The sequence below is a fragment of the Pongo abelii genome, chromosome 14, assembly GCF_028885655.2.
Source record: "Pongo abelii isolate AG06213 chromosome 14, NHGRI_mPonAbe1-v2.0_pri, whole genome shotgun sequence".
NCBI lineage: Eukaryota > Metazoa > Chordata > Mammalia > Primates > Hominidae > Pongo > Pongo abelii.
This window is the reverse complement of record NC_071999.2, coordinates 105,387,351-105,658,670: the sequence shown is the minus strand read 5'-3', so window position 1 is coordinate 105,658,670 and position 271,320 is coordinate 105,387,351. Positions and strand designations below refer to the sequence as shown.

The 271,320-nt window shown below is 43.3% G+C and overlaps 3 protein-coding genes and 1 pseudogene across 8 annotated transcripts; 3 read left to right on the top strand and 1 right to left on the bottom strand.

The window, feature by feature from the left end:
- Window positions 1–85,992: 85,992 nt before the first annotated feature.
- Window positions 85,993–271,077, bottom strand: UBAC2 (UBA domain containing 2). Of its 2 annotated transcripts, XM_002824384.6 has the most exons (9): window positions 270,142–271,077; window positions 232,538–232,665; window positions 228,472–228,591; window positions 227,797–227,906; window positions 158,255–158,378; window positions 154,371–154,418; window positions 131,800–132,045; window positions 104,504–104,626; window positions 85,993–87,193 (listed from the first exon to the last, which is right to left on the bottom strand). In XM_002824384.6, exons 1-9 carry the CDS (start codon window positions 270,311–270,313, stop codon window positions 87,086–87,088), a joined length of 1,179 nt encoding a protein of 392 aa, XP_002824430.3. In that variant the 5' UTR covers window positions 270,314–271,077; the 3' UTR covers window positions 85,993–87,085. The 2 variants fall into 2 exon arrangements, with proteins under 2 accessions (XP_002824430.3, XP_054385145.2); XM_054529170.2 differs by lacking the exon at window positions 104,504–104,626.
- Window positions 165,004–178,000, top strand: GPR183 (G protein-coupled receptor 183). Its single transcript, XM_002824388.3, has 2 exons — window positions 165,004–165,139; window positions 176,383–178,000. The coding sequence occupies exon 2, from the start codon at window positions 176,413–176,415 to the stop codon at window positions 177,484–177,486; it is 1,074 nt and encodes a 357-aa protein (XP_002824434.1). The 5' UTR covers window positions 165,004–165,139; window positions 176,383–176,412; the 3' UTR covers window positions 177,487–178,000.
- On the top strand, window positions 210,724–217,992 carry GPR18 (G protein-coupled receptor 18). Of its 5 annotated transcripts, none has more exons than XM_054529174.1 (4): window positions 210,724–210,828; window positions 213,914–214,346; window positions 214,893–215,004; window positions 216,822–217,991. In XM_054529174.1, the coding sequence occupies exon 4, from the start codon at window positions 216,856–216,858 to the stop codon at window positions 217,849–217,851; it is 996 nt and encodes a 331-aa protein (XP_054385149.1). In that variant the 5' UTR covers window positions 210,724–210,828; window positions 213,914–214,346; window positions 214,893–215,004; window positions 216,822–216,855; the 3' UTR covers window positions 217,852–217,991. The 5 variants fall into 5 exon arrangements, with proteins under 5 accessions (XP_054385149.1, XP_002824433.1, XP_054385150.1 ...); XM_054529175.1 differs by having other exon boundaries at window positions 210,736–210,828; window positions 214,246–214,346; XM_002824387.2 differs by lacking the exon at window positions 214,893–215,004 and having other exon boundaries at window positions 210,725–210,828; window positions 216,822–217,985.
- LOC103892285 (histone H2A.Z-like) lies at window positions 255,198–255,654 on the top strand (annotated as a pseudogene).
- Window positions 271,078–271,320: the final 243 nt, after the last annotated feature.

Genomic DNA, 271,320 nt, shown 5'->3' with positions numbered 1-271,320 from the left:
AGAAGACTTTACATTTATCTATAACTCTTGAAGTTATTTATATTATTTGTGTAATTTAAAATTAATTTAAAACAACCTAAGTTTTATAATTTTTTTTTTTTGAGACAAGGTCTTGTTCTGCCCCCAAGGCTGGAGTGCAGTGGTGGGAACACAGCTCATTGTAGCCTTGACCTCCTGGGCTCAAGTGATCCTCCCAACTCAGTCTCCCAAGTAGCTGGGACTACAGGTATGTGCCACCATGCCCAGCTGTCTTTTAAATTTTTTGAGCGACAGGACCTTGCTGTGTTGTTCAGGCTGGTCTGGAACTCCTGGACTCAAGCGATCTTCCCACCTTGGACTCCTAAGGTGGTGGAATTGTAGGCATGAGCTATCACATCTGGCTAGAATCTTGCTTTTTTGTTTTAAAGATGGATAAATTCACCATTTTCTCGTTGTATAAGAGCAGATGTTCTGAGGAGTTAAAGACAGATGGATTTGAGAGGAGTAAGGCTCTTCCATTACTTCCTTAACTGTGGAAGTCTTGAGGGGTACACAGCACCCAAAGAAGGAACTGGGGTTTTATTGGCACTGAATAGGGAAGGGAGCTTGGTAGTGGAGAGGACCCTGGAGAAGTGGTGCAATGGGAGTCGATTTCTAGAGAGACTCAAACAGTCCTCAGATGGGACTGTCTGTTCTTCCTGCTGAGTGAATGTGAAAAGGAAGAATATCCAGAAATAAAGGGAAGAGAAAAAAGAGCACGAGGGAAAAGAGAAGAGAGGAGATTGGGAGGGCACCTATGGAGGGCAGTTTATGAAGACAGGAAAGCAAGCAGCTGGCCATGGTAGGGGGCAGACTCTGAACCATCCCCACCATAGGAGGGTGGAGATTTCACGTAAAGGAGTTTGAGGGGCCGTATGAGGCCTTAGAGAAAGAGCGTCACTCAAGCTGTGCGCCAGCTCTAAGGAAGGTAGTGGCTTTTCCCTCCTTCCCTCCTTTCCTTCCTTCCTTCCCTCCTTCCCTCCTTTCCTTCCTTCCTTCCCTCCTTCCTTCCTTCTCTCTCCTCCCTCCCTTCCTTCCTTCTCTCCTTCCTTCCTTTCTTCTTTCCCCTTCCTTCCTTTCTTCCTTCTTTTCATCTCCTTCCTTCCTTCCATTCTCCTTCCTTCACTCCCTCCTTCTTCCTTCTCTTCTTCCTACCTTCCTTCCCTCCTTTCTTCCCTTCTCTTTCCTTCTCTTCCTTCCTCCCTCTTCCTTCCCTCTTTCGTATGTTTTTTCCTTCCTTCCTACCCTCCTTCCTTCCTTCTCTCCTTCCTTCTTTCCTTTTTCTGGAGAATCCAGAATGAGGACGTTTCAAAGAGGCCATGCCAGGTAACGCAATGATCTTTTATTAGGAAATTACAGTCAGTGATTCGGTGCAGGAAAATGAGTCACTATATTAGGCTAAAAGCAACAGAAATTCACAAAAATAACAGGGATGAATGTTCTACCAGGAAGGGAACAAGTTACTAAAATAAAATGCCATTGTTCTTAAATATAACCCACTTCTAACTGTGCAGGATTTCCAACTGAGAAATTTAAACTCCCTGATGATGCCCTTAAATTCTACTATTGTTTTTATGCTGGGTACAATGTGACATATTTTAATTAAAAAGTAAGATAATATTTCATATGACCCTCTTTTGTATACATAATTGTATTTTTCCCCTTTATTAAAATTTAATATATTACTGTCCAAGACATTATTAAAATGACGTGCATACTCGGTGTCTCTCAGAAAATAAAGTTCCAAGAATGATGATGGGTCATTTGACATTTGAAGAAAAGCATCTGTTTTTGAGAAAATTTTCTTTCCTTAATACATTTATTCATTGAATTCACTCACTCTTTCAGATGTTTTGCATAGTTCTCTCTGGTAATAAAGTGAAGGAAATTTACCTGAAGATCAGGGCTGTTTCTTGGCCAGGCACGGTGGCTCAAGCCTGTAACCCCGGCACTTGGGAGGCCAAGGCAGGCAGATCATTTAAGGTCAGGAGTTTGAGACCAGCCTGGCCAACATGGTGAAACCCCATCTCTACTAAAAATACAAAAAAATTAGCCAGGCGTGGTAGCGCGTGCCTATAATCCCAGCTACTTGGGAGGCTGAGGCAGGAGAATCAATTGAACCCAAGAGGCAGTGAGCTGAGAGCGCCCCAATGCACACTCCAACCCGGGCGACAGAGCGAGATGCTGTCTAAAAAAAAAAAGACTGTAAAGACTCTTTCTTGTAAGTTGCATTGTCATCATAAAGCTGAACAGGGACTCAGAGCCCCCAGTGGCATTGAGGACACAGAGCTTGAGAGAGAGACTTACATGGTGGGGGGACATAAGAGGACAAGCCTAGTTCATAAAAATTACTTTCCTAGGATTCCCCATATTAACTCTTTCCAGCTCCCTGAAGACAACTGTAAAGGTTTCCATTCTGTTGAATAGAAAACATGAACCGAGTGAGGTGCTCTGCTAGGGAGCTGTGGGAGACGCCAGGCCGGTAGTGTGGTCGTTGTCTTCTGGGAGTTTGCAATAAAATAGGGGAGAAGAAGGTTTTGGTCTGGTTTTTTTGAGTCAGGATTTTGCTCTATTATCCAGGCTGGGGTGAAGTGACACCATCATAGCTCATTGTAGCCTTGACCTGCTGGGCTCAAGTGATCCTCCCAGTTCAGTCTCCCAAGTAGCTGGGACTACAGGTGCGTGCCACTGTGCCCAGGGGGCTCTCACTATGTTGCCTAGTCTGGTCTTGAACTCCTGGCTTCAAGGGATCCTCCCACTTTGCCACTCCGAAGCACTGGGATTGCAGGCTCATACGAGCCACCACACTCAGCCAAGAAAAGACTTTTGATCGAGACTCTCAATAGAGACAAGCAATGGAAGTGCAATAATTAGGGGCACAAACAAAGTACAACTGGTCAACTGCAAGATAAAGAAATATGGTCATTTGACCAGGTAGGTCTAGGAAGTCAATGAGCAGGATGTTAGCAGGTCTCTGAAGGTGGTTAGAATGTTGATTGATGAGGTACTGAGAGAAAAAAGGGAAGAGATTCCCATGCTGGATCAGGCACAGAAGATGAAGAATGCAGGGTGTAGAATGGCTTGTTTAATTGGCCTGGCCTTGGATGCCAGATGGTGTGAAAGGGAGGGGCATGCAGTGAATGATGATGCTGAGAAAACCAGCGGGAGGCAGATGCAGTGTCTTGAAGCCTTTTTGGATCTTAGTATTTATTGTAATGGAGCGCCACTGAAGGATTTCAAGGAAAGAAATGACAGATTGATATGTGTTCTTTAGAAAGACAGCCCCTGGCAGGAGTGTCTAGAATAGACTGTTGCAACAGAGCCATGACTTGCACAATGCCAAGGAGACCATTCACAACTCCATGCAATACAATATGAATGGTGCCTTCTGGAATTATGTGGTGGGCAGCCCCGGGGAGTGGAGATGTCAGAGACAGAGTGATAGAGGTAGCAAGTAGGGATCTTTGATTGCAAGCAACAGAAACCGACTCTAATTAACTTAAGGAGGAAAAAATACATTGGAAGGATGGGGGTCATTCAAAGAGTTAAAAGATAAGAAAACACTTAGAGGAATGAGAGCTACTTCATAGATCTAATGGAGAATCTCTTCAGGATATTGCCACGGGGACAAATTACTTTCCATCACTTCCAGTCTTTTTGACACTCTACTCAAGAGTCAAGTTCCAGGGAGAGAGGATGATTGATTTATTTAAGGTCATGTGCTCTCTCCTTGGCCAAAAGAATATAAGGGCATCTTGGCCGAGTGCTGTGGAGCCCCTGGGAACAGTTCTCAGGTGTGGTTTGGCCAATTTCTTTTTTTGTTTGTTTTTGCTTTGGCCAATTTGTATGAGACAACACTGCAAAGATACCATTTCAACGCTTGGCACAAAGGAAGTCCTGAAAAAAGTGATATTTTTCCCTTTTTCCCTGCAGGGAATCTTTGCAAATGTACCCCTTTACTTGAGATAAAATATTTCTATTTATTTATTTATTTATTTATTTATTTATTGGAGATGGAGTCTCGTTCTGTCTCCAGGCTGGAGTGCAGTGGCACAATCTCAGCTCACTGCAACCTCCGCCTCCCAGATTCAAGCAATTGTCCTGCCTCAGCCCCCCGAGTAGCTGGGACTACAGGCGTGTGCCACCACGCCCAGCTAATTTTTGTATTTTTAGTAGAGACAGGGTTTCACCATGTTGACCAGGATGGTTTTGATCTCTTGACCTCGTGATCTGCCCACCTCGGCCTCCCAAAGTGCTGGGATTACAGGTGTGAGCCATCACACCCACCCTGAAATAAAGCATTTTAAAACATGCTCAAAGATTGAAAAAAGCTCTATAAGGAAAAACATGTTTATCATATATATATATATATATATATATATATATACGCGGTTGTGGTTGCTGTGGAGCTAGCTGAGTTCCCTCTATTCGCAGTGACTAACTTTATTAAGGCATTAGCAAACCTTGTTCCAGGAAAGCCTTGCCTTTCGAATGAAAATATCCAGGATTGAGTGAACATAGCTCAAGTCGCCCTATTTGCGTAATGACTCAGATTAGATATCCAGCTGTCAGTAATGTTAGTGTTTGCTTGGGTTTATTAAATATTTTATTGATCTAGGCATTTTGGTTTCTTTTTTTTTTTTTCATTCTCCACCTGTTTGTGGGTAGATTTTTATGACCGGTATCAAATTCCTTATTTTACACGTGGACCTATATTTCATGCTTGATATGTGATAAAGGAAATTGAGCTGTTCTTTCTATTGCTTTAAGAGCAGTAGATCCTGGAGGTGAATGCTGTTGTATGACACATCAAGACCAGCAAAAGCACAAGAGAAATGAGCTTTGAAAAGAGAGGTAATTACCTAAAATTAGATCAAGCCGAAACTGTTCTGTTAGGTAAATCCTGCTGCTAAATTGCCTTTAGCAAGCTAAGCATGGGATAATACTATGTTCTACCAAAAAAAAAAAAAAAAAAAAAAAATCTAAAACCTTAGCCACAGGAAAGTGTGCTGAATATCTAGTGTTTTCAAGCCTTCTCTTATTTTTCTTTATTACTTTCCCAACTTGAAAACAGACATGGCAAAGTGTAGGGACAATTGATTTAGGGCATGGGAAAGGGTGACCCGATTTTTAAAAATGTTCTCATAAATCAACAAATTAGTCTCCTTGAGATCATTAAGTGATGTTTCTGAGAAATTAGTGGCCTCATTCTAGAACCTAGTGGACAGGCTGTTTTTTCAAAACTAACAGCTTGTTCTAGTTGCCTTGCTTTAATTGAAGGCTTAGTACCTCTACCAAAAGCTTCAAAGTAACACAGGCATTGAGCTTCCCCAAGAAAAGGGCAGTAAAACAAACAATGTAGAAGCAAAGAACCAGGTGCCTTGGCAACGTTGTAATTATGGCTGCTTGTGACGTTCTACAGGGATTTCTTCTTCAGGACTATGAATTTGGCCCATCGGGAGAACTTTAGCTAGCTAATACCTGCTAGGGAAATGTATGGGATCAGATCTCTGATTTATGAGATCCCTTCCAAGTGGGATCTGATAAATTATTAAAATAATAATTTTGAAATCTGTAACAATTTGAGAAAATACTTATGACATAATGTTCCATGAAAGAAGCAAGATTTAAAAAATAAACTTTTCTGTGATTACAACTGTGTAATAATTATGGATATGTACAAACAAAGTCTCTAAAACAATAGCTAAAAATGAAAAAGGCCAGGTGTGGTGGCTCACGCCTGTAATCCCAGCACTTTGGGAGGCTGAGGAGGGAAGATAGCTACAGCCTGAGTTCAAGACTAGCCTGTTCCCATCAGCAGTAGACTGGATAAAGAAAATGTGGTGCCTGTACACCATGGAATACTACACAGACATGAAAAAGAAAGAGATCATGTCCTTTGCAGAAGCACGGATGGAGCTGGAGGCTATCATCCTATGCGAACTAACATAGGAGCAGAAAACCAAATGCCATATGTTCTCACTTATAAGTGGGAGCTAAAGAGTGAGTAGATATGGACACAAAGAAGGGAAAGACAGACACTCGGGCCTACTTGAGGGTGGAGGGTTGGGGGAGGGTGAGGATCAAAAAACTACCTATGGAGGACCAGGCGCAGTGGCTCACGCCTGTAATCGCAGCACTTTGGGAGGCAGAGGCAGGCAGATCACCTGAGGTCAGGAGTTCAAGACCAGCCTGGCCAACTTGATGAAACCCTGTCTCTACTAAAAATACAAAAATTAGCTGGGCATGGTGGCGCACACCTCTAATCCCAGCTATTTGGGAGGTTGAGGTAGGAGAATCGCTTGAACCTGGGAGGTGGAGTTTGCAGTGAGCCGAGAATGCGCCACTGCACTCCAGCCTGGGCAACAGAGCAAGACACCATCTCAAAAAAAAAAAAAAAACCACATACAAACCCAAAAACCCTACCTATTGGGTACTAGGCTTATTTATTACTTAAGTGATGAAATAATCTGTACCGCAAACCCCCATGACATGGAATTTACCTATATAACAAACTTGCACATGGACCCTTGAACCTAAAATAAAAGTTTTTTAAAAAAGACAAGCTTGAACAACATACAAAAAAATTTAAAAATTTTTTTAAAAGAAAAACATTTAATTTCTGGTGAGATTTTAGAAAATGCTTAGTTTATTTTGCCTTAATTCTGTTGCAGTTGATGCAAAAAGCAAAAGAAAGGCAGGGTGACATTCAAAATATTTTGTATGCTGTATTCTACACTGTGGAGGCTGCTCTAACAAGCAGCTGTAGTAATTACAGAGGGCACCAGATGGTGGCACGTAAACACAGCTTACAGAGCCAGGTGCGCACTGGGCTTTTCCCACTGGCGTTCCAGAGTGGCCTCTTCCCTTCCAAGGTCTGGGCCCAGTCTGTTTGGGGGAGTGTCAAATGCGGATGGGAGCTGTTGGAGGCCCAGCAGGTTGCTGGAGAGGGGTAGACACCAGGGCAGCCCCTTAGAACGCCCTACCTTGGCCCAGAGCAATGGGTGTGTTGGAGGCACTTGATGTGTTCAGGCATCATCTTCAGATTTTAACAAGTGGCACAGCTGTAACAATGCCAATGAGCTGATAGGAGCCCTGACTGCCAACAGTCTTGAAAGAGAGGGCCTGAGAGAATGCTTGCAAAGATCTTACTTACTATAATCCCAGCACATGGGAAAGACTCCATACATGCTGGCTGTTGTAATAGGATCACAGTCCTGCTTACACTTTTATTATTATCAATAGGCAAAAAGCACACACCCTAGAGATTTTTTGAGGTTCTTTGAGGAGAGGATGGATGTCAGGTGTGGCCATCAGCCCCAGTGCTGAGAAGGGCTTATACAGACAGAAGCTTCAGGTGGTATGACGACTTAGCTTCCCTGGACTTTCTCCCCACTTCTGCCCATCGGTCGTTACCTACCTCAGGACCCTCTAGTCATTATCGTGGAGAGGGGGACAAAGGAGGAAAATGCAGGTAGTTGAACCTGAGAGATGGTGCCAAATTGTCTTTTAATAAGTTTTTTCTTGCAAACAGCAGAGGAATACATGTCTGCACACAACAGGGACAGGATTCAGGAATTAGGAAGCCCCAACGAGAGTGCCGGGGCACCCCAGAAAACCAGACACAAGGCTATGGCTGACCTTCTAACCTTCTCACTTCATAAAAACAGAAGAGAACAAGCTCCTTCCTCAACTTGATACGTTAGCGTTTGTTATAAATACATTTCCTGTGTCTAGTTCATCTTACTTTATAAACAAAGACATCTGCTTTCAGTTTTGTTAAGAATGTGCTAAGAAACTCAGTTGAAAAACACAATAAAGGATCCACAGAGGTCTGTCCTCACAGAACGAATTAGTGTTCAAACTAGTTCTGGAGGGAAACATTCAACATAGAGATGCCACAGGGCTACAAGCCAGCATTCCTGCTCGCTGAAGAAAGGCAACAGTCAACACCCATGACCATCGATCCCATCCATTGGGGTGGACGGTGGGGGATGCCTTCTATTACAGACTCACTGTGACCTGTCTTCCCCGTCCTCCCACGAGGAGTCAGAACCTTGGGAAGATGCCTGCAGAGTCATCACCACTGCATCCTCATCATGACCTGTATCTATAGATTTTTCTCCCTTCAAGTACTATAATTTCCCACAGAACTCTGCTCTATTGGCTGACATACAGTATGTGCTTACTATGTGCTAGACATTGTACTAAGCAGTTTACATGGATTATTTCACTCTATGCTATTAGGGAAATAGTCTTATTGTGTCCATTTTACAGATGGAAAAACTGAGGCTGTCGATGGATGGATGGATGGATGGATAGATAGATAGATGAATGGTGGGTAAAGCTGAGATACAAACCCAGTCTTAACCATTAAAACTGCCTTTATGAATAATAATGTAAGACAAAATAAATTTGAACTTCTTAAGTCTACTGATCGATAGTGATAAGTATAAAATAATAATCATATCAAACACTTATAACAATCTTATAAGATAGGAGCCATAATCATATCTGTTTTACAGAAATGCCTAAAGTATTACTGGCCCTTTCAATGAAACCACATGCAGAAGAAGGAGAAACACACATAGACACACAGGCACACAGAACAGAAGCAATCACATGTGCATTTGGAGCTGGACGCCGAAGCATACTTAGGCAGAAGCAGATTGCCTTAGGTAGAGCTGTTGTAACAAAATACCATAGACTGGAAGGTGTTATCCAGGTGGATGGATTATCCCTCTATCCATAGATGGCTTAAGCAACAGACATTCATTTCTCATAGTTCTGTAGCCTGGGAAGGTGCCAGGAGATCTGCTTCTTTGTGAGGGCTCTTTCCTGGTTTGTAGACAGCCACCTTCCTGCTGTGTGCTCACATGGCCCTTCCTTGGTTTATGTAAATGGAAAGAGAGAAAGCTCTGGTGCCCCCACTTATTATAAGGGCACTAATTTCACCATGTGGCTCCCATCCTTGTGGCCTAATCTAGGCCTAATTACCTCTGAAAAGTTCCACCTCCAAATGCCATCATATTGTGGGGTAGGGCATCAATATATACATTTTGTGGGGAACAAAAACATTTAGCCCATAACATAGATCTTATGCAGAAATCACAGAGGGATAGCTACACAGAGAAAGTGGATCCTAATCATCCATCCATCAATCCACCCTTCTATCCATTGATTCATATGGTCACTTACTTACCCACAAACCCATCCACCCATCCATCCATCCATCCATCCATCCATCCATCCATCCATCCATCCATGCAATTAATGTTTGTTTATTGTGCATCGCCCTGAAGCCAGCGAGATCACGAACCCACTGGGAGGAATGAACAACTCCAGACGCGCCACCCTAAGAGCTGTAACACTCACTGCGAAGGTCTGCAGCTTCACTCCTGAAGCCAGCGAGACCACGAAGCCACCAGAAGGAAGAAACTCTGAACACATCTGAACATCAGAAGGAACAAACTCCGGACACGCTGCCTTTAAGAACTGTAACAATGACCATGAGGGTCCGTGGCTTTATTCCTGAAGTCAGTGAGACCAAGAACCCATCAATTCTGGACACAGCATGATCTCAGCTCACTGCAACCTCTGCTTCCTGGGCTCAAGCAATTCCCCTGCCCCAGCCTCCTGAGTAGCTAGGATTACAGGTGTGTGCCACCATGCCTGGCTAATTTTTGTATTTTCAGTAGAGACGGGGTTTCACCATGTTGGTCAGGCTGGTCTCGAACTCCTGACCTCATGATCTGCCCACCTCGGCCTCTCAAAGTGCTGGGATTACAGGCATGAGCCACCGTTCACTACATATTCTGAATGCTTAAACACCTGAGAGAACTCAGAAAGAAAACGCACATGGATTGAGAACAGCATTAAGTTCTTTCCCAATAAGTTATTTCCCAATTTATCTGCATTTGTCTGAGTAAAGAAATACATTTCTAGTTGCAAAGTGAAATTATAAGCAGGTTCCTTCCCTTCGAAATTATTTTTCATCCTTCCAAGACCCAGTGGGAAAATATGGGAAGAATTCATTTCCAAACAAGGCAGTTAAAGGTTACAACTTCTAACCATCAGGAGCCAAAGCCTGCTCATGCATGCTGATGAGTGGACAGGGTTGCAGGGGTCCTCAGGGAACTCATGTCCCCCCTCCTCTGATCAGTGGAGGATCATTGCATTGACCAGTGAACCTCAGCAGTTTCAATGTAGCAATGCAGATGTGCATAGGCTGTGCTGCTGTGATGGCCTTTGGGTCTTCCCTCTTATGAGCAGGCTGAGTGTGGCCCTTATCCTTCTAAAGAGAGGTCTACAAAGCAGCTGGACTGGGGTTACAAATTCATAGAGAATAGGCAGACATCTATGGACTGGAGATGCCCAGGAAAAAATACCCACTGGCCATTTAAAATACTAAGCCAGGAGCCAATCACATATTTATATTAAAAATAGCAAGCTGCCCAAATCCAAATGCTTTATTGTAATCAAGTTGCAACAGCAGACTTCCTACCTAGAGATATCAAATACTTAGTGGGTTATTTTAGTAACCAAAGCAAAAAAGGTCTCATTACAAACAGGTATTTATTATGTGGACAAAGGGGTATTGTCCTTGCACTCTCTTATTAAAATACTCTTCAGTGAAATAGTTATCATTAATCCCATATCATAGATGAATAAACTGAGGTTCAGTAAGTTAAGAAGTTTACTCAGTTGTTTTAAACATTTGCCAAATCAGATGACTCCCTTCTCCGAAATAGGCCTATTTTTTTTTCTCTCTCTCTCATGGAAAGATTTAAATTACACATAAATTGGGAGAATATACAAGAACTCTCCATGTACCTATCATGCAGGCATAACAAGCATCAAGTCATGGGTCTGTCTGTGTTACCCAGGCTGGAGTGCAGTGGCGTGATCATAGCTCATTGTAGCTTTGACCTCCTAGGCTCAAGCAAGACTCTTGCTTCAGTATCCCAAGTAGCTGAGACTACAGGCACATGCCACCATGCCCAGCTAATTTTTGTATTTTTTGTAGAGACAGGGTTTTGTCACGTTCCCAGGCTAGTCTCAAACTTCTGGGCACAAGCATTTCTCCCACCGTATTAGTCCATTTTCATACTGCTATAAAGAACTGCCCGAGACTGGGGAATGTATAAAGGAAAGAGCTTTAATTGACTCACAGTTCAGCATGGCTGGGGAGGCCTCAGGAAACTTACAATCATGACAGAAGGTGAAGGGGAAGCAAGGCACCTTCTTCACAAGGTGGCAGGAAGGAGAAGTGCCAAGTGAAGGTGAAAGAGCCGTTTAAAATGCCATCAGATCTTGTGAGAACTCACTCACTATCACGAGAACAGCACGGGGGAACAGCCTCTTGCATGAGGCAGAGCAAAACCCCATCTCTTAAGAAAAGGAGGGCAGGGGGAGGGACTGATTTCTCTTTGCCAACCTAGGCCCTTACGATTGGCCGTGGGACTTCCAGTCATAATTCTAAGTGAGGGTTTCAAGCACATTTAATAAGCACTTTCTTATTTATTCTTTAACAGAAACATTAAAACTGCAAAGGAAGAATAATTTTTAGATGGAGAAGTTTCTCCCAAAATTTGCCAAATATTATCCAATGTCTTTCCTTACTGCAATATGTATAACTTCTGAAAAAGAAGATGTGTTACTGTGACTTAATACCAATACAACAGACACAGTTTGTTCATCCTATTTGTTCTTCACCAGAAAGGAAAGAACATTACCCATATTTAACTTATAAGCTGGAGGAACACCTGACCAAGGGCCTTTCAGAACATAAATTTCTCTCAGCAAGCATAAGTGGAAATTCAGGCCCACCAGTTTTTGTATCAGTTTGCTGTAATAACAAATGGCTCTGGTAGCAGAGGAAAACTTTTTCCTCTATTCTTTCATGTTCCATGCCTGAGGCCTGTGAATTCAACTGACAAAGACAGATTAAAAAGAGGAAAACGTGAGAGTTTATTTATGCATGTAATACATATACACACAGAAGTCAGCGTGTAACTCTGATTTCAGAGAGTGACTAACTCAAAGGAGTGGATAGACTGGCTTATATAACATCTTAGAAGGGAATGAGTAGGAAAAGAAAGGCACTTATGTGAAAACAGCAACTTTTCAGAGAGGTAAATGGGGCTGGGTGTGGTGGCTCACTCCTGTAATCCCAGCACTTTGGAAGGCTGAGATGGGAGGATCGTTTGAGCCCAGGAGTTCAAGACCAGCCTGGGTAATATGGTGAAATCCTGTCTTTACAAAAAACACAAAAATTAGCCAGGCATGGCGGCACATTTCTGTGGTCCCAGCTACTTGGGAGGCTGATGTGGGAGAATTGCTTGAGCCTGGGAGGTTGAGGCTGCAGTGAGCTGTGATCACGCCACTGCACTCAGCCTGAGCAACAGGGCAAGACCCTATCTCAAAAAAAAAAAAAAAAAAAAAAAAAGATAAATGGGTTTTGAGGAGAATAAACAGGAGATAAGGAAGTTTGTGATAATATTTCTCTATACAGTTATGAGTGATATGCCTCCTCTTTCATGTCTCCTTCAGGACAATGAAACTTCCCTGGAGAGAGGATTTGGGGTCGGTTTATTCACAGTCTCTTTTCTTGAAGTAGATCCACCCTGAAGAAGCATTTATGACAGCCTTATTTTCCAGAAGTTGCTGCTTTTAGTCAGATAAGAGAAGCTCTAAGAAGGCTTTTTTTTTCTCTAACTGTTGAACTGAAATGTCTTTTGCTTAAAATAATCTTTATACCATCTCTGGGGGTCCGAGTGGGTTTCTCCATCACCAAATCTCATTAGCTTCTAACTGTAAAAATGTGTTTCTCACTCAGACCACACATCGGCTATGTCTTGCTGACAGTGCTGCTCCTGTGTCCTCTTCATTTCTGGACTGGGTCTGAAAGGGCAGCCATTAGACTTGTCATTTTGTTGTGGCGAAGGAAAAGAGAAATGACTGAGCCATGCTGTTTCTGAGAGCTGCTGTTTGGATGTGCAGTTTATCACTTCTACTCACTACCATTGGCCAAAGCAAGTGAGTTGGCCAAGCCTGCTATTAGTGGCAGCAGAGAGGTCTATGCCTTCTATAGACAGGTCATGGCAATGCTCAGGGAAACTGGTAAGGAAATCTTATTGGTAAAGGCAGTGAACAATTGGAAACAATACATTAATATAATTTATCAGTCTCCAAAGATTTACTCTTGCCATTCCATTCTGCTTAGAAAAGTTTCAGAGAAGTAAGGCTTGAACTGGCCTTTCAAGGATGATTCTAGGCAGGGGTGAAATAGATTCTAATGCAGGAATATTTGGAAAATAAGAAAAAATCCCAAAAGGCCAGGTCATATGGAGTGGAGAGAAATGGTGACAATAAAGTTGAAGATTTGGTGGGGCCAAATAGTAAAATTGGGACAAATGAGACATTTTGGTTTTATGCTTTTCAAACATTTCCACCAAAGCCTTCCTGATGGCCAGGGGAATTAGTACCTTTCCTGAGGTTTTGAAAATCATCTTTGAAGGTTTGAGTGACATCTTAAAAAGTAACAAAAAGTTTGCATTCTGCTTCAGAAATATTCAATTTGGTTTTATTATGAAAACAATGTTTTACTCACCTGAAAATCTTCAAAGAAAATTGATGCCTTGAGAAGGAGCTCCATGTTCAGCCAGGTCTGTGCTCTGATTTGATATGCTTTCTGGCACCAGACTGAGTGCCCCACTGGAAAAGTCTGCTTCTTTCCCCTTTTCTCCAGATGTAAACATCTTCCAAATAAAAGGAGAAAAAAATATATAACCTCTCTTTGTGACATACAAGTTCTGGTATAGATTAATTTACCTTCTTAGCTATATTGTTTCGATCCCTTTTTCTTTGGCTATTTATTGTTACTCCATCTGTTTGCCCATTACAAATGGGGAATTAAACTCTGCCATTGTGATTATACTTCCATCAACCCATTTCTCCCTTCATTCACACATGTTGTTACTGCTGTCTGGAATATATTTGCATGGTGTCTTCCACTTTGTCCCTTGTCTTCCAAGACAATCCCTATTTACCTTTTTAAACCACCTCAGGCTGAGAGCAGTGGCTCACATCTGTAATCCTAGCATTTTGGGAGGCCAAGGAGGCCAGATCTCCTGAGGTCAGGAGTTCGAGACCAGCCTGGCCAATGTGGCAAAACCCCATCTCTACTAAAAAATATAAAAATTAGCTGGGCATGGTGGCACACGCCTATAATGCCAGCTACTTGGGAGGCTGAGGCAGGAGAATCACTTGAACCTGGGAGGCGGAGGTTGCAGTGAGCTGAGATCGTGTCACTGCACTCCAGTCTAGGCAACAGAGTGAGACTCTGTCTCAAAGACCAAACAAACCCACCTCACCACCTGTGTGACGGCTTCCCTGATCCCGGCATGCTAGTCACTCTCATCCTGGGGAACTGCCACTGTGCTACTGTGTGAACAGAAATGTGGCAGCATCTACAGAAACTAAAAATGCAAATACCCTTTGATCCACCAATTCCACTTCTAGGAATCTTTCCTACAAAATATTTGTTCCTGTGTGCGAACGTGTATGTACAAACAATGCCCAGTGAACTGGAAAGCGAAGGGACTGCCCATCAATGTGAGAATTGTGAAATAAGCTACAGCACCAGAATACTACGCAGCCATGAAAAAGAATGAAGTACATATATGTACAGATCACCCAGATTTTGTTAAGCTGAAAGGTGAATCACAACATATTATATAATTAAAACATACAATGCCATGAAAACTTCATATGAGTGCAAAGTGTTAGCAGAATGCATATTAAATTGTTACAGCTGTCACAACTATAGCACAAAGGAAGTTGAGGTTGGCGGTGACAGTGCTGTAGGACTTCACTTTTTACTGCAGGCACTTTAGGGTTGCTGAAATCTTTTATGACTAGAGTATATTTGGATATTGTTTGCCATAATTAAACAAACTAAAATGCCTACAACTAAAATAAAATAATACCAATTTATTTTTTATTTTATTTTATCTTTTTAAGACAGGGTTTTGCTCTGTCACCCATACTGGAGTGCAGTGGCATCACCATGGCCTACTGCAGCCTCAACCTCCCAGGCTCAAGTGATCCTCCCACCTCAGCCTCCCAAGTAGCTGTGACTATAAGCATGCACCACTATGCCTGGCTAACCTTTTTTTTTAATTTTTGTAGAGACAAGGTCTCAGTATTTTTCCCAGACTGGTCTCTAACTCCTGAGATCAAGCAATTCTCCTACCTTGTCCTCCCAAAGTGCTGGAATTTCAAGTGTGAGCTGATGCTCCCAGCCTCCAATTTATTTTAGCATATTTATAAAATTCAGAAAAAATGAAGAAGATAATAAAAATCACCAGTAGAATTGTTACTTTCTATAAACAAAATCATTTAAAAGTTGGTCACGTGCAATATTCTTCTCTTTTGATAAGCTTCATTCTGAAATTAAGACACCCAGAAGAGAGTATTTTATGAAACTCACCTACAAATAGCTTTCATTGGTTGACTTAATTTTTTTAGCAGCTAATAAAGTATAATCTCAAAACACTGATGGTAAACACAACTGACTACAAAACCGTTGAGGGAAAATTATGATAGAAACCTGGGCTACTAAAAGTTCTAATGCAGGATAAATTTCTGGACTTGTGTTTAAAAGAGAGTTTGACTAAAACTAATGACTTTATATAACCTAATTCAACCAATCACATTTGGCATTCCTGTAGTTTATTACCCGCTTTCATCAAATCAATAATCTTGGTTATATAAAGCATGCTTCAGTCGTTTCCATTTTCTTTTGTCATCAGGAGGACTGAGTAAGAGCTGGAGTAACTAATGGAAATTCCTTTCATTCTTCATCAAGCTGAGTTAGAGGTTTCCTGAAGCTGAGTTGCTATAACCCTATAAATTGTTAAAAGCCTCACCCCCAGAAGGCTACGCACTGCAACGTTCTTCCCCAATGTACTTGGCCTTATGCATGCCCTGCGCTGCACTCTTCTTTATTAGCACTGTTATATTATTCATTTTAAAAGTCACATTCATTTTATAAAGCATCTTGGGACTAGGATGCTTTTCCAATCCACTTTTGTTTGGATGACTATCCCATTACTGTATTTATGCCTCAATAACACCAAGAAATCATCCCTAAGGGCACCGTGTAACACGTATAATGTTATCAGATTTAGAGGTGCTGGGCACTCCTGTGATCTGTAAAGAACACCCACTGCTGTCCTTATGGAGAAAATGAGGCCCAAGGCGGTTAGGTCACTTGTCCAGCTCATAGCCATCAATGTCTGATGGACTTCCAACAGCAAAAGTTTTTTGCAGCCAGCCAGGCACTTGGTAGTGCGTGCCTATAATCCCAGCTAATGGGAGGAGTTCGACTCCAGCCTGAGCAAAATAATGAGACCCCATCTCTCTCTCTCTCTCTTTTTTTTTTTTTGAGACGGAGTCTCTCTCTGTCCCCCAGGCTGGAGGGCAGTGGCGCGCTGTCGGCTCACTGCAAGCTCCGCTTCCTGGGTTCACGCCATTCTCCTGCCTCAGTCTCCAGAGTAGCTGGGACTACAGGCGCCCACCACCACGCCCGGCTAATTTTTTTGTAGAGACGGGGTTTCACCATGTTAGCCAGGATGGTCTCGATCTCCTGACCTCATGATCCACCCGCCTCGGCCTCCCAAAGTGCTGGGATTACAGGCGTGAGCCACCATGCCCGGCCAACCCCATCTCTCACAAAAAAAAAAAAAAAAAAAAAAAAATGTTGTTTTGCCCCAGCAGCAGAATGGATTCTGATTTAGGGGCAATAAGATGTCTATTAATGGAGATAGATGAAGAGGCAGGCTGCTTCTGAATCCCTGTGCCTGTTTTAAGTCTTTCTGTGCCATTGCTTAAAAGCCTTATTGAAAAATAATTTACATGCCATAAAATTCACTCACTTTAAGTGTACAATTCAATAATCTTTACTACACTTACAGAGCTGCACGGCCATCACCACAATCCTATTTGAGAACATTCTCATCACCTTAAAAGATCCCTCATGCCCATTTGCAGTTTATTTCCCCCAGAAGAAACTACTTGCATTGGAATCCTTTTCTTGGGGTCTGATTCTGAGGGAACCCAAAAGAAGACACTCCCCGCCACAGTGTGCAATTCATACTGAGCCTAACGTGGACGTCCATTCCGCTCCAACCTAGATCCTCCACGCTCATCAGTTCATCCCCGACACATCAAAGCCAGCTGCTATCATTAAAAAAACAGATAATAACAAGTGTTGGTGAAGATGCAGGGAAACAGGAACCCTCACAGCCCATCAGTGGGATTGTAAAGTGGTGCAGCTGGTGTGGAAATCAACCTGGCGGGTCCTGAAAAGGTTGACACAGAGTCACCATGTGGCTCCATCACTCTACTGCATGGTAGATACCCAAGAGAACATATGTTCACACAAAAACTTCCAGACAACTGTTCCTAGCAGCATTATTCATAATGGCCCCAAAGTGAAAACAACCAAAAGTCCATCAACAGATAAACAGATAAAACAGAGAGGACTTCCTTATTTTGCTGACTCAGGTTGACCCCAATCTGATGTTTTTTGGAACACTGCCCCATCTCAAAGTTTAGTTTGATTAGGTGGACCTTAGCACAAGTGACTCTATCCTGGTTTGGTCTGGTCTACTGGGGGCTACCTAGTGTAGGAGGCGAGTCCAAAACAGTGGACTCCCATAAACTTTTTTTTTTTTTTTTTTGAGACAGAGTCTCACTTTGTTGATCAGGCTGGAGGGCAGTGGCATGATCTTGGTTCACTGAAATTTTAACCTCTTGGGGCTCAAGCAATCCTCTCACCTCAGCCTCCAGAGTAGCTGGGACTACAAGCACATGCCACCATGCCCAGCTAATTCTTGTATTTTTTATAGAGATGGGGTTTTACCATGTTGCCCAGGCTGGTCTTGAACTCCTGGCCTCAAGCGATCCTCCTGCCTTGGTCTGCCGAAGTACAGTGATTACAGGTGTGAGCCACTGCACCCAGCCTTTATATACCATTTTAACGAAGGGAAATAGATTGTGGAGAGGCGACTCAACAAAGGAGAAAGGGAGGCAGGGTTTGGGCTTCTAGGGGTGGAAAATTGTGGAAAGGCGACTAGGAAACATATGGTGAATAAGCTTTGTTTTGCAGATAAAAGCCATTTGGAGTTAGTCTCCTCATGGTATGAGGGACATCAGAAGAGGAGGATACTTTACAAATGGAATTTTATGTCACCTTTACAAAGGGAAATTTATGGCCTACTTGTAAACAGCAGAAGGAAAGAGAGTTCTTCTGGTGTCTGCTGTTTCTTAATTGCCCTCAACTCGAAATAATCTTATGCTACAGTGGCATATTTTGGAGGTAGCATATTCTGATCTCCTCCAAAAGACTGGAATGGAGCAACAAGAGGAGCTGAATCCACTTGCCAATCCACTTGCTAATCCATAGAAGCCAGGTAGTTCAATCAGTTAAAATAAAAACACGATTCCAGATCACTTTCTTTGTGCACTTAATTACTAACCCTGCATGGTAAGCAAGGCACTGTCTGGCAAGGACAGTCACAGGCAAGATGCCCATCCACTGTCAACATGATGATGCCGTGTTAGGACTAATATTTTCATGAGCTCAGAAATGGGTGAGGGTGAGGGGTCCCAAATTAGGGTGCATGGCCTTCTGGTGAGTCTCAAGAATTAGAGGTGTGAAAAAAATTTGTTTTTTATTATTGAGCAGAGTGCTAGGGCTTGAAACTGGGAGCCAGTGGTGTGGCTCTGCTGGTCAGAGAGTTTTCCCTGAGCAGCCTGCTGGGAGTGAAATTAAGTAGGAGCTGCTGTACTGGTCAATTTACCTCCCAGCAGGCCCAGGGCTGCAGACCTAAAGCCAGCCTGAGCCAGGGAGACTGAACCTGGCCCGGGGCAGGAGGAGGAGCGTGGGCTGCGCTGCACGGCTGGGGCTTTCTTTGTTGCAAGATGCATTGATTCTTAGCAAACTGCTTCGCTTGTCTCGGGAGCCTGAAGCTTTTTTTCCAGAACCCAGAACCTTGATTTTTAGTGATCTCACAACAGGTCTGGGCCACAGCAGGATGGTTTCTGCATGATCTAAGTCTTGGAAGCAGGAAAAAAAAAGGGAGAAAAATATTGCTGCACACACCTTCAGTGGTAGAAAAAAAATGTGTATTCCGATGAAAAACTATACATCATCTCTAACCCATTCTTCTGCCTTGTCAGAGTAGGATTTTTTTCCTTCTGATTCTGAGTCATATTCTGAGCTATTTTACAACTCTGCAAACTACAGATAGCAGAAAACAGCCATGTGAATTCTGTCCTGTCTGATAGAGGTCCGGCTAGCTCCCCTCTCCAACCTGTTAAAAAGAAACAGTTTTTAGGCCGGGCACAGTGGCTCACGCCTGTAATCCCAGCACTTTGGGAGATGGAGACGGGCGGATCATGAGGTCAGGAGATCAAGACCATCCTGGCTAACACGGTGAAACCCATCTCCACTAAACATACAAAAAATTAGCCGGGCGTAGTGGCGGGTGCCTGCAGTCCCAGCTATTCGGGAGGCTGAGGCAGGAGAATGGCGTGAACCTGGAAGGCAGAGCTTGCAGTGAGCCGAGATAGCGCCACTGCACTCCAGCCTGGGCGACAGAGTGAGACTCTGTCTCAAAAAAAAAAAAAAAGCAGTTTTGCCTCGTTCACAATTCATTTCAACAGTTCCTTTATACCCATATCAACTTGTGCTTCTTGACTTCTTTTTTGAGCCCATTGTAAAATCTGCCTGAATTCCTCATCAAAGGAGCTAAATAAAACACTTAACGTGTGTGTTGTAATGTATGAATGAGACTCTTGATTTTATCTTTTCCTGAAAATTATCTTTAAACAGCCCCACCCTGCTTCTTTCTATGTCTTTCTAGGATCATGAGGTCACATGGTCTGGGTAGGTCTCCAAAGGTGAAAGTGTGTATTTTGGAGGAGCAGCAATGAATGGGGACTCACATTGACTAGATACTTAACTGTCTACTGATGACTTTATAAACACAATTTAATTTAATTTTCTTCTTTCTTTCTTTCTTTTGTTCTTTCTTTCTTTCTTTCTTTCTGTCTGTCTGTCTGTCTGTCTCTTCTTTCCTTTCTTTCTGTGTTAGTCCATTTTCATGCTGCTGACAAAGACATACCCGAGGCTGGGAAGAAAAAGAGGTTTAATTGGACTCACAGTTCCATACAGCTGGGGAGGCCTCAGAATCATGGCAGGAGGCAAAAGGCACTTCTTACATGGCAGCAGCAAGAGAAAAATGAGAAAGATGCAAAAGTGGAAACCCCTGATAAACCCATCAGATCTCATGAGACTTATTCACTACCATGAGAACAGTATGGGGGAAACCGCACTCATGATTCAATTATCTCCCACCGGGAGATTCTTCTCACAATACGTGGGAATTAGGGAGTACAATTCAAGATGAGATTTGGGTGGGTACATACAGCCAAGCCATATCACTTCTTCCCTTTCTCCCTCCCTCCCTCCCTGCCTCCCTCCCTCTCTGTCTCCCTCTCTTTCTTTTTCTTCTTTTTTTTTTTTTTTTTTTTTTTTTAGAGATGAGGTCTTGCTTTGTCACCTAGGCTGAAGTACAATGGCACGATCATTGCTCACTGCAGCCTCGACCTCCTGGGCTCAAGCAATCTTCCCACCTCAGTCTCTCAAATAGCTGGGACTACAGGTGCATGCCACTATGCCCAGCTTGAATTTGATTTTTAAAACAACCACATGCAACAGCAATTGCTACACCATTTCATCGAGTAGGAAACTGATGTTCAGAGTTAATTTCAGAGACAAGTATTTTGTGGGGATAAGTATTATTTCAGTGACAAGCATTATGCAGAGATAATGTTCAGAAACAAGTAATTTGCCCAATGCAAAGGCAGAAAAGGTATGATACCTTTCCTCAGCTATCATAAGGGTCATGGTTGAAACTCCTATAATGAAAGAGGGAGTTAACAAGGGAAAAGCTTAACAGATTAATTTAATCAAAGTTTTATATGATACAGGAGCTTTCAGAAACAAAGACCCAAAGACCCAAGGAAAACTGTTTTTATGCCTCTGTTCAATGAACAATGGACAGCCATGTAAAAATGCGATTGGACAAAAGAGAGTGATCGAATTCTAATAGACTGACAAGAGAAACCCAGCAAGGCTTGTCTGTTCAGATGCTTCTTGGCCTCTCTGTAGCAGTCCTTCCTCCCGGGTATGGGGCAGCACCTCTGGAATGAGGGTCCTCCAGGGAGGAGGGAAGAGAGAGAAGGGAAAGCGTGGCCTCCTAGGCTTTATGGCTTGCTATAGGAGAGAGGAGTTTGAATTTCTATGATCTGCCTTAGGGAAGAGGAATTCTGGTTTCTATGACTTGTTTCAGGGGAGAATGAGGGATAGGAGACAGGAAGATGGAAGAAGGTCTTAGAGCAACCTTGCTTCTGAGGCTTTTACAATCTCCTTTAGTTCAAGGTACTCAGCATGCCAAGGCACCAGATTTAGAAGCATCATTTTCTGAGCCCCAGTATTCCCCTGTCTGAAATGTCTTGGGAAAAGTCCAGAAATGGGGTTGGTGGATTGTCCGACAGGCCACTGAACCAGTATCCCAGTTCCACAAATAGTTCAGTTCAGTTAAACACTTAATAGCTGAGTCTCATTTTAGGAGGTGGTTTTGCAGATGGGCTTCCACCTCTATGTGGTTACAGCAATCAAGTATTTAAGAAGAGGCATTTCTATGAAAACAAAGAAAAACAAAGATTTGTGATTAGAACAAACTATAAACTCAGTTTTTGAGTCCAGAGGGCAGCCAGTTAAGGGGATTTTTAGATGTTAGGCTCAAAGCATCTTCAGCTGGAGTAAGACCAGTCAGTGGGAATCTGACAGATTTTCCTGGTCTGCAGTTGGCATCAGGTGTCTTAGTGAACTTTCTGAGTAGTTCATACAGTAACACCGTGAGGCTGTCCATAAATAAGCTATTGAGGCGCTTTCCCTGAAGTTTACATGAAGTGGCCCAACTTCAACTCACAGGGATCCAGAAACAGAGTGGTCTTAATTTCAATAATTCCAAGCCAGGGGACGGGAGGAAAATTGGAACATTTGTTTGGAGAGTTGTAGTCAGATATTGGAGGAAACTAAAAAATTTAGGATCCAGTCTAGATTTTAGGTAGATAATGAACCCACAAAAACAATGAGGTAGAGTCTAATAATGAGTGCAGTACAGTCTCTTCCACAACAATTTTTCTCTCTAGAGTCACTCCCATTTTCTACCAAAGATAATCAAAGGAAGACTGATTTGTTTGTAAAATAGGTTTAGTCTCATTAAAGTTGGCCTGATTATTTACATAGGTGCAGTGAGAATAGTGACGGGCCACGTAAAATTTGCTTTGGTGGAACTTTTGTTAAGAAATCTCAAGCTGGACCTCCCAAGGTTAGGAAGCCAAAGTAAGGACTTACCATCAGACTATGTCTATAACACTTATAGATTTGGGTGAATTCTTCTCTTCTCGAGAGCCCCAAAATATTGTGAGTTTCCTGAGCCTTCCAAGAAGTGACAATCTTTACTCATCTGTAAGGCTGGGAACCCTCAGGCCATTTTTTCCAAGGGCATCTTTATTAGCTCCGTAAAGTCAACCTTAGTTCCTTAAAGCTACCTGGTCATATCTGAAAATATGACATTCTAGTCAAAGCCTTGGTAATATAACCAGGTTTTCCAATTGTATCCTGTTACAAGGAGAACACAGTCTAACTGAAGTTAGGCAAATAACTATATTACCATAAAAATAAGAATACTCACAAATAGCTACTACATTCTGGAGGGATGAGGTAGGGAGAAAAAGTAAATGCCTCCATTTTTGTTCATAAAAATATACTTTACCAAATTGATGTAAGCTATAGGTAGCTTAAAAGAAAAAAGTTTTCTTGGCCAGGAGTGGTGGCTCACACCTGTAATCCCAGCACTTTGGGAGGCCAAGGCGGGTGGATAACTTGAGGTCAGGAGTTCAAGACCAACCTGGACAACATGCGGAAACCCCGTCTTTACTAAAAATACAAAAATTATTTAGGCATGGTGGCGCTCGCCTGTAGTCCCAGCTACTTGGGAGGCTGAGGCAGGAGAATCACTTGAACCTGGGAGGTGGAGGTTGCAGCAAGCCAAGATCGCACCACTGCACTCCAGCCTGGGTGACAGAGTGACTCCGTCTGAAAAAAAAAAAAAAAAAAAGAATCAGCAATGTTCCAAATAAAAAGTCATTAAAAAATTATCCTCATCAGTTCATTTAGTCTCACATAATTAATTCTTGTTCTGGTTGATGTTGGGATGGCAGTTTCATAAAGCTATCAGTTTCTTTATTAGAGTTCTAGAAATTCTTATCTGATCTAATGGTGTGATCTTAAAGAGATTCGAAACTCGTATTCAAGAGTACTCGTTAGTCTTTTCTATGACTCTCCATGAAGAGAAGCAATTTGACACGGTAACTGATTGTAAATGCTTTTAGAGAAGAATCAAAACAATAACTAGATGACAAAGACTTGAAATAGCCATGGTTAGAATTCTGATGAAAGTTCTGATGAAATTTCTGATGAAAGTTCAGAAATTAGTAAGGAAATTCAGTTATTTTTGTGGCATATAGCATTTAACATAGTAACTAAAATTATGACCGATAACATTAGATTTCTAGGACTCTCATACAATATTTGGAACACTCATATGAATAACATACCCATACATATAACTCGAAGTTTTAGCAACAGCTATTCTTTGGCAATATTTCCCATGTAATTCAACCCATCAAAAAAGTCTAGTCATTTAGTATTTCTCTTTTATAAAGTAAGAGACCCCTTTGAACTTTTTAAGGACCCAGTTGGAAAATCCCAAAGTTAATTAGCGGTCATAAAGGCTTAATTTAGACTTTGATTTTGGGAAATCTGCCAAAAATGCCAGAAGGTTTAAAACACTTGATTAAATGTGATCTTGGTTATCTATTTAATTAAAGTGACAATAAAAGATTTTAAAGACATACAGAAAGTTCCATACTTGTGAACAAAAATTTAGCTCTTTTAATTGAGAAGACTAACTTAAAAATTTTTTTAATTTTATTTTAATTAATTAATTTATTTTGAGAACAGGTTATGAGACTAATTAATTTTTGTATTTTTGGTAGAGATGGGATTTTGCCATATTGCCCAGGCTGGTCTCGAACTTCTGGCCTCAAGTGATCCACCCACCTTGGCCTCCCAAAGTGCTGGGAATACAAGCATGAGCCACTGTGTCTGGCCTCACTTTTTTAAGTAATCAAAGATCTAATAAAAGACAGCACAAGCACAAGAAATTATCTTTATAAAGCACAAAATCTGTTTCCTAGGCCAATTACTTTAAAAGGAAAAAAAACCCCTTCATACATTCTCAGATCAATACTTCAAAAAAACTTTATCACTTCAACAGAGAAGAGTAAATTCCACTTTCTTTTCTTTTTTTTTTTTTGAGATGGAGTCTTGCACTGTTGCCCAGGCCAGAGTGCAGTGGTGAGATCTCTGCTCACTGCAACCTCCGCCTCCCAGGTTCAAGCGATTCTCCTGCCTCAGCCTCCCAAGTAGCTGGGATTACAGGCACCTGCCACCCGTCCTGGCTAATTTTTTGTATTTTTAGTAGAGACGGGGTTTCACTATGTTGGCCAGGCTGGTCTTGAACTCCTGACCTTGTGATCCTCCCGCCTAGGCCTCCCAAAGTGCTGGGATTACAGGCGTCAGCCATCACGCCCAGCCTAAATTCCACTTTTGCAGCAGTGTACTATTAATACTAAAGCTAATTTTAAAAAAATCTTAAACCCAGGCAATCTCAGTCAGCTTTGATCACACAAGATTTTTGCAAACCTTATTATAACCTTTAAAAAATATCCGGCCGGGCACGGTGGCTGACGCCTGTAATCCCAGCACTTTGGGAGGCCGAGGAGGGCGGATCACGAGGTCAGGAGATCAAGACCATCCTGGCTAACATGGTGAAACCCCATCGCTACTAAAAATACAAAAAATTAGCCAGGCGTGGTGGTGGGCGCATGTAGTCCCAGCTACTTGGGAGGCTGAGGCAGGAGAATGGCGTGAACCCGGGAGGCGGAGCTTGCAGTGAGCCAAGATAGCACCACTGCAGTCCGGCCTGGGCAACAGAGCAAGACTTGTCTCAACAACAACAACAACAACAACAACAACAACAAAAATTCCATTGGCTTTTCTCTTTTCTCTTTTTTGAACAAAAATGCATTCTTCAAACTTTCCTTATCAAACACATTCTTTATTTTCTTGCATACAGAGCTGTTTCCATTATAAGTTTTAATTCTATTAGTTATAATTTTTATTTCATAATAACCTTAATTTCTAGTGAAAACTAGCAAGAATTGTGAATTGCCTTCTATCAGCATTCACCATTTCATCATACCTAGAAAGATGTTTCCTCGATTTTCCATATATCTTAACAGAAACAAATATATTTAGTTTTACCCATATAAAAACAGGATGCCAAAGTATATAAACTTATTATTTATATAAACTATATAAGTTTATAAAGTATGAGTATATAAACTAAATTATTTATTAATATTTCAGTATTTTAACTTAGAAATTTCTCAGCCATTTACACATATCTATTACTTAATTTCATTTGAAGGTTTCAAGTTACCAAAACTATTTTTGAAACTTTTTTTTTTTTTTTTGAGACAGAGTCTTGCTCTGTCACCCAGGCTGGAGTGCAGTGGCGTGATCTCGGCTCACTGCAAGCTCTGCCTCCTGGGCTCACGCCATTCTCCTGCGCCAGCCTCCCGAGTAGCTGGGACTACAGGCGCCCGCCACCACGCCAGGCTATGTTTTTGTATTTTTACTAGAGACGGGGTTTCACCATGTTGGCCAGGAACGGTCTCGATCTCTTGACCTCTTGATCCACCCACCTCGGCCTCCCAAGGTGCTGGGATTACAGGCGTGAGCCACCGCGCCCGGCCTTTTGAAACTATTTTTAAGTAGACATATATTATTATGAGACATATATTATAGGCTGGGCATGGTGGCTTATGCCTATAATCCCAGCTCTCTGGGGAGCTGAGACAGGAGGATTGCTTGAGCCCAGGTTTGAGACTAGCTTGGGCAACATAGTGAGACCCTGTCTCTACAAAAAACTTAAAAATTAGCCAGGCATGGTGGTGCATGCCTTTAGTCCCAGCTACTCAGGAGGCTGACGCAGGAGGATTACTTGAGCCCAGGAGTTCAAAGCTTGCAGTGAGCTATAGCTATGATCAGGCTACTGCCCTCCAGCCTGGGTGACAGTGTGAGAACTCTGTCTCAAAAAAAAAAAAAAAAAAAAAAAAGACATATTATAATTATTATTGAAAAATTCTTCTACAAATTTTTATCTCACATCTTATTCAATTCACTTATTCTTAACAATTATTCTTGAACAGTTCATGAACATTTTAGGAGCTATTAAACAAAGCTAGTCACTATCTTAAGTATTTTTCTTGTTGACATATCAGGCAAGCATCAAAAATATCACAAAAGCAAAAAAACTAAAAAGCTAAACATGGTTCTTCTCTCTCCTTTTTTTTTTTTTTTCCTGATGACAATCATCTCCCTGAAGTTTGTATTTTCAAAAGATAACTACCAAATTCTAGAGAAGACGGGTGGGAAATTTATGTCTCAAGGGTACAGGGAAAGCCTCTTACCAGAGGTCAATCTCACGGAGGCTGCGGACTAGATTTTAGGCTGGTGACTGAGCAGACATCTAGGGGGGCTGTCTAAATGTTTCCAAAGACCCATGTGAATGAACAAGACATTCATTTCTGAGAAAACTTACATTTCCCTCTAATTTGGTCTTGAGGCTCTCTGGAGAGTGGCTATAAACTCGACTTTACTACAGAATTTTGCAAGGAAGTCCACAAAGAAGCCCGGGAGAAGGTCCTGAATCTTAACTAAAGTTTAGCGGTAGAGACCAGAATCCTTCTTACCTTTTTACCTCCGATGTTTCCTTTCAGCAATTTTCTATCCACTGACCACCAGGTGGAGGTGGGGGCTCAAAGTGGAACGTATTTAAAGGTACAAGGGAGCTGCATAGAAGCTCATAGTGGACAAAGGAGGGAGGAAGAGCAGAAGCAAATGGAAAGAAGAGGTTTTCCAGGAGCCAATTTGGGGCGATGTCACATTTCCCGAAAAGATTAATGAAGTTCCACATTATCCTTAGCAAAAATCACACCAACAAGAAAGGAAGCCACTGAGGGCCCGAGATGTAATTATCAGGGGTTTGAGAAGAGATTCTCAGTCAACTGAGAAGTTCCCATGGGAGAAGCAGGATCCCAAAGAGAGAACAAGAGCAGAGAGGCCTGAAAAAAAGCACAGCGTCAATATCATCTTCCAATCAAGCTGACTTCTGACCATAGAGCTCTTTAAAAAAAAATTCCTAGCAGGGTGCAGTGGCTGACTCCTATAATCTCAGCACTTTGGGAGGCTGAGGTGGGTGGATCACTTGAGGTCAGGAGTTCGAGACCAGCCTGGCCAACATGGTGAAACCCCGTCTCTACTAAAAATAGCCAGGTGTGGTGGTGCACACCTGTAATCCATCCTACTAGGGAGGCTGAGGCAGGAGAATTGCTTGAACCCGGGAGGTTGCAGAGAGCTGCAATCTCGCCATTGCACTCCAGCCTGGGCAAAAAGAGTGAAACTCCGTCTCAACAACAACAACAAAAAAATCCTTTGAAATATTGCACTATCAGATTTTAGCCAGGACAAACAGCAAATATTCCTGGCAGTATTGTGCTTTTCCGCCTTTTTAAAAAAGAAAGAAAACCAAAGGTATCTACCAAGTGACTTGGAAACGAAACCAATAAGCCTTTTATGACTTAACCAAGGATGCATGGAGTCTCTCTAAAGAAGCGCAAAGACACAGCCCTCTCAAGATCCAGCCCTCCAAAAGACAGCCAGAAGAAGGGGGACAGGTAACTCCCAGAGCCAGCAGCAGCTGGCACGCTAGCTGCCTACGGGGTCCCACCCACGTTTCTGTTAGGCTCTCTTCTTGGTGTTTCTGTAAAACAAAGACCATCTCTGAGAGGGAAGGGATCATAAAACAAGAGTTCTCATGCCAAGAAAAAATCACCAGAGTCACAATCCCCAAGAACTAGTTCATACAAATAATTTTCTCCTGCTAATCTGAATTTGCAAAGGAAGGAATAAAGAGAAAATTTTACCTTCCATTCTCAACCGGGCACTGCAAGCAGAGATCTGGGAGAGCTGGCCTTGGTTAAAAAAATTTTTAAAGAGTCTTAGATTTTCCTTACCGGCATTCTGTCAATTGTCCCAGGATGGCGTCTGCAGGCTCTGCCGTGGAGTGAGGTGTCTCAGGCACCCCAGGGTTGGTGGCAGAAACTGTAGGGATGGAAACGTGTGATCCCCTTTTCCCCATCATAAGGGTCACAGCCAACACGGCTCTAACAAGGCAGGTTACCCGGAGAAAAGCATAACAACTTCATTGTGTATTTATTTATTTAATTTATTATTATTATTATTTTTTGAGACGGAGTCTTGCTCTGTCTCCCAGGCTGGAGTGCAGTGGCACGATCTCGGCTCACTGCAAGCTCCGCCTCCCGGGTTCCAGCCATTCTCCTGCCTCAGCCTCCCGAGTAGCTGGGACTACAGGCGCCCGCCACCACGCCCGGCTAGTTTTTTTGTATTTTTAGTAGAGATGGGGTTTCATCGTGTTAGCCAGGATGGTCTCAATCTCCTGACCTTGTGATCCTCCCGTCTCGGCCTCCCAAAGTGCTGGGATTACAGGCGTGAGCCGCTGCACCCGGCCTGTATTTGTTTTTTAAAAAAGTAGAGATGGGGTTTCGCCCATGTTGCCCAGGCTGGCCTTGAACTCCTGGGCTCAAGCGATCCACCTGCCTCGGCCTCCCAAAGTGCTGGGATTACAGGTGTGAGCCACTGTGCCTGGCCACAAGTTTATGTAATCAAAGTTTTACGTGACACAGAGCCTTCAGCAAGGAAGTTCTAAGACCAGGGAACACTGTTTTGATGCTTAAATTCAATGAAGAGTGAACGGCCATGCAGAAATGGGAGTGGACGAAAGGGTGTGATCTAACGACGAGAGACTCCGTGGGGAACCCAGCAGGGTCTGTCTTCCAGATACTTCTTGGCCTCTCTGTGCAACATTCCTTCCTCCTGGGTGTGGGCAGAACTTCTCTGGAATGAGGGTCTTCCAGAGAGAAGGAAGAGCGATCTTTCTAGCTTTCACGGCTTGCTTTTTATTTTTAGGAGAGGAGCTCTAGTTTCTATGGCTGCCTTGGGGAAGAGGAATTCTGGTTTCTATGGCTTGTCTGGGGGTGATGGGGGCGGGTGGCAGGTCAGGAAGGCAGGAGGTCAGAGAGACATTGCTTCTGAGGCTTCTTCTGAGACCTTCCAATCTGCTTTTTAGCTCACGGTTCTCGGCCTGCCAAAGCGCCATACTTTGGCGCATCGTTTTCTGAGCCCCAACACCAATATAATTTAGGATTTACATTAGGATTTGAAGTCGTATCCATTAAAACCAAAATTATGCCATCCAGTTCGGTGAGGAGGGAGCCCTGCTCTATGTAGAGTTTCGGGGTTTGGGGACGATTTCTCCCCTATATCCTGACCACAGGGATAGCCGGGGGCTGAGACGCACTTCTGCGATCCTTAGGAAACTTTGCTGTCAATTCAGAGGCCTCACCCAGCAAGCTGAATGCCAGAATTAGGTGGGGCTCGCCCTAGGAGTGCCTGGTCCTCCTTCTCCAATCTTGTTCTTCCAGGCAGAAAGCTGCGAATTTGCTGTCTCTGGGGCGCCGTGGGTTCTGGGATAGATGATGGGAGAAAGAGAAGGAGAAAAAAATGTCCTGCCTTCGAACTGGCCTCCAGGTCAAAATCGCTGCATACCATAAGCAGGTGAATAGCTCAGCAAGTCAGTTCTTTGGGATAACTGAGCAAATATCAAAGCCACCAGACTCTCAGAAAACGCTATTTGAAAGGTTTTGTTTTCAAAGAAAAAAAGGGCTGCAGTACACTAGGGGCGTCTCTGGAGAATGTTCTATTTGGGCTTGACAGGAACCTAGAAGGTCCTTCTCTCCTGCAGGGCACCCAGGCTGCCATCATCACTATGGATGCACACTAGTGCGTATTTTGTGTACATCTGTAACATGTTCAGGCTATTCTTTTATTATTATTATTATTATTATTTTTGAGACAGAGTTTCACTCTTGTCGCCCAGACTGGAGTGCAATGGCGCCATCTTGGCTCACTGCAACCTCCGCCTCCCAGGTTCAAGCAATTCTCCTGTCTCAGCCTCCCAAGTAGCTGGGATTACAGGCGCTCACCTAATTTTTGTATTTTCATTAGAGAGGGGGTTTCACCATATTGACCAGGCTGGTCTCCAACTCCTGACCTCAAATGATCCATCTGCCTCGGCCTCCAAAAGCGCTGAGATTACAAGTGTGAGCCACCGCGACCGGTCTATTTTTTATTTTAATTTCCATTTTATGCTCGTTTCGTATTTTCATTAAGACGTGGGAAATACAAAGTAGTTCCAGCTAAGGGCTACAGTTTAAAAATAACTTCAACACCAACTGTTCATGTCAGCATTTTTTTAATGGTATGAAAAAAGATATAAATGTATTTATTACCACTGAATTGCACACTTAAAAATGGTGAAGATGGTAAATTGTGTATGTATATTTTACCTCGATAAAAAAAAGTAAGGAAAAAATGGCATGGAAAATTTAAGTCAACAAACAAATAGGAAGGCAGGCCTGAAAGTATTTCCATATTCTGATCACATAATATTCTAAAAACAATATGAATTTAAATCACATTTCTGTATCTGCAATAGAGGGAAATACAGTAAAATGATCAGTGTTAATTTCTGGGAAACTTTGCCTAGGTGCTCTAGTGCCCTCTTCTGGATATGTTGGAGTACTGCAGTTCAGGCAGAACTTAATGGAACCCCTTTGGCATTCTGGTGAAGCCTGCAGACCTCCTCCCGGAATTGTTTTAAAATGCATAAGATAAACAGAATAATAAGGGAAATCATTATATTAAAATAAAGTTATGAAAATATCAAAATATTTTAAAAACAAATTTATAAGTTATTTATTACCCAATTAAGTTAAAATATTTAGCTTTGGGTCTAATAACCACTATAATTTCGAAGTAGTGATGAGCTTAAACAACATTTGCAGGTATCTGCAGCAACCATAATCTTGCATGAAAATACCCGTGATTTCTATTGGTGACAAACTTACACACAGTGTGTCTATGGGTTCCCTAGGGCTGCCTAAAAAGTTCCACAAACTAGGTGGCTTAAAATAATAGAAGTGTACGGTCTGACCATTCTGGAGGCTGGAAGTCTAAGTGCAGCGTGTCAGCAGGACCATGTTCCCTCTGCAGCCTGCAGAAGAGGTTTCCTTGCCTCTCCCAGCCTGTGGCGGCCCCAGGCATTCCTTGGCTTGTGGCGGCACCTCTCCAATCTCTGCCTCTGTCTTTCTATGGCTGTCTTCTCTCTGCGTCCCTCTCTTCTTATGAGGACACCAGCAGTAATAGCATATAAATTAATATAACAAAAATGTAATATAATAATATAATTCAGGACACCCTGAATTGTATCCCAGGAGCATAGATTAAGATCCTCTAGAAGTTATTTTAAGTTAATAAGTATTTATCATGTTCATACCCTGTCCCCAGGAGAATCTCAAGGAATGTGAAGACATGAAAGATGCGCTTCCTTTCTTTGTAGAAGTTTTCTAAGTGAGATGAGATTTAGACATGCAAAACAACCAAGAACACTACCCAGCAGTGTGAGACTTTGTGGCATGAATTTCAGTGTTTCATTCCTCCAGAGGCCCAGAGAAGGGAGAGGCTGTGTGGATGGGAGCAGCGGGGCATGTTTTAGGAAGGCCGGGGGACTTGGTTTGGGTTTAGGATACTGGGAGAATGGGACCCATCAGGACATATGTCAGGTGGTGGAAACAGCATGAGCCAAAATGTGAATAAAATCTCAGAAAACGCAAGTTAAGCACCACAAAAAGATTTAACTCATGCAAAAATGAAACTTGGGAAAGTGTACCACATTTAAAATCAATGGATTGATCTAATCTCCAGAAATAAATAAGAAAATGACCTTGCATAATCAATTATGCTATTACAATTAACTATACACAAAATAAGAGGAAAAGCATTTTAAATGCTTAAACATTGTGTAATTTCTTCTTCGTTCTACAAATATTCCATGCAAAGGCTTAATTTCCCTAGTAGATAAGGAGCTCTAGATACAAACCAATAAGAAAAAAAGAACAACAACAAAATGGTCAAAGGAAATGACCTACGTACTCACAAATACAAAGTACAAAAGGCTCTTAAACATATAAAAAGATGTGCAATCTTCCTCATAAGAAAAGTACAAATTAAAATTATACTCATGTCATTTTTATCTATTAGATTGGCAAAGATTAAAACATTTGATAATATACTGTGTTGGCAACTCTTATTTCTTGCAGGGGGAGGGTGTAAATTGGTATAACCTCTTTGGCGGTCATTCTGGCAATATTTATCAAAATTGCAAATACACATACCTTTTGAAACCTTTTGAAAATCCACTTCTTTTTGTTGCAGATACCCTTGCATGAATGAATATTACTTTTGAAAAGGTAATTAATTGCTCTTTGGCTTGCAAAAGACTGGAAACAAAATGTCCACATAGCACATCTATACAGTGAAACAATAGGCAACTGTAAAAGAAAAAAAGAATAAAGGAATTCCTTTAAAACACTACTGTAGGTGGGGGAAAAATATGTTCCTTCTACCCTTCTAGGTTCTCAGCTGGGGCCCCTGTAACAAAAGACAGATGAACAAGAGAAAAGAATACAAATTTATTTAAATGTTACCTGACATGGGAGCCTTCATAAGGAAATAGGGACCTGAAGAAATGCTTAAACCGGAGTGTTTCTAGCCTTGATTTGATAGAGTGCTGAGTCATAGAAAAATGTGGTAGGACAGAAAAGGTATGAGCTAAGAGTAGTAAACTGGGGGAAAGTTAGCAAGGCCTGTGCATTCAGATTGTTCCTGGGGTCCCCCTGTCTCCAGAGATAAGGATGCTCTTTTCCTCCAGGAATAGGGAGGGCACCTCTCACATGAGGGTCTCCTGACCTGTTTCAGGGGAAAGTCAGGGAGCCCTTTCTCTACTTACCATTTCTCAAATTCTTTCAGCTTAAAATATTCACTATGCCAAGGTGCATATTTTGGGGTAGCATCCTGAACGTCCCTCCCTCCTACGGAGTGATTTCTAAGCTATCATGAATGAAAAAAGCAGCGGTGCATGCACGTTTTTGGTCATAGATGCATAAGATATCCTATGAGGATACACGTGATGCTGGTAACACTGGTCGCCACTACCAAGACCTGGGGGAGGGGCGTGCATCCTTCTGCCCCTTCCGAATTTTGGACGACATCAATGCATAACCACATGCAAGTAAGCTGATCACAATTTGGTAGTACTTTTGAATTATGAATGTTGTTACTAGCTTGTCTTTGACACATTTATCCATTCAGCCAGTGGTTACGTAGCCAGCACAGAAGAACAGGGGTCGATCCAGCACCATCATGGAAGGGGTGCTCTGGTCCGAAGTCTTCAGAGCTTCCGGTGTCCCAGAGTGGAGAATCTCGCACCATAAACCCTCTTCTGTCTAACATTCACTGACTTTCAACAGCAGTGGGTTGCGATGCTATGAAAGTCTGTCTTTCTGCCCCTCGTGTCTTCAAATCCCAACCTCCCATAAGCGGGGGACTAAGAAACTAAGGGGTTGCCAGTGTAAAAAGCACTACCCTGTAGCACCGTAGAAGGACCGTGGGCACTGGGAGCTGCTGACAGCCCCGATACGATGGAGCATGGGCAGATTTGCCCCTTGGGGACAAGATTTGACGGCCAGGCAGACACCTGCTGCAATTATTCCAGTAACGTCAAAGGTGAGTGTAAAGCAAACCCGTGTAGAAGAAGCTGTAGCAGCTGTTAGTCCCAGGTTATCTTAATTATGCATCCCTGAACAGAACTGATAAGTGGTAACTGGCTCTCTCCTGCAGAAATGAATCAAGCCAGTGCCACACTTGAGTAGGTGCACTTGAGTAGGAACATTTGCGCAGTCCTTCACATTGCAGAGATTTACTTGCACGGTTGTCACGCGAGTTCTGCTGTTTTGGCCAAAAGTTCACAGTTCTGTCCCACTTTGTCCTGTCAAAAGCCTCTTGTCCTCATGCTGTCAGCCTCACCTCTGATTCCAGCCCAGGGGAGGGTGAACAGCTCCAACAAGTCTCAGCTCAAGCGAGCTCAGCTTGTCTGTTGCGTCCCACCCGTGGTAGGCTGAAAAATGGCCCCCCAAAGGTATGTCCACGTCATAGTCCATGGAGCCTATAAATGTGGCCTTATTTCGGGAAAAGGTCTTTGCAGATGTGACTAAGGATCTTTGGATGAGGAGAGCATCCCATCTTATTGCCAGATGGGCCCTGGATGTCATCACAAGGGTTCTTTTAAGAGAGAGGCAGAGGAAGATGTGAGGACACACAGAGGAGAAGGTGATGTGAAGATGAGGCAGTGGTCAGAGTGACAAGCCCACGAGGCCACAAGCTTAGCTGGAGGAGGTCAGGAAGGATCCTCCCCTAGAGCCCTTGGAAAGGGGCAACAAGTATCTACAATAAACATGGGAATGCCGGTATCTTTTCAAGATACTGATTTTGTTGTCTTTGGATATATACCTGGTAGTGAGATTGCCAGATCATATCCGTTCTATTTTTCATTTTTTGGGAACCTCCACACTGCTTTCCATTATGGCTGTACTAATTTACATTTCCACCAACAGTGTGCAAGGGTTCCCTTTTTCTCCACATCCTCACCAACACATCTTTCATCTTTTTGGTAATAGCCTTTCTAACAGGTGTGAGGTGGTTCTCCCTGTGGTTTTAATTTGCATTGCTCTAATGATTAGTGATGTTGAACAATTTTTCATAGACCTGTTGGCCATTTGTATGTTTTCTTTTGATAAATGTTTATTCAGGTCCTTGGCCCATTTTTCAAATCAGAGTATTTCTTTTCTTACTATTGAGTTGTTTGAGTTCCGAACATATTTTGGATGTTAACCCCTTATCAGATGCATGGGTTTACAATATTTTTTCCTATTCCGTAGGCTATCTCTTCTCTCTGTTGTTTCCTTTCCTCCACAGAAGCCTTTTAATTGGATGCAATTTTGTTTATCTATTTCCACTGTTGTTTCCTGTGCTTTTGGAGTTATACCCAAGAAATCATTGCCCAGACTAACATTGTGAAGAATTTCCACCTATATTTTCTTCTAGTACTTTTACAGCTTCCAGGTCTTATGTTTCAGTCTTTAATCCATTTTGAGTTGATTTTTGTATATGGTGTGAGATAAGAGGCATTTCATTCTTCTGCATGTGGATATTAAGGGAATTTTTATAAATGGAAGATTAAAGGACTAGCCAACTAGAAGTGTGATTATGATCACTATTAACTGGACAAAGTGACACCTATGACTTTATTCTTTTCCCATATTCTAGACTAGGGTTTATTACACCAAAGCCCATTAAAAATGCTTGACAGACTGGAGGGAGGAAGGTGGTGCCTTGTCACATGTCCTTTGGGAATTAAATTTGGTGATGTTTTCAAGTCCATGATAATCTTAAAAAATGAGTAGGTCTTTTTTTGGACCAACTGGATGGTGCGTTCTAGGGAAGCACGATGCTTGCAGGGTCAGGCCCGTGCTGTGTTGATGGTGGGATGTGCCTGCCGATCTCCTGCCCTTGCAGGGTTTTATTTTTAATGCTGTTTCTCAAACTGAAGTATCCTTTTTTTTTTATTTTTATTTTTTTTAATTCACAAGAAAGTATTTTCTTTCAACGGGGCCTGCATGGATCTTGCGTTTAAGACAGGCCACTCTAACTATGCCTGGTGGGACTCGTGCAGAGGGCAAGTGGCTCAGAGAGTGGGCCTGGCCTGGGGTTAAGTCCTATACCCATTTCCTCTGTGCTGCGTGACTCTGGACCGGCAACTCAACCTCTCTGAGCTGTGGCTCCCTGCTCTGTACATGGCAATGCTAACAATAGTTACCCAACAGCGTTGTCATAAATATTTCATGAGATAGGGTTTGGAAAGGGCTTCCTTAGCACAGCGCCCGCTATATAGCTAATGTTATATTATGCTCATAAATACCAGTCAGCCAGCAGAGAGCGTGGGGGTAACCACATCAGTGGGGGCGCTGACATCACAGCAAGGAAACTCTCAGCTCCCGGGCCAGTCACCGCGTCATGCTCCCTTCTCACCACAAGGAGGCGCAGGCACAAGTTTGATTTATTTTATGAGCAAGAACCCGGAGCGTCCGCTGGGGGTCGCAGGTTTTGCGTCCGCAGCAGGCGGCGCTCCTGGGCGTCTAGGGGTCCGCCTTCCTGGAGCCCCAGGAACAGGGTTCTAAAGTCCAGACTGTCATCGGAAGCATCAATAATAAAAATAGCTGTAATTATTGCATATCTGCTGGGCTCTGAGTGAAGCTCTGTGTGGGCGTGCGTGTGTCTGTGGGTCTGTGTGTGTCTGTGGGTCTGTTTGTATCTGTGTGTGTGTCTATGTGTGTATCTGTGTGTGTGTGACTGTGTGTCTGTGTGTTTGTGTGTGTCTGTGCGTGGGTCTGTGTGTGTTTGCGTGTGTCTGTGTGTGTCTGTGTGAGTGTGCATGTTTGTGTGTGTCTGTGTGTGTGTGCACACATGTGTGCATGCAAGCACCTGTGGGTACATATATACATATATACAGACACACATCATATGTACATATGCCCATATAATATATTCTAGGTATTTAGTATATTTCAGGGTGGAGTGCACAGCATAAACACGATGAAGAAAAATTGTACAGAGAAGCAGATATTCTCAGGACCAAAATACTTTATTTACTTATTTATTTATTGAGACAGTCTCATTCTGTCGCCCAGGCTGGAGTGCAGTGGCGTGATCACAGCTCACTGTAGCCTCAACCTCCTGGGCCCAAGCAATCCTTCCACCGCAGCCTCCTGAGTGGCAGGGACTACAGTCACATGCCACTAAGCCTGGCTAATTTATTTATTTACTATTTATTTATTTAGTGGAGACAAGGTCTAGTTTTGTAGCCCAGACTGGTCTTGAGTTCCTGGGCTCAAGTGATCCTCCTGCCTCAGCATCCCAAAGTGTGGGATTACAGGTGTGAGCCACCGCACCCAGCCTTGAGAAATTCTTTTCTCTGAATTATCAACCTGGGTTAAAAGGTACTCATTGTCAGCTGAGAGGCCTGAAGTATCCAGGCAGCTTTCACAATAGCGTTTCTGGTGCAGGAGGAGATTTTTATTGTCCACAGGACAGAAGTGTGAGACAGGAACCGGTATATACAGGTACTTCATCTGTTATAAGATAAAAAGCTATTAAATGTAGCTCTGCTATAAAGAAATTCTTTTTCTTGGAGGCTTGAGAAGCCAAGCAGTTACTCTAAGATGCTCTGGGACAATTATCACGGAGAGCTCAGGCAGTTGAGGAAAACAGACTCTGTGGTCTTGACTACATTTATTTTCTTCTTTGTGTTTGCAAACATGTCCCATGCTTTCTACAAGAGCACGAATTATTACAGTTTAAAGATTCACGTTCATCAAACCCAGTCCCAGCTGAGGCAGATACAGGTGAGTGATACATGATGGGGTGCATGCTGAGGTCAGGGAATCCATTCATCAGCACGTTTGTATTCAGATCTCAGTGTGTGCATAGCACTACGCTTGGTGAGGAGGGGAGACAGGAGGGGGAGCCACAGTCCTGCTATCAAGGGGGAGAAAAGGGATGGAAGGGAAGGGACCTTTAGCATTTGTTGTACCCCAGACACAGTTTATACACATGTGACTCCCTTAATATTCACAAAGGACCTCTGAGGAGCTGTTATTATGATCCTCATCCCGCAGAGGAGCAAACTGAAGCCCAGAATGGGAAGCTACTCTGCCAGGTAAGAGCAAAACCTGCACCTCTGGAATCCCTACCTGCTCTACTCTGCCAGGGCCCATGAAGGATTCATTAACAATGTCAGGCAGGCAGTGTGGACCATGGTAGGGGAAATGCCCCAATGGGAAGGATAAAGGAGTTTTGGCCGTCAGTCACTCTTATTTGGGAAACCAAGAAATTGCCTGGACTTTCCCAAAGGCACAGGGAGGTTTGGACATGTTAAACTGGAGCCCACGTGGTGGCGCGCACCTGTTGTCTCAGTGACTGAGCTGGGCTTGAGCCCAGGAGGTCGAGGCTGCAGTGAACCATGGTCCTGCCACTGCACTCCAGCCTGGGCAACAGAGTGAGACCCTGTCTCAAAATAAAAATAAAAATAAAAAAAGTGGAGCCCAGCTGGAGGCAAAGACAGGCCCAACAATGAAGAAACAGTGAGCTGAGAGGGGTGGAGAGAATGGGGTCCCTGCACACTTGCCAGAATCCCCCAAGGCATTTCCAGTTAATAAGTAAAATGTATTTAAAATGTGAAGACTGCCTGCCAGTCCCTCACGGAACTCCCAAACTAGACTTACTTTCATCATCCTCTTGGTGCTGTCAAGCCAGGTGCGTTTCTAACAGCCCTGCTGAAAGACAGCCAATGGCGTAAGACTTTTCTTTTTTCACATAAAAACCCACTAAGCTTCCCGCAGACATCAGGCCTTTCACCTGACTCTGGGCCCGCGGTTCTCCGTGTGTAGACCTACGTTAGCAAACAGTGGCTTATTGGAACTTGGGCCCTCTGACATCAGCCAGGAAGGAGCAAGTCATGCTGCTGGTAAGTGCAGGCCTGAAAGGCTGTTTTTCTTACTGAGTGAGCAGTAAGGTCACCCAGATAACCCGCTCCTGAGTCACGAGGCCTTTCTGACCTATAACTCTGGAGGGCAGCTCTGTTTATTTCTTCTTTGTGGTGACAATGTGGGTGTTACCTTGGGGAGCCCATTGAAGAAGTTCATTGAGTGAGAAGGCTCGGCTGGGTCTCCGGGGCCACCGTAACAGACTCGGGGCCTCTGACGACGGAAATGTATTTCCTCACCGTCTGGAAGCTGCGAGGACCTGGTCAAGGTGTGGGCAGGGCTGCTTTCCCCGAGCCTCTCCACAGCGTCTTCCACCAGGGGCTTCACGTGCTCTTCCCTCTGTGTGCGTCTGTGTTCTAATCACCTCTTCTTGTAGGGACACCAGTCATGGGATCTTTTTTAATCATAATCACCTCTGTAAAGATCCTATCTCCAAATACAGTCCCATTCTGAGGTATTGGAGGTTAAGACTTCAACCTACAAATGTGTGGGGGTGCAGTTCGCCCCTGACTTCACTGGAGGTGATGGAGGTGATGTTGGTCAATGGTTTCCAATGCTCTGCTCTCCCTACACTGATCGGGGACTGGCCTATGTCAGGCCTTGTGAGGTGCCTGTGCCCACGCACTGTGAGCCAAAGATGGAGGCTCCCAGAGAAGATGGTCCAAGCCCTCCCCCACTAGCCTGGAACCCATCCTTCCAGCTCAGATCACACTCTGAGGAAAGAGATCCCTAATCCAGGCAGCTCAGACACCTGCTAGGATTCTCCAGACCACCGCGAGAGCGCACCCTGTGGTCCCGGGAGAGGGCAGAGTTAGCCACACCTCAACAGCACTCCACCTGCTCAATGGCATGAAACAGTTCCGCATCTGCTGGACCTGGAGGAGGCGTCTTTCTAGGTCACCTACATGCAGGGCACCATGGCGATTTGGAGATACAAGTGCCACACACAGAGACAGAGCCATGGCCTGCCTTATCCAGCTGCCCACAGCATTTTTTTTAAAAAATAGACAGGGTCTCACTCTATTGCCCAGGCTGGAGTGCAGTGGTACAATCACTGCTCACTACAGCCTTGCGCTTCTGGGCTCAGGTGATCTTCCTACTTCAGCCTCCAGAGTAGCCGGGACTACAGATGTGCATCACCATGCCCAGCTAATTAAAAACAATTTCTTTGTCAAGACAGGGTCTCAATACAATGCACAGGCTGGTCTCAAACTCCTGGCCTCAAGCAGTCCTCCTGCCTTGGCCTCCCAAAGTCCTGGTATTACAGGTGTGAGCCACTGTGCTGGGCCCCTGTCAATTTTGGAAGGATCCAGTTGTGCTTCCTCATTCATTTAACACATATTTGTAGAAAGCAAATCCATGCCAGGCATAGATGCTTGGTATTCATTAGCCAACGAAACAGACAACAACCTGTGACCTCATGGAGCCTCCATCCCTATCAGGAGGGGTACAGCAGGGGCTTCACCCAGAGAGGCTTCCTGTGAAAATGCCCACTGGGTCCTAGGGAACTGGGAATCCCCGGCCGCTTCTGCACAGGGCTCCTGGGTGGTTTCCTGTTTCGGCTCCACAGCCGGGGGAAGTTTCTGCTGTTTGCTCCTCTGCACTCTAAGCGGAGACGTGCACACTCGCGAGCAGGGATTTTTCTGGTTAAGGAAAGTCCTGCATCCTTGGGCACACTTTCGCAAGTGTGAAAAAGCCAGTTCAAATGTGACTTCCCGTGAGAAACCCTGCCTGGCTTCCCGCCCTCCCCGGCACTCTCAGCATGAATCATGTCGCGTCGTCACTATTGTCTTGCTCATCTGTGCCTGTCGCATTCCCTGAGTTCCTCCCGGCGGGGTCTCGGCCTTGTTCATCTTTGGACCTGGTGGCCAGAGCAGAGAATGTGTTCAATGAATGTTTGCTGGATTGAATGAAACACCCTCAGGTCCAAGTGGGCCATGCCCCTCTGCCTGCAGCCTGGTGGCTGTTAGGGTCAGGGCTCCCATGCTTTCTGATACCTGGGAGGATGGGTCTCTGACCATGGGATTTTGAAATAGCAATGAGCCTGAATAACATTTTGAGATATTGGCAACAACGAAAGTGTGGAATGAAACTTCCTGTTATTTCTGCTGGCTAACACTAAGGGGTTGCCACCTATGTTCATAATACAAGGAACTGCTCAATTTCAACGAGAGGTGAGTGAAAACAGATGTCATTGTTTTCCCATGTCAGTTCATGAGCCCTCTGGGTTGTATTCTCAGGTCGCTCGAGGGTCCACTTGTGCTCCATTTAGAACCTCCGGACTCTACCGTTCATCCCCCGAGTTAGCCTGTCACCTTTCAACCCCCAGGGGCTCAGGTGTCAGGGCCTTCGCGTTGCACCTTAGCCTTGGTGTAAGTCAGGGGCCCTCAGCTCCTGCCCCTCTCCCTGAGTGACGTCCTCTCTACAGACAGAACCGGCACTTTCTCCTGCTCCCCAGTGGACCCGAGGCACGAAAGCCTCAGCAAGCAGGGAGTGACAGGCACAGACCACAGCAACCACCTGCAGCCGGAGCAGAGTTCGCGCTCTCCCAGGGGCCCTCCTTGGTGGCTTTGGGGGGGCCTCAATGCCAGGGTTTGCATCTTTTATTTTTCTTTTCTTTTTTTTTTTGAGACAGAGTCTCGCTCTGTCGCCCAGGCTGGAGTGCAGTGGCGCGATCTCAGCTCACTGCAAGCTCCGCCTCCCGGGTTCACGCCATTCTCCTGCCTCAGCCTCCCGAGTAGCTGGGACTACAGGCGCCCGCCACCATGCCCGGCTAATTTTTTTGTATTCTTAGTAGAGACGGGGTTTCACCGTGTTAGCCAGGATGGTCTCGATCTCCTGACTTCGTGATCCACCCGTCTCGGCCTCCCAAAGTGCTGGGATTACAGGCGTGAGCCACCGCACCCGGCCGCATCTTTTCTTTTTCTCCTTTTTCCCAACTACTGCTGTGCTTTCTGGCTTTCCGCCTTCCTTCTTTGCTTCCTCTCCCATCACTCCACAGACAAGGAGGCTCTGTCCAAGCTCCCGTCCTGGCTCGCTCAGCCCAGCCTTCGGGTTCTCAGCCCAACAAGAGGGTCTCCTTGGGTAGTCAGCTCAATCATTTCAAGCTATTAATCAACGGATTTCTCCTGATTGCACCCAGAACTCTCCTCAAGGTTAGTTTGGATGAATACAATTTTCTCCATCTTATTACAACAGGGTCAATGGTTCTTTGAAGAATCTTGCTCCTTTGGGACTTTTTTTCCCACGGATGTGCCCTCTTTGGGGGCAAAGACATGATCCATATCTATCACTATCTCCTCCTTTTCTGCAATCACTGGACACCTGTTCATTTGGGGCAAACTAGGGCAGCCCAGAGTCCCTGTGGAGTCCTTATCTCATCGGGACGCTGGGTGGGACACGAGTAGTTTATGACAAACAGGTTTTTCCGACAAATGCAAGCAGGAGTAATCATTAGGGAATTGATCAATGTAATTCACTGCATTGAGTCGTACAGGCGTCTCAACAGACACCTCAAAAAGCATTTGGCGAATTTGAATATTGTTGATGAAACTCCTAGCAATCCAGGCTCAGAATGCCGCATTCCTAACTTAGTAAGGGTGGCTGCAGAAACTCGCACAGATTAAGACATATAACAGCAAAATCTAAGAGAACAGGGGTGCCTGCCATCACTGCTTCTCTCCAACCTTGTAATGTGGATCCTTGTCAGTGTAGTAAAGTCAGAAAAATGGGCACGAATACTAAAGTGAACAAAACCAAAATTGTCACCATTCCAGATGATATGACAATATGCCTAGAAAATCCAAGACATCAAATGAAAACCTAATCTGAGAGCTTCGTGACATGGTTGGATACAAGATTGCCATACAAAAATCAATGGCTCTCACATCCGTTAGGATGGCTATTGTCAAACAAAACAAAATCACAAGTGTTGGTGAGGAGGGGCAGAAATCAGAACCCATGTGCGCTGTTCGTGCGAATGTAAAACAGTGCAGCCTCTATGGGAAACACTATGGTGGCTCCTCAGAAAATTAAGTCTAGAATCACCTTAGGACCTGGCAATTCCACTTCTGGGTGTGTATCTAAAAGAATTGAAAGCAGGGACTTGAAGAGAGATTTATACAATCATGTTCACGGCAGCATTATTTACCTTAGCTGAAAGGTGGATGCAACCCAGGTGTTCATCAACAGATGGATGGATAAAGAAAACATGATATACGCTTACATCAGAATATGATTCAGCCTTCAAAAAGAGGGAAATCCTGACATGTTCTACAACAGGATGAGCCTTGAGGATGTTATGCCAAGTGAAATAAGCCAATCATGAAAGGATAAACACTGTATGAATCCACTTGTATGAGGTCCCTAGAGTTGTCAAATTCTTAGAAAGTAGAGTGGGGGGTGCCAGGGGCTGGGGGAGGGGAAATGGGGAGTCAGTGTTTCTTGGGTACAGAGTTTCTGTGTGGGAGGAAGATAAAGTTCTGGAGATGGATGGTGGTGATGGTTACACAACAATGTGAATGTATTTAATGCTATGTAATCATTTTTAAATGGCGAATTTTTCATTATATGTATTTTACCACAATACAAACATCAATGATTTTTCAAAAACAATTTTTGTTTTGAGACAGGCTCTTGCTCTGTCACCCGGACTGAAGTGCAGTGGAGCGATCACGATCACCGTTCGCTGCAGCTTCAAACTCCTGAGCTCAAGCGATCCTCCCCGCTCAGCCTCCCAAGTAGCTGGGACTACTGGCATATGCCACCACCCCTGGCTAAAAATCACTCATTTTTAATGAGAAAATGAAGCAGGAACAGAAGCTACTCACAACAGCAACAAGATCCATACTATAACCAAGAATGAAACCAGAATATAGAGTTTTTGTGATTAGAATGGGCAAATAAAAGAACAAAGCTGAGTGGAGAGTCCAGAATTCTCAGCCACTCCACTTCTAAGAATCTACCCTGTTTTTAAAAAGTGGACATGTGCACAAAGGTATACGTACAAAGAGGCTCAGAAATAACATTTGCAAGGGCAAAAACATTGAGACCAATGTGAGTTTTTATCAACAGGAGAATAGTTAAATGAATAATGTTACATCACATTTGCAGTGTTTTATTTGGAAAGGAAGCATTGCTGTGAGTTCTGACATGGAATGATCTCGGGGGTATATTGAAAAGCAAGTTCTAATATAATTCCTCAAGCATAAACAAAAACTATATGTTGATATATTTATGGATAGAGGTAATTGCATAGAAAAATGCCTGGAAAGATACATGTCAAACCATTATTGTGGTTAGTTCTGGAGGCCATTTCCTTTAGAAATTTTCTATGAGAATGGCTGGGTGCGGTGGCTCATGCCTGTAATCCTAGCACTTTGGGAGGCTGAGGCGGGTGGATCACAAGGTCAGGAGATCGAGCCCATCCTGGCTAACACGGTGAAACCCCATCTCTACTAAAAATACAAAAAATTAGCCGGGCTTGGTGGCAGGCGCCTGTGGTCCCAGCTACTCTGGGAGGCTGAGGCAGGAGAATGGCATGAACCTGGGAGGCGGAGCTTGCAGTGAGCCCAGATCGCACCACTGCACTCTAGCCTAGGCGACAGAGCAAGACTCCGTCTCAAAAAAAAAAAAGAAAGAAAGAAAGAAATTTTCTATGAGAATGTATTCATGTAGTACTTGTCAAGTATTTTCTTTTTAAATAAAATAGTAAGACGCAGCCTTCTTAGTGCTGTGACAAGCTGGCCTTGTCTCTGTCTCCAGCAGGGTGGCTGAGGGTTTCAGATGGCGCTGCACCATGGTGTTTGCTCCAGCCCATCTCCTTGGGATCAGTGTTAGTGTGGAGGATGTGAGGGACCATAGCTGTGACCTCCCTGGTGGGCTTCCAGAAGAGGAGGTCCGGCGGGACCACTTGGGGCAGGACCAGAGATTCCACTCCCTGGAAAGGAAGGCATGGGATTCTGCCTCATGGCACAAACCAGTCAGTTACTTTGGGTGCCTAATAACCATTTAGCACAGTCGTCCTTGACTTTGATGTTGGCTGCACATTGGAATCACCTGGGAGGGTTAAACACTACTGATGCCTGGTCTGCACATGGAGATTCTCATTTATTTGCTCCAAGAGTGGCCCTGGCATTGGAATTCTTAAAAGTTCCCTGGGCGATGCTCTAAGGACTGCTCTCCTGAACCCCCAGAGTGCTATCCAGTGTGTCGATTGCAACTTTTGCAATTGATATTTGAAACCAAATAAGAGAATTGTAAAGAATATTTGACCTAACTGGTTTCTGCTCATCATTCTGTCCCACTGAGATCTTTCTGATCTGATCCGTTTTGCCATCCAGTGCATTCGGGCTAGGACAGCCATGCTTTCTGTAGGGACATCTTTCCGAGGTCTATATCCATAAGGAGGTGCATCTCTGGGTTTCCTAGAGATGGAAGCCTCACCCGAGCCAATCTTCCTTTTAGTTGTGTCCTCGTAGGAAGAAATGGCTTCTATGTGACTAAAAATATCTTCCCCCCATTGATAAAAAACCAAGGCCTGGGAATACCATCCAGCAAAATAAAAAGAAACAAACTACTCATAGGAGCATGCTCCAATGTGAACCGTGAAAACATCGTGCCCAGCAAAAGAAGCCAGACACCAGAGACCACGTATTGTATGAGTCCATAATAGGAGGTGTCCAGAAAAGGCAAATCCATAGAGAGAGAAAGTGGATCAGAGGTTGATTGGGGCTAGGGTGGAACCGAGAATAACTGCAAAAGGACACAGGGCTCTTTTTCAGTGACTGGAAGTTCTAGAACTGGATTGTGGTAATGCTGCACAACTCGGAATTAACTAGAAATTATTGAATCACACTGGAAAAGGTGAGTCCTGTGGTATATAGGACTCACTCTTTTCACCTTCACTTGAAAAGGATGAGTCCTATGGGCTCCTGGCCTCCCCAGGGCTGTGCAATGCCCAGGAATGGCGGATGCGAAACCTGTGATGCTTGTTCTCCGGAGGGAGGCTGAGGCGCACCACTTGCTGGCTCCGGCTGCTTCCTGGCTGTTTCCAAGAAGAAAGAGTGTGCCCTGAGAGGAAGCGGGGCTCCATGCTAAAACAGTCATATGATTGGTTAGAACAGGAGAAAACACTCAAACTATTTTTCATGGAGTGACCAGAAGGGAGAGAGCTGTTCAATTCCTGCTGAAAACTGACTCCCTGCCCTCGCTCCTCCCTTTCATCCTCCCCTCCATCCTCCCTTCCATCCTCTTCTCCCTCCTCTTCTCTATCCTCCCCCCGTCACCTTCCCCTCCGTCCTCCCTTCCATTGTCTTCTCCCTCCTCTTCTCTATCCTCCCCTCCTTCACCCTCCCCTCCGTCCTCCCTTCCATCTCTTCTCCCTGCCCTTCTCCATCCTCCCCTCCATCCTTCCTTTCACCCTCCCCTCCGTCCTCCCTTCCATCTCTTCTCCCTCCTCTTCTCTATCCTCCCCTCCCTCCTCCCTTTCATCCTCTCCTCTGTCCTCCCTTCCATCCTCTTCTCCCTCCTCTTCTCTATCCTCCCCTCCCTCCTCCCTTTCACCCTCCCCTCCATCCTCCTTTCCACCCTCTTCTCTCTTCTCTTCTCCATCCTCCCCTCCCTCCTACCTTCCACCCTCCCCTTCCTCCTCCCTCCAACCCTGCCCTCCCTCTTCCCTTCCATCCTGCCCTCTCTCCTCTGTCCCACCCTCCCCTCCCTCCCACGCCACCCTCCGCCCTCCCTTCCACCCTCCTCCCCCTCCTCTCTTCCACCCTCTCCTCCCTCCTCCCCTCCACCCTACCCTCTCCTCCCTTCCACCCTCCCTTCCCTCCTCCCTCCTCCCCTTCATTCTCCCCTCCCTCGTCCCTTCTACCCTCTCCTCCCTTCTCTCTTCCATCCTCTCCTCCACCGTCTCCCTTCTTCCCTGCATCCTCTCTTCTCTCCTCCCCTCTCTCTTCCCCTCCCACCTTCCCCCCATCTCTCCTGCGTCCTCCCCTCCCTTCCCCTCCCTGCTGGCTGGAGGAATGTGCTGGGCATGACTCCTGCTGGACCTTGTGCTGGAAGGTGGTAGAAGCAGGGAGCAAAACCAACTTGGCCCCACCTGCAGAGCTTGCAGCTCGCTGGGGGAGAGACAGATTAACCTCATGATGACACACATCCAAGCCTGAGTTGAACACATACGGTGTCTGAAGGACGAGCCTACCATGTAAGCCGGGGTATAATTTACAGCGAGGTCCTTGAAACGCTCTTGGCCAAGGGGATACTGAGGTGGAGACTTGCAAGGCAAGAGGGGCCCCCAGGTGAGGAGAGAAGAGGAGAGCGGGCAGCGTGGCAGCAGAAAGGCCCTAGGCCACTCAGTGGCAGGAGACGGGTGCAGGGCTGGGTGCGGAGAATGCAGGGGAGAAGGGAGTGGAGGAATGAGGGGGGAGTGTGGCCCCTCCCCAAGTGATCTGCATGGCCTTTTCCTCTCCCACCAAAGGCAGCCCCCAGAGAAACACACTCCAAGTAAAAACAGTGGCTGCTGCAGGGACAGCCTCAAGACAGCCCGTTCCCCATCCTGCCTGCGGGTCAGAGATGACCAATCTGCCGTTGGTGGGTCTTGTCCTCAGACATGGGAAGGCGTTGCTGAGGTGTGGACTGGTGTCAGCCCTGACCTCATTTAGGTCAACTATGGGCTGGGAGCAGCTCGTGCCTCTGAGCTGAGTGACCAGGGACCTTAGATTCAGGGAGGCAAGGTCGCCCCTCCAAGGGCTCTGGGGTGGACTTGGGGTTGGGGTTGCATTTAGGGTGTAGGGATCCAGGCCAGAGAGCTTGGGCTAAGCCCTGGTTTCGATGAGCTGGAGAAGAAGCCTGGGAAAGTTTCTGGCCGGGGGATTGGGTAGGGGCCTGCTTGGGAACTGCCCCCTGAAAAACCCCGCTGGGCCTTGATTTCGAGACAAGCAGGTGTTCTGAGAACTTCCTCCTCCCGTGGCCGCCCCTCCTCCAGGCCCTCTATTTATAGCGCTTCCTCTCTTGAGCTCAGCGAGAAAAGTGCTCTTGAAACACACAGAAGAGAAAAATTCTGAAAAATGTCAAACCACGGGTCCTTTCCCCTCTCTTCTGTTAAGATCTAGGTTTGTACTATTCCTGGTTGACCCCAAAGTAGACAAGGTCAAATGGGGCATCCTTGGGTTATCACAGTGGCATTCAGGAGGTGCTGGCTGAGTCCCGGCTCCTCTCTGCAGCCTGTCTGGGACTAACTCAAGGGGCAGGGAACAGGAGACCCTTTTCCACCAAGAAAATACGGAGCCACGAAGGTCTAGCCTGATCTAGCACGTGAGTTTGGAGAGATCAACAGCAAAGATGGTGAGATGGGAGTTGGAAAATATCAGACTCTGAATTGGAAGCCTGATGCCATGTTCTAGTTCAAGCTCTGTTTGGGATATGACATCTGTCTCTGAGTATATTTCCCTCTCTGTAAATTAAAAGAGTTGGACTAGACCCGTGTTTTACAAACTTTTAAAACACAGAGCACACACAATGGAAACAGAAGTCTTATGAAACAGTATTTGTCCTTATTACGATGCATTTTCTTTTCTGTTCTGTTTCCTTTTCTCTTCTATCTCATTTTTTAAAAATTCTCATCATGGCCCACTAAAATGATCTCGAAACCCACTATAAATTGTTAAAATAGTAAATTTTATGTATATTTTATCACAATTAAAACAATTTTTTTTTCTTGAGACAGTGTCCTGCTCTGCCACCCAGGCTGGAGTGCAGTGGCAGTCACTCTTTGGGGGCGAGGAGGAGCATGGTAGGGGTATGAGTGACCTTCTTGCTCCTCGTGTTTTCTTAAATGCCAAGATGCCATGTTTTGGTATAGCGTGGCCTGAACCCCATCATACTCCGTGGGCGCTGACCCCTGCCATGGGAACTGCAGAAAGAAGAGTGTCTGCGTTCACCCAGTGCACACACTGGGTGCTGGCAACTGAGTCAGGCACTGGGGAAGGACGGCACCTCCATCCTGCTGGAAGAGCTTGGCCCTAACGAAGTCTGACCGGGTGAAGAGACTCTCATCTAATGTTACTGACTCTGCACCTTTCAGGCTCTGAAGCTGCCTGCACAGTAGGATCACAGGTAGGGGATGATCAGGATGGGGGACTGTGTTGAACCCAGGGATCTCCCCAGAAGTTGCTTTTCTGACTAAATAGCTCCTTGAGGCATTTTCCTGTGAAATTTTTGCCAACTGCTTGAACCACTCCTTCGGCATTTCCCTCCCGATCTTGGTTCGCTGATGTAAGGGACATGTGTCTTGTCCCCAGGCTCTGAAGTGAGGGTGGTTTTGTTTCTCTTGGATTATCACCTAGTGGCCAGCAGGGTGGCTTAAACATAAAAGGTGCTTAAATCACAATTTTTGACTAAAGGAGAGAAAGAAGAAATAATTCAATTAAATTGCAACTTCCTCTTGAAGGAAGAGTGCAGGGAGAAAAACACCGCTGGTTTGAGATATTTGAGGGTTGTCCTACGTCACAGCATGTTGCATAGAAGTGGAAGGTGCCCACGTCTGCTTTTTCCTAAAGAGCATTTGCTGCGGAGGTCTGAGGCTGGTCTGGGTTGCAGTGACGTTGGTGGCTACCTGAGTGACCGCAGCGACTCAGCCCACCTCTCTGGGTCTCAGCATCGTCATCTGCAACCTGGCCGGATTAGACAGGAGACGCGATCAGGTTCCTCTATGTGGTGAGGCTATGAGGCCAAGGGAAGATATAAGAATGTTGTCTCATCCCCAGCTGTCGTCCCCACGCTGAGTGCTATGTGGTTCCCAGTGACTTTTGGGTTTCTCAACTTTCCCCTCAACTTTTAAGCTCCTTGCAGGCCATCGGTGTGCCTTCACACCCCCTCCCCAGTGGCCACCACAGGGAGCTAAGCAGATGCTTGATGTGTCCTGTGGGAAGAAGTCTCTGGATGATGTGGGAAGACAGGCTGCGGAGGGCAGGTTTGGAACAGTAACTACCACTGGCCCTGCATTCAGCAATCATTCAGCACACACCCGCCAGGCTGACCCCTGTGGAGGCCCTAGAAGTTGAAGATGATTGAGACTTTGTCACTTCCCTAAACAGCTCCCAGTCTGACAGACACTAGTCATTTATGGTGTACACTAATATAGAGACATTTGGGGACTAGAAGGGGAGCACCAAAATGAGATGCAGGGTGTGGGGCAGCCAAGGAAGACTGCCTGGAGGAGGGCCGAGTCTTGTGTGAGAAGGAGTTAAGCAGAGTTGATGAGGATTCATGGGGAGGGGAAAATGCACTCAGGACAGAGAGAATAGCATATCCCAGGTCATGGAAATCGGATCCTGTCCTAAAGACCCTCAAAGGATTTTAGGTAGCGAATAACACAATCAGCTGTGCCTTTAGCAAACTCAATCTGCAATCCTCAGCGGGATGTAGAATATAAACTGGATTGGAGAATCAAGATCGGAGACCAGGAAGCGAGAAGCTGTGGCTGTCCTGGAGAGAGACGGTGAGGCCTGGGCTGAGGCCACAGCCACGAGAATGCAGCAGAGGAGATGAATGAGGACCCAAAATTGGGGTGACGGGTCCTCCAATTTTGGAGGGAGAGGGCCGGCATGGCATGTGAGGAAGAGCAAGGTGGGGTGGGCAGGATGGCCTTGGGTAGGTGCTCTGTGGGGATAGGCGAATCCACACGAATTCGGGGCTGGAGAGGACACATTTGTAGTGTGGTCCACGCTGCTTGGTTTCCCAGTGCTGCTCCCAGCACACGGCAGGATTCCACCTTTTTTTTTTTTTTTTTTTTTGAGATGGAGTTTTGCTTTGTCACCCAGGCTAGAGTGCAGTGGCACCATCTCAGCTCACTGCAACCTCCGCCAACCAGGTTCAAGTGATTCTCCTGCCTCAGCCTCCTGAGTAGCTGGCAGTACAGGCATGCACCACCACGCCCGGCTAATTTTTGTATTTTTAGTAGAGACTGGGTTTCACTATGTTGGCCAGGCTGGTCTCGAACTCCTGACCTCAGGTGATCCACCCGCCTTGGCCTCCCAAGGTGCTGGGATTATAGGCGTGAGCCACTGCGCCCCGTCAGCATTCCACCTCTTGAAGTTAGGTGTGGCCACGTGACTTGTGTTATTCAAGGAAATATGAGAGAAAGTGACAAGGAACCTCTGGGTGGGAGAGTAACGGTCCGGCACACCATTCCCTGTGCTCTCCCTCCCTCTGTATCAGCAGCTGGAGGGGTTGGGCAGATTGTCTCATCCTCAAGCTTGACCTCTGGGAAATCTCCCCGGCCACCTGGGACCAGGAAGAGCCTCCTCCTGTGTGTTCCTTGGCACCCTGAAGTTGCTCTCTCTGCGGCGTGCCTGTCACCCCATAGAGCTCTCACCTCTCTACCTGTCTGCTTTGCCAGAAGGGACGTTCTGTCAGTGCCGAAGCCCTAGGTGGTTCTGGGAGGTCAGCACAGTGTGGACACTCGGTGAGCGCTACATGGGTGAGTAAGTGTGTTACTCCAGCGTCAGCAGTCCTGTCAATGATTAAATGGAAAAAAAGAGGAACAAGTACATTTGTGCCCACCCCACACTCCTTTTCCTCTTCATCATTAAAAAAGAAAGAAAAAACAAAAAAGGCAGCACCTGGACAGCTCAACCACACTGCTGCTCTGCCCACGTGTGGGGCTGGAGCAGCTCTGGGAACACAGACTTGCAAACCACAGAAATGCGATAGCGGTGCCAGCTCCGCTTTCCTGGGGCAGGCACAGAGCGAGGCAGAAATCAGTACCTTGTGAAGCCACTTCAAGGGTAGCAGCTGGTGGGTGGGCTCAGCCACAGGTGCACCATCCACAGCCCCTGCTCTACCTGTCCGCAGGAACACCGGCCCAAAATCTCTGTGTCCTTCAGATCTGGGAGAGCCTATATTCGGCCACCTTCCCTCTCCAGCCCCAGCTTCGACTGCCTTGTAACTGAACCCACCTGGAGGACCTGTATCTCCATGCAGTTGGCCTTGGACAAATCACTTAACTCCTCTAAGCCTCATTATACTCATCTGTGAAATGGGGATAATGATGCCTTTTTGCGGATAAAGTGAGGTGTCAATAAGTAAAGCTAGGAGTATCTGACACAGAGGAGGTCCTCAATCATGGGTGCCATCGTTGTCACTTTTCTTGCTTTTGGTTTCCTGACCTGAGTGAACAGGAAGCCACTGTGCTCTATTGACCCTTGTCTGGGGCCAGGTGGAAGAGGACAGATGGACTAAGATGAAGGGGGCTGATGAAGCACCTGGAGGAGGAACCAGTGTAGTCAGTGGGTCAGGAAGTCACACGTCAGGCTCAGGGTGTGGAGTGCGGGGGTGGAAGGCCACTGCATCTGAAGCGGAGGAGGTTTCAGGCAGCTGAGGCTCCAATCAAGTCTTATGGATAATCTGGGAGGCTTTGGAAACATCCCATGCCTCAGTGTCCCCACTTAGAAGGCAAAATGGTTAGACTAGATCGAGGGTCCTTCACCTTTTCTTGAGCCACAGCCCTGTCGGCTGAAGCCTGTGGACCCCTTCCCAGAGTCCTGGTTTTTAAATGTATAAAGTAAAACACCTAAGATGAAAAGAAACCTTTCATATTAAAATACAGTGATCTAAATGTTTAAAAGTACTTTTTTTTTGGGATGGGGTATCTCTCCCTGTCACCCAGGCTGGAATGCAGTGGTACAGTCACAGCTCACTGCAGCCTTGACCTCCCAAGCTCAAGTGATCCTCCCACCTCAGCCTCCAGAATAGCTGGGACTACAGGCATGCACCACCATGCCTGACTAATTTTTTAATTTTTGTAGAGACAAACTCTCGCTATGTTGCCCAGGCTAGTCTCGAACTCCTGGATTCAAGCAATTCTTCTGCCTCAGCCTCCCAAAGTGTTGGGATTACAGCCATGAGCTACCACGCCTGGCCAAAGAAAAGCAGATTTTTAATATAATGTCCTACACACTTCTTTATTCACTACTGACATGTCTAATAGTGACTGTAATTTCAAGGTAGTGATGAGCATAAATAATGCCTTAAGGTACCTGTATCACCCACACTGGGCGATGAAAAGACCTGCTGTGGTTTCTAACAGCACCCGAGTCTCAGGCACTCCCCGCCACTGTGGCTGGCCACCCGTGTCCATAACTGAAACATCACTTTTCAGCTGGAACCTAATGGAAACAAAGAGGGCGTCATTTTCCCATCCAGCCTCACAGCCCCCCTGAATTCCGGCCCCCACCACAGGCTGGATAATCTCTTCCACCCCAGCAGATGATTTATATAAGAGCCTGCTGCCGTTTCTACCCCACAGAACTCAGCTGGCTGAAATGAAATGTCTCTGCCCAAGAAACAATTAGACAATAACCCAAGACAATGTGACATTCGGTGCGTGGCCTCAGCGATAAACACAGAAGGAAGGACCCGCAAGAGTGGTGGGGGGAGCTGCGGAGCTTGAGGCAGGGTCTGGTTCTGTTAGGTTGGCTGGGCCTGTGGGGGCTGCAGGTCCCACTTAGACAAGGTCCCTGATGGGCAGCAGAGACGATAACTTGGCACGGGGCAGGGCAGACCCCAGGCCCTCCTGTGTGTGGGACTCCCCTGCGCAGCCCTCCATCACTTATACACAGTCAACTTAGGGCCCGTGGCTGCACCCAGCTGTGCCTCAGTAAATGCTTATTGAGTGAATCAGGAATAAACCCTGTGTGGGTGGTATTCTATAATTTCTTGCCCTTTTGGGGGGGCCTTCTAGGTCTCTCTTTTTTTTTTTTTTTTTTTTAACATTTAATCCTAAATGTAGTGAGGAAGCCCAGGACGTTTCTCCCGGGGCTTGTGGTCTGTGGACAAGTCAGGCAGCTTTGGAAACTGCCTCAGCTCTTCCTTCTGGGGGTGGTGGGAGGAGAAGTTTGTGGTAAAGGTGTATGATAAGATAGGACCTTTTCATCTAAGTTATCTCCAACAGGCCTGGAGTTTTGGGGGCATACATGAAGGCCCAATTTACATATGGGGAAAATTGGGTCCCATAGCCTCCGTCAAAGGGAGGCCAGGTAGGGGACTGTGTTGACCACATTCTAGACTGGGGGAAGCTGGGACACAGTGGACTGGGGGCAGCTGTTCCCCTGGGCTGGAGAGCTGGCTGCTGACTGGGGTGGGCTTCACGCTGGGTTCACAGGCAGCCTCAGAAAGAACAGGCACACTTACCGTGTCAGTGATGACAATGACGTAGTGAGGGCCACATAGTTTTAATCAAAGGAGCTGCTCGATGCCTCATTTATTAGCCAGTGATGTGGCAGGGAAAACTATTCTTGCCCTTTGAAATGAGAGGAGAAAAAGAGCGGTGGCTTGGTGGCCTCAGCCCCCAGCCTTTCCCTGCTGGGGAGTGGTGGGTTTAACCTGCAGTCCCGCTGCCCAGCCCCCGCTAACTGCTGCTCTTGGAGCGCTGCCCGTCTGGGCTGCAAATGCACCTTTCAGGCCCCATTAAGGCACCTTGCCTGGGTCACAAAACCCGGGAAATCCAGAGCCAGGGCCGTCTCCCCTCCACCTTCACACACGGAGCTGAGAGTGTCTGGGTCCCCAAGGGGCATTTCTTGCTTTCCCTTGCTCACTGCCCCAGTGCGGGGAGAATGGTGGCTGCTTTTGAATTTCCTGACTCTGGTGGCTTCACTGTCACATCTATGGTTTGAATTCCAGCCTGAGGGGTGGGTAGGGAAATGGAGCTGAAAGGAAATTGGCCTCCTGGGGTGATTTTCCTCCTCCTCGCTTCTCTAGGGGTGGTGGGGGCTGTGCACAGGCGTCCTGTGGCAGGGAGAGCACCTTGACTGATACTCTGGGTGTTTTTTTCTCTCTCTCTTTTTTTTTTTTCAGCAGGGTTGTAAAGGGAGGAAGAGTGTCGAGTCTCGTGCCATGAACAGATTCCATTTCTGCAGAGGAGAGCGTGCAGGGGACACCCTTCGAGGCTTTGGGGCCACCTAGGAAGCAGGCTGGCTGCAGCACAGGCCTCTGCTGGCCTCCTTGCACATGTCCTTGGTGGGTGAGGTAAGCGGGCCAGGGGGTCTTCCCAGGGCATGAGAAAGGTGCTTGGGCTCCAAGAAGAGGGCTCAGATTGCAGCTGCTCTGCCCCCACGGCCTGGTGGGCCGCAGCTCACTTTGCTTCCACCCGTCATCGGTGTAGAGCACGCCCTAACCTACGCGGGAAGTAGAGCACGCCCTAACCTACGTGGATGCTCCAGGATCCCGGCCACTGCTGTCAGGCCAGAAGAAACAGAGGCCAGTGTCAGCCTCCAGCCACTGATAGGACCAGGCTAGCTTTGCTGGGTCACTCCCTGGGGGAGAATTTTAGAAAACTTCTAGAAGCGCTTTTGATGATTCTTCCCCTTCATGACTGCACTGATTGATCATCTCTGAGCAGAGGCATTTCTTGCACGCTGCAGTCAGTGCTGTGAGCCTCAAGAAGGCAAAGGCCCTTGTGAGAAAGAAATGCATTAAGAGGGTGACTTCAGATGAAGGCACAAATGACCAATGTTAGGTCCTTTCCTGAGAGCAGATGGGATGGGGGAAGGGTGGGGTGCTTGTGCTTGTGGGGAGAGACTGCATGGGGGTGGAGATGCAGAACACGGGGTGCAGAGGAGCTCACCTTTGGGCAGGTTTGGGGCCACAGCCCGCGCACCGCAGTCCGGGAGCTGTCAGTGCCCTGCGTCCTCATGTCTTCACCGACATCAATGAGCAAAGGAATGGGACGGACCAGCAGGAGGACAGGCAGCTAGAACTAAGGTGTGAGGCTCAGCGGCTTGGCCTCTCTCGATGGCTCCTGCTTTGGGTCTACGTGGCTGTCCAAACCTGCTGACCTCCCCAGACTCACAGCGGCGGTGACAGCACCTGCCACCCCCTCCTTGGGGTATGGATGTGACTTGTTTTGCAGCTTCCAGCAGGGCCCAGCATCCTGGGCCCTTGTTTTGTGCCAAATACCAAGAAAAGGAAGAAGACGAGGCCAGCCCCTCAAGGGCTAAGGGTTTGCCGAGCGTGCAGAGGCGTGAAAGAGGCCTGTGAGTCACTGCCGAGGCTCAGTCCCCACCAAGTGCCAAGCAAGCGCCAAGGGTGGAGGGGCTCACAAATGCTGCTGAGCCTGGGAGGCTTCAGAGAGGAGGTAGCCCTTAGCTGGGCCTCAAGGCTAGTGCGGTGTCCTGGCAGCAAAGGGGGCACGAGGCACCCCGGCTGAGGCAGGGAGCCACAGCACGCAGTGAACCCTGAGGCTGGAATTCCTGAGGGCCATGCAGAGCTGAGGCTGGGGGAGATGTGCCCTGAGGAAGAGGCCCCTGAAAAATCAAGAAGGGGGGCCCATTGCCAAGGGTTGGGGGTGTGTCAGGAGCCAGTCCCAACCCTTTGCCCTTTGAGGCCTGAACAAATTTAAAAATGAACACACAACTTTCCAAAGGCACCAGATAGCGGCTCCGTGACTGGTCAAGTCAGTTCTAGAAGGTGAGGGGACCTGTGGTTAGCACCACCTGAGCTACCCTAGTTCAGCTCAGGCCTCAGGCCCCTTCCTCACAGCCCCGCACCTTGCTCAGACACCAAGTTGTTCAGGAAAGGAAGGGAGGAGGAAGAGGAACCTTCTCTCGTGGTTGGGAGCTGGTGAAACTCACGAGAGGGCCTTGGAGCCTGTGTGCTCTTCCAGAGAGCAGTCACTTGGGTGCGGGCTGGTTGGCCTGCGCCACCCCTGGGGCTCCCGGGTCATATCTCCACAGAGTGAGTTTGAGTGTGTGAGCAAGTGTGTGGGAGGTGTCAGTGTGTGTGAGTGAATATGTGTGAGTGGGTGTGCAAGTGTGTGTGAGTGAATATGTGTGAGTGGGTGTGCAAGTGTGTGAGTGAATATGTGTGAGTGGGTGTGCAAGTGTGTGCACATGCTTGAATGTGTGTGTGGGTGTGTAGAGTAAGTGGGTGTGTGAGTGTGCATGTATGTGAGTGAATGTGAGTGTATGTGTGTGTGTGAATGGGTGTGTGTGGGTGGAGTGCATGTGCATGGGCATGAGTGGGTGTATGTATAGTGTGTATATATGTGTGCATGTTTGTGAATAAGTGTGTGTCATGTGTGCATATGTGGGGTGTGTGTATGGAGTGTGTGTGCCTGGGTGTGAGTGTGTGAGTATATAGTGTGTGTGCACACCTGTGAGGCTGGGTGTGTGTAGTGTGTGTGCACGTGTGAGTGGGTATGTGTGAATGAGTGGATGTGTGTGTGCATGAGCATGTGTGTGAGTGTGAGTGGAAATGCTATGTATGCAAGCAAGTGCAGGTGTGTGTGAGTATGCACATGTGAGTGTATGAGTGGGTGTGCAAGTGTGTGAGTGCATGTGAGTGGAGTGTAGGTGTGTGTGCACATGTGTGCATGGTGAGTGTACAAGTGTGTGAATGGGTATGTGTGCACATGTGTGAATGTGTGCATATGTGTATGGGTGAGGAAGTGTGTGCATGTGTGCGTGGGTGTGTGTGCACATCTGTGGGTGTGTTTTCACACGTGTGAATGGGTGTGAGTGCATGTGTGTGAGTGGGTGTGTAGAGTGGCTATGTAGGGTGAGTGTGTGCATGTGTGTGAGTGGGTGTGTAGGGTGAGTGTGTGCATGTGTGTGAGTGGGTGTGCGTGTGTGTAGAGTGGGTGTGTGAGTGTGCATGTGTTTGAGCATGTAGGGTGAGTGGGTGTGCATGTGCACGTGTGTAAATGGGTGTGTGTGCACGTGTGTGAGTGGGTGTGGGTGTTATTAAAGAAAACTGGAGCCTACAGCAGTTGGAGCTGTGGACGCAGATCTTGCTTAGGAACTCTTGAAATTGGAGAAAAGGCCTCAGGACAGAGCGGGGCTCCATTCCCAAAAGGACGAGGAAAATAGAGGCTCATCCCCAAGGAGCAGGGTTGGGGGATGGGAAATTACTGAAAGGAAACATGAGGGTTCTTGTTAAGATGATCTAAGCCGATTCCTGCTGAAAGCAGCCAGGGTGATCTGATGTCGACGGTGAGGGTGAGGAATTTAACTAGATAAGAGGGGCGACCAGAGATCAAGGCTGGGTGGTTCGGTATGGATGCCGAAAGTTGGGAAAGCCCAAAGAAGAAGGCTTAGGGAAGCCTTACTAAAGTTTGGTCAAAAAGAATGTTGTGGGAGCGCGCGCGCGCGCGCGCGTGTGTGTGTGTGTGTGTGTGTGTGTGTGTAGCGGCTGCAGTTTGGGGTTTGGGGCCAGCCCAAACAGAGGAGATGGCAGGCCTGTGCCCAGCGTCCCTCCCCGACCCCTCCCCTGTAAGCTGGGCTGCTTACAGGGAAAATCCTGGGAAATCGCTTCCCCTGGCTGCTTCCCAGGGCAGACAGGAGCCACCTGGGGGCTGTCCTTGACTCTTGAGCTGGGCCCAGTGCTCAGAGATCTTGCCATTCCTTCGGTTTGTTCTCTGCACTCTCCTTCCCTGGGAGCAGCTCATGAACTGAAGGTGGGGACAGGGCAGAGGTGGCTTCTCTCACCAACTCCAGGACATGTCTGTTTACTTAGTTAAGGGGTTAGAATGCTAGAAAAACAACTCTTGCTTGACTGTAATCTGTAAAAGAAAGAACAATATAAAACAAAGTAGCAAAAGGATCATTTCGTGGGTTTTTACATATTTCTTACTGTGTTGCCGTTTTATCAGGGCCAAACTTGAAGAAAGCAAAGCCTCAACAGCTCTAGCTGCGGCTTTGCTTTAGCGATGTTTCCCCTGCAGGTCCTCTCTTCTCAAACAGGTCCTAACACTCTACCGCAGGCAGTAGGAGACTATACTTTTGCATCTTCCAAATATAACCAGTAGCTGGCACAGCACTTGGGGAATTCTTGATAAAGTTAAAAATATGTATAAATTCAATTTTCAGAGTGCATGACTATCTATGCCTCGGCTGATCTATCATCTCTATCTTCACCTATCTATATCTATCTATCCACCCACCCATCTATCTCTCTATTCATCTATCCATTATCTAATCTATCACCTCTGTATCCATCTGACATTATCTATCTATCTATCTATCTATCTATCTATCTATCTATATCTATCTATCCACCCACCCATCTATCTCTCTATTCATCTATCCATTATCTAATCTATCACCTCTATATCCATCTGACATTATCTATCTATCTATCTATCTATCTATCTATCTATCTATCCATCTATCTATATCTATCTATCCACCCACCCATCTATCTCTCTATTCATCTATCCATTATCTAATCTATCACCTCTATATCCATCTGACATTATCTATCTGTCTATCTATCTATCTATCTATCTATCTATATCTATCTATCCACCCACCCATCTATCTCTCTATTCATCTATCCATTATCTAATCTATCACCTCTATATCCATCTGACATTATCTATCCACCCACCCATCTATCTCTCTATTCATCTATCCATTATCTAATCTATCACCTCTATATCCATCTGACATTATCTATCTATCTATCTATCTATCTATCTATCTATCTATCTATCTATCGATCTATCTATCTATCTAATCTATGGATTCATCCATCCTCTATCCCTCTATTTATCCATTATGTAATCTAACATCTCTATATCTCTCTATCATCTATCTACTTATCATCTATCTATCCAATCTGTTTCTCTATCTAACCATCCATCCTCTATCCCTCTATTCATCTATTATCTCTATATCCATCTATCTATCAGTTACCTGGCATCTCTATCATCCCTATCATCTCTATATCTAAGTAATCTGTCATATCTGTCTACCTGCCTATCTAATCTAGCATCTCTGTCTCTATCTATTCATCCATCTATGCATCCATCCATCCACCCATCCATCCGCCTATCCTGAGGTTCAAAGGGCTTTCTGGTGCTCCTCTCTCTGCCTTTCAGCCTTGCTTCCCTTCCTTTCCATTTGAACAGAAGCTCCTTCTCTATCTGCAGAGACGAGACAGAGATGTCTATACCTGGGTTGACATGAGGCACAGTCTACAGCAGGATCCCTACCAGCCAGCCTCAAATTGTTCAGGAGGGGACAGCTATGTCCTGAATCAAGGGAGGTTTAGGGGCTCATGGACCTGGTGCCCTTCAAATCAGCATCTTACTGCAGAAGTAAGCCATTCAGAACCCGGATCTTGGTGCTGGCTGCATGAGCTACAGTGGTCCTTGGGCGAGCTGTAAACCCTCTGTACACTTTGGTGCCTATGTTTGCACCACCTAGACCATCACGTGGCCCCAACCTGCTGTGCACAGAGCACTGCATAGACCCGCTCCCACTCTTCTCTTTGTCACAGTGTGGAAATTAAGGCTTAAAGGATGATCAGAATGCAGCTCAGAGAAATGGAGGTGGGTAAAAAGAAGGCAAGGCTAAGTTACTTAGCAGACTGGGAAAATGCATTTGAAATAGGAAAATATGTACACATTTTCAACAAACAACCCAATAGAAAAAGAGGCATACAATTTGTACAGGCATACAGAAACATTACTGCATGGCTGATAAACATGTGAGAAGCTGCCCAGCATCAGTAGTGATCGGGGAACTACCTGTTAAAATCACAACCCACCAAAACAGCTAACCTGAAAAAGACTGACAACACCAAGTGGTGGTGAGGAAAAGGAGCCACGGGAGCACCCCCACACTGCTGGAACGATTAAGAACAGCTACTTTGACCAACTGTTTGCCAGGACCTACTAAAAGTAGAAACATGCAGAGCCTGTGAGCCAGCGGTTCCACTCCCAGCTGTATGCTCAGCAACATGTAGGCGTGTTTCACCAAACACATAAAGAACACAAAGAGCAGGACCGTGTGTAATTATCCCGACTGGCAGCAACTGCACCACGCAGCAACAGTAGAAAGGATGAATAAATGGTGGTACACTGTGCTCGTCTAGTTACCATGGCTGTGTAAAGCATATCTTTTTCAGTAAGCTTTTTGTTGAAGTGCAACATACTGTTCTTGTTATTATGGCTGTGTAACAAATTACCCCAAAACAGCAACTGGAAACATAGTTTTATCATGTTTGTGGATTCTGTGGATCAGGATATTGAAGAGGGCACAATGGGAATGGTTTTTCTCTGCTCCCTGACCTTGGAAGTCTCTGCTGAGAAGGATCAAGAGCTTGGGGTAACTCTGCGGCACGGGTTGGGGCCTCCTGGAAGTGACTTTGCTCCCGTGTGTGGCTGTTGAAGCTGACTGCTGGCTGGAACCCCGGCTGGGGCTGTCCACTGGAGCATCTGCCTATGGCTTCTCCCAGCATGCCAGCCTCAGGGTAATCAGACTTCTGATACGACAGCTTGAGGCGCTGAAAGAGAGTGTCCCAGCAAATAGGACAGAAGCTGCATGTGTTAACCACGTCTTTTATTTTCTGTATTCTGATGCTTTAACATTTGGGGACCTTGCTGACTGTGGAGGGACTGGCCCTCCCAGGGTTAGCCAGTTCCTAGAGACAGTAAACAACTCACCCATGAACACGCTCTTCAGTTCTTCAAATGCAAATACAATGGAATACCATTCAGCAATGAGAATGAGCAAACTACAACTACACCCAACAATGCAGGTGATGCTCACAAACTAACATTGAGCCCAAGAAGCGACGCACATAAGATCGTATAGCATGGTTTCATTTATTTAAGGGTCAAAAGCATGCAAAACTGAGTTGTGATTTTAGAAGTTAGGAGAGTGGCCACACTTGAGTGAAGGTGGAGGTTGGGAGGGCAAAGGAGAGTTTCTGGGAGGCTGTGAGGTTGTGCTTCCTAATCTGGGCGCCGGTCACATAGGTGAGTTCACTTTGTGAAAATCGACAAGCTGTGCTTTTATGATCTGCACCCATTTTTGCATGTATGTGTTATGGTTTAAAAAATGGCTGTAGGCCAGGTGCGGTGACTCACGCCTGTGATCCTAGCAATTTAGCAGGCCGAAGTGGGCAGATCACCTGAGGTCAGGGGTTTGAGACCAGCCTGGCCAACATGGGGAAACCCCGTCTCCACTAAAAATACAAAAATTAGCCAGGCATGGTGGTGCACACCTGTAATCCCAGCTACCCGGGAGGCTGAGGCAGGAGAATCACTTGAACCTGGGTGGCGGAGGCTGCAGTGAGCCAAGATCTCACCACTGCACTCCAGCCTGGGTGACAGAGTAAAACTCCATCTCAAAAGCAAAAAAAAAAAAAAAAAGTTCCAAATTCTTCTACTTTTCTCCCATGGAGAAGTAGAGGCTGTTCTCCCCCCGTGCCCCTATACTACCTTGATTCTAGATGAGCTTGTGACTTGCTTGTAAGTGATAGAAGGCAGTGGAAGTGATGATATGACACTTCAGGACTAGGTTAGAAAAGGTGAGGCAGTGTTTTAGAATAGAGTGTATTGATAGAAAATCTGGGGCCGGGCACTGTGGCTCACGCCTGTAATCCCAGCACTTTGGGAGGCCAAGGCAGGCGAACCACTTGAGGTCAGGAGCCATGGTGAAACCCCATCTCTACTACTTAGGAGGCTGAGGCACGAGAATTGCTTGAACCAAGGAGGTGGAGGTTGTGGTGAGCCAGGATCAGTCCACTGCACTCCAGCCTGGGCGACAGAGCAAGACTTTGTCTCAAAAAAAGAAAAAGAAAAGCCGAGGTTCAAGAAGGCCAACAGGTGAGCAGATAACTGCCATTGAAGGACAGTTTGCTACTCACAGATCCCAAGAGGAGAGGGCACGCCCCATCATGCAGAGACACCGGGGAGACATAGGGTTGGTCGGGAGGTGAAGGGGAGGTGAAAAATGTGGGCAAGGGTGGTTTTAGGGTACACAGGCTTAGGATTGGGTGGTTTGAATCATTTCAGCAAGCTCTGAAACATGGGGACTGTCCCCAGTTGTGTGGTACCTGGCCCTGGGGTGGTTAGGGCAGGTGGAGAGCGTCCTGGTGTGTGAGAGTCCGTAAATGGAGCCCGTGGAAGCTAAGGACTCTGGATTGGTAGGTTTGCATTTGAAGAACTGAAGAGCATGTTCATGGGTGAGCTGTTTACTGTCTCTAGGAATTGGCTAACCCGGGAAGGGGCAGTCCCTCCACAGTCAGCAAGGTCCCCAAATGTCAAAGCATCAGAATACAGAAAATAAAAGACGTGGTTAATACATGCAGCTTCTGTCCTGTTTGCTGGGACACTCTCTTTCAGCGCCTCGAGCTGTCGTATCGGAAGTCTGATTACCCTGAGGCTGGCATGCTGGGAGAAGCCATAGGCAGATGCTCCAGTGGACAGCCCCAGCCGGGGTTCCAGCCAGCAGTCAGCTTCAACAGCCACACACGGGAGCAAAGTCACTTCCAGGACGCCCCAACCCGTGCCCCAGAGTAACTCCCAGCTGTTGATCCTTTTCAGCAGAGACCTCCAAGATTAGGGAGCAGAGAAAAACCATTCCCACTGTGCCCTCTTCAATATCCTGATGCACAGAATCCACAAACATGATAAAACTATGTTTCCAGTTGTTGTTTTGGGGTAATTTGTTACACAGCCACAGTAACTAGAACAGTATGTTGCACTTCAACAAAAAGCTTACTGAAAAAGATGTTTTATTATACTTGTGCATGTTGCCTCAGCAGAACTATTCATTATTACAATTCCAGAGGCACAACCCCACAGATACAGTGTTTTATTATTATTTTCTTTTTTCCTCCCCAGGCACCCCACGTGAGATGGCTTCCAGCACTGCTGGCGTGAGTAGCCTCCCCCGCAATGCCAGCTCCTGCCGTCCTCACTTCCTGGCCCCAGTGGCCGGCATGACGCTCTCTGTTCTACACAGCCCTCCTGGTCTTCAGTGCCCCGGGAAACATCCTTGCCCTTTGCCTTACCTGTCAAAAGGGCAGGAAGATCAACTACACAGACGTCTGCCTGATGCACCTGGCTGTGTCTGACTTGCTGTTCACTGTGGCCTTGCCGGGAAGGGTGGTGTGTTACGTGCTGGGCTCCAGCTGGCCTTTAGGCAAGGGGCTCTGCAGGCTGACGGCGTTTGTGCTCTACACCAACACCTACGGGGGGTTCCACCTCATGGCCTGTGTGAGCGTGGACCATTACCCAGCTGTGGTCTGCGCCCACAGGGGCCCGCGGCTCTGCACGGCTGGCTGTGCCAGGCTGGTCTGCGTGGCCATCTGGACCTTGGTGCTGCTGCAGACGATGCCTTTGCTCTTGATACCCATGACCAAGCCGCTGGTGGGCAAGCTGGCCTGCACAGAGTAGACCAGCATGGAGCCGGTCCTCGGGCTGCCCCTCATGGTCCTGGTGGCCTGTGCCATTGGCTTCTGTGGGCCAGTGGGGATCATTCTGTCCTGTTATGTGAAGATCACCTGGAAGCTGTGCAGGACAGCCAGGAGAACCCAGTGACCAGCGGGAAAGGACACCACCGGTGGGGCAGCCCGGGAGGACCCAGTGACCAGCAGGAAAGGATGCCACCGGTGGGGCTGCCTGCTCACGCTGCTGGTACTGTGGCCGTGGTGGTCTGCTTCAGCCCCTACCACCTCAACATCATGCAGTTCGTGGCGAGAGGGATGCTCCACCTGCCATCCTGCGCCGAGCGGAGGGCTTTCTAACTGTCCCTTCAGGCCACCGTGACCCTCATGAACATGAACTGTGGCATTACCCCATCATTTACTTCTTTGCATCCACCCATTACAGGAAATGGCTCCTGGGCACTTTAAAGCTCAAGGCGTCTTCCTCCTCCTCCTCCTCCACCCCAGGAAAAGCTTCTTCAGAAACACCAAGTGTCACCCAGGCCAGAGGTTCTATGTCCTTAGCAGAGCACGTGGTCTAACGTGTCATTTGCTTTATGACTGTATCTAGGGAGGGGTCCAGCGTTGGGGTATTGAAGTTGATACAATTTGGGCAAAAGGCTCTTTAAGGAAAAGAATACAGAATAAGAAATACAAAATTAGGCTGGGCGTAGTGGCTCATGCCTGTAATACCAGCACTTTGGAAGGCTGAGGGGCAGATCACCTGAGGTCAGGAGTTTGAGACCATCCTGGCCAACATGGTGAAACCCCATCTCTACTAAAGTACAAAAATTAGCCAGGTGTGATGGTGGGCGCCTGTAATCCCAGTTACTGAGGAGGCTGAGGCAGGAGAATCACTTGAACCTGGGAGGCAGAGGTTGCAGTGAGCCGAGATCGCACCATTGCACTCCAGCCTGGGCGACAAGAGCAAGACTCCGTCTCAAAAAGAAAGAAAGAAAGAAATACAAAATTAGAGACAGGGTCTTTGAAGGGACAGTGTAAGGATGGAGCCCTGAAGTTTGGACTTCAGTATCCTGACAAACACAGCTCTAATACCTCTTAGTAAGTGGTAGTGGAGTTCCTTCGCCCCTAAAGGGGTGTGTGGTGTTTTTTTCCAGAAAAAGTCTATTTTCATGGTAAATGCAGAAGAGCCTGAAAGAAGTGGCTGAGCACTAGATCAGCAATTTAGAGGATGCTTCCAGTTTGGGGGGTGAAATGCTGTAAAGAGCAAGAACACTTCCCCTTCTCTTCCAAAAAAACTTCCCAATTCTTAGCATTAACATTTACTAAAATGTCAAGGTTTTTCTGAAAAACTTGGAAAACACAGGGAGGATGCACAGCCAGGCGCTGAGCTGATGCCTCTGCAGAGGGTCGGGAGGGGCTGTGCCAAGTGGGGAAGGGACTTCGTGTGCTTTTGTGTGGTGGTTTGGATCTTGCGCAATGTGAAAGCATTCACGGATGCACGTGTCATTGGGAAGAACACTGGGAAAGGAAAAAGTCAGAAAAGCAGGCACTTTGTTTTTTCATTTGTTTAGTGTGTCAGAAAGGCTGTATCCATTTAAATGCTGCTTACATTAGATTGAAACAAACTTTTGCAAGAACAAACTTTGAAAGAAGTTTCATTGCAACTTCTTCAGACTTACTGAGGCAATTTTTTTTTTTTTTTTCAGACTGTCTCGCCCTGTCACCCAGGCTGGAGTGCAATGGCACAATCTCGCCTCACTGCAACCTCCACCTCCCCGGTTCAAGTGGTTCTCCTGCCTCAGCCTCCAGAGTAGCTGGGATTACAGGCACATGCCACCATGCCCAGCTAATTTTTTGTATTTTTAGTAGAGATGGGGTTTCACCTTGTTGGCCAAGATGGTCTCGAACTCCTGACCTCCTGATACACCCACCTTGGCCTCCCAAAGTGCTGGGATTACAGGCGTGAGCCACTGCGCCTGGCCAAGTCTGATGCCATTTATGGAGCATTTGGACGTGGGTGATTTTGTGTTTTGTAAAGCATTAGGTTGGTGCAAAACTGCTGTTCTGCCGTGACTTTTGCACCAACCTAATAGAATGTGTGCTTTCCTGCCAAGCGCATGTTCCTGACGACAGTCCCTGGCCTTTCCCTCTGTCCCCACCGTCCCCCTAACTCTGGCGGTTCAGACAGGAATAAGCATGGAGTGCTGCCTCAAGCCCTCCCCAGTCGCTGTCCCCCAGAGACCCTCTTCTCTCCTGGTGCTTCTTGCATCTTCCAATTTCCGGCTACGTTTTGGACATTTGACTCTCTTCAAGGCAGAACTTCACGTACACTTTCTTGAGTGGGGAATGTCTCATCCTGTGATGTTGTGATAAAATAAGAAATACGTATTTGGTCTTTCCCCTAGTTCCTGGCATAGAGCTCCTAAAACGCTTGGAATTTTCCAAGAGATAGGGGTGAGAGGGCATCTTTCGTTCTTCATCATGAGCCCTCTTCGATCACACTTGAGTTTATGCCAGTGAGGCGACTCTTGCCTGGACCCAGAAGATAAGGTTGGTTGCTGGAGGAACCAACATGTGGTTAGAGGGTTGGAACTTTCAGCCCCATCCCCTAGCTCCTGGGGAGAGGAGACGGGCTGAAGATGGAGTCCAATCACCAATGATTTAATCAATCACGTCTCTGTAATGGACCCTCCATAAAACCCCGAAGTGATGGAGTTCTAGAAGCTTCTGGTGGTGAATTCCACATGCCTGGAGGATGGTACATGTCAAACTCCATGGGGACAGAAGCCCCTGAAATCAGGCCCCTTCCCAACCTAGGCACCTCTTCATCGGGATGCTTGTCTATATCCTTTATCTATTATATTCTTTTGAATAAGCTGGTAATTAATAGTAAGTAAAGTGTCCCTTGAGTGCTGTGAGCTGTCATAGCAAATTATCAAACCTGAGGAGGGGACCCTCAATTTGTAGCCAAGTTAGACAGAAGCGTGGTAACCTGAGGGTCCACTACTTGAGACTGGCATCTGAAATGGGGGGCAGTCTTGTGGGATGGGGCCCTAACCCTGGGGGGGCCTGCACTAACTCTGGGTAACTAGTGTCAGGATTGAATTAAATTGTGGGACATCCAGTTGGTGTCCACAGAGAATTGGTTGTTGGTGTATAAAAAAGCACGTTTTTTTCCACTTACATCCTGGCAACTGGACTGCAAGGTCCTGAAGGAAATGTCTGCTCTGGCACCCTTGCTTGATGCCCCGGACAGCTGGCACTACCTCAGGCAGGGAGTTAGTGCTCCAGATGCCCCCACTAGTTTGAATGGATGAGGATCATTTCTCTTATGAAGTCTGATTTGTCAAATCCTACGAAAAACCTTCAGGAGCTCATGTTGAGGTCCTAGGCACACTTCTCCTCCATGTCTGCTTCCAGCTTGGAGGCAGAGAGGCTCAAAGTCTCAAAGAATTTGGAACTCTGCTGTTGGGGCCCTGTGAATTCAGGAGTGAAGAACCTCAGCTGAAAGGTCCCCTCTGCATCCGCTGGTGGCCGCTCTGAGCAAATCCTGTAGGTGCCCAGTAGTTTGCTTCCACACCTGCCCGGGATTAAATGCAAAGCTCACACCCCTGATGCATTTGCACTAACCAAGCACTTCTCAAAGGGCATGAAGGTACGAGAGGGGCTGGCCAGCCAGTTGTGTGATGAGGAGGGGGGCCCAGGGGCTGCAGAGGGGCCTAGCAGGGACACCGAGGTCTGGCTGCCTCCGGACATTACAGATCCTCCTGGGCCACCTCTCAAGCGTTTCTCACACCTGACCCGGCTGGTCAGCTCCAAAGCTGCGTGGGGCCCTCCTATTATGAGCATGAGGAAGCCGGAAGGAGACCGTCATACCAGAGGGCATTTGAGAACAAAACAGGAGCAGGAAAGAGGCCCGAGATCGTGAGGTCTGGCAAGAAGAGGTAGAAACGGGTGGGAAGACAGCACAGCCAAGATGCCCGTCTGCTTGCCATACTGGCTATGGATGGAGGCGGGTGTTCTTTTTAGGAATGGCCACGAAGGGTTGGATTTACAGAGAGAGAGGTCTCAGTTCTGAAGGCTGAGTTCTGAATATGGATTGGTTATTTGCATTGAAATGTGATCCCCAAGGTTGGGTCATGGGGCGGATCTCTCATGAACGGTTTGGTGCCCTGTCCATGGTGATGAGTGACTTCTTATTCAGATAGGCGAGATCTGGTTGTTTAAAGAGCCTGGCACCTCCTTCCTCTCTCTCTTGTTCCCACTCTCACTGTGTGACCGCCTGCTCCCGCTTCACCTTCCACCAGGAGTCAAAGCTCCCTGAGACCTCCCCAGAAGCTGAGCAGATGCAGGTGCCTTGCTTGTACAGCCTGCAGAACCTGAGCCAGTTAAACTCTTCCTTATAAATTACCCGGCCTCCGACATTTCTTTATAGCAAGGAAAACAGACTAACCCAGGGCGATGGGAGGAGACACCTTGCCAAGGATCCGCACCCACACACACCCACACCTCACTTTCGTCATCTGTAAAAGGAAACTATCATATCTGCACAAGGAACTATCTTATTTGCCACGTGGAATATTTGTGGGGATTCCATGCAGCAACATGTGTGTCAATTATTTAACACTAAAGAACTCATTTAAAATGGAAACAGATTGTGGCCACTGATACTTGTAAGGGATGCTAGACCAACTCAACGTCACTGGGGATATCAGTGCATCTTTTCTTGTTACTGGGGTTAGAAGGTGTGAACACCCAGGCCACTCCCTCAACCCAGGAGCCGCAGTTCTCAGACTGTGGTCTGGGGACCAGCAGCAGGAGCGACTCCGGACCCTGCCCAGACCTGCTGACTCTGCCCCACTAGGGCGGGGCCTGCACTGTTTTACCAGCGTTGCGAGGGACCCTTGGAAAATCCTAGTCCCCAAGTCTGAGAACCACTGGCCAAGATGAGTTCAGTCAGCATCTCTAGGAGAGGGACTCAGGCACAGGTTATTTATGTATGTTTTTTTCATTTAATTCATTTTTTAAATTATACTTTAAGTTCTAGGGTACATGTGCACAACGTGCAGGTTTGTTACATATGTATACATGTGCCATGTTGGTGTGCTGCACCCATTAACTCATAATTTTACATTAGGTGTTTCTCCTAATGCTATACCTCCCCCAGCCCTCCACCCCTTGACAGGCCCCATGGTGTGATGTTCCCCACCCTGTGTCCAAGTGTTCTCGTTGTTCAATTCCCACCTATGAGTGAGAACATGTGGTGTTTGGTTTTCTGTCCTTGCGATAGTTTGCTGAGAATGACGGTTTCCAGCTTCATCCATGTCCCTACAAAGGACATGAGCTCATCCTTTTTTATGGCTGCATAGTATTCCATGGTATATATATGCCACATTTTCTTAATCCAGTCTATCACTGATGGACATTTGGGTTGGTTCCAAGTCTTTGCTATTGTGAATAGTGCCACAATAAACATACGTGTGCATGTGTCTTTATAGAGGCATGACTTATAATCCTTTGGGTATATACCTAGTAATGGGATGGCTGAGTCAAATGTTATTTCTAGTTCTACATCCTTGAGGAATCACCACACTGTCTTCCACAATGGTTGAACTAGTTTACAGTCCCACCAACAGTGTAAAAGTGTTTCTATTTCTCCACATCCTCTCCAGCACCTGTTGTTTCCTGACTTTTTAATGATCGCCATTCTAACTGGTGTGAGATGGTATCTCATTGTGATTTTGATTTGCATTTCTCTGATAACCAGTGATGATGAGCATTTTTTCATGTGTCTGTTGCCTGCATAAATGTCTTCTTTTGAGAAGTGTCTGTTCATATCCTTCGCCCACTTTTTGATAGGGTTGTTTGATTTTTTCTTGTAAATTTGTTTAAGTTCTTTGTAGATTCTGGATATTAGCCCTTTGTTAAAAGGGTAGATTGTGAAAATTTTCTCCCATTCTGTAGGTTGCCTGTTCACTCTGATGGTAGTTTCTTTTGCTGTGCAGAAGCTCTTGAGTTTAATTAGATCCCATTTGTCAATTTTGGCTTTTGTTGCCATTGCTTTTGGTGTTTTAGTCATGAAGTCCTTGACCATGCCTATGTCCTGAATGGTATTGCTTAGGTTTTCTTCTAGGGTTTTTATGGTTTTAGGTCTAACATTTAAGTCTTTAATCCATCTTGAATTAATTTTTGTAGAAGGTGTAAGGAAGGGATCCAGTTTCAGCTTTCTGTATATGGCTAGCCAGTTTTCCCAGCACCATTTATTAAATAGGGAATCCTTTCCCCATTTCTTGTTTTGGTCAGGTTTGTCAAAGATCTGATGGTTGTAGATGTATGGTATTATTTCTGAGGGCTCTGTTCTGTTCCATTGGTCTGTATCTCTGTTTTGGTACCAGTACCATGCTGTTTTGGTTACTATAGCCTTGTAGTGTAGTTTGAAGTCAGGTAGCATGATGCCTCCAGCTTTGTTCTTTTGGCTTAGGATTGTTTTGGCAATGCAGGCTCTTTTTTGGTTCCATATGAACTTTCAAGTTGTTTTTTCCAATTCTGTGATGAAAGTCATTGGTAGCTTGATGGGGATGGCATTGAATCTACAAATTACCTTGGGCAGTATGGCCATTTTCACAATATTGATGCTTCCTATCCATGAGCATGGAAAGTTCTTCCATTTGTTTGTGTCCTCTTTTATTTCGTTGAGCAGTGGTTTGTAGTTCTCCTTGAAGAGGTCCTTCACATCCCTTGTAAGTTGGATTCCTAGGTACTTTATTCTCTTTGAAGCAATTGTGAATAGGAGTTCACTCATGATTTGGCTCTCTATTATTCGTGTATAGGAATGCTTGTGATTTTTGCCATTGATTTTGTATCCTGAGACTTTGCTGAAGTTGTTTATCAGCTTAAGGAGATTTTGGGCTGAGACGATGGGGTTTTCTAAATATACAATCATGTCATCTGCAAACAGGGACAATTTGACTTCCTCTTTTCCTAATTGAACACCCTTTATTTCTTTCTCCTCCCTGATTGCCCTGGCCAGAACTTCCAACACTATGTTGAATAGGAGTGGTGAGAGAGGGCATCCCTGTCTTGTGCCCGTTTTCAAAGGGAATGCTTCCAGTTTTTGCCCATTCAGTATGATATTGGCTGTGGGTTTGTCATAAATAGCTCTTATTATTTTGAGATGTGTCCCATCAATACCTAGTTTATTGAGAGTTTTTAGCATGAAGGGCTGTTGAATTTTGTCGAAGGCCTTTTCTGCATGTATTGAGATAATCATGTAGTTTTTCTCATTGGTTCTGTTTATATGATGGATTACGTTTATTGATTTGCATATGTTGAATCAGCCTTGCATCCCAGGGATGAAGCCAAGTGGATCGTGGTGGATAAGCTTTTTGATGTGCTGCTGGATTCAGTTTGCCAGTATTTTATTGAGGATTTTTGCATCGATGTTCATCAAGGATATTGGTCTAAAATTCTCTTTTTTTGTTGTGTCTCTGCCAGGCTTTGGTGTGAGGATGATGCTGGCCTCATAAAATGAGTTGGGGAGGATTCCCTCTTTTTCTATTGATTGGAATAATTTCAGAAGGAATGGTACCAGCTCCTCTTTGTACCTCTGGTAGAATTCGGCTGTGAATCCGTCTGGTCCTGTACTTTTTTTTGGTTGGTAGGCTATTAATTATTGCCTCAATTTCAGAGCCTATTATTGGTCTGTTCAGGGATTCATCGTCTTCCTGGTTTAGTCTTGGGAGGGTGTATGTGTCCAGAAATTTATCCATTTCTTCTAGATTTTCTAGTTTATTTGCGTAGAGGTGTTTGTAGTATTCTCTGATGGTCGTTTGTATTTCTGTGGGATCGGTGGTGATATTCCCTTTGTCATTTTTTATTGCGTCTATTTGATTCTTCTCTCTTTTCTTATTAGTCTTGCTAGCGGTCTATCAATTTTGTTGATCTTTTCAAAAAACCAGCTCCTGGATTCACTGATTTTTTTGAAGGGTTTTTTGTGTCTCTATCTCCTTCAGTTCTGCTCTGATCTTAGTTATTTCTTGCCTTCTGCTAGCTTTTGAATGTGTTTGCTCTTGCTTCTCTAGTTCTTTTCATTGTGATGTTAGGGTGTCAATTTTAGATCTTTCATGCCTTCTCTTGTGGTCATTAGTGCTATAAATTTCCCTCTACACACTGCTTTAAGTGTGTCCCAGAGGTTCTGGTATGTTGTGTCTTTGTTCTCGATGGTTTCAAAGAACATCTTTATTTCTGCCTTCATTTCGTTATGTACCCAGTAGTCATTCAGGAGCAGGTTGTTCAGTTTCCATGTAGTTGAGTGGTTTTGAGTGAGTTTCTTAGTCCTGAGTTCTAGTTTGATTGCACTGTGGTCTGAGAGACAGTTTGTTATAATTTCTGATCTTTTACATTTGCGGAGGAGAGGCACAGGTTATTTCGAAAGCTACTCGCAGGTTCCCAAGAGCAACGGAGGCTGAGAGCCAGTGCCTTGCTGACAAACAGTGAGGTGTGGGGAGGTAGTCCCAGATCAGCTCAGTAGGTCTTGAGATGTGCGGAGGCTGGGGCTGAGCTGAGCGGGAGCTTGGGGCCTTGCTGGAGTGCTGCTCTCTCTGCAGGCAGTGGGAGCAAGGCAGAGTTCCCAGGGGGCAGTAGGAGAGGGGCGGCAGCACCTTGGTGGGAGGCTGGAATCCAGGTGCCAGAAAAGGTGAAGAGGTTTGTCAAAGGCACACTTCAGTTCACTCCTGAAGGAGGTGGCTGTGCCCCTTCCACTGTCACTCCTAAATCTTCCACTTAAGTCCACGGCCCTGGGGATGGACTCAGTGCTTGGCCCCATCAAAGAAGAGGGGCTGAGGTGGGTGCCTGGTGGGCGTGGGTGGGGGACAGGATGGCCGTGAGCAGGGCGCCAGGCCTGTGCTGCGCTTGCTAATGGGGGCCGCCACTGCTGCTGATGGGCTGGTGACAGCAGGAGAGTCTCCCAGTCACTTCGGCTGGATTTCAAGGATTATCTGAATAGATGGGGAAGGAAGGAAGAGCGGGACCGTAGTGAGGGTTTGTGTTTTCTGGACTTTGGACAGATCAGAGGGTGGGGTCAGGGGGTTTCTGCTTCCACTGTGGGAAGGAGAGGGATTGAGACAGGAGAGAAGGTGAAGGCAGGCGGGAGGAGCAAGAAGTTGCAGAGAGGAGGAGGTCACGGACTCAGACCCAGACTCACCCCCAAATCCCACCAGGGCTCTGCTAGGCCAGCTGACAGTGGCTGGGAATGCTCAGGATCCCAACCCTAACCGTCTGGCTGGTAAGGCAGGTACAGACCCTCCCACCTGAGTTCTCATCAGTTCTTCCAGCACAGATGTGGCTTCTGATCTTGATATCCTGCTGAGATTAGGAGATGAGATCAACAGTCCCTGTTCTAATGACCATCTTCTGCAGCCGCAGAAGATCTGAGTAGAAGATCTGAGGCTGGAACTCACCAAAGTAAAGCTGCAGCAGACAATATTAAACAGGCAGGGAAGACTTCACTCAAGGCTACTGCAAGAGCAAAGAGGCCAAAGCTCAATCGGAACTCAATTCTGTGGAAATAAAGGGTGGAGGGTTTTTAAACGCTGTAGTGAGCCAGAAAAGTCCTGGGTGACGTTAGGAGAGGTCCAAGGCCATCTGCGTTTGCTAAGTGGCTTTCTCCAAAGGTGAAATAAACTTCTCATAGCTTTTGATGGGGGATAGTTTTGCAGGGAACAAGGGGCCCACCCTGCCAAAGGGAACAGTAGGCAGAGGCACTGTCTTCCTTGATGATGACATTTCAAAGAGATGGCTCCTGGGTCCTTGAGGAGGACAGTCCTGTTTCATACAACTGGTAAGAGTCTGGGAGAAGATTTCTGTCTCATAGAGGCAGAGAAAGAATTGACAATTGCAAGTTTTCTAAAGTAAATGCATCAGGGGCCTATAAAAGGGAGGTCAAAGGCCTAGAATGAGGAAAGAGCCTGCTGACAGCCGAGTCAAGGCGAGGAGAACCTTAGGGCTGTCTTGGTCACACCAAGCCCATCAGGCCCTCCTGGTGCAGCCAGTGTCTGCTGAGAACCTGCGGTGGGCTGGGGGGCTCGCGGTGGTTCTGACAGTGCTGCCGGGCCCGCTGTTGCCAGCAGCTCTCCCGTTTACTGAGGCTTTGATTTTTGCAGGCCCTGTGCTAAGCCATTCACAGAGACTGTCTTGTTTTGCATTTCTCGTGATTATTTCATTTAGGCATCACTATTATTGGCACACAACAGATGAGGAAATGGGTCCATCAAAGTCACACGGGGGTGGACAGCAGAGCTGAGATTCAAAGCCACGCCTGATGGCAAAGCCCACGTACAAATTCACGCTGGTCACAAAAGGGCTGTGAGAGCAGGCCCCAAGCTCATGACAAGATCAGCGTGACCCATGGTCAGCCCCTCTGCACCCCTGGGTTTCCACAGAACTCATCTATGGCAGCCTGCTCTGGGACACTGATTGCTTTAGGTTCATCCTGGACAAAGCTCCTCAAGCTTTCATGCTTTAATGTGGACACAGGCATCACCTGGGGTCTTGTTAAGGTGCAGCTTCTTCTCCAGTCAGTCTGGGCTGGGGCCGGAGAGTCTGCATGTGTAAGCTCTCAGGGGACACTGATGCTGCTGGTCCAGGGTTGTGCTTTGAGCAGTGAGGGCTCAGAAGACGCCACATTCAGAGGTGGCGGGACCTGCTTCCCTCCTGGCTTTCTTTCCTTATCAAACCGCTGGTCCTCAACTTCGGCTGTGCATGAGAATCGTCGGGGGACATTTAAAAAATCCTGATGCCCACTTGGGTCCCATCCCCAGAGATGTGATGTAATTGTTGTGCGTGTGGCTGGTGTTAGGATTTTCCAAAGGTCTCCAGTGATTCTGATGTGTGGCCTATTCTGAGAACCAGAGCACTAAAGAAAAGAAGAGACTTAAGAGACATTTCAAAGGTGAAATCAAGAGAGGAGGCCCGCCTGTGGTTTTTTTTTTTTTTTTGGAAAAAATCAAGTGAGGGATTATATATGAGAGGTCTCCAGAGAAACAGAAGCAATGTGACACACACACAACGCACACACAGACACACTCACACATATGTGTGTGCGTTTGCACCACAGGAGTAGTGGGACCTGGCAAATCTGAAATCCACAAGGGAGGCCAGGCAAGCCGGAGACTTGAGCAGGACTTCTTTATTGTGAGATTCAGGTAGAATTGCTTCTTCTCCAGAAAACTCAGTCTTTGCTCTTAATGCCTTCAGCTGGTGGGGGGAGGCCCACCTTCCCCCTCTTATGGAGGGTAATCAGCTCTACCCAAAGTCTACTGATTTAAATGTTAACCTCATCTAAAGAATACCTTCCCCACGACATTTACAGCAGTGTTTGACCAAACAGCTGGGCACCATAGCCTAGCCAAGCTGACACGTAAAATGAACCATCACAGGTGACTTCAAGGCCAAATATCTACGGGAATGTGAATAAAAATAGGAATGATTGGTGGGGAAGTGGGTTTGGGGAGAATGTGAGTGAGTTTGATAGGCCAGGTCCAGGGCCCCTTTTTGGAGACCTTTGCCAACACCTGACTCTGGCCCACCGTGGTAGTTTGTTCGAGCTGCTGTAACAAAGTGCTACGAACCGTGAGGCTGAAACACAATGGAAACTCCTTGTCTCACAGTTCTGGAGGCTGGAAGTCTGAGATCAAGGCACTGGTGGGGCTGGTTCCTTCTGGGGGCTGTTAGGGAGAACTTGCCATTCCTCCCCAGGCTGCTGGTTCTCGCTGGCGCTGTTTGACGTTTCCAACTTGGCAGATCCATCGCTCCAGCCTCTGCTGCCATCTTCCTGTGGCCTTCTCCCCGTCTGTGTCTCTGCCTTCACCTGGTGTTTCTCTCCTCGTATAAGGACACCAGTCATGTTGGGTTAGGCCCACCCTAATGACCTCATCTTGGCTTGATTACATCTACAAAGACCCTATTTCCATTTAAGAACATACAGACGCCAGGGGTTAGGACTTCATCATATCTTTTGGGGGGACTCAATTCAGCCCACAACACCCACCCATTTCTGAACACCCCTCTTTCCAGACACTCTCCCTTTCTCTGAGTCCCATCTAATCTCCCACTTCAAGCCCCTACACACTGCCTCAGAGCCCGACTCCAAAGGTGAGGCTTGGACAAGGAATGAGAGGGGTCTCTTTTAAACATTAGTTGCTTTAAAAAGTTTAACTTGTATGCTTTGTTTTTCAGACCCTATCAAAATAATCTCATGTCAAAATGGAAGCATGAGAGGGACCACTTCTAAGGGTTTCCTCATCCCACAGGACCAGGACAGAGGCAGGGCACAGGCCAGGAGAAGCCCTGTCAGCCAGGGCTCTACATTACTCTACAATAATGAGGCCTTGAACCCTGTTCCCTGGGGGCGGACAGTGACCACCCAACCAGAATGTCCAAGGATTTCACCACTAGCTGGAGGATGGTGTAATGACACCTAAGAATTGTAATCACTTGACATTTTAAGAAGGAAGAACAGAAAGTTTCATACATCATGTTTGTAGATGCTCATATGTTCCGATGGACTTTTTTGGCTTTCTCCAGAAAGCACATTTCCACCAAGAGTCCCACTTCCTGGGCACTGCTGCACACTGCAGGTAACCACTGTCCAGCTTTCACTACGGTTCTCTCTCATTTCGCCAAGTGACAGCATACGGGATGGGCAGAGACTAAGAAGTTCCCCTGGCCTGTGATGGTTTTGGGCAGCCAGGCTCGGGGCAGGCCGTGCCACCTGAGGGCACAGTAACCCTACAGCACATGGGTCAGACCACACCTCAGGCAATGCGAGTGCCTCATGGTATGGGCGCCCTGTTCCGCTGTAATTGTAGAAATCTGGAAAGTTACATTTTCTAATGCCAAAGGCCAACTTCACCTTCTGAGGCTCGGATCTGTGGATCCTAGGGAGTCTTGACACATGGTATGCTGAGCTCTGTGATTAGCAGGACAGGCAGCGGGGGAGCTGGTCTCAGGGGGTGAGGAGCCCGTGTGTGTGTGTGTGTGTGTGTGTGTGTGTGTGTGCGTGTGCGCGCAGTAACACCTGATATAAGCCTCTTGGGTAGGTTGCACATAAGGTGTAAAATGCTAGAAATTGACCAAGGTAGAACATTGCCAGAACTTCAGTCCCAGGCTGACTCAGCTCAATCCCCGCGTGTAAAGGACTGCTCTCTGAGACATGGGAGAGGACGCGTGCAGGAAGGGCAGGGCGGGGACCTTCTTCATCTCTAGTAATTTATGATTTTGTCTCTAGGCCAATACTCATCTTCTACATTCATTCCCACATTCACCACGTGTGGTACAGGGTGTTGGGGACACAATGGGTAGACGTGGTCTCCAGCCTCGTGGCCCAGGTAGGCCAGCAGGGAACATACAGAATTGTAATCAGACAATTACAACATAACATGCGAAGTGTGTTAGGTTCTGGGTGGAGACTGACGTCGGAGAAGGGGTTAGGGAAACTCTGGGAGAGCTCCCGAGTTTGGGGTTGGGGGACTGGATTGAGGGTCCTGTCACTTCCTGAGGTAGGGAGTGTGGAATCAGATGAAATTTGAGGGTGGAAGAAGTGGGCTTAGGGGCCCTGGGACAGGCACATGGCAGTGTCCAGTATAAAGTGGGACATACGAGGCGCGCAGTCTGGAAGAGTGATTTAGGGTGAGGGTATGGGTTTGGGAGGGGTGAGGTGGATGACAGGCCCAGGAAGAGTTGAGGGGCTTCTCTAAACTGTAGGCTTTATTGTTTCTCGGGTATGATGAGGCCAACAGATCAGCCGCCGAGCACCATTGAAAAGACAGTTCGTTACTCACAGCTCCCAAGGAGAGGGGCACACCCTGCCGCCCAGGGCCAGCCAGGGGAGAACCAGGGCTGGTCAGCAGGCAGAGGGAGGGTCAGGAAAGCGTGGGCAAGGCCTTGAATGTGGTTTCCAGGAGAAGCATCAACGGGGTGGGCGCATGCAGGCTCTGGGGCACAGGGGCTGTCCTTAGGGGCCTGGTACCTGGTACTGCTTGACAAGGGCAGGGGCATAGTGGCCTGGAGTGTGAGAGCCCCAGACAGGTGGTGGAGGTTGGGGGTGCAGGCATTGGGTTGGCTGCCTTGCCTCTGAACAGTGTGCTCCCTTCAGGCCTTTTCCTGTCTCTAGGGATTGGCTGGCCCCGGGGTACAGGGTTTGTCCCTCCAGGGTCAGCAAGGCCCCAAGATGTGAAAGTATTGGAATGCAGAGAGTAAAAAGCCCTGGCTAACACAGAGGGCTAGAAAGGACCCAGGAGCACCAACGTTCATGGGGAGGGAAGAGGCTGAGGAAGCTGCGGGAGAGACAGAGGCGGTGGTGTGGGAGTCAGGACAGGAGGCCGCTGCTCCAGCCTCGGAGCTGAGGGGGTTACCAGCAGCCCGAGAGTGGGCCATAGCATCCAGCCAAAAACTGGCCATTGAGGATGGAGGCCAGCTGTTAGGGAGCTGAGAGAATGGGGACAGCGCATGTCACAACTTGTTTCAAGGAATTTGTCGTTAAAGAAATACCCGAGACTGGGTAATTTATAAAGGAAAGAGGTGTAATTGACTCACAGTTCTGCATGGCTGGGAGGCCTCAGGAAACTTAGAATCATGACAGAAGGTGAAGGGGAAGCAGGCACGTTCTTCACAAGGCGGCAGGAGAGAGGAGTGAGGAGTGAGGAGGGAAGAGCCCCTTATAAAACCATTAGCTCTTGTGGGAACTCACTGTCATGAGAACAGCGTGGGGAAACTGCCCCCATGGTCCAGTCTCCTCCCAGCAGGTCTCTCCCTAGACACGTGGGGATTATGGAGATTACAATTTTCTTCTTTCTTTTCTTTTTTTTTTTGAGACGGAGTTTTGCGCTTCTTGCCCAGGCTGGAGTGCAATGGTGTGATCTCAGCTCACCACAACCTCTGCCTCCCGGGTTCAAGCGATTCTCTTGCCTCAGCCTCCCAAGTAGCTGGGATTATAGGCATGTGCCACTGTGCCTGGCTAATTTTGTAGTTTTAGTAGAGACAGGGTTTCTCTATGTTGGTCAGGCTGGTCTCGAACTCCTGACCTCAGCTGATCTGCCCGCCTTGGCCTCCCAAAGTGCTGGGATTACAGGTGTGAGCCACCACACCCAGCCTGGGGATTACAATTTTCAAGATGAGATTTAGGTGGGGACACAGCCAAACCATATCATGGTCCTTTTTCCTTTTTTTTTAACCAGAGAAATTGTTAGGGAAGTGTCAGTAACAAGGGCAAAGGGGGAGATTCAGAGGAGGAAGGAGGAGATGATGGACAGAGGGCTCCTGAAGCACCCCTTTTAAACACAAGCCTTTTTTCAGGGGAGAGGAGGCAGCGGGCGCAGAGACAATTGCACCGCTGGCCAAGTGCCTGGGGAGGGCGCCTCTGTCCTCCTGAATCTTTTCCCGCTCGGCGGGAACATTTCCCAAGGCCAGCCAATTAAAGATATTTCAAAATCTTTATTATTCACTTTCAAAATCAGACCCTAGCTTATTATTCGTTGGTATTTCCAGTGGTACTAAGAATATGCCATGAACTCAGCATTCGACAAGTTTAGGAAACAAAGCCTCACTCCCCATCTCCCTCGCACCCATGGGAGCTCTCCAGGCGGGTGGAGCTGAGCAGGGCATCTTCCCACCTTACAGGAAGTTCCTGATATCCAAACCACACAGCCTTGGGGGACAGGAGGGGCTCTGCCTGGAGTCCCAGTGCATTTGATGGCTGGGTTATAAGAGGTCTGGAAAGTGAAGGCCGCCCCTTTCTCTTCATCTCTGTGGCCTGTTGGGTGACGGTCAGCCGCAGTGTCCTTACTTCACTCCTCGAGGTAGAAGCCTTGAACAGGAGGGATAAGGTTTGGGAGCAAACAGGAATCATCTGGAAAGTATGAGAATCCGTGAGTAAACACCGAGGAAAAGCTGTGCCCTCTCCCAGGCCGCAGCAGGGGCTGGAAACACAGCCTTCACATGAAAAGAGAGGAGTGGTGTCAGAGGCTCCCCCAGATGGGAGTCTCCCCGACTCTCGGTGCTCAGGCTCCAGGCTGGAATCCCTTGCACCACGCTGCCTGGTCTACACCCCCGTCCACCCAGCTCCAGGGTTCTGGAGCTCTCCCAGGGAGAAGGGGTGCACAAGTGTATAGGAATCTCTGGAAGAAGTTGGCAAATGATCAAAAGAGGGGAGGGAATATATCTTTGGAGAATTTCAACTTTTGATTGAGTACGTCATAATACAGAAGAGTACATACAGAATATATGTAGGACATTTAAAAACCAGTAAAACAGACACCCTGTACCTCCACCCAGCTTCAGAAATTCAAACTACTGGAGCTTCTGAAGCCCTGGGTTGCCCTGCCCCAGCCCTACCCACTGTCTTCCCCTGCCCCCAAGGCAACTGTATCCTGATTTGCTTTGATCATTTTGAAGTAGTTTTGAGCTCTGAATTTAGAAATTTCATAATCTGAAATGTCATAATTTGAAATGGCCATTCACATAATCAGAAATGAGACAGGCTAGGAGTGAGTACTTGGCATTATTCTTTTTTTTTTTTTTTTTTTTTTTTTTGAGACAGAGTCTTGCTCTGTCACCCAGGATGGAGTGCAATGGCGCTATCTGCAACATCTACCTCCTGGGTTCAAGCAATTCTCCTGCCTCAGCCTCTCAAGTAGCTGGGATTACAGGCGCCACAACCACACCTGGCTAATTTTTGTATTTTTAGTAGAGATGCGGTTTCACCATGTTAGTCAGGCTGGTCTCGAACTTCCGACCTCCAGTGATCTACCCACCTTGGCCTCCCAAAGTGTTGGGATTACAGGCGTGAGCCACCACACCTGGCCGCTTTATTCTTAAAAAAAAAAAAAAAAAAATTAAATAACCAGCCATGGTTGTGTTTGCATTCGGGTGATCTCCAAGTAGGAGCCTCATCACGTCTCCCCAGGGCGGGACAAGGGCTCACCTTGGCTGCTCTCACTCTGTTAAGGGGGTTGGTTTTTTTGAATTATTTGCTAGACTTTTTATGTTTAAGCAAAATAAATGCACCCTTCCTTTAAACAGGCCTTAAGTGTTAATATCACATTCATCTTTGTGTACATTTCCGTACAGTAGGGCCTGCCTGCTGAGAGGAGGCAACCCGCCCTCCAAAGAGACTGACTATTTTGCCAAAGATCTCTGTGGTCCCGACAGCTTTGTTCATATGAAAAACTGGGGTCAGCCATAGGTTACACAAATGTGGGTTTTACAAAATCTGCATCGATAGTTCTAGGCTGATCAGCTTCTGGATATAATATGGTGCTTCTGTTTAACCTCATATTAGCATTGTATGATAGGCACTCCGTACACAGAACTGGCAAGATAGCAAAAGAGCAAAACTGGCTATGGCCCCGTGAAGCACTGAAAGCCTTGCTAAACAGAAAAGCCCATCACGTGGGCTCCGATATGATTGTCTAGGGGCAGGGGAAGGCAGAGGATGGCAGGAGCTTCTCCCACCGGGGAGCAGAGCCGTCTCTGATGAGGCAGGGCTGATCAGAAGGGGAAGAAGTGGCTTCCCTGGGCCCCCAAGGAGCAAGAAGCCAGTCCCCGGGGCCCGTTGCCACCACCTCCCAGGGCCCCCACCTTTGGTGTTCCCAGAGCCTCTGGCAACTCCTCTCTTTACAGCGGGCCAGTGAACACACTGGACGCAAGCGAGGGAAGCTCTCCCAGGCCTTCCCTGACATCTGCAGTCTCCATGCTTCATTGAGCCTGGGTCTGTCTTTGGTGGATGCAAAGCGGTGTGCAAAGGCTCCATGGCTGTACATCATCTGGGGAGAGAACCCAACAGCAAATCCAGCTTTCTGCTCAGGCTCCACCTGGCCACCTTTGCAAAGGCAAATTGTCTTCAAGGTGAGTTGAATCTCAGGAGACACTGTCACCACCAGCCCACTTTAGCATGTCACGGGGCCACCATCCTCCCTCAGTGGCAGGAGAGCACCTTTGATTCCAAGGCCCGGGTCTCCCATTCTGTCTGTGGTGACAGCCAGGTGGACATGGCTTCAGGCAGATGTAGTGGGTTTGGAAGAAAACTCTGGCCCCAGGGGAGAATCGGGCCTGTGTTTCGCTGCCACATCCCTCTGGGTTCCCCTCTTGCGCAGACAGCAAGGAGGGCTGGCCTGAGACGAGCCGTGGGTGCCACTGGGCTTGGTGTGGGTGGGATGAAGGAGCAGGACAGTCCCAAGAGGAATCTGAGGGCCAACCCTGGAGACCTTCTTGCTCTCCTCCCACTGCCCAAGTTGAGGGGAAGCCCGAAGCAGCCAGGGGAGGGTCGAGGACAGGCCTGGCCCAGGGAGCTGACTTTGGCCTCAAGTCCATCATGGCCCTCGGGATCCCGGCCGAGTTACCCTGGCACCTTCTCTGACCTGTCTCCTCACCTGAAGAGGTGGGCTACACCAGATAAACGCTCTCTAGTTTCAACATTCTACAAACCTGCGAGCCCCCTATGTTTCAGAACAGACAGCCCCTTGGGGAGAAGGGGCTGGGCAGGGGTGCCGTCACATTGGGGAGAGCCCCCCGTGCCTGGGCCGAGTGCGATTCTGGAGGGTTTCTCCAGTCCTTCTGCCTGGAGGTCATGCGGGACTGTTGCTGCTTCTTCCGTTTCGCTGTGGTGAAGTTGGAGGCCCCAGAATCTGTGGGTTTGGCCATTTGGGGACAGCCCCTGTCCCTAAATGATTTTTGTGTCCGGGTGAGGACCATGGTGGGTCGTAACTCGATTTGCTGGTGTTAGTCTGGGAAGATTCCTATTGCAGACCTCTCTCCCCTACTCCTCCACAGACCTAGGTTACTTTTCTTCCCTCCCACTCCAAGTTTACTCAGACTCCCAGGGCAGCTCACACAGAACATTCCAGAAAGGTCACAGAACTGATCAACTTCCCTGAGAATTGTGGACTGGCTATAAGGGGCCTACACACTCCAGCTAGATTCTTGGCACTGTGTAAATTTCTAGGATATTTGAAATTCTCATTAGGCAGGGGGTTTTGCAGACTACAACACTGCAGTTAATAAATAAAAGGGGGCCGGGCATGGTGGCTCACACCTGTAATCCCAGCACTTTGGGAGGCCGAGGGACGGATCACCTGGGGTCAGGAGTTCAAGACCAGCCTGGCCAACATGGCGAAACCTCGTTTCTACTAAAAATACAAAAATTAGCTGGGTGTAGTGGTGTGCGCTTGTAATCCCAGCTACTTGGGAGGCTAAGGAAGGAGAATTGCTTGAACCTGGGAGGCAGAGGTTGTAGTGAGCCAAGATGGCACCACTGCACTCCAACCTGGGCAAGAGTGAAACTGTGTCTCAAATCAAAAATAAAATAAAGTAAAATAAAATAAAAAAGAGGCCAAAGCCATTGTTTCTAGCCAACGTAGATCCTTCGTGTTTCTCTCATTTGAAGATGTCCATCCACTCTGTTAGCCCCCAGGCCCTCCTCTATTAGGGAGCTAGAGACTCCAGGACAGGAGCTTCCTCACCTTCAGTCCTCATTTCGACCTCGATCTTCTCCTTCCTCTAGTTCCAGGGGACTGAACGAAGCATGCTTCTGGTTTCTGCGGTGCCCCGCTTCGTGGCTCCTGAGTGCACCCCACCTCCGCTTTCTCACTGGTCCTTACATTTCCTCTGGAAGCCGCCCCGACTCTGCCCTTGCCCTGGCCCTTCCCAGCAGTAGCTCCACCCCCCAATCCTTGACACTCCCATCCATGTCCCTGCCTGGGCTGCCCTCTCCTGATCCTCCTGCCACCTCTCCGTCTCTTCCTCCACTCCAGATGCCGAGTTCCTCAGGGTTGCATCCCCAGCCCTCCTCTCTCCTAATTCCCGGTCATCAATTTACTCCATTATCCCAAGAGCAGGACTTGTGATTTGACTCTCTAGTCCCCGCCTCTGTTCAGATTGATTTCCAACATCCAGTGACCACTTCCCCCAGCCCTTCTACCTGAACCCCAAGTCTATCCGTGGCATTGTCCAGCCCTTCTACCTGAACCCCAGGTCTATCCGTGGCATTGTTACAATGTAGCTAGTGGGGTTGTTTCTCCATCAGACAGGGCTGTATTGGCAGGTTATAAATTCACGTGCTTCTGGCAATTTTTATCATGTGTAAGATTTCAGTCTCAGAGCTGGAATTTTAGTCTGGGCTGTAAAGCCCATTTTGGCGTTCTTGGTCCACCCCTTTATAAAAACACTATTGGTTAGGGGAACTTGGAAGCGAAGAAAATACTCCTGATTCTCACAAATTAAGTATCAGGTAAGCTCTCAGGTTAAGATAAAATTCTTAAGTCTATGGTTTTAGACACTTCCATTTCAACTTAAGAACAACTGTAGGAACATAAACTCAGGGACTCACAGAATATTCTAAATGACACTGGAATGTGTTCACAATTTTGTACTCAATTTCCCTAACATCTCCACCTTTCTAACCCAAACTCACCCTAGCTTTATGAATCAGAACTTCACAGGCAGGCTTTCCTTAACGTCAGGAGCAGGGGGTCACTGTGGACAATCTTCCCTTCTCATTTCACAATCTAGAATCTGCTCACCCGAAAATTAAGCCCAATCTGTTACCACGTGCACAAAATCAAAAGGCTAAACCTTTTCTAGACCTTAGGAAGCCCAGTCAACTGGCTCACTGGTGCCCTCCTCTGGCTGGGATGGCTCCGCATGTCTTCCTTGGGGGTGCCACCAGCCTGAAAAAAGAGTCCTAGTGTCTTGACAAGAGGTGTGGGAGCTCTCAGGTATTCAAACTTCTGTGGGGAATGTCTGTGTAGATGTTTTTGTGTCAATATTTGCAGGAAGCAAGAGTGGGAGAGCAACGCAAACCCCAGTAAGACAGAAAACATGGCCAAGCGTGAAAAGGCAGACGTGTGTGTGTGTGTTTGTGTGTGTGACTGTCCAGAGGGTGGTGATGGAGGGAGAGTGGCTTGGTAGTTGCATGACAAGGATGGAGAACCACGGGCCACCACTGCAAAGGTGAGGACTTGGCAGCTGTAAGGAATTGGGAAAGAGGCTGAAAGAACTAAAGAGAACAAACCAAGCCTGTAGTTGTCTCCCAGCTCTGCCACTATTTAGGTCCTCAATCCTCTACTCTCTAAACAACTGACATAGAGGGTCACTGAGGTTCCTGTGGGCAGGACAAAGGTCTCCAAAATACTATCTCATTCCAAAGGGAATCCTGATTAGCAAACACTCAAGAACAGCTGGCAGGTGTGAATCGAGGCCTCTAATTAGCTACTTGCAAAGGGGCTATTTGCTGCCCCCCAGTCTCCAAGGGAGACCTTTGCCTCTGGTTTGGTTTTACTTGGCTAGGTGCTGTTTGAAGGGGTGGCATGGAGGAGGGGGTGTATTTTTGGTTGTTCTCTGCCTGTGCTCCTTTGCACGGGGAACACAGAGAGTGGATTTTGGTTTGCCTCAGAGGTCAGGCCCACACAGCTTTGCTCAGCACTCAGGAGGTGCTGACTGCAGCCTAGTTAGGGAATGAAGTCAGGGATGTCTCCACCACCGTCAACTGTTCCTTGCAACCCGAGATGGTGCAATTCAGATTCAAGGAGGGGCTTGTGCGTGGGACCAGCTGGGCTCCAAGAAAGTCACTTCGACCCCCCTTTCTGAGTAGCTAGTGGCTCCAGGCAGCCTCAGTGAGGCCGAGCTTCCAGGTTTGCACAGGTAATGCCACTGACCTGGGGTGTTCTGTGGGCAGTGCTACTTACAGGAACAAAAGCACTTCACTCACTTCAAACGAGCACCCAGTCTTCTGAAGAAAGACGAGCAGTGCCGAGGATTTGGTTGACTGGTAAATGCATAGCCTGGAACAAGGCTTTATTTGTACAAGTCTGATAGAAAAATACTGAAGAGTAAAACACATTAAAAACTTTATTGTAAGTATCAACATCTAAATTTGCATCAATTTGATACATCGTTGCTCATTTTGCAGAACATAACAGTTGCACATTGCAAGAGTCAACTTGCTTCGGGTCTTTTCATGCTCATGACGGTCCACCCCTGCCTTCCCTCTCCCTGACCTGCATCCTGTCCTCCACAGTCTGCCCTGCCTCCTGTCGCCAGAGGTTGAAGACCCAAGCCCTGAGGAGAACCTGCTGCCAGGGGGCTGGCTGGCTGCGAGCCAGGAGGGCCAGGCAGTTAGCCCTGCCACAGGGAGTGGCAGGCAAGGGATCATTTCTCCTCTTCCTGGGCTGAGCCCGTGCCAGGCCAGCCACAGAGTGCCCTAGTCAGCCCATGTGGCTCCAGAAAGCCTGCTGTTCTTCTTCTCCATCCCATTTCACCCGCAGCCTAGTGGCTAACTCTGGATACTCTGAGCAAAATTAACCCAAGTTTCATGGAGAACTCCAGAACCTTGAACCAGTGCATGGTTATCACCATTCTTTGTTACTAGATGTAGGAGAAGGTACTGCAGAGTCCTCTGGCCTGGAACAGCTCGGGGGAGGATTCAGCTCCCCGTTTATCCCTCAATCCCAGGAGATTAGAAAACAAGTTGGAGAGAAAAAACAGTAACTAAAAAAGTCCATGAAGAAGGATCTGACATGTCCTTTGTGAAATAACATTACCCTCTCCCCATCACGACGCAGGAGATGACATGTTACAGTAAGAGGGTTACAGCAATTCCCCATCTGGAGTGCCATTCAACTGCCTGCAGAAATCTTCCATTTTAATGCATTTTAAACACATTCAAAACGAGTGATGACTCTCCAACCTAGGGAAAATGCCCAATAAAACATATAGATAGAAAATACATGCTAATGTAATGGCAAACTTATCTCCACACTAAAACGGCAACAGTCTTGCGGTTGAGGGCAGGGGTGCGGTGGAACCTCCCTCTTCCCACAAGAACATCAGCACCAGAGGTGCTCGGTCCCCGGGCTAATCTGATGGTGGGGACCACGCACTGTCACTCGGCTGCCGGTCCGGTCCCAGTGTTGGCCTGGGACTATCAGTGCTGCAGCAGGAAGTTGGTGGCGACATTGAGGTCATTGTTTGAAGCCCTCAGGGCTTCCAAAGCATCACCTCTGGAAAATCCCATCTCCATGAGCCGGGCGACCTGCAGGCAGAGAAAACGCAGAAACCTGAGAGCGCTGACGACATTGCTGCTTATCCCCGGGCCCCAAATGTTCTTCATGTGAGCCTTGTGGCAAAGGTCAAAACTGTTTGCAAAAAAACACCAATTTTCATTTCAATATGGAATCTGATACTTAAAAGTTATACCAGGTACAAATTTTTCAATGTTCAATATGTGTAGCCAATATATATGCATTATCACACGTAACCCTCATTCTACAGACAAGGACATAGGGCTTCTGAGGGTAAAGTGGCCTACTGGGACCAGGCCTTGGGAGCAGGTCGGCATGAGCTGCCCAGGCTCACTGCCAGGCCACACACCTTAGCGTCAAGTTTGATTCCCTATGGTGGTGACCCACGCTCAGCCCTGACATCGCACTCCTGGCGTCCCTGCCACGCTCAGCCCTGGCATCACTGCCACGCTCAGCCCTGGCATCACTGCCACGCTCAGCCCTGGCATCACACTCCTGGTGTCACTGCCATGCTCAGCCCTGGCATCACACCCCTGGCGTCACTGCCACAGAACTGCCTGCCTTTGGGTGCTGGGACTACTTTGACAGCTGTCCCACTCGCAGCCTGGGGCTTACGTAGGCAGCAAAGTGGGGCTGAGCCTGGGGCAGCGACCGAGGAAGGAGGTAGTGAAAGCCACCGAAGCAGGGAGGAGCAGGCGTGCATTGTTTTTGACCACAAATCCTGATTCTGTGAATATGGAGATTTCCTGTACTTTTCTCTACAGGCAGTCTCCAGTATTGAAATCGGCAGTGTTACTAAAGCTTATTTGCAACCTTTTTTCCCAATTAAGAATATATTACAAAAATATTCATGGCCCCAGATCGCCACAGGAATACCTTTTTTTGTACTTATATTAAAATAAACTGCACTTGCAGTAACACCTCGTAAAAGTCAACAGTCTTGTACATGTTGAGTTTTTCAGCCACTTGCGCATTAAAGAGGCTTTTGTGGGTTCACCTGAGGACTTAGTCAGAGTTTCCAATTTTTCTTTCCGAAAGAGAGCGAGCTACTTGGTGCTACATGGTGGAAAGAGAAGGGGCCCAGTATCACCACCCCTTCCTCTGCTCAGGGGACTCAGGGGGTGTGAGTGGGGACTATGGCACGGGGTGGCTGGAGGAGGGGCCGGGCATGGGCCTGGGCATGTGGCTCCAGAAAGCCTGCTGTTCTTCCTCTCCATCCCATTTCACCTGCAGCCTAGTGGCTAACTCGGGATATTCTGAGCAAAATTAACCCAAGGACTCAGCAAGGTGAGGAAGAAGGTGCAGAGAGGAGAGAGGCAGGTGGGGGAGGGAACCTCCCAGTGACCACCCAGGCCCAGACACCCAGACCCCTCCTCCCCCAAAAGCCTTAGGGAAGAGTTGAGGGCAAACAGGGACAAGCAGTGGACACTGCTCAGAAGCTGGAGTCCAGCCAGGGCTTTTCCAAACGGGGGGTGCCGCCCATGTCATGGGACCACTCAGTGGGTGAGGACTAGGCTTACAAATGCACGCAGTGAGTGTGCTCCTCCCTGGAACGGTGCTTTCAACCCTTAGCACAGAGACTGACACAGAGCCCTGGCTAGGAAGCCAAGAAGGGCTGCCAGGTAGGTGTCTTTTAAACGCCTTGTGGTGGGGAGGGCTGTCCTGGGACAGCAAGATGCCCAGCACCTGGGACACTATGGCGCCCTCAGGTGACTCACGATCAGCTGCCCAGGGCTGGTGGACAGTGTAGAGCGAAGGCAGAAACCTTCTAGTTTGTTTGCCCACCAGAGGAGACAGTGTCGTAGATTAAAAAAAAACAAACAAAAAAAAAACAAAAAACCCCCACAAAAACAGTAAATAACAAAACTAGAATTGAAAAGAATTCATTTTGGTTGGCTGGAAAATGATCAGATGGAATTTAACAGAGATATGTACAGTCCTAGACTTAAAAGGTCAGGTAGGATTTGAGAGACCTGACTCGAGAGCATTTTATGTGAAAATTCCTGAGTGTTTTCAGCAGGCCCAGCTTAACTGGCCACACCAGTGATGCAGCTCCTTACACAAGAGCATGCACAGGCACACACACACACACACACACACACACACTACTAATGCATCATATGCACATCAGCTGTGGCTGAGTGCCCTGGCCTCGCTGCCAGGTGGCTGAGAATGCTGCCACCCTGGTGTTCCGCCTTTCACGAGCTGCCATCCGCACAATGCCACAGCTCTTGATTCTGCCCTTTGAAGTAACCGAGAACAACCCTATTCTCTCTTCCTACATAAAGCGCTTTGCGGGTGTGACAGCCCTCTCCTTCCTCCCTCAACCCCACTGGCTTTTCTCGGCCCCCACCCAGGCCTGTGGGCACCGTGGCTTGTTCTGCCGTGTTGCTGTCTCTGCCCTCTGCCCTGAGCCTGCTGACTCCTCTTCCCCTGGTGGGTCTTGGGGCCCCTGCCTTTTCCCATGTCTCCCAGACTAGAAGGCCCCCAGAGCGAAGTCCTCATTGCCCCACTGCCTTCTGTCCTGGGCTCCCTGCAGCTGTGTCTGTGGGGCGACAGCTTCTCCCCACCACTGTGAACTCCCAGTATGAGGGCTGTGGCTGCCTTTGCTCATTCCTGTGTTTCAGGATCCAGTTCCTTTCAGCCCATCCCCTCCCATTTGTGCACACCGTCTCAGAACACCGTGCCCAGAACTGAGTGTGACACCACGGGTGTCGTCTCACCAGGGCAATGAGCAGTGAGGCCACTGCCCTCCAACAGTCTGGGCCCTTAGCTTCAATGAGAGGAGGAATGCATTAGTAGTGTGCATATGTGTGTGTGTGTGTGAGCCTGTGCATGCTCTTGTGTAAGGAGCTGCATCACTGGTGTGGCCAGTTAAGCTGGGCCTGCTGAAAACACTCAGGAATTTTCACATAAAATGCTCTCGAGTCAGGTCTCTCAAATCCTACCTGACCTTTTAAGTCTAGGACTGTACATATCTCTGTTAAATTCCATCTGATCATTTTCCAGCCAACCAAAATGAATTATTTTCAATTCTCATTTTGTTATCTACAGTTAATCACCTCCCTCAAACTTGTATCATGCCTAAATTTGATTAGTAAACCTCTACAACTTCGTTCAAGTTATTATTGATGAAAATGTCAAATAGGTCAGGTCAAAGAGCCCAGAACTCTGTGTTCAAGGGGTTAATCAACATTTTTAATCAGTTTCAAACTCACTTTATTGCACTGTCATTATCCATTCTGCATGTCACCAACATCTCTCATAAGCTGATGAGATGTTGTCAAAGGTCTTGGTGATATCTTGCCAACAGGATTGGTTTGGTGTCCTAGACCACAGCTGTCTTTTCAACGTTCACAAATCATCTATTTGATAATAATCTGTTTAGGCTTTTGCCAGATGTGAAACTTCAATTCTGCCACTTGGTTCTCAGAATTCACACTTTCCTTTTCCTTAGGAACATTTTCAAGCTAAGTGTTCCTCCCTGTGCTTTCTCAAGCCTCCATCAGGTTGTGCAGGGAGAGGGACTGCAGGACTCAGGCTGGGTATGTGTCACGTGGAAGGAAAACTCTCTCTGATCAAGGTGGTCTTTCCAATCTTGGGTGGAAATAACCTGTATGATGTTTCCTCCAGTTACTTCCAGTTAAGTACCACTGTCATTGGTGGAGATAACTCAGGCCAAACGGGAGCTGGCCTGCCTTCCTTCCACCTATTATCCACCACCATCATTCCATGGACCCCAAACAACTTGGCCACTCTTAATGACGTTTATTTAAATGGCTTGGAAAAGCTACCTTTACTACTACCTGTAGTACTTCAAGCACAGCTGAGGACTGGCTGCTTTTTTGCACCCAGCCAGCACAAACAAATCCATTTGCTGTCCACACTCAGCAATTTGGAGATTTGGCAAATCACGATTCATAATCTGGAGTGATGAAGTGTGACTTTAGGCCACAGCTCCACCTGGCACTTCAGCTCTCCCTCCACTGATGATACATTTGGTTTGGAATCCAGAGGATGCTGATAATGGGCTGGCTACACACAGGTCACCAACACAGGGCAGCAGCACAGACTGCATGCAGGCCCTGCTCTGGAGAGGGAAGAATCCCTTAAGTCTGGGATGGCTGGGCTGGGTTGTAAATCATGCAGGTGACATCCTAGAGTAAGAATGAAAGCTTTCTATGTACACGAGACTTCCTTCTGAGTTCATTCTCTCAGACATGAACGACATGTGCCGCAGTGCTGGTTTTGACAACTAAGACTGGCTTTTCACAGGTCTTGGCAGAAGACAGTGTCTGCTGTCACAAGCTTGCAGCGGGCTCACTCTTCATCCTCTGAGGGGCAGATCATGCCCCTTTAGCCAAAGCTGGCTTCAGAACTTTAAGCAATTTTTATGGGTGAGAAGACAAGTGTGATAGGAGAACTTTCATTGCCCACTGACCTGGTATTTTCACCAGATTAAAAACAATTGCTAAGTAGCAATAATGTTAGCACAGTTCTTTAAAAAAGAATAAACAATTACACTAAGAAAGGGTACCTGAAGGTTTCCCATAGTGTCCAAAACTAAACATCCATGGCAAACTGAAACTGCATGCTTGGGCTTGGGTATGCGACGACAACCAGCCAGCAAGGACGAGAAGGGTCAGGGGACAGGTGTTCCGATGGGTGCTTACCCAGTACTCCCCAGTGGAGGGGTGCGGTGCAGTGCTCACAGCCCTGCAAGTTAGCCAAGTGGCCCCTGCTGTCCTTTCTCTATGTAGTTTCAGTGCTTCACCATATAGACAGTAAGAACTGGAACAAAAACTAGCAGCACAGAGAACAGTTGTCTGTAGGGCTCTTTGGTGGACACTAACAATTATTGCTGGGGCTCTCATTATTCATCTGCTCAGAGAAGCCCAGCACACCCAATTCCCACACATCTCATTACGGTCTCTCCTGGGAAAGCTTATTTGGCATGTGAAGCATCAACTCCTGTGCTCAAATTACAGAAAGACGAAATTGAGGCCTGTGCAGATGTGCAGTCAGGTAAGCAAAACACAGGTTAAGCATTCCTAATCTGAAAATTCAAAATCGAAAATGCTCCAGAATTTGAAACTTTTTGAGTATCAACATGGCAGTACAAATGGAAAGTTCCACACCTGACCTCATGTGATGGGCTGCAGTCAAAATGCAGGCCACAACATGTAGTTTATTCGGTGTCTCCAAGGGAAAAGAGAGCCTCTCACCCTCCTTCAGCTGTGACGTGCCTTTTCTGCACATGCCGCCATTCCCCTACGCAAGCACATGCCAGTGGGCAGGTTCCCCACAATGCCCTGCATGGGGCCAAAACCCACATGCATCACTCACTGTGTTTTTTTTGCTTACTTTCTGCTCTGTGTTATAAAAATGTTGTTAAAATATCTAAAAGGCCTGCAGATACCCTTCTGGGTAACAGTGATAAGAAAAAGATTTATGTTTATCTATAGCACAGAAAGTCAAGCTGTTGGAGAAAGTGGAGAGCAGTATAAGTGTGAAACGTCTTACAGGAGAGTACGGTGTTGGAGTGACCACCATATAGGATCTGAAGAAACAGAAGGATAAACTGTTGAAATTCTGTGCTAAAAGTGATAAACAGAAATTAATGAAAAATAGAGAAACACTGCATAAAGCTATAAATGAAGATCCTGATCATGTACCGAGGATGGATCCCTTGGTGTTGCAGTGAACACCTGCCACTTAATGCTATGTGGGTCAGGAAACAAGCAAGGATCTATCAGGATGAACTGAAAATGAAAGGGAACTACGAATATTCAACATGTTGGCTGCAGAAATTTAAGAAAAAACATGAAACCAAATTTTTTAATGTGGTGATAAAGCATCATGAAGCAGCAAAGATATTCATTGGTGAGTTTGCTGAGGTCACTGCTGACAAAAATCTGATGCCAGAACAAGTCTATAATGCTCATGGAACATCACTGTTTTGGTTTTATTGCTCCAGAAAGACACAACTACAGCTAATGAGACAGCCCCTCCCGGAACTGAGGACATCAAGGGCAGAACAACTTTGCTGGGATGTGCTAATGCAGCAGGCATGCATAAGCGTAAACTTGCATGACAGGCAAAAGTTTGTGTCCTTGCTGTTTTCAAGGAGTGAATTTCTTACCAGACCATTAGTATGCTAACAAAAAGGTATGTTTAACTAGGGATATCTTTTCTGATTGGTCTCACAAACATTTCGGACCTGCGGCTTGTGCTCACTGCAGGGAAGCTGGGCTGGATGATGACTGAAATATTTTGTTATACCTTGAGAACTTTTATGTTCATCCTCCAGCTGAAATGCTCATCAAAAATAATGTTTATGCAATGTACTTTTCCCCAAATGTGACTTCATTAATTCAGCCATGTGGCCAAGGTATTCTTAGATCAATGAAGGATAAATATAAAAGTACCTTCTTGAACAACATGCTAGCAGCAAATGAATGGGTACGGAAGATTTTCAACAGGTGTTTAGTGTGAAGGATGCCACACATGCTGTTGCCAATGCATGGAACACAGTGACTGAAAACACAGCTATGCAAGCCTGGCACAAGCTCTGGCCTGTGCTATGTTCAGTGATGATGACGAACAAGGTGGTGACTTTGAAGGATTCCACATGTCAAGTGAGGATAAAATGATGCCTGACCTCCTAACAGGTAAAAAAAATATACCTTCAGAGTCTGTCAGTAAGCCGGAAGAAGTGGATATTGAAGTTTTTATTTTTTATTTTATTTCTGAGACAGAGTCTTGCTCGGTCACCCAGGTTGGAGTGCAGCGGCGTGATCTTGGCTCACTGCAACCTCCACCTCCTGGGTTCAAGCCATTCTCCTGCCTCAGCCTCCCAAGTAGCTGAGACGACAGGCATGTGCCACCATGCCTGGCTAATTTTTGTGTTTTTAGTAGAGATGGGGTTTCACTATGTTGGCCAGGCTGGTCTCAAACTCCTGACCTCAAGTGATCTGCCCACCTCGGCCTCCCAACTTGCTGGAATTACAGGCGTAAGCCACTGAGCCCAGCCAGATATTGAAGTTTTTAACATCGATAAGGGGGCTCCAGCTGTTCATTAATTGACCCACGGTGAAATAGCTGAGATGGTTCTGAGTCAGGGTGACTGTGACAACAGTGATGATGGAGATGACGTTAACACTGCAGAAAAAGTGTCTACAGACGACGCAGAGAAAATGTGTGATGGGCTTACTGGACTAGAGCAGCATGCATTTTGGATAAGGGATATTCAACTTGTAGGGACAGAAAACCAGGTTCATGCTTCCGTGAAATAAAAATGCAGGGGAGGCTGCATGCTGTCTTAGGTCTGACTTCAGCGCAGGGCGGCAGGGAGACCCGAGCTCTGGAGTTGGCCTCGTGTGACCACATGCAGGGGACCAGGCTCTGGCTGTTTCCTTGCAGTTTGGGAGATGAGAGGAATGCATATGAGAAGCCCAGAACAGAGACGGGCACATGACAAGCACTCAATAAACATGACCAGCGCTCAATAAACATGACCTCTCAGGACCACTATTCTCCTATGGAGGGCAGCAGGGCCACGTGTGTGGTGGGCCCTAAAGAAGTCAGAAAGACAGGAGCAATCTTTTTAAATGGTGAGCATAACATTCTAACAAAAAGCCTGTGTTGTTGTAAAATACACTTTATGTATTTATAAAGTTTAGCAAATACACAACTCTGATGACTATATAAATAATGATATTTATAGATGGTCAGCCCACCTCTCTCCCTATCAAAAGCACCGTATTTTAGCCACAACACACATTAACTCACACTGAAACCCTGGACTACTTCATTTTCTCTGCAGGCTGCTTCCTGTCTTTGTAGTCCAGCTACTGGGATGAGAAGCATCAGAACTCACCATGAGCACCTGATCCGATCTAACATCCACAGGAAGAGAAAGTTTCAATGTAAAATCTCCCGATGTCAAGTTGTTAAAGTAGAGGAACAAATGTTTAAAGACGGTCTCCTCTGCTCTAAGGACTGGCACTAGGTACTTGCATGAGTTGGGTACTGGGTTACGGCCTTGCATGGATCTGGTCTCCCTCATAGACAGTGAGCTCCCTGAGGGCTGGCACCAGGCCTGGCTTGCTTCCCCCCAACACAGAGCCTGACACACCCGGTGCCCAGCACCTGTTAGAGAAGGCTGAACATGAAGATCAAAAGTGACCAATAAACATGTGGAGGGCAAAATGAGAATGCTGGTAGGACACTGAGACTCTGAAAAAGACTGTGCTAGGACAGACATATGTTCTGGTGTGGGTGGAGGCAATGGCGAGGCGAGGCGTGGCGCTGCATGCTGCAACTTCGTCAGCGTTGGCTTGATGGGCTTGCGGTCATTCATTGGTCTGGAAAATTTTAAAAATGTCTCAAAGAAATTTTCTAAAAAGGCGTTCTTCCAACATTCCCTCTCCATCTCAGAGCACAGTCAGTACCTTTCTCCTGCTCAGGCATCATAAGAAGTTTCTGTCTAAAAATCCTCACCACAAAATATCAGATTAGAGTGCAGCTTGGTTTCTAGCCCCCAAATCGAAATGATGCCTTCCTCTAACTTCATTGAGAAGCCAGCTCTAGTTGGGTTCACCTCCATTGTGCTATGCTTTCCTGTCTTCCACATCTACTTATTTCTTATTTCTAGACACTAACGCTCCCCAAATGTAACATCCAGAGCCTGCTTTCCTTAACAGAAAACCTGACTTCCAGAGGTGAGGAGCAGAGATAAGGCCACTCAGAGGACACCAAGGTGCGGCTGGTGCTGCGGCAATGGCAAACTCCAGCTCCGCCCTCACGGGGATGAAGACCCACTCTGGAGGTGTCCAGGGTGCCCCACCAGAGCCCCCACAGGGATGAAGACCCTCTTGGAGGTGTCCAGGGTGCCCCAGTGGAGCATGGCGTGACTCCATCAACTGCCTTTCGTCACGAGCTCCTGAACCACAGGCGTCAGCAGCCCTCCACCAGCCCTGGTGTGACACTTCCACATGGCTGGCTGACCAAGGCAGGGGAGCATGACAGCAATAGGCATTGCCACAAGAGCACTGTCACTGTCACCTGACAATGTCCCAAAGGAGAGCAAGATGGAATACATTCCCCTATAACGTGCTTTTCAGAGAACCCACTGAATGAGGAAAACACCCTAGAGATGGAAATAAATCTGTACCAGTTTCTCTTTCCTTATTTTTTATTTTTAAACATCTATGATTGGGATGTGTGTCCCTACTACCTCAAGATAATTCTCATTTAAGAAAATGCCAGCCTGGGCGACCCTTGTCTCTACAAAAAAAAAAAAAAAAAAAAAAAAAAAATTAGCTGGGCGTGGTGGCATGTGCCTGTAGTTCCAGCTACTCAGGAGGTGGAGTTGGGAGGATGGCTTGAACCCAAGAGGTTGAGGTTGCGGTGAGCCATGATAGCACCACTGCACTCCAGCTTGGGATACAGAGCAAGACCATGTCTCAAAAAAAAAAAAAAAAAAAAAAAAAAAAAAAAAAAAAGGGAAAAAGGAAAAGAGAAAAGAAAATAAACGAAATCCCACTTTGGTATTTTACTTGCAATTCAACTCCTCTTTGACATAAGTAAAATAGGACATTCATTCCAATGAGATTTCTAGCAACTCCCCTCAGTGAAAGACTCCTTTTGGTTTATTCAAACTAGAGTGTGGTTTTCTTTAACTTCCCTTTTAGCTAAGCACGTCAAAAACAAATTTTTTTTTTGGGGGGTTTTACTTCCCATATTCTGACGCTTGCAGAAAGCGATGCCCACCTGAAGACGGCCCCCACCTGATCCTGTGCTCACACTGGGTGCAGGGTAGCATGCACACCCTGTTGGGGGAGCCCAGATGTGCTGGGCCTGCCTCGCCCACTGCTGTCATAGCAACTGGCACCGGTTACCTGTTGGCACCAGCTGCCCACCCCCATGCTGACGCATGGCCGAGACCCTTGCAAGGCAGTGCAGCCCCCACCCCCCTCTCCCCGTCTGACCACTCTCTCCCTTGGGAGACCTGCAGATCCCCCCTCCTTTCACATCTCTTGGCTGAACTCAGGTTTCTGGTTATTACATACCCCTGCCAGGGCTCTGGGCTGCTCTGAGACCAAGTGTGTCTAGAGCCTCGTCAGGGTCTTGTATGGAGCAGGTCTTTAGTTAAGGCTGGCTGAGCTCCTCTGTGTACATCTCTCAGAGCACCCAGCAGAATGAGACACCCCACAAAAGTTGGTTACTATTTGAGTACCATCTAGTATTTCATTGTAACACATCTAACTTTGGGATCTTGTATAGAAAACATATTTCCAATCTACTAGAGCAAGCAATGGAAAAACCTGGCATAATACCACTCTCTAGCACATTTTTTATGTGAAAACAAGAGTTGTGAAAGGGAAGTTTACTGGCCACACCTTTGTGTTCAACCCCTCTCCGACCGATGCTGGGGCACCTGTGTGTATCAGGCTTTTCATAGGGTAGGAAACAAGGCAGACCTGGCCCCAGCCCTCAGGGAGCTCGCTGTCCACAGGGAGACCAGACGCCATGGGAGGCTAACCCAATACCCAATGTGCTGCCATGCTTGGCTACTCAGAGCAGAAGCACGAGGTGTGCCGCAAAACCAATAAATATTAGAGCCCTGCTTTCAGAAGGTGAGCATTTTAGGAGTTTAGGTGGGTTTTCTGGAGACAGTGGTAAGGATTCCTGAGATGAGAAGAGAGGAGACAGCCTCATTAAGATTTAGATTCTCTAATACTAAATGCATTTTGCTATTTATCAGCTAAGAGTGAAAGCACCTTGTGGGTTTAAAGCCATTCTCTCTACTTGGGCTAATGGATATCTCAGAGACATAAACAGAATCCACACGACGTGTCACGTGAATTGACCAAAATTATGGGACGCCATTGTTTTGGGCTCCAACAAACCAGAAGACCAAACTAAATGGAGTCACTCATGCTAAATGCCACACAATCAAATTGAAACTTTAAGGAAGCAGATAGATCCCAAAACAAGACGACCTGCTTTTTCTAAAAATAGGAGATCCCAGACTACACAAGTCAGCATAATAAGGAACTCCCCTCTGCTTTAACCCTTAAAAAAAAAGCAACCTGAAGTAACTCAATGTTAACCTATCAGTTATTTTTCTATTGCTGTTTCCTTCTTACAAAACACACTGTTCCAGTACTGCCTGGCGGGAGCTCACATTCTGTTTTGTAGAATGGAGGCTGCACTAATTCGTAAGTTGCAAATAAAAGCCAAATAGATCTGTCACTAAATTTGCTGTAATTCTGTCGTTTGACATGCATTATAAATGTATTATTAATATTACTGCACCAAATGGTAACATCTCTTGTCTGGGCAATTGCATCATGTTTCCTGGGCCTGGATAGAGAAAATTATAAGGTTATAACCTGCCCCCTCCTCTGTGTCCAGTCCATCCTCTTGGGAAACCCAATGATGGTGTTTCTTGTGTGAGATCCCGCATGGTTCCTTGGTGTCTAGAGTATAACCACATGCCACACATCAGACCCTTGGGGAGCCTGTCTGGCCTCCTTCCTGTCCAGCTTCTAGAATCCCAAGCAGTGCCCCAGCCCTCCAGTCCTCTCTACTCCAGCCCACCTATCCGTGGCTCCCCACCTTCCATGTACTTGTCCTCAGGCCTCTCGTCTGCAACACCACTGCCCTGACGGCCTTTCTCGGCCTCAGCAGCACCTGAACACTTCCACATGCTCTTTGTCCACCTGTTTCCCTGCCCTGGGCTCACAGCTCCTCAGGGCAGGACATTCCACCTTATCTATCTTAGTGTTTTCAGAATTCAGCACAGCGCTTAGCCCTGGTGCAGAGCAGACAGCTGGTCACTGTCGGCTAAAGGAAGGAAAGACATGAATTGGAGAGACGAAGCTGAAATTTGCTCATCTTCCTTTTGTTAAGTCCCAGCTTTGGTCTAGTCTTATTTAACTTTCTTGTCTGATTTTACCTAACAGTCATTTTCTAAGCTTTGGGAGGGTTCAGAAGAGATACACTTGATGAGTTTTTCCCCCTTGGGTTTTAAAAAAATCAGAAGCAAATACGAGAAAAATTTAATCATTTGTTAATTCTGAGTATGGGTCGTAGTAGTATAAAGATACTTTAAAAAAAAAAAACAATAAAAACGAGAGAGATGGAAAATGGATATACTTATTATTATTATTTTGAGACAGAGTCTTGCTCTGTCACCCATGCTGGAGTGCAGTGGCGCGATCTCAGCTCACTGCAAGCTCTGCCTCTCGGGTTCACGCCATTCTGTCTCAGCCTCCCGAGTAGCTGGGACTACAGGCGCCCATCACCATGCCCGGCTAATTTTTATTTTTTTATTTTTTAGTTGGGACAGGGTTTCACCATGTTAGCCAGAATGGTCTCGATCTCCTGACCTCGTGATCCGCCCACCTCAGCCTCCCAAAGTGCTGGGATTACAGGCGTGACCCACCGCGCCCGGCCTGGATATACTTATTTCCAAGATAGCAGATATTTGAGCATATTTGATTACTCAAAAGAGTTTTATCAAGTGGCCTTTGGTTTGGCATTTTTGCTGTTGTTGTTGACTAACAGTTTTTATTTATCTTCTTCTTCCTCCTCTTCTTTCTTGTCTACCTTTCTCTGGGTAAACCTGGCAGGACCTTCTTGCCACCCATTTTCCCTTTAGACTCAGAGCTGGTGACACCGCCTGTCCTTCTCCAGCAGCTTCCCCACCTTGGTGTCCTAAGGCTGCTTCTCACCATCACTGATTCCACAGCTCACCAAGCTTGTCTACGCATCTCCAAAAGCAATCCCAGGGTCTATGAATTTGATGCTGGGGATCCTGAACAGAACAGGCAGCGGTCTTTGGGGGGCATTAGGGGCCTTTTCCTTGCCTCCCTTAGCTGGTCCATAATCCTTCATTTTCCCCCCACAGCCTACTTTATCCACCTTTGTCCTTTCATCAGATTTAGACTTCTCTTTCCCCAGACATTATCTTTCAACTCTAAGAGCACTTGGAAAGTTCTGTGAAATTGATAGGAACTTGTGGGGTTTTCTTCTGATCCTCCTCCCCGTACGTCTGCACAGGGAAGGCATGAGCAGACATCTCACCCTGTGGTTTCCGGGGATCGCTGTTGCCATCCCAACCGTCTAGCTGGCAGGCCAGGCAGCACAGGGCGCACTGTGTGGCTTGGCACTCTCCAGCCTCGCACCGCCTGCCTGCACAGCAGCCTCCTTCTTGGGATATTCTTAAATGGGGCTGGGGTGGCATCTCTGAGGGGTGATGAATTGGCAGAGGTGCCGTGGGTTTACTCACCAAAAAACGGGAGTGGATTCTGAAGAACTAAAAATCTTGAATCTTAATAACAGCAAAAATAGCAAAAGTAGAAAAGGTAGCAAAAGATTTCTATGGCTATCAAACTATTATTGGATTTATTAAAGGATGCATTCTTCTTAGAATATTCTGCTTTCAAAGTACATGGCATACATTTCATGTCTACCAAGTTTTCTTGAACTCTCACTAAATTCCTAAAGAATTTGTTTACAGCAGAAAAAACTCAATAATTTCTATTTTTCTTGGCTTAAAAAATTACTAAGTTTCTTAATGCATTAAAATTACATGACTCTAATATTTAAATGAAGAAAATACAAACATTTAATTGAAAAAGTAAGCAAAAAAAGCTTTTGTTAATTCAAGCTATCTTAACATGTTATTAACAAGTATTTTAGACAGTGGTTAAACAAACTGGCCAAGAGATTATATGAGATAAATTTATAAACTTTTTTGTAGGCATCTTGAGGGCAAGAACAGTATCTTTTTTATCTTTTATAATCTCTATAGTACCCACTGCAAGAAACACCAAGAGCCTGCAGAATGAATAATGCCAGTAAGAACCTTGCGTCTTTAAGGCAAATGGTTTATAACAGCTATTTGCAGGATAATCAAGAAACACCTAAAACAAGATTTAGAAAATCAATGTATAAGAAAGCGTATGTTAAAAACAACCCCTCATGTTTTTACAACTTCTCATAACACAGAGCGAGGAAGAAATTAAGTGCTGTTTTAAACTGATGTTGACAACAAGTAACCTCGCTGTTGTCATTCTGGGATGATCAAGGAAAAATGACTCATTAAACAAAAAAAAAAAAACAACCCTGAAGACTTCAATCACACACATACTCCTTTCACTCCCTTTTTGACACTTTTGTTTTCCTGAAGTGCCCAAACTGAGAAATATATCACCTTTAAATACCTCGTCTTAACGGCTGCCCCATGAGGAAAGTGACTCACTGCCGTATCAAGTAAACAGTAACATAACGGAATTCTGATATTTCTTTTCAGCTGAATTTGACAGCAGTATCTTATTTTTTAAACATGTTATAGAAAGATTTTACACATGGCAGGTTATTGGGCTTTTCTTATCCATGGGGATAACCTTTGTCTAGAAATTCTCTAGTGGAGGTAGAAGAGGAAAACTGTGGCTCCATACTCCACCTGTTACTCCTGAAGACCTGCTGAAACCATCAGTCTGAGTGGAGAAGCGGCAAGCGGGAGGGGCTGGATCAAGTCAATGGGCACATGACAGTGGTTTCTCTCGAAAACACCTGTCACAGCCTAACCCACGGGTGGCTATGAGATCCCTGCCCAGGGGCTCCTTTTGAGTTTTGGGAAAAGTGAGGACAAAGTTTTGCCACAGAGGCAGGTGCCTGGCATTTGTTCACTCTGGGGACAGGGAATGGGGAGGCGATGGCCTGGACGGTGTGGTCAGCTGTGAAATGCTGATCTCAATTTGTTTTGTGTGCTGAAAGGGAAAAACAACAGGCAGAGGGAAACTTCAAAGTATTATGATGGCAACACTCTTAACTTTCTTTTACAGATTTTTAAAAGGTTGTAGTTTGAAATAATTTCAAACTTAGAAAAGTTTCTAGAATAGTACCTGGAACCCTTGATTCCTCCTTAACCAGATTCACCAATTGTTATTTTGCCATAGCTGCTTTCTCTCTCTGTCACACATACACACAATCACACACTATGTACTGACATGCACAGATATTATTCCTAAGCCATTTCAGAGCAGGTTGCACACATCATGGTGCTTTTTTCCTTCATACTTCAGTGTGTATTTTCTAAGAACAAGAATATTTTCTTTCCTAACCACGGTCTGTATGTACCAAGTCCTGGAAATGTAAAATTCATATAATACCAATATCCAATCCATAGTCCAATTTCATCAATTGATCCTAAAATGGCCTTTCATCAGACATTTTTTCTCCCGTACAAAATCCAGTCCAGGATCACATTTTCCATTTGGGCATCATGACTCCCAAGTCTCCTTTAATCTGGAACATCGTATTTTTGAAGAACATAGACCAGGTATTTTATAGAATATTATCTTATTTTCCTTTACGATCAAAGTTATGCATGTTGATTGTAACACATAACTGATATGTCCTTTTCAGGATATGAACATAATAATTCTTTGTTCCATAATTGGTGATGTTCATTTTGATAACTTGGTTAAGGTGGTGTCCACTTTCTCTTCTGTAGAATTACAGTTTTCCTTTATAATTAGTAAGTAACTTGTGGAGGGATACTTTGAGAGTACAAGTGCTCCTCAACCTACGATGGAGTTAAGTCCCAATAAATCCACTGTAAGTTGAAAATATCATAAGTCGAAATGCATTTGGTACACTTAACCTACTGAATATCACAACTTAATCTAGCCTACCTTAAACATGCTCAGAACACTTCAACATTACCCTACAGTTGGGCAAAATCATCTCTCACAAATCTAGAGTATTGACTATCTCATGTAATTATCGAGTATCGTGCTGCAAGTGAAAGACAGAACGGTTCACAGTCGCTGCCCAGCATCGCAGAAGAGTCTCGTACCATGTATCGCTGGCCTGGGAAAAGAGCAAAACTCAAAATTTGATGTATGGCTTCTACTGAGTATGTATCACTTTTGCACCACTGTAAAACTGAAAAATTGTTAAAGTTCGACCATTATAGGTCAGGGACCATCTATATATAGCCTAGTCTTCATATATTGATAATTTTTCCCTGAATGGATTTTTATTACAATGCTTGCAAATTTGTGATTTTCCAATACTATCATTCTTTGTATATTTATTACTTGACATTCCTTCCCTCCAGTGTATGTATTTATATAAATATTTATCTACTATTATAATGCATGTATTCTTACTATCCTTTATTTATTTTGATCCCCAAAGCCTATGCCCTAGATGTGGCCAGCGGGATCCCGCAGCTGGCTCCAGTGTCCTTCTGACACACCCCAGCAGTGACTGATCACTTCCTTACTTTCCTGGCACATGATGATCCAGGGCTATCCTGTACGTTCCCTACCCTGGGCCTGGAATCCACCGTTTCCCCTAAAGAGGCCTGGTTCCTTTTAGTGGGGAGGAGTGTTTAGAAACCAGATCTGGGCAGTGGGTGAGCCCACTGCTACCAGGAGGCCACTGCTTCTGAGCCCTCTTGGTCAGAGTGAGGGTATGTGTACACACACACGCACACGCACACACACACACCACTCTCATGAGTTTACAATGATAGTGATAATTCCTTTCCAACCCCACAGGGTTCTCCCTTGCCTTCCCCTGCTTTATATGTTTATTTTCCTTCTTCCACAATAAAATCAACCTAGTTCCTTATTTGCTCAAATCTATAATACACACAGCATAATTTTAGAATTGCTATACTCATACCCTTATGAAAACTAAACCTTGAAGAAATGTTTAAGGTTTGTTTGCAGTTCTTTTTGTTTCTTCATTAGACTGAGGGGTATATCAGGTTCAAACATTACTGAAATCCATTTTCCCCCCTTCAGTCCGTGATTATGTTATTCATTTGAAATGCAGTTAGATCATTTGTTCGTTTCTTTTCAGTTTTACATTTGTCCCTGTCCTTTTGGTTTGCTTGTTGAATACATAAAACATTAACATGACTCAAAACCATACAAAAGTGAAACCATGCCAAAGGCACACTCCCTCCCCATCCTCCCACCTCCTTGTCCCTGATCCTTTACAGAGAACCAATCTCATTAGTTTCTTGTATATATGAAGTGTAAGAGCACCTAAAACAAGCTACCATAATGCATTCCCACCTGCCGCCCCCTAACCAATAATGCCTTTCTTAAACTCGTAAGAACCACAGTAGCCAAAAAAGGCCCAAAGTCTCTATCATGGTGGCAGATGGACTGCTGTCACCATCTTTGTATTTACACGCTTGATTACTTTTGAGTCCTGTTGATTAAAGCTGCTTCAACTCTGAAACATGGATTTAGAATGAGTACCAGGTATTACTGATTAATTACCTGTTCCTCAGAAACTTCTAGAGGAGGGGGCGCTGCTGGCTCAGACTGCCGACCGCCCTGATAGTTTATGTTTTGTCGCTGACGTAAAGGAGGAAAAAGACGATTCCAATTGATCATTCCTCCCTAAAAAGAGATCAACACACAGTTATCAGACACAGAAAGAGCAGAACCATCATAATGCTTGGAAGAGCTTTCTCTCAATGCAGTTACATCTATGGACTGGGAATGAAGTGTCATACTGATCTGCTCTATGCAAGCAATTCAAATCCAAAAGTATCACAACACCCTTCGGTCAATAGCACAAAATTGGCAGCCTGCAGTAAGTGCTCAGGAGAAAAGACAGTAATAGGCAGTGCAAAAGCCGTTTGTGCACTGTGGCTCTGGAAGGCAATGAAAGACACTGTACAGACACTCCTAATTTCAGCCTGACTGTGACGCCACTGACTGTCCCAACTCCAGTTAACTCTTAGGAGCTCAGGGCTTTGCAGGGTGTGATAGGAAGAAAGACATGGAGAAGAGGCTAAGTCACTGAGGGCAGCCAGAAATCTGGTGTTTCCATCACGGCCCTTAAAATGCTCCCCCGCTCTACCTTTCTTCTTCTTATGACTGAAGTAAATCCTGAGCGCGCATAGTGGAGGAAGACTGCAGGCTGTGATAAAACCTCAGCAACACACTAGAGAGTATGAAGGGAAATCTGACAAACAGCGAAAAGGTGAGAAGTGAGGATCAGTAACCATCTTTCTGAGGGTGGCTCCATGGATCCTGAAGACCGACAGCAATGCCGTTCCTTGCTTAGTCTATGTCACCAACAAAAAAGAATCCACCATGGGAAGAAAAATGCATCACATGCTGCTTTAAAAAAATCCATGTTTCTAGCTATATGGCAATCTTTGAATTTATTAATTTAAATGTCTATTTCTAGAAGTCTTCTAGCTCCTGACAAAATTATAGACTAAGATCTGAAAATCTTCCTACTACAAACACCTAAAAATGCTATTAATAGATAAATATTTCTATACATAGCTAAATATGAAAGAAGTAAGTGGAGTCGCAAGGCCTCAGGAACAAGTGGGCGTGGGAAGCAGAGCCGCAAACTGTGAGCAGCCCGGGAGACGGGGGAGCACAGGCTCTGCTCACCCAGGACCACTTGGGTTTTATCACTGTTTGAGTTCGGAAGATGCGGCCTTGGGTCTGAAAGAGGCAGCAATTTTGAGCTCAATTATCTGCCTAAAGATACAATCTTCAAATGGCAGCACCCTCAGCGAAAGGGATGAAAAAAAATCAAACTAAAAAGCCTGTCTTCCCCCGGAGACAGCAGGAATCTTGGTCCTGCCTGAGAATTAAGAACCACAGGCAAATTTGGGGTTCAAGTTATACTACACATATGTTGTTACATTCATGGTCTCAGAACCCACCAAAAAAGTTACATAAAGATTGGTTTTGGGATGGAGATATCGAAGGAGCCAAGCAAAAGCAAATGTAAAATTACTCTGGAGAGATATTCTCTTGCCTTGGGGTTACATGGGATTTATAGTTAAAGCTCCAGTGGGGAAAAACTGAGAATTCAAAACTACAAAATCCACAAGGAAATCACACACAATGAGCAAGTCGGCACACAAGACACACAGGAGGACTGGGTCCCCAAGGACCTGAATATAGGAGGATCTGAAAATGATTACACACTTTAAAAAGACTAGGACGTCACAGGAGGACCTTAAAGAAAAGAATAAGGTATTATGAGAAAAAACAGATGTGAAAAAAAATTAGGGAAACAGAAGCCACTCTCACCTCTCACCTCCTCTCCACAAAAGGTAAATCTAAAATACAAAGACGTACACAAGTTGATGTAAAGAGATGGAAAAAAATCAGAGAAATACTAATCAAAGAAAGCTGTTGTTGCTACATTCATGCCAAATAAATAGACCTCGAAGGCAAAAAAAGGCAGTATTAGGGATAAAATCAATAGAATACGTGAATATCATATATTATATGTAACACAAAGGCATCAAAACACAGAAAGCAAAAATTAATAGAATTACAAGAGAAGTGGAAGCATCCAGACATATATTTAATTTTCAGCATATAACTCAGTAACTGATAGATCAACCAGACAAAAAATAATAATATAAAAAATAACAAGTTTATTTCTGAATGGACATATATACCTTGCATTTAATATTTAGAGAATATACATTCTTTTCCATTACATTTAAAGTATTTACAAAGTAATTGTGTACTAGATCCTATATGAAATATTCACAAATACCAAATCATAAACATTACACAGATTATATTCTCACCACAATGCAATTAAACTAGAAATCAATATCAAAATAATAACTAAAACAAAAAACCTCACACATTTGGAAACCAAAAAAATCCTCATAATGGAAATTAGAAGATATCTAAGAATGAATAAAACTATTACCTACCTATCAAAGTTTATGGGATGTAATAAAGCGGTTGATGTAATTTTAAAATATCAAGCTTAAATTAAAAAAAGAAAACTGAAAATTAAAGGGTTAAGTATACCCAATTTAAGAAGTTAGAGAAAGTAACAATAATCTAAAAAAATGAGAAAGAAGAAAGTAGAAAGTTGAGAGCAAATGCCAGTAAAATGGAAAACAAAGAAACAGAAGGAGTCACTAAAACCTACTGCTGGCTGTTACAACGTCAAATAAAATAGGCAAACCTGCCAAGCTGGATGAAAAGACAAAGGAAGGAGCACAAATAAACAGGATTAAGAATAATACAAGGGATATAATGGCAGATTTAAAAAAAATCACATGAATACTTTATTCATACCAATAACTTTGACGAAAGACAACTTTCTAGAAAAGCATAACTTATTAAAACTTATTCTAGAGAAAACAGACATTGGTAATTATCTTTGAAAATTGTTCAGGACCATCTACTTAAGCTGAGCCATATGTGAGACTCAGCAATTCCACTCCTGAATAAAAGAAATTCAACACATGTTCATCAAAAGACATGGACTAGAATGTTCTCAGCAGCATTATTTATAACAGTCAAAGATGGGAACTATCCAAATGCCCTTCAACTATAGAATGGGTAAGTTATGGCGTATTCACATACTGTAATCTAATAAAGCAGTTTGAATCAATGAACTATAATGACATGCAACAATACGGCTGAATCTCTCAAATGATGTTGAACAAAATAAACACAAAAAGTACATTTGTATGATTATTATTATATAGCACGTAATTTTCTGGATATATGTCATACTTTAACGTAATTGAAACAGTACTTAAAAATCTACCCACCAAAAACCTACAGGTGAAGTGTATGAAATCTTTAATGACTCCTTATCCTATATAAACTGCTCTAGAGTACAGAAAAGGAAGGAGAGTTTCCCACCTAATTTTTTGAGACTAGCATAACATTGTTTCCAAAACTAGACCAGGACATTATGAGCAAGAAAAATTATACAATATATAGTTAATTTTTCTTGGGTAGATATAATAATCCTAAATAAAATATCAGCAAATTCAATCCAACAACGTTTAAAAAATAATTCTCTTATCTACTATGATGTACTATATTAGGATTTATCTCAAAAATCTTAGAAAAACTAGCAACATAATCCACACATTAACAGTTTGAAGGAGAAAAATCAAACGCTCATCTCAATAGGTACGAAAACAATTTGACAAAATTCAGTAGCCATTCATGAAAAGACAAAAATGCCTATTACCAATTCTTGCATTCAGCACAAGTCACAGCATAATGAGAACAAAAACCAAACCCAAACAAAAATCTCACATAAAGATAGAAAAAGAGAAACAAAACTCATTATTCAAATGATGACTGTCTACCTAGAAAATCCAAGAGTGTTTACAAATGTCTCTCAAAGCATGAGAACAAGAGAGTATGATTAAAAAGTAACATTCCCTCTATTGAAATCATTTAGAGAATGTAAGTACAAAAAATTACTATTTATAAATAGCAATAAAATTATAAGGTAGTTAAGAATAAAATCAAACAAAAGATCTACAAGATCTCTAAGTAAGTGGAAAGATTCAGCATGTTCCTGAATTGAGCCTGGTAACATGTAATCCTATAATCTATCCAGACACTGCCAACTCCAGTCTAGCAGACTGCTGGTTCACTTCCAATATCCATTTTCCCCCTTTGGAAAAAACAGTTTTGGTTTTCTTGGGTGTGTATATATGTGTGACTTGCTACCCTTCTCAGTATCCCGCCACGTTGACTAGGTTCTGACAATGGTATGGCAGCAGAAAGGGAATATGGGCCGACCAGGAAGATCCTCAGAGGCAGGGGCTCGCCCTTCTTAGAGGATCAGGTGGAAGCCCTGTGCTGAGGATACAGCAGCAGCAAAGAGCCAGGGGCTGACACCTTCAGGACGCTGCCCCACCGGCCTGAGCTGCCCACTGCTGGACTTCTATACAAGACAGAAATAAACTACCTTGGTTAAGTTTCTGCTATTTTGTGTTATCTGTCATGTGGAGTCAGATTCCTATTATTATTCCTATTCCCTAACTGCTATATACTCAAAATTCAAAAGTATGCACATGTGTATATTTTGGTGGGACTAGGCTACTTGAAGTTAAAGCTCAAAACCAGGCATGACTATTTTGAAGAAGTATAAGAAAGGATTTCTCTACCAGTTATTAGGACTTAGTATTAGACTGCAGTAATTAAACTCATGTGGTATTAGTGCAAGTTAGGCAAAAAGTCCAAACAGAAGACAGAGTCTAGGAATCAACAGTAAACGTGGGCACTTGGTTATGAGTCTGTACTGAATACAGTCCTGGGACAACTTATAGATAGGGAAAAGATAAAACTAGACCTTTACTTCACACCACCCACAAAAATAAAAACTAAGATTAAAGATTTAAATGTGGAAAGCCAAACTGTGAAAATTTTTTTGAAGAAATAGGATATTATTTTCATGTCATTAGGATAGGAAAGGATATCTAAAACAGAAATACGAAGCATAAATCACAATGAAAAAAGTGGTTAAAAATTACTTTACCTGTAAGAAGTTTTGTATTAAAAGTTCAATTGTTACTGAATTAAATAAGACAAACTACAGATTGAGAGAAAATGTTTACAACATATAACTGCTATATGCTCAAAATTCAAAAGTTACAAATCAATGAGACTTAATAAATCAATGACACTTATGAACTTATAAGACAACACATAAATCAATGAGAAAAAAATAAGTGACTCAAGAGAAAAGCAGATAATGTATATGAATAGTCCATTTACAGAAGGGGAAATCCCAAGTCAAGAAACATATGAAAAGATATTCAATCTCACTAGTGTTAGGGAAAGGCAAATGAAAACAAGTTGCTTTATACCCACAAGACTCGCAAAAATACACAGCCCAACAATACTGAGTGTGGGAATGATGTGAAAGAAATGGGAACTCTGATAAGTTGCTGGTGAGAGTATAAACTGACACAACCCTTTTGGAGAGCAACATGTCAAGATCTAGTGAAACTATTCTAGTCTATGACCTGGCAACTTCACCTTTAGGGAGCTGTGAATGCTGAAGGGGTCATGTATGAGGATCTTCTGTGAAGCACTGGTTATAATATTAAGTAAGAAAATGGAAAAAATTCAGTTGTTCCTAAGGAGGGAAATAAATTAATAAGTGGTTCTATTATATAAAAGACCATTATAAAAGCAGCTAGAATAAATGAACTAGATTTACATGGGTAAATCTCAAATATACAATGTTTAATGAACAAATAAAGTTGTACAAGAATATGCATATAAAATATATACATATACCATTTACATAAATTGTATGTAGTTTATGTAAATAATATAAATAAAATGTAATGCTATTTACATAAATTAAAAAATACTCAGAACAAGAGTATATACTATTTTAACTTTTTTTTGGGGATGAGGGTCTTGCTACATTGTCCAGACTGGAGAGCAGTGGCTATTCACAGGCACAATCATGGTGCACTGCAGTCCTGAACTCCTGAACCCAAGCAATCTTCCATCTCGGCCTCCTAAGTAGCTGAGACTATAGATGTGCACCATTGCATCTGGTCTATTTTAACTTTTTTAGATGGATATATGATAATGGTGACTCTGTTCTCCTACGCCCAACCCAGGAGATATTTGGCAATGTCTGCTCACAGTTTTGGTTGTTAAGTGAAGGAGGGGAGGGGGGACAGGATGGTGGTGCTGTTGGCATTTAGTAGGTAGAGGTCAGGGATGTTGCTAAACATCCTACAATGTACAGGGCAGCCCCTATAACAAAGAATGGTTTGGATCAAAATGTCAATGGTGTCTAGGTTGAGAAACCCTGATAAGTACGTATGTAGTAAAGATACAAAAACATGCAAAGGCACACAACATACCCACTCCAGGACAGTGGAAGGGGAATGGGCTTTGAGTTCCATTTCATTTCTTACAAGAGAGTGAGAGAATCAAAGAGTAGGCAAAGCAAACAAAACCCCAATCCCTCTACTCCTGTGATAGTAGAAAAGTGCTTAAAAAGCAGAAAGTTACAGCTCTAGGTTCTAGGATGTTTTGACATGAATCTGCTCTTTACATAGGGTTAAATATGAGCCTCTATAAACAGGAAATGTTTCCTTTACTTTGTCTTCTTCAAAAGCAATAACCACATATTTTAAAAATGAAGAAGGAAACAGCTTGCAGTTTGAACAGGCGTTTTATGAAATACTTATTATTAGTTTGTAAGAAGATTTCAAATGAAGTAAAAATTCTTGTGTACATATACATGTATGAATGAATAAATATATATTTATACATACATACATGATGGTTTCCCAACTGAGGAGCAGTAAAAGTTTCTGACATTTTATTAAACAGAAGTTCCATGGAACAGAAATCCATGTTCTACAGGCATTGAAAGGATTCTGGATGGGATGGTCAGGCAGTGTCTACATTAGAGAAGCCAGAAGAGCTCACGGGTGGCTGACCTCGGGCACTCGAGCATCCACAGGAGAGTGTGAGCCAGGCACGCGGTCTTGTCCTTGCTCCCGAGGAGCGCACCATCTCCTCGGGGGAAGGCAAGATACCCAGAAATGGAAAAGCCAGAACAATGCAAGATGACATATAATTAAGATGGGAGCTGTGAGGCCTAAATTAAAAGGACTAGAAAAGCTCAGAGTGGACATCAACCCACTGTGGCCAAAGCACAGGGGTAAGACTTCCAAGAGGATGGGGCTGGGGCTGAGTATTAAAAGAGAATGATTTCAACGATGGAGAAGAGAGCAAGCAAGGCATTTTCCCCAAGGTGTTCAAAGAAAGGGGCCTAAGTGGGTTTATACCGCCTCCAAGGAGCAAAGCAATGCTAAGGAGTAACAGCAGAGGAACACAAAGGTAGAGGAAGCTGAGTTAAGAACAGTCCCTAGAGCCAGAATAACTGGGCTCAAATCCCAGCTCTGCCTCTTATTGTAACACCTTAGGTGCATTTTCAAACACTTCCATGACCCTTGGTTTTCTCACCTGTAAAGTGGTAATAATAACTGCACCCACCTCACATGGAGAGTATGAGAATCAAAAGAGTTAATTCATGTGAAACATTTAAAATAGAATGTAAAGCCATCTATAAGCTTATTGCAGCTTAGCTATGATTATTCTCCTCCTTACTACTTGGCCTTATACTTTATACAGTATTGTTTCTCATCTTCCCAACTAGACTATAGGATCCTGGAGGGCTGCAATGGATGGAAGACCTGAACATATTTCCCAGGTGGCCAGTACCACTCTCAGCTCAGTGCAGCCTGAGCTGACTCCTCATACAAGTTGGTGCCCCATAAAAGAGTAAAATGGAGAACAATTACAGAGGGGGCATTATGAATGTGATTTTTTAGAAAAGCCAAAATGACTTCCAAAAGCATCTTCATCTTATTTTAAGACTGTTGGCCATTGGAAACAAATGCACCCTTTCTTCTCAGTCTCTGGTGCTCAGAGAGCCTTTATCAGCATGCCAGGTTTTGAAGTGTGAAGCATGCAGCAGGGGCACCTCCAGTCTACAATCGGTGGCCCCCTGCAGGCCACCATGCAGGGAAGGTTCTGGGGGAGATCATGGGGCAGGCAGCGAAGGGCGATGTGACTGTTTAGGGGTGCTGTGATTGGGCACATAGGAGGCGAGGCAGGGCCCACACAAGGACTTACTCAGTGTGCTATGGACCAAAGCTTTCAAATGTTTTCCACCTCATGGCACACACAGAAAAAGACAGATTTGCATGGCCCACAGGAAAAGCCAAAACTGTTTACAGCTGGCCCAGTGGCTTCAAGCCCTTTCCAGTTGCCTCCAAGTGGGGAGGGGACCAGTATCTCTGCCCATCTATGACCATGGCACAGTGGCTGGGAAGCTTTACCCCAGGCCATAAGGAAATACCTACACATTTAGGAAACAGGTTGATTTAACAGGAGCCTCTGACAAAGGGGATGACCTACCACGGAGATCAAGGGCAGAAAAAGACTAGATCGTTTTACTTGAATGAGTTAATGTAAAAACACAAAATCATCACATCTACTAATGTACCTGGTGATATTTTCAGCAACAAAAGTAGAAAGTGAATTAAGACAACCTCTCTGCATTTTAGAAGCTCATAGTCTTGTATTTTAATAATGAAACAATTTTTCCTTTTTCTTCCAGGTTATCAAAGCACCCTTTGTTAGATCCAGTGGATCCTCCTGAGCGCTCTCTGACCTGCCCTCTGGCAGCACCAGGTCTTACTGACCACTCTTCCTCGACGTTCTCTTCCCCGGGCTTTGCGGCATCCCGCTTTCTTTCTAGCCCTCTGGCTATGCCTTCTCTGTGTCCTCAGATTCTCCTCCTCCCACTCCTGTCCTTCAGACACGGGTGTTCTTGAAGGTTCCATGTGGGGAGTGTTTCTCTCCTTCTTCTGTGTTCTGGGTGTCCATCCATTCCTAGGGCTTCACGGGGTAGAGACTCCCAAACTCGAACCTCCAACCCAAACACTGTGTCTCACAGCCATGTAACCCACTGTCTCCTGGACACACTTTCATCTAAATGTTAAGGAGACACCTAAGATAGAACAAGTCCCAAACAAAAACATCTCCAACCCCGTATCTCTTGCTGTGTCCCCTGTCTTGGGGCGTGACATCCACATCCATCCACTGCATAAACCAGATCTCCAGGCTCTGTCCACTGGAACTCCTCCCACCACTGTCTCCACCCTCACTCTCACTGCCCCGTGTGAGACCACAGTCCATGGCCGGGGTGGCTCCAGAGTTCGTTCCTAAGATACAAATCTCATCAAGCACCTCCCCTACTTAGAAACCCTTCGCTGGCTCCTCATTGCCCTTTTATTAACTTAAAAATATTTAATAACTCATTAACGATCACAAGCCTATTACTTGCTAACATAAATATAGATTTTTGAAATAAAAAATAACCATGTTTTCCCAAACAGAATTACTGAGAAGAGTGGCACTGTTTTTCATTTTTGCAAATCTCTTTAATGTCTGACTTACTAGAAGGTTGCTGGATTCTCCCATCTGCTTCTGCATTCGATTCTGTTCTATGTTACTCTGGCTTTTGAAGTACATGAAGCAAATCCAGCCACATAGATACATAGTTAGAAAAGAAAGGGAGAGTATATTAAGGGCCTTTTCGGATGACTACAGACATCCTCCCCTTTGATGCTACTCAATGCACCCCTGTTGCTTTCAGAATCCGATGGAAATTTCTTACCTGGGCTTACCAGACTCCTGTCTGCCACTGGAGTCACTTTCTCACCACCCCGCCCTCACATTCTCTACTCCTGCTGGGGAGCCTGCTCTCACCACCCCGTACTCCTCTGCGTGCTCTCACGCCTCACCGTCCCTTCCCCAGGACAGCTCTCAGCACATCCCATTTCACTTGCAGGCTAACCGGCCTGAATCTCACAACAGCCTGCTCCATGGGGGCTGTGATTCTCCATCTTGTCCTGTTTGTAGACCTGGCCTCCTGTATGACCTGGCATATGCAACATGGATAACTGAATGGACAAAGACATAGTGAGGCACATTGCTGAGTTAAGGTGTATGGGGTTTTCTTAGCCAAGACTGTAGTTAGTTGGGATATGAAGACCCAGGTGGTAGGTTACTAATGAAGGTGGGGTGGAAGGGGTGAGAGGGGTTAAAACAAGGAGGCTCCCAAAGGACATGCTTGATACCTACATTCTTCATGGACAAAACACCCTCTTCTAATACAAGAACCAGGAGTTACAAAGAAGCAATGCTGGGAAACTGTGGTGAAACCACAAATGGTAGCTCCTCATAGAAGACAGTTATTTGCAATTCCCTGTGCTCTGTGGAAGCTGCAGCTTTTGGTGTAAGTATGAATATGCTTACACTTAGTTTCACTCATTTGCCTTCTATGCGTAGTGCGCTCTCCTGGGGCCAGATAAGGAGGCTGTGACACAGAGAAATGACTAATTTCCTATGGCCCTGAAAAGAGTTTGGCTGAGATAACAAAACAAACGTACATTAAAAACTAAACAAGAAGCACTTCAGGACTGGACGAGAGGCATCTTGTTAGACTTAGAACTGCAGTCACGTGTCACTTAACAACAGGGCTTCATTCTGAGAAATGTGCTGTTGGGTGACTTTGTTGCTGTGTACTTACAGAAACCTAGATGGGATCGCCTACTACACACCAAGGCTGCTTGGTATAGCCTATGGCGACCAGGCTACAAACCTGTACAGCAAGTCACTGTGCTGAATACCGGAGGCAGCTGTAACACAATGGTAGTTGTGTATCTCAACATAGAAAAGACATAGCAAAAATATGGCATCATAATCTTATGCGACCACTGTCATACATGCGATCTGTCGTTGACCAAAACATATTGTCATGTGGTGCATGACTACAAAAGTGAGCACAATACAGAGAGAAAAGACACCACGGAGGCTGCTGTCCTCAGCAAAAGCTTTGTGGCAAAACCGGGGAAAAACCAAACAAAGCCCACCACCAGCACCACACACACAAACTGGCAACACATTGACCGCTTGGATAAGAGATGGGCCAACGCGAGGCCCAGAAGAAACCATGCTGCATATTTGAAAGCCTTGGTTCCTTGGTAAAGTCTTAAAAATATGAACCTTAGAAAACTCAGAAGACTGAATCTAACCCTATCATGTGAAGTGCCACCCGTGACCTTTGTGTCGTGCTATAAAAACAGTGTATTGTATCTTTCTGTGCTGCTTAGCGGTAGTCTCAGTAGGTATTGGAAAAAATAATAAACTAGAGGTAAAGGAGATGATCGCTTGAACAAAGTCCCAGGCTAGTTTTGCAGCTCTCGGTTTCACTTTTCCTTTGTGGTTTCTCGCAGTGACCAGTGTTGATGGATGAGATACTTCAAACAGTACTATTTCTTCTAGGCAGAACAGAAGGCAGTTTCCATGGCAATATGATCAGGAGACACAATACATCCTGTTGCTCAGTTTTGAGAACCTTTTGGCTTAGGGGACAGAAGTTTCCAACTATCGGCTGCCCTCTGCCCCGTCTCTTCTTCCTCTGTCTTGCTCTAGTCGGCTGGAGTCCCAAAGGCCACACGCCTTGCCTGTGCGTTCCATGCAGGGGCTAAAAGGGTCAGGGCCACAGCTGGTGTTCCAGGGACTGATTGGGGATGGCAGTGAGGACAGAAGGTGCAAAGACATCTACAGAGTACATTGGGAAGCTCCAGCACAGCTTAGGATGCAACCCAACAGCCCCTGCAAGGGACGCTTCTACTGTGTACAATCTGACAGACATGTATCCCAAGTCTTGTTTACTTTAATGACATTTCTTTTCAGAGGCCTGACATACCTAGCACAGCTGATCTTACTGTGACATAGGTACGATTTTACAAACAGGTTCAATTGGTTTCAACAGCAGCTGCAAATCTAAGAGAGACAGGTTTTCCCTTTGTTTCAACAAAGCATGGCTCCCAGCCAGTTCCATCTGGGGAGGCCCTGGAGGTGTGGGGAAAGGACTCTGGAGAGAGTCACAGGACACACATGGCTCAGCCATGCACCAGGGCATCCAGTGGGTCTGTGCCGCCGCTGCCCTCCAGGCCCCCTGCACAGAGCGGGGTGAGACTCTGGGCAGCTGCGGGGGGGCATGTGGCACCAAGTACGCTGTGGGCTGAGCCACAGGCTGGCGCCCTGGCTCTCGTTTGTTTTGAAAACGTGACTGACCCATCACTCCTCATGGGGAACTTTTCCTCCAGGGACCGTCAGGACCAGAGGTGATCCAACCTTTTCCTGTGTTTTGGTTTGGTTTTGGTTTTGGTAGAGAATGAGAACACTAAGGCTGCTCTGTGAGGAGGAGGTGGTGGTGCGAGGGTGGCGTGGGGGGACCACAGGCTTCCACAGCCCACAGCCCAGCTGCAGGTCAGGGACATCAGCGCAGGAAGAGCATGCCAAGGCCTTGCCTTGCAGCTTCCTCACTCCCTCGACTGAGCGACATGCCTGTAAGCACTGAACGCTGGTGACGGTAAGGGCCACACAGCGAGGACTGAGACAGTGGCCTTGAAGACATAAGAATGTAAGTGCATCTCTCAAAGTGTGGATTACCCATTTCTGCATCGTATCTTCTGTTTTCCCTTCCTTCATTCTTTTGTCTGCCAAATTTGGGGTCATTTTTTCCTTCCCAGCGTTGGCTCTACACACAAATTATAAAGTAAAAGTCAAAATTAAAATTAGTTTTGGTACTTGTTACAGTAAATGTTTTGACAGAAAGAGGTGAAACTCCTAATTAAAAGTGAGACTGGGGATTACTCAAGGTTTCCCCTCTTCTTACATTTCCTCCGTGGAGAGTTCATCCATTTTCACGTCTTCAGTGACTGCCTGAGTCTCATTCCCGCACTTGCCTATCTGCCTTCACCGTGGCAGGCGGATGTCCACTTCCCAGCTCATGTCCGGACTCAGCTCTCCTCTGTCCATCAAACCCAGCCAACGCTGAAGGACTACTGATTTTCCCCTGGGAGGGGATCTGCCCGTTTAGGTCCTTGCTGTTGCACTCCGAGATTATGCCAACAACTTCTTGGATGACATGACTGCCAATAAGATTTCCCTAATCCAATCTGCATGCCACGGTCAGTGAGTGTGCACAAGAAGCCCTTTCGCAATGACACTGCCTCAACCAAAAACCCTCGAGCACCCTGTCTGAGTGTCCTGTTTTGCAGGTCTGCCCAGAGGAGCCCCATCCTAAATTACTTCTCTAAATTACATCCTAAATTACTATGTCGGCTCATACTGTCCCTGCCACCTAAAGTGCCCTCCCTGGTCCCTTCCATTTGCATAGGGCCCAACTCCTGTTTCCCATCTGCAAGTGGCTTCTTTCTCAGCAACCCAAACCCTCCTGTTGCCCTGCTCTGCTGAACTTCACAGAACTCAGCCAAGCCACCAAGTGAACAGAGAATAAAACACTGAGTCTGGGTTTCCCCAGCTGTAAAATGGAAAGCTGGACTAGATAGCCTTCAGCTAGTTAAGAGCTGTCTCTTCCCAATCATTATATTAAAGAACATCTGGAAGGCCAAACAGTTCTCTCTCAAAAAAGAGCCTCAGGCCACCTGCCAGAGCCGCTGCAGGAGGAGCTCCTGGACGGATGCTGGGTTGACACCCCCATGTCACCCTCCGCACACTGCTCATGAATGTCACCTGTACAACCCCCTATCTCCAATAAGATATGAGCTCCTTGGGCAACTGTCCTGTGAGAGCCACAGCTGTGGACAGTGTCCACGTGAGGGAGCAGGAGCAGAGGAGTGAAGCGGGGTGCAGTGGCCTCCCCCATCCTAAACCCACGATCTGCCTGCATCCCCTGTGAACAGGCACTGCGCGTGTGCACACACCTCCATCGCTTAGACAGAATGATTTTACCAAATCTCAGTATGGCTAATCTGTGCTCTAATCTTGGGTGGGAGATCGTGACTCACAACTCTGAAAATTCCTGGCCTCTGGCTGCTTTCTCCACAAAACCACGTCTGTCAACCACAGCACTGGGCTGCTGGCTCTGAACCCTTGGGGGCTGCACGAAATCAAGGCTTCTCGAGGGTCTCAGTTTTCCTGAGATGCTCATGGGTACTCCAGTGGTCTGTTCCTCATTAAGAACTTTTTTCTGGTTTTGAAAACCCATCAGCATGGCTTTTTTTGGGGAGAAAAAACTTCCCAGAATGATTATGAGGATGAATTTTCTAATATACCCCTGGTTTAACATGATATTGCTCCAGAGTACATCTCTAAATTCATTCATCCTTTCAAAAACTGATTAATAAATGACAAAAGAAAACCCAGGAAAAGAATTAGGACTGCTGATAACTTTTACATCTTCAAAATGCCAAGTACATCATCATCATTTGCTTGTTTCTGAAGTATCATAAGACTGTACCTCGCTCTTCTTTCTCATGAAGACACCAAGGCAGAGTGGAAAATAGAAATGATTTTCTCAAGATCACTTAATGAGTCAGTCTTGGAAAAGGATCACACTTTAGATTGATCCTATCTTTCTGTTCTGAATTTTGTCAAAAAGATCAGTATGATCAACGACAAAAGCACTGGAAACACAGCAGTAGCTTCTGCAAGGAGGTACAGATTGAGATAAACAGCGTAGCTGTAACTTCACTGAAAATAGAGTTCTTGCATATAATTTTCATTTAATTTGCAGATTTTTATCAACTAAGCACTAGTAACTTATTCCACATCTGATGCTATATACTTATAAACTCTTGAAAGAAGAAAGTCATAAAAGAACTAGCTCTAACTGATTAGATTGCTTTGTTGACAAGGAAGCATAGCAACTTGAAAAGAATCGTTTTCAAATCAAATTGCACCAAAAAGTGAAAGAGCATAGCCAAAAAGGAAAAGTGCTGAGGAGGGTGCCACGTGCCAGCCTGCTGTCTCTGAGGATGCTCAGGACACATGAGAATTCGCTCCCTTTGGATTCCTGGTGGACTCCTTTGCAACACACGTGCACCGCCCCTACCCCTGACACAGGGTTGGAGACGGAGGTAGAGAGTTTCCGATGGTGCTGCCTCCAGACATGATTTCTTGACTCTTCCTGACTGCACTACACATTTCTCCCAGAAGAGTGACCATCACATTTCACTGTAACTGACGCTTTCTACTCTAAGCTCAGAGAGAGGAGGGATCGTGCTGCCTTGGTCACTGTGGGACTCCCCAGAGCCTGGCACTGAGTGTATTCTGCAGAATAGATGGTAATGAAAATGGTAGTGCTGGTGAGGCCAAGAGGCAACAGGAAGCTTCCTAAGGAAGCTGGCCTGATGAAGGGGCAGTGACAGAAACTGGTTTGGTGGGGTGGCACTTGCACACATAAAGCTCTACTAGGCAGATCTTGCTCTAAACCACAGAGGGAAAATCAACCATGCTGCAACATGCGTCAACCTCAGAAACGTGAAGCTCAGCGAAAGAAGCCAGTCATAAAGATCAGCTACATATTATTCCATTTCTATAAAATGTCCAGAATAAGCAAGTCTACAGAGACAGAAAGTAGATTAAGTGGCTGCCTAGGACTGGGCGGATGGGAATGACTGCTAATGGGGTGCAGTTTCTTTTGGGGTGATGAAAAATGTTCTCAAATTGTGGTATTTGCGCAACTAAAAAATACTAAAAACCACTGAACTGTACACTTCGAGGGGGTGAGTTATATGGTATGTGAATTCTATCAGCTGCTAAAAAATACATCAAGGACCAGTAAATACTTTTAAAACACTAAAAAAAGTTATTGAATTCAAAATACTTGATTAATGATAGGAACTCTCATGATTGACAGGGCAGATCTGCCTCCTGATGCACATCTCAGATGATATCAAATGACTGTTGCTGGGGGAGGATAAAGAGAGAAACAATTTTCACAGCCGCAAAATGTTACCAAGTGAGGGTGTGCAGCTAAACTCACTTTAACCAGATGCTGCGAAAATAACTGAAAGCACGTGTGAATATCGTTGAGCTGCTCTATGTGTCGGTGCTTCTTTCCTTGCAGGTGAAACACAGAGGTGATAATCAACCAGTTAACACCAGGCAGCCCAATGAGATGAGGAGGCAATTAAAAGAAGAGCACCAAGGACTCCAGGGCTTTGCTGCCAAATGTCCCACTTGGCTTGTACCAACAAGCAGGATTCATCCACACTGGGCTTCACCTTAGTTCTGCTTCTAAAATAGATGGAAATTTTACAGAAATGCCTAATGGAAAGTTTTATCCTCAAGTTTGTGTCGTGGTATGTAATAGCGTTCTCATCATCAGCCAACAGAGAGAGGATTGGTTTCCACAAATAACAGATGACCAGAACTAAGAGAGAATTCACATTTCCAGGTAAAAGGTTACTTTGAAAGCTACTGGCTATATAACCTTCTAGAGCAGCGGCTGGCAAATATTTTTTCTGTAAAGGGCCAGATAGTAAACATTTTAGGTTTGGAAGACAAAGAGGCAAGAGATCAAAGATATTGTGTAGTTACTTATATAACCATTTAAAATGTAAAACCTCTTCCTAGCTTCAGATTGTAAAAAAACAGGTAGTTTGGCCCACAGGCCATCACCTGCTGACTGTTGCTCTAGAGGTTACAAGCTTTTACGAGTAATAACTATCAAGGTTGGCTCCTAAATCAGGACTCTCTCAAACTTCCTGAGCCACAAAAACAGATACCCAATACTATGATAATAACTAATATCTGATAGAGCCTCTGGTACCTAAGGTAATTTTGTATAATTTTTTTTATTCCCAATGACAACAGTATTCTACAGATTGTGTATAGATGTCCCTGTCAACCCAGGATTGAGTCCCTAACTGCCCATTCTTGTTCATTATATTATGCTGCTTTCTATTGTGAGCATGGCTCTGACGAAAAACAACACTGTTTTCTTCCTTTCTACACTCACACACCACTCAACACAATATTCTGACACCAGATGTGCTGGGGGTCTTCATACCCCAAGCAGTGCTCCAGTGGACACCAGCAGGGTGTCCTATAATTTAACTCAATCCCCACACTGTCTCCCAGGAGATAACATCAGAGTCCACAGGTTAAGGGCCCACTCCCACAAGACTGCTCCCCTACTTCAGATGGCAATCGCCAGCCCTACCCTGTGGTTCTAACCAATGTGCTATAAATGAGGGTTGCCGTGGTCCACTCCTCGGGTTCAGTTAATTTGCTAGGATGGCTCACAGAACTCAGGGAAACACTGACGTCTACCCATTTATTAGAAAGGATATTACAAGGGATACAGATGAACAGTTAGATGGAAGAGATGCACAGGGCAAGGCATGGGGCATGGCCCCTGCCCCTCTCTGGCACCCCCTGCACCCTGGTCCAGCACATATTCAGCAATCTGGAAGTTCTCTAAACCCTGTCCTTTGGGGGTTTTATGGAAGCTTCATTATGTAGATATAATTAATTATATCACTGGCCATTGGTGATCAACTCAACCCTTCTCCTTAATCACAGAGGTTGGGGGTGGGGCTGAAAGTCTCAACCCTCTAATCACTTATTAGTTCCCCTGGTAACCAGCCCCCATCTGAGTCTATCCAGGAGAGCCTAGACATCAGTCATCCATGTGAAAAGACACTTCTCACTGTGGGCGAAGGATTACCTAGGTGCCGAGGTAAGAAACTGAAGGCACAAACTGTTTCAGTATAATAAAGAAAATAGTTAGAATAAGAATAGTCATCATACAAATTAGATATAGAGATGATCATGGACATTATCAATCATTATAAACATTATGAATCATTAGCTTTTAATATTACTCTTTGTTGCATTACTAATATAACGTAGGAATAACCGGCGGGCATAGGGTCAGGTGCTGAAGGGACATTGTGAGAAGTGACCTAGAAGGCAAGAGGTGAGCCCTCTGTCACCCCGCATAAGGGCCACTTGAGGGCTCCTTGGTCAAGCGGTAATGCCAGTTTCTGCGAAGACACCCATTACTTAGCAGACCGCGAAAGGGAGTCTCTTTTCCTTGGAGGAGTCAGGGAACACTCTGCTCCACCAGCTTCTTGTGGGAGGCTGGATATTATCCAGGCCTGCCCGCAGTCATCCGGAGTCCTAAACCCCTCCCTGTGGTGCTGTGCTTCAATGGTCATGCTCCTTGTCCACTTTCATGTTCCTCCCGTACTCCTGGTTCCTCTTTGAAGCTCGTAGTAGATAGCGGTAGAAGAAATAGTAAAAGACTTTAAGTAAAGTCTTAAAGTCTTTGATCTTTCTTATAAGTGCATAGAAGAAAACGCTGACGTATGCTGCCTTCTCTCTTTCTGCTTCGGCTACCTAAGAGGGAAGGGCCCCCGTCCTGTGATCACGTGACTTGCTTCACTTTGTCAATCACTTGGAAGATTCACCCTCCTTACCCTGCCCCCCTGGTCTAGTATGCAATAAATATCAGCGCGCCCAGCCATTCGGGGCCACTACCGGTCTCCACTTCTTGATGGCAGTGGTCCCCCGGGCCCAGCTGCTTTCTCTTTATCTCTTTTGTCTTGTGTCTTTATTTATTACAATCTCATCTCTGCACATGGGGAGAACACCCGCTAAGCCCTGTAGCGGTGGACCCTACGTTCACTGTGGAGATTCCAAAGGCTTTAGGTGCTGTGTGTCAGGGGCCAGGGGTAGAGAACAGATACATCTTTCTCATCACAGCACACAGAGCTTCTTTGCTACAGCGAGCAAAGGGAGGGAGACATGCACCGTGAAGCTGCGGAGACTCAGGTTGCACAGGCACCATTCGGATGATCATTACTACAGGAGACTCCAGTAATTGATCTGGAGGTCTGAAGACAAGGAGGCTCTGCAAAGCCTGCCCTGGTCCTTCACTGTGATGAGCTGAGCATGCTCTAGCTCATCACCAACAATATCCTGAGTACACAGAATTTTCACTGTCTCCCAGCTGGTCTTCTTCCTCTAGTGTCACCTTTTCTTTTCTTTTTCTTTTTTTTTTTTTGAGCCGTGATTGCACCTTGACCTCCAGGGATCAAGTGATCGTTCCATCTCAGCCTCCTAAGTAGCTGGGACTACAGGCACATGCCACCAGCCCCAGCTGATTTAAAAATTTTTTTTGTAGAGAAGAGGTCTCACTATGTTGCCCAGGCTGGTCTCAAACTCCTAGGCTCATGCTATCCTCCTGCCTTGGCCTCCTGAAGTGCTGGGATTACAGGCATGAGCCACTGTGCCCAGCCTAGCGTCATCCCTTCAAACAACGTTCATATTATGACTAAAGTGAGCTTTCTTAAAAATAAATCTAACTTACTCTCCTGTTTAAAAGGCCTCACTGATCTACCACTTCTGGCAGGATGAACACAACAGCAATTCTTATTTTGGTAGGAGACCCCTGTCCTGGTCTCTGCTCTCTTCTCAGCCATGTCTTTCATTGCGTCTTTCTTATGGGAACCTCAATCTCAGGCGAATGCAATTCCTTGCTGTCCCCACAGCTGTTTTGAGCCCCTGTGCATTTTTTCATAAGGTCCCCCGGGACTGAAACACCTGCCCCAGTGCTGGCCTCAAGATTACCCTCACTGTATCCCTTAGGGAGAACTGGCCACACCCACTGTTTAGGCCTCAGGGTTCTTTTTTCTTCTCTTTGCACAGACTCCCATAGAAACCTAGTGCCTAGTACAGCCTCATGTCTTCCCCTCGCTGGCTGCAAACTTCTTGAAGGCGCAGGCAGCGTCTTATTTAATCCCTCAGGGCAGTACACTGCGTTAGAGCCAAAAGACAAAGAAGTACAACAGCTCCTGTCCTCCAAGAGCTCATATTCTACTGGGGATGAACAAAACACAAACCCATGAAAAGTTATGTAATGGCCCTGGCAGTGGAAAGATGATCACAACTCCAAGTAGCAAAATGACTCTGAGATGCCACCTGCTTTGGAGAAGGTAGCTCTGCTGGGAGACAGGAGTGAGTCAGCGGGCAAGGAACTACTGAGAGCAGTTTATGTGTGTCCAGCATAGTGTCCCAACACGAGTTTACAAAAGAATGGGACAGCTGTGGATGTGGAGGCAGATGAGAAGTCGGCACCACAGGCTGCAGCCAACACTCTGCAGCCCACTCCATCTTCAATGCCACAGGCCCATGAGACAAGCCTCCAAAAGTCTTTGGATAGTCAGTGCTGGCGGGAAATGTCCAGAAAGATCTGTATGAGGTCAAAGCACACTGGATGATGTTATCACATGCCTGTGCTTAATGATGAGTGTGGGACCACTGTACCCAGCCCCCGTCAGCACCTAGGTCTCATGTCCCAGTTGAAGTGAGATCTATAGAGCCATCACCCTGGTCACTGTTCGTCAGAGCTGTGGAATGGGAATATGCCACACAATGGATTAAAAATGCTTCAGGAGCATAAGATCATATTGACTTTCCCACAGAGTGAAAGTAACTTGAACGGGGACCAGCGTGACCACAGTGATGTCCCAGAATGAGGGCAGCCGGTCAGAACAGAGTGATATTGACCTTCCCCCACTTCCAGCTCATGCAGCGCTTCTCATCCCCATCTCTCCACCGAAACCCCTTTCAAAAGTGAACTCATTCTGCAGAATCCAGTAGTCTTCTTCCAGTGTCATCTTCACTTGGCTTTTTTTTTTTTTGGGGGGGGGGTGGGGGTTCCTGAAACATTCTACTCCGCAGGCTCCCTGGCCACTGAACTGGTTTTCTCCTTGGTCCCTGGGGGGTCTTTTTTCTTCCCTCTTTGCACTCTCTAAACATGGGTCTTGCTTTCTACTGTTCTCTCAGAGTATCTGTAGATCTTTTTTTTTTTTTTTTTTTTTTTTTTAAATAGAGATGGGGGTCTCACTATGTGGCCCAAGCTGGTCTCAAACTCCTGGGCTCAAGCAATCTGCCCGCCTGGGCTTCCCAAAGTGCTGGGATTACAGGCGTGAACGACTGCGCCCAACCTCTGTAGATGTTTCCAGCCCTGATTATTCATCTGTGTTCAGCTTGCCTAAAGTCTTTCTGTATCTATTTATTATGCTCATATTTGCTCATTAATTCCCACGGTTCCTAACATCTGCCAGGCATTATTCACACACTGGAGATATAGAGAAAACAAGTCTGCTCCATCCTGAGACACACTGGTGGAGAAAGGGCAGTAAATCAGCAGTGAACATCAGGTTAGCAGTGCCACGAGAGACACGCAGTGGCTACAGGGGCAGAGAGAGCCCTGGAAGCCCCCCAGGAAGCTGGGGAACGTCTTCCCGAGGAGGCGATATTTGTCAGGAATGCTGAGTAAATAGCAGCTAGACAAGTGAAAATGATGTGTATGTGGGAGGGGTGGGGTGAAGGGGTTGGTACAGGGAAGTTCATTCTGGGCAGAGAGGAAAGGGAAGATGTAAAGGTGAGACTGCATGAAACAATAGGAGCAGCGGTGAAATGTAAGTAACCCAGTGCGGCATGGCTGGCCTAAGGGCTTGCACATGGCAGCAGAAAGGAGATGCAGCCACAGAGCAGGCAGGAGCCTTGTGTTAGAACCACCCTGAAAGCTATGGAGAGGCCCTAAAGGATGATAGCTGGAATGAAACAATCAGATTTGTGTTCTCACAGAGATCACTGGTGGAGGCTGTGGGGCAGGCTCAGGAGTGAGGCAGTCGGCGACGGAGATGGGAGGGAAGAAATCCAGGCAAATGGCGCTGGTGGCCTGAACTACAACACTGGAGATGAATGACGGACTTACATCAAGGAGGGAGACTCTTTGGGGCTGAACTGGTGGGGAAGGCAGGAAGGACATGGATGCATACGTGGGAAACGTCTAGGGTGAAACTCTAGGTTTGGACTTTCAGGTAAACGATGGTGCTTTTCATCAGGTAGGGAGTGAGAAAGGGAAACGAATTTAGCAAAGGAACAGTACATGTCAGCCGTGTGCGGTGGCTCACGCCTGTAATCCCAGCACTTTGGGAGGCCAAGGCTAGCGGACCATGAGGTCAGGAGTTCAAGACCAGCCTGGCCAACATCGTGAAACCCCATCTTTACTAAAAATACAAAAATTAGCCGGATGTGGTGGCGAGCGCCTGTAATCCCAGCTACTCGGGAGGCTGAGGCAGGAGAACTGCTTGAAGCCAGGAGACAGAGGTTGCAGTGAGCCAAGATCACGCCACTGCACTCCAGCCTGGGCAACAGAGTGAGACTCTGTCTCAAAAAAAAAAAAAAAAAAAGAAAAAAAGAAACAGTACCTGTCAAGAGCTGATGGGACACTGAAGTGGAGATGTACTATAGGCAGTAGGATATTTCGGTCTGGAGCCCCAGGAGAGAGGGAGGTCCAGTCTCTAGATCTTGAGGGACTCACGGGAGCCATGAGCTCAACAAAGTGATGAGGAGAGGGGCTGGGTGGGTCCCCTTGGGTGTCTGATGTGAAAAGCTCAGTAGGCAGAGAACTGAGTCTTGGGAAACAACCTATTTAGGGAGTGAACAGAGGAAGGAGAGCTCGATCCAGAGTACAGCATCAGCCCAGCCACGGCACTCCTCTGAGAGCTGGGCTTTAGAAACCTCCTTCTATTTGTCTCCTCCTCTGTGGTTTTTCCTTTCCCTTGTCCATCTTACGCTGCGCAATAAAATGACATTTTTCTGAGATAACTGTCCTATCTTTGTTACTGAATAAACAATTTTTCACAGCCAATGTCCAAGCTGAAATCTATTGTCAGGCTTAAACTACCTCCCTCCATTATCAATTACTATATCATTTCCCATTTCTCACTACATATCTACCCACATGTCAATCACAGGGCTCCTGGAGGCCTCTCCTTTTTAAGGTCTCATTAGCACCTCCATGCCTCACTCTTGCTGGTCCTCTCCTCTGGAATGATGTGCCTTACCCTCTCCACCCATCCAAATTCCACCCGTCCTTCTACTTCCTGAAATCTTTTTTGGCAGCATCAGTCCACACCAGTGGCTGTCTCCTCAGATTTTCACTGCATGGGTGCTTCAGTAAATATTTCCTTGTTTCTTGGATGTCCATCTATTTCAACTACAACTGCCTGAGCTCCCTGAAGTTGGCCACAAACTCACGGAGGGAAAGGACATGTTCTTCATTTATTTTGTGTCCACAGAGAAGCCACTAGTATTGGTCAGAGAGCTTCCCAAGCAGTCTAACTGTCTAACTGTCTAACTGTGCCCTCAGAGCCACATGAGGAGCACGTGGCAGGGGGTGGCAGCGAGCGCCTGCCAGATGGCAGGATGAACTATGGCATAAGCAGGCAAGAGAAATCTAAAGAAATACAACACTGAATCAAGACTTGAGTGTTATTTTGGAATACCTGAAATGAAAAACTGCAGACAGATCATGTGTAACATACAGTAGTTAGTAACTGAAAAAAATGACTTTCTGACTAAATAAACTCAGATTCTATGAAAAGTATCTAAAAATCAAGTTTTTAAATAAATAACAGTTGTATTTTAAATGAAATACACAGTATGAGATTGCCTACAATAAAAGATACAGGAGCAAACAACAAAAACATATATTTGAAACATAAAGAAGAAGATGGAAGCAAAAGTTCTAACTTAACCCTAATTAAACCTGAAGGCTGGCACTGAGTTTCCTGCCAGCCAAAGTGAAAAGGGGGAAAAAAAATCACCAAGGAGCTCTCATATTGGGAGGTATATGAGTTAGGGATCAGAAACAGAGACCTCAGAGTCAGACACAGCTGGGTCTCACTCCCAGATCCCCATCAACAGCTGCATGCCCCTGGATAAGCAAGCACTCCCCTGAGCCTCCGGGGTAATGAGGGAATACCTGCATCTGTCTAGGTGCACACTAGGCAAAAATGAGATAACATATACTGAGTACTTACTATAGGACTGGCAAAATAAATGGTGGTGGTCTTCTTACTGATAAAGAGTGAAACACGCTAATTCTGCAAGAGTGACAGGACCTAAGCTCCATAAGAAAAAGGACTAGGGGCTATCTTTCTTACACCTGTGTCCTCAATGTCCAGCCCTAGGCCTAGCATATAATAAGCACTAAGTACTTATTTGTTGAAAAGTAAATGAAAATAAACTTTTCCCCTGGTATTACATTCTGATACAACTGCACCCTGTACGGTACTCGTGCATGCACACAAATACGGCAGATAATTTCCAGTGGTGGTTTAACAAAAGAGTTCTCTACGTGGTGATTTATCATACTTATGTGAATAAAACTGAGACACAGCTGAGTGAAGCAGTTCAGCAGGAGGCTAAGTGCTCAGGTTTGGGTGTACCCATGTGCGGACCCTAGAAGAGAACTTAGGAAGCTTAGGAAAAAATCAAAAGTCTGGTCTGTGCTGCCCAGCAGACCACTCAACGTAAAAGCCCAGCAAGAGCCCAGGGGCTGGTGTCCTGCTCTGGACTTCAGACCTGTTGGTGAGACCATCCTATGAAAGTGGAGGAGTCTGACAGCAGTGTGGACAGCCATAAAGGCCTGTGCCACTTCACAGGCGCCTGGTGGGAATGCACGCTCCAGCAGGGCAGGGGTTTGGGTCTGTCTCATTCCTTGAGGCCTGGGTGCAACCTGGCAGATCCTGTGATGTTCCAAGTATCTGGGGTGGGGAAAGACACCGTGCGGAGTTTACGGCAAGGCAGGAAAGGAGAACCACAATGTGGGTCCGTAGAGTCCTGGAGCGAGGGCGTGCGCAAACAGCCAAGAATCCCACTTGCATAAACTGCTGCTGCACCACGAAGTGCCTGTCTGTAGGCCACAAAGTGAGCATGTAGTCAGCAGTGGAGCCAAGTTACCAAGCCAGGTGGGCCGACAGAAACCCATCGTTAGATGGACACGGGCATCTGGGCTCAGCATAGGTGGGGCTGCAGGGCATGGATGAGCTGCAGAAGCAGGCATGCCAGACCACCCTGGCAGCCACCTCTGCTGCACCATAGCCTCTTCCCAGCTAACACCGACTGCCACAGCTGGTGGGCCCCTCATGACCAAGTGACAGAGTGGAAAACAGCCAAATGGACAGGCTGGCTCAGGACACGAGTGACAGTTGAAGGAAACGGCTGCATGATGGCTCAATCTTGAAAGACAGCGATCAGGGGAACCCCCTATGGGCAGAGCCTGGGCAGCACATTTGGTCATCAACTCTGTGTGGAAAGAGAAGTGGCCTGAGGCAATTACACGTGTGGATCTGCTGGGCATGGCAGATCACCTGGTTGGTCGGTCAGGTGACTGGAAGGGAGGGAACAAGGAGGATCCAGCTAAAGGAACAGCATCAAGTGTTTTGCAGGTCGTGCCCACCACGGGCATCCACCACAGAAAAAGCACCAAATGGAAGGTGGGCAGAATGACTGTGGCTCCATCACCAGATAACCCAGCGCTGGCACATGAATGGATGGCCATGGTGGTAGCACAGAGGAATGTGTGGGTCCCCCTCACCTAGGCCGACCTATCTCCTGCCACTGTGGAGAATCCAACCTGGCATCCACAGAGACTGTGTGCGCCTGATGACTACCGTCTGCAAGGAGAACAGTCACTCAGCACCGAGACTATGCTGGGCCCTTTCCACTCTGCAGTGTTATGGAACACACTGTCTCCCACCCCTTGCCCCTGCCCCAAATTCACACGCTGAAGCCCTAACCCTACGATGTGACTGTATTTAAAGGTAGGGCCTTTAAGGAGGTAATTCAGGTTCAATGAGGTCATACGCATGGGACTTACCCAACAGGACTGGTCCCCATTTTGGGACAACTCAGAAGGGCTCTCCCAGCTTCATTGTGCTCCGTAAGACCAGCGAGGCTTTTGCTAGAACTGCAGCTGCTCCCTCTGTCCCATCTTGCTGCCTTTGCCAGCCCGCCCCCATAGACACTGATGCTGACAGTGTTCTCTCATAAACTCTTTGTATAAAAATCTTCCTGGGGAGGCCAATCTGAGAAATGCAACTTCTCTGGTTTGCTTATGAGGACAAATTCAAAGCTCTCCAATGGAGAATCTCCTCCCAGGATTCCAAAGGTATCTCAGACAACATATTTCCCCCAAATCTGCTCTTTTGATATTGGTGAAATGGAACTATCAGTCATCTATCTAAGATTATCTAGGCCAGAAACATCAGAACCATCCCCTACTTCTTTCTCTCCCTCATAAGCTCTGTGCCTCTACCTTTATACTCAATCACTACTCGTTTTTCTGACCTTGATCATTTGATTTCCCATACCTTTCGCTCTTCTCTCAGTTTCCTTGCAGGATTTACCTCCTGCTAAACACGAGGCTTCATCTGTAGCCTGTGTTCATCTTGGATGTAGCTCTTCTCTTACAGAACTTACTAGTTCTTTGCTTTCGGCTCTCAGCTCTCATCCCTACAGCGGTGACTCCATCACCTACATATATATGTAGCTTCCACATCTCCAAGATAGAGATGTCCATCCTCCAGCTTTAAATACACCATGGGCATCTTTATGGCATGTTCCAGAGTCACTCAAATTCAAGCACATCTTTAAGAAACAACTTTTGCTTCTCTATTTCTCTTGTAGACTCTGCCCCTAATAAGCTGCCCCCTTCCTTCCACCCTGATATAAACTCTGGGACCTGTATCTCCAATGGGACTCTAAGGACCTCAAACCTGATTTCACTTCTCCAAACCATCGTGAGATCTGCAGACCTACTTCTTGCATCCAATGCTAGTGGAAGACAGAGATGGCAGAGGTAATTGTATGGTTTACAACTACCCCAGGGGTAAAGAAGGTGGAGGCGAAAAATGGGGAGCCCTGTAGGCTGGCTCACAGAAGTGTCCAAGAAAGATCAGGCCTGAGGTTTTAGCCTGATGTGCACTAACCCTCCTTCCCTCACTGCCCATGGAAGACAAGTGTAGTATCGGATTGTTTGGATGCAGAATTTGAAGACAAATGTGCAATAGTTTCTGATTATTGATAGCAAGGTTGAGAAAACACAGCATTTTTTTTTTTATCTACTCCTTGGTTGTTCCACTGAAAATCTTCTTACCTTCATATTCTCTTCATTTCAACCAAGGAAAATCAAGAAATTTTACATTTGTTCTTCACTCCATAGCATATGATTAGCATTTTAACAGGAAGACACTGTGGCTTTTACAAGATTATAAAAACAGATAAATAGCACATCTTGTTAACTAGGTTGGTGTTTCTCTAAGAAGTCATGCTTATCTAATATAGGTGTAACAAGAATGTCCAGTTTGACCAATCTTTCAGCTGCAATTTATTTTTTATCTTTTTAAAAAACTAAGAATAGTCACTAACAGAGACCTACAATCTCTTTGGAAATGTCAAAATCCACTTGCAAGGCACTGGAATAAAATGTAGTCTCTATCTCACACGCAATCACAGAGGAAAGATTTGCTTGGGCCACTGAGAATTTCTAAATTTTTAGTGATTACTATCACTTTTACCTGCTGCTGTCTCTGTCGCCTCCCTTGTGCAAACTGAGAGAACATCAGCTGCCGGTCCAGCAGCTCCATTCTCTGCTGTCTCTGGATGTCCAGCGTGGCTCCCATTCCAATTCTGGCTTCGCTGGTGGGTTCTGAAGAAGAGAAGATGGGTTCAAGTGTCCAAGAAAAGAATTTTGCCATCCAGCTGGGGATGCAGAGCACCTGATGCACCTGGAACATTTTGCTGTCGTAGCACAGACCGGACATCTAAAAGAAAAATGTCCAATGTGATTGTTTAAATGTAGTATCATTTAAAAAAATGTACATGACACAAAAATCAGCAGGCTCCAGACACTGCACACGGTATTTTTCTTAGTCATAGCAGTGTTAGGCAATAAGCAAAACCCTCTACCACACTGCAGGACACTAGGCAGTACAAATCAACACAAAATTGAATTTACTCAGTAAAACAAAATAGTTTTTGATTGAATTAGAAGAGCTAGCAAAATTCTAATCATTTAGTATTCAAAGTTCTGGTAAAAGATTGTCAAGACACTGTCTGCATTTTTTAAAAGGCCGTAAAAGATCTGATTATTGAAACACTTTCACACTGTACTGACTCTGCGGTTACCTTTGTTGGCAGATGGCCATCACAGACACCAGCAGAAAACAACTGCCATGTCTCAGCTGACCCAGTCACACGATCAATTTATCAGACAATAAACACAATCTAAAATCTTGCTTTTTATTTACATAGTGTTTTAATCAGTTTTTCAAGTACTGATTTTTCTAGACATTTAAAATCCTCACCAATATTAGTTCCATTTATAAACCAATGTTGTCTTCATCTTGAAGGTCATTTATAATGTATGGTTACAGAAGTCTCAAGGCTTCCTATGAATTTCTAGCTAAAAATGACTATGGCTATTCCTTTGTAAAAAAAAAAAAATCTTCATGTGAATTTGATTCTTAGGATTAGAAGATCAAATTAGAACATATTTGACAACTTTCTAATATGAGAAAAGTATACTTCAATGTTTAAAAATAAAATTGAAATTGATGAATTGGAAAGAATTCTTTGAGACTGTGCTACACACCAGGCACTGTTCTGGGAACTTAGAATACAGCAAAGAACAAGATAAGCAAGGCCCCACTCTCACAAGGCTTATAGCAGTCAATGTGGAGAACAGGCAGTAATCAAGTCAACACATAAAACTATTTCCGGCAAGTTCTGGGAAGGAAATAAAGTGACTTGGGGCACGAACCTACTCTGGGGGCGGCGGGGGACGTCAGGAGAGCCCTCAGAGAAAGTGATACTTGAGCAAAGATCTTAAGGATGATGGGGTGCCCGTGACTTGATGAACTGGGGAAATAACATTTTGGGCAGAGAAAGCAGCAGATGCTGCGCAGCCCAAGCTTGGGAGTGTCTTTTAGATATCTTGGGGGGCTACTGAGTGGGCAGGTGGCTATGTAATTCTAGAACTCAAGGAAAAGGTGGAGATAAGGATTTCAGAGTCACTGGATATGATATGACATTTAGGGTAACAGGACTAGAAGAGATAAAATGGGGGGGGAGGAGGAGACACAGCAGAAGAGAGAACAGGACTAAGGACTGAACTCAGGAGTGCACAAATATTCTATGGACAGACAGAGTAGGAAACACCAGTAAGGAAATCTGAGACAGGGCTGCCAGAGAAGAGAAGGGAAATAGAGTTTAGTTATCACTGAAGCTAAGAAGTGTTTTAAAATAGGGAATGTCAGCTATATCTAATGCAGCTGATAAGTAAGACAGAACTAGCCACTGGATGTTGCAAATGGAGGTGTTTGATAAACAAGGTGTTTACAAGAACAGTTTTGGTACCAAAGACAGACTGTAGTAGGCTGAAGAGTGAATGGTGGACAACTTCTGGTTTCAAATAATTTCTGTGCCCCTTCTCTCAAAAATAGAACAAGACAAAGAAAATGAAAACAGAAACAAACTCCAAGGTCCACGAAACCAGGAACTGTAATGCTGAACCATGCTAACAAAATAGAAAGCTTATCAAGTGATTATAAACCACTCTGCATATAAGCAGCATAAGTCCAAATGCCTGCAGAGAGTCCCGTGGGACTCAGACAAGCACAGGGACTAGAGCAAGCTTGTTCAACCTGAGGCCTGCAGGCCACATGTGGCCCAGGACAGCTTTCAATGTGGTCCAACACAAAGTCGTAAACTTTCTTAAAACATTACAAGGTCGGGCGCAGTGGCTCACACCTGTCATCCCTGCACTTTGGGAGGCCAAGGCGGGCGGATCACAAGAGGTCAGGAGTTTGAGACCAGCCTGGCCAACATGGTAAAAACCCGTCTCTACTAAAAATACAAAAATTAGCTGGGCGTGGTGGCACACACCTGTGGTCCCAGCTACTCAGGAGGCTAAAGCACAAGAATCGCTTGAACCTGGGTGGTGGAGGTTACAGTAAGTCGAGATTGTGCCGCTGCACTTCAGCCTGGGCGACACAGCGAGACTCTGTCTCAAAAAAAAAAAAAAAAAGAAAAAAAGTTATGAGATTTTTTGCAATTTTTTTAAAGCTCATCAGCTATCTTCAGTGTTAGTGTATATTATGTGTGGCCCAAGACAATTCTTCTTCCAATGTGTCACAGAGGAGTTCAAAAGACTAGATATCCCTGGACTAGAGAGTCTAGGCCCTGCGGAAGGAGGAGAGAAGTAGAGGGTTACTTAAGTCTGGGTAAGAGGCACCCCAGTTCCTCCTCATGCTCCATGTACCCTTTCTCCCCTCCACAGAGAGAAGGGAAAAGCTGTGTAGGGCATGAACCAAGGAGGGTCCACGTGGGTAGGGAAGGCCAAGGCCTCTGCACAGGCAGATTATGTGCATCTCATGGGGCTGTCAGCATAGGGGTTCCAGAAGAAGACAACAGAGGGAATATGGGGGAAAGGATATTCTATTTAAAGAGATAAATAGCTGAGAGTTTTCTAGAATAAAGAAAGAATATAAATCCTTAGGATGAAAGTGCAAGAGTCCCTAAAAGAATGCTAAAATGAAATTTACATCTAGTTCCACTGCGGTGAAACAAAAGAAAGAAATCCTTAAAAGCAACCAGGGATAAAATACAGACTGTTTAGAAAGAAAAAATAAACTGTTAGCAAATAACAGCAACGAAAACTGTAAGATAATTGGGAATAAATAAAAATATATATATAAGGCCTTGACAGAAAAAAATGAAAAAGATAATAAGGGATATTTTTTTCAAAACCAACCCTAGTGATAATAAAGATACCAGTTCCATGAATAGGAAGATGCAAAACTGTTAAGATACCAATTTTCATCAAATTAATACGTAAATTAAGTATCATTCAAAATAAAATCTTAACAGCTGGTGTTTTGTTGGAATGTAAATGCCAATCCTCAAATTCATGCCGAATATTTAAGGTTTGCATTTTAAAAACACCATGTTGGGAGAAAGAAGCCAGACCCAAAGCCTGAAAACACGATTCCACTCCTGTGAATGAATGAACCTAAACCACACACTAAGCAGTAAAACAAGACAGCAAAGCGCAAAGATGATGACTATGTGTGCTAGGAGGGGTCACAGGAGGGAGGGAGAAAGAAGGGGAAAGGGGTCACAGGAGGGAGGTGGGAAGGAAGGGAGGCACCATGGGCTGCGGGGCTGGCCAGGCATGGTCTGTACCTGCATGGTGGATTATGGGTATATTTGCTTGATAGTGATTTGCACGGCTTTGTGACAGTTAGTTTGTGTTGTATATCACAATTAAGAGTTAAAAGACAAAGAAATAAAAAACCCAGAAAAGGCAAGGCAATTTTAAAGAAGCATAAGTCCTATCAGATTTCAAGACGTACTATAAAGTTTGGCTACCTAAAACAGTCTGGTCTTTATCTAGGGTTACTTAAATGGTCCAAGAGAGCAAGAGCCTAGAAATAGGATCCTCAGTGTAAGGGCACCTGGTATTCAGCAGACATGGGTAAATTGGGAGGGAAGGGGCACACGGGCTATACACAAGGAAGAGACAGAACAGGGCCCCTTCCTGACACCAAACATAAACTTGCAATGGAATAAGAACTCAAATAGAATTCATGAAATTGTAAGTCTTTCTGCACAAAATACAGAAGGAATACCTTTTTGGCATTGGGGTGGCAAAATATTTTAAAATAAGAAACATAAGGTACAAACTAGAAAAGAAAACACACATTGGTCTACTTTACAATTTAAAAGCTGTAGTATGCCAAAAGCTACCATAAATGAAGTGAAAACACAAGAGACCTGAAGAAAGTACTCAGAATTCATACAGCCAACCAAGGCAGCATTCAGAACACATCAAGAAACCCTAGAAATGTGTAAGAAAGAGTCCAGTTTTAAAAGCATATGAAAAGGTAATTTCAGAAGAGAAAACTCAAATGGCTAACAAACTCATGAAAAGATGTTTATCCTCACTTGTTTTTAGGACTCTGAAATCTAAAATGAGCAATCTTAAATACAGCAACAACTGGCAAAAATGTAAAGGTCCTCTATCATCCAGTTTTATCTCTCTCTCTCTCTCTTTTTTTTTTCCATTTTGTGGAGAATGGGGTGTTGCCATGTTGCCCAGGCAGGTCTTGAACTCCTGGGTTCAAGTGATCCTCCTGCCTCTGCCTCCCTAAGTGCTGGGATTCCAGGTGTGAGGTTTTGGTAAGGATGGAGGGAACTGAGAACTCTCACACAGTCCCGAGGGAAGGTGAAGCTATGGCGCCTCTGGGGAGCAATGTGGCAACACCAAGTAGAGCTGCCGTGTGCTTTGAGGCTCATTCCACTGCAGCCCTGAATGAGAGAGAGAGGAAGCAGGAACAAATTATCCCCAAGAGGGGAACAGCTGCAGAGTGGGTTATTCATACAACACAGTACTATACAGGCATCCAGATGAACTCCATGTGCGTGTACTGATGTGTTTAAAGTGGAATGAAAAATACACCTAGAAGGTATCACATGTTGCGCTCATCTTCTTGCAAAATTTCAGAAAACAAAATAATAGTCTATGCCGTTTGTGCACACATCTGTCTGCTGTAACCATAGAATCACAGAAAGCAGCCTTTGCTGTAGAGGGGTGATGGGGGACAGGGTAGGGGGTAGGGAGTGGCATTCTCTGTAACAAATATATATTTTTAATGAAGAGAGACATATGAAGTCAATATGGAAAAAAAAACTAATGAATTGGAGGCAAGGAAGTAGAAATCCCTTTTCTGAAGATCTGATATAAAACAGAAAATAGGGTGTATTTTCTGATATACAACAGAAAATAGGGTGTATTTCTATTCAGCGTATGCTGAATAGCATTACGCTGATTCAGCAGAAGATAGCAAAATGTTATAAACATAACAAAATATTAAAAATATACAAATTAGAGCTGTGAGATTTGAATGAAGTACAAAAATTAAACATTTTTATTTTTCGGTCTCAAAGTATCCAACTGTGATTGTTGATTTGTTCATTGCTCCCATTAGCTATTTTAACTTCATGTACCTGGAAGCTGTTCCTGTTTGTGGACGCTGTTATTAGGCACACAAACACAACTGACCCTTTCGTCATAACAAAGCATTCTGCTGTGTTTTTAGTAATACTCATAGAGAAGTCTACTTTGTCTAATCTTAATACAGCCACTTCAGCTTATGCTTACTGTCTCCATAATATATCTTCATCCTTTTAATTTCAGGCTTTTTTTGTGTCTTTATATTTAAAGTGTGTCTTGTAGATACCATATAGCAATGTTTTTCTTTTAAATTAGTCTGACAGTCTCTACCTTTTGATTGGAGTGTTTAGCTATTATTCATACTTAATGTATTTGCTTGAATAGCTGGATTTTGCTATTTGGTTTCTGTCTGTCTCATCTGTTTTTTACTCTTTACTCCCCCTTTCCTATGTTCTTTTGTGCTATCAAATATTATTTAGTATTTTGGTTTTTTTCAGCTATATATCACTGTATTTATTTTTCCCCTCATATTTCCCCTAGAGATTATAATATGCATTCAAAATTGAGCATAATATATTTGGAGTTAATACTGAATTACTTCATGTAAAACAGGAGAAGCTTGCAAGACCCTACAGTAAGTCCTCACTTAACTCACTGATAGGTTCTTGGAAACTCCAACTTTAACTGAAACAAAGTATAATTTTGTCCCCTCGATGCTGTAATGAAAAGACTCTGAATGAAATGACATGATTTGAATGATGTTTTGCTTAAAGTTGGAATTTCCAAGAACCTACTGACAAGGTTAAGACTTACTGTAGTTCCAAGTAATGTCTTCCCATCCACTGCGCTACTTCTGTCATATTTACACCTATATACCTTAAAAGCTCAACAATACAATGTTGGTTTTTCTGCGCTCACGCCTGTAATCCCAGCATGTTAGGAGGCTGAAGCAGGAGGATCACTAGAAGCCAGGAGTTCAAGACCAGCCTGGGCAACAGAGCAAGACCCCCATCTCTACAAAAAAATAAGAATAAATAAAAAGAATTAGTTGGGCATGGTGGTGCATGCCTGTAGTCCCAGATACTTGGAAGGCTGATGTTGGAGGATCACTTGACCCAAGAATTCGAGGTTGTAGTGAGCTATGATTGCAACACTGCATCCAGCCTGGGTGACAGAGCAAGACCTTATTGCTAATTTTTTTTAAATCAGGTTTTTAAATAAATTAAGAAAAATATAATGAAAATGCATAGTTTTTGCCAGTATTTAAGGAGTTCACAATTTGGTAGAAGCTCTTAATTTATGGGGGGGGGAGGCCACAGACTCCCTTAAGAAACTGAGGAAGGTTAAAGATCTTCACTCTCCTGTCCATGCCTTCCCTGCCCCTACAATGACAATCAGACCTCAGCATACACTCACAAAACTACGTATTCAATTTCAGCAGGACCATTCTGTGAAGAATATGGATACCCCACCCAGTAATAAACAAAAATAGGACTGCAAATTCTGGCAGGGAAGTAGGGCTTTTGTGTTCATCTGCTTACATTTCTATCCTATCTATCTAAATGTAAACTCTGAATGGGGAGGATTTGGGTTGCTTTTGATCACTACTTGGCCTCTGCACTTAGAACAGTGTCTGGCACATAGTACTCTAAGTATTTCCTGGGTGAATGGTGAATTAACAAATACTCCACAAAAATAAATATATTATCTTAGATCCTTTTAAAGGAAATTGGAAAGTTATGCATTCTTTCTGGTCCCAAGTTTATACTTTCCCATATGATAAAAGATAAAGAGTTCACTTGTCCATGTCACTGGCACGCCAGCATGACCTCAAGTTGTCAAATAAAGTGCTACTGCACAATGTTTTAGATTTTCACAAAGGATTAAAATATAAAGTGCTTAAAACCCTAGTCTATGGCAAGATGGGACAAAAATAATTACATTAGGTTTCACTTAATCACTGCCAAAAGCTTTTAGAGAGCATCAGTTATTATAATACTATGTTACATTTACACATTATTTTTAATTTTCATTTTCATTATCTCTCTCTTTCCCTCCCCCCCGCCCCCCGAGATGGGGTTTCGCCATGTTGCTCAGGCTGGTTTCAAACTCCTGGCTTCAAGTGATCTTTCCATCTCGGCTTCCCAAAGTGCTGGGGTTACAGGTGTGAGCCACCATGCCTGACCTAATTTTCATTATCTCATAAACCTTTTTTGCACTGGGTCTTCTGAATGAGAGAGTTTTCTTGAAATCCGTAGACCCTCTGAAAAGCTTTAGAAAAAGACCACATGCTTGGATTTGCGTGTAGGGGGCTGGGGGAGCTCTACCAAGGAGGTCTTGCAGGCCCTCAGACCTGGGTAAGCCAAAGAGCAAACGGAGGGGCCACTGAAAAAGAAGGCAGCAGTGGCGCAGTCTCCGGCAGGCAAGGGGTCTGTGCAAGACGATCAGATAAAGCAAAAAGGAACAAAGAGCATATGCCTGGGAAGACAAGCTCGAGGTGGAGTTTGAGCACTTGGGCAATAGGAAGCAGGAACCCTGGCTAGGAAAGGGGACACATGGTCACGCAACCAGAGAACCCCTGGCCCACGTCCAGCTGAGAGTCTAGGCCAAAGACCCAGGCTGGCTCCAGGTCGGAGGGAGCAGCCCCCCATATGCCAACAGCAGAAGCTGTGACCCTGTAAGTCTGAGAATGTGAGGCAAGAGGAAATGATTTTCTCTTAGTCCACTAATAAACATGGACATCAATTACACGGTTCTTCAGATTTTCCAGATGCTTCGTCCTTTTAGGAAGGGAATCATGAAATAATGCTCATCAGGCAAATAATTTAATTTGCTGGGTAGAAAACATGCAAAACACTCTTGATTATAGAGAGTAAACTTCAACTGTCCTCTGGTCCTGTTTAGTACTAGCCTGAAACCACAACAGGCAAAGGTTAGAAACTATGACTTTGCAATGACACACAGGTGTCGATTGCTTTCTTTGGCCAACTGTGGCTGAACAAAAACCAACAAGGCAAGCTGTGCCAACCACCGGTCCCAAATTCAAGAAACCGACCATCTACTGGGACAACAGGACAAACCCAGGGGCTGCTTTCCCAGGGGCATGATATTGCCTCTGCATGACAAGGAGCAGCCAAAGGAATAAATGTCCCCTTGCAACTGAGCCCCAGCACACAGACTTCGTGTGCCCTCAAGGCCTGTGGTAACCAGACCGACTGAGACCTCATTTATTCATTCCACAAATATTTGCTCAATGCTAATATGTGCCAGCCTATGTTCTAAACACTGAAACATAGTAGGGAACAAAACAGAAAAATCCCTGCCCTGATGCATCTTACATTTTCCTATTCCTTCTTCTCCACTGAAAATGTTACAGAAAGAATAAGGGAACTTTGTACATTCCCTAATTTATTACTCCAAGAATGTGAATGCAAATTAGGGATGCCCAAAGTTATTTCTGCCATTTGTCATACATTTTGAAAAGATTATTCTTTTCATGACAGACAGAACCATGTGCCTTTGGCAGTTACTCTGAGACTTGTTATTCTTTAAGTACAAAAGTGATTCAGATTGAACTTTCTATAGCTTTTCTATCTCATATGAGGGAATAGAAATGATACTAAACTAAAAGATTTTGAGGTACCCAATTAAAATGCTGGATATCCTTCTGATTCTTGGAAAACCAAATTGGAATAGAGACAGAAATAATTAGACTAATCACAGATTATTCGTTTCTCACATACTGTCTTAGAAACCTGCTCTAGGCTTTTCCTTTTGGAAAACCATGCATCAGGAAGATTAGGTCCACTAGGCTAAGTAGAAAACTTCAAACAACAGTGGCTTAAATACAAGAGAAGTTTATTTCACCTTCATATTTAAAAAGCTTCAACCATCTTAACTGTAGTCAAAGCAGCCAGAAGAAAAAAATAAGAAAGGACAAAAGGCAACTTTAAGGAGCCTTCTCAGAAGTCACACGAATATGTGTGTTTACAGCTCAATGGCCAGGACGCCAGGACTTAGTCTAGTGGTCAGACTGAGAGGCGAAGAATACTGAGATATGTGATCTCAGCTGGAGGCACTGCTGGCTCAAATAAAATGAACCTGCCCTTATGAAGGAAAAAATATACTGGGAGGCAACTAGAGTCTCTAGCACATGGAGAAAACCATAATCAGGTTCTTATATGTAAATGAACACCTTCTAATATCCATTTTAACAAGGGGACCATCCTCCTTTAAAAGTTACATGCACTTTCTTAAATGGATTCAACAAATAAAAAATTAATAAAAATATGGGCTTATTTCAGTTGAAACTCATTTCTTACGTTTGATGAAAAATAACAAACTAAAAGTGAATGTGAAGCTCTAAAAGATTTGTGGATTTATAGATACAGCCTCAATGGTGAAAAACCCAATGTTTTCCATCTAAGACCAGGAAGAAGAAAGGATATCCATTCACCACTTTTATTTAATATTCTATCAGAGGTCCTAGCTAGTATAATAAAGAAAAATAAAAGGCACAAATTGGGAAAGAAGAAGTAAAGCATATAAACACATAAAACTTATTTCCGGATGACACAGACCATCTGTGTTGAAAACTCTAAGGAATCCACAGAAAAGCTACCAGAAATAATAAACACATTTAGAAAAGTTGCAGGACACAAGAACGAAATACAGAAATCAACTGTATTTCTTTTCTTTTTTTTTTTTTTGAGACGAAGTCTCAATCTGTCGCCCAGGGTGGAGTGCAGTGGCATGATCTCAGCTCACTGCAACCTCAGCCTCCCAGGTTCAAGCAATTCTCCTGCCTCAGCCTCCTGAATAGCTGGGATTACAGGCATCCGCCATCAAGCCTGGCTAATTTTTGTATTTTTAGTAGAGATGGGGTTTCACCATGTTGGTCAGGCTGGTCTCGAACTCCTGACCTCATGATCAGCCCACCTTGGCCTCCCAAAGTGCTGGGATTACAGGCGTGAGCCACCGCACCCAGCCAATCAGCTGTATTTCTATACGCTAGTGACAAACAATTGGGAAAACATTTATAAAACCAATTCCACTTATAATAGCATCAAAATACCAGAATTACTTAGAAATACATCTAATGAAAGATGTGCAAGACCTGTACACTGAAAATTTAAAAATTGCAAAGGGGAATTAAAGAAGAGCTAAATAAATGTAGAGACTTATCATGTTCATGCGTTGGAGAACTCAATACTGTTAAGATTGTTGTATTAGCTGTTGATTACTGAGCAACAAATTACCCAAGACTCAGTGGCTTAAAACAATAAGCATCTATTATCCAATTTCTGTGGGGGCAGGAATGTGGGAGTAACTTAGCTGAGTGGTTATGGCTCAAGGTCTCTCACGAGGCTGTAGTCAGTCAACGTGTCAGCCTATCTGCACTCAGCTGAAGACCTGACTGGCATTGGAGGATAACCTTCCAAGGTGGCTCAAAAACACACCTAGTAAGTTAGTGCTGACTGTTGGCAGGAGGCCACGAATGTTGGCCATGTGGACCTCTCCACAGGTCTGCTTAAGAGTTCTCATGGCATGGCAGATGGGCTCCCCAAGGGCGAGAGATCCAGGAGGGAGCAGAGACACAGGAGTAGCTGTGTCTTTTATGATCTGCTCTTGGGAGTCACATTCCATCATTTTTGCCACATTCTATTCATTATAAGTATCACCAAGTACAGCTCAAACTCTAGCAGAGGAAAAATAAGCTCCACCTCTTGATGTGTAAAAGAATCTGTGGAAACATTTAAAAACCATCATCATGGCAATCCTTCCCAACTTGATCTAAAGTTTCAATGCAATCACAAGCAAAATCTTAATTCTTTTCCCCCTTTTTTGAAGAAATTACAGGCTGATTGTAGAGTGTATATTAAAAGTCAATGTCCTAAAATAAGCAAACCAGTTTTAAAAAAGAAAAACAAAGTGGGAGGACTTATATTGCCTGATTGCAAGACTTAGCATAAAGCTGTAGTAATCAGTGCAGTGTGATATTGGCATAAGGACAGACATATAGATAATTGGGAAAGAAAAGAGTCAAGAAACAAACCTATACTGGTCAACTGAGTTTTGGTGCCAAGGTCATGCAATGAGAAAAGGGTCTTTTCAATAACTGGTAATGGAACAATTGAGTGTCTGTGTGGAAAAGAATAAATCTTACCCTTTACCTCAAAAGAATTATACTCAAACTGGATCACAGACCTAAATGTAATAGCAAAAACTATTAAATTCTTGAAGAACATATAGGAGAAAATCTTTGTGACACTGGATTAGCAAAGATTTCTTAAATAGAACATCAAAAGCACAAACTATTTTAAAAACCAGTTAACAATGAATTAATCAAGACTTTAAAATTTTGCTTTTTGGTAACAGACAAGCCACAGATTGGAACACAATTTTCATAAAACATGTCCAACAAAGAGCTTATATCTAGAATATATTAAGAATTAAGTCAATTAGAAGATAAATAGCCCAATGAACAAAATGGATAAAAGATTTGAACAGATATTTCACAAAAGATATGCAAATGACCACTAAGCACATGAAAAAAATGCTCAACATCACTAATCATTAGAGAAATGCAAATTAAAACCACAAGATACCACTACACACCCAATAGAGCAGCTAAAGCTAAAACGACTGACAATACCAAGTGTTGACAAGGGTGCAGAGAATTTGGAAGTTTCAAACATTGATGGTGGAAATGCAAAATGGTAGAGCCACTTTGTAAAATAACATGATAGTATTTCCTAATGTCAAATATACACTGACCATATGACCCAGCAATTCCGTTCCTAAAGAAGGAAAACATATGTCCACACACAAATGTGTACACAGAGGTTCACAGCAGCATTATTCATAATAATCCAAACCTGGAAGCAACTCAAATGTCCATCAATTGGTGAATGGATAAACAAAGTATGGTGCATCCATACTACAGATTAATACTTAATCTATTAATTGTTACTTAATACAATAATAAATAAAAAATTAATTTTAAAAATTGGTGAAATTTTCATGTTCAAATGAAAGAAGTAAAACACAAAATACTTCATATTATACAATACTAAGCATATGAAATTCCAGCAAAGGCAAAACTATAATTCCATGAAGATCAGTGGTTACCTGGGGCTGGCAGCTGGATGTGGGGAAAGAGAGCATGGGGCATGAAGACACCACTCATGGTCAGGAGACTGCTTTCCATATTGATTATGGTGGTGAGCACATGACTGTATACAACTACCAAAGTTCAACGAACTATACACTTAAAATTGGTGAGTTCTATTGTATGTAAATAACATCTTAATAAACAAAAAAAGGGAAAAAGAATTTTTTAATAAAAAAGAATGTGAAGATCTAGAAAGATCTCAAATAGATACATAAATCTTTTAAATTTTATAAGAGGTAGAATTTTAGCAGAACAAAAACAAGCTTTTAACAACAAAAAACTTCTGCTGCTTTGAAAATGTTCTCAGCTATCAATATAAACTAACATGAGAAGACCTTTGATAACATCCTATGCTGTTGTTTATAAATAATAAATCAACTCAAAACAACACGTTAATTTTACCATAGTCCTTTCCCAGAGGCTATCATCAAGACAGAAGGAAAATATCAACATAGTCAGTCCCCAAAGACAAACATTGGACACTTACACACACACACACACACACACACACACAGAGAGAGAGAGAGAGAAACCAAAAACTAAAAAACAAAACTACATACAGTTTAAAGAGATAATCAAAACCGATGAAAAAATTTTAATTTCTTGATAAAAAGACAATGTAAAGACCCCATGGGAAAATGTTCTGTGCTGCAACAGACATGATAATCTACCAGTAATCTCTACAATGTAAAAGTACGGGTGTTTCTTGGCAACCTCTTCCTTATCTCCACTTCTTTTTCCTTTATTCAGTAACACTACTACACCAGCCTAATATACTTTAAATTATCCTTTAAGTTTTCTCTAAATGTTTCTTTACTTCAGATTGAGTATGACAATGCAAGAAATACAAGACAATGAGTTTGTTGAAGGTGAGGTTTAAGCTGCATTTTTAACCAAGCATGGAGAGAGGACCAGTTAAATATCCTGATGATTTTAGAAGAGAAAGCATAGGCCACATTCTTCATATTACAAAGAAAATAGAGTCTGCTAATGAGAAAAAATTTTCCTTGGCTATTGGTCAGCACACAGAACGCTGCAAAAAGTTGTTGATTGTGTTTTTCAGGGCCTCTGGAGACTTTGAAAACCTCTTCATACCCAAGATTGCCCTCCAGAATCATGTCTCCATTGCTGATGAATGGGGCCTCATCCTAGTAGTGTGGCTAAGGGAAATTTTAAGAATAACTCTGTCTGCATCTCGTGGCTGGAAGAGACATGGACGAGAGCCTTGAAATGTGCAGTGTAAGGTGCTGGACTCACTGGGCCTGGAGCAGAACACCTGGCCTTTGTCCTGGTTCTACCACCCATCATTCATGCAACCTGAACCTCAGCCTCCCTATCTTTAAAATAGGCAGTCCAGGTATTCTACCACTATAGAGAACACATCAAGAACCTAGTAAGGCAGTACACGCCGCAAGCATCCTGACAATCATGTAGTATAATGTTTTATAGCACAGAAATTATTTTTTGACAATATTGTTTTTAAACTAAAAAATTATTTTTAGAATGTGTATCAAGTAGACATTGTGCTAGGCACTGAAGATTATGAAGAATAACATATAATTCCTATAAACTAAAAGGACTCTCCTACAATTCAATACCAAAAAACTAATAACCTAGTTTTAAAAATGGGCTAAGGACCTAAACAGACATTTCTCCAAAGAAGACATACAAATGGCCAATAGGTACATGAAAAAATGCTCAATGTCACTAATCATCAGGGAAATGCAAATCAAAACCACAATGTGGTATCACCTCACACCTGCTGGGATGGCTATTATAAAAAAACAAAAAAACACCAAAAGACAAGTGTTGGTGAGGATGTGGGGAAAACTGGAACCCCTGTGCACAGTTGGCAGAAATGCAAATGATGCAACTATAGAAAACAGTATGGAGGTTCCTCAAAAAATTCAAAATAGAACTAATATGATCCAGCAATCCCACTATTGGGTACACATCCAAAAGAAATGAATCAGGATCTCAAAGAGGTCTTGGCACTCTCATGTCATCACCGTGTTATTTGCAATAGCCAACATGTGGAAACAACCTAAGTGCCCATCAACAGACAAAGGGATGAAGAAAATGTGGTCCATGCATACAATGCAATACTATTCAGCCCTTCAAAAAGAAGGGCATTTTGTAATATGCAACAACATGGATGAAACGTGAGGACCTACATGCTAAGTGAAACAAGCCAGTCATGGAAAGACAAATACTGCATGATTCCACTTATATGAGGTATATAAGATAGTCAATTTCACAGAATCAGAGAGTAAAATGGTGGTTGCTAGGGGCTGGGGGCAGAGGGAAAAGGAGAGTTAAAAATCAACAGGCATAAAGTTTCAGTTAAGCAAGATTGATAAGCTCCAGAGATTCGCTGCACAACCCCATACCTATAGTCAACAATTATAAACTGTAACTTAAAAATTTAAGAGGACAGCTCTCATAAATAAAGTCAGGACTGACTCAGGAAAAGGGCTGGGCCACGACTTAAATGAGTAAGATTTCCTAGAAGAAGGGATATGTGAGTGAAAGAGGGGATATAGTTGGAAGAAACTGCATGTGGTTATGCAAAGCTATCTTTTAAGAGCACAGACATAGGCCGGGCACTGTGGCTCACGCTTGTAATCCCAGCACTTTGGGAGGCCGAGGCAGGTGGATCACGAAGTCAGGAGATCGAGACCATCCTGCCTAACACGGTGAAACCCTGTCTCTACAAAAAACACAAAAAAATTAGCCCGGCATGATGACAGGCGCCTGTAGTCCCAGCTACTTGGGAGGCTGAGGCAGGAGAATGGTGTGAACCCGGGAGGTGGAGCTTGCGGTGAGCCGAGATCGCGCCACTGCACTCCAGCCTGGGCGACAGTGCGAGACTCCGTCTCCAAAAAAAAGAGCATAGACACTAAAGTTATGCTACCTACATTCGAATCCTGTCTCCACTACTTTTCAGCTACCTGGTGTTCTTGGCAAATTACAGTCATGTGTTGCTTAACGATAAGGACACATTCTGAGAAATGTGTTATGTGATTTGGTCATTGTGTGAACATTACAGAGTGTACTTACACAAACCTAGATGGGATATATATATTTTCATTTATATATATTTTTTCATACAGAAAATCAAGTGTTCCAGCACCATGACTGAGTATCAGTCATTTCCCCTACTTGATCTGCAGTGCCAACACTGAGTGCCATACACCAGGTTTCTACCAATGCTCTATTAGAATCCACAGGGCCACCACTGAATACGTACTCTGTTGTTGACCAAAACGTTGTTATGCAGTGCATGACTGTAGTTAATTTCCCTGTGGCTCAGTTTCTTCATCTGTAATAGGGAGAATATTCCCTAGTTCCTCAGGTTTTTATGAGGGCTAATCAAAATAATATTTGTAAAGTGCTTAGAAAAGAGTACTATTAGTCAGCTTTTTCTAAGTTATACTGTGGTAACAAATTATCAAATTTCAGTAGCTTATAACAAAGATTTATTTCTTGTTCATGCTACATGTTGGTACAGCCCTGCTCCATTTGACTTCTTCATTCCGGAGTCTGAGGAGCAGCCCCCCTCTGGGCCCTGCTTTTCTCATGGCAAAGGGGACAGACCAATGGTGGAACCAGGCAGTGGCTCTTCAAGCTTCTGCTTGGATGAAGCATTTGTCACTTCTGCTCATATTTTAGTGGCTAGTGTAAGTCAAACAACAAAACCTGATGTCAACAGGGCATGCAGAGGCCCTACAGGGAGGGCTTCAGTAGAGAGGGGCAGAACATATTTTGACCAAATATATTTGAACAAACAAAAATACTAGAATAAAAGATCTACCACAAGTGTCTGGTACATACTAAGTGCTGTGTGTTTGTTAAGGAAAAATACGTGTTTGCACAATCACACAGAATCCTGAAAGTGGATGTTTGGGAATGGATTGAGTGTAGTTGGAGTGTATGGTTCAAAGAAGTGACAGGCATAGGTGAGGAGGTCGCATTTTGAAAGGCTTTGAAAGGAGGCTAGATTTTTGCCTACAGGTAGAACATAAGTTGCAATAATAAAATTTTATAGCTATTTTTACAAATTTTATAAGGCAATTCTATCTGCCAGCTTTATTAAGACAATGGCATCATTTCATTTATTCTGCACTGAGCATTTAAAAATCACATGTCGACTGGTCACTACCTCCCTGTGTTAACAACGGCCTAAGACACCATTTGTCATCCTGGGCCTGAGTTGCAATTGCCAGAAGGAAGAATATATTAATAGAAGGCTTCTTCCAGTTGGTCCCGGCTCCCTATGGTCAGGAGCGGGAAAGGTGGCATAGAGACGGAGGCAGGAAAAAGGAGAAAAGGGAGTGCATATGGATGAGTCAACGTGAATGTGAGGGTGTGTGGAGTGTACAATGGACAAGCACTGACATCACGCTTGCTGTTTTAATTATAAGGCACTCTCCAAATTTGGATGCTTCCTAACTAAGGACCTGCTACTTGTCTTCAACTTCTACATGTGGTCCTTTCACAAGTCCCACCACCCTCATGGCTTTGGTCAGCCTTGAAATTTTTTTTTGTTTGTTTTTTGTAGAAACAGGGTTTTGCCATGTTGGCCAGGCTGGTGTTGAACTCTTGGGCTCAAGCGATCCACCTGCCTCAGTCTCCCAAAGTGCTGGCATTCCAGGCATGAGCCACTGTACCTGGTTAGCCTTTTTCTTTGCAGCTTCTATCCTCACTTTCAATGAACTACTAGAAAATAATCCAAATCTCTAAAGTAAGTTTAACTGGGAGGCTTGTGCATCAGAGGAGTTATCTGACCTGCTACCTATACCACTCTTTGGTCGATGGAGAAGCAATCTAAAGGAAAAAAGGTTAAATAGGAGAAAAGGAAGCATAGAGAGAAGAGAGAGCTGGGCACAAGCAGAGGCGGCGCAGAGGAACCCACACCTACCATCCCTCGCCCAGAAGCAGGCCAGGGCCTCAAAACGTACTCTAAGGATGCTTACGCTTCCACAGCAGGTTATGCTGTTTCCATTTGTTCACAGTTACTTTAAGACAGTGGTGTGGGTTTCTTTGTTTGTCTTTAAAGTACTACAGAGGGAAGAGAGAAAGGCAAATCACAGCCCGCAAATGCGCTGTCTTGACTCCCTCCAGATGGCTTATTTTCCCTACCCTTGTCCTATGATCTACAAACCCTGATAAGGCTTCTGTAATCTTGCACCATCGTAAAGTATTTCTTCTTGAAGTGCTTTAAAGATCCCCACTCCTTACAGAAAACAATCCAAACTCAGACCACAATTGAAGTCCCAAATCTTACTTTTGGGTGTAACAGATTGTTTTTTTTCCACACTAAGGCTGCTGGATCAGAGATAATCAAAGTCTGATATACTGTACACGACAAGTAACGAATGCAGGAAATGGGTACAGTGAAGGGCTGCGTTGAAGGGAGAAGTCTGAGGAATATAGGCCTGTTAATTCACTCTCAAACAGCTTGAAACAGGGTCAAGTAAAGATAAATGTGTGAACTGTAAAAAGAAAATTGGCAAAAGAAGTCTCTTTCTATTTTAATCATGCCAGAATCAGATCAGTCCTGAGACCTCGGCTTTTGAGAATTAGGGTGCATCCCTGTGGTAATGACTCAGTACTATGATTCATAAAACTGTAGAAAATGAAGAAGTTCTGAGATGTAGATGGCTCAAAAGCTGTCTCCAGAACCACAAGAAGAATTTAAATGAAGTTCAGTAAGTAAGCAATGCTTTCAGGAAAAGAAAAGTATTAATGTGTAATAAAATTAGTGGAATTATGAATATATAAAGACTGACTTCAATTTTTGAAGGTCTCTCACCAGACATTTAGAAGAACAGTTGATACAGTCACTGAAATGTTGAAGTATTTGTTTAAACTGATATATGTCACTTGGCTGTAATAGCCAAGCTTTCCAATTACAATTTTGCAACATTTCATGAAAAGTCCTATTTTAAATACTAAATGTTTGCATTAAAAATCAGAACTGTCAAATGAGGAAAAAGGCAACACAAAAACATTTATCAATGATACATGTGAATAATCTTACAGTCATCTTTAAGTACAAGGGAATCCCCCTCACCTTTCCTGGGCAGCAGCTGGAGTCTCTACTGGATAACAAAATAGGACTGAGGTCTGACAGCCATCCTGGGCAAACTAACTTACTATTGCTCCTGTAAGCTAAAAACTGTCTTCCCTCAACTCAGAAAAATGATTTAGTTATTTTCTGTGGTATCACTGAAGATAAAAAGTGGTCAACTTACCTAGTAAAATACTGTACTGACATAATTTATCAACCTTCTATTTTAATCAGTGGAATATTTTAAAGTTATATATTCAAAGACATCTATAATTATGCAAGAATAAGGGACACCGAGGAGAGATTAAAAACTAGTCTAGGCCAGGCGCGGTGGCTCACGCCTATAATCCCAGCACTTCGAGGTGGATGGATCCCCTGATGTTAGGAGTTCGAGACCAGCCTGGCCAACACGGTGAAACCTCGTCTCTACTAAAAATACAAAAAAAGTAGCCGGGCATGGTGGCGTGCACCTGCAATTCCAGCTACTCGGGAGGCTGAGGCACGAGAATCGCTTGAACCCGGGAGGCAGTGGTTGCAGTGAGCCAAGATCATGCCACTGCACTCCAGCCTGGGTGACACAGCGAGCCTGTCTCCAAAAAAAAAGAACAGCTAGCCTAAACAAAATAAATCAACCAGTACCTAGCTAAATAAAATAAGCTCAATCCAAAGTTGGCAGCTTTCCAGAAAAGCATGAGTAAAGTTTTTGGTTTCTATGACAGCAAATAACAAATTACTCATGTTTCATACAAACATCTTTGTTTAAAAAATACTCTTTTTCTTAAAAACCACATTAATTGCCAGAATGAAATAAAATCATTGCTTAACACACATGGTTAAGTGAATTACTGGTTTCAATACTAAAATGTGAAATCCCATCAACAGGTTTTGTAACATTCCCCAAAACACTGAATATCATCTATAATTATAATTATGTGTGCATTTCTTTTGCATAGTAAGAATTTTATTTTGTTAGTATTTTATTTAGCATAATATCTCCCCAAAAAGGGAAGTCACTTGATCTATAAAGGAAGAGGGGAAGTCATGTTGAGCAAGAGACATCTGGAATAGGCAGACTGTGGCTTTGTGAATCTCAGGCTTGGATCCTATAGTCAGTGGTGTGTAAATCAAACCACTGATAATACAAATCACAAATAATACTGATACTGTCTTTTACAGTCTTCCTTATCTAAAGTATGCCACATCACAGTAAATATTTCATAATAAAAATGAGAATTTTCTAGACAAAGAAAGAAAATGTTCCTTAGGTTCAAAACAAGCACCAACATTTATGGTAAAGCAACACAGGAAAACTGGCTATGATTCATGAATATTAATTATTTTAAATAAACACAGTCATCTAATTATGGTTAAAATAATAATAAAGAACAAGGTTAATATGAAGATCTATCAGATTTTTTGTCATAGTAGAAGGTTGGTAACTTTGGCTGAATCAATGACTGTAAAAGGCTCAGAAATGTTTATTATTAGTAGGGTTCTTTAAAATGCTACATTATCTTTGAATTATATTCCAAACACACTGTAATTCTATTCACCCTTCTGAAACAAGGGATTTTTTTTTTGTCAAGAATTTTATTTTAAATATCTGATTCCTTTTAAAAAGTTAAAACAGGTACCCCATTACCTGTTAAACGTGTGTACTGGAAAAGACTATGATCATAACATATAATTTTAGATTTTAAAAAGACTATAAAGAGATGAAAAATGCAACCTCCAATTTTAGTGCGCTGAATGTCACACAATGAAACTTTCTGAGGAGACAGCAGGCACTTAAAGCTAGGAGTCTAAAAAAAGAATAAAGAAAGAAAATGGAATGTGTTTTAAAAAACTGAGTCACATAAGAGTTACTAAAGAAGGGGACAAACATTGAGAGTAAAAGAATTAATAGTAACTAACACAATGAAATCGTATACAATAAGGTACTTCAATATTTGAATGCTTTTGGAAAATATTTAAAACAGAACTCAAAACCATTACTGCTAAGTGAAACAAATATGCCATGAAGAAACAGTATATCCTCAGGCAGCTCTCATGATCAAAGCAATGAGCTCCTTCTTTGCTGTTCTCAGGCTGGTTAAGTCTTCCTCAGTCACGCAGCAGTTTTAACTGGGTGAGCCTAGACTTGGGGGAGTCTGGCACCTGTGTCCCACAGAATCAGTCTAACCCCAGGATGGCCCTAAGCCACCACAAGTCTCAAGAATACCAGACGGATAGCTCAGGTATTTTGAAGACTTCACAATAGGGTTTAGCTCTGTGGTCCTGAAGCCAAATCAGGTATCTGGGTAGATGTGAAAATTTTTAGGGAGGAGAAAACAAAGTGACTTGGAGCCCCAGAATATTGGCTGCAAGCATATATTCTTCGTTCTGGGGAACGAAGGTGTGAATTTTAAGCAGAGAATGAACACAGAAAAGGAATAATACAGAGAGCTTAAAGGAAGAAGAGGGGTAAGCAGGCATACAGGATGACACACTGGCCCCAAATACCAGTCATTCACCCAAGAAACAAGGATAGTGATAATTTACTTGAAATGTGTACACTGATTGCAGTGAAATGTGTATTATTATGAATCCATTTGGTCATTTTCTTAAGTCTTTTCTAAGAAAGAAATGAAATCTATGCTCTATAACCACTAGTTAAAATTTATTTTTATAAATCTGGAGGTTCAAATTTAAGTCATGGATGAAGAATAAAACTCTACTTCATGCTCTAATTTTTTTTAATACCTCACAGAGAATTTAGGACAAACGCTTATTATTAAAATACGATAGCATAGACAAGATGAAAAAATTCCAGCACACATACTGAGGCTGCTTGGTTCATTCCCTTCTTCCATGATGAGTCTTTGGTCAGGTCCAACCCACCTGACTTTCCAGTTGGCATTATTTTTTTTCCCTCGTGTGACAATGTCTTTTTACAAAATGAGCAGACTATCTCTCCTTATTTTTACTAAGTCCAACTTCTTCATTTTCAGGCTTTTTTTTTTCTATGATTTAAAAACAACACTGACAAGAAGCCCAGCTAAAACTTTTATCAAAATTACCTTGAAAGCACAAACTGGCCTCCTTTGTGTCAATTTTCCATGTGACTGGCCGTCTTTTTTTTTTTTTTTTTTTTTTTAGATGGAGTCCCACTCTGTCGCCCAGGCTGGAGAGCAATGGCGCCACCTCGGCTCACTGCAAGCTCCGCCTCCCAGGTTCCACACCATTCTCCTGCCTCAGCCTCCTGAGTAGCTGGGACTACAGGCGCCCGCCACCACGCCCAGCAAATTTTTCTGTATTTTTAGCAGAGATGGGGTTTCATCATGTTAGCCAGGATGGTCTCGATCTCCTGACCTCATGATCTACCCACCTCAGCCTCCCAAAGTGCTGGGATTACACGCATGAGCCACTGTGCCTGGCCGTGACTGGCCCTTTTCAATCACCACAGAAGTAGCATTGAGCCAGACCTGCCATGGGTTAAAAGAAAGTTGAGAGCCGGGTGCAGTGGCTCATGCCTGTAATCCCAGCACTTTGGGAGGCTGAGGCGGGCAGATCACCTGAGGTCAGGAGTTCGAGACCAGCCTGACCAACATGGAGAAACCCCATCTCTACTAAAAATACAAAATTATCCAGGCGTGGTGGCGCACACCTGTAATCCCAGCTACTCTGGAGGCTGAGGCAGGAGAATCACTTGAATCTGGGAGGCAGAGGTTGTGGTGAGCTGAGATCACACCATTGCACTCCAGCCTGGGCAACAAGAGTAAAATTCTGTCTCAAAAAATAGAATGGTGAGACAGTTGAATATGACGCACAATCTAAATAGGACAATTTTCCTAATGTTTTTACAGGAGAGAGAGAGAACTGGGTGTAAAAGGGTAGTCACACTTACAAGTCCACTTATGGCTACAATCCAGATGTAGGAACCAGAGGTGAAAAGCTATAAAAGAAAAAAAAAAAAGGCAACTAAAAATAAAATTCAACTGCCAGTCACAGCACATTTATTTTTACATAACTACAGTCACGACCATTTATATAAAGTATTAATTATATATGCCATAATACAGAGAAGCAAATGGAAAATTAGTAAATATCAATTGTTACTTAAAAGAAAATGATATATTAATTTTTTTTATTCAGACATCAGACTTTGTATAGCCTAAAACAAGCTGAACCTGGCCCACACCCCATGCAAAGAAAAATAAATGAAACCCAAGTATGATGTTATTTACAAATTTCAACTGACTTAAAGTAAAATACTACATATAAAGAAATTATTAGAATTAACAACATACAAAACAGGTAATCACCTTTCCATGCTTGGCAATGATGTGATATTTATGTAAATAACTTTCTCATTTTAATTTCTTAACATTGTTACCCTAAATTTAGATGGGAAGAACCCTGCCAGCCTACTTAGGTCTATGTCCAATGGTAACTTTCTCAAGTGTTGATATTCTCATTCTAGTTCACCCAAGGAAGAGCAAACTAAATAACAGAACAAAGTTAATTAATGGCAAAAGTAATTAGAATTAGATCTCATGAAATTCTTCCCTTTGTTTTCCAAATCGTTTATATCTTAGAGTTGTGCTCAGGGTAATTAAAAAAAAAATCATAAGGACTCTGAAAGTGTTCCTGCAACAAAGAAATGATTTGTGGGTTATTGTTGGTTAATTTTTAGAACTTCAGATTGGGGGTTTACTTCTGATTGTAGAAGAGGAGGCAGGATACTCAGGCAGGACAGTGCAGGTTCATCGCTGGCATTGTGCTAGATGAAAACCTCAAAGTTCTGCACACTTACCAAGGACACACAGAAAGAAGACAGACACAAAAGGTAAGAGTTGACACACTCAGATAAAGAGGCTGGCAAGCTTTGCTCTAGTGATAGGCTCACTTAGAAATGAGCACTGGCTGCAACTTTAAATCTGAACCTTTGATGTAGCACAGACATTTGTTCAGTGGAAATGACTGATAAGAAGAAGGATGGGAACCATGTAGACAAATATTTTGCTGTAATTTTCTTCTAAAAATAGAAGGAATAACAGACTAGCTAACACTTTCTATGTGTCAGGCATTGCTCTCAAGGCACTTCAGTAAAACCAAGTGGTTAAGCAATTTGCCGCAGGTCAACAGCTAGCAGGTGGTGGGCTGGAGTGTATCCAGGACTGGCTCTACACGCGTGCTCTCCACTCTTCCATGGCTCATATGCAAGTAAAAAGAGCATATCATTTTGTCATTAAAAAAGTAATTTCCTCTGGGTTCTGAAGCCTCTCGTTGCCTGTGTGGTCCCCATTATGTCTGCCTACGTCTTCACAGTGTCTGTGTGTTTTCTCATGGCTGGGCTCCTTGAGGACAGGGGCTACATCTCACCCAGTGGGTGATACTGATTTAAGTATTGGATGGCTTGAGAGCCCACAACGTCATAGCCCATTGCACAGGGCATGATGTTATGGGCTCTCAAATCACTGGATACTTAAATGAGCCTTAAGCATTTTGGCTCTTCCGATTATGATTCAAGTCTTCATTCATTCATTCATTCATCCATTCATTCATTCATTCATTCAACAAATTCATTCATTCATTCAACAATGTCCCTGGTTGTAGTGGGGAGAGACAAAGGCACAGAAACACATGCAAAGGCTTGGAGGGGAGGGAGGCAGGCAGAGGATGGACACTTTAGCAATAAGGAGTTCAGTTACACTCCTTCAAGGTGGGCACAGGTGGGAGTTGACACCAGACAGGCAAGAAGAACCCTGCATGCCATTCATGCTAAGGACCTAGATTTTATCAAGGAGGCAATGAGGCATCTCCACCTCTATTTTCTGATCTCAACTTCTCCCTCTCAAAAGTTACCGGAAATAATACAAAAATATTGGAAATTTATATTATTTTGAAAAACTATCCGTGGTAGTTGCATCTACCTTTCTGCTTTCGGCAGGGCTAAGGGGGATCCCTCATGGTGAGCTGTGTAACACTGCGGAAACTGCACTAGATATTAGGTTGGTGGAAAGGTAATTGCAGTTTTTGCCTTACTTTAATGGCAAAAACCGCAATTACTTTTGCACCAACCTACTACAATGGCCCTGTGACGAAGGCCACGCTGTGCCTCTTCATCCAACTAAGACCGCTTTACCTGAGAGATGAAACATACTACTTGCTTTATGCCAAAAACAGAACAAAACAAGAAATACATTCACAATCACAGAAAAATGAATAGTGGTAGCTATAGAGATATAAATTATTAATTAATAGTAACCAATTGACTTAGCTCTTATTATCTGTTCAGATTACACTAAACACTTCATGCTATCCTTAAAATACCTCTATAAGGTAGATACTATCATCCCCATTTGATAGATGGGGAAATGGGGGCTCAGAAAAAGTAAGTAACAAAGCAAATCATTACCAGACCAAGTCATTAAACCGAAATTCAACGACTTGGCTCCAAAGACTTTTCACAATGCCACACTGAACTCCTACTCCACAATTAATAAAACAGTGTTTTCATGCTCAAAGATTCTACATAGCTTTAGAGTTGGAAGAACTATACAGTGAATGTGAGGCTCAGAGGGTTTCCATGACTCAACCCAAGTCTCATGGCTGGAGAGAGCCATGCTAGGACTAGAACTTGGGTCTCCTGAGGGAGGTCTGGAGTGCTCTTCGAATTCCACATGGCCTCTGTCACAACAACTTTAAAAATATTAAATCTGCTATAGCAAATCCTACTCACAAGAATCAAATGCAGAAACGGGCTATTTGGTTACATGGATATCAGGTAGGAACAGGTAGGAACAGGTAGGTACGGGGGTTGAAAGATGGAGAATAAAAAGATTTCATGAGAAACGGTTGTGAAAGTGGTAAGAAAACGCCCCAGATGAGCCATTGATAACACACGACAGCAGACTGGAGAAATGAGAGGAAATGCTAAAGGTTAAAAGGGGAGGGAGGAAGGCATTCTGAAGTGACGCCAGTATCCGGTTAGATGTGCGTGGGATAAGGAATGTTATGAGTATTAATCAGTGGATCAAAAGGCCAAGCGACACATGGTGACACAGGAAGCTGTAGAATAAAACGACATCAAAAGCCGTGAGAGTAAAAGAAAAGTGACAGGTAGTACAGATAGAAAACTGAAAATCATTCTCCTACCACAGACCTGGAGCCCAGCAGGGAGCAATTGACATTTGCTGAGGACTGGCAAAGAAGCTTTTCAAACGTAACCTGGACAGTAGTACTCTAGTACCACTCTAGTAGTCTTCACAGCAAACCATTTAGCAAATGGTGACACTACCATCACAGCTTCACAAACAAGGAAATAATGAAGCTGACAATGCTTCTTGAAAACCCCAAAGCTCGGGTTGGTAGAGCACACCGGGTTTCTTCTTCAGAGCTTTATTTGCGACACTGTATTCAATAAATTAATTTTGACACTGATTTTCTACTTTCTACTTTTTGATTGTTCTCATTTGTTTCCACTTCATACTATGATTGTTAAAGAGTACTCACGTGCAATTGTACAATGAAATGAAAATATTTTCCACAGATAAAAATTACGTGAAAGCTCTTATCAGATTTCTAAAGACTATGAAAGTATTCTAGTACCTTCTATACCTTGATGTTCTTGTTCTGTAACACTTCCTTTGAACATTTGATATAGATCATGCAGCCAAGATTATGGGGGGAAAAAAACCATTGTTTTCAAGGAGATCAAATGAGAAAAAGACCAGAAAAAAAAAAGATCTGGTTAAAGAAAAGTGAACATAAAAATGCATACTGTACCTGCAGTCCCAATATATAAATCAAAGTCTTGTTTGTGATGGACAACGGGCCCAGAATTTGTGCCACTTGGACTCTTGGTATGGAGCAGTAAAATGGTACAAACAGAGCAAACACAGGTGCCAGGCTATGCAAACAAATAAAAAAAAAATCACTATAATAGTGAATTTTAAACACCAATGGCAGATGTATCTTTGAAGTAACACTGCTTATAATTTTATTTCAGTCTGAAAGCATGGCCTTAGATATACATATTGATTTTCAAATATGACTAATGTCCAAAATAATTTGTACTTATAGAACACTTTATGAAAACTCTCATCATTCTATCCTTATTGACCCTCCTGAAACCACCACAAAGAAGTGGTTCAGCACCTACTAATTGTGAGAAAAGTGGAGGCTATGTTTTCTTCCAGGTATTACTAAAATCTAATGAGAGAAACTAGACAAACCAAAAGCAGCAAACATTAGAATTCTTCAGTCAAATCCAAAAGCCTCATCTCAAGCCCTGTCCAGTGATCTGTCGCCATGGCATTGGCACGGTTCACCTCTGGCCCTCCCTTCCTCACATTCCTTCCTCCCTTTGTCTGGAACCCTGCTTCTCAGTGGTTGCCCAGTGATTCCTTACGCCACTCTTCTGGCTTCTCCGTGGTTCCATTATGCCTTTTCTTCTTGCTCTCTCATCTCCTCATACAATCTCAACCCTTTCTATAGCTTGGGCTAAGAAAATGAAGTGAGACCTAAAACTGCCTGCCCACCCCTCACCTGTTTCTGAATGTCCATTTGACACCTTCACCTTGACAGATTCAAAAGTCTTATGTGTCTTTCTACTTACAGTCTTGCTTCTCTCTAATCCATTTCTTAACATTGTTGGCAGTATTCTCTTCCTAAAACACAACTCTGATCACATCACTCCCTTGCTTAAAAACCCTTCCTTCTGGCTGGGCGCAGTGGCTCACGCCTGTAATCCCAGCACTTTGGGAGGCCGAGGCGGGCAGATCATGAGGTCAGGAGATCGAGACCATCCTGGCTAACACGGTGAAACCCCATCTCTACTAAAAATACAAAAAATTAGCCGGGCTTGGTGGCGGGCACCTGCATTCCCAGCTACTACTCGGGAGGCTGAGGCAGGAGAATGGCGTGAATCCAGGAGGTAGAGCTGGCAGTGAGCCAAGATCGCGTCACTGCACTCCAGCCTGGGTGACAGAGCGAGACTCCGTCTCAAAAACAAACAAACAAACAAACAAAAACAAAAAAATAAAAAACAAAACAAAAAAACCCTTCCTTCCAGAGGCTCCAGTATCCAAAGATAAAATGCTTCATAAAGATGTGACGGCAAAGCTTCCCAGTTCCCCAGTTCACTGGAGACTGCCACCACTGTCCTCCTCTCTGCTTCCCCTCATCTGGCCCATCACACACAAGGCCCTCTCAAAAATCCACACAGCTGCTCCCTGAACACGCTGGCTGCTTTGACTCTCCACTGACGCAGGTTCTGCTTTCCACTTTCCTGCCTAGGAAACTCAGCTTGTGCAACACTGCTCAGCTCTTCCCACAAGACTTCTCTGACTCCTCCTGGCAGCTGGTGGCTCTCCTCATGGCCCCCAAGCTATGTCAGTTTCACCGCTGCAATGAATCAGTGAATCAAATGCGTGCCAAGGATGTCACGGTAAGATGCCCAGCACAGGAGCTACAACTACGTCCAAGAGAAAGACGAAGTCCTTGACCTCAAGGAAGTCATCACAGGACTGAAATCTTACATTCCGACAAGTGCTAGGCAGGTAATATGAATGAGTAGAGTGGTTTGGGCACAAACTTGCACCTGTTTTTCATTAAACACTTGGCTTAATTACTCAGTCTGTGTTTTATTTTCCCAATTTTGGGAAAATGGCAGCAGAAAAAAAAGAATTATTTCATTATCACAAGAAAAATGCAAAAAATATGTTTCACTTCCACAAAGAACTGTCCTTGGTGCCATTTTTGTGGAAACACAGGACCCTCCTGGCCTCTTGTGCAATTTCTCATCCTTGATAGAGACCACGTTATTTTAAAAAATGCACTGTCCTTTCATCTACTATTAAAAACAAAACCAAACCAAAATATAACACACACAAAACAAATGTGAGAAATGGCAGCCGCATCAACTGCTATCAACACAAACGCAGCAAATGCTAGAACAGGGAAAACTCCAGCCAGTAAGGCCTAAGTGCAGGCACTGTGTCAGGACTGGGGACACAGAGATGTGAGATACACCTGGCTGGCCATCCAGTGAGAAGGATGGCAGGGACTGGGTGGCAGACGGAGGTGCATGGCACAGCGGGTTCCTACCCCCACTTGCCCAGTCTAGAATTCCTCACGTATCAGGCATTCCTCCCAGGCTGAGCACCCCAGGACAGGGAAGAAGAGGCAGTCCTGGTTCTCCTAGCACCTGGCACAATGCTTGGCACAGTTTAGGAGCTCACTACATTTAGGGCCACAAAATAATCCTTATTCTAGAACAACTGTATGACTCACATTTGAATTGACTATACAGAGTTCTCGAAAACCTCCCATTAGATTATTAATTCTGAGAGAAAGCATCATATTTTATCTAGCTTTGCCAAATGCAGATTCTTATACATGATCCATATTCAATATTGGTTGGCTTTTTTAAAATTAACAAAGCAGTTTTTAAATACTACACAAAAGAACTGCTTTTGTCCAATTATAAACCCAAGCACAATTGATTAAAACAGCTGGGCCTTCTTTTCATGGAAAAGTATGAGTTAGTCACTCCTGGGCATAAATCCCCCAGTGCCTCCCCACCTACAGTCATGACAAAGACATCCCAGGCCCTGCGTCTCCATCCCCATCCTGATCCTGTGCTCCGCAGGACAGCACCTTCTCAGAGAAGCCCTCCCTGACTGCCCCATTTCAAACCGCACCTCCTGCCCTCACAGCCTTCCCCCTCTGCATTCTCTATTCTCTTCCTGACTGTCTTCCCCCACAGTACTTACAGCCTTCTCATCACTGCCTATCTATCTTAAAAGTAGAATGGAAGCTTCACACAGACGGGGATTTTGGTCTGTTTTGTTTTATCCCCACTGTCTAGAATTGTGCCTGGCATAGAGTAAGGTTTCAATAAATATTTGCAGAAGAAATGAATTTTCCTTTAAAACAGTAAAACCATACAGCAGAACTTGCCTTTTGTTTTAAAAAGCCCCCTTCCTTTTTATCATTTTTAATGGAATTAAAACATATGGTTTCATATGTAGCTCAAAATACGGCCTGCTCTCTTGGTGATTATAGAACCCTATTTGGGAAGCCAGTTGCACCAGAGGTCTCTTACCACAGAACATGCCCTTGGAGGCGCTTAATTCATAGAAGTTCTTCTGTTTACATTTAGTAATAAAGTAAAAATAGTGATGTTATAACTAAATAACCTAAAGCGCAGTTCTTGTTTGAGGTTACATTTCAATGTAAACTAAAAAAAATACTGGTAGAAATTTTAATGACCACAGTTTACATTTCACATACCAACAGAAGTTTAAAAATTCCTTAAAAAATATTAATCAGTGTATAATTTTAAATGATGACTAAATGCTAGGCCACACATACACATTTCAGACCCAAATTATATGGGCTGTTCTGCAGAAATTTTCCGTTGCTATTTCTACACACACAGACTTCACAAAATACCATAATGTTATTAGTCATTGACCAGTCTTTTTCTTTTCCTTATTTTATGACAACATCTGTTCTCTATACTGTCAACAGTAATTCAGTTTGACCTTTTTCATACTGTGAAGCCCTTCCTGGCTTAAGTAGATGAGGCTGGTAGCACAGAAAAGAGAAAGCAGGTTATAAACATTTCATCCATCCTTTCTTTTTTTCTTTTCTTTTTTTTTTTTTTTTTTTTTGAGACAGGGTATCTGTCTGTCACCCAGGCTGGAGTAGACTGCAGTGAAATAATCACGGCTCACTGTAGCCTCTAATTCCTAGGCTCAAGCAATCTTCTCACCTCAGCCTCCAGAGTAACAGGGACTACAGGTGTGTGCCACCACACCTGGCTAATTTTTCAACTTTTTTTAGAAACAGGGTCTCGCTGTGTTGCCCACAGTGATCTCAGACTCCTGGCATCAGGCAATCCTCCTGCCTCAGCCTTCCGAATTGCTGGGATTACAGGCGTGAGCCATTGCTAATTCATCCTTTAAAATCACTAATATTTACTGAGCAGCTACTGCTATATATTCATGATCGCACTCGATAGAAAACATAAAATAATAGAGACACCTTGTTAAGGTTGCAAATGTCCATTTCACTTCTTCTATAGAAAAGGTCACTGGATGTGGTGGCTCATACCTGTAATCCTAGCACTTTGGGAAGTCAAGGTGGGCAGATGGCTTGAGCTCAGGAGTTTGAGACCAGCCTGGCCAACATAATGAGACCTTGTCTCCACAAAAAAAAAAAAATACAAAAATTAGCTGGGCGTGGTGGCATGTGCCTGTAGCCCCCGCTACTTAGGAGGCTGAGGTGGGAGGATCACTTGAGCCCAGGAGGCAGAGGTTGCAGTGAGCCAAGATTGTGCCACTGCACTCCAGCCTGGGCAACAGAGTGAGACCCTGTCTCCAAACAAACAAACAAACAAACAAATCGTAAAGGCCAACTCTACTTTTACAGTACAATCACAACTCAAGAAACCCTGGTAACTTTCAACAGCAATAAAAACAAGGTTTGTCATGAAATGATCTAATATACAGCTTCAGTGGCCTCTTACAGGATAATGACCTCATCACCTCTTCTTCATCTGCCTGACTACTCTGATATCAAAAAAAAGGGGCTGGGCACGGTGGCTCATACCTGTAATCCCAGCACTTTGGGAGGCCACTGCAGGCAGATCATGAGGTCAAGAGATTGAGACCATCCTGGCCAACATGGTGAAACCTTGTCTCTACTAAAAATACAAAAATTAGCTGGGCATGGTGGCGTATGCCTGTAGTCCCAGCTACTCAGGAGGCTGAGGCAGGAGAATCGCTTGAACCCGGGAGGTGGAGGTTGCAGTGAGCCTACAGTACACCCCTGCACTCCAGCCTGGTGAGAGCAAGACTCTGTCTCAAAAAAAAAAAAAAAAAAAAAAAGGTTGGGAGGACAGATCCAGTTTGTCAGAGGAATTACTTGAACTAGTTGAGTCCTTCACTATATAAAAATGTTTTACTTAATATAACTATTTCAAAATTAACAGCCAAAACCCCACCAGAATGGTCTTTCAACAAACTGAAAAATGTATCAACAGTGTCTCCTTCAAGTACTCTGCAGTCTAAGTCTAGTTCTAGAATATGATGTCATGTTTATCCACCAAGTCATAAAATCTCTGTATTACACCCTCATAGAATTTTTGTACTAGGAATTACCTTGGAGATCATTTAGTTCAATACCTTTATTTTATACACAGTGAGGTGGCGGCCCAAAGAATTCAGCTGACTTACTTGATGCTCTTTCTTGTGTCTGACAATGTTCTTCCATACTCTCAATACTTTAGACGTTAGAAGAACCTAATGACATCTGTGGGAGGCAAAAGCTACTCGACTATTTTTACAGAATCCTGGAGCAGAAAGGCTTCTGAGGTCACAGAGTTACAAATTCCTACCAAATGATTCAATTCTGTTTACATCATCCCTCAAAATCATCATCAAGTTTACTCAAGCATCTAAATAAGAAACAGCATACTCCATTTTTCAAAATAATCACAACTTTTGGGAATGACTCTCATCTTTTGATCCAAAAGCTATCTCCAGTAACTTCTTACTGGCCCTCCCGCTAGTCTCTGGAGTTAGGAAGACTGACACAAGCAATGTAAACACTTTTCTATGAGAGTTTCCACAAGCGTAAGGATAATGACCCTATGCCTACAAAGCATACATATCCCCAGCTTATTTAATCAGTTCTCCTAAGACCTGCTATCCAGGCCCCTCACTGCCACAGGTGTCATCTATGTCTTCGTAAAATGCAGCACCCAGAAGTGGCTGGGAATGGCCAGATCCGTCCTGACTAAGTGTAAACATCACCTCTCCTGATCTGAGTGCTACATATCTGGTAATTTAGCCTACAAATAAACTGCATTCTGACAGACACGTTATGCTGTTGGTTTAAACTGAGTCAACTAAAACTATGAGGTGAACGGCATGAGTCTCTTTCACCCTGTGCTGAAGAGGCTGGATTTTATCTATAATGGGCCTCCCTTCAACTGTTTCCCTGTTATTCAGGTACTCACACAGCCTCTGACTCAGGCAGCCTCTCGACTGAAAACGGCGACTAATCCAGTCCACTCCACATCCTGGACTGTCACTCTCCCCCACGCCACAGAAACCTGTTTCTTTCTCATAAGCTGTGGATAAGGTGGAATGTGTAAACTACTCTCTGATACCAAGTTTCCAGGTAAAAAGCACTGTCAAAGTTGACACTGTTTTCCTTAAAACATTTAAAAACCCATACTTTTACACACAAAATCAATATAAAATCATCAGTAACTTGGTCCTTTTTTTTGGTTAAGGTTTATTGCTTCAGTCTCTTTCAAAGAATTTTTTGATACTTAAACCTTTACAGAAAAATTTATAAAGTTCCACAGATATCAACAATTCATAAATTCCAAGGGGCTTTTGGATAGTCGTTTTTTTATCACTATAAAAAATTTCACTTCCCATTTAAAACAAAAAAAAAAAACAAAGTGCACACACGTACACGAGGCTAACTGCTCATTACATGCTCAGTCACAGGGTGACAGAAAAAAAAAAGTCACCACCATAAAAGGATGTCTGCACAGCCTCTCTTAAAACAACATGCCACAGTTAACTTACTTCAGTTTGGACAAGTACTGACAGCTACTACACAGAGACCCGAACGAGTCACTGATATGTAAGTACAAGATCTTTTGCTTTTTCAACAATTTTTTTTAAGAAGAACTTTAAAAGCCTAAGTTTTAAGGTAAAAGGTAAAAAGGAAAAGAATCTATTTAAGAACAAGCTATCATCACTTCTAACAAAAATTATACTAATAATGTACGTTTAGACTCTCTGCTGACTGGTAGGTCTAGTTAGTTCTTATAAAGCTGAGTGAAAGCGATGGGTCCGCCAGAAATATCTTTGTCAAAAAATAGGGCTTACTTCATGTACTACTGTATAAACTCACAATGACAAAAAACAGTATCAAGCAAAACTATGCAAATAATGCCAATATTTCAGGATAACTTAGTATGAAGGAAAAGGAACAAAGTTATTTTAATATAGAATATTCATACACTATAGGAATTATTAGAAATATAAGATTATTTCTCAGGATAGAATCTCAGGGGTAGAATTCCTAGGGCAAAGGGTATATTTTCTAAAGCTTTAGATATAAAACGTTACTTTTTGGTTTACAAAAACATTTTACCAATTTACCCTCCCACCGGCAAAGAGTACCAATCTTTGCTTTTTAAATGCTAAATACTACTAATTAGATAAGTGAAAAAAAAGTCTGTTGTGTGGTTTATACTTATGTTTAGTTAGACCAAACGTATCTTTTCTATGTGCCTTGAGGTAAAAAAATCACAATGAATTCTATGCAGTGCTTTGGCAACATTTATGTCCAGGTTGGGAATGGTGGTAACAGAAACTTGGCAAAATAGAAGCTGTGAAGAGACTTCCTTTAAAGGGCAGTGAGGGTTTTATATATGTGTATTTGTGTGTGTGTTGGGGGAGGGGGGGCGTGGTATTTTGTTTTTTTGGTGTCACTCTGAGTACAATATAGTGTAATAAGAGCAAGTGCTCTCAAATCAGACTCAAATGTAATTTAAAGCTGTGTGGCCCCCCACACAAGTTACCTAATATTTGGCTTCAGCTGCTTTACCTGTAAAATGGGGAGTATTACTACTGCCAAGTCCTTACAACACTGCCTCTCATTATAAGTGCTAAAAAACTGTCTCCTATCATTATTTTCCCATCTCTCCGGCCACTGACGTACCAGAGGGTGAATCCAACAGATATGTTATGGATATTTTACATAAAGATCCTGAATCAGGCTGGGTGTGGGGGCTCACTCCTGTAATCCCAGCACTTTGGGAGGCCGAGGCAGGCGGATCACCTGAGATCAGGCGTTCGAGACCAGCCTGGCCAACATGGTGAAACCCCATCTCTACTAAAAATATAAAAGTTAGCCAGGCATGGTGGCACTCACCTATAATCCCAGCTACTCAAGAGGGTAAGGAAGGAGAATCCCTTGAACCTGGGAGACGGAGGTTGCAGTGAGCCGAGATTGCACCACTGCACTCCAGCATGGGCAACCATGCGAGACTCTGTCTCGATAGATAAATAAATAAATAAATGGCCCTGAGTCTATGGATGATCACACATCTAACTGTGCTTACTGGTAGGACTGCACACTTCTTATATTTTAGCATGTTTTCTCTCTGGGGGTTCACTGCACTTTTTGGACATGAAACCACAAAGAATATGCTACTCCACAAAATGTTCACTCACATGTTTATGTATCGTGTTAGTGACAATGGTAATGATCCCTTGCATAAATTACTTTCATCTGGCTTCCTAGAGATAATTAGTACCATGACCAGTCACTTAATGGAATAAACATTAACTCAGGTTGCTATATGACTTTAATTCATTTATTTATTCTATAGATATTTACTAGATATCTAATTGTAGGTTGGTTCTGTAGCATTCTATAGGATAAAATGTTGGATGAGATCAAGTCATCATCCTTAAGAAGCTTACATTTAAAAGAGCTTCGCACCTAATAAAGCCGTTTACAAGGATACTTTTCTCTCTGCTATGGTTAAGACCTGCTGGAGTTGTTAGGCAGCCCTGGACGTGGCCTGTGTAGAGGACACATGGTGTTCTCCGGTCTGGGGGGTTGATCACCTTCCCAAGAAGTCTGGGCATCGTATAAAATGAGATAACACATGTGAGAATCCTCTGAAAGCTGTGACAGTAACACAGATGGCTTTGGTGTTTTGGAAGCCCAAAGAGAAGAATAAAAATATTTTGTTAAATCTCTGCAAATATCTAAAAAGTAGTCTAAAAATCAATTAACAGCATAAAAGCCTATTCTAGGTATTCACCATCTTTTTTCAATTGAAATTTCAGTCTAAATTGTTTTATTATTAAAATATTGTTAAAACAGTAGTCTAAATCCATTTATAAAACCTTTAGTTACTTTAAAATATGCTACAAATAAACTAATAAACTCCTTCATTTGAATCAACATCTCTTCCTCCCTGCTCCCATTCCCTTCCCCCAGTTCTCCTAGTCGCTCTTGTTCAGATAGGTATGAGTTAGTGTACGTTAAGGTTTTGAGATGCCTTCCTATTTTACTTGTTTTCTACCCATAATAGCAGATCACGTCGGAAATAGAAGATAAAATGTATTGTACTGAATGTGAAGCCAAACTGCCTGGGTCTGAATTCTGACACTTAACAGCTAGGTCTTTAGTCACTTAAGTGCCCTGGTGCCTCCGTTTCACCTTCTGTCAATGGACTTGTGAAAGTTCTGAGAGGATTCAATAAGTAAACACACATAGAGTGCCCAGGGCAGTGCCTGGAACACCGTCTCTGCTTAGTAATTTTAATTGATTATTATTCATCAAGGGCTTACTGGGGTGTAATAAAGAACCTTTCATTAAGGATTAAGAAAGCTGCAATGTTGCTATTCTTTAACTAATGGGTATTTATTGAGTATCGATCATACATCACCTAGAGATACAAGAAATTAACACCATAGGGTCCCCACTCACAGTACTTCACAGGCTCATGGGAGACAGGGAAGAAAACCAACGATACAGACACTATGACAGAGCACGGCACCCTCACAAATACACCCACACTGCTTTTCAGAGGATGGAGAACAGGAATGCTCCTGGGATACTTAGAACTAAGCCTTGAAGGAAAGTAGGAGCTAAGGATACAGGACAGGGGCCAGAGGACATCAAACAGAGGGAAGAGTGTTACCGGGCACAGAGTTGTGAGGGAACATGGGACATCCAAAGGTTATAAGTAACTTTGTATGGCTGGAGCCAGGGCACGATCAGGGGAAGCTGACCAGCAACCCTCCTGAAGAGGGAATGGAGCTCAGATCATGAGGGAACTTGTGAGTCATGACACAGAGCTTGTGGTTTGCCTGGGGTTGGATGGGCCCCGTTTGAAAGCCTAGCGGGAAGCTGCTGCCGTGGCTGCGGGCAGAAGGGCGGGAATGGCACACAAGAGGCAGACAGACAGACACGGATGTGCAGCAGAGCACAAGGCTGAGGCACAGGGACTGCTCGCTGACCAGAGGCAGCAGGTGAGGGAGAACACGGAGTCCTGGGCGCCTTCATGACCCCCGCCTTGAGTACCACAGTAAGATCCCTGAGCGAATGACCGAGTTGACCTGGAATTCGGTTTATCCATAAAATAACGATATTTAATGTTCCTCCCTAATTTCCATCTGATAATAGAGACAAAAACAAAATTGAAACTCCTTGAACTTGAAAGAGAAAAGGTACATATTATTTTCAGAAACATTCAGGACTCAGAGGAGAAATATTATAGACACAGAGCTTCATTATAAAGAGCCTTTTTATATTATGCAGTTTTCCCACATGCTGCATCCTACAAATCATGCCAGATACAAACACAGAATATCTTTCTTACACTAAAATGAGTATTATGGTGGGATTCTTAGTTTCTTAGTTCTCTAAACATATGTCATCTTCATCTTCAGTAACTTCCATACTTTTCAATATAAAAGCCACCAAAAGTCACATAGGTGGCTTTTACCAGTGAAAGGTGAAAGAAAATAACTGGAATATGTGAAACCCCAAATGTGCAAGTGGGTGTTCAACCAAAGAATTCTCGTGCTCAAGCACCTTTCCATCATTTCCAAGGAGTGCGTCTATGAAGCTGAAGTGGGTCTTCGCTGCACATCCACTGGGTTCGGGACACATATAAAGCACAAAGAGGAAACAGTAGACTGCTAAACCCTTTTTCAGTCTTGAAGAGGTTTTTCTGTCTTTTTCTGTGTTGAAGAAGTTCTCTGTACTTGGTCCTGTAAATGGCCTTTTGCAGATCTACTGGGAGCTGGTCTGACCCAGGCTATGCAATGGGGTTGGCAGGCCGGTCACAGAGCTCCTCAGTAAGGCTGCCTCTACTAAGTCCCTCGGCTAGTCACACTCCATAAGCCAGAAAGCAAGCCCCCCAGGAGGCAAGGGAGGTCCCCCAAACAGACGGACCACAGTCAACTCTATGCTGAATATCACTCTGGTATGCGTGATTTTTTGAAAGGATATAGGGAATATTGTTCTCAATCCTTCTAAAAAATGAATCATGGACATAAACATAGCTATCAATTTAGGACTCAAAGTTGGCTGGGAAAAAGTCACCTTACAGTGTACAAAGATGTATTTAACCAGGCCACAGAGGCATGTACTGACTACTGTGACAGTTGGTTAGCAGCGTATTATTAATAGAATGGACAATTTGACTTTACTAATGAAGCACCTGGAGGCTCTGACTATGCTGGTCACAGCTCCACAGCAGTGCAGGTTCCTCTTGACCACCAGGAATGCATGTTTCCCACTGTCCATTTTACAGGCAAATGACACCCATAATACCTCAGATGATGGCTGTTTAGTCAATGAAAAAGGTGATGAGAAAAATCACTAGTTGAATGCTAGGACCCAGTATGTGTGACACCAAATTTAGATGCCCCTGTTTGAACAAGAAGGCGTTTTCAAATAATTGACAAATACTTATAAAACCAGGTAACCAGAGGAAGAAATAATGAATTTCTTTCTTTTTTCCCTGAAGCAGGTTTATTCTCAAGGGAGCTGAAACAGCCCCAGCCTGCCATCCTGATACATCTGTGCTTGTCTTTACTTCCTCAGTAGAACCATATCCTTGTAATTTCAATTAACCCAGAGCTTTCATCTTCCCCCTCCTTTCCAATGATTTTATTTCTCCCTGCTCCAGAAATTTTTCCTGTCTTAACCTTTCCTCAAAGTAGCCAAGGACAGTGTATCAGATCAAACACTCCTCACTTAACAATATACACATATAATTAGTATCTGTGTGGCCGCATCTGGGTGGCTCCCCTGGCTGTTTTTGAAAGTGAGCTTCTGGAAGTTCCTCTTTGGTACATCCACTGTGGGCACATTGATTCAGGTCACCTCTCTGTATAAGCTGACCCTAGAGCAGACTTGACCTACAGGGAAGTCACCTCCAATTGGTGATCATCTCAGCACAACTTGACCCATTCCAGTTATTGCTAGTGGCTACATTTAAACAGAATTCCTAGGTAAGCCCCTTTTCATTCAAGGTGTTGATGATTATTAAAATAAATAAATATTAGAGGGCAAAGGTAACATTTCAGCAAAAACCAAAAGCTGTTATTCTAGCATCAACTAAATCCCCGAATATGGTAAAGGTTTTGTTCTGTTTCTGCCCAAATTAAAGGCTGAGAAAACACTTCAATTACTTGAGCGAGTAAATTAGGACCACGGAAGGTGCATGTCCTCTGTGAAAAATCACAAATCCCTCCAAATGGGTATCTAGGGTAAACATTTCCAGAGCGCAAACTACATTAGCGCTTAGACAATTTTCTTAGATGCTAAATACATGAGTTTTGAGGGACCTTTTATTTTTTTTCCTTTTGCGGCTAGAAAGAACCTGTCAGTTCATGTCAACATGTCCGGTTATGCAAAAATGAGATGATAATATCTCAAGAAGTGTTAGCAACTCTATTAGCAATGAAATAAGTTCTAGAGAAAAACACACACAGGTTCACTTCTCAAAGCATAAGCAAAAATACTTTGGAAGATATTTTGCTGAGGAAGAAACTTATTGTTTTACACATGTTAGGATAACAGTAAAGTTAAAAGGACCAAATACTGCATTACAGAGGCAAAACTGGGACTGTCTCCTTTGTTTACCAATAAAAATAAGAGAATGGCATAGATGGCTTCCAGGGTGGCTCCCAGAGGAAGGTACAGGAGCCTTGAAGGCCGACAGGGCCCTGTTCCACAGGTGGAACCTGAATAAGGATCCAGGCTTCCTGTGGCCCAGTCATTATCCATGCCCTCCAGGGAAAGGCCTCTGTCCTGACTCCTGTCCCTCAGTGTGGGCAGCACGAAGGACAGCTGAGGGGCCACGTGTACCTTTTCATTAGAATGCATTATGAGGAAGCTATAATTCTGATATTAGTGTTCTAAAGAAAAAAGATTTAGAACAAACATTTCTTTGGGCTTTTCCCTAGGCAATACAATGATAAATGATAATACTTTCTAGTATACCTCAGTATATATAAATATATCTTAAATAACATGTCAGAAGCTGCTGCCTAATAATTAAAATGTAAAATACTTAAAATATACTTAAGAATAAATTTTCTACCTGAAAATAATTAAAAGATAACTATACTATCCAAATATTGACACTGGTGCACTGTAATGCACAAAGTGAGCAGAGTACTGCTATGTATGAGGAGGAACCCAGCACATACTGCTATGTGTGTGAAAGAATCCTGAGGAACACCTCACTCAGATAACAGCACATGCTCAACGCTGTATATTCACCCTTCAGTTCCAGACCCTCTAATACAAAAAGGTACCATTTCTGTATTCCCAGCATCTAGCACATGGAGGCACTAAAAACCATTTTCCTGCTGAATGAAAGAATGGACTTAATTCAAGTTTCAGAAAAGAATCCTTAAGATGATTAAAGGAAGATATAAAGTAATATATCTGAGGGAAGATTATAATAAATTGGGACTGGCTGATACAAGAATGGGATAGTAACAGTCACGCATATGAAAGGATTTTCCTCTCAATTTGGGATCATAAAATTGGCTAGAACTACCGCATTAATAACACAGGATAAATATATGCAAGAACTAAAGTGACATATTAGGGCTACCTAGTGGAATCATCCTTCAAGAGGTTACTAAACATCCAAATATCCAAAGCACGCATTTACCTTTACCTAAGATCATTTCCAAGCCATCCCACTTACACGTCCACATTCTGCAAATGCCTTTCTTTGGCCACCTCCAGCGCACAATGGTCATCAGTTAAGGACCCTCAACAGGCTACCCCTTGGGGCTCAATGATGTGAGGTCACAAGTGGCTTCCCATTTGGGAAGGCACCTCTCCTGGAAGTGGGCACCCCCTGCCCTTAGAAGGAGTTGTCCCTTTGCTCTGGAGAAGCTGGGCAATGTTGCGCACGTGCCATGATTATAGGTGAGGATGGCCCTTAGAGCCTTGACCACTTTGAAACCACAAGCCCTCAGTTCTTTAAGGGTAGCATGAAACAGCTGCCTGTGCAAAGGACTGAACAGAGGAAGAAACCTGAAGCCAGGTCATCACAGAGAGGGATCCAGCATGGCCTTTAACCCCAGCGTGGCTTTTAAGAACCACTCCAATTTTTTTCCTGTGCAAAATATAAAATTGGTATTTATAGTCAGTTTCATCACCTGCGAAGTAGGTAAGGGGTAGCAATGCTCAAGCTCATAGGGCTGCTGCGAGGTTTCTACATGATGACACAATGCAAAGGTATACAACTAGTAAGTTAATGCAGAAATCTGAAAAAGAAACACTGAAGGGCAAGCTTTGAAAAGCATGTCAGATGACAAGGTTTTTACAAGAAAAGGGGAACTAAAATTTTTTCCCATTAAAATTTTTTTTACCTATTTATTCATCCTAGTCGCTGAATAGAAATGAACATTTTGAATAGAAATGTTCAGCATTAAAAATCTAGAATATATGAGTAAAGCCCCAAAATTACTCATACAAAATCATGTTTTGGCATACAGACATCTTTCTGTGTGTGTGTGTTCGTGTGTGTGTGTGTGTGTGTGTGTGTGTGTGTATTTGCTTCCCCACCTCCCAAAAAACTGGCATGTTGTATAATCTGCTTTCCTCACTTAACATAATTCCCAGTCAAGAAACAGGCATTTTCATGTTGCCATTTTCAGAGCTGCACTGTATTCACTGCATGGCTGTATTCCTGTATTCCGCTGTATGGCTATGTTATAAAATATTTAATCCCCTAATGAAGGATATTTGAACTGTTTGCAAACTATGTAAAACATTCTTGAACTTTTTTCTGAAACTCCTGCAATCTCTGGCTCTGTTAGTTGCTGCATCTTATTTGGTGATGCAGTCAGACACGCATTGTATACAAACTGGCAAGCAATGGCACCTTCTCCTCTGAGTGTCACATGAGTGTTACTTTCCTAATTTCTACAATAATAATTATTCATATGGAGGATCTGCAGACTCTACAGTGAAGTATTTTTTTCCTGCCATGTATTTTGAAGGCAATTCCCATGAATCTGCTTAGAAATACTCAAAAATATACATTCAGATTTTTGGGAAAAAAACATTTTCAAAGAACTTAGAAAAATATTAATAAAAGTTATTGTTGCCTATTCCAAAGCTGCAACCCTTGCCTGGAATTTTCACCTCTCTCGTGTCTAGTCCTAGTTCCTGAAAAGCTGCTTCTCACATGAAGCCTTTCCCAACTAAATGGAAAAATCTTTTTCTACTTTTATTCCACAACGCAATCCCTATGATTTTCTATTTAAGAACCACTCCATTTTTTTTCCTGCACAAAATATAAAACTGATATTTATTGTCTTTTCTATTTCATTAATTTCTGCAATTATCTCTATTGTTTTCTTCCACTTGCTTTGGACAAACAGTTCTTTTTTAGCTTCTTGAACTGTATATTTAACATATATTTTAAATCTTTCCTTTTTTAAATAAATGCATTCAAGGCTTTATATCTATCTCAGATTGCCTTATCTGCATCCCACAGTTTTCACAGGTAGTACTTTCATCATTTAGTTCTGAGCATTTCAAAATTTCCACTGTGATTTCTTCTTTAACCCATGAGTTCCTTAGAAGTGTATTTTTTCATTTCCAAACTTATCCTTTATCTTTTTATCATTGGTTTATAATTTAGCTGCACTGTAGTCAAGCAATGTGATCAGAAAATAACTATTTTCTGAAAGCTTTGAGTCTTCTGGTGACCTGGCACATGGTCAAATTTGCATATATGCTCATGTGTCTTCAGTACAAGTTCTGTTAGCTTTTAAATCATGTTGAGTAAATAAGTCTTTAATCTCTTTTTTATCTAGCACATCATAATAGAAATCTGTTAAGATCTCCCACTATGGTTGTGAATTTGCCAATTTCTCCTTCAAATTCCGCCAAATTTTGCTGTTATATGCAAATTTCATGATTATTTTTATATTCTTTGTAGACTGCTCTTTTTAACCTTTGTAGTGACCCTCTGTATTCCTATTAATATTGAATTTGCCTTGAATTCTATTTTTTCTGATGTTAATACTGCCATACTACCTTTTTATTGGTTGGGATTTGCCTGGTACGTATTTTCCCTTGCCTTTATTTTCAACCTTTCTTTATCACTTTGAGCTGTATCTCTTCTAAGCAGCATACAGGTGGATTTTTTTTTTTTTTTTAATCTAAACCGATAGTCTCTGTCCTGTAATAGGCAAGCTCAACCCATTTAAGTTTGTTGTGATACATCCCTACCCTCTTGTGTTTTCTACTTACCATCCTCGTTCTTTGTTTTTTTCCCATTGTCTCTTTTCTGGATAATAAAATGTTTTATTTCCATTTTTGCTCTCTTTTGCTTTAGGTTTTATTTCCATTTAGGTTATAATGACTAACCTATCAACACTGTACAGAATGCATACCTCTAACATAACATGACCACAATCCTCTGCTAACCCACAGTGTCTATGAACATCTGAGTTTTAAGGTTGTTAGAATGAAGTTAGCTGAGATCCAATTCATTTAATACAGCAGGGAGAGAAGCAGATTTGCAGACAGTGCTTTTGATCAGGGTAGAGATAGTCTTTAAGGAAATACTGTATATTTCTTTAAATATACAGTAGCAACATCACTAGATATGCTGAAAGTGCCCCTTAATTTTGGTGACTTCCAGGTGAGATTTATGTACACACAGTTCTATCAGAAGAATTATTTTTCTTCTAAAAATAATCACACAGGATTTATTGCTCTGCTCTTCCTGCTTTAACCAAAGTTTACCCTCATCTACAGAACTTTATTGTAGGAGTTTTCCATTTTTCAATTTAGGACTTAAAATTTGTGTTTTAACATTATTTATAACAAGAAAAGAACTGGAAAGAATCCAAAAGTTCATCAAGGGAGTAGCTAAGCAAATTATGCATTGACACACTGGAAGACTGTAGAATATCTATCAAATGTTTATATAAAATCTACACATATGACAAACATATACGTTGCACTGACATGAAGATGTCTGGTGAATAAAGCAAGAAACAAAATATAAAGTGTGATGCTTACTACTATGTGCAAAGGTAGAAGTGTAGCTTGCCTGGATCCATGGAGTACTTGCAGATTGATAGAGTTTTAAAATTTAATAATTTCCCCTTGAAGTAGCTTAAGTCTTTTTCTCTCTCATTTTCTTTATCGTTCTTCTTTTTTTGTCATTTTAGTCATGGTTGTTGTGGTCGTCTTCTTCTTCTTTTTAAAAAGAAAATCTAACTTTCAGTTCCTAACATGGACTAAGCCTATTTCTCAGACTTTTAGGTTAACACAAATCAGATCACTGTGGTAAGTTCATATTTCACTACATAAATGTGGTGACTGATTTCATTTCCTGGCAGTGATATGCATTTGGTTAAAAAAAAAAATCCAACTGAAATTAAATTTAAAAGCAAAGCTTAATGCCTGTCTGAAATGTGGGGTGCTTTACTTAACCAGACAATGATTCAAAAAAGGGAAGGGGAATTTCTGCCTAAAAATTTAGTGCATTCCCTTCTGTCACAAAAATGCGTTTGCCCTATTTAAATGGTTCTGTTTCCTTTGCCAGAGCTTTGCCAAAGTCAGCAAATTGTGAGAGTAAAAACACAAATTTTATTCTGTTCTTCCTGTTATCATATATGTAACTATATTATAATTACAAATTGTTAAAAATTGCATGTCATGAAATTTTAAAACTTAGATATATAAAAGACAGTTTGGATTGCTTTGATACATTATTTAAACTTTTTTAAAACTAATGAGTAATCAAACTGAATACATATGCTTTTACTTAAATGATCCTTCTTGGTTTTTTCTAGACACCTTGACCACCACCAACGGATATACAAATGGCTAACAATTTTACTACGCCCTCTGCAACTCCTCAGGGAAATGACTGTGACCTCTATGCACATCACAGCACGGCCAGGATAGTAATGCCTCTGCATTACAGCCTCGTCTTCATCATTGGGCTCGTGGGAAATTTACTAGCCTTGGTCGTCATTGTTCAAAACAGGAAAAAAATCAACTCTACCACCCTCTATTCAACAAATTTGGTGATTTCTGATATACTTTTTACCACCGCTTTGCCTACACGAATAGCCTACTATGCAATGGGCTTTGACTGGAGAATCGGAGATGCCTTGTGTAGGATAACTGCACTAGTGTTTTACATCAACACATATGCAGGTGTGAACTTTATGACCTGCCTGAGTATTGACCGCTTCATTGCTGTGGTGCACCCTCTACGCTACAACAAGATAAAAAGGATTGAACATGCAAAAGGCGTGTGCATATTTGTCTGGATTCTAGTATTTGCTCAGACACTCCCACTCCTCATCAATCCTATGTCAAAGCAGGAGGCTGAAAGGATTACATGCATGGAGTATCCAAACTTTGAAGAAACTAAATCTCTTCCCTGGATTCTGCTTGGGGCATGTTTCATAGGATATGTACTTCCACTTATAATCATTCTCATCTGCTATTCTCAGATCTGCTGCAAACTGTTTAGAACTGCGAAACAAAACCCACTCACTGAGAAATCTGGTGTAAACAAAAAGGCTCTCAACACAATTATTCTTATTATTGTTGTGTTTGTTCTCTGTTTCACACCTTACCATGTTGCAATTATTCAACATATGATTAAGAAGCTTCGTTTCTCTAATTTCCTGGAATGTAGCCAAAGACATTCGTTCCAGATTTCTCTGCACTTTACAGTATGCCTGATGAACTTCAATTGCTGCATGGACCCTTTTATCTACTTCTTTGCATGTAAAGGGTATAAGAGAAAGGTTATGAGGATGCTGAAACGGCAAGTCAGTGTATCGATTTCTAGTGCTGTGAAGTCAGCCCCTGAAGAAAACTCACGTGAAATGACAGAAACGCAGATGATGATACATTCCAAGTCTTCAAATGGAAAGTGAAATGGACTGTATTTTGGTTTATAGTGAAGTAAACCGTATGACAAACTTTGCAGGACTTTTCTTATAAAGCAAAATAATTGTTCAGCTTCCAATTAGGATTCTTTTATATTTCTTTCATTGGGCACTTTCCCATCTCCAACTCGGAAGTAAGCCCAAGAGAACAACATAAAGCAAACAACATAAAGCACAACAAAAATGAAAATAAATATTTCATTTTTATTTGTAAACGAATACACCAAAAGGAGGCGCTCTTAATAACTCCCAATGTAAAAAGTCTTAATAAAAAATTTAATTATTATTTCTTGCCAACAAATGGCTAAAGAAAAAGGACTGTTAGATTATATATTGCCAGATGTTAATACTGTAACATACTTTTTAAATAACATATTTCTTAAATCCAAATTTCTCTCCATGTTAAATTCCCTCAATAACAACTGTGTTTTGTTTTGTTTTGTTCTGAGTCATAAAACTTTGTTAAAAAATTCTTTTGGAATAAAGAGCAGGATGCTGCAAAGTTATGAGTCTGTCCCTCAATGCTCCCTGTCAACTATCAATGGGAGTGTCAGGGAAAAGATAATTGGCAATAGACTTTGAATTGCAACATTATAAATGATGATGATGATGATGATGATGACTGAGGCAATGAAAGCACTGAGCTTTTCCTGGAGCTGCCAGCACAGTCTTTTAGGGCCTCTGCTTAGCAATATGAAAAAGACTTTATACGGAGGTGCCCATTGGGAGGAGGGTCTACTTGCTAAATTCATCTTGAGAATAAAAGACACGCCTATATGATTGGTTTTCTTGGGATCGCTAGGGGATCATTTCTCTTTTCTTCCCCCAAGCTGTTAATACTCTACATCTGTATTTCAATGGTTTGAGTTATCAAGTAGGAGAAGGGTGGTGCATGATGAGCAGTGAAAAATATAGTTGCTGCTTGCTAAATATGATCAGAGTAAAATGCAAACTTACAAAATTAAGCATCTTAGGATTCTTTACAATATTACATACTTGCTGAAATGAGTACCTCAGTATGAGTAGCATGACCTTTCCAAGTAGTCAACTGGTCTGCCAGTTCAAATCTGTTTTATCCCCAAAACTACCCCAATACAGTATTCTCTGTTGGCAATGACACCAATTTTTATAATGGTAGATAAAGAAAATGTTAATTCTGAGTTGTACTTTAAAAATTTTTTTCAGAAAGGGGGTCTCACTCTGTTACACTTTAAATTTTTATTGGACTTTATATCCTGAAAATATTTTATTTAAAGTTCTTGTCTTACTCATTTTCAACTTTTACTCTATAAGAAAATTATCTGAATGGTTGATTCAACACCATTTACTAGTATATTCAGATTTCCATTACATTTATTTCACAAAGAGCCACCTGACTTTAAAGCCATTGTCAAAAATAGGCACTGGTCTTTGTAACATCTTATGCGGACAGGTGAGACAACATGGATGAAAGCCCAAATCTTAGTGCCTTTTCCTTCACTCCACCTCTAAACTTTCCCAAGTGAAGAAAAAGAAAGGGCAAAACAACAAACTGTATGTAAGCTGGCACTTAGGTAGTCATCTGAGTTGGATCTCTAAAGAGGAACCATCGTGAAGACTACTAAAGGAAAACCAAAAAGAAAGCTTCCTCCATTTCAGAGCTTCTCTGTGGTGCCCTGGTTCTGTGACTACACTGGAGTAGAGACGCCTTCTGCGATGTATGAGCCAACACACTGTCTTAGGGTAGGCAAGAGTCCTCTCTGGACTAAGGGAGTCAATTCTTAGGATCCTGCAAACAAGAGAGTAAATACCTATGGCATTTGACAACAGAATAACATTCTTTTATCTGTTCAGTTTTCTGCCTCCTCCCTCCACTATACCACAAATCTATATAAATGATTTTATCCAGTCATCAGCAACTACACTGCCAAAAAGGTAAACTCTAATCCTATCTCCAATTAATGTTTTCTTAAAAGTCTGTACTCCAATCAAACTCAGCTACTCACTCCCCTTAAAGGCTGCCCATTCTACTCACCAAGCCACTGTTCATACACGGCTGTGGGCATCCTCTCACTGTCTTGTTATTAGTTAGCTTTACATTTATTTCTGGGGCATTCCCCTAACCAGGAGGTCAACTTGGAGAACAGGACAGGGCTGTATAATTGTTATATTCTGTTACAGAACATGACTTTATTATATAACATACTGTTTGAAAATCACAACCCTATAAGTATTTTCTCCATGAAATCGGGTGATATATTATTAACAATTTTAAATAATAATTGGGAGCTAGAAAAACTAATCTGGGAAAATGGATCGTTATTATGGCAGTTGACCACATCAAAAAAAAAAACCCTCAAAGCTATTTAGTTTGGATCAGTGTAAACAAATGCATTGACTATTCAGCGAGAGGACAGTATATATATATATAGAATAGTGTCAGATGTTAGAAATGGCATAATGTATACGTGAAGAGCTCAATAATTTATAAAACAGTCCATACATTATATAACATCTTCCTTTCTACAATCCTGTGAAACAGGTTGAGCAAACAGTGTCACCCATACTTTATAAAGAAACCTAACTTCAGAATAGGCACCCTGATAAATTAAAGGCAGCATTAGGAATATAACCCCAGCTGGGCGCGGTGGCTCACACCTGTAATCCCAGCACTTTGGGAGGCCGAGGCGGGTGGATCACGAGGTCAGGAGATTGAGACCATCCTGGCTAACATGGTGAAATCCCGTCTCTACTAAAAATACAAAAAAAAAAAATTAGCTGGGCATGGTGGTGGGCGCCTGTAGTCCCAGCTATGCAGGAGGCTGAGGCAGGAGAATGGCGTGAACCTGGGAGGCAGAGCTTGCAGTGAGCAGAGATCGCACCACTGCACTCCAGCCTGGGTGACAGTGCAAGACTCTGTCTCAAAAAAAAAAAGAAAAGAGAAAAAAAAGGAATGTAACCCCAATTCCGTATCCTAGCCATAAAGAAGACAACTCAATCATGTGGCCCCTGAAAAGGTGTTAGAAGCCTCGACTGCTTTATTACATGCTAGCAGACTGCATAATCCTTAAATAGGACAAATAACCCAACAATAGATACAGATTATAAACTTGGCTAAGCTGTGGGCTCGGTGAGGGCAAGTGCCTCTTCTCTTATATATACAGCATTGCCATAGAACCTAGCACATTGAAGGTCCTCAAATATCTATTTAATTGATAACGTATGTTTTGTACTATTACTAACAAAATTCTAAAGCCCTACTGAAATATCTGTGAAGTTCTTAATTCTCAATGAAAAGAAATAACCCAAATATTCAATTACATATGCTAGAGCACGTGTGTAACTGAAGGCAGTTACACAACATAGAGCGTATGCCCTTGAAGATCCTGTAATTTAAATTAGACACATTAAAGGAGAGTGCTAATTAGCCAACAAGGCAATTTAAAACTAAATACAGAAATAATTTTATATTTCAAGAGGCAAGAGCAGACAGTGGCTCCTACCAATGAGTACAAGGTGGCCTGAGATTTTAGAAGGGGAAGCACTGATCTTAAATTAGCCCTTAAAATGGTCTATTTTGGTTACTCTTCAGCCCATTGTAATTTCTTACTCTCTTCATAGCTAAAAATTATTTGCTCACTGACTATCTGGGTGAAGAATGAGAAAATGAAAAGCATGTGGATTACAAGTGACCTGGTGACAAGGCCATTATTTTGAACCCAGGGAGGACTACATGAGTACTCATAAGAACTGCTGCCAATGGAAGGTTTTCATTAAACTCAGAAAAGCAGGTTGCTTAAAAGACAGCCCCCAAACTTCTACTCGATTAAGACCTTGCTGATCACTGGCTACATGCCACTTTCCAAGTCCTCTGCAGGCATCATCTTATTTAATCCTCACTACCTTAAGACATGGTATGACTATCATCCCCATCTTGCTGATGAGGAAACTACAGCAACAAGGTCACATGGTGTGGCAGAGCCAGTTTAATCCCACACTCTCTGACCCCAGAACCCGTGGCCTGACTTGGAGCATTCATGCCACCACTTACTGAAACTTGGTTAATAAGAGGTTCCACCCTGTAGCCCGAGCTCCATTCCTCCCTGTCCTATTTCCTCCAGGGCCTTGGACATCTCCCCATCACCACATCTGAATTCAGTTCACCTTTCCCCTCAAGCCCCTGAATTTCTCTGCAAACTCGACCTGCATTCTCTGTCACCCACACCTGATACTTTTCTCTCATCCATGGGATTCAGGTGGTGAACAAATCCCTACCTGGGTGCTCTCCTCTTAAACGCACTCTTGCCTATCTTTTCTTTTTTTTTTTTTTTTTGGTGAGATGGTGTCTTGCTGTCACCCAGGCTGGAGTGCAGTGGCGCAATCTTGGCTCACTGCAACCTCCACCTCCTGGGTTCAAATGATTCACCTGCCTCAGCCTCCTGAGCAGCTGGGATTACAGGTGCCCACCACTGTACCCAGCTAATTTTTGTATTTTTAGTGGAGATGAGTTTCACCATGTTGGCCAGGCTGGTCTCGAACTCCTGACCTCAAGTGATCCACCTGCCTCGGCCTCCCAAAGTGCTGGGATTACAAGCGTAAACCACCGCGCCCAGCCTTGCCTATCTTCTTTGCCCACTACCATCATCCTAGTCCAGACACTGGCCTTGGCACACTTAATTACAACCTCTTTCCCCCAGGCCTCTTGATGAGAGTCAGAAACTTTACCCTTTCTTTAGGATGCTGTACCAGAAGCCAGCAGATTAAATGATGACTAATAACAATAATAAATACTTGCTAACAATTATATAGCACAGTGCTTTAAGCACTTTACATATATAAAGTGCTCATTCAAATCTCACAAGAATGCTGTGAGCCTTGTTCTATTTATCAGTTGCACTTTCCAGATGATGAAACTATGCTCCAGAGAGGCTGAGTAACTTGCCCACGGTCACACAGTCAGCGAGTGGGGGGCCAGGCTCTACAGTCTGGGGTCTGGCTCCACGGTCTGCACTCTTCATCATCGTATTTTCTCTCTTAAACAAATAAACATATATGTTCCAGGTCCTCAGAAAGCCTTAAAAGAGACACACACTGCTCACCAAATATCCTCAAGTTCCTTGGGAGTGGGGAGGAAGAGCATGCGACTACCTCTGACCAATGGGTTGGGGGCAAAAGAGGCGTGTGTCACTTCCAGCCTGAGGTGTGAGGGAGTGGCATTCTCCTCTGCCACAGTGTTCGGCAATGTTCTAGATGGTGGCACCTTTGTCAGCCTGGGTCCCTGAATGAGTAAGTGAGAACTCCCACCCCACGCCCCACCCAACTGCATTAGACAAGTGTGCAAACAAGAAACACACTATGGATTAAGCCACTGTGATTTCAGGGTTATTTCGTGGCTGCAACATAAGCTAACCTGTTCTGATTAATACAGTGTTTAACCTACTTGGAATAAAAAAAAAAAAGACCAATACACAGAGTGTAAGAAAAGAAAAATGCAGACACTATCCAGTTCTCTTGGCAAACAATCTTCCTTAATCCCACTTTCACTGTGTCATTTCATGCTCAGGGATTGAGAATAGTTCCCCATGATACCACATCAAGTCCAAGCTCCTCTCCCACACTTTCAACTCCCTCCAACCTAATTTCTCTCCATTGCCCAATATGGGCCTTTCAAGTTTGTCTGGTTGGTTTCGTCTGTCCTGTGGATAAAATGTTTCGTTCTCTCTAGTGGGATTCTCCTGCTTCCTCCCCTTCTTGTTTACACTTACATCCAAATCACACCGCCTCCCTTAATCCTTTTTTGACTACTCAAAGCCATCCATCTTCCTTTCCTCAACTTATCTGGCTTTTACAGTATACGCCACATAGTTTTAATTTAGATCTTACAACAAAGGAAGAAAAAAGACACTGGCCTGGAGATGGGTGGCCTGGTTCTGTCAGACTCCAACCCAGCTCCATCCCACTTTGTCCAGTCTTTGAGCCTTTCTAGACTTCAATTGTCTTGTCAGTGAAGTAAGTGTTAGATAATAGGCAAGCTCTTTGCCAGCCATCATACAGTCTATGGCCTATTATTTCATGTGCAATATTCTTGTATCCCTCAAATGAAACATAAACTCCATTGGGGAAGAGACACTAGCTTTTCCTTCTTTCTACTCTGGATAGCACTGGGCATGACACCCTGAACATAGACAGTGCTCCAAAAAATATATGTTGACTATAGGTCATCAAATATTAGCCGAGGAGACTATATGATTTGTAGTTTTAAAGTATGGTAAGAGGTTGATATTATTGCATGTCATAATTTGTTAGGCAGCAACAGATAACTAATACTTGTTTGGTACTAAAATGCTAATCATGGAAAATATATTAAATTAGAAACTAGAATGACATTTAAATCAGGATTTATTTTCCAAAATGAAACTTTTCTGTTGAGAGTATAAGAGGAGCACCACTAGCTTTTCCATTTCCTTCCACATGTAAAAAAGCAGCATATGACTGCTATGCTACTTTATCTCTGATAATGCATATCCAAATGGAGAGAAATCCTGGCAATACTGTAGTTGTTAGAAAGAAGAAGCTGTTTAAAAGGGCAACACAATAAATTATTTCCCTTTTGTTTCAAGAGTTCACCTTCCTCAAAAATTTTAAAGCTGTTCTCAAAGCTGTTCTCTATCTGCATGCTAACTGTGTTGCTTCTCATAGTTAGTAATGCTCTTAGACATCCTGTCCACTCAACTGAAAACCACTCCAGAGCAGGGGCCACATTACTTTCTGCCCCACATGGCACCTACCACAATTGATCCAAAACAAGAACTCAAGTGCTTTTCTGATTGGCTTTTATCCATTTTCTCAGAGTGTTAAAACATTTATTTCTGGTTTCTGTACAAGAATGACTTTTCCCAGGCAGATTTTGAGAAGAAAAAAGTGTGTCAGAATGAAACTACATGGAGGCTACAAAAGGTTTGAGACCTAATCTGAAAAAAGTAACATTTTGATACGTTCTTATTGCTTGAGGGCAGCAGTTCCACAATTTTCCCATCAAGTCCTGGCATGAAATATAAAATGTTTTGGCAGGGGCTACATAGTAAAAATGTATAAGGTTACTGCCTATATTAGCCTATAAAAATAAATGCAAACAGTATGTTTTAGCATATCATGTATTATATGTTCAAGAGAGTAATGAAAGTATATACAAGTGCCATTTCAAGTATTATTGCCTATTATTTTCCCCAGTAAGGGAGCAAGGGCAAGGAGAAGGTCCTAAAGTTGAACATCATTGGTTTGTTAAAAGAACAGCAGTTAAGGCTGCACATGGTAGCTCATGCCTATAATCCCAGCACTTTGGGAGGCTGAGACAGGAGGCTCACTTGAGCCCAGGAATTGGAGATCAGCCTGGGCAACATGGCGAAACCTCGTCTCTACCAAAAAAAAAAAAAAGAAAAAAGAAAGATATTTTTCCTTACTCTTGTTACATCATGGGGTGCAGGCAGAAGTTCAGGGATGGGATCAGAAAGAACTGAGGCTGGTGTGGGAGAATCACCTGAGCTCAGGAAGTCAAGGCTACAGTTAGTCATGATCGTGCCACTGCACTTCAGCCTGGGTGAGAGTGAGACCCTGTCTCAAAATTAAAAAAAAAAAAAAAAAAAAGAACAGCAGTTAAGAAGAAGACATTATCAAAACAGACCCACAGGCCTGATACGCATGTGACAAGAGATCAAGGCAATCCTGGTTCTCAGTCCCAACAATCTCCTATGGGCTCTACCTGAAACCTGGTACCTGCCTGTGCCTGCACCTGACACTTAGGCGTCTGGGGAGGCCCGTAGAGATACTGGCAAATCTGAGGCAAGGGCAGGGTTGAGGGACACTGTAGGCCACCACCATGCAGATTTTAGGAACCACATGGTAAAATGAAAAATGGAAACCAGTGTCCCATTAGGGATCTAACTGTCAAATTATTTGAAGTTTGTGTGTTTGAAAAAATGATTAAAAGGTAATGGGTACATGGTAGTCATTATACCATTCTCTCTGTATTTATATATATTTGAAAATTTCTGTAATAAATTTCTAAAAATGGTAAGTATGTTCTCTAACACATGCCCTTACTCTTGTTACATCAGGGGTAGAGGCAGAAATTCAGGGACGGATTCAGAAATAACTGAGAGAGACACAGTTACCAGTCTCCATCTCCAATCAGTTAAGCACAGCAATCCAAATCATAGGAGAATGGACGCACACTGGCCACATTCTAAGATTACATGTGAGGAGAGTCTCAGCAGACCTTCAAGGAGTCCTAAGAATAATGTGGCAACAGCAAACTAAATTCCGCATGTTTGTATGTATAAGTGGGAGCTAAACATTGAATACACATGGACACAAAGACAGGAACAACAGAACAGACACCGGGGACTGCTTGCTGGGGGAGTGTGGGGTGATGGAGGTTGAAAAGCTACATATGGGGTACTATGGTCACTACCTGGGTGATGGGCTCATTTGTACCCCAAGCCTGAGTGACACACAATTTACCCATGTAATAAACCTGCATATGTACCCCCCCGAACCTAAAAGTGGAAAAAAAATTAAAAATAAATAAATATTTAAAAAAAGAAGTCCTAATAAGAGATGGCTGGTGGTAACAAAGTCACCAGCAAAGAACAGGTTATACCAGAAAGCCACATGAAAAGATCAGCAAGGCTTCATAAACACACACACAATGCTCTTTGAGGAACTTGATCTCCTAACACAAAGGACCACAAGGAAGAACTATGTCCCAGTTCAAATCTAAATGTTTCAGATCCAGGTATGTTGCTTTGTATATATACATTTGAAGTCAAATATAAATGTTACATTCTTTTGATTAGCAGTTCTGTCAGCCAAGGTTCAGTTATAGATAACAGAAATCTCGTCAGCTATTTTGGGCAGCAGATTTAGTACACAGAATTTGGTGCTTATACAATTGCTGAAAAGGCTAGAAGGCCAGATCCAGTGCCTCCAGGAATAGACTCCTGGAACACATAAGGACTGGTCTACCAGGAGAACTGTTTCCTCTGACACACTGAGGTGGATGGGAAATCACAAAAGTTAATTACATCAACTGTGAGCTCCAAGGTCAAACCACTTCGGCAGAGTCTAGGGATCAGGGAGTTTCAGGGAGTTGAACTGTGAACTCTGGCACCCCGTTGGATGTGTAGAACTGAACCAGGAAAATGGCTATCTCATATGCCTTGGCTCATACTGAATTCAAGAGCCACACGTTTTTCTGAATAATGGAACCTAAATCATATCCAGAACTCCAGGCAAGGGAGTTTAAGAAATAGAGCATTCAGCTTTCCAACCTCTGCTTTATGGGAAGTACAATAGGAGAACCCTGGAACAGATAACGAGCCAGCTGGCCGGGCATGGTGGCTCATGCCTATAATCCCAACACTTTGGGAGGCCAAGGCAGGAGGACCACTTGAGGCCAGGAGTTTGAGACCAGCCTGGGCAACATAACGAAACGTTGTCTCTACAAAAAATTAAAAATTAGCTGGGCGTGGTGGCACATGCCTGTAGTCCTAGCTACTCAGGAGGCTAAGGCAGGAGGATCCCTTGCGCCCAGAAGTTTGAGGTTACAGTGAACTACAATCGCACCACTGCACTCCAGCCTGGGTGACAGAGCAAGACAATTGTCTCTTAAAAAAAAAAAAAAGACAAAAGGTAATAATAAATAAGATAATGAGTCAGTTAATCTAGTATACTCATCATACCATTCTAATAAAGTACAAAAATACTCTACCAAAGGGAGGAAGAGGAGGAGAAGGAGGAGGAGGAGCAGGGAGGAGCAGCAGCAGCAGCAGCTACTTAAGATACACCACAATCGAATGCAAAAGCAAATGTAAAAGGGCATTTCCAAGCTAATAGGATAAATGTGGAAACAGTAGTTTCAGTAGTAAATAATATTACAGAATTATCAATAATTTTGTTAGGTAAGGTAACATTATGGTTATATAAGAAATGCCATTTTAGAGCTTTCTGAAATATGAAATATGATATTATGATGTCTGGAAATTGCTTCAAAATACTTTTAAAATGCCAGGGAATGGAACGAAGACAGCAAAAATGTTAATTACTGAATCTGGGTAATAGGGCTCATTTTATTCTCTCTGCTTGTGTCACCGAAATTTTTCATGAAAAAGTTATAAAATGTTATTCCAAGAGAAATATGAAAACTACACATTATTTTCATCTACTGCTTCACCTTCACAAACTTTAATTTTCCCACAGCCTTAGAATATGTATCGTTTTCTGTAAGTCCTGGCTTACAGTCTTCAAAAATGCCAAGGTCGCCCAAGACAGACTGAGTAACAGTCCGGATTAAACAGTAAGGGGATGTACCAATGAAATGCAACATGTAATACTGAACTGGACGATGGGCTAGAATTTTGTTTTTCCTTTTGCCATAAAGGACATTATTTGGACAATTGCCAGATGTGAATAAAGTAATACATACTCATGGTATTTTGGAGTCAAAGGGACATTATGTCTACAACTTGCTTTCAAATGATTCAGAAAAAATACTGTGTGTGTAGAGAGAAAATGGTAACAGCAAATGCGGAAAATGTTAATAATGGGGGCATCTGGTTTTAGGGTATATGGGAGTTCTTTGTTTTATCCTTGCAACTTTTCTATAAACCAGAACTATTTTAAAATTTTCAAAAAATATAAAACATAAGTGGCAGCATTTGGTAGCTACTGAAGAGAAACAGCAGTTTCTTCAGTCTATTAAATGAAAATAAAAGTAATAGCTAAATAACTGGAGTGTCATATAGTGCTTCTTCAGGCCCCATTCATGGGGGCACTTCCTCCAATTGGAACTTTTTTTTTTCTTTGCATTGTGTGTTTATTTGTACTTCTTATTTTAGCAGCAAAGTTTGAATACAATGTCTTTGGACATTTACATTGCTGCAGTTGAAATACACAGCCTCAGTTTGGCAAGTTTAAATGCTCAAGTTGCTTCCTGCTATAGTGACCATTAACTAGACCGTTTTACCTTAAAAAATAAAGTGGCATTGGCCAGGCGTGGTGGCTCACGCCTGTTATCCCAGCACTTTGGGAGGCCAAGGCGGACAGATCACGAGGTCAGGAGTTTGAGACCAGCCTGACCTACATGATGAAACACCGTCTCTATTAAAAATACAAAAATTAGCTGGGCATGGTGGCACACGCCTGTAATTTCAGCTACTCAGGAGGCTGAGGCAAGAGAATCGCTTGAACCCAGGAGGCAGAGGCTGCAGTGAGCCGAGATAGCACCACTGCACTCTAGCCTGGGTAAAAGAGCAAGACTCAGTCCCAAAAAAAAAGGTGGCATTATGGCCTTAAGGAAATGTCTGAGCCACAATTCAGACAGGCATGAGTTTCCATCCAGGCTTGCCACTTAAGTAGCCGTCACTTAGTGACTCAATCCTCAGACCCTCAGCTTTCTCATGTAGAACACAGCAATACCAACATCTACTCTTGCAAGTCTGCTTGTGGCTATTCATTTAAATCTGGCTATTCATTTAAATCAGGAACATATGTCAAACAAGGCTCTATGGTACAAAATTGTTCAATATAAATTTATTAAGATTTCTTAAGAGAAAGGGTAAATCCTGCTGTCCAAAAAAAATCTCCAAATGGAATGTATAATGTTAACATTACATAATGTTACTCCATATTTTTCCTTCATATTGTCACTGATATTAACAAACCTATCCTTGGTATTGTCATTTATTTATACAGCAAATAATTATCAAATGTCTCTATGAACCAGCTGCTATTCTACAGACTGGAATAACAGCTGAAAATCACACAGACGAAGTTGCTCTCTGAATCCTACATCCTAGAAGCCAATATTAAACATTAAGTAAGTAAACAAAATAATTTTAGGAGAGAGAATTGTAAAGTGTTGATTCTAGCTCTGGTGTACCCATGACTGATTATTTGCCTTCCCAAATATTCTCTGAGCTACTTTAATAAATTCCCTTTCTGCTGAATCAGCCAGAATTCATTCTATTACTTCAACTAACAATCCAGCCAAAACAGGGATGCCTATTCTCTTGTAACTCACAAAGCCTTTTTCCTTTAGTTCAGATAACAAAAGCACACTAGATTTCAAGCACATTAGATATTTCAGAACTCAACACATAACATATACCAAAAAATCCAACCCTAAGATAGGTATGAGATTATTTTTGTGTGTTGCATATTTTGCTATGGTTACCAAGACATGGTTAGCATTTTGAATTTTTTTTCTTAGAACAATACAATGATCTAAATCTAAAATCTTTCACAAGGTGCAACTTTCCAATGATAAACAAGAACAGGAAGTGAATCTTGAATACAACCAGACTTCAAGTTCCCTTCACTATTAAAGTATCTCCTTTTCTGTCTGTTACCTGAGTCTGACTTAACCAGCATTAAACTTCCATCATTCTAGCCTAACAGTTATTAATATCTTCCTTTTCGAACAAAACATATTTCCTATTAGACTGGAAATTTTGACACACTCAAATGTTTGAAGTCCCAAGAGGAAGACAGCTAAAATAAAGGAATTGAGCAGCAAAGCAACTCAGAAAAGCAGAAATGAAAACAGATGTTAAACCTCTTTAAAACAAATTTTTACTAATAGCCTCAACCAAAGCTATTTCAGTCAACTACTAGAAATATTCTACCTAGTCAAAAGTTCTCAACAAGCTTCCTAGGTCATGAGCTCCTCCAGGGTGTGGGCTAACTCTTTCCAGGGTTCTGTCTACCGCCCAGCATCATGCACGTCATGACTCTCCATCATGGGTGACTTTGCCCCCCATGTGTCATTTGGCATTATCTGGGGACATTTTTAGTAGTCATGACAGGGGTAAGACTGGGGGAAGGAGGTTTTGCTACCAGCATATACTGGGTGGAGGCCAGTGATGCTGCCAGCCACCCTGCAGTGCACGGGACTGCCCCCACCGCAAAGGGTTATGCAACTAAAATGTCAAAAGTGCTGAGGGTGAGGAAACTCTAGCTTAGGTCAATGATGCCACTGCCCTTCATGTTCAAATACAAAATCACTGATCATGTGGCTTCATGTAGCCTTCTGGCAACAGCTTACATGCCCTTTTAAACTGAATACATTAGGTCTGCTCCCTGATAAGACACTCTGGCCATTGAGACTGCAGTTTGAAATTCCTGCAGTGTTAAAAGCCTGAGTCTCCTTTCACAATTAGCCAGCAATCCATAAGGTAAGTACCACTGCATGCCACTTTGATTCAGAAGGCACAGATCTTCAAACATTACTAAAATTTTGTTAAAATGATTGGCAATCTCAGTTCCTAATCAGTCCTCAGGCAATGTCAAGACAAAAGTGAGACAAGAAAAGCCTCTTCCTCTTGTTATGTATCTTCTAACATCATGATTTTTCTTTTATCAATTTATAGAAAATAGCACTGAAGGTTTCTGAGCCTGTTTCCTCAAAGGAGATGCGAGTTCTCACCTTCCAGGGCTGTTCTGAGGAGAGAAAGTGGCACACCTGCAGAGTGTCTGGGACGAGCCTGGCGTGTGCTCGCTGACTACCAAGGTGAGGTAGTACCAAGTACAATGCCGGACACATGGTATCCAACACCCAAATACTGAACTGAGCCCAAAGTGTGAGAACTTTTTGGTTGAGAAAGGAGATATCTTGTGAATATAAGAATGAATGGATTATATGCTTCTCTCTTAGGTAAGATGCTGGAAATGATTTTGTAAGTCCACATTTCAATCCTTAAAAAAAAAAAAAAAAAATCACTGAACCCAAATGTGAAATTCAACTTTTATACATTTTTGTTGTTGCTGTTGTTTTTTCTGTTTTGTTTTGTTTTGTTTTGTTTGAGATGGAGTCTCGCTCTGTCACCCAGGCTGGAGTACAATGGTGTGATCTCATCTCACTGCAACCTCCTCTGCCTCCTGGGTTCAAGCTATTCTCCTGCCTCAGCCTCCCAAGTAGCTGGGATTACAGGTGCCCGCCAACACACCTGGCTTATTTTTGTATTTTTAGCAGAGATGGAGTTTCACTATGTTGGCCATGCTGGTCTCAAACTCCTGACCTCAAGTGATCTGCCTGCCTCGGCCTCCCAAAGTGGTGGGATTACAGGTAAAGCCACCACGCCCAGCCTATATTTTTCTCTTAAGTAACAGATTTGAGGTAGCTTACAGAGTGAGAGAGAGAGAGAGAGAGAAAGAAGGAAGGAAGGAGGGAGGGAAGGAAGGAAGGAGCGAGGGAAGGAAGAAAGGAAAAAGGACATTAGCAGAGACACAATAATTTAGTGCAAAAAAATAACTGAAGCAACTAGCATGTGGCAGACCGATTCCAGTCAGCCTTCTTTGTCTCTTTGGTATTAAAGAACACTCTTCACTACTCCATGCTGAGGGAGCTGTAAGAGGGAGTAAGATCCTGCTCTTTCAAAAGCATCCAGTTGAGAGAGTGGTCAATTAGGTAAATAATTACAATCTCAAGTAATGAATGTTTCACGTAACTTACAAGCACAAAGTTAACTGGGAGCAAGAAGGAAGGAGAGGTTAATTCCAACTCTGGCTGGAGCAGGGTTTCCTGGAGCAGAGCTATCCGAGGGGACGCTTGAAGTTCTCCTTGTTGTCTTGGTAGAAGTTTGTCAAGCAAAGGGGAGAAGGGATGTTGTAACCATAATTGTCATAATAAATGAATCCAGAGAAATCTGTAATGATGTACGCGTGACAGGCAGTAGTGAGTAATGCAATTTAGCTGACATGCAGAGTACAAGGAAGGAATGACAGAAAATGAGGCTGGGAAGATTGGCTGGAGCTCTGAGGTGTGTCACAAGCAAGTTAAACTTTATAAAACAGCAGGAGGAAGCCATAGGAGATTTCTCAAGGTGTAAAGGAATAAGACCAGATCTCCTTTGTAGATAAAATTAGGGGAATGGGGCAGTGCAGATGCTGGCATTGAGATGGTGACAGGGAGAACAGTTAGGAGGCTACAGCCATAGTCCAAACAAAAGGAGATGAAATCAAAAGATCAAACACTTTTCATTAATCTATTTGCTCTATCAATCCATCCATTTCACAGTTGTGTCCACTATGTGGGAGCCACTATGCTAACCAAGTGCTATCAACTGAATGTTTCTGTCCTTTCCAAATTCACATGTTAAAATCCTAACCCCCAGTGTGATGCTCTTAGGAGGTGGGGCTTTTGAGAGGTGATTAGGTCATGAGGGTAGAGTCTTCGCAAATAGGATTAGTGCCCTTATAAAAGGGAACCCATTGAACTCTCTGCTTTCTGCCACGTGAGGATACCACGAAAAGACAGCCCCAAACACCAAATCTGCCAGTGCCTTGATCCTGGACTTCTCAGCCTCCAGAACTGTGAGAAATAAATTTCGGTTGCTTATAAGTCACACAGTCTAGGGCATTTTGTTAGAGCAGCCTGAAGAGACTAAGGCAGTTAGGCATCATTAGTTAGACAAACTAACACAGTCTCCTCCTGGCACAAAGCCTGTATTCTAGTGGAGGTGGCAGATATCAAATCATTTGTTACATCTTATTTACTATCTATAGTGATGAGTGCTATAAGAAAGAAAAATGTTCTAAGAAAGCATATCACAAGAGACTGTGACCTAGTCTGAGGATGGGGTAGTCAAAGACAGCTTCTGCAAGAAATTACCTTTAAGCTTCTCCTGAAACCCTTGAATGGTGGCAGTTTATTCTCTCACGTCCTTCATTCTAAATACAAATTTTGAACAACTTTTTATTAGTCAACTTTGCTCTGTGCAATCACATTCAAGCATTTAAGTATTTATTTACTAAAATCCCTGGTAGGGCTAACCAAACCAGTAGGTACTGTTGGGAGGGGAAGAGGAGTGCGGATCAGTGCAAAAGGCAGGGGAGATAAAGGGGTAAGAAAAGGGGGAAAAGGAGAAAAGAGGTGGCAAGCCGAGAGGGAGGTGGGAAAAGGAAGGAGAAAGAGAACAACTTAAAATCCAAAGGCTTTGGCTACACAACAGCAGACTAAAGTCTACTTTTCTCAGTATAAATATTGAGTAACTCATGAAGCAAAGTCAACATTCACACACATTTGTTATAATCAATACTCGGAAATATAATTCTCTGAAAACTGATGAACATGAGGAACCATAAGCCTGTCAGTTTCTGTTGCTTTACCTTGACTTGGAGGCACAGTGGTTTTAGATTCAAATGATGTAGGTTAAAATTTCAACTGAGTTATATGTTCCTGGACAGATTTCTTAGTCTCTCTAAAAATGTTTTCGTACCAGTAAAACAGATACAACCCTATCAACAAAGTTTATTTTTTAAATAGGAATTAAAGGAGAGAAGATATCTAAAATATCTATCCACTCAACTTATCTATTATTCCAAACACGTTAATGTGATCGCTTCAAATTTGGAGATCCAGGTAGTCCTATTTTTAGGTTGAGAAATACCACTTTTTTTCACTTTTAAAGACACTGATCATTTTTCAAACTATGATGATTATTTATATGTTGGCTATTTAGCCCAAATTCAAAGCAGAGACACAATAATTTAGAAAGCTAACTGTCACTTATTGCTAACTTTGCCCACAATACCCACTTCCCTTAAAAATATTCTAACGGTTGCAATTCGAGATGACCACAGATTATTGTAGGTGTGCTGCTACTCTCTGACTAGCCGTCACCTCCAGACAGGCAATCCCTTCACGCACCCGAGAAAGTGAATACCACTGCCTGGTACCAACTCTATTACCACATGTATTAATAATGTGGTAACAGTTAATTAATAGTAGCATAGCCCAAATGAAAGCCACATGCAGGGCTACAAATTTAAGAAAAATATTACATAAAATACCTGTAATGGATTCTTTTAAATAGGTCTAAATAACCAAATTAATCCACAGAATAATGTTGGTGGCACCATCACAGCTATTTCTTAGCTTCCCAAATTATCTGTACCTAGTCCTGGAAAGCTTTATCCTGTGCAATGCAAGAGGCAGAACTGGAAAACATGGAGAAGGTAAGACCTGTGCCCTACATTAATCTGCTCATCGAGAACAGCAGGAAAGGCCCTTCTATGGGGAGACCATGAGGAAATTTATCCTGCAGAAACTGGGTATCTGCAGAAATTAGAAGAACGTTATGTTCCTATAGATGGATCCTGAGACTAAGCAAGTTCCCTCTTGCTCATTTACCACTACCCCCTTCCGGATTAGAGGCTTGATGAGGCTTGCGGGTGGTGACAGAGGGGATGGGGCAAAAGTGCCTGAAATACTCAGAGCCCCAGTAAGTAGGCCCAGAGAGTGAGACAATAGAGCACAGTGATTACAAGGCCTATTTTATTTCGAGTAAGAGAGTGATGCTTGAGGATGATACAATGTAAAATGGCCTTAATAAAATGTCTGAATGATTGTAGAGGTAACAATGGAGAAAAAAATGATTTCATGACTGCACGTATTCTTAAAACACACACCTTTTTAAAAACCAATATTGCCTTTTATTTTATTTTATGTATTTATTTTTTGAGACGGAGTTTCACTCTTGTTGCCCAGGCTGGAGTGCAATGGTGCGATCTCAGCTCACTGCAACCTTCGCCTCCCAGGTTCAAGCGATTCTCCTGCCTCAGCCTTCCTAGTAGCTGGGATTACAGGCATGTGCCACCATGCCCGGCGAATTTTGTATTTTTAGTAGAGACGGGGTTTCACCATGTTGGTTAGGCTGGTCTCGAACTCCTGACCTCAGGTGATCCGCCTGCCTCGGCCTCCCAAAGTGCTGGGATTACAGGCATGAGCCACCGTGCCTGGCCTTAATATTGCCTTTTAAAGATGGTAGTTTGAACATACATATTTATCTCCTCTGTTCTTTCCTAAAATCTCGTAAGAGTGACATTAAAAGAATTTTTTTTAAAGGTATAGGCCCACAAAGATAAAGAAGAGTAGATGATCTTAAAAATTTTTCTAAGTTAGAAAACAGCAACACTATACAGGGTAGCTATCTTGGCAAACCTGAGAAAACCAAATACTAAGCCAGCAGTAGTGAAATCTGAGAGGCAACCTGATTAACATTTGACTTCCCAAAGGTTGCAGGGCCAGGGTTTTCCAGAAGTGCTAAGAGGAAGGCAGAGCATGCACAGCCACCCCCTGAACACCCCCTGAATACCACCTGCTGGCTGGCTGTGGTATTCTACAAAAATGTATTTGGTGTTTGGCTCCCAAAAAATCTTTGGAATCACCTAAGTGACAGAAGTGCCTTTTCTTCTTCATAATGAGCCCCTTTCAACCACATCTGAATTTACCCTAATGGGTTATTTAGGGTAGAGCCCCTGGATAGCCTCAGATGGAGCTGGCTGACCAGCAGGAAGACCAAGTGACTAGAGGGGTGGAACTTTCAGCACCACCCACCAGCCTCCAGGAAGCGGGGTGGTGGGAGATGGAGCCCTATAAAAACTCTTCTGCAGTGAGATTCAGACAGCTTCTGGGTTGGTGAATACATGGAAGTGCTGAGAGGGTGGGGTGCCCAGAGAAGGCATGAGAGCTCCGTGCACTCTCACCCACCCTCGCACCTTGCCCTTCCAATTGGCTGTTCCTGAGTTGTATCCTTTATAATAAACCAATAAACGTAAGTAAAGTACGTTCCTGGGTTCTGTGAGATGTTCCTGCAAATGTATCAGACCTGGTGGGGGTACAGACCTTGTGGGAACCCCCAATTTACAGCGGGTCAGTCAGAAGAACAGGTGTCCTGCAACATGTGACTGGCATCTGAAGTGGAGACAGTCTTCTGAGACTGAGCTCTTTGACTTGTAGGATCTGACACTAACTCCAGGTAGAAAGTGTCAGAAGTGAATTGAACTGCTGGACACTCAGAAGAACTGGAGTACTATTTGTTAGTGTTGGAAAACACCCCTCACTGCCTCTCCCCATCTTGGCAGATGGCTGGAGGTTTATTATTTAGAAGCGGAAAAACAGAAGGTCTTGAGACTGGAGGGACTCACAGACACCACTGACGGTACAAATACAATACTAAAAATCAAAATTTATCCACTCAAATCAAGGTTTATTAGTAAATGTTAAGACTCCCAGGCTTACATCCTACAGGTATTAAGAGTGGAGAGTATGATCTGGGGAATCTGACCAACCCATTGGGGGTGAGCAGGGAAGAAACAAATGCATAGATGCTAACACTGGCATTCCCAAACATCCACACCAGGGGACCTTAAGACAGAGCCCATGGTCATCGAGGACCTCATCCCGAGACTCCAATCTGCTTTTAAAAAGCTGGATCTTAAATCCAAACAGACAACCAAAGGCTTAGAGATATGTAAGGAAAACTCCTGACATCAAAAGCAGAAAACAAAGAGGTAAAAAGGAACTCAGAAGAAACATAAACTGTGTAGAGAAATAAAACCTGGGGGGTGGGCAGAAGAGGCAGGTGGTGAAGAAACTATCCTCAATATGAGAGGGATAAAAAATATTGCATCCACGAAAGGAAAAATGAATATTCAAAAAATAAAGAGCTAATAAAAATTTAAAATAGGTTATAAATATTTTTAAGAAAACCAAAACAACAAACCAATAAATGAAAACCTACTCAATCTCATTTGTCATCAAGGAAATGTGAACTGAAATCACAAAAATATATCACCACACATCTGCTAGAATGACTAAAATTAAAAGGACTGCAACATTCTTGGACCACTCACCTGGGGGAAGCTGTAATAGCTGCCACGTCAGGAGGCAGCTCCGTGGTGAGGAGCTGAGGCTTCCTGACAACAGCACTGTGAGTCTTCCAATCCCAGTAAAGCCTGAAGATGACTCTGTGGTCCCTGACATCCTGAGTACAACCACATGGGAGACTCTAGGCCAGAATCACTCAGCTAAACTGCTCTTAAATTCCTGACCCACAGGAAAACTAGCAGTATCTTCCAAATCTAAACATATGTATACACTATGATTCTGCTTTCCACTCCTAGGTACATACCCAGCAGAAATGCATACATATATGCAACAAAAGACATGTTCAAAGACATTCGAGCTGCGTGCAGTGGCTCACACCTACAATCCCAGCACTTTGGGAGGTGGAGGTGGGAGGACTGCTTGAGCACAGGAGTTTGAGACCAGCCGGGGCAACATGGAGAAACCTCATCTCTACAAAGAATACAAAAATTAGCTGGGAGTGGTGGTGCGCACCTGTAATCCCAGCTACTTGGGAGGCTGAGGTGGGAGGATCACCTGAGGCCAGGTAGTTGAGGCTGCAGTGAACCATGACTGCGTGCCACCACACTCCAGCCTGGGCAACAGTGAAACCCTGTCTCAAAAAAAAAGAAAAGAAAAGGAAAAAGGACATTCATAATAACCGTATTTGTAATATTCCCAAATTATAAACAATCCCACTGTCCATTAACATTAACAGTATTATGAGGCGAAGCATGTGCCTCATGCCTGTAATCCTAACACTTTGGGCGGCCAAGGCAGGAGGATCACTTGAGCTCATGAATTCAAGACCAGCCTGGGCAACATAGCAAGACCTTGTCTCTACTAAAAATAAAAAAAACTAGCCAGTCCTGGTGGAGTGCATCTGTAGTCTCAGCTACTGGGGAGGCTAAGGCAGGAGAATCACTTGAGCCCAGGAGGTTGAGGCTGCTGTGATCATGCCACTGCACTCCAGCCTGGGCAACAGAGCAAGACCCTATCTCAAGAAAAAAAAAAAAAAAAAGCAGTAGAATGGATAGATGGTGGTATTCACACACCAAAATACTATACCAATAATGGAAAAAAAATTAACTACAGCTACATACAGCAACACAGGTGAAACTAAACAGAATACTGAAAAAAATAAGCAAGATACAGAAGAGTCCACGTTTCTATTATATAAAGTTTAAAAACAGACAAAACTAGATAAGGGTGTTAAAAGTCAGTGTAGACTTCTGGGAGGAAGGAGTAACTGTAAGGCAGCAAAAGTGGACCTTTTAGGGAGCGGGTCACATTCTGTTCTTCAACTGGATGGTGCTTAGAAGGTGTCACTTTGTAAAAAGTCTATGAGCTCTGGACTCATACACATTTATACCTCAATAAAAATTTATTTTAAAATATTAATTAGAATAATTGCAAGGTAGAACCCAGGAAACCTCCCAGCAAGGACAGCAAAAACACAGAGAAAGAAAGCAGGAAAAAAAAAAAAAAAAAAAAAAAGATGAAAACTGGACCTGTCCAGGAGACTGAACATCTAGATAATAGGATTTCCAGAAAGAACTGAGAAAAATGGAAGAGGAGGTGATCAAAATAATTCAGGAAAAATTCAAGAAGAGAAATACAGGGATCACCTGTCTGACAGGGTCCACACCAAGTGTACAACCCAAATGGATGAATCTGTTTGGATTCATCACTCCAAAGCACCTCATCAAAACTGTCACAAAGTATTAATAATCAGATCAACACTAAATTCATCAACAGCCACACTGCAAGGTAGGTATTGGTGACAAGAGATAGCATTTCCTTAATCATTTCTTCCTCTACATCTTTCCTTTTCCCCAGGACAGGCAAACTACCATATAAAGAAACTGCTTATTCTCAATACTGCTAATTTCTGAGAGTTTAAAAATGAATCCCTCACTAGCCAAGACACCTCTGGAACCTCACCAAACAGGAGTGGATCACAAAGGTCCTGCAGTGGCTGTGGATTCTCTATCCTGGGTGCTCACTGCCCCTCTTAACCTAATCTGACTCTGCCAAAGTGGTTTAACACCTTTCAGGGAAACATGAGTTCAGAGTCCAAAATCACTAGGCAACCTTAGAACACAGTCGCAACAAAAAAGAAACAAACTGAACAATATTACCAATTAGGAAAGCAACATTTTTAGAAAAGATGAATCTCAAGTTATAAAATATATTAATAGGTATACTAACAGAAGAGATAAAAGAAAATATTAATATCTCAAATTCCAGCTGAATTTTTAAAGATAACTGATTAACTTACTCTAAAATTTATACGGAATAGTTAGGTTAATCTTGAAAAGGACGAACCAAAAAAAAACAGTAACCTGTTCTACTAGATAGCAATACATACTACAAAACAAAATAGCTAAAAATACTAGAGCATGAACAGACACACAGACAAATGGAATAGAGAGTAAAGAAGCAGATACACATACAGACTCACAATGTACACATACACACGCACATACATGCTGCTGTGCACTGAACTTTGTCTCCCCCCACCCCTAAATTCATATGTTGAAGCACTAGCCCCCAGTGTGGTGGTATTTGGAGGTAGGACCTTTGAGGCAATTAGGTCTAGGTGAGGTCATGAGGGTGGGGCCCCCATGATGAGATTAGTGCCCTTGTAAGAGGAGGAAGAGAGACCAAAGTGAGCTCTCTCAGTCATGTAAGGACACAGCAAGAGTGTGGCCATCTGCAAGTCAGGAAGAGGGCAGGCCCTCACCAGAACTTGACTATGCCAACATCCTGATCTTGGACTTCTAGCCTCCAAAACTGTGAGAAAATAAATTTCTGTGTAAGCCACCCACTCTATGACAGCGTGAGTTTATTAAGACACTCATATATCCTATGACCCTACATTCCTGCTCCTGGGTTTATATGCCAAAAAGAGTCTGTCACAGGCCCATGCGAATGGCTTAAGATTAAGGATATAGATAAAACAAGGTGGCCATGAGTTGATCAGTGTTGAAGGTGGGTGATGTTGAAACATGGGGTTCATTACAGTGTTCTCTCCTTTCTTATACATGCTTAAAAATTTCTCTAATGAACCCAGATATCAGAAATAAAGATAGAAATTAAAATATGGGCTGCTTTAGTGGCCCACAAGGCACTTGACCTAAATACAAGCCCCTGGAGTTGTGGGCTGGGATTTTTAGGTCTAGTAGAGCTAGAAGAGGTGACCTCAAGCAGCTCAAGGAAAGAGAGCTGGGACTGAACCCAGACCATCAAAGATCACTGTCTTTTAGAGAGAAGACTAAAAATATTCCATTTATAGTCTGCTGAAACAACAAAGAAAGTTAGCTTACATTAAAAGCCTTGGAAACAAAAAGATCAAACAGTTCTAACAAAAAATTAAAATCTAAGGCCAACATCATACCTGAATTTGTGGCCTAGATTTACCCCCACTTGAATGGTCTAGGAGCTCTAAGGTAAGAAAATAATATAAAAGCTAATCCAGGCAACAAAAACCCCTCAGGACCCAGCAGTAGTAAACACAAAATCCCTCAACAGAGATACTTTTGTGAGCTGGGGGACATGGGGACTCGAAGAGCAAATGAAACCACTGAAAATGCGTTCACAATAAAAAATTAAAACTGTAAGAAACAAAAGACCACCCTGAGGGAGAATTTGATAACCTGAGAAGCAGAAGTGAAAAACAATTTAAAAACTCTAAGTATGTATAAAATGATTAAGTGCTTTTTTAAAAAAGAATGGGAAACAATGAAAAGACAGGACGGGCCAACTTGACTTCATCTCCCAAAGCATCATGCAATGGCTCCCGAATGCCCTGATTAAAAGCCACAATCAGTACAACGGCCTGACAGGCCAGTGGCCACTCTTACCTCCCTGGCCTCACCTCCTACTATCTCCCCACACCCCATCCCCCCAGCACTCTGCTCCAGCTGTCCACGCACGGGATGGTCCCGTCTCCACCTGAGGGCCTCGGCACTGGCAGTCTCTGATATCTGGAATACTTTCCCCAAGATATCCACATAGCTCACACCTTGACCCCTTCAGGTCTTTGCTCAAATATTACCTGATCTCTGAAGCTTTTCCTTACTAGAATCATTAAAACTGCAATCCCACTCACACCCTGGCATTCCCTTCCCTAGTTTATTTAGTTTTGTACAACATAGATCATGATCTGGCATATATATATTATAAATTTTTATTTTGTTTACTGTCTTTTACCCTCAATTACAATGTACAGTCAATGAGGACAAAGATTTTGTCTGCTTTGATCAGTGCAGGATCCTCGGAGCCCAGAACAACGCTTATCATAAAGTAGGTGCTCAACAAATAATTTAACAAGAGGAAAAGAGAATGCAAAAAGATTGGGGAAATCAGAAAAGAGCCGACTGCTCTTGTAAAATACGAGGTAGAATTCTCTCATTCATTCATGCATGCATAAATGCCCAAACATTTACTAAGTGGCTACTTTATACAAGGAAGTGTCAAGCTATTCTCTTCCTCACTTTGGAAATTCTTTCTTCTCCTAAAACATGACTGAAATTGACTTTCCCCATAATTTACCATAAAAAATTAGCATATTTTCTAAGTTAATAAAAGTACGCAATGTACTGAAAATCATCTTTTACAGTTCAGCTTCCTGTTCCTTATTTTTATCCTTCTTCAGAACTCAGGTGCATGTCCACACCATCAACCATCAATTTCTATCTAACTATGTTTCTAAGTACAAACTCTCATTCCCTACTTACTTACTTTCTGGGTTTTGAAAATATTCTACTTGTTGTTGATACCACTATAATCTTGGACATTGATATAGAAATGTAAAAGGTAGGAATTAAAGTCTAACACTTGATCTGTGCCCAAGAATTAGCTAAGGAGCATTATTTAGGAAGACAAAAGCTGATGACTATAAATGTGACCATAATATTCACCTCTGCTAAATTCCAATTATTTTCTTATTAACATTTACATACATGTGCATTCCAGTGAAAACAGTTTGTGGCTCATATAAGACTTCAAAGAGACACAAAATGGCAAACAACATTACTATATACCCTTGATAAAAATATCTGCTTACAATTCTCTTTGATTAGCTCAATAATTTTCAGATAATGATTATTTTTTTCTTTAATGTTACTATTAGGGCCAAGTAGTGTGTTGCCTCACCTTACGTAGTTAAAATTTGGAACTGTGCTGAGCTGAGCCCATGAATAATCAGAACTAAAAATCATTCTTAGGTTTACATCATAGGAGTTTCACAATTGCTATACCAGTGGTGTTTAAAATACTTTATTGTGTTGTTTAGGAAAAATTAACACACATACACAATACCAGTTTTTAATTCTAACTACAGCACACATCTTTTTGAAATAGTCACAGGGTATCAAACTGTTAAAGGTGTTTGTAGAAAGTATAATACCATTCTGTTATTTATTACAAAAATGTTTCACCATATGAGCCCCATTTAATAACTTATTTTAGAGGAGTTAAAGCTTTTATCAAGTTCTACGTAACACTGCCATCTAGTGCAGTGCTACTGCAGGCAATGCCTACTGAACTGCTGAGCATGCTCATTTCAGAAAGGGGAAACCAGCTTTAATATGGAAGCTTACAGTCTAGATTAAAGTTCTGTAAGAATTTGTAGTAATAATATGAAAAATGTAATTTATTTTGAATATTTTATTTTATAAATGTTTCAAATATGTCACCCTACCAACTCATTATTTAGCTCTTACCTTAATGGTGTCAGGATTTTCTCATTCTGTTCCTCTTTAAGTATTTACAAAGACTTTCTGGAAGTACCTACTTCAAAATTTAAAAATACTCCTTGCTTATAAGAAAGCAAAAAATCAATCACTTAGATTATATAGAAAAAATATCAAACCTCTTTGTATTACAGAGTTTGAGAAATGTAATAATAACTTTACATTGCAGTGAATTATGTCCTGGAACAAGTTCTGCTGTACCAGTACTAGGCTGCACAGAACATCCTGGGAAATGCGGTCCCTTGGCTGGACTCCAATTAACTTCTCTAGTTCTCTAAGCCTACTTATGAATCTCACAATAAAGAAGAGCACAGAATCAGAATACAGCTTATTTAAACCACATAATGCTCATGGTTTAAAGGGATTTCATAGGCACTCCATTTGTGGTACCTACCAATGAGTGGACTTCCTGCAACATCCCTGCCTCGCACTCTCCCAGCCACAGCCTGAGTATCCTCAGTGTCAAATTCAGCAGCTCCCAAGGGAGATCACCCCATCTTGAGACAGTGAGTGCTGCAAGGTTACTCCTTGTGCCAAGCCCAAAGCTATACCCCGTAGCATGTCCCCGTGGTCTTCATTCACCGCAGGCCATTCCCCCCCCCCTTATTTAACTCCTCTTTCACTAGGCAGCCCTTTCAACAGTGGAAGACAGTTCTGCCCCAGTTTCTTCTCTCTGGGGTAAGCAATGCCTGTTCTCCACCTGTTTCTCCCATGGCCAGTCTCCATCTCCACCCCATCCTGATGCCAACCTGGACCACCAGCAACATCCTTGTTTCCCTGTAATCCTACAAATGGCATCTAGGAGCACATTAGTGTCAACTGGCAGTCACTCCATGATGCCATTTCACAAGCCAAACAACTCTATCATTCAGTGCCTCTACAGCTGATTTTTTAAGACTCAAGAGAAAGACCTGATGTTCTCTCTCTTACCTTCTTTACCTTCTGTGATTCTTTTTTTTTTTTTTTTTGAGACAGAGTCTCACTCTGTAGCCCAGGTTGAATGGAGTGCAGTGACAGGATCATGGCTCACTGCAGCCTCGGCCCTCGAGGCTCAGGTGATCCTCCCACCTCAGCCTCTTAGGTAGCTGAGACTACAGGCACACGCTACCACGCCCGGCTAATTTTTTTGTATTTTATGTAGACACAAGGTTTTGCTATGTTGCCCAGGATGGTCTCCAACTCCTGGACTCAAACGATCTGCCTGCCTTGGCCTCCCAAAATGCCGAGATTACAGGTGAGAGCCACCATGCCCGGCCTCCTTCTATGTTTCATATTTTGACTATAAAGCCCAAAACTCCAGCTAGCTGAGGCAGCTAATGTGTTAGAGCTATTGCTCTTCTGAGAAGACTGCTAGCAGCTCCCCCCAAACCCACTGTTCCCTTATTTCCAGGGACACGACTGCCCAGGTAAGATTACATCTCCCAGCCTCCCTATGATTAGGTGTGGCCACGTGACCAAGTTCTTGCCAATGGTTTGGGAGCAGAAGTGACATCTGCAACCTTGAAGGCACCTGGGGAAAGGCAATCCCTCCTCCTACATGCCCCTTCTTTCTTCCATACCAGCTGGAAGCAGAAGCCATGGAGCCTCCTTGGAAGGCACATACTGAGGAGAGCAGAGCTGCTCCACCAGCCCAGGCCCTTGACGACTTACTGGTACAGAGCCTGCCTACCCGACAGGGTGGTTACAAAAGTGAAATGAACATCTGCGCTCTTTAAGCCACTGTGTCAGCGGTTTGTTACAGAAGCTTAGCCTCCACCATTACTGAAATATCCTCCTAGTTTTTGTAATTTGCAAATCTGATGAGCAAACACACTATATTTTCGTATTTTTTATCACTGATAAAATATTAATCAGAACAGCAGGGACCAAGAATGCTATAAAAAGATAAATGTTACTCTTTCAATTTCAAATGACTGTAATAATAAAGGCAGATAGTTTTCAGAGCATAAGAAAGCAGCACTAGCAAGTGGAAGGCTATGAAGTGAGCAGACTCTGGTACAGAGCTAGTTTCTTCCTGCCTTACTTATATCCTCCTGGACAAAGCAAAGGTGCTGAGCACTGCAGGAAAATACTGCTTCGGCTTAAGTCATGAGGAAAAGTTCCAAAAGGACTCATTGATTTTACTCAGGATAACCTCCCCTCCCTTCCCCTCACCATTTAGAAGTCTAAAGCTATGAAATTCATCCTTATCATCACAATATGATAAATGAGCAGGCCTAAAATATGCTCCAAAAATTGCATCAAAGGACACAATCAACAAAGAAAAGAGGCACCCTATGGAATAAGAGAAAAAATATTTGCAAATCATCTGATAAGGGAGTAACATCTAGATTACATAAAGAGCTCCTACAACTCAACAACCAAGAAACAAACAACTCAATTAACAAATGGGCAAAGAACTTGAATAGGCAATTCTCTAAAGAAGAAATATAAATGGCCAAGAAGCCCATGAGAAGATTCTTGAAGTCACTCATCAACGGAAATGGAAATGAAACTACAATGAGATACCACCTTATACCCATGAGGATGGCTACTACAGGAAAGGAAGGGAGGGAGGGGAGGGAAGGGCAAGCGCGAGAGAGGTGTGTGTGCGAGCCAAGATAGTGAGAAACTGGGCATTGTGTTGCTGGTGCAGCTGCTGGGGAAAACGGTACAGCCATTCCCCAACAAACTAAAACCAGAACTACCACATGATCCGGCAATTTCACTTTCAGGGATATAACCCAAAAGAACTGAAAGTAGGGACTGAATAGATATTTGCTGTATGATGGGTACAGGATTTCAGTTTGGGAAGATGAAAATGTCCTGGAGGTTGGCTGCACAACAGTGTGAATGAACTTAACACTACTAAACTGCACATTTAAACATGGTTAAGATGATAAACTGTCTAATACATATATATATATTTAACATGTCAAATTTATTCTAAGGCCACATTTATGTTTAATATCTTAGTATAATATCAGATACAAATAAGAGCTAAAATGGAATCTTCTCAAGGCCCTAGCCCAGGAATACACATAGTCCTACAGAGGAAAACTGTTTCCTAAAAAAGAGGATGCTTCCAAAGAGGGCAGAAATGGTCTACAAGCCAAAATGTTTTAGAGTAAACGTGTCCAACCTGCAGCCCATGGGCCACATGGGCCCGGCACAGCTTTGAATGCAGTCCAACACAAATTAGTACACTTTCTTAAAATATTATGAGTTTCTTTCACGATTTTTTTTTTTGATCCTCAGCTATCATTAGTGTTAGTGTATTTTATGTGTGGCCCAAGACAGTTCTCCCAATATGGCCAAGGGAAGCCAAAAGATTGGCCACCTTGTTTTAGAAGAATACATTCATATCTATTATATAAAACTATATATTATATAGTATTACATAATATAATATAGAAATGTTCATAAAGTAACATTAAAATATTTTATAATATTCTACCAATTAATAGCTTTTTAAAAAATTTATTTCAATTTCGAAGAGACTTTAGAAGGGGTAAAGGTGAAAGCTCCAAGACCCACTAATCATCTGTAGGTGGCAGTAGAAGCACAGTATTTATGTCAAAGCAGCCCTGAACTATCAATCGGTATGGAAAACTAGAGACCATACATAAGAAATGTAGATCTATTTCATGTTTAAGTGAACTGTGAGTACTCCTGCATTCAATAAATTGCAACTCACTTCTCTGATGCGAAACCTTTTTAACTTGCCCACTTTCACCTTAAAAGCTCTACACAGCCAATCCCAATCCACCTGTTTCTTTTTGTCTCATGATTTTATTTGGTACGTCTTTGTAATTGTATCTACCTAGAAACATTAGCCATTCATTTTTTGAGACATGGCATAACGTTTCTTACAGAAAAACACAAACACCAGTCGAATCCATATGCCTGTTAACTGAGGGCCTGCTGGGTGAAGCACTACTCTAGATGCGCTGAAACGTTTGAAGATGCACGTGCCAGGTCCTTGTTCACAAGGCACACACAAAACGAGAACAAGAAGAAGAAAGGGGGTGAAAGTGCAATCAGGGATCAGTACCCACACAACTGTCAAAGAGAGATGTGTCACAGATACCTCAAACTCTAGTTCTAAAACCTGTAATTACTGATCCTAAATCAAATGTTCCATTCATGTTAGAAGAGCAAATCCTACACCAGAGGCAGAAAGATGTAAGCCAAGGGTCTGAGACCCTTCATTCCAAAGAAGCACGGCGGCAGCTGGCCTGTGGGTTTCAGGATGGTCCTGCCTGCCTCCTTCCTTCCCTTCTCGGTTAAGACTCTCTTTAGACTGTGTGGCTTGCTGAGCGCAAGAGGCGGTATGAGCTGAAAGTCATAAACTTCTCATAAAGTCTACCCATACAAATGGTATTAGCAATAAGACGATAACATTGCTGCAAATATTCAACTGAATGGAGTACTAGGTTTATTTTATAAGCATACAAGGGAGAGTTCTGGTAAATACCTTGTCTGAGTAACCAAAATCAATGCAGTTTTATTACCAAGAAAAAAATAACATGTCTTCCTCTGAAGGTTGATTATAATGTCTACAAGAGGTCGACTGAAAAATAAATTTAAAATATGGTAAAAAACATACACAGTGAAGAACAACTAAAAAAAAAAAAAAACAAAACAGCGATGGCAAAGATCAGGAACTAATGTGACCCCATCAGGGGACTGAGTGCTTTGCATTTAGAGTAGGCCCAAACTTCAGCACACACATTCTTGGTTTTCCTCCCTGGGATGAGGACTTAGGAAATGAATCCTGGACGCATTCAGGCTTCCATGCAGACTCCAAGCTCCTATCCTGCCGGCTCCTATCCACAGTCCTACAGAAATTCAGAGGAAGACCAAAGGTAAAATACTCTCTGCAATAGAAAGAGTTGGGGAGAGGAATGCCTTCAAATTACACAAGGCTGGAAGTGGAAGACCCCTTACGGAAGGCCTCACCCAACTTCCCCTGGGGAGAGTGACGATCAGAGAAATGAGCTAACATGGTTAAGACAACCTGGTCAGTTAGTGGCACAGGCTGGGCTCCTGCACAGCTATCCAGTCCCAGTCTAAAGACAGGAAAAATGTAAATATGCTACAAAGAAAAAAAGGGGACAAACGAAGCCAAGAGAACTAGTACTTAGTGTCTACAGTATGCACTTTACACAAGCTGTAAGGCAGTTTTTAAATAGGAAAGGTAACACATATACAGAAAAGTACAGCATGCCAGAAAATCCATTTGCTTCTTTTCCCTGCCCTAGCCTGTTCTCTGTCCCAGAGGCTGGTGGGTCCAAACTCCATGCAAAGGCTCATGGGCCCCTGGCTTCCTGCTAACAGGAACCTCAGGGGAGATTTAGGCCAAGAGGAACCTGAGGTCACAGTGTATATTTCCCTGGTTCCTTCCTGTAAGGGAACCTCAGGCTTACCGTCTCTCAAAAGAAAAGCACTGCTCCAAGGCAGCTGACTTGACTGGGGTCTCTCCTTCCAAGTTCTAGTAACCTCTCCCTCCCTTGATCTCTTTGGGCCTAAGCGTGGTGAGGGTAAGAAAAGCAACAGCTCCAGGATCCTGCCGTACAGATGATGGGGGCCCCTTCCTTATTATTACACATGCCCACACCCCACCCAAAAGGTTTACCACCTAAGCATGAAATCCTAAGCATTGTATTTTCATTTCATCTTCTTTTTGAAATTTATACAAACGGAATCATATGATATGAATTCCTTCATGTCTGGCTTTTTCAACTTAACACTAGATTCATGAGATTCATCCATGTTGTTCTATCTGCCCTGTGTATCATCAATTGTGATTGTAACTCGCACTCTACTCTATGCCTACACAAGTGACTTATTCATGCTACAGTTGAACATTCAGGTTGTTCCTAATTTGTAGTTGTTGTAAATCATGTTACTGTGAACATTCTTGTCCATGTCTCCTGGTACACAGCATGTGTTTTTACTGGTTATAGACCTAGGAGTGGACTCTGAGTCATGGAGTGTTGGTATCTTCATTTTAATACTTAAACTGTTTTCCATATTTAAACTCCCACCAGCAATGTTCCTTGTTACTCGATACCCTCATCACTCAACATCCTTGCCAGCACTTCGCACTGTCCGTCTTTTTCATCGTAGGCATTCTGGCGAATGGATAATACCCTGCTGTGGTTTTAATTTTCATTTTCCCAATTACTAATAAAAAGTTGAGCAGATTTACATGTTGCTGACCATTTGGATCTACTCATTCTTAAGTGCTTGTTCAAGTCTTTTGGCCACGGAATGGCAGAGATCCCAGACACCACAATTACATGGATGAGCTGCCAGAATCCAGCTATAAAACCTTTCCTTGAGAATATCAACTCATTAGCAAGAAACAGGGAGATAAAAAGATGGTCTATTCCCCTCAGGAGATTGTTTGCTATAAGTCAAATTACCATTTATGATGATTCTCTATTAAGTAGGGCCAACTTCAACAAAAATTACTAAAATGAAGTATAATATTATAATGCAAAATACAGAAAGAACATACAATCTGAGAGTCATGAGTAAATATTTCTGGGTCACACCATGTAAACTACATACTTTGCAGTCGGCATGAAGGTTAAGCATGTGGTTAACTCAAGCATGTGAGGCTCTCAGAATCATGCCTGACAGTCACCTCTGATTACCTTTCATAATTTAGTTAAGAATAATGGCAGATATAATAAAAAATCCTAAGTAACTTGTCTTAAACCAACAACCCTCAACCTTATAGATACATGGTTACTTTTACTATACAGATGGCTGTGTACTAAAATCCTCAACCACACACACTATTATATAGGTTTATGTTTAAATAACCTGATAACACATCTCTTGTTCCTTTACCTTCCACGAGTCCTTTTTTTTTTTGAGAGGGAGTCCTGCTCTGTTGCCCAGGCTAGAGTTCAGTCTCAGCTCACTGCACTCTTGGCTCACTGCAACCTCCATCTCCCGGGTTCAAGCAATTCTCCTGCCTCAGCCTCCTGAGTAGCTGGGATTATAGGCACACGCCACCATGCCCAGCTAATTTTTGTATTTTTAGTAGAGACAGGGTTTTGCCATGTTGGCCAGGCTGGTCTCAAACTCCTGACCTCAGGTGATCCACCCGCCTCGGCCTCCCAAAGTGCTGGGATTACAGGCATGAGCCACCGTGCCCGGCCCTCCTCTTTCTTCTGAAATGCACTTCCTCATATTACTAGGTGTTAAATATACAGTGGTTCCCCCTTATTCTCAGGGGATACATTCCAAGACCCCCAGTGGATGCCTGAAACTGCAGATAGTACCAAACCCTATACTTTTTTTTCCTGTACATACATACCTATGATAAAGTTTAACTTATACATTAGGCTCAGTACCCTTGTGTTTTGGGACCATTATTAATTAAATAAGGGTTACTGGAACACAAGCACTGTGACACTGTGACAGTAAACCTGATCACCAAGGTGGCTATGAAAGTGACTAATGGGTGGAAATGTCTACAGTGTGGAGACACTGGACAAAGGGAGGACTCATGTCCTGGGGAGGAAGGAGCGGGACAGTGAGAGATTTCATCATGCTGCTCAGAATGGCATGCAACAGAAAACTTATGAATTGTTTATTTCTAGAATTTTTCCATTTAATATTTTCAGACCACATTTGACTGAAGGTAACTGAAGCCTCAGACAGCAAAATTGCGGATGAGGGGACTACTGTATATCCATCTCCATTTGCACCTCTGGTAACTGTGAGATCAGAATGTGCAGTGGAAGGTTGTGTGCCTCACAATAACCACGGAGTTCTACTCAATCTGCTGCCTTGACGACTCTGGATCTCTCTTCTGATAGTAAAATGTCACACTGCAAACTCTGGGCCTGGGGTCCCATGGGACTTCAGTGGTTCCAGGACTGATTTCACTGCCATCACTTATATACGGTTAGATATGGATTCAACTTGTTTGCTGTGAGGTTAAGTGTCTGAATGTCCACATGTCTATAAATCTTTAAAACTACACACAAAAATTGCTAAAGACAAGCAATTTGGGAATATTAAATTTACAATACAATTTAGGAAACCAAACAGAAAGGAGGTATACTAACTGGGTTAGAAGATTATAGCTGTAAATTGTTGGGACTTAAGAAAAACCACACATGTAGACAAATAGTTTCTCAATCTTCTTTATCCAGAAACTCTTACTATTCAACATATCTCCCCTACACCCACACCCAAACAGCAGTCAGTCTAGATACAAGTTTGAGAAACAGAAAGGAGGGGACAAAGGTTGGAGGATGTCAAGGCCAAAGGACAGGCCTCTCCTCTAGTTCAGAGCACTCTTTGTCTGCCTCACACCCTCTTCTCCCTGGGGACTGGCTGTGTGCTGCCTGTCCCCATGCTGGGATGCATGAACAGTAACAACAGTGGACCCCTGGTCCCCACACTGATGGGAGGCAACAAGGATAAGCTGCCCTCACACTTGCTATGCTAACAGAACAGGAAATATTATTTTACCCGTGGCATAGACAAATGTCTAATATAGAAACATGTTTTATAGTGGGAATTTGCTATACAGATCTATTAACTACATTCTTTCTCATTAAAAACTGGCTTAACTGAATTATATTCACTCAAAAACTGGTTTCTAGTGCTAAAATCAAAATTCACTTATGGCTTTTAATATCAAAACCAAAACCCAAAACTGCAGCTAAAACACACTATTTGATAAAGCAAAGGGAATCTTGCAGTCTCTGGGAATAAGTAAAATCCCTCTTTTGCAAGTGAAAAATTTCTCTTTCACTCATATTCCAAACTAAGTGAAGAAATTAAAGCTGCATGAATGGTCCCTGAATAAATTCCTCTGTTTGGAAAAAAAAAAAAAATCATTAGGTTCAAGTATTAAAGAAACTTGTGTCTACATTATACAAATTGAATCCTTGACCCATGTTTACTTGCTGTCAAATGATTGGGCAGTTTCTTCTATAATTCCCTGCCAACACAAAACCATCACGAAGATCCAGGAGCACAGCAAATGGGGGTCAATGCTACAGGGCTCATGGGTTGCGGGGGAGGACTACAGACCTCAAGGCCTTGCCTAAGTCTCCCCATCTCATAAGCTGGTCAAAGTGTCCCTGCCTGCTGACTCAAGGCCCAGACATTTATCCATTCCTCCCCCAACCTCTCCATTTCTTCACCTACTTGTTCAGTCAGAAATTCAACCAATATGAAATGCCTCTTCTCTACACACGTATGCAACACATGCCAACTCTCAAGGTATGCAATTTAGTGGAGGAGAAAAAGCAAGTAAATATGCAGTAACAATGCAAACATGTGCCACTACAGGGATAGGTACCAAGTGCTAAGGAAACCTGCAGGGATGAACAACCAGCCCAGCTTCGGAGGGCAGAAAAACCAGCCCAGCTTCGGATGGCAGAGAAAGCCATCCTTTCCTCAGCCATTCCTGAGGAAGGTAGCTACAAGAATAAAGAGCAGCAGGCCACGCCATCAGGTGGGAGACAGTGGTGAGGAACGCCACAGTGGGTAGAACAGCATGTGAGAGGCAGGAAGAGCAAATGTAGCCAGTCCAGAGGGCTGGAATGGAGAGCAAGACGAAGAAAAAGTGAGAGCTCACCCCAACCTGAAGCCAGGCCTATGGAGAGCCCTCAGGTGCTCCTGGATGCCTCCTCTAAGAGTCTGGCAATTCAGAAACAAGAATGCCCCTGGGTACCGTGAAGAACTCAAGTCTTGATGAAAGGACTCTTCTAGACACATGCCATCAATGTATCTGCTGATTTTAGCAGCAATGGGGAAGCTAATCAACACTTAATTTTAGGAAAGTCCTAAGCTATGTGAATAAGGCAAAGGACAGATTAGGTCTGCATGCAGGCAGATTTCTGTCCAGCTGAAACATCAAACTCCTGTGTGATGTATGAAATGTAACATCACATATAAAAAATTGATGAATGTGATTCAGCCATAAGAAGTCCTATCTAGTGGACAGATCAATATAATCACCTTGTAAGAAGTTATTACAGTGGGAGAAACTGGGCCTGGCTTTACCTTGAGTTCTTAAGCAAGTAACTGGCCTTCAATTTCTTCATCCACACAAGAAATAGTTGCTATGGTTGTCTCCAACACTTCTAAAACCCATCATTCTGGCAGGTTGTAACAATCAAAAGTATTTTATCACCAAAGGCAAGGATTTAAGTAACTTTTCTAAGCCACAGACTTAATATGGTTTTGTCTGAGGAAAAAAAAAAAAAAGGATGGACCCCAAACTGTCTAAAATTCAAAAAAAAAAATACACTTAAGTTCATGAACCCTTTAAAAGTTGACAAACCATGCATAACCAAACACAAAGATAATTAAAATTTTAGGATAAGCAAATGAGAGATAATTTTTTTTAAGAAATGAGAAAGTAAAACAAAATTAACCTAACAAGGCAGGCAGCGATTCGTTGCTCACTTCCCTTTCTGCTGGTTTCATTTCCCTTCTTCGGTGAAAACACTCTTAATATGTAAATCAGTCCACTAAAGACTTCAGAGTCCTTTCTGCTAAGATTTGCAGAAATTTTTATGCAAAAGAAATTATTTCTAGACTTCCATGCACTAGAAAAGCAGACTTACAAAATACAGCAAACTAAAGTGGATAAATGTATGTGGCAAAGCAGAAGCAATTAATCAAGGATCCTACTTTTAAGCATTTAGAAATGTTTAAATAGTAAAAAGTGGAAATGTGGATATTCTACAATTTTTAATAACTTAGTAGTAAAAAGTGAGACTCCATTTAGGAGTACCTACTAAGTGCCAGGTACTATGTTAAGCACTTGACATCTTTCTGGTTTAGGGCCCTCACAATCCTACTGGATATAGTATTATCTCTATTTCAACTGTACAGAAATGAAGTAGGAAGAAAGGGTTAGTCAGAGTGGGTAGGTAACTAGACAAAGTCACACACCTTAGAAAGCAAAGAAGCTAGACTTTAAACCCCCTTTTACTCAATATCAAATCTCCTTCTCTTTCCATAGATGATGCAGACTTTAAGCATCAAAGTACACAAACTGAAGAAACTTTATCTTTTGTATATAATTATCTTAACTATATGCCATCATTTCAAGGGGAGCTTATGCTAAGTGTAACTTCATAAACAAATCATTTGTGAAAGAGAAAAACCACATCCAGGGTAAAGTCATAGGGTGAAAAAGCCTACTTCAGAGAGCACTTCCTGAAAGAGACAAAGCAGCAATTAAAGTCAGCCCAGCACCAACTTCGATGCCAAGCGTTACACTGGAAACTACTTTTTAAAGCAACAAAAGAGTCTAAAACAAAATACAACATTTCTTAAATACACTGTTTCCAGGAGGAGCTATTTTAACAGAAGCAACTCAAAGATATCCCTTTGACAGAAGTGGAAGTGCTGAAAAATGCTCATCTCTCACACAGACTTTTGATGGACAGGAGGTAAGCAGCATTTAATTAACTTCATGATTATTGTCAAAAGTAATGCTTTATGTACTACATTTCAAAAATCATTTCATTTTAATAATACAGGCTGGGCGCAAGGGCCCACACCTGTAACTCCAACACTTTGGGAGGCCAAGGCAGGAGGATCAGTTGTGCCCAGGAGCAACATAGTGAGACCCCGTCTCTATAAAAAAAAAATTTAATTAAAAAAATAAACATAACAAACTATGTTGGTGAAAGACCTTGAAATAGGCTATATAATCATCTTTCCACATTAATATGATTTTACATTTATTTTCAATATTGCTTTACATTAATAGTAAATGTAATTTTTTTCAACTTAAGGAAAGAAAATGTTTATGGTAAATCATATGTATATTTAGGAATGTCCATCACGTTTTCAATTACATTGTTTCATGAAATAACTTAATGGTTTTTAAGAAAAGAAAAGCTACAGATAATCATGGTATCTACAGCTTTTTAAAAGCTGACTTTAAAGTCAATCACTTTTCAATATTTATCCAAAAATTTCTGTGTTTGCAGAGCACAATCAATACTATAATGCCTAAACGTGAGCAAATGAATACAAGTATTGGTGACAAGCTACATAAAAACAGCTTGAGCATAACATGGGAAAAAAGACTCAAGATGGTTTGTAAGTACAGGACTTATGTCACAAAATTAAAGGATGAGGATAGGTGAAGGGAGTCCTGATGCAATACTAAAAAAGAAAAACAAATAAAAAATTTCATTTATAATTGCTACTATTTAAGAATGCATTCCAGTTAAAAATAAGATTTAAGCCTCCAAGATTACTCTCCTTTGAATGACACTAGAGATATAATTTTTCTCTGTAGCACTTTCCTCATTTGATAGAAATTAATATTCTAGTCACACTAATATCTGGAAATTTTAGTATGTTTTTAAATATATAGAATTATACTCCTAAATCATATTTAACCTAAATATTTGAGAAGGAAAGAAGGAGAAGAAGGGAAGGAAGGAAGGGAAGGGAAGGGAAGGGAAGGGAAGGGAAGAGAAGGGAAAGGAAGGGAAGGGAAGGAAAGGGAAGGGAGGGAAGGAAGCGAAGGAAGGGAAGGAAGGAAAGGAAGGGAAGTAAGGGAAGGAAGGGAGGGGAGGGAAGGGAAGGGAAGGGAAGGGAAGGAAGGAAAGGAAGGGAAGTAAGGGAAGGGAGGGGAGGGAAGGGCAGGGAAGGGAAGGGAAGGGAAAGGAAGGGAAGGGAAGGGAAGGGAAGAGAAGGGAAGGGAAGCGAAGGGAAGGGAAGAGAAGGGAAGGAAGGCAGGCAGGTACGTTTCTTGTGTTTATCCACAGCAATTGCTCAAGTTAATTCTTAATTATCAATAGCCCGTGATGCCACTGACCACAGACAGCAAATCTCCCCCATAGTTTTCCTTAAAGAGAAATTCTGGGCTGATTTCAAGACAGCCCACTCTGCAAAGTGACATTTTTGAAGGAAACTTTTCATCCACCCCCGTATTTCAAGGGGATGCCACAGGCTCCATCTCATTGCAGCAAAGTCTATTTTTGAAGTCTGTTGTTGGTGTTGCATCATGGGGGAGTGAAGTGTCACACTGAGGAGTCAATGATATTTGCAACCCCAAATAACCTCCTTTCCATTTAAAATGGACGGTTTTTTTTTTTTTTTTTTGGTGGTGGAAATTTATAAGTTTCTACATACACCTCAAGTTACTGAATGACTTCTTATTAATATCCACTTGTCTTAGATACTCCTTTTTTGGATTTACTTTGAAAATTTTTAAATTTAAATAATATTGAAGCTTCTGAATCTAGATGGAATGAGGATATGAAAGTTACTAATGGCACTAGCTTTTTTCAAGGTGCTGCTTTCTGTGAACCACGAAAGTAGAGCAGCTGAAATCACAAAACCTGGAAGACTTGGCATTACGTACTCCCAACTGTGCATTAGAAAATAGCTCATCTATTGCTCTAACAGTCTAGTTCTTGATCTGCTGACCATGGCACAAAACATTGCTGTTTCTAGACCTATGGTAATTTAAAGAGAACATAAGGTAATAAATATTATGAAGTGTTTCCACTTTAAAAAAAACAAAAAGTTTAATAGTCAGCTACACAAATCTTCATTTTCAAACTAGAGAATTACAAACTAGAGTTTTTTTAGCAGAGTTGCTGTGAGTCATCTCATCAAAAGTTCCTTCCTTTATTTATTCATCAATTCAGTAAATATTTATTTATTGAGTACCTATTACATGCTCAATAGACAGTGGGGCTATAGCTGTAACAAAGGAAAAGTTCCCATTCTCTCTCAAATGAGAATTACTGTGAATGTTCAGTAGTTAATCAGTTGAATCGTTCCTTGATTAAATGCTCTCGAACTTAAAATTCACTGGCAGTCAAGCTGAGTGGGAGAATGTTAAGCATTTATTTTTTAACCAAGAATTTTATTCTTATTTTTCTTAACTATTTTTACAGTTTCTAAGTATCATGCCTACCAACAAGCTGTAAAATGATCACCCTGAACACTCAAGATCAACCTGTCCCTTTTAACAGCTCACATCCAGATGAATACAAAATTGCGGCCCTTGTCTTCTATAGCTGTATCTTCATAATTGGATTATTTGTTAACGTCACTGCATTATGGGTTTTCAGTTGTACCACCAAGAAGAGAACCACGGTAACCATCTATATGATGAATGTGGCATTAGTGGACTTGATATTTATAATGACTTTACCCTTTCGAATGTTTTATTACGCAAAAGATGAATGGCCATTTGGAGAGTACTTCTGCCAGATTCTTGGAGCTCTCACAGTGTTTTACCCAAGCATTGCTTTATGGCTTCTTGCCTTTATTAGTGCCGACAGATACATGGCCATTGTGCAGCCGAAGTATGCCAAAGAACTTAAAAACACGTGCAAAGCCGTGCTGGCGTGTGTGGGAGTCTGGATAATGACCCTGACCACGACCATCCCTCTGCTACTGCTCTATAAAGACCCAGATAAAGACTCCACTCCCGCCACCTGTCTCAAGATTTCCGACATCATCTATCTAAAAGCTGTGAACGTGCTGAACCTCACTCGACTGACATTTTTTTTCTTGATTCCTTTGTTCATCATGATTGGGTGCTACTTGGTCATTATTCATAATCTCCTTCATGGCAGGACGTCTAAGCTGAAACCCAAAGTCAAGGAGAAGTCCATAAGGATCATCATCACACTGCTGGTGCAGGTGCTCGTCTGCTTTATGCCCTTCCACATCTGTTTCGCTTTCCTGATGCTGGGAACGGGAGAGAACAGTTATAATCCCTGGGGAGCCTTTACTACCTTCCTCATGAACCTCAGCACGTGTCTGGATGTGATTCTCTACTACATCGTTTCAAAACAATTTCAGGCTCGAGTCATTAGTGTCATGCTATACCGTAATTACCTTCGAAGCATGCGCAGAAAAAGTTTCCGATCTGGTAGTTTACGGTCACTAAGCAATATAAACAGTGAAATGTTATGAATAATAGGAAGGTTCTTTCATTTCAATCCCATCAAAATTCACTTCACTAACTACTCTGGTGTCAATGGATATTCTGTATAATACTATCAAGTCCCTTTTCTCTTGAAAAAATAAATTCATTATCTTCATTTTAAAAACTTATATAAAACATTTTTGTGAATTATTCGGAGAAAAGCATCTGATCTTTCAGAGTCAAGCCTTGTTCACGCAGATAATTAACTTTTTGCACTTCTATGTGCAAGTGACACATGTATGTTAATCAAGTCAGTAGGGGGGAAATCGAGCTGCCATACAAAATAATTTGATTAAATTATTTTCTATCTAGATGCAGCTCCCTTAGGTCTAATTTGCACTAGGAATGGAATTATAAATCCAATACTTTATGTCCCAAACACTGGCTTCCAGAATTCCTATATAAGAAATTATGTTGAACTCATTACTGTTACTTACTACAAGGCAAAATTAATAGGAACAAGAACCCAAGGGGCCTGTTAAAGCCATCCCCATCAGCCCTCCCCTACTCTGAATTCATTCTTTTGAAAACAGAGGATAGTCATTCAACAAACACTGAGAGCCTACTATGCACCAAACCCTATTTAGGACTAATGATGAAAATCTAACCTGAGATGCTATTTCTATCCAATAATCCAAGTTCATTTCTATCATGTGAAGTTTCCACTATATGGCGAAATGCCATTCTCCAATACAAACAGTTTGCTCTCCTTATGTGGTTAAAGATACCATTTTTACAAAAGAAGTTAACTGATTTTTTTTCCCAGGCCATATGTCACAGCATAAATAGTACTAGTAGGAACCTTGGATTCTTAGCCTTGCCATTTAATTTCTCCTAATAAAGTAACAAACCAAGTAACTTATCCATCTAAAAGAAAAAAGATGAACTATAATCTGTAAAGCCCCTATTATCCTTAATACTTATGGAAGTAAAATAAATGATTCAACTATAACTTCCTCTCTGCTAAATTACCTTTATCACTCTTAATATGATCATATCCTACTGGGGCTTAGAACCAAATACATGCATTGGTTAGAAATTTATTTCTGGCTGGGCGTGGTGGCTCACGCCTGTAATCCCAGCACTTTGGGAGGCTGAGGTGACGGATCACTTGAGGTCAGGAGTTCGAGACCAGCCTGGCCAATATGGTGAAACCCCATCTCTACTAAAAATACAAACATTAGCCAGGCATGATGGCAGGTTCCTGTAATCCCAGCTACTCGGGAAGCTGAGGCAGGAGAATAGCTTGAACCCAGTAGGCAGAGGCTGCAGTGAGCTAAGATTACGCCATTGCACTCCAGCCTGGGTAACACAGCGAGACTCCATCTCAAAAAAAAAAAGAAATTAATTTCTGGAAATAACATAGGTAAATTCATATTCCTTAAAAAAAAAAAAAAAGATAAACACAAAAAGTCTAACAATAAAATGGCATTTTTGCACTAGAAGGTCCCTTAGACAATCTTCTTAGTACAATTCTTCTGTTCGAAATATAAAAACCTGAAGTCTGAAGAGGTTATGTGACTTGCTCAGCTAAAGAACCACATCTAGAAACCAAGGTCAGTTCTTTCATGTCAAACACCAATTTTTCAATAATAAAAAGCAAACATGCTTAAAGAATGTAAACATTCTCAGAGCTACATAAGGTGGTACTGAGATGCAGTTTCTCAATAAAGAGAAAAACACAGTTTTTAGTTTCGACAGACAAATGAGTAAAATATATATCTTTATATATTTTATATACATAAAGTATCTTTATGGATATTATATCTTTATATATTATTTATATATCTTACATATATTTAACATATAATTATTTCTAAAACAAGAAAAACAACTCTTGTATTTGATATGTAGGTTTATTGTACACATATACATAGTCAAGAGCCTACTCTCAACCATACAGATGACTCTACTCTTAAATTTATTAGATGGAAAAGTTCTCTGCCATAGCTTCTCTTGATAAGAAGAGTTTAGTCTCAGAGCAAAAAGCACAACAAAAGATTCTATTGATACAAAATCAACAAAGTGAAAATGTATGCTGTGATTCTCACAGTAAAATTGTAAATAATCTAAATTATAATTTAATTGTAGATCACTTAGAAGTTATTTTTTAAATAATTTACTTAGCATTATAACCAAATACATTTTAACATAATATGTAAAAATTCAAAATTTCACTGTATTCTGGAAAACAATGTAACATCCACATATAAATACTAACAAAAAATAATAGGTATATAAGGCCAGATGTGTGGCAGGAATGAGTTACTAGAAATGCCTAATACATATGGCTTTTAAGAATGGAGTTATTTCTACTTTCAAAACCTAATGGTTACATTTTCTGAGTTTAAATCATAGTCATGAGCATCTATCATATGTCAGCTACAATTTCTATGCAAAGCACTAGAAAAAGAAATGAACAGGTCTGTGGTTCAAAGGCCATCCCTTACAGTCTTACAGGGGCTACACTGTAATCAAGGCTTGCTTGCTCTTCAACATTACTAAATGTAGGGCAATGAGTACATAAAGTGAAACTTGGTTCTCCCTCAAAGAGCCAGTGGGTAGCCTAGGAGGCACAGACCATGACAATGTAATATAATAAATACTAACAGAGATAATTAATACATGTGTTGTAATACACATAATAAGGGCAATTAATCCTGCCAAAGGGCAAGAGGAAGCAGAAAGCAAGCCAAGTAGGCATGAGAATGCAAATGCGTAGCAAGCGAAGAAAGCTGGATGACCAGCTGGGAAGTGGTTTGAGAGACTAGCTGGTGGTCAGATGAGGAGGACTCTGAAAGGAAAGAAGAGCTGGGCATGGTAGCACGTGCCTATAATCCCAGCTACTCAGGAGGCTGAGGTGGGAGGACTGGGCTTGAGCCTAGGAGTTCAAGGCCAGCCTGGATAACATGGCAAGACCTTGTCTCTTAAGAAAAGCAATACATGGAAGGGGTATACGCTTGCTCCTAGAAGCTTGGCTTAAGAGAGCTTTTTTAATTCTCGGTACTACCCTTTGAAGCACAGAATACCCACAGTTGACATGTGAGGGTCATCTATAAACTGAGCTCAGGAAATGGAGCTTGAGAGAAGCAACTTGCTCAAGATTTCACATAACTAGTAAGTGGCAGAGCTGGAATCTCAAATCTGGTCTGTCTGATGGCAAAGACCATGCTGTTTCCACTATTCCAGACTGCCTGGATAGCATCTTGGAGGAATCTGACTTTTATTCTGATGGAAATGAGAATTTGAGGGTTTTTAAAAGAACCAGTGTGGTTAAGCCTGCATTTTAGAAAGATAACTTCTGACAGCATTGTATGGAATGCTTTGAAATTCACAGGGAAACTAGTTAGAGAATTACTGTAAAAAAGTAGACAAGAAAAGATTTAAGAGTTTAGACTGGGATAATAATGACAGTAGAAGTAGAGAAGAAGGGATGAATGAATGAGTTATTCAAGACTTTGAATTACTAAGACTCAGTGCCAGAAGTCCTAGCCAGAGCAACTAGGCAAGAGAAAGAAAGAAAAGGCATCCAAATAGGAAAGCTCAAACTATCTCTCTTTACTGACAATACGATTCTATACCTAGAAAACCCTAAAGACTCTGCCAAAAGGCTCCAGGAATCAAGAAACAACTTCACTAGAGTTTCGGGATGCCAAATCAATGTAGAAAGATCAGTAGTAGCATTTCTATACACCAATAACTTAGTTCAAGCTCAGAGTCAAACCGAGAACACAACACACATAAAAAGATACCTAGGAATACATCTAACCACGAAGGTAAAAGATCTCTACAAGAACTACAAAACACTGCCGAAAAAATCAAAGATGGCCAGGCTTGGTGGCTCATGCCTATAATCCCGGCACTTTGGGAGGCCAAGGCAGGCTGATCACGAGGTCAGGAGATCAAGACCATCCTGGCTAACGCAGTGAAACCCCGTCTCTACTAAAAAATACAAAAGAAAGTAGCCGGGAATGGTGGTACGCACCTGTAATCCCAGCTACTCGGGAGGCTGAGGCAAGAGAATCGCTTGAATCTGGGAGGCAGAGGTTGCAGTGAGCCAAGATCACACCACTGCACTCCAGCCTGGGTGACAGAGTGAGACTCCATCTCAAAAAAAAAAAAGAAAAAAGAAAAAAATCAAAGATGACACAAACAAACGGAAAAAGCATTCTATTCTCATGGACTGAAACAATCAATATCATTAAAATGGCCATACTGACCAAAGGAATCTACTGATTCAAGGCTATTCCTAGCAAACCACAACGTCATTTTTCACAGAATTAGAAAAAATTATTCTAAAATTCATATAGAACCAAAAAAAGAGCCCCAAATAGCCAAAGCAATCCTAAGGAAAAGAAAAAAGAAAAGGAAAAAAAGCCAGAGGCATCACATTACCTGACTTCAGACTATAAGGCTACAGTAAGCAAAACAGCATGGTACTGGTACAAAAACAGACATACAGACCAGTGGAACAGAATAGAGAACCCAGAAATAAAGCCTCACACCTACAGCCATCTGATATTCAACAAAGTTCACAAAAAATAAACAGTGGTGAAAGGATTCCTTATTCAATAAATGGTGCTAGGATAGCTGGCTAGTCATATGCAGAAAATGAAACTGTACCCCTACCTTGCACCACACACAAAAATTAATTCAAGATGGAGTAAAGATATAAATGTAAGACCTCAAACTATAAGAATCCTAGAAGAAAACCTATGAAACACCATTCTGGACATCGGCCTTGGGCAAGAATTTGTGACTAAGTCCCCAAAAGCAATTGCAATGAAAACAAAAATTGACAAATGGGACCCATTTAAACTAAAGAGCTTCTGCACAGCAAAATAAACTATCAACAGAGTAAACAAACAACCTATAAAATGGGAGAAAATACTCACAAACTGCATCTGACAAAGGTCTAATGTCCAGAATCTATAAGGAGCTTGATTCAACAAGCATAAAACAACCCCATTAAAAAGTGGGCAAAAGACACGAACAGATACTTTCCAAAAGAAGACACACAAACAGCCAACACACAAGAAAAAATGCTCAACGGTAATCATCAGAGAAATGCAAATGAAAACCACAATGAGATATCATCTCACACCAGTCAGAATGGCTACTAAAAAGCCAAAAAACAACAGATGCTGGTGAGATCTGGGAAGAAAAGGGAAACTTATACACTGTTGTATATAAGTGAGAAAAAGGAACACTTATACACTGTTGGTGGGAATGTAAATTAGTTCAGCCACTATAGAAAGCAGTTTGGAGATTTCTCAAAGAACTTAAAACAGGACTACCATTCCACCCAGCAATCCCACTACTGAGTACATAGCCAAAACAAAATAAATCATTCTACCAAAAAGACACATGCACTCACATGTTCATCGCAGAACTATTCACAATAGCAAAGACATGGAATCAACCTAAGTGCCCATCAGCAATGGACCGGATAAAGAAAATATGGTACATACACACCATGATGCAGCCATAAAAAAGAATGAAATCATGTCCTTTGCAGCAACATGGACGCAGCTGGAGGCCATTATCCTAAATAAATTAATGCAGGAACAGAAAATCAAATACCACATGAACTCACTTAAAAGTGGGAGCTAAACACTGGGTATACATGGACATAAAGATGGCAGCAACAGACACGGAAGACTATTAGAGGGGGAAGAAGGGAGGGGGAAGGAGGGAGGGGAGCAAGGGTTGAAAAACTAACTACTGGATACCACGCTCACTACCTGGGTGACGGGATCATCTGTACCCCAAACCTCAGCATCATGCAATGTACTCATAAAACAAACCTTCACATGTACCCCCTGAATCTGAAAGTTGAAATTTCAAAAAATAAAAACTAAGACTCAGTGACCTACCCCACTGACAAGCAAAATGAAAGATTTCCAGCTTGCATGACTCCGAGTAGATGCTACTAATTAAAATAAGAAGAAAGAGGGGAAGAGGACAGAGAGGAGGCCAGAAGAGAAGAGAGCTTCTGAACATGAGTTTTCTTTGAGTCTATAAATCATTAGGAAATAAGACTCTGGACCAGACATGGTGGTCACGCCTATAATCCCAGCACTTTGGGAGGCCAAGGCAGGAGGATCGCTGGAGGCCAGGAGTTTGAAACCAGCCTGGGCAAAATAACAAGACCCCATCTCTACAAAAACAAACAAACAAACAAACAAAAAATGGCCGGGTGCAGTGGCTCACGCCTGTAATCCCAGCACTTTGGGAGGCCAAGGCAGGTGGATCATCTGAGGTCAGGAGTTTGTGATCAGCCTGACCAATACAGTGAAACCTTGTCCTATTAAAAATACAAAAAAATTAGCCAGGCATGGTGGCAAATCCAGCCACTCAGGAGGCTAAGGCAGAAGAATCGCTTGAACCAGGGAGGCGGAGGTTGCAGTGAGCAGAAATCATGCCATTGCACTGCAGCCTGGGCGGCAAGAGTGAAACTCTGTCTCAAAAAAAAAAATAGCTGGGCATAGTGTCACACCTATAGTCACAGCTACTCAGGAGGCTGAGCTGGGAGGATTGCTTGAACCCAGGAGTTTGTGGTGACAGTGAGCTATGATCTCACCACTGTACTCTAGGCCTGGGCAACTGAATAAGACCTCATTTCTAAAAATAAAATAAAAGAAAGAAAGGAAATAAGACTCAAGAAATATCAGGAGAGTAGTGTGGGTTGGAAATAGAGAGCTGGGAAGCAAACAATACTTGTTCACTGTAGTTGAAATCAAGAAAGTGGGCAAGATAGCCCAAAAAGCTTGAGAAAAGAGCTGCACGCAGTAACTAAGTCAGAAAGAATTAGGAGGGAGTAGTGTGTGGGACTCAAGAGAGCAGGTGGTTTCATGAAATAACGAGAGGTTAAAAGCATTTAATTTGCTACTGGAAGGTTAAAGAGGATGGCCAGTGGCTTTAGAAATTAGGTGGCCACTGGTGACCTTTATAAGAGAAGTTCCTATAGTGGTGAGGTAAAAAAAAAAAAAAGAGAGAGATAATTAAATAGGAAGTAAAGAACTATAGAGAGTGCAGATAAATTTGGTACTGATGGGAAAGAAAAATATTAGATGTTAGGTGAAAAACACTGAAAGCTGTAAAGCACGTATTTTTATTTTAAGTTCCGGGGATACATGTGCAAAACGTGCAGGTTTATTACAGAGGTATACATGTGCCATGGTGGTGTGCTGCACGTATCGACCTGTCATCTAGGTTTTAAGCCTCACATGCATTAAGTATTTCTCCTAATGCTCTCCCTTCCCTTGTCCCCCACCCACAGACAGCCCCAGTGTGTGATGTTCCCCTCCCTGTGTCCATGAAGTACATTGATTTAAAAAAAAACAACACAGTAGTTTTCTCTCTTTAGTTTTTGAAACTTTGCTACCATCAATAAAAGATATATTTGTGGCTAGGTGCAGTGGCTCACACCTGCAATTCCAGCACTTTGGGAGGCCAAGAAAGGAGGATCACTTGAGCCCAGGAATTCAAGACCAGCCTAGACAACACAGCAAAACCTTTTCTCTACCAAAAAATAATAATAACAAAAATGTTTTTAAGCGATACATTTACATTACACAAAGTTTACTTGTTGAACTGTGTTCCAAAAAGTCTATGTCTGAGAAAGCCTCAAGATTTAACAAAGTCATACTATATACCATAATGTTTTGTGACTTGAAAAGGAAAAGAAATATATTCTCATTCAGGAGATGGCTGAATTAACATTTATAGTGTCTTTTGAAGGGGATGCTATAACTTTTCAATTTATTCAAGTTTGTAACTCTTGCTACAAACTGAGATTTAAATAGGTAAATCCCTTCCCTCTTCTGAGAGTAAGCAAAAATATTCCCACCAACTTCAAAATTGAATCAATCTTTTTATGTACTAGTTAATAGGATTCCAAAATTAAATAAATGAATATGAAAGTTCTACTGTCATTCGACTCCATGTGCAGCAGGAAAAAGAAGACAAGGAGACAGTGTAAATAAGAATAATGCTAAGTTACTATCCATCTCCAAAGTTCATTCTAACACAGACACACATACCTCCCATCACTCAGTAGGCTATAAAGGAACCAAAAAGAACTGGCCTGATAGATGTTTTGGGGAAAACTGATGATTTAGCAATGCTGCTGCTTTCCTGAGTCAATGTGGAATCATTCCTGATGACTACACTATTTTCCCCAATAACAGAATACTCAACTTTAACTTCTCAGTCTAATTACAATGACCACCTGTGGAATTCAAACTGCATGCTAATTATGACACAGAACTTTATGCCTCCATTCAAACATTATTCAGAATCATACATTATTAAAACAGCTAAAGGTCAACATTCATGGATATTCACACCAACTATAATTCACAAAAGGCAGCTACACTGTAAACATTAACAATGCAGGTACGAAAGCTATTAGAACACTAACTATAATTTTAAAATAGGGATCCAAAGTGAATTTGAATCAAGATACATACAGTAGCTTAATAGTTCTCAAAACATATACTTAAAATTAAAAGGAGACTGAAGATAGTACACACAGAATTTTAAATATCTGGTATCTATATTTCATACTATCTCATTTCCCAAATAGTGTCTCAGATACTTCATTCAGATGCTTGGAGGTCATTTACATGTCCTAACACTAACAACTCTGCTCCTAGATTCTAATTATTTCACACACTAATACGTGGTTTTTTGGGGGTTTTTTGTTTGTTTTTTGAGGCGGAATCTCACTCTGTCGCCCAGGCTGAAGTGCAGCGGCGCGATCTCGGCTCACTGCAACCTCTGCCTCCCGGGTTCAAGCGATTCTTCTGCCTCAGCCTCCTGAGCAGCTGGGACTATGTGCCACCACCCCCGACTAATTTTTGTATTTCTAGTAGAGATGGGGTTTCACCTTATTGACCAGGCTGGTCTTGAACTCCTGACCTCGTGATCCGCCCACCTTGGCCTCCCAAAGGTGGCATGAGCCACCGCGCCCAGCCTGTTTTTTTGTTTGTTTGTTTGAGATGGAGTCTCGCTCTGTCAACTCTACTCCTAGATTCTAGTTATTTCACACACTAATACATGGTTTTTGTTTTTTTAAAGAAGATCAATGCAATATGAAAGCATACAAATTCTGAGTGGGGTTGGCCACGGCAGGTTGTCTACAAAGTTATAACCTATACACTGGCTTTGTTTTATGTTTGATGGAAGTGTTTAAACATTATCAGCTTTTAAAAAATTATTCTTTAGAAGCTTAACTTCGTACAAATTAATTTTGTTTCCTAATCTAATTAAACGATATTTTTGTGTTTAGTTCATAAAATTACAAAGACAAATTTCACTATAAAAACACACAAAACTAATTCTATCAGGATCAGAATAGGAAATTCACTTAAAATTCTCTAAAACACAAACTTTCAAAGCTAAAAAAAGAATGTGCCTGGGCACGGTGGCTCACACAGTGGCTCAAGCACTTTGAGAGGCCGAGGTGGGTGGATCACCTGAGGTCAGAAGTTCAAGACCAGCCTGGCTAACATGGTGAAACCCTGTCTCTACTAAAAAATACAAAAATTAGCCGGGCGTGGTGGCACGTGCCTGTAGTCCCAGCTACTCAGGAGGCTGAGGCAGGAGAATCGCTTGAACCCAAGAGGCGGAGGTTGTAGTGAGCCGAGATCGTGCCAATGCACTCCAGCCTGGGTGACAGAGCGAGACTCTGTCTCAAAAAAAAAAAAAGTAAAATAAATTTTAAAGAAATAATTAATATAAAATTGATTCTATTTCAAGAACATAATAAAAATGTAGGCATGGAGTAGACTTTTTTTTACATATAAAATCAATTTAACTATATCTAGAAGTTTAAAAATTCTTTTACTAACTTTCACATATAATAATAACACTTTAAATCAGATTCAAGTAGTTCTAAATTAAGTCAATCTTTAAGTGCTACTTACAATCCAGAAGGCAAATTACTAGCTGCAGTGATGCCAAAGAAATACTGCATAGCTTCGATGAGGAGAAAGTCAAATAAGGCTGACAAAACCCAGGAACCCAGCAAAAACGACTACAAAATAAAACAGCAGAGAAATTATAGAGATGAGTCTCCTAAAAATAAACTAACATTTATTCAGCTAGAATCAGCTCAGAGGTGTGTATTCATATGTATGTGTGTGTGTATGTATATATACACATGCATATGTGTGTATATATATTCGAAATTATTTGTTTTTATTAAAATAGACTTTAGAAAATGGGCGGGGTAAACCCATATTGCTCAAATGTATTAACATCCATAATTTTCAAGTATGTTGAAGATATATTTTTAACAAGTAAAACACAAACCACTAAGCAAAATAAATTATAATTTTATTAAAGTCAAAGTATTAAAATTTGTATTAGTGTTCACAACGAATACTACATATTATCATTATCACTATTATTATTATGCTAGTGTCTTACATTTTAAAATTTTCTTTGGTTAATGTCCATGTGCCTCAAATCAGATACAGAACAGTGTAATTAAAAAGATAACTGTAAATAACAACACCAAGTTTAACAAAATAAAATCCATTTAAATAAAATTTTTTTCTACAGCCTAAGTAGCAAAGACAAAATACATAAAAACTTACTGCAAATTTTCTGCTTCCATATCTTCTTTCAAATATCCTAAAATTATAAATAAGCAGACTACTGCAGAAAGTATCTTTCAAATCAAGGCAAATTATTCTTCCACATATCAACCTCCAAATCTAGATGGGGATTTAAAAAAGAACAATAAACAAGAGTAAAATTTGTTCGGGTCTCTTCCTTAGCAAATTTGTTATGTTTACACTGCCTATTTTTAATGTCCTAAACAAAATCATAATGCACACACCAAAGCAAAACTATATATGTATGTTCTCTGAGCTCAAGTCTCTCATAGCAAAAATTCCTCCCAACAATGGCACGAAAGGTACTTGAATTTTTTTGTGCTTATAAGAAAACATATTCTCATTAAGATAAAAGAAAACTGCCTATAAGAAATTTCAGGATCACGTTTAGTAAGATTTTTAAAAATTATATAGTAAACTAGAATGAAAGGCTAACAAATGTTCATTTTTATGTTATTGAATAAGACAAAGTTGTAACTGAAAAACAACTTAGGTTTAAATTCAAAAATATACATTTCTGAGCTTAATTTTAATCATCAACCTACTTCATAGCAACTATGCAAAGTAATTTATGGCAACTGCTGCTAAATATGACTAGGTTTGAAATATTAGTTTATTTAAATCATTGTTTCACCCAACTTCTGGCTGCATAAAAAACATATAAGGGGACACACCAAAAAAAAAAAAAAAAAAAAAGAGCTACTCAAAGGCCTATTTTTGAGTCTGCTTAAACATTTTTCAGATTTTTAAAGATAATCCCAATGACATTTGCCAAACATCCTAATCTTATTTCCCCTTCACAATGACCTTATGAGATAGGTAAAACAAATATTAATTCCAACTTTTCTTTGTATTTTTATTGTGGTAAAACAGATATAAAAGTTAAAATTTTAACTATTGAGTATACAATTCAGTGGTATTAAGCAAATTCACAATATTGTACAGCCATCACCACTATCTATTTCCAGAATTCTTCATCATCCTAGACAGAAATGCCATGTTAACTTCCTGTTCCCTCTCCCCTTAGCCCCAGGAAACACTATTCTACTTAATGTCTCTATGAATTTGCTTATATTAGATACCTCATGTAAGTAAGATCATTTATTTGTGCTTTTGCATTTGCTCATTTCACTTTGCATAATATTTTCAAGGTTCATGGTAAAGCATGTATCAATCTCATTCTCAATTATAGTTGAATAATATTCTATGGTATGTATACACCACATTTTGTTTATCCATGTATCTGTTAATAGACATTTGGGTTTCTACCTTTTTGCTATTGTGAATAATGCTGCTGCGAACATTGGTAACTCTTTTTTTTTTTTTTTTTTGAGACAGGGTCTCACTCTGTTGCCCAGGCTGTAGTACAGTGATGTGATCACATCTCACTGCAGGCTCAACCCTCTGAGACTGAATCAATACTCGCACCTCACCCTCCTGAGTAGCTGGGACTACAGGTGTGCACCACCACACCCATCTAATTTTTGTATTTTTTGTAGAGATGGTGTTTTGCCATGTTGCCCAGGCTGGTCTTGAACTCCTGGGCTCAAGCAATCCATCCACAAGCGTTGGCCTCCCAAAGTCCTGAGATTACAGGTGTGAGCCACCATACTCAGCCAACTGTCTTAAGGAAAAAGAGGCACAGAGAAACTAAAGTTTGTAAAGTCATACAACCTGTGCTCTTGCCAACAGAAATAAGAATACAAATGAGAAGTCTGAGCATATCAACTGTCAAAACATGTCACATATGTCTCTACTCCAAGCAAGACACCAGGCAGAGTCTTTGTCATGACTGTACTGGCCACCAGAGTTCATCTCACCTGCCAGCCCAGCTGAACTGGGATGGCTGCCTCTAAGGCTGTGTTGAGGCCATAGCTGGGCTCCAGGAGAAACAGTACCGGAGTCACACTGAAACTTTAGGCAGCATATACCTCCATCAATATGATCTATGAGGCAGTACACATGAGAGCACATAGGAAACTGTCAAGTACTTTACCAATGTCAGATGATGATGACTGTCATCTCCTCAGAACATCAGATTCAAAAACCGTAAGAGGCAGCTCCAAGTCCTCTATCCCCACATTTAATATTACAATGAAAATACTCTACTCAGGGATAAGCTCTGAGAGCCACTAAGAAAATCTGAGGATTAAGGAAATTGAGAGCTTGTAATTACTAAGATATAACAAACTGCATTTCTAGAACCCCATTTTTTTCAGTTAATGAAAATAAAGCTGCTAGTTACAGTTTTAAATAATTTATGTGTTGCAATCATACTCAAGGACACAAAACTATGAGAACTGGTATAAGAATAAACCACTGCATATTGTTATACAGGTGAATGTCCCCTAAAGACTGATAACTGGCTACCGGCTTGCACTCAGCAAAGCACTGCTTCTGCAACTCAACCTAAAGAAAACTGACTGTACCTCTGCATTAACTGCCAAAATCTGGAAGTTTAGAACTTACAAAATAAAGCCCTTCATCAACTGAGCCCTCCTGGACTTCTCCAATCTAAGCCTGGGTTTGCCTCAAAGCATGCTTCCTGTACCACACTCCTAAGGGTCTGAAATTCATGTTACTTCCTGAAGTAAAATGCCCTTCCCTCTCTTCATTGCTAATTAACAGTCATCCCTTCTTTTGGACCAAACTGAAGGCTCACACCCCTAAGACTCTCCAGAGGTATGCCCCCAATACTGGTCCCTATCTCCTTGATCGCCCCCCAAGGATGTCATGTACACCTGTGACCTACAGAATCACGTTCTTATGTGTATGTGTGTGTTTAGATTTCCCAAGGCAGAACTGAAACTCCCATATCTCTCATGAACACACACTGAGAGCCTCTTAGGTGTTTTAAGTGTTAATGTGGATGTGGCTATTCCCATTCCTGGACAGAAGAGTGGTCCTCTTCCATCCAAGCAGGTCACCACCTTTAAAGCACAGATGCCCACAGAGTGGGCTTAGCCAAACGAACCAAATTAACTCCAGAAATTAGGAAGGTATCAACCCAAGGCCTGGGGGCCCTTACATTAGTGGTCCTCAAAGCCAGCCATACACTAGAATCCCCTAGGGGTTGTTTTTAAATGTACAGCAATGACCAGGCGCCACCACCAGCCTCTGTGACTCAGTTGTTCTGGGGCGAGATACTGGGTTTATATAAATCTAGGTATAAATTATACCTTCACATAAGTATAGATATGGAGACAGATCTTTGAAGTTTTTTCAGGTGATTCTAATGTGTGTCCAGGGTTGAGAATGACTGCATTATAGCAACTGAAATAATACAGAAGCTATACTATCTTCTGACAAATCAGCAATATGGATAAATAACTGAAAGACCTGCACAGGAAGTTGGTGAAGCCAATCTAAGCAATGGTATTAATTATATTACTATGAAGAAAAGGTGTCAGTGTTCAAGAAATGGATTATTATGCTTAAAATGGGCTAACCAAGTGTTTAGCAAAGAAAGGGTAGCAGTCATATACCAGAATTTGCACTAACACTCCAATTCATAGACAAGAACCCAGCACTAGCATTTTCAACAAGATCAGTCCAGAAACCTTGAAAAGTACTTCTGCTCTTTCCCAAAGCAGAAACTCAAGAGAAATTTCTTACTTCGTTTAACCACCACTGTAAAAGTTATCATAAATTCATAATCTGATACAGCTGACAGAGCCTAGCTCCTCTAATCAAATATTCAAACTGAGACAAGGTTTTGGCAAAGCTAAGTATGCATACTGGGCATTAAAAAAAAGATTTAACATTGTTTTTAATTCCCTTGAAGTTATAAATTGCACTTCTGTGAGTAAAAAGTGAAACTGAAAACAAATGTGCCTAATAAAAGGAAATATTGCTATTGCTTCATTATTATCTGTTTTGCTGAAAAATCAATAACTAGAAGTTACTTAATGAAATATTAATAATAAATATTTCTTACAAATTGGGGGCTTTGCGGGACTAACAGCAGGAAGAAAAAGCAAATCTAGAGAAAAAAAAAAACAAAACTGTCCTCTCTCCTCCCAGGGGCCAATGAGGCAGAGCTCACCTGGAAGTCGTTCTTGACTGCGTGGAGGTCATACACAAAGAGCTTCTGGCAGTGAGGCAGGAGGAGGGCTAGCAGGAGGGAGAGGGCACTGGGGACCAGCAGAAGGCTCTTCGACAGAGGCGCCTTGTCTGGAGGGAAAAAGGAAACCACTTTCAGAATAATTGTTCCTAAGATTTAAAAAACTACATGGGTGAAAAGCAAGATAATTCACTTCTTTTAAATCAGAATGAAGACAAAGTCCAGAAACTCTGAAATTTGGTTCTAACATCCACTTTCAAAACATCGACCTGGAGATGTAAGTGATCAAAAGACACTGGAAACAAGCAGAATGCCCCAGCAGGGCTTCATTGCCAGTTGGCTCTTAAATGAGACCAAGTTTACTGCCAGAACTTCCATAGAACACTTTTCAGAAAATGGCTACCCAAGTGTAAAGAAATAGAGAAGTGTGTTTTCTATCAAATCAGCCAGTTAGCTCCTGAGCATGCACAAAACTCATACATACATAAAAATACATTTTTAATTTCATTTTTTTAATTGATACATATTAGGGAACACATTTTGAGAGTACATGTGATAATCTGATACATTCATATAATCACATCCAGAGAGTCTCACTTTGTCGCCCAAACTGGAGTGCAGTGGCGCAATCTCGGCTCACTGCAACTTCCACCTCCCCGGTTCAAGCGATTCTCCTGCCTCAGTCTCCTGAGTAGCTGGGATTACAGGCACGTGCCACCACACCTGGCTAATTTTTGTATTCTTAGTAGAGACCATGTTTCGCCATGTTGGCCAGGCTGGTCTCAAACTCCTGGGCTCAAGCGATCCTCCTGCCTCGGCCTCCCAAAGTGCTGGGATTACAGGCATGGGCCACGGCACCCAGCCTGGGTAATTATCTTAAATATCTCTCTTTTCTTTAGGCTGAATTATTCTCTTCTAGCTATTCTGAAACATACGATAGATTAGTGTCAACTACAGACACGCTCCTGACCTACTGAACACCGTCTTATTTCTTCTAAGTGTATATTTGTACCCATTAATCAACCTCTTTTTATCCCCCTCTCCCTCCTACCCTTCCCAGCCTCTGATAACCACCAACCTACTCTCTATCTTCATGAGATCCACTATTTTAGCTTCCACGTGTGAGAACATGCAATCTTTGTCTTTTTGTTCTTAGCTTATTTCACTTACATGTCTTCTAGTTCCATCCATGCTGCTGCAAATGACAGCATTTCATTCTTTTTATAGCTGAATAATATTCCACTGTGTATGTGTGTGTGTACATATATATATATGTACACACACACACAAAATTTTCTTTATCTATCGTCCATTTTTTTCCCATTCATTGGAAACTCAAAAGAGGCAACTAGTCAATAAAAATGAAAGTATACAACAAAGAAGGCCAGGCCTGGTGGCTCACAAGTGCATTGATGGACACTTCAGTTGATTCCACATTTTGGCTATTGTGAATAGTGCTGCAATAAGCATGCAAGTGCAGATATCTCTTTGAAATACTGATTTCCTTTCTTTTGAATATATATCCAGTAGTGGATCATATGGTAGTTTTATTTATTTATTTTGTTTTAAGAACCTCCGTACTGTTTTCCATCGTGACTGTACTAATTTACATTCCCACCAATAGTGTACCAGAGTTCCCCATTCTCCAAATCCTGGCCAGCCTCTGTTTTGTTTGGTGATTGTTGCTGTTTTTGAGAGAGTTTTGCTCTTTCGCCCAGGCTGGAATGAAGCGGTGCGATCTCGGCTCACTGCAACCTCTGCCCCCCGGGTTCAAGTGATTCTCCTGCCTCAGCCTACTGAGTACCTGGGATTAGAGGCACCCACCACCATGCCCAGCTAATTTCTGTATTTTTAGTAGAGACGGGGTTTCACCATGTTGGCCAGGCTGGTCTTGAACTCCTGACCTCAGGTAAACCACCCACCTCGGCCTCCCAAAGTACTAGGATTACAGGCATGAGCCACCATGCCCAGCAGCCAGCCTCTGTTATTCCTGTCTTTTTGATAAAAGCCATTCTAACTCGGGTGAAATATCTCATTGTGGTTTTTATTTGCATTTCTCTGATGATCAATAATGTTGAGTACCTTTTCATAGGCCTGTTGGCCATTTGTATGTCTTCTTTTGAGAAATGTCTATTCAGATCTTTTGCCCAATTTTAAAATGGATTATTTGGGTTTTTGCTATTGAGTTGTTTGAGCTCCTTACAAATTCTGGTTACTAATCCCTTGTCGGATAGATTAATCTGCAAGTATTGCAAGTATTTTCTCCCATTCTGTGGGTTATCTCTTTGTTGACTGTTTCTTTTGCTGTGCAACAGGAAGTTTTTAGTTTGATTTAATCCCATTTGTCTATTTTTCCTTTGGCTGTCTGTGCTTTTGAGGTCTTACACAAAAAATCTTTGTCCAGACCAATGTCCTGGAGCATTTCTCCAACATTTTCTGCTAGTAGCTTCATAGTTTCAGGTCTTAGACTTAAGTCTTTAATCCATTTCGATTTGATTTTTATATATAGTAAGAAATATGGGTCTTTCATTTTTCTGCATATGGTTAACCAGTTTTGCCAGCACAATTTTTTTTGAGACAGGGTCTCACTCTATTGCCCAAGCTGGAGTCCAGTGGCATGATCACAGCTCACTGCAGCCTTGAATTCCTGGGCTCAAGTGATCCTCCCACCTCAGCCTCCCTAGTAGCTGGGACTACAGGCACAAGCCACCACACCTGGCTAATTTTTTTTTGGAGAGACAGTCTTGCCATGTTGATCAGGCTGGTCTCAAACTCCTAGCCTCAAGTGATCCTCTCGCCTTAGCCTCCCAAAGGGTTAGGATGATAGGCATGAGCCACTGCACTCGGCCCCAGCACAATTTTTTTGAAGGGACTGTCCTTTCTCCATTGTATGTTCTTGGTGCCTTTTTTGGCTGCAAACGCATGGATTTGTATCTGGGTCTTCTAATCTGCTCCACTGGTCTATGTGTCTGTTTTTATGTGAGTATCCTGCTGATTTGGTTACTCTGTAGTATATTTTGAAGTCAGGTACTGTGATACTTCATCTTGTTCTTTTTGCTCAGGATTGCTTTGGCTACTCAGAATCTTTTGTGTTTCCATATAAATTTTAGGATTTTTTTTTCTATTTCTGTGAAGCATGTCATTGATATTTTGAGAGGACTGCATTGAATCTGTAAATTGCTTTAGGTAGTATTGCCATTTTAACAATACTAATTCTTCCAAACCATAAGCATGGAATACCCTTTCATTTTTTTATGTCCTCTTCAAGTTCTTTCATCAGTGTTTGATAGTTTTCCTTGCACATATATTGCACATCTTTGGTTAATTGATTCCTGGGTGTTTTGTTTTTAAAAAATTAAAAGAGGCTAAAAGTGTTAATACTGCTGACTGTAGTGGCCTCCTGAGATTTTCCACCATGAGTACAACTGGAGCCCAGGTCAGTTTTCCAGGAGAGGCTAGTATGATCTCCGCCTTGTACTAAAAGCAGTCACGCCCCTCTTCCTCCTTGATCTAGTCATTTACATATTAAGTATGACAGAATTATACTACTGAGGGTATTTTAGAAACTATAAATGTCTTCTCTCTTCCCTCTGATATGAGAGAAAAAAAGAAGCAAATTATGTTTTCTTCTAGCTCACTTTTTTCCCCAATAGAACAAAATATCAGCTTTTACCTACTCAGGAACATTTCTTTCAAGTATGTCATTTAATCAAAATGTACACTATTGTGAGACATCTAGGTAGCCTCTTCTCTCCCTCTGGTCTTCCTTGGTTCCACCTTTGTGTTTTCATGCCTTCCTCTCTCATAAACCCTGAAAACATGCCCCTGAAGCTACTTGCTGAGCTAATCCATGGGAAAGAACAAGAGCTATGAGAAGGGAAAGGACCTGAGGCCCAGAAGACTTGGCCTTGAACCTTCATTTTCACACTTACTGATGCTTGTCATTGGACACAGTATTTGACCTCTCTGAGCTTCAGTCACTTCATCTGACCTAATTCTCAGGGTTATGCTAAGAATGAAGTGAGGTAATGCATGTAGAAATGGACAGCACAGGCCGGGCACGGTGGCTCACGCCTGTAATACCAGCACTTTGGGAGGCCGAGGCGGGCGGATCACCTGAGGTCAGGAGTTTGAGACCAGCCTGGCCAACATGGCGAAACCCCGTCTCTACTAAAAATACAAAAAAATTAGCCGGGCGTGGTGGCAAGTGCCTATAATCCCACTTGGGATGCTGAGGCGGGAGAATCACTTGAATCGCTTGAACCTGGAAGGTGGTGGTTGCAGTGAGCCGAAATGGTGCCACTGCACTCCAGCCTGGGCGACAGAGCGAGACTCCATCTCAAAAAAAAAAAAAAAAAAGAAATGGCTAGCACAGTGTCCGGCCCACGATGGAGACTCAGAAAAATAAAGTGAATCTCAATCTAGCAAAACCGCCGAAATAACATGCTTTCCTTGGAAATAATTACTTTATATAATAACCCTGTACCTCCCTTTGTATGGGAGCTCTGTTTTCACTCTATTAAATCTTGCAACTGAAAAAATAATAATAATAATAAAATAATAACCCTGTAATATTCATAGTATCAAAAGACTAGTCTTGAGAACTCAAGTGGTACCAGCAGATTTGGTTACAAAAACATGGCTGAGATTTCCATCAAATAATGAAATACTTAAGCTTCATCAGGAACCAAAAACACTGCCTTTTTTTTTCTCTTAATATAGTTGTTTTCTCCCATCCTTTTACTGTGAAAAAGTTTACAATTAAGACTTACACTAGGGGTTACATAATGATAATTTTGATAATTCTGTCATTACTTTTCTATTTCTTAGCTGGCCTTCTGTCTTCATTCTCCTTGTATCTCGGTATCACTCTACACTCATGGATTTTTACTTAGTCAATGTGTTACAATCAGTTGCATTCTTTTTCCAACGTTCAAACTGTCCAGGTGGAAGCCCTTTGACCAGCTCCTGTGGCCTTTCAACCATGGCCCTCAACGCCTGCTCTGGCTGCCCCACCTACCTATTCATCTTCCTTGCTTTAGGCTCACCTGTACCCGCCCTGCCCAAGACCTAGAATTTCTCTAAGGATCCCTGTTAGGGAACGTTGGGAAATGGTCTTTAGAAACCAAATCTGAGGCCAGGTGCAGTGGCTCATGCCTATAATCCCAGCACTTTGGGAGACCCAAGGCAAGCAGATCATGAGGTCAAGAGTTCAAGACCAGCCTGGCCAACATAGTGAAACCCTGCCTCTACTAAAAATACAAAAATTAGCTGGGCATGGTGGTGCGTGCCTGTAGTCCCAGCTACTTGGGAGGCTGAGGCTGGAGAATCACTTGAACCTGGGTAGTGGAGGTTGCAGTGAGCTGAGATCACACCACTGCACTCCAGCTTGGGCAACAGAGTAAGACTTCGCCTCAAAAAAAAAAAAAAACAAATCTGGGCATTAGATGTGCTCACTGTAATTTTTTGGGTCCCAATGCTTCTAGCTCTTTCAGTAATCAGAGCTAGAAAATATATTTTTGAAATCATGATTCGTAATGATATTTCCAATTCAAATTTAACAATTTAACACTACAGTGTTATTTTTCTTTTCTTTTTTTGAGATGGGGTCTCCTTGTGTTGCCCAGGCTAGAGTGCAGTGGCGTGATCTCAGCTGACTGCAACCTCCACCTCCTAGGCTCAAGCAATCCTCCTGCCTCAGCCTCCCAAGTAGCTGGGATTACAGGGGCAAGGCACCACGACCGGCTTTTTTTTTTTTTTTTTTTTTTTTTTTTTTGTAGGGACAGGGTTTTGCCATGTGGCCCAGGCTGGTCTTGAACTCCTGAGCTCAAGCGATCTGCCCGCCTCGGCCTCCCAAAGTGCTGGGATTACAGCCTTGAGCCACCATGCCTGGCCTACAGTGCTTTTTCCTAAGCGCTTTGCATTTCTGTCTTTTCTCTCTTAAATATTAATAGTTACCTGCTTGCTTTATCCTAGGTTATACATAAAATTTTAATATTACAGTATCAGTATCATTACAAACAATAAACTACTTATTAAGCCCACTGGGCAAAGTTTAAGATATCTTTGAAGTTTTTTTTTTTTTTTTGGTCCTTAAGAGTATGTGTGTGTGTATATATGTATATGTCTCAACTAAGGATGGACAGGGTCTTGTGTTCAAAAGCTACTTGAAATAATTATTTTCCCTAGTGGTTATAACACAGAGATTTGTTTATTTCTGTTTACATTCAATATTAAAGTTTGCCCCTTTCTCTGTTAAAATTTTTGAATGTGTTAAATATTTACATTGTTCAAAAACCAAAACCATGAAAAACAAAGGTTTACTTTCACTTCAGTTATTTATCCCCTCTATCCCATACCCCCAACCCACTTCCATAGATACACACTTCTAATAGTTTCTAGCTTAACTCCCAATTTTCTTTTTTAAAAAACAAGTAACACACGTTAACCTATATAAATACACATGTAGACATGGTACAAAAATACACACACTGGCAGTTCCTCATTTCTGCATAGCTCTGATAGGCACAGCCTTCAGTTACCATGATTTGGTAAAACAACACCAGCTCTTCAGTACATAGATCATTATGTCAGTAAGACGTGCATTATGATCAGCGACCAATCATGTATGTCACTTCTTTCCAAGTCTGTCAGTGACTGGTCACTGGGCAGCTGTTATTCCATTCATGCAGACAGTAAAGTATGTAGTTGTGTTGCCTCATCTTCCAATGATAAATTCATGGGACATTTTACAAAAATAGATCATCAAAAGAGGGAACTAGTCAATAAAGATGAAAGTATACAAAAAGAGAGCCAGGCGTGGTGGCTCACATCTATAATCCCAGCACTTTGGGAGGCCGAGACGGGTGGATCACTTAAGGTCAGGAGTTTGAGACCAGCCTGGTCAACATGGCGAAACCCCATCTCTACTAAAAATATAAAAAGTAGCTGGGCGTGGTGGCACGCCTGTAGTCCCAGCTACTCGGGAGGCTGAGGTGGGAGACTCACTTGAACCCAGGAGACAGAGACTGCAGTGAGCCGAGATCACACCATTGTACTCCAGCCTGGACGACAGGGAGAAACTCCATCTCAAAAAAAAAAAGAAAATGTATACAGCAAAGAAACAAAAAGTAATAGTGCTGGAAGTGAAATCTGAATCAAATGTTATCAGGTTATAAAAGAAATATCAAACCACAGGAATGCTGACACTGCCACCATTCAAGGTGGGCAGCTAGAGAAACTCAGTGAAGGTGAACTTATCAACAGGAAGGTGACTGTGATAGAATACTGGCTCCCCAAGGAGGTCCACGTCCTAATCCCCAGAACCTGTGACTATGTTGGGTTACACAGCAAGGGGGAGTTAAGGTTGCAGACAGAATTGAGGTTGCTAATCAGATGTCCTTGAGATGAGATTATCTAAGATATCCAGCTGGATTCTATGCAATCACAAGAGTCCTTTTTTTTTTTTGAGACGGAGTCTCCCTCTGTCGCCCAGGCTGGAGTACAGTGGCACAATCTCGGCTCACTGCAACCTCCGCCTACCGGGTTTAGCGATTCTCCTGCCTCAGCCCCCTGAGTAGCTGGGACTACAAGCACGTGCCACCACATCCAGCTAATTTTTGTATTTTTAGTAGAAATGGGATTTCACCATATTGGCCAGGCTGGTCTCAGACTCCTGACCTCATGATCCACCTCTGCCTCGGCCTCCCAAAGTGCTAGGATTACAAGCGCAAGCCGCTGCGACCGGCCCACAAGAGTCCTTTTAAGTGCAAGAGGGAGGCAGGAGAGTAAGTTTCAGAGTGACAATGTGTAAGAAAGAGTCCACCAGTCACCCTTGGCTTTGAAGATAAAATTGGGTCATGAGTCAAGAAATGTGAGCTGCCTCAAAAAGCTACAAAAGGCGAAGAAACAGATTCCTTCTCAGAGCTTCCAAAAGAAATGCAGCCCTGCTGACACCTTGATTTTATCCCAGTGAGATCCATTTTGGACTTCCAGCCTCCAAACTGTAGAATAATAAATTTATTTTGTTTTATTTATTTATTTATTGAGGAGACAGAGTCTTGCTGTGTTGCCCAGGCTGGAGTGCAGTGGCGTGATCTCAGCTCACTGCAACCTCTGACGCCTCCCAGGTTCAAGCAATTCTCGTCCCTCAGCCTCCCAAGTAGCTGGGACTACAGGCGCTTGCCACCACGCCCAGCTAATGTTTTTGTATTTTTAGTAAAGACAGGGTTTTGCCATGTTGCCCAGGCTGGTCTCGAACTCCTGAGCTCAGGCAATCTGCCCACCTCAGCCTCCCAAAGTGCTATGATTACAGGCATGAGCCACTGCGCCTGGCCGTATTTCTTTTGTTTTAAACCACCACGTTTGTGATAACTTGTTAGAGATGCAATAGTACACTAAAATAGTGATTATGATGTCCCTAAGGAAGTGATGCTGGCAAAAATACATATTAAGGAAACTCTCAGGGATATTTTGTCACAGTGAAAGCAGAGAGAATAAAATAATGGAAACTCAGCCAAACTCAGAAAGGTGTATGACAATTCACAAGGTTTAAGATAGATACTCCCCATAAGTTACACAACAGGAAGAAGGCAAACACTGTTCAAACTGCTCTTGGTAAGTTTCTTACAAAGAAATAAAACACTTTAATTCTCAGTGTCGCTAAAGTTTTTAATAAATTACAGTATATTGTTTTACTATTTTTTCATTTCCCTATGCATTTATAACTACACATTTATAAGAGAAAGTCTAAAGTTTTAACAAAGGATTCTTTCAACAAAGATTTTTAAAAGTCACAGAACAATCCAAATTTTCCCCGTTGATTATTAAAATAGCTTTGCCTGGTTTCAACTTGCACAGTCATTTTTACGGTCCTGCATCACCTTGCAAAGCAAGGACTATCTGTGTGTTTGTATATACTCTTTCCTAAAACGAGGCTGCAATGTGGTCACTTTGGTATGACCTTCAAGCTCAAATGACAAGTCACTGTCCCTGGTTGTCCAGACCTCCCTACATTCTGGGCCTCCTGCCTCTCCAGCACAACATCCATTGCTTTGTTCTCAGGAGCCTTTGCTGCAATCAAACCGCACAGCTCACTACCTCCTGAACATGTTGCTTTCTGTTTCAATGCCTTTGGAAAATTTTTCCAGACTTAAGTGCCCAAATATCATCAATGCCTTCCTTATTAGCACAGATACTCCCTTATCTAAATCTTATGCAGCCTTCAAATTACAGTTATTTCTACTTTCCTCCATCAGCCTGAGTGAACCATTTTAGCCTGAAGGGCTTTTCCCCCACTCTGCACCCTCGTTCCCACACGCTACTATGAGCAGCCAGGGTTTGTACAGTTTTGCTATCCCAACCACAATAAAGATTCCTGAAGGGAGGCCACATGCCTTACTCTTCGCTACATCCACCACAAAGCCTAGCACCGTCCCTTGCACAGATGAAACGTCCAGGTCATTAACAGCCAAGATCACAGAAAAGCCTCACTGATGGGGACATTCTCAGATTCTGTGACGTGCACCTTCATCTTATTCATAAGAAAGTCCCTGGGGGCGAATTCACCAGTTCCAGTTGACACTGTGGTTATTGTACTTGTTTAAGCATATAAAAATAGCCCAACTATTTCCTCTCTGGTAAGGTCTTGTGAGCATCTAAACTAGAGCCATTAGTAAAGTGGTTGCACACTTTCTTCATGACCAAAATGCAAACAAGGCTCCATGGAATCTAAAATCTAACCGAGTTCCTCACTGCCTAGTAATTCGAAAGTAGAGGAGAGCACCATGACTATAAGCCTAACCAACCTAAATCCTTTCTTGAGCCATTTCAGCCTCAATTTTCCTCACCTGTAAAATGGAGATGAGACCCTACTTCAAAAGTGTTACAAGAAGAAAATAAAAGAATCAATATGGGGGCTGGGCACAGTGGCTCATGCCTATAATCCCAGCACTATGAGAGGCCAAGTCGGGCAGATCACTTGAAGTCAGGAGTTTGAGCCTAGCCTGGCCAACATCGTGAAGCCCTGTCACTACTAAAAATACAAAAATTAGCCGGGCGTGGTGGGGTGGGGAGTGCCTGTAATCCCAGCTATTCAGGAGGCTGAGGCAGGAGAATCACTTGAACCTAGGAGGTGGAGGTTGCAGTGAGCCGAGATTGTGCCATTGCACTCCAGCCTGGGCAACAAAGCAAGATTCCGTATCAAAAAAAAAAAAAAAAAAAAAAATGAATGAATATAGAGAATATTGCTCCTACCACCAGCACCATCACAACACCCCAGGCTTCCCCCATTAAAGGCAAGCTCCTTTGTGACTCTGACAGGACTGCAGATGGAGCAGGAATGATGTAAGTGCAAGGGGCAGCGTGATCCATGTTTCCTTCAACTTGGGTTTCCACCTGTCCTTGTGCAATGGGCCCCGTCATTCCTTCCTCTTCCTTGCCAGCTTCTGAGCAACTCAACATGACTCGAGAAAGTCACCCATCTGAGCTACAAGATTTCACCATAAATTCTTGGTCTCAAGTCTCAAGGTGACACTCTCCACTGACCAGCATTTCCACTGATTTTCTCTAGTATATCTGCTCTACAACTTCTTATCTCACACCATCTCTTCCTCTCTCCTCAAACCTCCCTAATTCACACTCCCAACTTGAATACCAAATTCCCAACACATGCACCAAATGAATAAATGAATGGTTTGCTTTGGTATTCTCAATCATTCTCTAAATATGAGTAGGCATCCATGCTGTACCATGCATTATTCTAGGTCCTGAGGTACAACAATAAACTTGGACAAAGTCCCTAGCCTTATGCTTTAGAGTCTAGACAGGACAGAAAAACAACAACAAACAAAATAAGGTGGATATACATTATGTCAGATGGAAATAAATCCTACGAGAAATGAACTAGAGAAAATAAAACCTGTGGCTTTGTTATTCACCACATATTTCCCGTCTCTTCCCAAACACATGGTAGGACTGCTCCCCACCCCTACTCCCAAATGAAGTGAGGCATGGCAATGTGACTTGCTCTGGCCAAGTAAATGAAAGCTATGTCACTTCCAGGAGGACCCTTTAAGAGCCAGGGAATCATTCTTGCTCTTTTCATCTGCCAATGTGCAAGATGGTGGTTACCCTATCAGCCAGCTCCCAGGGCTGACGACAGTGTGGAGTGGACCCCTCCTAGGTAACTCACAGTGGAGATGGAACACCAGTGAGATGCAAGCCTTGTCTTGGGTTCCTGAAATTTCAGAGTTGTTTGCTACTGCAGCATAACTGGGGAAGGAGGGGTGCCGTCTTTTTTTTTGAGATGGAGTTTCGCTCTTGTTGTCCAGGCTGGAGTGCAATGGCACAATCTCGGCTCATTGCAACCTCTGCCTCCTGGGTTCAAGCGATTCTCCTGTCTCAGCCTCCCGAGTAGCTGGGATTACAGGCATGCACCACCACACCTGGCTAATTTTGTATTTTTAGTACAGACTAGGTTTCTCCATGTTGGTCAGGCTGGTCTTGAACTCCTGGCCTCAGGTGATCCGCCCTCCTTGGCCTCCCAAAGTGCTGCGATTACAGGCATGAGCCACTGCGCCCAGCCAAGGGGGGCTGTCTTATCCAACCTGGTTAGGGAAAACCTTCTTGTAATGTGGATTTAGGCAGAGACCTGAAGATGTAGGCCTTGCAGATATCTGAGGGAAGGGTGATTCTGGAGGAAAAAAAAGTACACATGCTTTGAGATGAAAACATGCTCAACATGATTAAGAGATGATAAGGCTAACTGGCAAAAGCAGAATGAGCACAAGGCAGACAGGGAGGGAGCTAAAGTCAAACAAGTGGCGATGAGGGGAATGGTCCAGAGCCCTACAGGCCATTGTGAGGACTTTAACCTTTCCTCTGGATGTGACAGGGTGCTTTGGGGAGGTCTAAGTACAGGAATAACATGATTGGACATGTTTTTGAATGATCACTTTGGTTGCTAAATTGAGAAGAAATTACAGCAAGGCAACGGTGGAAGATAGTAGACCAGTTAGAAGGCTGTTAGGGAATCCATGGAAGAAAGGAGGATGTTCAAACCAGCAGGGTGGAGGTGTAGATGAAGAGGGAGGTCGGAACTGGGATATGTTGTGAAGGTACTGCAGGCAGGATATGCTGACTAACTGGGTGTATGGGCAGATGGAGAAGTCAAGAATAAAACTAAGTTTTGTTCTGGACAAGTGGAAGAACTGTTGGCAGTTACTGAGATGGCCCTGACTAAGTTACTGACATGTTGTCTTTCCTACCTACAAGATCTGGGCCCATCTTGCAATATGCTCCCCCAAGCCTTCACCTGCCAGGTCTCTCTCTCCTCTCTACCAGTGCCACTCAAAATAACCAGTCTGCAAAGTGCTACCAGCTCACAGTGGGGTCAGAGTTTGTGCCAAATGTGAATCAACACCCTGCCTCCTTCAGGGATGAAGTCCTGCTATGAAAACATATCAACTAAACATGTGCTGTGCTCAAATGTCATCTTATCCTTTGTCCTGCTTTTTTCATAGCACTTAACAGCGGATTTACTAGTGATCCATCAACTCTATGATTCAAACTGATACACCATTATTTTTAGTGCCACTAAAAAATAAACGCTGCCAAATATAATTGTAAGACGTCATCAATTATAAGGCACGTTCCAATTTTAGAATCATTAAAACATGGGAACAAATGCATTTTAGAATCAAGGAAATATGTTTCTTGGTCTATTGTCCATCCCCCCATCTTCAGTCTCCACTAGAACACAAGCTTATTTAGGGCAGCAGCTTTGTCTGGTACATTCCCTGTTGCAGCATCCCTCATGCCTCCAGTAAGACCTGGCACATAAAGGCAGTCAAGACTGTTTGTTAAACAAAAGGGGAGTGATGTGAAGGAGGTGCTCACATACTGGCGGGAGCAACCCAAGTGTGTGCTGGCAGATGAATGGATAAACGGGTAAACAAAATGTGGCATACACATATGATGGAATTTAATTCAGCCTTAAAAAGGAAGGAAACTGGCACATGCAACAACATGCATGAACCTTGAGGACACTATGCTATGTGAAATAAGCCGGTCACAAAAAGATAAATATTATATGATTCCACTTATTTGCAGTACATAGAGTAGTAAAATTCACAGAGGCAGAAAGTAGAAAAGTGGCTGCCAGAGGCAGGGTACAGTGAGGGGAGGAAGGGGGAAATGGGAAGTTATTTAATGGATATAGAGTTTCATTTCTGCAAGCTGAGAAGAGTTATAGACATCAGTTGCACAATATGAACGTATTTAATACTACTGGACTATACACAAAAATAGTTAAGATTGTACATTTTATATTACGTACATTTTACCACAATTAAAAATTAAAACTAAATATAAACAAATATTTACTGAACTAATAACTGACCCTATTTACACAGCCATTTTAACTCTGTCCAGGATCAAACAAACCCCTAAAAACACAGATCTGATGATTACCATTAAGTATTCCTCTCAAGATGAGCAAAAATCACATCTCAAAAACCTATGTGGAAAGCAATAATACACAAATATCCAAACAGTTGCACATCACAGGATAAGTATACAGTATCATTATAGACAACAAGATTCACTCATCAACTCAAGATTTGTACTTTTACTACGTAAAAATTTTAACTCAACAACCTTTAAATAATTATTAAACTCTAGGTAATAACAATGCACATTTAAGTGTTTAGAGAAAATGTGACTATAATCTACTTTGAAATGCATTTTTAAAAATAATATGGTACTGATCAAATAAATAAAGGGATCGATATTTGCTAAAGCCAACATAGTAAAATGTTAATTGTGTAGAATCTAGGTGGTGGGTATATGGGTGTTCAGTATACCCCTCTTTCTACTTTGTGGCATGTTTGAAATTTTTCATAATTAAAACATTGGGTGGGGGGTGCACAGTGAATCATAGAATCTGAGAGCTGAGAAAGGATTTCAATGAAGCAAAAATTAACAGAACTGAAATGGGATGTAGAAAAATCCACAAATATAGTTGGAGAATTCAGCACTCTTCTCACAGTAATCGATAATACAAGTAAACAGAAAATCAGTGTTAGGACTGAATGTTTCCTCCTAAAATTTGTATGTTGAAGCTCTATGTTGACTAAGTTTGGAGATAGGCCCTTTAAAGAGGTAATTAAGGTTAAGTGAGGTCATAAGGATAGATGGAGCCCTAATTCAATGTGACATGTCTTTATAAGAAAAGGGAGGGACCCAGGGATGCTTGCACACACAAAGGAAAGACCATGTGATGACACAGCTAGAAGCCAGCAGGCTCCTGCAAGGCCCCAGGAGAAACCAAACCCGCCAAAACCCTGAGCTTGGACTTCTAGCTTCTGGGTCTGTGAGAAAATTAATTTCTGTTCCTTAAGCCACCCAGTCTGTGGTATTTTGTTATGGCAGCCCAAGCTGACTAGTAAAATCAGTAAGGATATACAAGACCTGAAAAACATTATCAACCAATTTGGCCTGATTGACATTTATAGAACACTCCACCCAACAACAGCAAGTTACACAATTTTTCAAGTGCATATGGAGCATTCACCAAAATAGACTATATTCTGGGCATAAAAGAGTCCTCAAAAAATTTAAAGGAATTAAAATCATATAAAGCATGTTCCTTGGTCACAAAAAAATCAGAAGCCAACAGCAGAAAGATGGAAAATCCCCCAAATATGTGAAAACTCAACAACACATTTCTAAACAATATCTGGGCCAAAGAGGAAGTCACAAAGGAAATTAGAGTACATTTAAAATAGAATAAAAAAATGAAGCACAACCAAGCAAAATTTGTGGACTGCAGATAAAGCAATGCTTAGAGGGGAAAATGTAGCATAAAAATGCTTATATTAGGAAGAAAAAAGGTCTCAAATAATGGTGTAGGTTACAATCTTAAAAAAAAACAAAAAAAACAAAAAGAGAAAGAAGAGCAAATTAAAACCTAAGCAGGCAGATATAAAGAAATAATTAAGAGTAGAAACCAATGAAATGGAAAAACCAAACTATAATAGAGACAAATCAATGAAACTCAAAGCTGGTTCTTTGAGATCAATAAAACTGATAACACTTCTAGCAGAAATGATCAGGACAAAAAGAGAGAAGACACAATTAACAGTATCAGGAATAAAGAGGGGGCATCACTACTGATCCCAGCGACATTAAAAGGATAGTAAGAAGTTGCACAACAATGTGAATGTACTTAATGTCACTGAACTATGCACTTAAAAATAGTTAAAATAGTAAGTTTTATGTTATGTATTTCTTAACACTACTAAAATTTCTTATCACAACTAAATTTTTTTTTGAAAGTGAATGTTAGGAAATACTTTATGCCCATAAATTTAATAACTTAGATGAAACAGGCAAACTCCTTGGAAGACACAACCTACCAAAGCTCATTCAAGAAGAAATGGGTAACTCAAATAGTCCTACAGATATTATGAAATTGAATTTACAGTTAAAAGACTTCCAACAAAGAAAACTCCAAGCCTGATGGCTTCAGGGGAGAATTCTACCAAGCATTTAAATACCAATTCTATACAAACTCTGTTACAACACAGAAAAATAGAGAACACTTTCCAACTCATGTTATGAAGCCAATGTTACACTGTTAGCAAAGCCAAAGATATTAAAAGGCAAAAAATAGACCAATATACTTCATGAACGTATTAACAGATGCAAAATTCTCAACAAAACATCAGTAAATCAAACCTAGCATTATATAAAAAGAATACATCATGACCAAATAATGCTTATCCTGGGAATGCAAAGCAAATCAATGTAATTTACCATATCAACAAGTTAAAGTATACTATGAAACCATTCTCATCCTGCCCAATCACTGCTTATTCTATGAAACCAATTTGTCATCAATCCATAAGGCTAAACTGATGACTTACTGCTATGTAATTACCAATGGGCTATCCCTTTGATCTAACCTCAATTATTAATTACTAATATAACCAACTAGTAACTACTAATACCAACCAACATTTATTAAGCACTTAGGAAGTGGAGGTATTAGCATGACACTTTATGTGTGCTACTTTGCTCCTGCCACTCCCACTACAGGGCCAATGTGCCTGTTACTCTCTCTACCCAAAATGTTCTTCCCACGTCCAGCTTATTCTCACCATTGAGTCCTCATTTCTAAGAGCACTTCCTCAGAGTGACCTTCCATCGTGATTTTTTGCTTTTGAGTGCATCATCCTGGTTAATTTACTCTGTGGCATTCTTTACTACTTGAAATTCTTTGTTTGCTTCTTTGTCTGTCTCCTTCATCAGAATGTAAACTCTATGAAGATAGGGTCCTAGCTGTCTTGCTCACTGCCATATCCCCATAGCCAGAATGCCACCACTTAGCACACAGCTGCCTTTCAGTAACTATGTGGTGAATGAATAACTTATATGGTTTAATCCTCAAAATAACCCTATGAGGCAGACATCACTCTTCTCAGATTTATACAGAAGACAAAACTGTGACTTGGAGAGTATATTACCTATCCATGACTACAAAATGTCTTAGCCGGGGTTCCCCTAAGAGTAAAAGGTGAGACAAAGGCTTCCAGGCAGGGACTTTATTTTGGAATGTGATCCCAGGGAGCAGTAGTGAAAGACATGGGGAGCAAAACAGAGGAAGATTCCAAAGAAGGGCACTGTCAAGTAGGTGATCACCATGAGTGACAGATGTTTCTGACAGGTGCTGGAACCTGCAGGACTTTCTGAGAAGCCTTGTGAATGTGTCTCAACTACCATCCCAGGTGAAACGGGCAGCATTTTTATCTATTAGCTTCCATCCTCAATGGTCTAGGGTGGCCACAGAAAAGAAGCCCCATGGGAGGAACACAGAAATAAGAACAAAAAACCAGCTTACACACCAAATGGGACTCTGTAGAAACAGAATAAAAGGTGAGGCTGAGTACACTGAAACAGTGCGCAAGAAGAGGCTAGTGAGCAGCAGAACCAGAATTCAAGCTCTGATAATCCAGACTACAAACACAACTGACTACACTGCATTGCCATGTAGTGCCACGGTTCAAACAAATTTTCACCTTCATGGTGGATTTCAAGTGAAAGACATACATAATCACAAACAGCACTAACAGAAATCAAAGTGGTGCCCTGTGTAACAAAAGTAAATGTAATTGTGAACGAAATATAAAAAGACTGCAGTTTGTGGAGGTTGCAACACAGATCCAAGAAATCCATTTCTAGGAATTTAGCCCAAAGTAATTATCATAAATGTGCAGAAAGATTCTGCTACAAAAATGTTCATCGCAGCACTGTTTATAATAGTGAAAAGACCAGAAACAATATGAATATCTAATTGGGAAATGAGTAAATTATGTTCTATCCATAAAAATGGAATAATATTCAACATTAAGCAATAGGTTGTAGAAAAATATTTCGTACCTTGGAAAGATGTTGCTAAATAGTAAGTGCAAAATATTCTAGTGATATTATTATACAAAAATAATATATAAATACTTTTTTTAAAAAAGCATCTACCAAAATATTAACAGAAATAATCTCTGGTCTGTTCATGGGAGATCATAATTTTTTACAAAAAAAAAAAATCTATTTTGACAATTAGAAAAAATAATTTAACTAGTTACTAATTCAAGAAAAAGATCCATATGGTGAATCCTTATGCACTGAGATGGGGCAAGTCACTAGCAATCTTCGGCCTCTCTGTGAGCAGAGCCAGGAAGTGGTTCATACATACAGAACCCAAGCAGAGATCAAACAGAAGGTTAAGAAAAAGTCACTTCCCTGCAGGAGATCCTTTTACCTTTGAAAACAGGGATGCTACAAATTTTGAGAATAACAGACGATGCATTAATCTAAAAGTAAAAATGCAAAATACCTCTCTGGCAAAGATAACATAAAAATATAAAGTTTAAGAATTCCTTTTGGGTCTGATTTCTCTTTGGTTTGACCTAAGTACATAGTCATTTCTTTGAGGCAATAAATACTAATCAGGCTTGGGTGACTATGTATTATCCTAAAATAAATATTACAGTATATGTGGATTATTTTATGCCAGGCACTGTGCTAATAAAAGCACTTTACATGTAATACCATCTCAGTGAATTACTATAATAGCCCTGAAGCAGGAATTAATTATCAGCATTCTCTAGGTGAAGAAATAAACTAAGAAAGGCTAAATAACTCACTGAAGGTCACAGCTAGTTAGTAGACAGGCTGGGATTTGAACTTGGTTCTGCCTGACTATAAAGAAACCATTTCTTTCTAATATATAAGAAGGAAGTATGATAACTTTATATGCGTACTATTTTAATACTTAAGATATATCTTTTTGGTTCCTCAAAAAGTCAAGCACAGAATTATGACATGACCTAGCAATTCCACTCTGAGGAATATACCCAAGAAAACTGAAAACACAGGGTTTTTTTTTTTCCACAAAAACCTACATACAAATGTTCATAGTAGCATTATCATAACACAAAAAGTGGATACAAACCAATGTCCATCAACAAATGAACAAAATGTATATCCATACAATAGAATATTATTCAGTCATAAGAGGAATGGATCCTGATACATGCTACAACATAGATGAACCTCAAAAACATTATGCTAAGTGAAAAAAAAGCCAGTCATATAAAGTTATGTACTATATGACTCCACTTATATGAAATGTCCAGAATTTAAAAATCCATACAGACTGAAAGCAGATTAATGTTTGTCAGGGACAGTTGGGAGAAGGTAATGGGGCATGACTGCTTAGTACAGGGATGTCTAATCTTTTGGTTTCCCTGGGTCACACTGGAAAAGAATTATCTTGGGCCACACATAAAGTACACTAACACTAACAATAATTGATAAGCTTAAAAAAAATTGAAAACATCCCAGAATGTTTTAAGAAAGTTTACAAATTTGTGTTGGGCTGCATTCAAAGCTGTCTTGGGTCGCATATGGCCCATGGGCTGCAGGGTGGACAAGCTTGGCTTAATGGGTACTCCGTTTCTTTCTGCCGTGATAAAATGTTCTGCAATTAAATTGTGGTTGCTGTTAATTGTACAACAATGTAAATGTACTGGAAGTCAATAAGTGAACATTTTTAAATGGTTAAAATGGACAATTTTACCTGAATAAAAATATGTATCTTTTGGGTACTGGAGACACTAACCACAGGCCTTGCAAAGCTTAGTCCTGTGGGCTGTTACAGAAGCATTCTAGCTGAAGACACACAGGTAGGGGAGCAACCCAGAAACTCTGCCTGCCTCCACAAGTCACGCATGTAAAAATACACACGTCAAAAAGCCCTGTATGGTTCACACCCTTGAGAGGAGGGGCCGCCATATCCTACCACAACATTGGTTTTCCTATGTCTGACTACTTAACTATTTGGTAAACTTCTCAGGGTTCTCACAAGAATGGGGTGACTTGGTGTCTCATAAAGTAACTTTCTTATAAAGTTTTTCATCAGAAAGGAGCTAAACGAAAACTAAGGGCAGAAATCCACAAAAGCACAGTAAACCCATGCCTTGCAAGGGACACCTTCCACTTCCACTATGATTTAATCCTCAAGTCTCTGGACTTCCTAGAAGAAAACTTAATGAAACTTAGATTCAGTGACCACGTTAAGGAGGAATGAGTGCCTCCTGGTGATCATCTCAACAAAGACTGTCCAGGGATCAAAAGGTTCCAGGTTTATTTTTGTTACAGCTGTTTCCCTACAGTGTTCGAAGTAAAACACAGGAAGCCATCCATCAATCAGCTCCTGTCCCTATGCATTGGGGAGAATTCAATGACACTGGACACCTGCCACACTGACCGCTCCTCATGCAGGTCCCCAAACAACCGGGCAGAGTGCCTGGCTCAGGACGGCAGCCAATAAACACTTGTTATTGAAGCAATAGTTATACAGTTTATCAGGAAAATAAGCAGGAGAAAGTGCTAAGAAGTTCCCAGGAAAAAAAAAAAAAAGGTCAGGAAAGAGGACGACTTACCCTCTAGATACAAAAAATGTGCTCCACATCTAAAGTACTTAAACAGTGTGAATTAGAGGGGAGGAAAGAGCGAGCTGTAAAATTTAAAATCCTAGTCCTGAAACAGCACCAAACACAGAGGCCTCCATGCCAGGGAAAAGTGTTTCAAATCTGCAAGTCAGCAAAGGCACTGGGCACCTAAATGTTCATTTTGGTCCCACCACCGTGGTGGCCACCAGTTGGCTTTATACTTCTTAGGGAGATTTTATACAAACATTAACACTTTGATTAAATGTAAAAAGCAGTAATTACTAAAAGTACTAATTAGACAAGAAATATAATTGTAATGAAATATTAATTTTAAAAGCCAAAAGAAGTTTAAAAAATTATGACTGTAACACACAAATATGGGATAAATCAGTTAACAGTTGGAATAACTCTAAATAAAGTAAATCAGGAAGCTTACAGAAAGTTCTAGACCATGTGATAAACTGTAAGAGAGAAGAAATAATACTTTTCAAGTGGGGAAATGTGTGGTTAGTGGCAAGAAAACGTGTTGTAAATTCAAGTGCCTACAGAGGCCAGGCAGGCAGTGAAATGGGGGAGTCGATGGCAAGAAGGTGGGCGCGAGCTCGGTGGACGCTGCCACCCACCTAACAACTCGGCCCTGAGGCTGCCAGATCATCCGCCTCAGGACATCACAGACACCTTGAATTTAGGTCTGAAATAAGCCAATTTTAAAGTGCTGGCAAGTAACTCTCCTCTCCAACCTGCCCCCCACAACCTCCACACAGACCAAAGGAAACGCCTGGGGCCTGGAGAAGCACCGCGGGGTGAGCGTCCATCAGCGCAGCTGAGACACCAGATGGCCACATGCCGCGGCGAGCGCGGGTAACAGCTGGCCCCAATCCGGGGTGCCTCCCTGTGTTCAAGGACCCAAGAAGTCGGACTCAACCAAACAGGGTAACAAGTAAGGCTGCCCGAGCTACAAAGATGGCGCTGGAACGTCCCCAGGCCACACAAGAGGGTCTGCCTCCACAGAGTTTCAGCATAGCCTGCGTGGGTCTGGGTTGGAGAAAGAGGGCAGGCAGAACACACGCCTGCATGGCGGAGAAACCCAAGTCTGATTTTTAAAGCTCTGATGAGCCACGGGACCTCTGCCTGGGAGAAAAGCGTAAGAGATCAGAGCAGAAAAACCCTTGCAAGTTTGGGCTTCTGAGTGGCCCTTCAGCACCTAATGGATGGGAGGACTGACTCTGCCAACATCTCCAGCCACTGACGCTGAGCAACGGCCTAGCTGAAGGGGGGCACAAGCCCCACTAAAACCCCAAACACTAAAATTAATTCGAAAACGAGGAAAGAGGCCGGGCGCGGTGGCTCACGCCTGTAATCCCAGCACTTTGGGAGGCCGAGGTGGGCAGATCACCCAAGGTCAGGAGTTCGAGACCAGCCTGGCCAACATGGTGAAACCCCATCTCTACTAAAAATACAAAAATTAGCCGGTCATGGTGGCGGGTGCCTGTAATCCCAGCTACTCGGGAGGCTGAGGCAGGAGAATCACTTGAACCCAGGAGGCAGAGTTTGCAGTGAGCCAAGATCGCACCACTGCACTCCAGCCTGGGGGACAAGGGCAAGACTTCATCTCAAAAAAAAAAAAAAAAGAAAAAAGAAAAGAGTCCAACAAAAACAACAAAACCAAGAAGATCACCAGGTAAAATTCCCGTCTAAGACAGCAGACCCAGGACACCTGTCCACGTTCCCGCCCTTCCAAAGTTGTTTCAAAATAAAAGAACCCTCAAAACACCAGAGAAATGTGTCCTCTCAACTGAGTCCAGATAAAGAATCAACAAATACCAAGACCTGGGGAGGAATATGAACAATCTTCAGGAGAATTGAGGGCATTTCTCAAACTGCAGGCATTACCACTACAGCACCAGTTTCTGCCTGCCCTGATCCTGTTATTTAATATTCTTCTTTAAATCACCTATGATCTACATAAATATTTTAAACAAAATTTGATATCACTAGGGTAAATGGAAAACAAGTGTTGCTTTCTCATTAATAGGTGGTAACTATAAAAATAAACCCACTAGGCCAGGCACGGTGGCTCACACCTGTAATCCCAGCACTTTGGGAGGCCAAGGTGGGCGGATCACCTGAGGTCAGGAGTTCGAGACCAGCCTGGCCAACATGGTAAAAATCTGTCTCTACTAAAAATACAAAAATTAGCCAGGTGTGGTGGCAGGCACCTATAATCCTAGCTACTACTTGGGAGGCTGAGGAATGAGAACCCCTTGAACCAGGGAGGCAGAGGTTGCAGTGAGCCGAGATTGTACCACTGCACTCCAGCTGGGGCGTCAGAGTGAGACTGTGTCGCAAAAATACACACACACACACACACGCACACATATAGGTTAGTACAAAAGTAATTGCCATTTTAATGGCAAAAACCGCAATTACTTTTGCACCAACCTATAACAAAACAAAGTTATTAAGGACTAATATTACTTCCTGCTCTTTTTGTTACAATAGGAAAATAGCCTTTATTAGAGAGGTCTTTCAGACTAGCACCAAATCAAGATTTTCTCTTTGATCCGATCAGGAATAGTAAGAACTGAAAAGGGCAGTTTGAATCACGGTGCGACGAAGGAGTAGATGGTGGGATCTCACCATGGGTCTGATTAGCCCTTTCTCTGCCTTGCTTGAGCTTCAGCAGAACTCGAAATGGCTGGCGGTAAGGCTGGGAAGGACTCCGGAAAGGCCAAGACAAAGGTGGTTTCCCGCTCGCAGAGAGCCGGCTTGCAGTTCCCAGTGGGCTGTATTCATCAACATCTGAAATCTAGGACGACGGGTCACGGACATGTGGGTGCGACTGCCGCTGTGTACAGCGCAGCCATCCTGGAGTACCTCACCGCAGAGGGACTTGAACTGGCAGGAAATGCATCAAAAGACTTAAAGGTAAAGTGTATATTACCCCTCGTCACTTGCAACTTGCTATTCGTGCAGATGAAGAATTGGATTCTCTCATCAAGGCTACAATTGCTGGTGGTGGTGTCATTCCACACATCCACAAATCTCTGATTGGGAAGAATGGACAACAGAAGACTATCTAATGGATGCCTGGATTCCTTGTTATCTCAGGACTCTAAATACTAGAACAGCTGTCCAGTGTTGGTGATGCCAGTGGACTGTATTTCTGTGAAAAACACAATTTTGCCTTTTTGTAATTCTATTTGAGCAAGTTGGAAGTTTAATTAGCTTTCCAACCAAATTTCTGCATTTGAGTCTTAACCATATTTAAGTGTTACTGTGGCTTCAAGGAAGCTACTGATTCTGAAGTAGTGGGTTTTGATTGAGTTGACTGTTTTTAAAAAACTGTTTGGATTTTAATTGTAATGCAGAAGTTACAGTAACAAACATTTGGTTTTGTACAGACATTATTTCCACTGTGGTGGATAAGCCCAATAAAGGTCATATCCCCAAAAAAAAAAAAAAAAACCAAAAAGAACAGAACTGAAAAGGGAGTCATGACCTGACTTCTATTTCAATGATGTTTACTGCTGGGCTGACACTCTGTCTAAAATCATCTCCAGTGGTGCAAATGCCACCGAGCAACCATGACAGCAGTGGGGCCTCAAATCTGTCCCCAAACCCACTGTCTACAAACAGCCTTTCCACCATCATCCCAGTTGGAAAGAAGTTTATTTATTCCCCCAAAATAAAATCCTAGAAACTCTCCAAAAAGGGTGGGGTGGGGGGCAATCTGCTTAAGGAGAACATTGAGGAGGTCTGTAAAAAAGTAGAAGAGAGCTTGGGGTAACTTCAAACTTCCAAACCAGATCACAGCACAGGTGGCGGGGAACGGAAAAGGAGGGTAATAAGAAGGGCAGCTTCACTCAGGAGTAAAAGCCACAGAAAGCACTGAGCCACCCTTTGACGACTGCAGGGGGTTCTCCCAGTCCCGCTTCCCCCACCACCACCTACTCCCCACCTCTGCAACCTATATGCAAACCAGCCTATTCATATGCCTTGCATACTAGAAGAGAACCTAGAGTCAGCCCTACCATTTGAAGTTTGAGCCTCTTGCGGGAAAAGGCTGTACCCACAAACAAAGAGGAAACCCACACTAGGCACTCAGGAATCCAGTCATTCAGGACTGCACAAGAATGGCCAAGCAAGATCTAGAAGTTCACCACTCGTGTCCTTACACAAAAAAAATTTACTCCAGGGGCGATTCCAGGAAAAAAAAAAAACAAAACCCAAAGATGCCAAGGCAAAAAATGATACAAGATTGAAGAAACAGCAGGACAGGTTTTCTGACCTAGGTTCTAACCCTGGCTCTACAATAAATACACAATCAGGCCAGGTGCGGTGGCTCACGCCTGTAATCCCAGCACTTTGGGAAGATGAGGCAGGCAGATCACTTGAGGTTGGGAGTTCCAGACCAGCCTGGCCAACATGGTGAAACCTCATCTCTACTAAAAAAATACAAAAATTAGCCAGGTGTGGTGGTGCACAACTGTAATCCCAGCTACTAGAAGGCTGAGACAGGAGAATCGCTTGAACTTGGGAGGCAGAGCTTGCAGTGAGCTAAGATCACGCCACTACACTCCAGCCTGAGCGACAAAGCAAGACTCTGTCTACAATAAAATAAAATATTCTTATCCTTTGACTCTATAATTCAACATTTATGATTATTTCTTTAAAATGAAGTTAAAGATGCAATCAATAACTTAATTACAAAGATGTTTTAAGTGTTTCTAATGGGAAAATACTGCAAAAAAAACTTATTTCAGTACGATAAAATGTTATAATCGACCAGGTGCAGTGACTAATGCCTGTAATCCCAGCACTTTGGGAGGCTGAGTTGTGCGGATCACCTGAGGTCAGGAGTTCAAGACCAGCCTGGCCAACATGGTAAAACCCTGTCTCTATGAAAATACAAAAATTAGCAGGGCATGATGGCGGGTGCCTGTAATCCCAACTACTCGGGAGGCTGAGGCAGGAGAATCACTTGAACCCGGGAGGCAGCAGTTGCAGTAAGCCGAGATCACACCATTGCACTCCAGGCTGGATGACAGAGCTTCAAGACCTTGTCTCAAAAAAAAAAAAAAAAAAAAAAAAAAAAGTTATGGACAGGGCGTGGTAGCTCATGCCTATAATTCCAGCAATTTGGGAGGCCAAGGAAGGCAGATCACCCGAGGTCAGGAGTTCGAGACCAGCCTGGCCCAAATGGTGAAATCCCATCTTAAATTTAAAAAAAAAATTGAAAAAAAAAGTTATAATCATTCAAACTCATGTTTTTTAATATCTGAGATGTTGGAAGAACATCAAATGTGTATTTGAATGCCATTTCTGTATAAAATCAAATGTATAGGTATATGTATATGTATATACTTGTGTCAGAAAAAAAAGAATGCATAGATAAGCACGTACACAGAAAAAGTCTAAAAGAATGACCACTAGACTACCAACAATGGTCATGTGGGTGTGGGAATCATTATGTGGGACTAGTCCCTTCTACACTACATAAAATATTTGTATAATTTTTGAACTTTTTCAGCATGTTTCAGTTTTGTAATAAGGCAAAACAAAGATAATGGTAAAAGTTGGCTTTTAAGATTACTTAATGACATGGAGTGAATTCATTCAAGAAGAGTAAATGAAAACAGAATATGAAACTATAGAGATAGGCTGACCTTTCCTTTAAAAATATGTATTTATATGCACACATAAAGGAGAAAAAAACTTATACAACAAATATAGAAATAATGATCAAATCTGGGCAGTATAATGAAATGGAAATTTATGTTTTTTCCCTATATTTTATGTCCCCCAATAAATCTTAGAAACAGAGTTAATAAAGTCAAACAGATTTCTCTGTTGCAGGGCTGCAAAGGATCTTTGAAGTGTTAATCTGCATTGTCAATGTCAAAAAACAATATGGCCAACAACATTCCCAACCTAACTTGGCTATAGAACCCTTTCCAAAGATTAGTGTCATGCTCTTCCCATTGTATCACGTCCACTGAAGGGACTAAATTCTGGGAAATGACTGAAACAATGGCAATGTAACTTAGAAAGCCTTAGGGAAAAATCTGGGGGGAAAATCATGATTTAAATAAGGATTACTTTATAATTCTCATTTGCACTCATAATTTAAATGAGGGTTAAAACTTCAGGAGCTCCTCATAGTAACATTTCACAAAGCACACTTCAAAAGTGCTAAATTATTGATGAGATATGCTTTAGCAAATTTCACTTATTAAAATGCTATAAAAATGCCAATTTTAAAATTGCTTAATGTAAGATAGGTTCCACCTACATTACTAAAACTGATATTGAGATAGGTTGAGAACGGAAAAAGCTGGAAAAGGAAGATGACTTGGTAAGGGAAGAGAAAAACAGGATACACAAATAAAAACAACTGTAGAGCATTAACTGCTACAAAAGATCCTAATTAGGACATAAAAAACATGTCTACCGAAGGTAAACTGGATCTTGGTTCTGATGTGGGGAGAGGGGGACTTGTGCACTGGCAGCCAGGAGAAGGAGCATGGTAGAACCCAGGAAGGAGGCTGCCATGGTCCCAAGGAGAGGAGGGAAAAGCACACTGCCAGGACAAAATGATGCAGTTTCCAATGACCGGGACTCAAGCTCTTCACTAACCTGAGCTACTACTTACATCACTCGCCTGAGACGATCCCAGTGGTTGGGAGACACACGGAGATAAACTTCTTTAAGGCTGAGAAGCAGTAGTGAGCAACACAGAACAGGGAGCCAGACCATCTGGGTTCAAATCCTAGACCTGCTCCTCAGTAGGAAAGTTACTTAAATGCCTGTGCCTCAGTTTCTTCATCTGCAAATTGGGAAGAGTAACTGTGCCTACCTAACAGGGCTGTTATGAGAATTAAGTGAATCAATATAGGCAAACTGCTTAGAACAGTGCCTAACACGTAGTATTTTATCAGTAAAACCAATAATAACTCACACTTATTAGTCGCTGATTGAAAAGGTGTAAGAACTATATAGACATGTAGCACCCTTGTTTAAATAATGATTCTTTTCCCCAGGTGTTTGTCCTAACACTTAACAAGTCATATTGACATTGCCATTTTCCACTAAAGGGACTAAATTTTCATTGTATGATACAGTAGAAAGTACAGGCTTTGGAAGCAGGCAAATCAGAGTCAAATCTCAGCTCTTCCACATACTACTAGCTATGCGGTCTTCGACAAATTATTTTCTGAGTGTGAAAAGACTCGTTTGTGGAGAGGAAAAATAACAATACCTATCCTCATAGGGCTGCTGTGAATGTGAAATGTAATAACTTAAGAAAAGCAATCTTTTCTCCCTTAAATTGCTGGTGGAGTTTAAATTGGTACTACCCTTTGGGATTGGAATTTGGCAGTACGTACTAAAAGTTATACGAGAATACACTTCATTTAACCTGCTTTCACTTCTATGAATATCTGAAAGTTAAGATGCTCTCGGCATTACTAAAATAAAAAAAAAAAAAGGAGGGGAGAAACAACCTAATTCTGCAGCATCCTAGGGGAACGCTTATGACAAAGGGAAAAAGCGGGGCCCAGCATGGTGGCTCACACCTGTAATCCCAGCACTTTGGGAGGCCAAGGTGGGTGGATCACCTGAGGTCAAGAGTTCAAGATCAGCCTGGCCAACACTGTGAAACCCCGTATCTACTAAAAGTACAAAAATAGGTCAGGCGTGGTGGCTCAAGCCTGTAATCCCAGCACTTTAGGAGGCCAAGGCAGGCGGATCACCTGAGGTCGGGAGTTCGAGACCAGCCTGACCAACATGGAGAAACCCAGTAATCCCAGCACTTTAGGAGGCCAAGGCAGGCGGATCACCTGAGGTCAGGAGTTCGAGACCAGCCTAACCAACATGGAGAAACCCCGTCTCTACTAAAAACACAAAATTACCAGGCGTGGTGGTGCATGCCTGTAATCCCAGCTACTCAGGAGGCTGAGGCAGAAGAATCGCTTGAACCCAGGAGGCGGAGGTTGCAGTAGGCCGAGATCGCACCATTGCACTCCAGCCTGGGCAACAAGAGCGAAACACCGTCTCAAAAAAAAAAGAAAAAGAAAAAAGCGGAGCACATACATGCTCATTATGATTACATTTTAAAAGATTCTGTTGGGTGGAAGAAAAGCAACAAAATAGTATTGAGATAAATTTATTTTTACCTATTTATTTAGATATTCATTTTTGTACTGGAAAAACAGCAGAAACACCAAAATATCAATAAATGCCATTTGATTTCTTCCTAGTGCTTTCCCACGCTGCACTGAACTCCTTTCCTACATCACAGAATTGCCTCTGATGAACACGTACTCATTTTATAACAAAGTCAGTTATTTCAAAACAAGAACATAAGTGTATAGAAAAAGAAAAGATGAAGAAATTAAATGAAATGCTAAGACCGTTTTTTTTCTACTTTCTAAACTTCCTATAGTGTGGTTAATGTTACTTTTACGATGAAAAGAAACATTTTTTAAAAGCATCCTCTCTTAAGCTTGTCCCTCCCTAGTTAATGCCTAGCTTTCCTTTTTAGCTAAATTTGTTTTTTGTTTTGTTTTCTGAGACAGAGTCTCACACCCAGGATGGAGTGCAATGGAATGGCATGATCTCGGCTCACTGCAACCTCCGCCTCTTGGATTCAACTGATTCTCCCTGCCTCAGCCTCCCGAGTAGCTGGGATTACAGGTGCCAACCACCACGCCCGGTTAATTTTGTATTTTTAGTAGAGATGGGGTTTCACCATGTTGGCCAGGCTGGTCTCAAACTCCTGGTCTCAGGTAATCCACCCACCTTGGCCTCCCAAAGTGCTGGGATTACAGGCGTGAGCCACTGTGCCCGGCCGCTAAAATTTACGAAGAGTATATTCCTTGGAAGTTTCAATAATACAGTCCCCAAAAACTTAAGACTGGTGGGGAAGAGTGTGTCCCCAAGAGTAAATGAGCTGTTCAGGTTTGGGCAACCCAGGCCTGGTTACAGCAGAAAAGTATAAACACTAAAGCCTGCCTTAAGGAAGAGAGCCAAACAGTTCCTGGCCCACAAATAGAAAACCAACCAAAACAAGATGATAAAACCGGAATTTCCACTAAGGTACCAAAAGAGAAGGGCTGCTGCCACCAAAGGGAGGCTCCATAGCAGAACGCAGAACTTTCCAAGAGTGATTGCAAGGCAGTCCCCTGATTCCCACAGTCCTCTCAGCCAGGTCAGGGCTACAGACAGTGGAATGTGGGGGTTCCCTCCCGTGAAGACAGGACAGGAGAAGGGGGCTTTGTGAAGTGAATCCTTGAGGGGCTGTCAGTACAGCCACACCTTCATACCAAGCTGAGGTAGGGGCTCGATGGCCTATTTCATGCGCTAAATCTGTGACTAGCAAGGGTACAGTGGATCTCCAACCTGGGAAATCTAGAGAGCTGGAAAAGCTGTGCTGAGCACTGGGACCCACGTGCACAGCCAGGGCAAGGAACACGCAGTCCCAGCCAGGCTGTGCACGAGAGCCAGCAGAGGGTCTTCTTAGGTTCAAACAACAGTGCCCCCAGGCAGGCCAAAAGGACTCCAACAGGAGGAAACTATAGTGGGATCTAAGTTCCTAGGCGCTGAGGAGTCACCAAAATAAACTGGCCAAAATAAATCGACCAAAATAAAGATGCAAACCCCCAGGTCAAGGAGGCAGCAGGGACAGAAGTCGGGAGTCTCTGAAGAGCCCACTGAAGCACCTGCAGGACACAGGGTCAGCTTTAACCACGTGCGAGGCTCAGGGAGCCACAGAAGAACAATCTGAGCGCCTCACCCCTCCTTCCTCCTCCTATTCCACTCAATCCAGAGCCTAGTGAAGTCAGACACAAGAAATCTGAGGGAAGAGAGGAGCCGAACGCACCAGAAGCCTGTCACACTGCTTTTTCGGACAGAGATGGTTGCCAACTCCAAGTCTTAACTGGGAAAAAAAGGGGGGAAAGTCTTATCTTTCAATGAACACTGAAGTGTTAATATATTGAACTGGACACTTTTAATTTTTAAATGGAGCGTACATTTCAAGACTTCTATCACCTAAGATCATCACCACTTAAACGCACATGTGGCCTTTTACTTCCTATTGAATCCTGAGAACCTAGGAGACCGGCTGGCCCACAGGAGTGCTCAGTAAGTATCTGCTGAATCAGTTAATTAAAGCATAAAGGGTAAGTCACAAGGCCTGATAGCTTCTCATAAAAGCAAACAGCTCCCCAGCTGAGTGTATTTTAAAGAGACAGTGAAGGTGGGGCGTGGTGGCTCATGCCTGTAATCCCAAGACTTTGGGAGGCAGAGGAGGGCGGATCACCTGAGGTCAGGAGTTCAAGACCAGCCTGACCAACATGGAGAAACCCCGTCTCTACTAAAAATACAAAATTAGCCAGGCGTGGTGGTACACGCCTGTAATCCCAGCTACCTGGGGGGCTGAGGCAGGAGAATCACTCAAACCCAGGAGGCGGAGGCTGCAGTGAGCCGAGATCACGCCATTGCACTCCAGCCTGGGCAACAAAAGCGAAACTCCATCTCAAAAAAAAAAAAAAAGAGACGATGAGAGGCAAAAATAAAGATGTATTTGCATCATCTCCCACACACTGAATGCATACTTAAGAAAGAATGTCAGTAGGAACACAGTTTGCTCCTTCATGAGAACACAAAGAGCCTCGGGAGTCAATGTTGCTGTCCATTTTAGCAGTATGCAGGGGACAGGGTATTCAGGTTCCGAAGGCAGGATCCTAAGCTGGAACTAAGGTGGAGAGTGCAGGCCTCAAATGACCTCACCAGTCCTGAGGGCTCACCCAGCTCTACAGTGAGACAAACGTCCACACCACAGGCTGACACCAGTGGACCTTAGGCTCATCAAACTTCTCTAACTGCATCTGGCCCAAGGCTCCCTACCAAATGTTCTGGATCAAACAAGAGTTTCACTCAGAGTAGCTCAGTGGTATAGCAGGGCGGAAGCAGGCCACAGTGAGCCCAGAACAGGGCCCCGCCATCGAAGAGTAGCAGACTAATTGCACAAGGCTAAAAAGTGAAGGGAGGTGAGAACGGGGAAAAAATAAGGGAAGATCACCTTTTAAGAGCTGGAAAGAAGGTGGTCAGCAGTGGGGAAGGCACATGATAGAGTTGTTGGACAGGTTATACTTTTGTATTTTTAAGAATAGGCTCAGAAGGATACAGTTAACACTACTTAAACCTGAGTAGTTACTATAGCAAAATTCTAGGAGCTCCACACGTATTAACTTTTCTGATCCTCCTTCCCATCAAGAAAGCATCTGAAGTCCAGGCAGTCTCACTTCCAGGCCTGTGTGCTACACCTCTATACTCTGCCCTCTCACCAAGTAAGGATGCATCCCCCCAGGTCAATGCAGCAGCAGGTAAAGACTCCCACCCAACTCAGGGAGGGGTGCCACTAAGGCACCCGCAGGAGAAAGCATCAGCTGTAACCACGTGCCAGGCTCATTCCTGCAGGAGAGAGAATGAAGGTAAAGAAAAAGCAAGAGTGGTGTTAGAAAAGACAGGAAAGAAAGAGTTCAGAATCGGTGGCGGGTGGGCCTCAGGAGGAGGCTGCTTCATTCTTCTGGATTGGAGGAAAGGAACAAAGCTGAGGGTGGAAAGAAACAAGTCAGGGAGAGGGAGCAGGAAGCGGAAGGGGCACCCAGGTGATGGCCCCGATTTTTTGGATGGGTGAAGAGTGAGATGGTGGGTGAAGAGATGGGGAGAGACTGAGAATAGCCTTGAGCCGAAGACAAAATGGAAGTAGCATAGGCAGATGACTGAATCCCAGAAACTTAGCTGAGAAACGGAGCCAAGGGCCCAGAGTTGACCGCATAAATCAATGCAAAGTTAGGGTTTTGCTCAATGAGCACCACAGAACAGACGTGCCAGGTCTCTGACAGTCTGGATGACAGCATGGCTCCGGTAATGAACTACAGGTTCCAGACTGGATATGAAGAAAGAGATGCCACAAATGGGCTGATACACTGAAGACAAGGAGGGATCAGAGGCTGGTGAGCATAGCCATGGTGGCGAGCAGAGCCAGGGAAGCAGCTGTGGGACGCGTGATTCCGTGGAAGAAGGCACATCCATCCACTGGACTAGGGGAAGAGACGCAACTCCTCCTACAGAAGCCCCAAGCTCTGCCTACTTTCTGCCTCCTCTTTTTCTATCCATCCCTTACATACTGGAATGGCCTGAAGGTCTGTCCTCAGCTTCCAACTGTCCCCTCACCTCTGGAGTCCTCACTCACACCCACAACCTAACTCTCACCTACTCATGTCCAATCCAGTCCAGCTCTGGATTCCTTTCCCCAAGTGTCCCGAGTACCTCTGACTGGACTCTGCAAACCCCTCAACACTGCACAGGTGCAAAGCTGAACTCATCTTCCTGCGAAATGAGCTCCTGCCTCTCTGCATTCCCTCTCTAGTGACTGGGAACGTTACCTATCCACCCAGCTGCCCAGGCGGTAAAGTAGAGTCAGCTTCAACTCCTCCCTCTCCGCAGATCCAATCAGCTTTATTGACACAACCTACCAGAATACACATCTTTAGAATCCTTCTATCCTGAGAGCTTGTTTGGAGGTTCTAGCAGGGGAGTGCAGCTACTCGTATACCCTTGACCGAAGACCGGTCCTCCTCTATCGGGGATGGTCGTCCTCTTCGACCAAGCGTGCCGCTTCGGGAGGGACGCACATGTAGCGGTGAGGGAGGAAGGGGACACTCGCCTAGCCAGCCAGATCAGCCGAATCAACCCTGGCAATCAATGGGGTGACAGATGTCGCAGCCAGATCGCCCTCACATCCAAGAATCCTTCTATCTTCTATCTTCTCTCATCAGCGCACCAGACTCCGTTCTCTCTGCCCTGCCTGTGGCTGCCCTCCTGCCTCCATTTCAATCTGTTTGTCCATTAAAATGTCCTGGGGTCGGGGGATGAGGAGGCTTTAAAAATACACATTTCTTAAAACAAAAAATAACAGGTTTCTGACACTCATGCTAGCTCTTCTGAATCTGACCCTCTGGGGAGGAGACCCAGGAAGGTGTACATTCAGAAAACACCGTGATTGATTTTTTTGCAGCTGGGACAGGAGCAGCGTTTGACAACCACTGCTCCATGATCAAGAGTAACCCCTCCTCTTCCCTCCTACAGCAATGAGAAGCATACCTGCCCTGGGCCCCGGATCCTCACCTCCTCACAACTCAGTACTATCACTCATTCCTGTCTGTATCTTCAACCACACCCTTCCCACTGGGTTTTTCCCAACACCTTTTAAACAAGCTAAGCCTCCTCTCCACTTAAAGAAACTCCCCCGGCCGGGCACAGTGGCTCACGCCTGTAATCCCAGCACTCTGGGAGGCCGAGGCGGGTGGATCACGAGGTCAGGAGATCAAGACCAACCTAGCCAACATGGTGAAACCCTGTCTCTAGCAAAAATACAAAAATTAGCCAGGTGTGGTATTGCACACCTATAGTCCCTGCTACTCAGGAGGCTGAGGCAGAAGAATTGCTTGAACCCAGGAGGCGGAGGTTGCAGTGAGCCGAGATCACACCACTGCACTCCAGCCTGGTGACAGAGCAAGACTCCGTTGCGAAAAAAAGAAAAAGAAAAGAAAAGAAACGAAACTCCCCCTTACACCTGCGGCCACCTCTAACCACAACTCACTCTCTTGATTCTCAGAACCGAGATCTTGAAAGCACTTTCCAAGCTCACTGTCTCCATTTATGTCCCACTCATTCCTCACTCATTCCTCAGCTAATTATAATCTCACTTCTCTCCCCAGCTACTGGATGAGCTTTTCTGGAAAGGTTCTGGGGGGCCTCTTTCTTTCCCACAGGTCGCGCTTCAGGCCTGTTCTCAAAATCTCTGCAGCGTGTAATGCTATCAGCCACTCTCCCCTGAAATTCTCCCCTCCTGGGTGTCCCGCTACTTCCTTGGCCAGTCCTCAGTTTTCTTCCCTGGCACCTACTCTTCTCCCTCTTTAAAGTTTAAAATGTTCACAAGTTCTGTCCCTAGTTCTTGTCTCACCTTCCACTGTCCTCTGAAAGACTTCACCACACATCTCTTAGGAACTGCTCACTCCAGCCATAACCACCCCTAATTCATTGCCTCCTGCCTCTTTGCCAAGCCCTGTCCAGGCTCTGTCCCTCCCAGAGGCCTTCTCCACACTATGATGCCTGCCAAACTCTCAAAAGTCAGCCCAAATATTGCTACATTGGGAAGTCTTCCTTAACTGTGCCTCCCCACAATCAGCCCACCCCCTGCAATAAACCCACAGCACTGAGCACAGACGTTCTTTTTTAAAAAGTTTTGCCCCAATAGACACTGAACTCCTTGAGGGTGGGAACTATACCTGGAAAATATTAGGCATGCAATTAATGTTGGCTGAGTCCATCATTACACAGTAAACATACTGTGAGGCAAATAGGAGCTTATTAATAAATGCAGTGAATGATACACATATTACTCAACGTAGAGCTGAGTGACAGCACTGGTCTACAAGTAAGGAACCTAAAATAAGTCATGATCACTAATCCTACGCACTTTTACCCGGTCATAATTGCAGACAGCAATATAGTTTCAAGCACTTGAAACAGGCACGGCAGGGTGTTTTCAACTGCATTGTGTCTGAAACTGTATTGCTGTCCCCTTTCTTCAAAAGGAAGAGTTTTCAACAAACTCTGATATGGCTGGCTCCTTCACACCATCTGGGCCTCAGCTCAATGTCACCTTCCCGGCTACCCTCCGTGACCATGCATGCTAAAGTGGTCCTCCACCACAACTTCGGTCTTTGCAGTTACCCTCTCATTGTCTTCATGTCACTTATCACTATGTGAATCATACTGACTTGTTAGCCTGTTTGATGCTGGTCTCCTTGATCCTGCTTATTACTTTATACTCTGTGTAACAACAGTGTGTGGCTGATATGGGTACTCAACAGACACTCGTTGAATGGATGAGAGAGAAAGGCAAGTTTAACACTAAAATACTATTATCTACTAACCACAAAACGTGGGAAACATGCAGGTGGTAGGAAATGGCTGCGATTTCTCCCTGGAAAGGGACTGTGATTCACCGCCCATGGGGGTAGGGGTAGGTACACGTATCATCCTTCCTTCAGATTCTTGCTCAGGATCAGAATTTCGATTTGCTAAAGGGTCCCTCAAGTTATCTAAAGGAAATCATGGGCAGTGGCTCACGCCTGTAATCCCAGCACTTTTGGAGGTCGAGGCGGGAGGATCACTTGAGGTCAAGAGTTCAAGACCAGCCTGGTCAACATGGCGAAACCCCGTCTCTACTAAAAATACAAAAATAGCCAGGTGTGATGGTGGGTGCCTGTAATCCCAGCTACTTGGGAGGCTGAGGCGGGAGAATCACTTGAACCCGGGAGGCGGAGGTTGCAGTGAGCCAAGATCCACCACTGCACTCCAGCCTGGGCGACAGAGTGAGACTCCATCTCAATAAATAAATAAATAAATAAAATAAATAAAACAAAGGAAATCACTTCCCCCTCAGTGGGTAGCTTCTCTAGAGAAAAATGTTAAAGCTGACACACAGCCTTTTCTAATGACCAGTCCTAGAAAACTGTGCCTAAGCTCCGTCAGCACCGTAAGCACAGAGACCAGGACCTGTTCATTGCTGCATTCCCAGCACCTAACCCAGTTCATCGCCCAGAGGAGATGCCCAAAATGTTTGTAAAATGAGCATGTAAGACAGCCTTCTGAGGAACGGCCATCCCAACAACTCTTACACTGCAGAAGCACTTAATTTTAGAAACAGGCCAAGACAGCTGCAGAGGGGCTCCAGGCCTACGCCTCTCCCTGGGCAACAGTTTGGTTCCTAGAATTCAACACTCACCACCATGTGCCATAGATAATAAAATATCATCTTCCCCACAGTTGCCCTGTATCAAATTTGAATACACTTGGCCAATATAATCTCATGGCTAATACAGTATAGCAACCAGTAAGATTTCTCTTGCCCTTTATTTTTTTAATATGTAGTTTGGCCAGCAAGGATAGATCAAAATGCTAAAGAACAACTGAAATTGAAGAATTCCACCATTAATTTCATAACCACTAGTTCCTGGCTCACTGTGTGATCCCAGGAAAACCACATTGCCTTCTTGAACTGTCAGCTTCAGCTACAGTCCTAATGCTCTTTATCTAAAGGGTAGTTTGGGGAAGATTAGTTAGTAGTTGTAACATACTCTGGGACGAATCCATGAAAGATGCCATAAATCAAATTAATTATGAAACAAAGGAAATCATAAATATTGAAACCACTTTAAAACCTGAGAAGTTGAGAAGTGAGGAAGATTTAAAATTATGCCTGTGGCGCTGATACTAACTCACTGTCAGACTATAAGACAAGACACATATTCTCAGAAGATTCATGACATTCCCAACAGATCTTTTTTTTTTTTTGAGATGGAGTCTCGCTTTGTCGCCCAGGCCGGAGTGCAGTGGCGCAATCTCCGCTCGCTGCAAGCTCCGCCTCCCGGGTTCACGCCATTCTCCTGCCTCAGCCTCCCGAGTAGCTGGGACTACAGGCACCCGCCACCACGCCCGGCTAATTTTTTGTGTTTTTAGTAGAGACGGGGTTTCACCGTGTTAGCCAGGATGGTCTCGATCTCCTGACCTCGTGATCTGCCCACCTCGGCCTCCCAAAGTGCTGGGATTACAGGCGTGAGCCACCGCGCCCGGCCAACAGATCTTTAATATTTGGAAATGTCAGATGTTTCTGTCCTCCAGCAGCATTAACTTCACATGGAGTATGAACAGTGACAAGCAATTGCAAAATTAGAGCTGTTCTCCGTTGCTGTACCCGTGCCTAACTGTTAACACGCAGTCTACCTTACCGAAAGTCAATTCCACACGCTCAGTGTCAGTGAGAAAAGCCTTTTAACTGGCTGTAAAAATACTTCTCCGCCCCCTACCTGCTGACCACCGCTAACACGCCAGGAAAACAGCAACATCCAGCAGCACAGCTGCGCTCCCTCGCCACGACTTCCTAACTTCCCTCCACTTGAAAGCACTCTTATCAGTGTTTGTTTGTCTAAAAATTCTTCTTGGAGACTGAAGAAGAAACACATCCACGTGAAACTGAGAGGTCAGCTTCTAAAGCGGAGGCTGAACTTTGCAAGTGGGGGCGGGGGGAGTCAGTTCGGTCCCCCGAGCCTAAAAGAATGGGGCAAAGTGAGGGGGACGGCCCCTTCCTTCAGCGCCGCACACGCTCCGCAAAGGGCCTGCGGCCGGCCCACGAGAACACCAGGGCACCTGCCCACTTGCAGCGGCCCCAAGAGACTCCTGGGCATCGCACCTGGAGATACCAGGTGGGGTCGGGGCGGGCGGCGGGGCTTTGTCCCCATTCGCCCCTCCAGGCCGAAATGGGGGCGGTTTCCGCTGACCCCCACGACCGGGAACTAGCAGGGTTCGGACGCCGGTCTGGAGGGTCGGCCCCACCACCTCCGGCAAACCCGAGGGTCCCCGCTGCCCCAGCCTCCTCAAAGAGGTGCCTAGGGTGGCGTGTAGGGGGCAGCCAGGATGACGGAGGCCGGTACTCACAGAGGCCACTGGAGCCGGTGCTGGTGAACATGGTCCCGCCGGGCTCGGAGCCCCCGAGGGGGCCAAGGGGAGGGGAAGCTGAAGTGCGAGCCCCAGCGACCGCGCAGGCGCACTCCTGGCGGAGCGACGAATCCGGCGCAGCGAGGCCACTCGCCGCTGACGAACGGCGCATGCGCAGCCAGGGGCGTGTGCACCCTGGGTCAGCGCCTTCCTTCCTGCCGGGGAAGGGAAGTGCGTCCGTAGGGGAGGGCCCACCTCTCCAGGTTGAAACGACGGCGGTCAGAACCGCCTGAAGTAAAAACGGGTGGCACTGGGGCAGCGGAGGCGTAGCTCCCGAGAGTCTCACAGTTGTGCTCAGTGCCGCCTCACCCCTGGTGGATCCCCGATGGCCGCGGATTCCCCTGGATTGCCGGCGCTGAGCAGGAGCGCCACCTCTAATCTCTCCCGAGGCTGGACGCCCGGTGCCATCCACGCGCGTTGTGTCTTTCCGGGCGGTCCCTCGAAGCTGGCTACCCCGAGGGCTGTTGACTGCAGTGGGATCTGGTCACTCAGATGCGGATAGAGGGGTACGGGAGCCGGAGAGGTGGAACAGGTCCTTCCGGGTGCGGAGAGCTGGGCCGTCCAGCCGCCTCTTTGTTCCCGCGTGGGTCCCGCGCGGAATCCCCACCACCGGGGCCGAGTGTCGTGGTCCCGGGAGTCAGCACCCTGCCCTCCCCGCCGTGGTGGCGGGTGGCTGGGGGTCCCCGGCTCGGCGAGCCCGGCGGAGCGACCCTGCACTTCTGCGCTGGCGAGCTTCCGGACTCAGGCCATTTAAAATTTTTCCCCCAGCAGAATGAAGTTACTCTTCGCCAAAGTCACGGCTTTAAATGAGTGTGAGCCTGAAAATTTATCGTGCAGTTGTTTTAAAAAGTTTTTTTTTTTTAATTGATCTCGTGAAAGTAGAGAGTAAAAGAGTGGTTATTCTTGTACAGAGGAGAGTTAGTGGGGAGGAAGATGGGGAGAGGTTAGTCAACAGACACAAAGTTATAGTTCGGAGGAATACGTTTTGGTATTCTCTTGCACATTTGGGTGACTATACTCAACAATAATGTTAACTTCAAAATAGCTAGAAGAGAGGATTTTGAATATTCTCACCACAAAGAAATGACAAGTGTTTTGGTGATGGATGTGCTAATTACC

Coding starts and splice junctions, on each gene's coding strand:
- UBAC2 (XM_002824384.6), bottom strand. CDS start 270,313: ATGCGCCGTTCGTCAGCGGCGAGTGGCCTCGCTGCGCCGGATTCGTCG. Junction 228,592..232,537: donor CAGTCAAGAACGACTTCCAG/GTGAGCTCTGCC, acceptor ATCCCCATCTAG/ATTTGGAGGTTGATATGTGG. Junction 158,379..227,796: donor AGTAATTTGCCTTCTGGATT/GTAAGTAGCACT, acceptor TTGTTTGCATAG/CCTGGCACCTGTGTTTGCTC.
- GPR18 (XM_054529172.1), top strand. CDS start 216,856: ATGATCACCCTGAACACTCAAGATCAACCTGTCCCTTTTAACAGCTCA.
- GPR183 (XM_002824388.3), top strand. CDS start 176,413: ATGGCTAACAATTTTACTACGCCCTCTGCAACTCCTCAGGGAAATGAC.